The 288358-nt window shown below is 40.6% G+C and overlaps 4 protein-coding genes, 1 non-coding gene and 1 pseudogene across 16 annotated transcripts; 4 read left to right on the top strand and 2 right to left on the bottom strand.

The window, feature by feature from the left end:
• The first annotated feature begins 106601 nt into the window (after positions 1-106601).
• Positions 106602-115158, top strand: LOC129050324 (golgin subfamily A member 8B-like). Of its 10 annotated transcripts, none has more exons than XM_054532321.1 (16): positions 106602-106767; positions 108452-108571; positions 109704-109784; positions 110630-110668; positions 110934-110981; positions 111066-111150; positions 111246-111352; positions 112358-112444; positions 112552-112659; positions 112865-112952; positions 113335-113591; positions 113851-114042; positions 114126-114226; positions 114309-114409; positions 114517-114672; positions 114759-115158. In XM_054532321.1, the coding sequence occupies exons 1-16, from the start codon at positions 106720-106722 to the stop codon at positions 114959-114961; spliced, it is 1821 nt and encodes a 606-aa protein (XP_054388296.1). In that variant the 5' UTR covers positions 106602-106719; the 3' UTR covers positions 114962-115158. The 10 variants fall into 10 exon arrangements, with proteins under 10 accessions (XP_054388296.1, XP_054388294.1, XP_054388299.1 ...); XM_054532319.1 differs by having other exon boundaries at positions 114735-115158; XM_054532324.1 differs by having other exon boundaries at positions 113848-114042; positions 114517-114669.
• Positions 115159-120761: 5603 nt separating this feature from the next.
• Positions 120762-208676, bottom strand: LOC129050364 (putative GED domain-containing protein DNM1P46). Its single transcript, XM_054532409.1, has 4 exons — positions 208544-208676; positions 207202-207329; positions 121745-121949; positions 120762-121030 (listed from the first exon to the last, which is right to left on the bottom strand). The coding sequence occupies exons 2-4, from the start codon at positions 207289-207291 to the stop codon at positions 120930-120932; spliced, it is 396 nt and encodes a 131-aa protein (XP_054388384.1). The 5' UTR covers positions 207292-207329; positions 208544-208676; the 3' UTR covers positions 120762-120929.
• Positions 131843-131974, top strand: LOC129050613 (U8 small nucleolar RNA). Its single transcript, XR_008514292.1, has one exon. It is a non-coding gene; the product is annotated as a U8 small nucleolar RNA (small nucleolar RNA).
• Positions 189123-203981, top strand: LOC129050319 (golgin subfamily A member 8H-like). 3 transcript variants are annotated; one of them, XM_054532274.1, is made up of 19 exons: positions 189123-190423; positions 192068-192187; positions 193089-193148; positions 193332-193412; positions 194267-194305; positions 194571-194618; positions 194707-194791; positions 194887-194996; positions 196034-196120; positions 196227-196334; positions 196530-196617; positions 197005-197270; positions 198849-198924; positions 199356-199447; positions 199701-199763; positions 200014-200096; positions 200197-200297; positions 200398-200553; positions 200639-203981. In XM_054532274.1, exons 1-19 carry the CDS (start codon positions 190376-190378, stop codon positions 200812-200814), a joined length of 1887 nt encoding a protein of 628 aa, XP_054388249.1. In that variant the 5' UTR covers positions 189123-190375; the 3' UTR covers positions 200815-203981. The 3 variants fall into 3 exon arrangements, with proteins under 3 accessions (XP_054388249.1, XP_054388248.1, XP_054388252.1); XM_054532273.1 differs by having other exon boundaries at positions 200014-200114; XM_054532277.1 differs by lacking the exon at positions 199701-199763 and having other exon boundaries at positions 200014-200114.
• Positions 208677-227505: 18829 nt separating the features above from the next.
• LOC129050335 (fascin-like) lies at positions 227506-229068 on the bottom strand (annotated as a pseudogene).
• Positions 228985-234503, top strand: LOC129050001 (heterogeneous nuclear ribonucleoprotein L-like). The gene is given in 5 exon segments (XM_054531296.2): positions 228985-229113; positions 232670-233660; positions 233663-234259; positions 234262-234354; positions 234357-234503. Coding segments are annotated over 5 exon segments (1875 nt in total). The 3' UTR covers positions 234422-234503.
• The last annotated feature ends 53855 nt before the right edge of the window (positions 234504-288358 follow it).

Raw genomic sequence — 288358 nt, 5'->3', positions numbered from 1 at the left:
CAGGATGGTCTCGATCTCCTGACCTCGTGCTCCACCCGCCTCAGCCTCCCAAAGTGCTGGGATTACAGGCTTGAGCCACCGCGCCCGGCGAAGGGAGGGGAGGGGATCATCACACATTGGGGCCTGTGGGGTTGGGGGGGTGGGGGGTAGGGGAGGGATAACATTAGGAGAAATATCTAATGTAGGTGACGGGTTGATGGGTGCAGCAAACCACCATGGCACGCATATACCTATGTAACAAAACTGCAGGTTCTGCACATGTAACCCAGAGCTTCAAGTATAATTTATGAAAGTATAATTTATGAAAACAAAACACTATCATCTGAGTCATTTGTTTGCTTACTTTAAATATCATAATACTTTTCAGCAAAAAATATTATCACTTTAATGTAACTTTCGTTCCCTATATTTGAGCAGAGTACTGCACGATCCATAAACACCCTCTGAATTTTCTACAGTAATGGAAAAAATCTTTGAAAAAAATAAAAGAAGGTTCTATGTTTGAGAATATGGCTATATGAAAGGGGTTTCAAGAAATATCCAGTTCTTCCCAAGACGATGTACTTCCAGTGACCAGTTTTAAGAAGTGGAACAGACCGGGCATGGTGGCTCACGCCTGTAATCCCAGCACTTTGGGAGGCTGAGGCGGGCAGAGCAGGAGGTCAGGAGATCGAGACCATCCTGGCTAACACGGTGAAACCCCGTCTGTACTAAAAATACAACAAATTAGCCGGGCGTGCTGGCGGGAGCCTGTAGTCCCAGCTACCCGGGAGGCTGAGGCAGGAGAATAGCGTGAACCCGGGAGGCGGAGCTTGCAGTGAGCCGAGATCGGGGCACTACACTCCAGCCTGGGCGACAGAGGGAGACTCCGTCTCAAAAAAAAAAACAAAAAGAAGTGGATCGAACATTTCCTAACGAGGTCCTTCAAGTAATAATAAGTGATTAAACTTTTTGATAATGATAATATCAATTGGACATGATAAAAATAATATTAATAAATCTTTTGATTTAAAAAATAACCTTGAACCTACTTCTTTTGTAGGCATGGGGGGAGCTTAGAGTTAAGTATTCTAGTATCCGTTAGGGATTTGGCAGTATACATCAATAACAAATAGTAGAAGGAAAATAATTATACCTGGGTCTCATATATATATACATATATATATATAGAGAGAGAGAGAGAGAGAGAAACCATCTCTTAAATTACCTGTAGCACCACTATGTTATTCTTTACTCTCCCAATACCCTAAGTAGATTGCACATGTGGCTCTTTTATTAATGTGTTGAATATTCATAATGATAATAAATAATACGAATAAATAAATTGATAAGTGCATAACTATGAATTAGGCATTGCTTTACTCTATCTGGAGATTTCAATTCATGATAAACATCCTTTAGTGACCATGAATAAGAAACTCATAGACCTGCATTAGAGAAATGCAAATCTAAACCACAATGAGATACCATCTCACTCTAGTTAGAATGGCGGTCCTTAAAAAGTCAGGAAATAACAGATGCTGGAGAGGTTGTGGAAAAATAGGAATGCTTTTACACTATTGGTGGGAGTGTAAATTACTTCAACCATTGTGGAAGACAGTGTGTCAATTCCTCAAGGATCTAGAACTAGAAATACCGTTTGACCCAGCAATCCCATTACTGGGCATATACTCAAAGGATTATAAATCATTCTACGATAAAGACACATGCACACGTATGTTTATTGTGGCACTATTCACAATAGCAAAGACTTGGAACCAACCCAAATGTCCATCAATGATAGACTGGATTAAGAAAATGTGGCACATATACACCGTGGAATACTATGCAGCCATTAAAAAAGGACATGAGTTCACATCCTTTGCAGGGACATGGATGAAACTGGATACCATCATTCTCAGCCAACTATCACAAGATCACAAAACCAAACGATGCATGTTCTCACTCATAAGTGGGAGTTGAACAATGAGAACACATGGACACAGGGAGGGGATCATCACACATTGGGGCCTGTGGGGGGTGGGGAGTAGGGGAGGGATAACATTAGGAGAAATATCTAATGTAGGTGACGGGTTGATGGGTGCAGCAAACCACCATGGCACGTGTATACCTATGTAACAAAACTGCAGGTTCTGCACATGTAACCCAGAGCTTCAAGTATAATTTATGAAAGTATAATTTATGAAAACAAAACACTATCATCTGAGTCATTTGTTTGCTTACTTTAAATATCATAATACTTTTCAGCAAAAAATATTATCACTTTAATGTAACTTTCGTTCCCTATATTTGAGCAGAGTACTGCACGATCCATAAACACCCTCTGAATTTTCTACAGTAATGGAAAAAATCTTTGAAAAAAATAAAAGAAGGTTCTATGTTTGAGAATATGGCTATATGAAAGGGGTTTCAAGAAATATCCAGTTCTTCCCAAGACGATGTACTTCCAGTGACCAGTTTTAAGAAGTGGAACAGACCGGGCATGGTGGCTCACGCCTGTAATCCCAGCACTTTGGGAGGCTGAGGCGGGCAGAGCAGGAGGTCAGGAGATCGAGACCATCCTGGCTAACACGGTGAAACCCCGTCTGTACTAAAAATACAACAAATTAGCCGGGCGTGCTGGCGGGAGCCTGTAGTCCCAGCTACCCGGGAGGCTGAGGCAGGAGAATAGCGTGAACCCGGGAGGCGGAGCTTGCAGTGAGCCGAGATCGCGGCACTACACTCCAGCCTGGGCGACAGAGGGAGACTCCGTCTCAAAAAAAAAAACAAAAAGAAGTGGATCGAACATTTCCTAACGAGGTCCTTCAAGTAATAATAAGTGATTAAACTTTTTGATAATGATAATATCAATTGGACATGATAAAAATAATATTAATAAATCTTTTGATTTAAAAAATAACCTTGAACCTACTTCTTTTGTAGGCATGGGGGGAGCTTAGAGTTAAGTATTCTAGTATCCGTTAGGGATTTGGCAGTATACATCAATAACAAATAGTAGAAGGAAAATAATTATACCTGGGTCTCATATATATATACATATATATATAGAGAGAGAGAGAGAGAGAGAGAAACCATCTCTTAAATTACCTGTAGCACCACTATGTTATTCTTTACTCTCCCAATACCCTAAGTAGATTGCACATGTGGCTCTTTTATTAATGTGTTGAATATTCATAATGATAATAAATAATACGAATAAATAAATTGATAAGTGCATAACTATGAATTAGGCATTGCTTTACTCTATCTGGAGATTTCAATTCATGATAAACATCCTTTAGTGACCATGAATAAGAAACTCATAGACCTGCATTAGAGAAATGCAAATCTAAACCACAATGAGATACCATCTCACTCTAGTTAGAATGGCGGTCCTTAAAAAGTCAGGAAATAACAGATGCTGGAGAGGTTGTGGAAAAATAGGAATGCTTTTACACTATTGGTGGGAGTGTAAATTACTTCAACCATTGTGGAAGACAGTGTGTCAATTCCTCAAGGATCTAGAACTAGAAATACCGTTTGACCCAGCAATCCCATTACTGGGCATATACTCAAAGGATTATAAATCATTCTACGATAAAGACACATGCACACGTATGTTTATTGTGGCACTATTCACAATAGCAAAGACTTGGAACCAACCCAAATGTCCATCAATGATAGACTGGATTAAGAAAATGTGGCACATATACACCGTGGAATACTATGCAGCCATTAAAAAAGGACATGAGTTCACATCCTTTGCAGGGACATGGATGAAACTGGATACCATCATTCTCAGCCAACTATCACAAGATCACAAAACCAAACGATGCATGTTCTCACTCATAAGTGGGAGTTGAACAATGAGAACACATGGACACAGGGAGGGGATCATCACACATTGGGGCCTGTGGGGGGTGGGGAGTAGGGGAGGGATAACATTAGGAGAAATATCTAATGTAGGTGACGGGTTGATGGGTGCAGCAAACCACCATGGCACGTGTATACCTATGTAACAAAACTGCAGGTTCTGCACATGTAACCCAGAGCTTAAAGTATAATTTAAATAAATAAATAATAAATAAATAAACTCATAGACCTCAAAGTATGGGAAGGCTAACTGACTATGGCCACTTGCTGCTTCACTCTAAAATCTGTTTCTGCATCTGCCCCTCAGTCAATGACTTAGGGCCGCAGGGTAGCTAATGCAGATCCCTCTTTAGGAGACACAGTGCTTCTCTGAGGACCACTCTTGGCTCAGGATTCCCTGAAGCCTTTTCTGACCCTTCCTTAGACTGTACATTACGCTCCAAAGCTTCCACTCAACCTTCCTTTCCTCTTTCCTTCATTCTAGGTCAGACTTGCCTCATAACTGAGAGCTCTTCCAGGCTTACTCAGCTTCCTCTCCATTTTCTCTCATAGGGATTTCCCTTAATAAAATCCTCTTGTGTTTAACTCGTTTTCAACATCTACCTCTTGGAGGACCTGGACTAACCCACCACATAATATTTGTATTATAATTACTTCCATTCTACAGGTTGAGAATCTGGGATCTGGAGAAGTTAAGTAACTTAAGTTACTCAAGTAAGGCCACACAGTGTATATAAAGTGTGCTGCAAGGAGTTAAACCCAGGGAACACGTGCTCCAAAACAGAACCATCAACAAGCATCAATCCTGCAACCAACTAATAAAAGGTAAAGATACAATTAGCTTGGTGCAAAATGTTATTTTTTCTCTAATTACATTTTCTAAGGTTTCACTCTTTGTAATTAAGAAGGGATGCATGATTTTCATCAAAACTCTCCTCAGCAAGCGGGTGTGGTGGCATGCACCTGTACTCCCAGCTACTCAGGAAGCAGAGGCAGGGAGATCACGTGAGCCCAGGAGATTAAGGCTGCAGTGAGCTGTATATTGACAATGTGACCATGAGTATAAAATTCATAGACCTCAAGCCTGGGCAACAGAGCAAGACTCTGCCTTAAAAAGTAAAACTAAGCAAAACAAAACAATCCTCCTCAACAAATGGTTGCATATAACCAGCTAAACAGTAATATAACAGTTGTTGGCAGGGTGAGAAGAAACTAGCAGACTGTAGGTTTGTCATACGGTTTTTCTGTTTCTCCAGAAACACAGATATAATATAGGCAATGAAAACTGAGACTCATCTCTTAATTTCAGTTAAGCTATTAATTGATTTACATCATTTACTTATAGGCCAGAAAAGTTTTTCCAAAGGCAGGAATGTTGTTTCATGTCAATCTGAGGAATTGCTTTTGTTTTTGTTCTTAATGATCACAGTTACTAATACAGTAAAATAATATTTAGATAAAATACATTAGAATTATAGCTGATCAAAAATCTCATTCCAAGCTGTTATACTGTTGAATATCTCACGATCACTCTTCTTATGAATCATGTAAATAAGGAAAAATACTGCAAAGTAGACACACATTACTTCAAATGAAATATGATTTAATAAAATCAGTTATTCTTTGCCAATTTTGTAATGTTCAAAATAACCACAATTGAAATAGTGATACATACACACCGGAACAGTTCAAATGAAAAAGAGAAATGATACCAAGCGTTGGCAAAGATGTGGAGCAACTGGAACTCTCTCCCAATGTGGATGGAAATGTAAGCTGACAGACACCACCATTTCCCATGTATGCTAAATCTAACCATATTCTATGACCCTGAGCATATACCCAGCAATATTTGCCAAAAGACAAATACATGAATGCTCAGAGAAGCACCATTCAAAATAACCACAAACTGAACATTATATTTGTATAATGATGTAGTCTATAGCAATGAGAACTAACAAATTACAACTATATGCAAAAAGATTGACAAATCTTATAAACTAAATATTGAATGAAAGAAGCAAGATACAGAACATATTCTATGATCTAATTTAATAAAAATTGTAAAACTCATCAGTTATGTTCCAAATCACCATAAGAGGTACCTTATGAAATAGTGTCTAGAAGAAGTAATAATACAAAATTTCCTGATTTGAGTACTGGATACAAAGAAGGGCTAAATTTGTTTAAAAACAAAAAAAGTATTAAGCTGTACAGTTAAGATTTGGGTATTTTACTGTTTGTATGTATTTTCAGCCTCAGAAAATTATGTTAAAAAGTCTTTATGCTCTTTTTCTTAATATATTTACAATACACAAATTTTCATTAAGCCACAGTATAAATAAAAAAGACCCACACAGGTATTTTTAACATGGACGAAGTGGTTCTGTCATCATTAAATGAGTACTTTAGGTAGGATCCAAGTCTCATATAAAAACTTACTTCCCTGAAGACTTTCATTTTGCATGCAAAATACACGGTTTCTAAATTAAATTTTTTTGTAACAAAGACTTTCTGAGTTCCCCTCATGAAATTTTAATAAATCATTAATTCCTTTTTCTCTTTAATGTACAAGCAATGGATAAAACATTTCAAAGATCCCTGCAGAAGTTTCTTCACTTGAAATATTGTTCACATTACAATGAGAAGGTTGGAATAAAACACAAAAAAGATAGGCAATTTTTTTTTTTTGAGACAGATTCTCACTCTGTCGCCCAGACTGGAGTGCAGTGGCGCGATCTCCACTCACTGCAAGCGCCGCCTCCCGCGTTCACGCCATTCTCCTGCCTCAGCCTCCCAAGTGGCTGGGACTGCAGGCGTCCGCCACCAGGCCTGGCTAATTTTTTGTATTTTTAGTAGAGACGGGGTTTCACCGTGTTAGCCAGGAAGTCTCGATCTCCTGACCTCATGATCCCCTCGCCTTGGCCTTCCAAAGCGCTGGGATTACAGGCATGAGCCACCGCGCCCCGGCCGACAGGCAAATTTTTCGTTGGGGAAGTAGTAGACCAACCATCTGTGCTTATTTCTTCTAAACAGAGCTGGGAATGAGTGACAGCACTTGAACAGGAACACTTGCTCCCCAAGCACTACTTGTTTTTCATTAACAAGGAAAAAAGGCAAGCCCTGCTACATTTACATTCACAAAATTGTTTTCAGATGATGATTAACAAGATCTTAGTTCCCTCTCTGTCGGACACATAAAATATTAAAAGGCAGTGCTAATAAATCTATATACAGCACATCAGGAGGAAGTCATTTCTCCTGACTTGACCAACTTGTCTTATTTGAAACTGATACCATGCCCTATTGGCTGATAGGAGTTTCACTTTATTTAGAATACAATACAATTGGGCTCAGATTCACAGCAAAAGTATAGTATTTTGATGTGCACTTACACGATTTCAGGGGAAAACAGTATCTGGAATCTGACCCTGGAATTAATTACAAGTCGGTTAAAGGGATCCGTCTTAGAATTTTTTGATAATTGGACTGGGACAGGATGTAAGAATAAATCATTAACAGTAGATGAGGAAAACACTTGATGAGCGCTTTCTTGTCTTACCATTACTGCTCTTTCTATCAGAGGTTAAAGACAGAATGGGGACCATGTTGTGCTTGTTATTCTTGTTGTTGTTTGATTGCTTTGTTTATTATATTCTTGCATGACTTGGTTATGTGGCTGGATATTAAAATTCTTTCCATTTCCAGAGTCATAAATCTCCTAATTTCTAGGAGATTAAATACTGGTTTTATCTTTGGCTCAGGTAAAAATGTTGCTATCTTGGATTAAAAGGAGGTCTGGGAAGTACATTTCGTCTGTTCACCAGTGAACGTGAACCCCTTCTACAACAACAAATTTTCCATTCAAACCATTTCTAGGCCTCCCTTTCTGGTTCTGATAGCAAATGTGAAAGCAAGTACTAGAGATCTGGTTTTTGTAAGTTTCCTCAAATACTTGGGAAATACTGGATTCCATTGCCGAGTGTTGCCTTTTGTACATTCAGCTTCTACACAGCACGTTCTCTCTATGTTGAAAGTCCTAATCCTTGAAATCCCAGAATGGAAAAGAGTTATATGACTAATTTTATGTGCCAGGTTTATGGGAATAACCTTTCATGGAAGATAGGAAGCTTACAGGGCATTTAGAGAAAGGAGACATCTGTAGAATCAATTCAAAATGATTAAGCCTCTTGTGATCTCACTATCTCACTTCAGTTGTTGAGCTACAAAACTCTTTTTAAGTTAATCTCTAACATTTATTCAGCTTTATAATTACATATAAATAATGTCTAAATTTGACACGTATGTTTCTAAACTTAATAATGAAGTCAAAATAAACAGAATTAAGGAGAGCTTATTATGATCTTTATTGTTATTTATATATAACAAATTTCCTATTAAGAATATAATATTTTATGATATCTTATGGATGTCATTAACATTACCTTAATAAAGGTATTATCATGCTTTGTACAGCAACCAACACGAAAATGTTACTACACCACTGCAATAAATAGAATAAAAACATGTTCAGAAAGACTTAGAAACTCATTAAAGAATGGCTATTAATCACTTTTCACCCTAACTCCTCATTTGGCAAGGCATGAATCTATGCTTTCCAATTTAGTCAGGTGGCAAGTAAGTAGTCCCATTGCATTTCATAAAATAAGCAGCTGTGTGAATTTGAAAGATACTATTTCCACATGAAAAACTACTGACTGCACATGTAAAATCAGTAGTGTTTAGGAAGCTGTCATTAAAAAAAAAAAAACTACCTAATTAAAAAGTAGCACAAATGAACTTTTGCCTATGTAAAACAATAGAATATTGCTTAGCCTTTTCTTAAACCCCTACCCAATTCTTACCAAGAAAGGATAAATACTTTTATTATAGTCAAAGCTCTGTCTTTATGGTTTTAAATTTTTTAATCTAAAATTGAAATCAAATGATAATAAATCTTTAATTTATAATTATCCTAATTTGATTCAGAGTGAAGGTCCAAACGTAAAATGATCAATTATAACTATAATCAATCACAAATAATGCTATATGAGTTTGAAATGTTAATCTAACTTGCCTTTTCCAGGTATGCATTTTAAAATTAAACTCTTCTCAGTAAGATCAAGGCTATCCTTCATGGATTTATGATGTTTGATAATCACCACGTTGTACTGATTTGCTGTCTCACTTCACTGTTTGATATCAACATATGAAAGTAAAAATGCTATTTAGGGGATAACTATTATCTGAGCACTAATAAATTAAATGCTATTTTAAGCCAACAACAAAATTGTTTGGGGTACAAATTTTATTTAACCAACTTTCCATTATAAACATTATAAAATTCTGAAAGATCCTAGAATCTTATATAGCTTTCTTGTATTTTTTCAAATGTAATTGACACCAGCATGAATTAAATTTCATATTTAAAAAGCTTCTGACTACATTACAACATAATTTAAAATTACTTGCAAGATATGATAATTCTAAGATTACCAACATATCATGCAAATGAAACACCCAGGTACTTCCTACCAACACATGATATAATAAAATCCAGAAGAACTTCTGAATTAGAGTGTAGTAGTTGCCTAGGGCCATCATACCTAATTATCACACACTTGGTGGGTTAAGAGGACAGAAATATATTCTCTCATAGTTCTGAAGCCTGGACCTCTGAAATCAAGATGATGGCGGGGCCATACTCCCTCTGAAGATCCTAGGGAGGAATTCCCCCTCACTTCTTCCCGGCTTCCAGCAGCTCCTGGCAATGCTTGGCCTTCTTTGATTTATGACTGCATAACTCCAATTTCTGTCTCCATCTTCACATCACCTTCTCTGCGTGTGTCTTTTCCTGTATCTTATAAGGACATTTACATTGGATTTAGGGCCCACCTTCATCCAGGATGACCTCATCTCAATCATTGGGTTAATTATATCTGCAAAGACCCTACTTCCAAATAAAGTCACATTCTAAAGTTCCTAGTGGACATAAATTTTGGAGGTACGGTATTTAAATCACTACACAGAACATGTAAAGACAAAAATCTGGAAGCTACCTGAATGAAAATGGATATTCCCTTGAACTTCAACAAAATCATATTCTATTTTTCCATGAGAAACATTTTATTACTCTAAATATTCATATTTCACAAGTACACCTCTTAAATTATAGCTTGGCCTTAAGAAAAATAATTAGCTTTGGAAATTATCAGTACATGATATCTAGTATTTCCTATATTTTTAATAACTTCTACCTCTTAGCAAAAATAAATAATGCAATGGACAATTTCTGTGTTCTAAATTCACACACACAAACAGGAAAGGCACTTTAAAAATGATTTGTTCTCTTTCAAAGCAGAAGCCCAACCACCTGCTCTGAATCTAAAAGTTTCCCGAAAGCAAAGAAGGGCTAGTTTATTATGAAGGTGTTGATAGCTGATTCTGTGGAGACTCACACAGAAACAAAGAATAAATTTTAATCACACTTAATGGCAATGTGATAGTAAGGTTGTGACAATATCCAAATATGACTAATGTCATTGAATTAACTACACTCAGGCTTAGCTTAGTTGTCCAAATTTATTACAAATAGCTCAAAATAAATAATTAACTCTTCTGTTTTCTATTTATTTTTTGTTGATGCTTAAGAGTAAAAAGGTATTTCAACTGAAATTTTTTTTTTTTAGCAATCAGTTCTCTTGTTTTATCACCATAAGACTGTAAACGGCCATAACAGCTCACTGAATCTAGCACTGCCTTCAACAAGAAATGCACCTAGAGCAGGAATATAGTACTTGGCACTCATCTCTAGGCCTATAACCTAATAGATTTTTTTGTCTGTCTTTGGTGACAGTAACATAAATTTAGAGCTGGAAAGGACCTTAGAGGTCATCTAGTCCCACCCAAGCATCTTTTAAAACAAAACAAGTGTATTGGCCTGGTGCAGTGGCTCACGCCTGTAATCCCAGCACTTTGGGAGGCCAAGGCGGGCAGATCACAAGGTCAGGAGATCGAGACCATCCTGGCTAACATGGTGAAACCCCATCTCTACTAAAAATACAAAAAATTAGCCGCACATGGTGGCAGGTGGCTGTAGTCCCAGCTACTCAGGAGGCTGAGGCAGGAGAATGGAGTGAACCTGGGAGGTGGAGCTTACAGTGAGCCGAGATTGCGCCGCTGCACTCCAGCCTGGGCAACAGAGCAAGACTCCATCTTAAAAAAATAAATAAATAAAAAAATAAAGAAGCATGTTTATTTCATCGTTTTATACTTATACACTGTGTATTTCCAGAAAAGCCTCTGAGACAGCTTAGAATGAAAGGCACAGACACTACAAAACAAGGGCAAAATGACAGAATAATGAAGAGAAGGAGGTGACAATTACATGGGACAACCTAGGGAAGGAAACACTACCCTTCAGCCTAAAATTTAGTCCTAAGCCTCTTGTTCTCAAAGGCCAAAAGGAAAACCAGAATTCAAATAGGTGTCATTAGTTAATAAAATAGTATCTGCATATGTCAGCAGCTATTTTTTGGTAACTCTAAACTCTTCAGCAAAATATATATGTCTTTAAGCAACACACAATGGACAATATAATAAAAATAATCATCAATAGCAATTTCAAAACTTTTAAAGATGTAAGTACAAATGATCTTTTCTTATGGGATGCTTTGTGAAAGCTGCCCGCATGATGGTATTTTAAATTACATGATGTTAAACTGCCTACATGATGGTGTTTTATTGGGACCTGGTTATATGACTTGGTGAAGAATGTAACCTCTGAGAACTTAGAAGAGTGAATGGTTAATACTTCTCTGAACTTTTTTGTTTTTAATTGATATTTTATTTTATCCCTCATAGACAATATATATTCTGGGAAATATACTGAAGTATAGTAAAAAAGGAATCTCAGGGTTAAAATATTGCGGTAAATGACAAAGCAGAGGTTGTGTCTGAAGAACCATGTGGTCGCACTGCACCACACAGCAAACAGAAATATGGGTGAGCACTTTACCAGCAGATAAACACCTATGAGAGAGGAAACAGCAGTCACAAGATTGTTTTAACAGAGAGATATTTAATTAAATATTTTCTAATAAACTGATTGAACCTACATTTAATGGAATTTTTTTCCTTTCCTCACTTTGGCAAATGTGTGTATTTTTATAGAGAACATGGTTTTACAGATGTAATTTTCAGACTTTAAGTCAGGCCCATCACCAACGCTCTATGAATTGGATGGCCTTGATATGTGGTCCATGTATTTTTGAATCAGGGATGGGAGCCGTCAAATGAGTCAAAAGCTGATTTTTGTAGCTTTCATTATGAACACCTCTCTGGCTGCTCTTCTTTTTGACTTTACCAAACAAACTAGTTAGTATTCTTAAATGCAAGACATATTAACATAAGAACTAAATAAATTTTTAAAATAAACACACACACACACACACACACACACAGCACTCTCTATATTTATTTCCACTTAAATAGCAAACAAGCTGTGTTCATGGGCCTGTGGAAGAAATATGAAGTTTAAAAAGATTTGTAAATAACTTTTTCTTAATGAAAATAACTCTGTAGTAATTACTGTTTTAGAAAGCCATTAGAATTTGAGCATAACACAGTTTCAATCGTGTCTCTATTCCAACTTAAAGTCCTGTCCAATGATTCTATTTTATGGTCTATTGAATCACAAAATAAAAAATTGTATATTTTAAAGTATTTCATGAAGGAGGAGGAGGAGGGAAGAAAGAAGAGGAGGAGGAAGTGGAGGTGTTGGGAAAATAACTAGGATTCCTGTTCTTGCCTCACCTTAACTACACTACAGCCAAACTCCTGCTACAAAACAGTCCTCAGACAACAATCCTCGTATGTAACAAAATTTAATTTGTGTCCACTTGTATATATGAGAAAATTGCTCCTCCAGCTATGTCTTGGCAAACTCAGTTACACAGAAAACAGCGGGACTTGGTTCCATAAAAGTATATGTGCCTAGGGACTTTTAGATTCCTAATAGTGGCAATCACCCAACAAACATATTTGGCTGACTCAGTATAGGAAAAATGTGCATACACAGGATTGCAGAAGACCTCTGAAGTCCAAATAGAGTGGAATTTTCCAGTCTAGATGACCTAGAGATTCCACACGTACAGAGACACTTGGCCAATCTCTCCCTCACCCTTTACACTTCCCCCATTCTCCTCTCTCAGTCCTTTCATGATTTCTTCCAGGTCCGTCAGTGTTTATGTACTCTGTCCTCCCTGTCTGGAAAGTTCTATACCTTCAGACCCTTTCCTCAGTCATCTGTACTAAGCTTACAAAGGGGGTTTACAGATGTGATTAAATTAAGGATCTTAAAATGGGGGGCCTGGTGTGGTGGCTCACGCCTGTAATCCCAGCACTTTGAGAGGCTGAGGCGGGCAGATCACGAGGTCAGGAGATCGAGACCATCCTAGCTAACACGGTGAAAACCCGTCTCCACTAAAAATACATAAAATTAGCCTGGCGTGGTGGCGGGCACCTGCAGTCCCAGCTACTCGGGAGGCTGAGGCAGGAGATGGCGTGAACCCGTGAGGCGGAGCTTGCAGTGAGCTGAGATCGCGCCACTGCACTCCAGCCTGGGCGACAGAGGGAGATGCCGTCTCAAAATAATAATAATAATAATGATAATGATAATAATAATTAGCAAAAACTTCAATAACTTTTGCACCGGCCTAACATTTGTAAAGAAACTATAAGCAAGTTCACAAAAGTTAAAACAAAAAATCAGCTATGAGAAACAAATATGAATTATATCACTAACTGCTGAAAAGAATGACTCTAAGACTGAAATTACCAAAAAAAAAAAAAAAAACTCAGCTGAAAACAAAACAAAAAATCAAACTCTATTACTGTATTCTATTTCCATTAAGTGTACAAACTGTTCCTGTAAGTTTAACAATATTAAAATGTACAAAGATTAATAAAGTAAAAATCAAAGTCTATTTCTAACATCATTGATTTCACATAAAGTAGAATTTAAAGGAAAAGGTATCACACGGAAAACAATAAAATATTTAATATTACAAAGCAAAACACTAAATGAATGTCACATTTAATTGTGAAATCATTAGCATGTTTTTCCATTATGACTTATTAAAGATAAAATTTGAGCATTATAATGTATAAGATTTTTTGGCCGGGCGCGGTGGCTCACGCCTGTAATCCCAGCACTTTGAGAGGCCTAGGCAGGTGGAGCATGCGGTCAGGAAATCAAGACCATCCTGGCTAACACGGTGAAACCCCGTCTCTACTAAAAAAATACAAAAAAATTAGCCAGGCGTGGTGGCGGGCACCTGTAGTCCCAGCTACTCAGGAGGCTGAGGCAGGAGAATGGCGGGAACCTGGGAGGCGGAGCTTGCGGTGAGCCCAGATCGCACCACTGCACTCCAGCCTGGGCGACAGAGTGAGACTCCATTTCAAAAAATACAAAAAAATTTCCCAGGAAAGAAAAGCCCAAGACCTGACGGCTTTACTCCTGAATTTTACCAAATATTTTTAAAAGAACTAATACCAATCCTACTCAACCTACTGTGAAAAATAGAGGAGGAGGGAATATTTCCAAACTCATTCTACAAGGACAGTATTACTCTGATACCAAAACCAAAGACACATAAATAAAAAACAACAGGCCAATATCCCTGGTGAGCACTGATGCAAAAATGTTCAGCAACACGCTAGCAAACGGCATTCAACAACACATTACAAAGATCATTCATCATGACCAAGTGGGATTTATCCCAGGGATGCAAGGATGGTTAAACATATGCAAATCATTATCATCATCTCACATCAAATCACATCATATCAATAGAATGAAGGACAAAAACTGTATGATAATTTCAATTGATACTAAAAAAGCATTTGATAAAATTCAACACCCCTACATGATCAAAGCCTTCAGAAAACTGTATAGAAGGCACACCTCAACATAATGAAAGCATATAGAGCAGACGCTCAGTTAGTTTCATATTAAATGGGGGGAAACTGAAAGCTTTTCCTCTAAGACCTGGAACAAGAGAAGGATGCCCTCTTTCATCACTGCCATTCAACGTAGTATTAGAAGTCCTAAGCAAGTCCTAGTTAGAGCAATCAGTCAAAAGAAAGAAAGAAGGGGACACACAAATTGGAAATAAAGTAATCAAATTATCCTCGTTTGCAAAAATTAGTAAAGACATTACCAAAAACAATAATAAGCCACCATAACTTATGAACAGATACAAAATTTAAAAATATATATTAACAAATCAATTCTAGTAATATGTAAGAAATATATAACGATTAACTGTGGTTTACTGTGATAATAAAAAGTAATTTTAACATCCAAAAATTAAGCAATGTATTTGAACTGATCAATAGCATTAAAAAGACAGTTCCATATAGTGATCTGAATAGATGTAGAAAATTCTACTGACAAAATTATATAAGTTTTCTTGATAAAACCACAGAGTAAACCAAGAATAGAGGCAAACCTTTTTTCTATATTAGAGAGGAGCATCTACATAATCATACATCAAATGTCATACTTAATGACTATATATTGAATGTGTTCTTCCTAACACTGGGAACAAGGCAAGTATTATGCCCCTGTAACTTTTATTTAACATTGTACTGAGGTTTGAGCCAGTAGTAAAAAGCAACAAAAAAGAATGAAATACAAAATTTGGAAGAAAATAAAACCGCCATAGAAATCTTTATGCACAGACAACACAATCACTTATGTACAAAATCATAAGAAATTTATAAAACAAGACATAAGACCAATATGTGAAAATAAATTATATTTCTTTTAAAAGTGTGCTTGCTAACATTAAAACATAATAAAATGTATACAATAATACCATCCTGAAAACTACTAAGCATTTCTGAGAAAAATTATATATGACCTGAACCCATGTTCATAAATTAGAAGACTCAATCATGTTAAGATGGCAATTTTCAATTTGGTTATTAGATTAAATTTCAATGAAAATCCCATCTGCTATTTGGAAAAAACTGATAGGTTGTTTTTAAAAATTTATATAAAATTTATATAGACATGCACAAGACTTATAATAAAAAGATAAAAACCATAATGAAGCATAAATTGGGAGAAATTATTATTCCTGGTTGAATACTTGTCAAAAGCTATCCTGAACAAGACAAAGCAACATTGGTGTAAGGGAAAATGAATACACTAATAGAGAAGAATAGAAACGTACAAATACATACTTGATCATTCAATTTAAACAAAGGCACCAAGGCAATTCAAATTGGAAAGAAAAATCTTTCTAATAAATGATGGAACCACTTCCTAAGTCAAAAAAAAAAAGCAAAAAACCTTAAGCCCTACATCATAACACATAAATTAATTTCAGGTATATAATAGATTTAGGTGTATGGTCTAAAGCTATAAAAATTCCGATATAAAGCATAGGAGAAAATCTGCCCCATCTTCAAGAAAAAAATATTTCTTAGTGCATAGAGAACAAAAATGTATATTCACAAGGTTTCTTTACAAATGAAAAAGAAATAATTATAAATATTAAGAAAATAAAAGAGCAAGCTACAGACTAGAATAAGATATTCAAAAATATATACCTGAAAAAGAGCTTGACTACATAAAGGAATCCTACACATCAATAAGAAAAAGATATCCTAATGTCTAACTTGAACAGATGCTTCAAAATAAAGATATACAAATGGCCAAGATGCACATGAAAATACACCTAACATCTTTAATTGTGTGTAAATGCAAATTGAAACCACAGAGTTACTAATTGTGGAATGCAAAAAAATGACAACACTAAATGACGAACATATGGTGAACAACTCAACCTCTCATAATTTGCTGATGGAAGACTACAATAAAATACACACTTTTGAAAACTAATCCAGTTTCTTACAAAGTTCAACATAAAAATATTTCATCATTTATCAATTACACTCCTAGGCCTTTACACGACATCAATTGAATGGGCACAAAAAGACTTTTACATACCTGTTTATAGCAGTATTACTGAAAGTAGTAGAAACTTTGAAAAAAATCAAATATTCATCCAAAAAAACCCAGATTAAAAAAAAAAAAAGTGTATATCTACACAATGGAATACTACTTAGCAATGAAAACATTGAACTACACGATGGAACTTAACAATGAAAATAATGAGAAACCAATACACACAACATGAAAGGATCTCAAGAATATATATTAAACAATAATAGTGAGACACAAAATATACAAAGTCCAAGAACAGACAAAAGTAATACATGGATATAGACTTCAGAAAGCACGTTGCCTATTGGAGCTGGGAAATGACTGAAAGTGGACAAAGGGAACTTTCTAGCAAGTAGAAATATTGTATATCCTGATTTAGGTTTTGGCTACATGAATTTATATATATTTGTCATTGAATTATATATCTAAAATCTATGTGTTTATATACAATTTCCCTCAATACATAATACATAAAAAAACTAAAATTGAAAACTCAGTACTAGATTGAATGATCAAGAAAATCCTAACATTTAAGGTATAGGTCATGCCGGCATCAGAGATCTAGAGTAGCGGAATTGACGTCATCAGAGTTAAGGCATTTTGAAATACCATGAAACTTGACACCTATATCATGAAAAAACATCCTGCTTTCTATTTCTTATGTCCTGACAGTAACTTGTTTGGTCGTATTAATCAAGGATTTGATTCTACATGTTAATTTCATATTATTAGAGAATATTTCCAATTTTGCTTCTCATTCACATTTCCATTTAGAACTTCACTATTTTTTCATAGTAGTAAAGTACAATGCTTCGTATAAAATAGGCATTATGACTAATTTTCCATATCTCTATAACGTCAGGAACAGACTAATTTTATATGCATGTTTGAATGTAGATTGCCATGGTTGTAATGGCTAGTGGGAAAGTAGACATTTTACAGATATTTTATGGTAGACTAAACAAAATTTCTTTGCTTAGATATGACTATTCTCTTAGGAGCTGAAAAGCCAATGAAAGTTGAAGTTGTACCTGTTCTTTGGTTTCATTCCATGGTTACTAGGAGCTAGTTAGAAAAGCATGTTAAAACTCACCTGTACAGAAGATAAAGTCTGTCAACATCAATTAGCTATTGTCTTTATCAAATTTTACCGTGGCATTTTCCAAAATTTAGACTATAAAGTTTCAAAACAGGATTAAAAAATTTAAATAAGGCCGGGAGCGGTGGCTCACACCTGTAATCCCCGCATTTTGGGAGGCCGAGGTGGGCGGATCACGAGGTCAAGAGATCGAGACCATCCTGGCTAACACCGTGAAACCCCGTCTCCACTAAAAATACAAAAAAATTAGGCGTGGTGGCGGGCGCCTGTAGCCCCAGCTACTAAGGAGGCTGAGGTGGGAGAATGACGTGAACCCTGGAGGCGGAGCTTGCAGTGAGCCGAGATTGTGCCACTGTACTCCAGCCTGGGTGACAGAGCCAGACTTCCATCTCAAAATAAATAAATAAAAAACTAGAAAGAATGAATCAGACAGACCAGGCGCAGTGGCTCATGCCTGTAATCCCAGCACTTTTGGGAGGCCGAGGAGGGCGGATCACGAGGTCAGGAGACGGCGACCATCCTGGCTAACACAGTGAAACATTGTCTCTACTAAATATACCAAAAAAATTAGCCTGGGACCTGTAGTCCCAGCTACTGGGGAGGCTGAGGCAGAAGAATGGCGTGAACCTGGGAGGCGGAGCTGGCAGTGAGCCAAGAACGTGCCACTGCACTCCAGCCTGGGCGACAGAGTGATACTCCTTCTCAGAAAAAAAAAAAAAAATTCAAATGAGTATATTTTAAAAATAGTAACAGAGATGCTTCAATTTAATTACCATCAATTGGCATATGCAATGAGATTGCTATTTAATACATTTATTCACATTTCCAGGTAAAATAAAATAGTTAACATCTAGAGAATAGAAAAAAATCAAGTGTGACTTGAAAGTGCAGAATTCTCATTTTAACCATCATATGTTAAGTCTAGAGACTAAACTATTTTTTAAACAATTGTTGAAAACATGTTTATTAACAGTATAAATTTGAGGGTTAGATTTCACATATATATAAGTGAAAATAAGCAATTGAAACATTTCAGCTTATTAAAAATGAATTTAATTTCTAGTGTGATTGGATGAGGGAATACTTGCTTATTTTTGCCTTTCTTGGTTGAAATGTTCAGTATCTTTTAAAAATCAAAACAATGGAACTCATGGAAATAGAGAATGGAAAGTTAGTTACTAGAGGCCGGGAAGGGTAGTTCGGGGAGGGGGAAGAAGAGAGGAAGTGGAAATGGTTAATGGGTACAAAAAAAAAAAAAAACCAAACAAATAAAACTAGAAAGAATGAATAAGACAGGCCGTGCGCGGCTCATGCCTGTAATCCCAGCACTTTGGGAGGCCCAGGCGGGTGGATCAGGAGGTCAGGAGATTGAGACCATCCTGGCTAACAGTGAAACCCCGTCTCTACTAAAAATACAAAAATAAATTAGCTGGGTGTGGTGGTGGGCCCCTGTAGTCCCAGCTACTGGGGAGACTGAGGCAGAAGAATGGCGTGAACCCAGGAGGCGGAGCTTGCAATGAGCCGAGATGGCGCCACCGCACTCCAGCCTGGGCGATAGAGTGAGACTCCGTCTCAAAAAAAAAAAAAACAAAAAGAATGAATAAGACCTATTATAGTATTTGATAGCTCAGCACGGGGACTAGAGTCAAGCGTTCAATTGTATATTTTAAAATAACTAAGAGTTTAATTGGATTGTTTGTAACACAAAGGATAAATGCTTGAGGGGATGTAGACCCAATTTCCCATGATGTGATTATTACCTATTGCATGTTTGTGCCAAAATATCTCATATACCCTGTAAATATCTATACCTATTATGTACCCACAGAAAATAAAAATAAAAAAGGAAGAAATTTTCAATATCTTTATTTGTTCTGAAAAAGCTAAAATGTATTGTTGTGATTGCAGAACTCTCCATACTATAAGTATTTATAGAATAATTGGTTATAGCACCTCTTTTTTTCCTGCTTGCTCATAGAACGTTGCTACCAATTCCAAGCTCAAACCATGAAGGGCTTGGAAAGCCACGGAGTAAGTGCATGAATAAACCTCCTAGGCTGGACGCGGTGGTTCACATCTGCAATCCCAGCACCTTGGGAGGCCGAGGCAGCTGGATCACAAAGTCAGGAGATGGAGACCATCCTGGCTAACACAGGGAAACCCAGTCTCTACTAAAAATACAAAAATTAGCCGGGCTTGGTGGCGGGCGCCTGTAGTCCCAGCAACTCGGGAGGCTGAGGCAGGAGAATGGCATGGACTGGGGAGGAGGAGCCTGCAGTGAGCTGAGGTCGCGCCACTGCACTCCATCCTGGGCGACAGAGTGAGACTCCGTCTCAAAAAATAAGAAATAAAATAAATGGATAAACCTCCAACAGCAGAGATTTCAGGAAAAAAAAATAACCATAGTAAAACTGGAAGACTTAAGGAAAGCTATTTATGTTACTCTGAGGAATACAAATCAATAAAAGTTCATGGCTGAAAAGTTCTCATTGGCTGGAACATACTGGTAGCACAGTAATTTCAAAACCCAATGTAGGGTTTGCCAACCACAGCACATTTTCTGATTGTATCCAATAAAACGTTATGACCTAGAAATGGTTATCTCTAGTGTAAATTTCTTGAATGACTTTATTTTTTATTCTAACAGGACTAAGCTGATATCAGGACATTTTAAATAAGGTTTCAAAGAACTGTAAAATGCTTTTAGGTTAAATATTTCAAAGTCAACTTCATGAATGTTGTTGTTGGAAAGCACACTCATCATTCAGAGGTGTGAATAATAATACAGACAATAACTTGATTACCTTTCTAGAAGTTTGTTAAATTTTCTATTTTGAGAACTCCAACCAATCATCTGTTAATTCTTTAGCCGCATCTAAACCAATGAAAGCTGTTGTAAATCTCTCCATGCTGCAATGCCAGTGTAAAGTCTTCTTGTGTCTTGGTAGAAAGTCTTCTTGTGTCCTGTGTCAGGGTAATCAGCTTTCTAAGATGTACCTTGATTTTCCATGCTGATTTAAAAAATTACCCTTCTCTAAGTGCTGCTGATCAATGTATCTGCCACGTCAACTATGATATTTTAAATGAAAAAAGAAATAAAATTCTTCCAGTATAAAGTCTCATCCACATCAAGCATTATACCCCCAGATGAGAAAGAGAAACTCCAAAAGAATAACTTGAAAAGTTAGAGACTGAGTATCAAAGTTCTTAAAGACACCTTTTAGTTTAATATCAACTTATTATTTCTATAATTTTAAAAAAATTCCATTAATTTATCATTTGATACATTGCTCAGTCCATGAAAACACTTGTACTTACCATTCTGATGGTATACAAGGGTGAAAACTGTTAATGAAAAGTTGCATATATAGATGAATAATACTAATAAACTACCACTCTAGAATGTAAACTACACAACGGCAGAGGCTGCAGTGGTTTGGTTCAGTGCTGTTGTTCTGAAGCCTAGAATGGTGCTTGTCCTAGAGTAGGCACTCAGCAAATGTTTCATAATGAAAAGATCTGAAATGAAGCTCTCCAAGTTCTGTATTATCTCATAAAAGTATAGGCATGCCCCACATAACAATGTTCGGCTAACGACGGATCACATATACCACAGTGGGTCCCTTAAAGTTACAATGGAGCTGAAAAATTCCTGTTGCTTGTTGAGGTCCTAGCTGCAGTATCATTACAGCTCAAACGTTATTCACATGTTTATGGTGAGGCTGATGTAAATAAACCTAAAAAGAGAAGACGAAGTCCCAAGAAAATACACAGTGATGGGTGCAGCTTTTGCAGAGCTCAACAAGCTCCATAAAAAGTTTTAAAACATGGACACCAACAGCAAAAGATTTTCCTTAATAGAGAGAAATATTCATGATGCATTATTTGCTTATAAGCAAATCTATAAGAGAAAAAAACAATAAGTGAACCACCATGTACACATTTCTAAAAAAGTGACACCTGGGATCTCCAGGAAATATTTTGAAAGAAGGTCCTGTTACATGTCATTGGCCCTGATGAGCTTTCAATGGAATAAGATGTGGAAGTGAAAGACAGTGATATTGACGATCCTGACCGTGTGTCCGCCTAGGCTACTGTGTGTGTTTGAGTCCTAGTTTTTAACAATATAAAAATATAAACAAAAATAATTTTTTAAAATTAGAAAAAAGCTTTTAAAGTAAGAATATAAAGAAAGGAAAATTAAAACAATGTTTCTAACGTAAAAATGTCACAGTGAGCTAAAGTTAATTTTTTACGTAAGAAAGGAAATGTTTTCTAAATTTAGTGTAGCCTAAGTGTACAGTGTGTATAGTCTACAGTGGTGTACAGTAATGTCTTCGGTCTTCACATTCACTCACTACTTACTGACTCACCTAGAGCAACTTGCAGTCCTGAAAGCTCCGCTCATGGTAAGTTCCCTATGTGGGTGTATTTTTTGTTTACCTTTTGGATTTTATTTTTACTGTATTTTTCCATGTTTAGGTCTGTTTACATACACAAATACCTATCATCGTGCTACAATTGTTTACAGTATTCAGTACCTCTGGGGCACTGGCTGTATCTCATCTCTAAATGAGATGTGTTTAAAACATTTTTTCTGCCAGAAGCAATACTTACCTCCATGTACTTGTCAGGCATCAGCTCAGACCTCACCTGATTGCTCAGGCCTTGATTATAGGCCCTTTTATGTCAATTTGTAATGCCTTCCATATTCTTTATTATCATATCACATTTTGTTTATAAATTCACTTATGAGTATCCTGCAGAAGGCTCAACTCCAAAGGGGCAGTTATGTGTCTAGCTTCTATTTCCCGCACTCATTATTTCTTCAATGTATAAAAAATTACTATTCATCATCTCATGAATTGTCAATAGTTAATAAGGATAGAGCCTCAAACACAAATAAATACCAGGAAATGCAAACAACACAAAACAATTTTTTTCTTGTATAGATCAATGGTGGAATCTAAAATACAACAATCACATTTTTTTCTATATATCTAGAGACATAGCTAACAAATGAAGCTTGAAAAGTCACAAAGGAAAAGCACTGGCATTCGTGTGAGGTTAGACTTCTTAAAATAGACCTTTGAACAAAAAGGAAGAGGATCAAATTCTATAAAATATAGATGAGAATATTTGAAGCTCTTCATGAAAATATGACATACTGTAATCTAGAGACAACCCTAAACGTTTGAAATACAATAGAATAGGGAAGATCAGACTTCTTTTCAATGAGTATAGGAAACCTGTCTTTTATTACATATAGGTGTTGCAGAGGGCAGCATTAAATCCCTTTAGTGGGTTTATCAACCTTGATGTTATTGACAGTTTGAATCAGAAAACTCTTTGCTGTGACAACCAGAAATGACTCCAGACATTAGCAAATGTCACCTGAGTCACCTGAGGGGTAAAATAGCCCCGGGTTGTTCTATAGGTTTCAGGTGGATTTGGCAAAAAGCATGGATGTCAGAGATATAGTGATAGTTTTATTATCAATTTAATGATACTAATTATCATCAATTAATGATATTAATTATCATTGGTTATCAAAGGTTAAGCATCGTTAACCTTTGAAAGTGAGAGTCATGGTATCTCAACCAAATACTAGTGTTGTAACTTACTTTCTTTTTTTTTTTTGACAGAGTCTTGCTCTGTCACCAGGCTGGAGTGCAGTGGCATGATGTTGGCTCACTGCAACCTCTGCCTCCCAGGCTCAAGCCATTCTCCCGCCTCAGCCTCCCAAGTAGCTAGGATTACAGGTGCCCACCAGCACATCCAACTAATTTTTGTATTTTTAGTAGAGATGGGGTTTCACCATGTTGGCCAGGATGGTCTTGATCTCCTTACCTCGTGATCCACCTGCCTCGGCCTCCCAAAGTGCTGGGATTACAGGCATGAGCCACCGCACCCGGCCCGTAGTGTTGTAACTTTCAAACACTTAATGATCCAAAAAACCTCTGTTGAAAGATACAAGTAATCAGCATTTAAAAGATTATAATTAAGTGCCAGTTTCATATACTGGAAGGGAGAATAAAGAAATCTCAATGCCTGACTCATCTTTGCCTCTACTCTGTGAGACAGCGAGCAATATCCTTTACAATTTTTTCCCTCACTTTTCTCATCTTTACATTGAAGGTATGAATTATTTCTTAGTCCCATAATAGCTCTAATATTCCATGATCATATGATATCATTTTGTGTATATCAGAGTTAGTAAAATAAAAATAACCACTCTCTTCTGATACAGGCATCATAATGTACCACAACTGATATTAAGCATAAAAAGATTTTTATAAATTACTTAATTTTTGGAGGTTTCCCTCAATCTAAAGCTCAATAGCCATTATTTGAAGGTACCTGAAGTTCTATTAGAAACTCGTATTTCTTTGAGTTAAAGCAACTCTTTTCAATCTGTGTTCTATGGACACTCACGGGTATACATTAAAGGGCAGTAAGCCGGCAAGGCTCTAAACCTCCAATAATTCAAACAGAATACACAAGCTTTAATGATGTTATTTACTGAGGTGTGGCCAAAAAAACCTCTGAATATAGAATTTGGCTAGATATAAAAAAAACTCTAGAAGGTATAAAATATATTTTTAAATGTTCGTAGAGCTATCAAACCATGTGTGGTTTATAGGCAATGGATGCAAATTCACATATTTTTCTTTCCAAGGCAGCCTTCTGAGGAAGGACAGTGCCTCTATAGAGCAGTGTCTGGGATAAACAAGCCTGGAAAGTCAGACACAAAGCCCTGGTAATTCTGAGTGTAGGGATATATGTCATGTCATCATACTAAAAGGGCAGGGAGCAGTGTGCAAAAATTACATGGTTTTGAAACAGGCATGTATGTGGAAACCCAGCAGAAGCAAATGCATTCTTTACTACATCAGAAAAAGAGCCATAGGTTTGCAGCACACAGGTAGAAGGAAGAAGTTGCAGAGCTACTAGGATAAGCTAAAGGGGCTGACCACCTCCTTTCAATAAGCCAAAACTATTTTTTCTATGGCAGTTGTTGATCTGCCCTCTCACCTCTAAAAATAGTTCACTTTTAAGGATTCTGGGATTCAAGATGATAAATAAAATACCAGCAGTCTATATTATTAAGTTGTAGAATTAACCATACTGCATGCAATATATTTTCAGGAATATCTGATTTTTTTAAAGTTACTCATTATACAAAGCTAAAGTTGTCCTAACTTGTAAATTATTGCATAACAATTGACTTTCAAGTCCATAGAACTCCTAATGAATCAATCTTCAGAATGTCCCTGGTCCAGAAGCAAGATGATGCTACTCAGAATCTATTGGAAAGCTTTGCTACTATGGTTTAAGAGATTAATTCAAATATTGTATTTCCCAAATATAGTTAACAACAGATATACCTCACTTACAAAAGAAGCTGAATCACTTTAAAACATCCTCTTTTCTACCCTCTTCTTTCTTCCCTTCTACTTTCTCTTTCTCCTCCGTTTCCACTTTCTGGTCTTCTAACTCTTATAGGCCCACCTCCCCCAGAAAACCATCCTTTAGGCTGGAGCCCCTCCCAGGCCTATTCCCATAGGTATGTCTCTCCCACTGCATTTACCACAACTCTCCCTCACTACTATAGGTTTCTGTGGACAGGATTAAGCCCACTTACATTTTAAATTCCTAGTTTCTACCACTAGTTTTTGATGTGCAACAGCATCCAATAAATATTTCAATCAATAATTAAATAAACAAACTGTTGGCCAGATTTATCCAACATACGAACTGAGAAGACACACGACAGCCTCACGCTTTCTTCCTAATATTGTAGAGCAAGTTATGTTTTCAAGGTGAGAAAAAGGGACAAAATTGGCATTCACATGAAAACTGGCATTCAAATGCATGGTCTGGAATTAGTTCCAATTAATAATTATGATTTGTGTATGAGAAGTTTAGGACTGAAAAGAAGCAGCCCATTCCATCACTGTGAACTGATTTCATCACTTTCCAAAGAACAGAAAATTACATGACATGATTACACAATAACAGCCAAGGGTCACATCAATACCTCACTATTAAAGGTATTTTGCTCAACTAAAATGATGTTTTCCAAAGCGATGGAGAGTACAGCACTCAAGGCTATATTTTCTACTATAAGACTATGAAGAATATTCTTCAAAAATTAGATTTATGGTCACTATATGTATTTTGAAAATAAAATGAGTTAAAATTTCCTGTCAAAATACATCTTACTTTAGAAACTAATCTCAGAGATCATTTAACCAGGAGATGTAATTTCTGATTATACAACTAAGAAGGATAAGGAAAGTTTCATTTTATTATTCTATTTCTAAATAATCCTGTATCTCTTTCCTGTAATATTTACTAAATATATATTTTAACCAGGGTTGAGGTTTCTCATTATTCTTTTGATATTAATTACTTCTTATTCTTAGGTTAGAAATTTGGAACCAAAGTAGAAATATTACATCAAATCTTATGGAAAAAGAACATTTCTCCCCTCTAAATCAGAAATGTAACACTCATCAGCTGAGAGGAAGTAAATCATGCCTAATTCTATGTCATTGCTCTTTGACAGAATTTGTTTTTCAATCAAACTCTATGATGTACTTACAGTAAAGGCCATAATTTCTCTAATCTGTGTGTATATAAATATATATACACATATACATAATTATAATAAAGGTACATACAGAAACCTATTTAATGGCCATCCTTAAAGGAGTCTTTCAAAACTCACTACATCTAGTAATTATTACTAATCATCAATGATGTTTTCACACCCATTTCAGTTGCACAAAATTATAATAAAGCATACATTCTCTCTTTGAACTTAATCTTCACTCCAACAATCTAATTTTTTCCCATTAATATTATCCATTTTCCCAAAACCTCTTCAATTCCCATAAACATTGAGAACTGTTATCTCACCCTAGAGTAACTTCAACATTTTCTATAGAGGATTTGAGATGAGATTGGCCAATTTGATGAAAGGAAATGGGAGAATACTTGAAGGAGAAATAACCACTGACAACACTTGCAGAGGTATCCAAGTAGGTAGAAATTACACTGAGTTCCTCCTTCCTTTTGTCTTCAGTAAAGAGCCATTCAAAAGCCAATGATGGAGAAGCCTACTCATACTACTAATTACTTCTCTCGGTGAACTTGCACTTCACAAAAGATCTAGGTGCCTAAAGCTGCTCAGCTTATTATAAAGGTATACTTGGTCATCAACTTCAGTTTACCTGCTTACATCAATTCTAAGGAAATACTAAGTTACTAATCCATGACCAATAAAAGAACGAAAATTTCAGTAAAACCCTTATGTACAACTCAAAATTGTTACACTGGGAGAATCAGGTTAAACTACCATTTAATATGTTACTATGATGGTATATTAGATGCTGTTTTTTTCTTCAACATAAAGCATGCAATTTACGATTATATGTTAATTGAAAAGTTGTAAAATGAATATGACTGTATATTAGAACCTGCTGTGTTTGTGTGATTTAGTAGGTCATATGGGCATGCCAGGGTATACACTAGGTGACATGTCAAGTGTCTTACAGCCGTATAGGTACTTTTCAGATCATGTAGAGGGAGCCCCACAATGCCTTCTGCAAACAAGAGTTTCCCATATGTTCATTTAATTTGCATAGATTTCACTATATGCCTTTCTGCCAAGAGGAAAAACAATGGGATAGGGATGATGTAAATGATGATGGTTAAAGCCCCAGTTAAAGTATTAACTATGATCCAATTTTAAGCGTGATCTAATAATCCCCTATGAGGTACCTACTATTATGTCCATAAACAAAATAAATCTAGGTGCCTAAACAAATAAACTCAAGTCACAAAACATATTTTTCCTTAAATAGGAAAAAAAAATGCATGTTTCAGTTAAATAACTATGTTTGTTTCTCGCTTCTATAATATGCTTCTCCCTGCACAGATCTCCCCCTTCGCCCCACATAATGCTTGAGAGGTAACTCTTGGTTCAGTACTCAATCCTTTAAATGTTAATCCCACTGGGCCGGTGCACCTAAATAATTAATAAATGTCCTCTTAAACCCGGTGAGTCTATCTAATTCCTTAAAAATCTCGCTACAGGATTGCAGGTGTGAGCCAGTGTGCCCAGCCCAATTTATTAATCAGAGAGGAATAGATGGGCCTGGCATGGTGGCTCATGCTTGTGATCCAGGGACTTTGGATGGTGGACCACTGGGGATCACTTGAGCCTAGGAGATCCAGACTGGCCTGGGCAACATGGTGAAACTCAGTCTCTCTTTTTTTTTTTTTTTTTTTTGAGGCAGACTTTCGCTCTCGTTGCCCAGGCTGGAGTGCAGTACGGTCTCGGCTCCCTGTGGCCTCTGCTTCTTGGGATTGGGTGGTTCCCCTGCCTCAGCCTCCCGAGTGGCTGAGATTGCAGGTGTCAGGTGTGAGCCGCCATGCCTGGCTAATTTTCTTTTCTCTTTTTTTTTTTTTTTGGTACACACACGGTTTCTCCCTGTTGGTCAGGCTGGTCTCAAACTCAGGACCTCAGGTTATCCGCCCACTTTGGCTTCCAGGGGTGCTGGGATTGCAGGCATGAGCCAGTGCACAAGGCACAGTTGATTAATCAGAAAGGAATAGATCGGCCTGGCGTGGTGGTTCATGCTTGTGATCCCAGGAGGTCTGACTGCCGAGCGCGGGGGATCACTTGAGCCTAGGAGTTCCAGACTTGCCTGGGCAACATGGTGAAACCCGGTCACTTTTTGTTTGTTTTGACGTGGAGATTGGCTCTTTTTGCCCAGGCTGGAGTGCAGTGGTGAGGTCTTGGCTCAACGGGCCTCTACCTCCCGGGTTTGGGTGGTTCTCCTGCCACAGCCTCCTGAATGGCTGGGATTGGATGCGTGAGCCACCATGCCCAGCTCATTTTGTTTTTTGTTTGTTTTTGTTTTTGTTGTTAGAGATGTGGTTTCTCCATGTTCATAAGGCTGGTCTCAAACTCCCCAGATCAGGTTATCCGCCCGCCTCAGCGTCTGGAGGTGCTGGGATTGCAGGCGTGAGCCAGCGCGCAAGGCCCAATTTATTAATCACAAAGGAATAGCGCGGGGGATCGCTTGAGCCTAGGAGTTCCAGACAGGCCAGGGCAACATGGTGAAACCTGGTTTCTCTTTTTATTTTTTGTTTTGAGGCAGTTTCGCTCTTGTTGCCTGGCTGGAGCGCAATGGCGTGGTGTCGGCTCCCGGTGGCCTCCGCCTCTTGGTCCTAGGTTTGGATCATTCTCCTGCCTCAGCCTCCCGAGCGGCTGGGATTGCAGGCATAAGCCACCATGCCCGGCTCGTTTTTGTTTTTTTTTTTGGTACAGACGGAGTTTCTCCATGTCAGGCTGGTCTCAAACTCCTGACCTCAGGTTATCCACCCGCCTCAGACTCCTGGGGTGCTAGCATTGCAGGCGTGAGCCACCGGGGTGCTGGGATTGCAGGCGTCAGCCACTGCGCCCGGCGGAATTGTTTAATCAGAAACGAATAGATGGGCCTGGCGTGGCGGCTCACGCTTGTGATCCCAGGACTTTGCATGGCGGAGTGCTGGGGATCGCTTGAGCCTAGGAGTTCCAGACAGGCCTGGGCAACATGGTGAAACCTGGTCTCGATTTTTTTGTTTTGTTTTTGTTTGTTTGTTTGTTTGAGGTGGAGTTTGGCTCTTGTTTCCCAGGCTGGAGTGCAGTGGCGCGGTCTCAGCTCCCCGCGGCCTCCGCCTCCCGGGTTTGGGTGACTCTCCTGCCTCAGCCTCCCAAGTGGCTGAGATTGCAGGCATGAGCCGCCATACCTGGCAAATTTTGTACTTTTTTTTTTTTTTTTTTTTGGTAGAGACGGGGTTTCTCCCTTCGTCAGGGTAGTCTCAAACTCCTGACCTCAGGTTACCCCCGCGCCTCGGCCTCCCAGGGTACTGGGATTGCAGGCATGAGACACCATGCCCAGCTTTTTCTTTTTTGGTAGAGACAGTTTTCTCCATGTTGGTCAGGCTGGTCTCAAACTCCCGACCTCAGGTTATCCGCCGGCCTCGGCCTCCCGGGGTGCTGGGATTGCAGGAGTGAGTCACCGCGCCGGGCCCAGTTTATTAATCAGAAAGGAACAGATCGGCCTGGCATGGCGGCTCATGCTTGTGATCCCAGGACTTCGGACGGTGGAGCGCGGCGGATCGCTTGAGCCTAGGAGTTCCAGGCCGGCCTGGGCAACATGGTGAAACCCAGTCTCTCTACCTCTTTTTTTTTTTTTTTTTCTTCTGAGAGGGAGTTTTGCTCTTGTTGCCCAGGCTGGAGTGCAGTGGCAGGATCTCGGCCCCCCGCAGCTTTGACCACCCGGGTTTGGGTGGTTCTTCTGCCTCAGCCTCCCGAGTGGCTGGGATTGCAGGCGTGAGCAGCCAGGCCTGGCTACTTTTGTATTTTGTATTTTTTGGTAGAGATGGGGTTTCTCCATGCTGGTCAGGCTGGCCTCAATCTGACCTCAGGTTATCCACCCGCCTCGGCCTCCCGGGGTGCTAGGATCCCAGGCATGAGCCACCGCGCCCGGCCGAATTTTTAATCAGACAGGAATAGATCGCCTGGCGTCATGGCTCACGGTTGTGATCCCAGGACTTTGGATGGCTGAGCGGTGCAAATCGCTTGAGCCTAGGAGATCCAGACCAGCCTGGGTAACATGGTGAAACCTGTTTGTTTTTTTTTTTTGAGGCAGTTTCCCTCTTGTTGCCCAGGCTGGAGTGCAGTGGCACGGTCTCAGCTCGCTGGGCCTCCGCCTCCCGGGTTTGGGTTGTTCGCCTGCTTCAGCCTCCTGAGTGGCTGGGATTGCAGGCATGAGCCACCATGCCTGGCTACTTTTTTATTTATTTATTTTGGTAGAGACGGGGTTCCTCCATGTTGGTCAGGCTGGTCTCCAGCTCCTCACCGCCGGTGATCCGCCAGCCTCGGCCTCCCGGTGTTTTGGAATTGCAGGCGTGAGTCACTGCGCCTGGCCAGAAACCCAGTTTCTTAACGAGAAAACAAAACAAAACCCACAGATTAGCAGGGCCTGGTGGGCCCTGCAGGTAGTCCCAGCTACTCTGAAGGCTGATGCAGGAGGATTGCTTGAGCCTGGGGTGGAGGTGGCAGTGAGCCATGATGGCGCTGCTGCAGTCCAGACTGGGCGACAGAGCGGGACTCTGTCTCAGGAAAAGGGAAAGGAAAAAAGAAAAAAGGAAGTACATAAAATTGCTGAATCAAGGAACAGCTTGACAGTATATTATTGAGAGAAATAGAGGTAAAGGTTACCAGACACCAATGTTCACTTAGTGGAACTGCAGGTGTCCCCAGACAGGAGGCCGCTACTTTTCCAAAAAAAAAAAAAAAGTTGGTTTGTTACAATATACAAATAGCTGAACTTTATATAGCCACTACCCTCTTCTAGCACTGCTCTAAGCCTTTTCCTGCTCTGAAATAGCTACTATTGTTACTTCCACTGTGGAGAAAACAGATGCCAGAGGTTGTTGTGCAAGGACTAGGGAAACTGACTATGAAATTGACTTGTTGTTCGTTTCGGACTTAAAGGTTCTTCCTGCTCTGCTCTTTACATTGCCACATTTTAGTTAACATACCTCTTAAAATACTGGTCCTTTCTGTATTTGGAGGGACTCCTCTTGCAGTTTGAAGTTTTTTTTTACACTAAGCATTTGGTCAGAAAATCATCTGCATTTTATGTCAGTTTAAGTTTAGACATTGTTCAATTAGGAATGTAAATATGAGCAAACAGTTATCTGATTGAAATAGATAACCTAGAAAAAAATTCACTTATGAGAAAGTCAAGAAAATGTGAACTCTGGATTTGTGGCTATTTTCAGAATATTAATTTTTTGGTATTTAATGGCATTGTGAATATATTTGTTTTTAAAAATTCCTTGTCTTCTACAGATACATACAAGGTAATTTAAAAAATGATATGATGTATAGGTTTTATTTCAAAATAATTAAGAGGAAGAAGGAATGTATATAAATGAAGTGGGACTATAAATGAAACAAAACTGGCTGTGGCCAGGTGTGGTGGCTCACACCTGTAATCCCAGCACTTTGAGAGACCGAGGCAGGTGGATCACATGAAGTCAGGAGTTCAAGACCAGCCTGACCAACGTGGTGAAACACCATCTCTACTAAAAATACAACAGTTAGCCAGATGTGGTGCCGGGTGCCTGTAATCCTAGCTACTTGGGAGGCTGAGGCAGGAGAATTGCTTGAACCTGGGAGGCGGAAGTTGCAGTGAGCCAAGATCATGCCACTGCACTGCAGCCTGGGCAACCACAGCAAAATCCCACCTTTGAAACAAAAAACCAAAAAACCAAAAACTAAAAACCTGTCCATGCCATGAATGAAAAATTGTTGACGATGTGTATATGTAGGGCAATTACATTATTTTTCTCAACTTTTTTTAGGTTTGAAAGTTTTTATTGAACACATGCACATGTCCCTTGATAACTGGGGCTGCTTCCCCATTATTCTTGTAGTAGCCCTTCTGATTTTCACTTCATCTTCTATCTTGGAGATTCTGGATTTTTTGTGTGTGTATGTGTGGCAATTTCAAGTATGTCTTTGCAAGGACTATCCAGCATGTCTGCCTACTCAGCCATATTATCAGAAACAGAAATAGTTTCCAGATTCTGTTCTTGTCCTGTTTAGACTTTTTAAGTTCCAAGAACAGTCACCTTCCACCAGACACTCTGATGTTGGAAGACAAAGCATATTTTGTAAGTGGCATGGTTTCTGGGCTCCAATTGAGAAGAGAGTCACAGCTTTCAACAATCCAAAAATAGCTTACTGTGACTCACCATATTTAGAAAGAGATTATTAAAAAAAGAAAACCTTAATTTACTATGTGACCTCTAAGTATCTCGGCTGAAAATTGTAAAGATAGACAGGTAAATCAAAAGATACAGAGACTGTAATCATGCACTTAATGAAGTGCTAAATCAAAATACATTTGGCATATGTGAAAGAGTTTAATTTTATCCCATTTTTTACTAGCACTATAGGTATTTGCAAGTACATACAAAACTACAGTGTTACATATAAACTACCAAAAAAGAACTTAAGAAATGAGACTAATCTAGCAACTTTATTTAAAAGTTTATCTTAAGGGAATAATTAAGGATGTCCATACAAAAGGATTTAGCCATGACATGAGACTGTTCTTCCTGGCAAATCAATGGAAATTATTAAATGTGCAAAAGGGAACTGTTGGGATAAATTGTAACACCTTCATATGATCGTATATCATAACCTTTTTAAATGATATTGAAGAGTTGCATATATTGACTTAAACACATATTCATAACACATCACTGAGTAGGAGAAATATAGGCCAGCAAAGAACAAAGAGTTGGTCCAATTTCTCCAAAAAAAAGAAGACTAATATCATGACAGCTGGGAAGAGGGAGTTGGTCCAATTTCTCCAAAAAAAGGAGACTAATATCATGACAGCTGGGAAGAGGGAATATGTCAACGTACGTGTGTATATGTACATATATGCATAGCAAGTATGAACTTGAAAGGATATATATCAAATTGTTTACACAGATTACCTCAGAGAGGTAAATAACCGGCCTTTGGTGTTCTGTGTTCCACAGACTCTGAATTTTCTTTTTTTTATTTAAATAGAGACGGGATCTTAGCCAGGAGCAGTGGCTCACACCTGTAATCCCAGCACTTTGGGAGGCTGAGGAGGGTGGATTGCTTAAGGCCAGGAGTTCAAGACCAATCTGGCCAACATGGCAAAACTCTGTCTCTACTAAAAATTCAAAAATTAGCCAGGTGCAGTGGCTTATGCCTATAACTCCAGGTACTCAGGAGGCTGAGGCATAAGAATTGCTTGAACCAGGAGGTGGAGGTTGCAGTGAGCAGAGATCGCACCACTGCACTCCAGCTTGGGCAACAGACCGAGACTCTGTCAAAAAATAAAAACAAAACAACAACAACAAAACAGTAATAAAGAGAAAATCTTATGGACAGGAGCAATGTCTCATGCCTGTAATCCCAGTGCTTTAGGAGGCCAAGATGGGAGAATCACTTGAGGCCAGGAGTTCAAGACTAGCATGGGAAACATAGCAAGACCTTTTCTCTACAAAAAATTTAAAAATTAGCCAGGCATAGTAGTGCATGCTTATACTCCCAGCTACCTGGGAGTCTGAGGTGGGAGGATCACTTGAGCATGAGAGTTGGAGGTTGCAGTGAACTGTGATCACACCACTGGGAAGCCATGACCCCATCCCTGCCTCCTTCCTCTGTCCTATGCTAGCAATAAATAAGTTTCCCAGCCACAAATAATTATTAGAACCTCCTCCCCATGTGCCACCTCCAACCACCGCTAGGTATGAGACGGGGTGGCCCTACCCTCTGGAATATACAAAACCTTACACGGACACAATGTATACACTGGGGAATGGGGGCCACCCCAGCAGCCCGTGCCCTCACCTGGTCCACAGTTAGCCCCACTGTCCTGCCTCAGCTACCTCTCTGAATAAGAAGATTGGAGCCCCCCCGAGGGAAAAGTTGCTATGATGAGAGTAAGGAGGCCATCAGGCCTCCTCCAAACAAACCAACTCCACCAGCCTCTGGCTCTTCAACAACAATCAATATCATCCAGAAATTTAAGGACTCAGCTCTGGTCAAGGTGGCAAAGGGTCTGTTTGTCTTTCCCCAGTAGACAGTAGAAAGCACACTGTGTATGATTTCAGTTGTTTTAATGTCACAGGACATAATCCCAAAAGCCCCTGTGGACCTGTCTCCTGTTTTTGTCTGCTGTCTCTCTGTTGGTCAGGGTAGTTTCTGTTTTCAGGTTCACCGGTTCTCTCCTCTCTCCTTTCCACTCTGTTGTAGAGCCTGTCTACTGAGCTATTTATTTCAATTCTTTCATTTTGTTTTGAAATTTTATTTGAGATGGAATCTTGCTCTGTCACCCAGGCTGGAGTGCCGTGGCATGATCTCCGTTCACTGCAAACTCCACCTCCCAGGCTCAAGTGATTCTCCTGCCTCAGCCTCCCAAGTAGTTGGGATTGTAGGCGCCTGCCACCACACCTGGATGATTTTTATATTTTTAGTAGAGACAAGGCTTCATCATGTTGGCCAGGCTGGTCTCAAACTCCTGACCTCAGGTGATCTGCCCACCCTGGCCTCTCAAAGTGCTGGGATTACAGGTACAATTATTTTATGTTTTTATTCTTTTTTTTTTTTTTAAAGACAGAGTCTCGCACTGTTGCCCAGGCTGGAGTGCAGTGGTGCAGTCTCAGCTCACTGCAAGCTCCGCCTCCCAGGTTCACGCCATTCTCCTGCCTCAGTCTCCCAAGCAGCCAGGACTACAGGCATCCGCTACCACGCCTGGCTAATTTTTTTGTATTTTTAGTAGAGACTGGGTTTCACCGTGTTAGTAAGGATGGTCTCGATCTCCTGACCTCATGACCCACCCAATTCGGTCTCCCAAAGGGCTGGGATTACAGGCGTGAGCCATCGTGCCTGGCCTCATGTTTTTATTCTTAAATTTTTCATTTGATTTTTCTTTATGTCTTCTATTTTACTTCTATTTTTCTACCTTTTCTTTTGATTCAGGCATTCATGTAATTGCTGACTGGGGCCTTTTCATGGGATGTGCTTTAAAATTCTCTTGTTAGAGAGCCCTGGGTGGTGGGATGAGCGTGGAAAGTCTACGTCCCTGCCCGCTCCTTAGCTGAAGGTGGTGGGGATGGAGCCAGATTTTTTTCCTGTGGTGTTTTCCTAGAGTTGGGTGGTTACTGTCTAAAAGTTTTCTGGCTTGTTGGGCTGATCCTTTACTGGGGCTTTTTTTTTTTTTCCCTCTGTTTCCATTACCATTTCCAGGTTGATTCTTCTTCAGTGCCAACTATAGAATACATGAGATGACAAAACCACCCAGATCCCAGGGGCCTTAGCCAGCCTGCCTTTCTCCACCTTTCATATTCATCTTATTTTTGTTTGAAATATAACTTCCAGGATTGTTATCTACACTTAATAGGAGAAGCAGAGAAAGGCGTTTACTCCATTTTGTCTGGAAGTGGAAGTCCATTATTTTTATTTTTTAAAGTATTTTATTTTATTTAATAATCAGCAGTACATAGTAGATTGACAAAGCAGAAAGTGCATGCGTTTCCCTTTCAGTGTTAACTTTGAACACCTGGCTGTCTCTCTCCATGCATATTTGTGGAGATAAGTGTTGGACATTGTAGTAAGGCGAAAAGAGAGTTGAACAGATGAATGGATGAAGAGACAGAAAGAAAACTGGCATTGTTTAGTAATAAATAGATTTAATGATATAAAAAAATTAATGTTACTCGAATTTAAAAAGAAAAATTAACTAGAGAACTAAAGAAATTGCTGTTCTTCAGGAGAACTATATTGAACAAGAGAAAATTCTTGTTTTGGAATATTTCTCTAAGCATGAAAGAAAAAAGGTAAGCCAGTATGAGAGACTCACTGTGTTTGTGCCCACATGATTAGACATCAACCTTGCTTACGTTTCTTCTCCCTCTCTTTTGTCCTCTATGGACTGTTTTTTAAAATGTTGTAAAATTATTTTTACTTTGTCAAGATTTACTTATTTAAATTTTTGTCTGGACCCATATTCCTGTAACTGTTTTTGTCAATTTAACAATTTAACATTTAAATTCTCATTATATCATGTGTTCTACATTGATCAATTAAGTGTTCCAACCACCCTCTTACAAGGACAAAAAAGAAAAATATGTCTGGTCTTAACAACAATGCAGTAAGCCAAAAAAGAAAAATAAAATGTATAAAGATTGGGGGAAAAAAAACAGCCCTCATTACCATTCATCCAGTAGTAATTTTATTCCCTAGTTCTTCATTGTGATCCTTCCTTTTTTCTTGGGTGGTGGGGGGGCCGGGTGGATTTAAGTATCAAGTAGTTAAAATGTTCTCTCAACCTGCGTCTTGAATAATGAGAAGAAAAGTGTTCTTCTCTTTGTTTTTGCATGTATGAGAATCCCTACTAAATTTATTAGCTCCATAATACATTTTTGTTCCCAGAGTAATTCATAGCTTTTTGTCTCTCTTTTTAAAAAAATCATGTCGGGTGGTGTGTGCATTTCATTAAATTCATGTCCTTATTGAATTACTCTATAGTGCAAGCATTTTTAGAAGATTTCTTGTATTCCTTGGATCTTAGCTTTCCCAGAATGTGTTCTTCCTTTGATGTTTTTCATGCCATGTTCTTTCTGTCCTGTACTGGTGTTATTTCTGTGCATAATGATAATGACAGGATTCTTTTTTAAAAATATTATTGATCCTAACATGGCTGGTTTTAGCCAGAACTCTAATTGGCTGTGATTAGTACAGATGGGTTCTTGTAGACACTCCTCCAAAAATATTTGTGACATTTGTCTTCTCTTGTAAGCTGCATTTAATGCATTTGATGCTGCATTCTCTGTTCCTTTTTAATAGCAGTGGCCTTGGGGTGGGGGATGGGAGAACCTGTCTAAGAAAATCTTTAGCTCTTTGTTGTAGGCCTGAAGACTGTTCTTTCCCCTCTCAACTTTGAATAAATACTCCTGGGGTCTCATTCTCCCAACTCTACACGTTACCTCAAAAATTGGCAGGCCCCCGGCAGCCCCTCCCAGTGTCTGCAGGAGAGTAGTTTATAAGGGCTTCTGCTCTTGATGGTGTATTTCCTTGATTTTTCCTCTCAAGCTGCCTACTCTACCTGTATCTCCCCATCTTTTAACAATGCCTATTAAATGATGACCCATCAGCATTGTTACTGTCATTCCTAAACTGATTTTCAAAGGATTCTTTTCTTTTTTCTATCAGAGATAAATCATTTAGGAAGAGATCATTTGAACATTCTTGTTTATAAGCCGAAGAAGGGTTTCCAAAGATGAATAGTTTGAAGATTGACAAAAATGGGGATGATTTGTGAGAGTGAATGCCTGGAGAGTATCAGAGAACACCCAGAACGTACAATAAGAGGATACATGGAAGGGCAACTTTTCCTTTGAGACAGGAAGGGAAAGACATATGGATGAAATGAGTGAATTTATACAAGTTGGATTTCCTCTCGATGGCTTCTTCTTCAGGTAACCACAAAGTCTGAGCACTGTCAAAAATAATTATTGGGCCAGGCATCGACTCTTAGTGGATTGCCTGAGCTGAGGAGTTCGAGACCAGCCTGGGCAACATGGTGAAACCCAATCTCTGGTAAAAATACAAAAAAAATTAGCCAGGCATGGTGGCCTGTGCCTGTAATCTCAGCTACTTGGGAGGCTGAAGCACAAGAACCACTTGAACCTGGGCGGTGGAGGCTGCAGTGAGCTGAGATCCTGCCACTGCACTCCAGCCTGGGTGACAGAGCAAGACTGTCTCCAAAAAAAAAAAGGGTGCATGGTGGCCAGTGCCTGTAATCCCAGCACTTTGGTAGGTCGAGGTGGGTGGATCACCTGAGGTTGGGAGTTCAAGACCATACTGGCCAACATGTTGAAATGTTGTCTTTACTAAAAATACAAAAAATTAGCTGGGTGTGGTGGCGGGCATCTGTAATCCCAGCTACTCAGGAGGCTAAGGCAGGAGAATCGCTTGAACCCAGGAGGCAGAGGTTGCAGTGAATCGAGATTGCACCACTGTACTCCAGCCTGGGCAACAAGAGCAAAACTCCATCTCAAAACAAAAACAAAAACAAATATAAAAACAAAACAAAACAAAAAACTTTCTGTACATCTCCTCAACCTTTCCTGTGACTATCAGCTTTACACATTATGTCAGGAACACTTTCTGGATAGCTAATAGAGGGTGAATATGCTTATATTTTAGGAGCCAGTGACATTCAAGAATGTTGTCGTAGACTTTACTGAGGAGGAGTGGAGACAACTGAGCCCTCTGCAGAGGAATCTGTACAGAGAAGTGATACTGGAGAACTGTAGGAATCTAATCCATGTGGGTAAGAGCTGTTTTCTTTTGTAACTGAAAATCTTCCTATTTGAGGGTCTTTGCTTTTTCAGTTATTAACAGCCATGAGTCTTCATAGCATTTTATTCTGCTGGGCTTATATAGTCCCCAAAACCAAAGGTTTTACAATCTAGTTGGCCCTCAAGACACAAGATGTTCCCAATACATTTTCCCCAGGTAAACTGTCTTTATTTTTAAAGAGTTGATATTAGGAGCTTTCTATGCTACTCCTCCCTTAAACCTCACAGTAGCCGTTATTCAGTGAGTCAAACACTAAGGGGTTAGGGCCAAATTTTCAGATATTTGTCTCTTTCTTTCCCCATGGGTGGGCTGTCATCCTTTCAAAGCCAGTGTTATCTCCCAGCTGGAGCTAGAAGAGGAGTTGTGGATGATGGACTGGGCACCCCAACTTGTCCAGCTGAGAAATAGAAGCATGAAGTTCTTGGAATTGGTCAATGAAGAAGGCATTTCTTACAATGTTGTCTGAGGAATTCATCTCATAGTCATATCTGTTTTCACTTATTCTTCATCTTTCTATCCTATTAGTTTCTCCTTCATATTTCTCAGAGGAAGATGTGTGCTTCCTTAACTAAGTTCACGTTTCCTTTGTTTGCAAACTTCCTTCTCTTCTTTTCTCATCCATCTCTTCCCACTCGTCTCTTTTCTGTGGCATTGCAGGCATGATGACTCCTTCTCAGTCCCGCGTTCTCAGCTTTGTCTTTCACAGCCTCCTTTCCTTAGTCATTTAGCTTTTAATGGCTCTTTCACCCAATAAATAGAAATACACATATTGTACATTGTCAGATCTCACTGCTTCAGAGCAAGATTTGATTAAAACTTCCTAAAAAGGGGTTTAGCCACATGTATCAAGAGTTTTAGTAATACCCTTTTAGTCATTCTTCTGACAGGATCCCTGTCTAGTAGATATCATAGAGGTCAACAATGAGTCATGAATAGTTCTGTTCCCTTGGCATTGTAAGTAATTGATTTCAATATCATGGCATTGTTTCTGCAAATTATGGAATACATAAACATTGAAAAATTATTATGTTATTAGAAACATGATATTCACAGAAATTGCCAATGATGCGGATAGTACATTATGTAAAGAAAGTAATCTATGAATTTTAACTACACTTAAATTTAGCAATAGAGGGAAATACATCAATCAAATAACACTTATTACACATTGACTCTCCTCCCACCTTTAAATGCAGTTATTATGATATGCTATTAAGTGTAACTTTTCTCCTTATTTTGCACCCAGGCATTTCCTAAGACTTGCTATTTCTGTCTCTCTTTCCTACTTCAGTGTACTGACATCCCTGTATATTTTGGTTCTTTCGCCCCCATTTGTTCAACAAACATTTATTGGGCACCATGCAGGAAAGGATGTAAAGGGAGGACTCCAAGATGTTGAGGGTAGAGTTTGCTTGTGTTGAAGCGGCAAGTGATTTTTCTTTCTTTCTTTATTCTCTTTCATTTCTTCTAAACTTTCCACAATGGACATATTTTCGTTTAAGAATCTAACAAACAGAAAGAAACACTCTGTATGATATATACAGTTACTGTGTGCATTTTTCCATATTTCCTTCCTGATTAAATTTCTTTTTGCTTCTCAACCATTATTTTGGTTTCTAAAGACTGTCCTTCTACTGAAATTACTTATTCAGAGGCAACCATTAGATTTCTTCTAAAAATAGGCTAGCCTTTTTCCAGTTTTCTTCATCTTCAGTCTGTCTGACTTACTTTGCCATTTGATTTTTGACTTTGGGTATAATAAAAATGTATTGTGGAAATTTTAGAAATTACAAATAAGCAAAAAATAAAATTTGAAATCAGTGGTCTCATGTCTTGGAGACAGATAGCTCATGGGCATATGTTATGTTGTATTTATTATCTAATATCTAGAATAATCATTAGTCATCATATAAAATAACTGATCGACATTTAGTTTTATGGTTTTACCATTACTGATTAAATTAGGTACCTGGGATTGAATATTTAGGTTATTGCCAATTTCTTCCTTTTATAAATGATACAGATTTAAACATCCTTATAACTGTCTTGCACATTTGTTCCATCAGAGCTTAGTATAAAATTCTTAGAAAATGAGCTTTTTGCAGCAAAGATTATGAATAATAATCACTTAAAGTTTTTGTTAACATGTTGTTGATTTTTTTTCAGAAGGGCAGTACTAGTTTGTTCACCTGTCCCTCAGTCATACCTGCATGTGACTGAACACATTGCAGTTCATGGTTTTTCATTACATTTTTATTACTGCTGAATTTTTACATTTTTCAATGTAGTTACCCTTTACTTTTTATATTTTATAAATTGTCTGATCTTCTCATTAGCCCATTTTTTCTTATTAATGTGAAAATATGTTTTCAGGATACAGATCTGCACTGTGCAGTACTAAAGCATTTGGCTCTTGTGGCAACTGAAACGTGGGTAGTTCTCATTGGGCTGTGTTATGAGTATAAAATATACCCCAGATTTTGTAGACTTAGTAAGAAAAGAAAGACTGCAAATTATCTCAATATTGTTATGCTGAATCCTTGTTTAAATGATAATATTTTGGATATATTGGGTTGAATAAAATATATTCTTAAATTAATTTTACCTGTATTTTCTTACCTTTTTTAACGTGGCTACTGGAAAACTGAAAAATAAATGTGTGCATCACAGCACTTGTGGCTCTCGTTATATTTCTGTTGAAAAGCACTGATACAAATAGTCAATTCCTGTATATTTTGACTACTTTTGCCTTTTAGCTTTTTTGAATTCATTATTATTACAAAAATAAAACACACTTGATTAAAACATTCAAACTATACAGAAATTTTAAAAAATACAAATCTGCTATAAAAAATCCTTCATCCCTCTGCAGTTCCAGTGATAGCCAGTGTTAAGCCATTGAGTATAGAATCTGGGATATGTTTTGCTTATTGTAAGGTTTGTGCGTGAAGCCACATTATCCCTAATTTGCTACCCTCAGCCTGCAGTTACCAGAGGACTAAAAACCCAACCCTATCTTCTGAATTATTCCTTCCCTACACCTAAGTTGTATAGGCCACTTAGCCTCATGAGGATTTCTAAGTTTTGAAAAGTAATGGCCTTGTTTGTTTTTTTTTAGAAGAAAGTTATTTTATTAGAATAAACCATTTTTTTCTAATACAGTAGTGAAACACTACTTATTTGTGCTAATGACACCAAGTTGAGTCTTCTACTCATCTGGGGCTTTGCTGATGCTAAGCACTGTCGTGTGCTGTTAAAAATGATGGTTCTGTCTTACCAAGAATTTGTCCTAGGCTCTAGCTAACTGCTAACGCAGTTGAAGTGGTATTGTATTGGTGGTGACTACGTCTTGTGCATTGGTTGGTATATTTAGTTTCTTTATTCCACAGGGATCTGTTGTTCAATGTGGTTGATTTAAATTACAAGCTTTAATTTTGTAATTTAAACAATGCACATGCACATGTGTGCTTATAAAGACAGAAGTCTGCTATTGGTCAGAATCATGTAGACTGTGTCACAGATAAGGAAGTACCTGCTATTGGTTGCTTCATTACTATGGAGAAGACCTTGCCAAGTAAGTGAAACAGGTAAGGGATGGGTTTAAGGTGCACAGTTGCCACTGTTGCACAGGAGAAATACCAGGTTTTATGTGGACGATGGGAATTTGGATTGAGCTGATAATGGTCAGTCTAGGAAAAGTTCCCCTAATATTCTTCAGATTTTTCTTATTGCATCCTTCACAAGTTGTCTCAATTATTGGTCAAATCTATTTTTTTCTTCCTGATTTGAGATCCCATCTTTATCAAGTGCTGTATTTTCATTAATTCATTCAAGAAATGTGTAGTGAGTCTTGCAGCTGGAGATACAACATTGAAGAAGACCTAAAAAGTGCTTTCTTTCGAAGAGCTTACATTTGATCTGGGGTAAAAGGGTGCAAAAATATGGAGGAGACAAACAATAAATAGAACACTGGGTATTGATGACTGCTTTGGTGAAACCAAAATGGCATATTATGAGAAAGTGACTACAGTGAGTGACTACTCAAGACTGGGTGGTAAGGGAGGGCTTTTTCAGATGGTATCATTTAAGGTGAAGCATGAATGACAGAAAGGACCCGGCCCTTCAAAAACCTAGTATAAGAGTATTTCAGATGCTAAGGCAAGAGTAAGCTTTGCGAGGGTGGTACTTGAGTGCTAAGAAGTGAGATCCAAGAGATAGAGAGGGTTTGGGTCTCATAGAGCTATGGGAACCAAGGTGAGGATTTTGAGATAGGAGGGAGACATCTGGATTATGGGGAGGCAAGAAGATCCTCAGGAGACCTTTTGGGATAGTCTGAGTGAAAGATGATGAGGGCTGGTGCAAGAGTGGTAGAAGTGAAGACAGAGATAAATAGATTTAAGATACAACAGGGCAGGGTTTGATAAAGTTGACAGGAATCTTCAATTATTAAATGTAGGAAGTAAGCTAAGAAAGGGATATAATACTTCGAAGGTTTTGGTTTGAGTAAGTGTGGGGATAGGAGTGAAACTGACAGAAATGGGGAAGAACATAAGAACATGTTTTCGGAGCTGCAAATCAAGAATTCTGTTTTGCACGTATTAGGTGTGAGATGTTCATTGTACATCGATATGAGTGTGTCAGATAAACAGTTGGGTAAAAGGCCAGAGTTCAGGAAAGGAGCAGACATGGAGATGAATTTGGAAGTCCTTGTGATATAGATGGTAATTACAGCCACAGTACTGGATGCTAAATGAAATAAAGACATAAGAGGGATTCCAGGACAGACCTGTGGGTCAGCCCATTTGCCTGGGCCTTCTGTTATTCTGGGTTACCTATAATCACTAGCTAAATTTCTTGACATTATTTCTTTTGGATCTTTATGTGTATATTTACCTTTCACTTGATTAAAAAACCTGCAGAAGCTTCGCATGGCACTCACAGGAGGTGAAAACACCTCCTGTAATTTCAGGGCTCTTTGTAAACTGGCCTTCCATAATCTAGCCCTGTTCCATCTCAGTCAATCATCCTGACATCCTCTGTGGATACACTTTCTTGTGTTTGAGCCTGTTATGTGTCTTTCATCTTTTTCTCTTCTCTTAGAGTTGCATTTAGATTCCATTTTCCTCATGAAACATTTCACTTCTTCAGTCCAAACAGACCACTCACATCTCTAAACTATTACTGTAGTTACTGTCTTACATTGAAATACTTACTATTTTTTATTTTCACAGATTATAATAAACATGCTTTCTTTTCAATCCTAAAGAAAAGTTATTTGAATCAAATATACACATGGCTTACAATCATACATAGAAAAGCTCAATATCACTGATCATTAGAGAAATGCAAATCAAAATAACAATGAAAAACTCTATATCTAAATGGCCTAAGCATCCTTTTAAAAGACAGAAATGGTTGGAATAGGTTAAAAACAACAAAACTACATGCTGCCTTTAAAAAATGAACTTTAAACATAAATTCACAAATAGTATAGACAAACATGTTTGAAAAAGATACAGCATGCTCATCTAAAAAGAAAGCTGGAGCGGCTATATTAATAACAGGCAAAGTCGATTTCAGAACAAAGAATATTGGTAGAGGTAAAGAAAGAAAAATGATAGAATCATCTCAACCGATGCAGAAAGGCATTTGACAAAATGTAACATCAATTCCTGCAAACAGTATTAGAAAGCACCTTCCTGAATGTAATCAAGGACATACACAAATAAAAGCAACAGTTAACAGCAGCTGACATTATTCTTAATAGTCAAAGAATGAATGCATTCCCCCTATGTTTAAAAAAAGATGGATGCCTCTGTTCTATTCAATAGTATTGGAGTTTCTAGCCAATGCAATAAGGAAAGCAGAAGAAATAAAACATATGGAGAATGGCAGGAAGAAGTAGAACTATCTTTGTTTGCATATTATGTGATTGTCTACATAGAAAATCCCATGGAATTTACCAACAGGCTGCCTGGCTTAGTGTTAAAGGCGTGCCCAACACATACCCAAGAGGCCCTTGGCAAAAACTGGGAGACTTTGCTTCCCAGTGTTTAGGGAAATCTCTCCAATAGTTCCTGACTGCTAAGCGAACTGATCCAGGACTTTATTACAACAAAAAATACAGACTTTACAGATTTAGTTCAGAAATAGGACTAAAACAATGCTAAATAATCACAATAACAAAACCTGGGGCAGGTGGGCAAATCTGATTTCCAGAGTTGCCACGTAATTTAAAGTGTCCAGTTTCCAACAAAAATATATTAAGAAACATGCAAGTAAATAAGAATATATGGCCCAAAGGGGTAAAAGCAGTCAGTAGAGAACTGTTGTTGAGGAAATCCAGACATTGGACTGACTAGACAAAGACTAAGTTGGCTATTTTAAATCAGTGACTTCAAAGAGCTAAAGGAAACCATGTCAGAAGAACTGTAGGAAAGTATGAGGGCAGTGTCTCACAAAATAGTAAATATTGGATCAGGAAAAAGAATTAATCAGTTCTAGGCCTAATACCTGGGTGATGAAATAATCTGTACAACAAACCCCCATGACATAAGTTTACCTATGTAACAAACCCGCACATTTACCCTTGAACTTAAAGTTTAAAAAAAAAGAAACAGAAAATATTTTTTTTAAAGAACCAAATAGAAAATCTGGAGTGGACAAGCACAATAACTGAAATGAGAAATTCACTAGATGGGCTAAATAGCAGAGTTGAAGAGTCAGAAAAAGAATTAGGGAACTTCAACTTAGGTCAAGTGAGATTATATAATTAGAGTAACAGAAAGAAAAAGATAATGATTGAAAACTTCCAAAATTTGATTTTTTAAAAACACCAAAAGCTCAACAAATTCCAGAAACGATAAACTCAGAGATACCTCATGATAAAAAATTTGATAGACCCAACATCATACAAAGTATGTTCCCCAACCACAATGGAATAAAATTAGGAAACTGACAGAAGAAAAGTAGAGAAATTCACAAATATGTAGAAATTAACCAACACACTATTCAAAGGACAGTAGGTCAAAAAGGAAATAACAAAGGAAATCAGAAAATACCTATAGATGAAGAAAAAGAAAACACAACAAAACCTATGGGATGCAGCTAAAGCAAGTGCTTAGTGTGAAACACACAGCTGTAAGCACCTATATGAGGAATAAATCACCAACATTTCACTACAAGAAAGTAAAAAAGAAAGGCCAACTAAACTCAAAGCAAAAACATGGAAGGAAATAGTAAAGATTAAAATAGAAGTAAATACATTGGAGAATGGGAAAATGTAGAGAAAATCAACAAAATAATACTTTGTACTTTGTAAAGATTAGGAGAATTGACAAACTTATAGTTGAGACTCACGAAGAAAAGTAGAGAGAGCAAAAAAAGAGAGAGAAGGAAGGGGAGACAGAGCTGGAGAGAGAGAGACAAAATATTTAATTACTACAACTGAGAATAAAAGGACATTATTGCTGACCTCAGATAAATAAAAGGGTTACGAGGAAATAAAATTAACAATGGTATTACAACAAATTAGATAACATAGATGAAATGGAAAAATTGCTAGAAACACAAACTACCAAAGCTGACTAAAGAAGTAATAGAAATTTGATCCATAAATCTATTTTGAAAAAGTTTGGCCGCTTTTTTGAAAAAAAAGAAATATGATCTAATCATTCCATTCTTAAGGATTTAGCCAAGAACAATATATGTTCATACAAAGATTCATATATTAATATTCATTGCAACTTTATTTTAATAGCCAGAAAGTGGAAACAACCCAAATTTCTATCAGCAATTGAATGGATGTGTTATATTCATACTTACTACTAAGCAATAAAAAAGGAATGAATCATTGATCAATGCTACAGTATAGATGAATCTGAAAATAATTAAGCTGATGACAGAAGACAGAAAAAAGTACACATAATGCATGATTTCACTTACATACATTTTAAAGAATGCAAAATTTCACAGAAAGCAGATGAGCGATTATCTGGAGCTAAAGAGTGGGACAGGGATGAGTGGGAAGAAGGAATTACAAAGAAGCACAAGGAAAGTTTTTGGGGTGATTGAAATGTTTGTATTGTCCTGATAGTTTCACAGTTATATACATAGGCCAACCTATCTATCAAACTGTGCACTTTAATTAGGTTCACTTCATTGTATTTCTCTTGTGCTTCAATAAAGCTGTTTAAAAATGACATATGCATGATTTAATCAGTAGCTATAGAAATGCTCTTTTCTGTTGTTGTTGTTGTTGTTTTTGTTCTTTTTTTTGGTAGAGACGGGGTTTTTCCATGTTGGTCAGGCTGGTCTCAAACTCCCGACCTCAGGTGATCCGCCCTCCTTGGCCTCCCGGGGTGCTAGGATTGCAGGCCTGAGCCACTGCGCAGGGCCCAATTTATTATTCAGAAAGGAACAGATCGGCCTGGCTTGGTGGCTCACGCTTGTGATCCCAGGACTTTGGACGGCCGAGTGCGGTGGATCACTGGAGCCTAGGAGTTCCAGGCCAGCCTGGGCAACATGGTGAAACCCGGTCTCTCTTTTTATTTATTTATTTATTTATTTAGAGGCGGAATTTCGCTCCTGTTGCCTAGGCTGGAATGCAGTGGCGCGGTCTCGGCTCCCTGCTGCCTCCGCCTCCCGGGTTTGGGTGGTTCTCCTGCCTCAGCCTCCCGAGTGGCTGGAATTGCAGGTGTGAACCCCCATGCCCGGCTTTTTTTTTTTTTTTTTTTTTTGGTAGAGACAGGGTTTCTGCATGTTGGTCAGGCTGGCCTGGAGCTCCCGAACTCGGGTGATCTGCCTGCCTTGGCCTCCTGGGGTGCTGGGTTTGCAGGTGTGAGCCACTGCGCCCCGCCCAATTTATTAAGCAGAAAGGAATTGATCGGCCTGGCGTGGCCCTAGACTTCAGACGGCGGAGTGCGGCCGATCGCTTGAGCGTAGGAGTTCCAGACCAGCCTGGGCAACATGGAGAAACCCGGTCTCTCTTTTTATTTTATTTATTTATTTTATTTGAGGCGGAATGTCCCTCTTGTTGCCCAGGCTGGAGTGCAGTGCTGCGGTCTCGGCTCCCCGTGGCCTCCGCCTCCGGGTTTGGGTGGTTCTCCTGCCTCAGCCTCCCGAGTGACAGGGATTGCAGGCGTGAGCCACCATGCCCGGCTTTTTTTTTTTTTTTTTCCTTCTTTGGTAGAAAAGGGGTTTCTCCATGTTGGCGAGGCTGGTCTCAAACTCCGGACCTCGGGTGATCCACCCACCTTGGCCTCCCGCGGTGCTGGGATTGCAGGTGTGAGCCACCGCGCCCGGCTCAATTTATGAACCAGAAGGGAATAGATCGGCCTGGCGTGGTGGCTCACGCTTGTAGTCCCAGGACTTTGGATGGCCGAGTGCAGATGATCGGTTGAGCCTATGAGTTCCAGACTGGCCTGGGCAACATGGTGAAACCTGGTCCCTTTTTTTTGTCTTTTTGAGTGGAGTTTTGCTCTTGTTGCCCAGGGTGGAGGGCAGTGGCGCGGTCTAGGCTCGTCGTGGCCTCCGCCTCCTGGGTTTGGGTGGTTCTCCTGCCTCAGCCTCCTGAGTGGCTGAGATTAGAGTCAGGAGCCACCATGCCCGGCTTTTTTTTTTTTTTTTTTTGGTAGAGACAGGGTTTCTGCATGTTGGTTAGGCTGGCCTGGAGCTCCCGACGTCTGGAGATCTGCCTGCCTTGGCCTCCCGGTGTGTTGGGATTGCAGGTGTGAGCCACTGCGCCCGGCCCAATTTATTAAGCAGAAAGGATTAGATCGGCCTGCGTGGCTCCAGACTTTGGACGGCTGAGCGCGGCCGATCGCTTGAGCCTAGGAGTTCCAGACCGGCCTGTGCAACAAGGAGAAACTGGTCTCTCTTTTTATTTTCTTTATTTATTTTATTTGAGGCAGAATTTCGCTCTTGTTTCCCACGCTGGATTGCACTGGCGCAGTCTCGGCTTGCCGTGGCCTCTGCCTCCCTGGTTTGGGTGGTTCTCCCGCCTCAGCCTCTCGAGTGACTGGGATTACAGGCGTCAGCCACCATGCCCTGCTTTTTCTTTTTTTCTTTTTTTGATACAGACGGGTTTTCTCCATGTTGCTGAGGCTGGTCTCAATCTCCGGACCTCGGGTGATCCACCCGCCTCGGCCTCCCGGGGAGCTGGGATTGCAGGTGTGAGCCACTGCGCCGGGCCCAGTTTATTAACCAGAAGGGAATAGATCGGCCTGGCGTGGTGGCTCATGCTTGTAGTCCCAGGACTTTGGATGGCCTGTGCAGATGATCACTTGAGCCTATGATTACCAGACTGGCCTGGGCAACACGGTGAAATCTGGTCCCTTTTTTTGTTTGTTTTTGAGTGGAGTTTTGCTCTTGTTGCCCAGGGTGGAGTGCAGTGGCACTGTCTCGGCTTGCCGTGGCCTCCGCCTCCCTGGTTTGGGTGGTTCTCCTGCCTCAGCCTCCTGAGTGACTGGGATTGCAGGCGTGAGGCCACCATGCTTCGCTTTTTTTTTTTGTGGTAGAGACGGGGTTTCTGCATGTTGGTCAGCCTGGCTGGAGCTCCCCACCTCGGGTGGTCTGCCTGCCTTGTCCTCCCGGGGTGCTGGGGTTGCAGGTGTGAGCCACTGCGCCCGGCCCAATTTCTTAAGCAGAAAGCAATAGATAGGCCTGGCGTGGCTCTGGACTGCGGACGGCCGAGCATAGCCTATCACTTGAGCCTAGGAGTTCCAGACCGGCCTGGGCAACATGGTGAAAGCGGTCTCTCTTTTTATTTTATTTACTTATTTTCTTTGAGGCGGAATTTCGCTCTTGTTGCTCAGGGTGGAGTGCAGTGGCGGAGTCTCGGCGCGCCCTGGCCTCCGCCTCCCGGGTTTGGGTGGTTCTCCTGCCTCAGCCTCCCGAGTGGCTGCGATTATAGGCAGGAGCCATCATGCCCGGCTTTTTTTTTTTTGGTAGAGACGGGGTTTCTGCATGTTGGTCAGGCTGGCCTGTAACTCCCGACTTGGAGTGATCCGCCCGCCTTGTCCTCTTGGGGTGCTGGGATTGCAGGTGTGAGCCACTGTGCCCGGCTCAATTTATTAATCAGAAGGGAATAGATCGGTCTGGCATGTTGGCTCACGCTTGTAGTCCCAGGACTTTGGACGGCCGAGTGCAGATGATTGCTTGAGCCTGTGAGTACCACACTGTCCTGGGCAACAGGGTGAAACCTTGTCCCTTTTCTTTTTCTTTTTGAGTGGAGTTTTGCTCTTGTTGCCCAGGGTGGAGTGCAATGGCGCTGTCTGGCCTCGCTGTGGCCTACGCTTCCCGGGTTTGGGTGGTTCTCCTGCCTCAGCCTCCCGAGTGGCTGGGATTATAGGCAGGCACCACCATCCCCGGCTTTTTTTTTTTTTGGTAGAGACGGGGTTTCTGCATGTTGGTCGGGCTGGCCAGGAGCTCCCGTCCTCAGGTGATACGCCTGCTTGTGCCTCCCGGGGTGCTGGGATTGCAGGTGTGAGCCACTGCAGCCCGGCTCAATTTATTGATCAGAAGGGAATAGATCGGCCTGGCGTGGTGGCTCACGCTTATAGTCCCAGGACTTTGGACGGCCAAGTGCAGATGATCGCTTGAGCCTATGATTCCCAGACTGGCCTGGGCAACATGGTGAAACCTGGTCCCTTTTTTTTTTTCTTTTTGAGTGGAGTTTTCCTCTTGTTGCCCAGGCTGGAGTGCAGTGGTGTGGTCTCGGCTAGTTGTGGCCTCCGCCTCCCTGGTTTGGGTGGTTCTCCTGCCTCAGCCTCCCGAGTGACTGGGATTGCAGGCGTGAGCCACCATGCCCGGCTTTTTTCTTTTTTTTTTTTTTTTTTTTTTGGTACAGACCGGATTTCTCCATGTTGGTGAGGCTGGTCTCAATCTCCGGACCTCGGGTGATCCACCTGCCTCGGCCTCCCGGGGTGCTGGGATTGCAGGTGTGAGCCACCATGCCCGGCCCAATTTATGAACCAGAAGGGAATAGATCGGCCTGGCATGGTGGCTCACACTTGTAGTCCCAGGACTTTGGATGGCCGAGTGCAGATGATCGCTTGAGCCTATGAGTTGCAGACTGGCCTGGGCAACATGGTTAAACCTGGTCCCTTTTGTTTGTTTGTTTTTGAGTGGAATTTTGCTCTTGTTGCCCAGGGTGGAGTGCAGTGGCACGGTCTCGGCTCACAGTGGCCTCCGCCTCCCGGGTTTAGGTGGTTCTCCTGCCTCAGCCTCCCTAGTGGCTGGGATTCCAGGCAGGAGCCACCATGCCTGGCTTTTTTTTTTTTTTTTTTTTTTTTTTGGTAGAAACGGGGTTTCTGCATGTTGGTCAGGCTGGCCTGTAGGTCCAGACCTAGGGTGATCCGCCCTCCTTGGCCTCCGGGGTGCTGGGATTGCAAGTGTGACCCACTGCACCCGGCCCAATTTATTAAGCAGAAAGGAATAGATCGGCCTGGCGTGGCTCTGGACTTCAGACAGCCAAGCGCGGCCGATCGCTTGAGCCTAGGAGTTCCAGACCGGCCTGGGCAACATGGTGAAACCGGTCTGTCTTTTTATTTTATTTATTTATTTTATTTGAGGCGGAATTTTCCTCTTGTTGCCCAGGCTGGAGTGCAGTGGCACGGTCTTGGCTAGCTGTGGCCTCCGCCTCCCTGGTTTGGGTGGTTCTCCTGCCTCAGCCTCCCTAGTGGCTGGGATTACAGGCAGGAGCCACCATGCCCGGCTTTTTTATTTTTATTTTTTGGTAGAAACAGGGTTTCTGCATGTTGGTCAGGCTTTCCTGGAGCTCCCAACCTCGCGTGATCCGCCTGCCTTGTCCTCCTGGGGTGCTGGGATTGCAGGTGTGAGCCACGGCGCCTGGATCAATTTATTATTCAGAAGGGAATAGATCGGTCTGGCGTGGTGGCTTACGCTTGTAGTCCCAGGAATTTCGACAGCCGAGTGCAAATGATCGCTTGAGCGTTTGAGTTCCAGACTGTCCTGGGCAACATGGTGAAACCTGGTCCCTTTTTTTTGTTTGTTTTTGAGTGGAATTTTGCTCTTGTTGCCCAGGGTGGAGTGCAGTGGCGTGGTCTCGGTTCACCATGGCCTCCGCCTCCCGGGTTTGGGTGGTTCTCCTGCCTCAGCCTCCCGAATGACTGCAATTACTAGGCAGGAGCCAGCATGCTGGGGTTTTTTTTTTTTTTTTTTTTGGTAGAGACGGGGTTTCTGCATTTTGGTCAGGCTGGCCTGTAACTCCCGACCTCTGGTGATCCGCCCGCCTTGTCCTCTTGGGGTGCTGGGATTGCAGGTGTGAGCCACTGTGCCCGGCTCAATTTATTAATCAGAAGGGAATAGATCGGTCTGGCATGTTGGCTCACGCTTGTAGTCCCAGGACTTTGGACGGCCGAGTGCAGATGATTGCTTGAGCCTGTGGGTACCACACTGTCCTGGGCAACAGGGTGAAACCTTATCCCTTTTCTTTTTCTTTTTGAGTGGAGTTTTGCTCTTGTTGCCCAGGGTGGAGTGCAGTGGCGCTGTCTCGCCTCGCTGTGGCCTACGCTTCCTGGGTTTGGGTGGTTCACCTGCATCAGCCTCCCGAGTGGCTGGGATTATAGGCAGGCACCATCATTCCCGGCTTTTTTTTTTTTTTTTTTTTGGTAGAGACGGGGATTCTGCATGTTGATCAGGCTGACCTGGTGCTCGTGACCTCATGTGATCCTCCTGCCTTGGCCTCCCGGGGTGCTGGGAATGCAAGGGTGAGCCACTGTGCCCAGCTCAATTAATTAAGCAGAAAGTAATAGATCGGCCTGGCATGGCTCCGGTCTTCAGAGGGCCGAGTGCGACCGATCACTTGAGCCTAGGAGTTCCAGATTAGCCTGGGCAACATGGTGAAACTGGTCTGTCTTTTTATTTTATTTATTTATTTTATTTGAAGCGGAATGTACCTCCTGTTGCACAGGCTGGAGTGCAGTGGCGTGGTCTTGGCTCGCCGTGGCCTCCGCCTCCCGGATTTGGGTGGTTCTCCTGCCTCTGCCTCCCGAGTGACTGGGATTGCAGGCGTGAGTCACCATGCCTGGTTTTTTTTTTTTTTTTTGGTATAGACAGGGTTTCTGCATGTTGGTCAGCCTGGCCTGGAGCTCCCCACCTCGGGTGGTCTGCCTGCCTTGTCCTCCTGGGGTGCTGGGGATGCAGGTGTGAGCCACTGCACTCTGCCCAATTTATTAAGCAGAAAGCTATAGATAGGCCTGGCGTGGCTCTGGACTGTGGCCGGCCAAGCATAGCCTATCACTTGAGTCTAGGAGTTCCAGACCGGCCTGGGCAACATGGTGAAACCGGTCTCTCTTTTTATTTTTTTTACTTATTGTCTTTGAGGTGGAATTTCGCTCTTGTTGCTCAGGGTGGAGTGCAGTGGCTGAGTCTCGGCTCGCCGTGGCCTCCACCTCCCTGATTTGGGTGGTTCTCCTGCCTCAGCCTCCCGAGTGGCTGGGATTACAGGCAGGAGTCACCATGCCCGGCTTTTTTTTTTTCTTTTTTCTTTTGGTAGATACAGGGTTTCTCCATGTTGGTCGGGCTGGCCAGGAGCTCCCGTCCTCAGGTGATACGCCTGCTTGTGCCTCCCGGGGTGCTGGGATTGCAGGTGTGAGCCACTGCAGCCCGGCTCAATTTATTGATCAGAAGGGAATAGATCGGCCTGGCGTGGTGGCTCACGCTTGTAGTCCCAGGACTTTGGACGGCCAAGTGCAGATGATCGCTTGAGCCTATGATTCCCAGACTAGCCTGGGCAACATGGTGAAACCTGGTCCCCTTTTTTTTTCTTTTTGAGTGGAGTTTTCCTCTTGTTGCCCAGGTTGGTGTGCAGTGGTGCGGTCTCCGCTCGCAGTGGCCTCCACCTCACGGGTTTGGGTGGTTCTCCTGCCTCAGCCTCCCGAGTGGCTGGGATTATAGGCAGGTGCCACCATGCTCGCCTTTTTTTTTTTTTGGTAGAGACGGGGTTTCTGCATGTTGGTCAGGCTGGCCTGTAGGTCCAGACCTCTGGTGATCCGCCCTCCTTGGCCTCCGGGGTGCTGGAATTGCAGGTGTGACCCACTGCACCTGGCCCAATTTATTAAGCAGAAAGGAATAGCTCGGCCTGGCGTGGCTCTGGACTTCAGACAGCCGAGTGCGGCTGATCGCTTGAGCCTAGGAGTTCCAGACCGGCCTGGGCAACATGGTGAAACCGGTCTTTTTATTTTATTTATTTGTTTTATTTGAGGTGGAATTTTCCTCTTGTTGACAAGGCTGGAGTGCAGTGGCGCGGTCTCGGCTTGCCGTGGCCTCCGCCTCCCTGGTTTGGGTGGTTCTCCTGCCTCAGCCTCCTGAGTGACTGGGATTGCAGGCGTGAGCCACCATGCCCAGCTTTTTTTTTTTTTTGGTAGAGACGGGGTTTCTGCATGTTGGTCAGCCTGGCTGGAGCTCCCCACCTCGGGTGGTCTGCCCGCCTTGTCCTCCTGGGGTGCTGGGGTTGCAGGTGTGAGCCACTGCGCCCGGCCCAATTTCTTAAGCAGAAAGCAATAGATAGGCCTGGCGTGGCTCTGGACTGCGGACGGCCGAGCATAGCCTATCACTTGAGCCTAGGAGTTCCAGACCGGCCTGGGCAACATGGTGAAAGCGGTCTCTCTTTTTATTTTATTTACTTATTTTCTTTGAGGCGGAATTTCGCTCTTGTTGCTCAGGGTGGAGTGCAGTGGCGGGGTCTCGGCTCGCCGTGGCCTCCGCCTCCCTGATTTGGGTGGTTCTCCTGCCTCAGCCTCCCGAGTGGCTAGGATTACAGGCAGGAGTCATTTTGCCCGGCTTTTTTTTTCTTTTTGTTTTTTTGGTAGATACAGGGTTTCTCCATGTTGGTCGGGCTGGCCAGGAGCTCCCGTCCTCAGGTGATACGCCTGCTTGTGCCTACCAGGGTGCTGGGATTGCAGGCATGAGCCACCATGCCCGGCTTTTTTTTTTTGGTACAGACTGGATTTCTCCATGTTGATGAGGCTGGTCTCAATCTCCGGACCTCGGGTGATCCACCCGCCTCGGCCTCCCGGGGTGCTGGGATTGCAGGTGTGAGCCACCGCGCCCAGCCTAATTTATTAACCAGAAGAGAATAGATCGGCCTGGCATGATGGCTCACGCTTGTAGTCCCAGGACTTTGGATGGCCGAGTGCAGATGATCGCTTGAGCCTTTGAGTTCCAGACTGTCCTGGGCAACATGGTGAAACCTGGTCCCTTTTTTTGTTTGTTTTTGAGTGGAATTTTGCTCTTGTTGCCCAGGGTGGAGTGCAGTGGCGCTGTCTCGCCTCGGTGTGGCCTCCGCATCCCAGGTTTGGGTGGTTCACCTCCTTGAGCCTCCCGAGTGGCTGGGATTATAGGCAGGCACCAACATCCCCGGCTTTTTTTTTTTTTGGTAGAGACGGGGTTTCTGCATGTTGGTCAGGCTGACCTGGTGCTCGCGACCTCGGGTGATCCGCCTGCCTTGGCCTCCCAGGGTGCTGGGAATGCAAGGGTGAGCCACTGTGCCCAGCCCAATTAATTAAGCAGAAAGTAATAGATCAGCCTGGCATGGCTCCGGTCTTTGGATGGCCGAGCGTGACCCATCGCTTGAGCCTAGGCGTTCCAGATCAGCCTGGGCAACATGGTGAAACCGGTCTGTCTTTTTATTTTATTTATTTATTTTATTTGAGGCGGAATTTTCCTCTTGTTGCCCAGGCTGGAGTGCAGTGGCGCGGTCTCGGCTCGCCGTGGCCTCTGCCTCCCAGGTTTGGGTGGTTCTCCTGCCTCAGCCTCCCGAGTGACTGGGATTGCAGGCGTGAGCCACCATGCCCGGCTTTTTTTTTTTTTTTTTTTTTGGTACAGACGGGTTTTCTCCATGTTGGTGAGGCTGGTCTGAATCTCCGTACCTCGGGTGATCCACCCGCCTCGGTCTCCCTGTGTGCTGGGATTGCAGGTGTGAGCCACCATGCCCGGCCCTATTTATTAACCAGAAGGGAATAGATCAGCCTGGCGTGGTGGCTCACGCTTGTAGTCCCAGGACTTTGGATGGCCAAGTGCAGATGATCGCTTGAGCCTATGAGTTGCAGACTAGCCTGGGCAACATGGTTAAACCTGGTCCCTTTTGTTTGTTTGTTTTTGAGTGGAATTTTGCTCTTGTTGCCCAGGGTGGAGTGCAGTGGCACGGTCTTGGCTCACCGTGGCCTCCGCCTCCCAGGTTTGGGTGGTTCTCCTGCCTCAGCCTCCCTAGTGGCTGGGATTACAGGCAGGAGCCACCATGCCCGGCTTTTTTTTTTTTTTTTTTTTTTTTGGTAGAGACGGGGTTTCTGCATGTTGGTCAGGCTTTCCTGGAGCTCCCAACCTCGTGTGATCCGCCTGCCTTGTCCTGGGGTGCTGGGATTACAGGAGTGAGCCACGGCGCCAGACTCATTTCTCCCTTTTAAATCACCTTTAATTTTGTATTTTCTATTAAAATAGATTATATAAAATTTGACTATGTTTCCCGTTGTTCAGAAGCAACTCACACACCAAAGCAAGCAACATATTCTGTAGTACCCTATTCAACAAAAAATAGCCTTTGCCTATGTATTTTGTCGTTGTAAACATTTGAAGGGCAAGGAGTTAATTTTCTACAACCTGTAAAGACTTTGTTTGAAGTCTTTGCACCTCTGAATGAATAATGAATGTTAATTAATGATGACAATGACAATAGCATTTCATGTTTTTAGCATGTTTCACTTTACCCATCTCTAAGCCTTTTCCCTCTGAAGTGGGTTTTCTATTATTTTATTCATTATTTTACTCCTGGTAACTTGCGCTTTGTTAAAATACAGCAGATGTCTTCTTCTTGTAGGTTACCATAGCAAATTGCATAAGAATTTACACCATAAATTATTCATTACATCCAATTTAGTATAATTATTAATTCCAGCATACATTGGTGCCTGATTACATCTCAGTGCTCATTGCTGGATCTTGACCATGTTCTGCTGAAAATAATGATCTGTCATGGCTAATAAGAATCTAACAAGTCCCACTAAAAGGTGGAAAGATTTAATTAATATTGGTTTAATGAAACAATGATGGGTCCAATTGTTACAGTCTTTCAGAAATTCTTCCTAAGGTAATCCAAAATCTAACTGGTAATGAATTTAAGAGCTAGCACTGATGTGCAAGCAATCAACATGCTTTCCAATTCAAGAGCAAATTGGGATGTACTCTACCCTCGGTATCTTTCTGCAGAAGTAAATCAGCTCTACTTTCACTGAGAAGCTTTGCTCCCAACATCAGTTCTGATATTTCAAGCTTTCATGCCTTGAGCTCCCAGTGAGCCCTTTCCTTGCATTAAAGATGCATCCTGTATTGTATGTGAATGTTCCAAGTTGCACTGCCTCCCACGCTGATCTCATTTGAACTCTGACTAAGTTGAGCTGAGCAAAGTTTGCAGTTGCATTTCCCACTGGGATTTTAACCTGTGTAGAATATGGCTGTAGATTCAGTTCAAAAGTTTTCTGGGTGCAAAACCATATTATTCTAAACATCCAGGGAACATCAGTAAATAAATAGGGCCTAATTTTGCTTTGAATTTTTTTTTAATGTAGAGAAGAAATGGGTCTCATGTACAATCGGATTGATGTTATTATATTATTTAATATGCTTTGAGCCAGTTTTTATTTATTTTAATGGTGTGTCTCCTCCAAATCAAGAGACAGATAATATTGTTACTTATTTTTAAAGCTACAGAATACATTTGATGCCATATAGTTTAATCCTAGTAGAGAAAATAAATTAAACATGATATGTACAATAACATCTCTCTTACTGAGAGCAAATGATGTGCTGGGTACTTTGTGTATATTTGCTTTCATACTCATAATGGCATTTTGAAGTAGACACTATGGTTCCCATTTTTAAGATGAGAAAGCTGAAGCTTGAGGTCCTCATGTAGTAAGTTGATGAGTAGAGAAATATTCAGATCTGTCTGGTGTTAACTATAATTAGCTACTTCAGCACATTTTATTGAAACATATCTGTAAACCAGAGGCATAAGGCAGAGACTGTTTGAACAGCTAAACTGATTAGTTTTTTTTATCTTTTCTATATTAGACCACTGGGTGCATTTTAATGCTGTGTCTTTGAAACACACATATGGGTATGCTGACTGAAGGGAGAAAGGCAGAACTTATACACTTGCCACCAATTCAATATTGGGTTTTGATTAAATACTGTCTGTTTCAAGAGGCATGAACTGATATCAGACCCATCTACTGTAGTAATGAGTCATATTACAAAACTATATATTCATCACATTTCAACTCTTGTGACCCCCCTGTGTGTTTTCCCAAGGTAACACTCAAAAATCATTTCTAAGGCTACTTGTGTGTGTGTGTGTGAATTTTATTTAAAGTACTTTCCTAGAGCTTTGTGGGACTGAGACTTTGAGATCACTGTCAGTTGTTTCCCTTGAACACTCAGGGGCAGTGAATAACTCAGTAGCACTTTAAGTAACCACCTTAGAAAACCACTGATGGATAAATGCCATCACCTTTGCCCTGCAGTTCAGTGAACACAAGCTGAAGGTCTTCTGCACCACCTGAGAATTTATTAATATCTTTAAGGCTCACCCCATGTGTATCTACCCTGGAGTTCTCTAACATCACAAATATAACTCACATGTAAGAGAAGAGGTTAAGCTATTTATATGTAACTGTTCTGTTGGCTTCTGGGACTTAATTATACTTAGTGTTATATCATGCAATTTTAGAGATCTTTTCTGGAACTACTTTGTAAAATCCTTAAGCATTGCTAAAGCTTGTTACAGTTTTTTTCCCTTATTTTCACAAGTTTATTGGGTCACTATAAAGCTGAGAGAAAATCTCCCAGGAGGAAGAATGTGAGACAGCTAGTGTGGGAACAAAGACTAGAAGAACCAGGCAGAATAAAGAAAGAGACACCGTAGAAGTAGGTAGTAAAAACTGAAGGGGAAAAAAGAAAGCTAGACCCACTGACCTGTCTCTCTTTATACATGTGTATTTATCTTGGCATTTTCATGAAAGTGCCAAGTAAAATGCCCGATTGTTTATTTGTTAATTAATCAATAACATAATTACTCTTACTCTTATCCTCCAGAAGCAATCAGATAATAAAAGTAATTATTATCTCCCTATTAATTTATTTAACTTTGATTTGTTGAATGCCAGAGGAAAGTTTTAGGAAATGCCTGTGGAGGTTTTGCATTATCTATAGATGAAGAAAAAGAGTAAAATATTTATTTCTAATACAGGTATGTTTCAATTCTCAAGAGAGAATTGCAATGTAGAAATAAGAACATGATTTAAGATTACCAAATATAACATGTGTTTCATATTTCTACACGGTGAAAATTCTGTTAGTTTTGGAAAATTACTTTGGAAATATAGGAAATGGTTCTTATCTTTCCCTTCAATTAGAAACTTCCTCCAAATCTATCCTATGTAGTATGCATATTGGGGATGGTGGTGGTAATATTTTGACAAAATGCTAATGTATATTTTTCTTTTGCACTTTTGCACATAGCATATTTATAGTTGGATGAAAGCAGCCCTCTGCCTCAGGAATAAGATTCAGAATGTGACAGAGGGGATGGAAAGGTAAATATTTCATCATCATTTTCTGACATTCAATGTCGGATTCAATGTGATCTCCTTTAGCATATCAACAACCAGTTTGGATTTTCTTTTTTTTTTTTTTTTTGAAACAGGGTCTGGATCTGTCACCCAGTTTATTAGTCAGGGTTCTCTAGAGGGACAGAAATAATAGGATATATGTATATACAAAGGGGAGGTCATTAAGGAGTATTAGCTTACATGATCACAAGGTGAGGTCCCACAATAGGCCGTCTGTGAGCTGAAGAGCAAGGAAGCCGTCCAAGTCCCAAAGCTGAACAACTTGAATTCTGATGTTCGAGGGCAGGAAGCATCCAGCAAGAGAGAATGATGTAGGCTGGGAGGCTAAACCATTCTAATCTCTCCACATTCTTCTGCCTGCTTTTATTCTGGAAGGACTGGCAACTGATCAGATTGTGCCCACGCAGATTGAGGGTGGGTCTGCCTTTCCCAATCCACTGACTTAAATGTTAATCTTCTTTGGCGACACACTCACAGACACACTGAGAAACAATAGTTTGCATCCTTCAATGCAATCAAGTTGATATTCAGTATTAACCATCACACCCAGGCTGGAGTGCAGTGGTGCAATCTCAGCTCACTGTAACCTCCGCCTTCCAGGTTCAAGTGATTATTGTGCCACAGCCTCCTGAGTAGCTGGATTACAGGCCGGCACCACCATGCCCAGCTGTTTTTTTATATTTTTAGTAGAGATGGGTTTTTACCATGTTGGCCAGGTCAGTCTCAAACTGGCCTCAAGTCATTTGCCTGCCTCAGATTCCCAAATGGTTGGGATTACAGGCATGAGCCGTGGTACCTGGCTGGTTTGGATGTTAGACAACATGTTTTTCTCTATGGCACATGTAAAAGAAGTTAGGGAAAAGACCAAAAGGAAGGAAATGAAAGAAGTTGAACCCTTGCACACAGGGGATTAAGGGATAAAGAAAAGGAGTAGAAGACATTAGATGCGCAAACGTGGCTAATTCCCACCTGGAATGAGAAGGTATATTACGAAATAAAGATGTGAAGGGCACTAGCCTTCTTCCATCTTGAGCTCTAAGGAAAGATAAGTGTGCAGAGCAATCCAGTACTGACAGTGGATGACTCCATTTAGTGAAGAGCGTGGAATTGCATTCCAGGACTACAGGGTTCAAGTTTAAAATTCCAGCCAATTCTTGTGTGGCTAATGAGTGTGCTTGCTGTGGGGAAAGCAGTAGCGAAAGTGAGATAATGCAATGCAAAGGCTGAGGTGGGCTATTTTAGGACAGAAGACATGATGGAAGACAAGGCAGAAGTGTATAGTACTGGCAAACGCCAAAGGCCAGAGAAAGACCACACAATGATTTCTATTATCTGCAAACAGTGGCAGTTTGAACCATAAGAATGCACAGAAATGGAACCAGTTGTCGTTGAACGGTTACTAACTTGTGCACATGAGGTGGCTTTCCCTTTCCCCCCAATGCCATGAGGTCATGTAAACTATTCATCTTATACCCAGACCACATCATGCAGAGGAACAAGGAAAAGCATCATGAAAATTCGATGTTGAAGCTGAAAAATCATCTCAAATTCTGAACGATATCCACCCAAATATAATTATTTAATAATAAGTTATTTAATAATAACATTACATCAGACTTAAATAAATAGGACATGATAAACAGGTCAATAGAATCAATACACAAATTCTGAAGTTTTTTAGCAAATCAATTTTATATTGTGGGGAAATTTGTAACTTTGAGAAAAAGAATAAGTTAGGTCATAGCAGTCACGTATATCTTGATGTGTGTGAGTCTATGGAATCGTTTTATAGAAGCAAGTTTAATGGAATGAGGAGATAAAAACTGGTAGAGGAAAAATAACAGAACAAACTGACCAGAGCAGTCACCACTTTTTCTTCTCCTCCTCCTCCTTAGAAGCACTCTCTCTGTTCTCCCAATTTTTATCAACTGAATAGTATATTAATAAGATGACAATGGAAATCTTGACAGATACTATGAATAATAATTTGTAATCACAAATGATAAAGGAGATGTTTTACTGCAAAACCTATCATCAAATCTTAAGTGTTAATAGGCAAATATTTTCTAATAAGGACACCTATGCTTTTTGCCAATCAGGGAAACAAGGGGAACAAAGGCTCAAACTACTGAAAAATAGTGACATTAAAATTATTCAACCAACCATATGGATAAGGGCTATAAATAATAAGTGTAGGCATATTGGTGCATAGGTAATAAATGTAGCCTTGTGTATAAAGCTTCTGTCCAAAAATGAAAAATGAATTTATTCTCTAGAAAACTGATATGGTTTTGCTGTGTCCCCATCCAAATCTCATCTTGTAGTCCTCATAATCCCCACATCTCATGGGAGGGACCAGGTGGAGCTAATTGAATCATGGGGGCAGTTTCCCTTATCCTGTTCTCATGATAGTGAATTAGTTCTCACAAGATCTGACAGCTTTATAAGGGGTTTCCCCTTTAAATGGGCACTCATTTTTCTCCTTCCTCCTGCCATGTGAAGAAGGATGTGTTTGCTTTCCCTACCACCATGATTTTAAGTTTCCTGAGGCCTCCCAGCCATGCTGAACTGTGAGTCAATTAAACCTCTTTTCTCTACAGATTACCCAGTCTCAGGTATGTCTTTTTTTTTTTTTTTTTTTTTTGACGGAGTCTTTCTCTGTTGCCAGGCCTGATTGCAGTGGCATGATCTCGGCTCACTGCAACCTCTGACTTCCTGGTCTAAGCGATTCTCCTGCCTCAGCCTCCTGAGTAGCTGGGATTACAGGCCCATGCCACCATGCCCAGCTAATTTTTGTATTTTTAGTAGAGACGGGGTTTCACCATATTGGCCAGGATGGTCTCAATCTCATGACCTCGTGATCTGCCTGCCTTGGCCTCCCAAAGTTTTGGGATTACAGGCATGAGCCACTGCATGCACTGGCTCAGGGATATCTTTATTAGCAGTGTGAGAACAGACTAATATAGTAAATTGGTACCAGGTAGTGGGGCACTGCTCTAAAGACACTTGAAAATGTGGAAGCGAATTTGGAACTGAGTAACGGGCAGAGGTTGGAACAGTTTGGAGGACTCAGAAGAACAGGAAGATGTGGGAAAGTTGCAAACTTCCTAGAGACTTTGTATTAGTCCATTTTCACATGGCTATGAAGACATACCCAAGACTGGGTAATTTATAAAGGAAAGAGGTTTAATCGATTAACAGTTAAGCACGGCTAAAAAGGCCTCAGGAAACTTACAATCACGGCAGAAGGGGAAGCAAACATGTCCTTGTTCACATGGCAACAGCAAGGAGAAGAAGAATGAGTAAAAAGGGAACAGCCCCTTATAAAGCCATCAGATCTCATGAGAACTCACCCACTGTTATGAGAACAGCATGGAGGTAACTGCCCCCATGATTCAATTACCTCCCACAAGCTTCCTCCCATGACACATGGGAATTATGGGAATTACAATTTAAAATGAGATTTGGGTGGGGACACAGCCAAATCATATCACACTCATTGAATGGCTTTGACCAAAATCCTTATAGTGATATGGACAATAAAGTCCAAGCTGAGGTGGTCTCAGATGGAGATGAGGAACTTGTTGGGAACTGGAGCAAAGGTGACCCTTGTTATGCTTTAGCAAAGAGACTGTCAGCATTTTGCCCCTGCCCTAGAAAGCATGAAACTTTGAACATGAGAGACATGATTTAGGGTATCTGGTGGAAGAAATTACTAAGCAGCAAAGTGTTCAAGAGGAAGCAGAGAATAAAAGTTTGGAAAATTTGCAGCCTGACAATGCAATAGAAAAGAAAAACTCATTTTCTGGGGAGAAATTTGAGCCTGCTGCAGCAATTTGCATAAGTAACAAGGAGCCAAATGTTAATCACCAAGGCAATGGGGAAAATGTCTTCAGGGCATATCAGAGACCTTGTTGGGAGCTCCTCCTTGTTGACAGGCCCAGAGGCCTAGGAGGGAAAAATTATTTCATGGGCTGGGCCCAGGATTCCCCTGCCGTGTGCAGCCTAGGGATTTCCTGCCCTGCATTCCAGCCACTCCAGCTGTGGCTAAAGGGGGCCAAGGTACAGCTCAGGCCATGGCTCCAGAGGGTGCAAGCCCTAAGCCTTGGCAGCTTGCATGTGGTGTTGAGACTGTGGGTGCACATAAGTCAAGAACTGAGGTTTGGGAACCTCTGCCTGGATTTCAGAGGATGTATGAAAATGGCTGGATTCCAGGTAGAAGTTGCCTTCAGGGGTGGAGCCCTCTTGGAGAATGTCTTTTAGAGCAGTTATCTGAGTGTAGAATGGAAAGGTGGGGTCAGAGCCCCAATACAGAGTCCCCACTGGGGCACCACCTTGTGTAGCTGTAAGAAGAGGGCCACCATCCTCCAGATGCCAGAATGTTAGATCCACCGACAGCTTGCACCATGCACCTGGAAAAGCTGCAGACACTCAATGCAAGACTGTAAAGGCAGCTAAGAGGTGGGGTGGGCTGTGCCCTACAAAGCCACAGGGGTAGAGCTGCCCAAGACCATAGGAACTCACCTCTTGCATCAGCATAATCTGGATGTGAGATATGGAGTCAAAGGAGATCATTTTGGAGCTTTAAAGTTTAATGACTGCCCTATTGGATTTTGGACTTGCATGGGGACTGTAGCCCCTTTGTTTTAGCCAATTTCTATCATTTGGAATGGGTGCATATTCCCAATGCCTGTACCCCCACTCTATCTGAGAAATAACTAATTTGCTTTTGATTTTACAGGCTCATAGGTGGAAGGGACTTGCCTTGCCTCAGATTAGATCTTGGACATGTACTTTTGAGTTAATGCTAGAATGAGTTAAGACTTTGGGGGACTGTTGGAAGGGCATGATTGTGTTCTGAATTGTGAGGACATGAGATCTGGGGAGGGGCCAGGAGCAGAATGATATGGTTTGGCTGTGTCCCCACACAAATCCCATTTTGTATTTCCTATAGTCCCCGCATGTCATAGGAGGGACCAGGTGGAGATAATTGAGTCATGGGTCAGTTTCCCCCATTCTATTCTCATAATAGTGAGTTAGTTCTCCTGTGATCTGTTAGTTATAAAACTAGAAGGGGCCTCCTCTTTCATTGGGCACTCATTCTTTTCCTTCCTGCTGCCATGTGAAGAAGGATGTGTTTGCTTTCCCTACTACCATGATTGTAAGTTTCCTGAGGTCTCCTCAGCCATGCTAAACTGTGAGTCAATTAACAAAGCAAGATAATTAAGGAATTAAAAATAGTGAAGGCGTCTAGATAGGGTGTTCATTTATTTTAAAGCTGCTCATATATTGATTGATTTTATATTAACAACATTATTAAAATAGTTTAAAATGTGCATTGTTTTCATGATTGTAGCATTACAAACTAAGAATATGTGAAAAATATTATTTATAGTTTTGCTTGCCAGAGATCACCACCATTTATTGAGATTTTTGTGTTGAATTTTGCTTCCTAAACAGGTATTTTTACATTCCTTAACTTCTATATTACAGTTTTATTCATGACTACACATTCTAAAAACGTATGCAGATAGATCATTTTTACCTTTTTTGTTTAAAAATGCACACCAATTATCAAAATTGTGACTAAAGTGCCTTACTATGACTAGATGGTCACTTTGAAAAAATTATTGCTACAAAAGTCTTTTTGTGAATAGTCAGGGTGCTTGCATATGTGTGGATATGTATATTAGTAGCACGTGTATTGAAGAGATTGAGAGTTTTAGCATTGAGAAGCTTGGAGAAATGACTGCAAAGCTGACAGTCAGACCTCTTAGGAGGGTGTGCCACCCCTCTTTTGGGGGCATAATAAGGCTGATCCTGGAAGAGCATGGAGAAACTTGAGGCTGAAATGAACTATCACTAACGGGGAGACCTGTTGCTGGGGTATGGTAGCTGTAGCAGCAGCCAAAAAGAAAGGAACAGGCTTTGTCCTTTGGCCTTGCACTCTTCATTGAGTGCTTCCTACTGGAATAACCTAACAGAAACTTAGCTGGCAAAGCTGAAACATACTTTCTAGACTCCCAGCCCTAGTAGCACACAATCGAGTATAGAAAGGAAGGTTTGGAGATAAGGAATAAAAAAACTTAAAAATTAACACAGCATATAAAAGTGAAGTGAAAGTGAACATCTTAAAGATGCTGTTTAATTGTCTTCTGAATTCCAATATATTCATTAAGAGATCAACTGTCCATTTTATTGTACGCCTCTGAAAATAATGTATCCTTTTACTCTCGCTGTGTTTTAGATTTTATTCAGTTTTCAGCAGTTTATGTGTGAGGTATTTAGGTTTGATGGTTTGATTTTCTTTGGGCTTATTCTTGTTGGGGTTTGCAGAACTTCCTGAATCTGAGCATTGATTAACAACAACAACAAAAAATAGTATTGTAAAATACTTGGCCATTACTTATTTACCATCAGAGAAGATTTTCCTTTTCCTTTGCTAGGCAGTTAGGGTGGGGATCTGCTCACCTTAATCAGACTATGAACTGGCATGGGTTAAGGCTGAACTTCAGGTGGGTAAAATTCAGTGAACCACAGTTTATCTGATTTTCTAGAGTATAGGTGTCAAGAAATTTCCAGCTTAGCTCTTTAACGTCTTGCCATGCACAGCTTTACAATTCGGCAAGTGACTTGAGGGGTAAACCAGCTTGGCATTGAAAGCCCCTACAGCATACAATTCTGTCATTCCGGGCCCGTGCAATTTCCAGAAATATAGCTGAAAGTTTAACATCCCTCTTCCTGGAGACAAGAATAGATTCTCACCCTCTAATTGTGCTCAGATTGCCAAATATTCCCACGCAGGAAGTCTTTAAGGTGGCTCTGCACCAGCAGGAACAGGAGCAAAGAAAAATACCCTTTTTAACCTCACACTACGTTAGAATATTTTGAAGTTTTAATAACCTTTTGACTTGTTATGGTTTTAATTTGTGAGAAAGGGAGACGAGCTGAGTTTCAGTGATGTATCATGTTGTTTTACTCTCTCCCAAATTACTCTAGTCTGAAAAGTCAGAATTGCAAAAGAAGAGACTAGGTTTCCTACTTTCCTTGTTATTCTCTTCTATATATGATATGCTTTTACCCAGAAAATTGTGGATTCTGGAGCTGTTGGCTATCTTTCTTTGCAGGATAGTTTTTTTGGGATGCAGGCAAATATTTAACTGCATTTGTAGAGAAGCTTCCCATAGCACCTTGGCTATTTAAAAGGGGAAATTATATGATAAAATGTAGGAAGCATCTAAGGGGGCCCAGAAAGGCAATTAGAATTATCAAGCCTAATAATAAGATGTCATAAACATACCATAAATAGTTACATATTTTTAAGACCAAGTTAAATGTACCCTTTACTATTTTCTCTTACCAGCTGTACAGCCTTGTTCATATACTATTAGCCAAGTTTGCAGTTTTGGGCCATGCGAACTTTGTAAATACATTTTCCATATTTTTACACCTGTATATCAGGAATGGTAATTCTCTTCCCCTTTTTAGCCCTCTTGAAAGGGGTAAGAAACAATAGAGTTCTTGGGTGTTGGGGGAGATTTTTCTGGGCTCCCACTAAATATGTTTCTAGAAGAGTTTTCAAATGTTTTCTTTTATAAATGTTATTTTTCCCTTGGGGATCAGAGACAAATAGGTGCACACAAACACACACATGCACACACACACACACCATGAATGCTCCAGTTGTAACACAGATATAAAGAAGATTACAGCTTACTAGGGATAGCAGATGAGACTATGAAATCTAAACACATTCATTTAAAACATATGATAAGAAGTCAAAGTAATGGAGAAGGCAATGCTTCTTTAGATCAGCATTTTGTTAAGTTCTTGATTTTTGCTAGCTCTAAAATTTGGAGGGGCTATGAATTTAGTAGAGTGAGTGATATCTGTGGGTTTACAACTCTCAGCTATGGAGTGTTTCTTACAGGAAAGAGAAAAAGGGAAACTGAGGCTGGGCCTTGGACAATATATATAACAAACAATAGGAGAAAATGAGGTTGTAAATCTTGAAGATGCCTCCAATAAACATCTGGGAAATAAGCTTCTAAAAGGAATTCAGAGCACAGATTTTCAATAAAGCATCAATAGCCCATGCATTCTGTTCCAGTAGGCACTTGGAGAAGGATATGGTATTAATGTGACACCAACATGTATATCCTTTGCAAGTCAAATATAAGGTAAAGTAATATTGTGACCTTTATTATTATTTTTAATGGGCATAAATTCAAATATATACATTTTTTTCATGGCAACAAGTTGCCTGAATGTTTGCAACATCCACACCATCTAAACTATATAAGAAGATAGACATCAATGTCTATCTTTCAAAAGAATTCTAATAACTTTGATCCATTTGTGAAGTTTGACTTAGCATGTGTGAGCAGAATCTGTCTTTTATTGGTGATGTTTGCATCACCATTATGGGTAAAGCCTAACCATTTAAAGAAAACAAGCATTTGGTCACAAGGTGTATTAAAACGCCACTTTTGGAATATTTATGTGAAATAAAAATAAATTAACCATTCTTGTCTGGACAACAACCAGAGTTGCTTCCTGTTCCCATTTATTTGGTAAATAGAGAATTATCTATCTAGATATCTATCTATGTATATCTATGTGTCTGTCTATCTATGTATCTATCTATCTGTCTATCAAATTTATCATCTGCCTATCTATATCATTTATGAAGTACCTAAGCATCATCTTCTTACTTATAATTAACCACTATTTATGTGTGTCATTATGTTTTTGGTTATTCTTTATATTGGGTAATTATAATAATTATCAGTGTATCCTGGGAGAATAATCTACTGAGGATACAAAATATAAAGGAAAAAAAAGTATCATTTCTAGCAGTGGGGAAATTGCAATTGCTAAATTGCTGCAATTTAACCCCAAACATTTTATATATATATATGTATATATATTATATATATATATACACACACACACATTCTATACATTATATACATATATGTGTATATATATACACATAGTATATACGGATATATATACACACACATATATATATATATACTATGAAGTCTGTTGCTAGAAAGAAAAGGGAAAATAGCTATAATTCAATAGCATTTACAATCAAGTTTCAAATAACTGTCAAAAGTTTCGTTTAAATGCTAATAAATAAGTTAGTTATTCCCCTCCCATATCAAGGGACTGTGCTCTATGACACATAGTAAATACTCTGTAAAAGAAAGTTCACATATCTTTAGGATATGCCTGACTGTAAGCAAAATGGGAAAAGAAGGAATAAGAGATGAAGCATTTGCCGAAGTTATCATTCACTTGAAGCTTCTTTGTGTCCTGGGGTCTGAGGATTCTATCAACAGAGTGAGTGAAAACAGAGCCCACCAGAGCCCTAGAGAATATGCCTCAGGAAACTGCCTGGCCTGTGGCATTAGGGACTGAGAGAGGTAGTCCTTGTGCAATTTCTACAGCTCAGCTTTCTGCAATTTACATATTCTGATTGGTATAAAACAAAAGAAAACAAATATTACCACTGCTGTCAACACTGCCATGACACTCTAAACATTTTCTGATTTTTGAATTATTTATTTGCTCCTCTCCTTTTCTCTTACTCACAGGTGTGCATAATTAGGCTAACTCATGGTCACCTTCTTAATGGTATACTTCAAAAACATGCAGTTGCAGAGTAATATACATACAGTGCTGTCATATATCACAAGAGTATAGGTTAACCCCAGCAATTTTCTTTGTACTCTCTTCATTACATTACCACCAATGGTATCTCTATTCTCAGTTTCAACACCATGAAAGTATCCTCTCTGCTTTTATTCAATATGAGATTACATAGTTTGTTCTCTTTTGTAGCTGGCTTCTTTTGCTCAACATTATATTGATAAGTCCATTCATATGCATGTAACTATAGAGTTTTGATTCTTGTTACTATATTTCATTGTGTGAATATCCCATGATTTACTTATTATTTCAACTTTTGGTGAGAATTTAAAAGTCTTAAAATGTAATTTTTGAAGAGCTATAAGAAACCACTTTACCCAAATATACCTTTCCTCACTACTCTTCATGCTGACTGGAAATCCTTCTTGAAAATTGTCTTCAGCTAAACACATAACTATAACCTCATGAGTAGGTCTTAGTAGTTCCTTTATGGGCTGGCTTCTACTTGTACATTTCTCCTGTATCGCTACTTCCTCTTACTGTTTTTGCTACAGCCACAATGAATTACTTTAAATGTTTTTTTCTCTGTGCGTTTCACTTGGATAGTTTCTATTACTAGGTCTTCAAGTTCACTATTTTCTTCTTTTTATTTTTTATTTTATTTTTTTATTTTTCACTATTTTCTTTTTACTGTGATGTTTAATCTGATGTTATTCTCATTCATTGTATTTTTAAATCTAAGATATATTTTTCATCATTAGGAGTTCAGTTTGTCAGTTTTAAAAAATATCTTCCATTTTTCATCATTGTGCTTATGCCATCTTCTGTCTCCTAGAACATGTGTCATATATTTATAATATAAAACAAATATTTTAAATATTTGTTTAATTCTATAATCTGTGCTATTTCTATTAACTGGGATGTCTCCTGCTTTTGTGTCACATTTTTCTGCTGCTTTGAATACCTGTTAACTTCTGAGAGGATGCCAGACATAAATTTTATGTCTTTGGGTGCTGGATTTTTCTTTTAATCCTTTTATTATTTAGAGTTTTGTTATGTGATGCAGCTAATTTTGAGCCTTTTGAGGCTTGTTTGTAAGCTTTTTTAGGAAGGATAAGACTGCCTTATTTAACCTCACTCTACTGAAGACTGTGCACTCTTCATGTGTTAGGAAGTCTCACTACTGTGGCTGGGGATATCACTATTCCCCACCCTATATGAACTCCAGTGATTTTTTCAGCTGCTCCTGTCTGGTGATTCTCCAGCCTCAATAGTTTCCTCGTGTATACATGCAGTTCGGTATTTAGCTGGAGATGCGGGGGACCCTCTGAAGAGCTCTTGAGTTTTGTTCATCTGAGCAGATTGTTGCCCTATAGTACTCTCTATTTTTAGCCACCTTGCCCTCCCAAAACTTTATAGTCTGACTCCTCAACTCAAGGAGGTTTCCCTGGTAAATTTCACTTGTCCCTACGGGTACTGTCACCTGGAAACTCTCTCCAGGCAGTGAGCTAAGGCACTTGTAGGCCTGATCTCACCTCATTTGTGTCTCGTCTCTCATGATCCCTGTCCTGTGATGTCTATTGACAAGTGACTAAAAATGCCTGTTTTGTATATTTTTCTAGTTTTTTTTTTTTTTTTTTTTTGAGACGGAGTCTCACTCTGTCGCCCAGGCTGAAGTGCAGCTGCGTGATCTCGGCTCACTGCAAGCTCCGCCTCCTGGGTTTACGCCATTCTCCTGCCTCAGCCTCCCGAGTAGCTGGGACTACAGGCGCCCGCCGCCACGCCCAGCTAATTTTTGTATTTTTTTTTTTTTTTTTTAGTAGAGACGGAGTTTCACTGTGTTAGCCAGGATGGTCTTGATCTCCTGACCTCGTGATCTGCCCGCCTCGGCCTCCCAAAGTGCTGGGTTACAGGCGAGAGCCACCACGCCCAGCCCATCTAGTTCTTAATGGTTGAAGGTAGGACAGTAAATCCTTGGTTACTCCATCATGACTAGAAGGCAAAGTCACCACCCAGAACCACTTTAATTTGAAAGCAAATTTTGATCTCTGTTTCTGAGGCTGGCACATACTGTTCTCTTTGTCAGTCTCTCTCACCTCATTTTATTTGACTTATCTAATACAAAAGATAATAAATAAATGTTTATTACTTAAATGAATAAAGGAATAATACCTTGATGAGATGACACAATAATTTTTATGATGTTTTTTGATTAGCAAATTGATCCAGTTTTTGAGTTGAGCTAGCTAAGTACTATTTTCTATATTCTCAAGAGAGGAAGTCATACGGACTTAGATGTGTGTACAGAAGTTAAGAAAGAACTGTATCTTCAGGCCTTGCCCTTGAAACCATACCTGACTGTACACCATAGCAGAGGCTCAAAAACCCAAAAGGTACAGAAATGGGGAGGGAGTTGAGGAAAGGACAGAGAAACAACAGAGAATAGGGAGTTGTTGAAGAGACAATACTTTGTTATTTTGCTAGGGCTTGCCTGCTTCTTAAAAAGAGTCACTTATCACATCATATTCAAAATCCATGCTCTCTTAAGGTTGGAAGTCATTTTGAGCATAGCTATATAGCTATTCCATCAATGTAAATAAATTACTTAGCCAATAAGCTTGCGTTTTAGTGATGGAGAAAATTGGCATTTTTTTTTTTTGAGAATGCTTGATTCTCTTTTCTATGATGTAAAACAGCACAGAATGAGTGGACATAGTCAAACTGGAAAGTGGCCATATGTCATACTTACATGAGGCAGTTTAGGTAATGGTTGTTGATTCTCGTTGTCTTTTCCTTTTTACCCAAACTGCACCAGAATGAAAAGAAAATTATGAATATTACTGGTTTTTTTTCTGAAATATTCTTTGTATATGTGAGTCTTTCTTTTAGTTTGCAAAGAACTTTCTTATATATTTTTCTCTCTAATCAAAGCAGTAATAATATAGTGAGTGTTGAACAGGTATTACTACCTTTCTTTATATTTCGGAGCCTCATATATATATATATATATAGAGAGAGAGAGAGAGAGAGAGAGAGAGCATCTTTTATAAATAGTGTAACTTCATACTGGTTTTTATATTGTGATTCTTGAAAACTTAAGATTTCACAGAGACATCATAGAGGCAAATATGGAGGAAAGCAAAGGGGAGACCAAGCAGGGCTCTAGGACCCTCACCTTTACACCAGCTAGAAATGCTCTGCTTCTTCTCTTTTATCTGTGAAGAAGGATTTGCATTAAATCATCCTCCCTCCCGCCCCTGGTACCGTTATAATGTACTGACCTGCAAATAAGTGCATTAAGTGGCCACAGAACATAAAGACACTAATTAGTTCACTTGGGGGTCAAATCCATGGTAACAGACTGATTCATGCCTTTCTCTAACCCCAAAACTATTCAGATAAAAGCAAAGAGAGAAAATAAATCCATCATATACATGACAATCCTCAAGAACAAACACTTTAAGTTTCAAATATGATCTGGTTGATTCTGTCAGAGGAAAATAATTCTATCACTAGTTAAGAATAAGAGATAATTGAGTCTGGACAAGTAGCAAGTAAGATTTCACAGCAAAAGAAAGGCAAATAGCCAAGAAACATTAAAAAGGCTTAGCCTCTCTTGAAAGCAAAAAAATATATAATAATATTACAGTGAGGCTATTTTGAGACTTTCAAGTTGGCAAATATGTTTTAAATTATTATATAAAATGATGATAAAATTGTCTCTTCATACACTGTTGTACATAGTACGTACTAGTAAATTATTTCTGGAGGGTAGTTTAGCATTTTGCAAGAGGCTGAAGCATATTCTTATGCTTTGACCAGTATATTCTACTTTCAGAAACATCCAAAGGATACAACCTCATATTTGGCAAGAATACATACTCAAGTTTTATGTTAGCAGTGTATATAACTTAGGCTCTTTTAAGGAACAGATACAAGTTTACCTTCAGGCATTAGGGGCTTGTTGTAAAGCCATGAGGTTAAACGAAGAATACAGACTTTCCCAGGCCAGGCCTAAACCCAAGTGGTATTTGATTTAGAAGGAAGAGGGTAGGGATGGTCATTTGGGACATGCTGAAGTTCTTCAAAAGCCATCATCTTGTCCCATCCTTAGCAGCGTGTGCCCACTGCTTTCTCCTCCCACAGGTTACCATTTTGTTTAAGGAGCTTTATTTGTTCATTTTCATTCTGACTCTTGCATATTTTGTCATTTCCTCATAACTACTACACCAAGATTCTGATGATCACTTTCTCTCTTTATTTCGGTTTCTGTCCTCAGAAAGAGATTTTGAACTTCTTTGAATGTCTTGATTGCACTTTTGCAAGAAAAATAGTTTTTGTTTTTGTTTTTTTTGCCAGAAACTTTATTGATTATTGCCCAGTGCATTGGTAAAATCCCCAAATGTGAAACAACTTATTTATCCAAAAAGAGGAGAACTGGCACAGACATGGTACTACACATATACATTACACAATGTTATACAACAATTATACATGTTTGCTGATATTGTAAGAAAAATGTATATGATAAAGTTTAAAGTGAAAAAGTATTCAAAACTATATATACTGAGTAGTGCCAATTTAAAAAAAATATATACATAGAATATAATATTGAGACAAAATGCAGTAAACTGTTGAGGAATTACTAGATGGTGAGATATAGTGATCTTTATTTTTCTCTTTATGTATTTGTTTCCTAAGTGTCTTTTGAGTCTGTGTTGCTTTTATGATAATAATGCTATTTGATTAATTAGATATAAATCAAAATAGATTTGAAAATAAAAAATTAGGTGACACACTAGATGAGAGAAATATTTCTGGTATTACTCATGAAACAAATTTTTTTTCTATGATGCTTGTATTTATGGAAGCAGGAGCTGAGAGTCATTAACTTATTTAATCCAATAAAGTATACCCCTTAGGAAAGTGACTGCACATTCAGAGTTCTTCTATGCCGCTTCAGGGTTCCTTTCTTTAAAATGTTAAAAGGAGATTATCACTTGTTTCTCATCCACTCACAGGCAATCTTTCTCATCATTTTCCAAACAAATGACCAATCAATAACCATGGTGAGAGTGAGTGGCTATACATTTCTGTTTTAAAGAAGTAGCACACTTATCATTTACCATAAACCTTCTCAGTGCTTCCTAAAATGGCAAAAAAAAAAAAAAAAATTAACAGAATGAATCTAAGACAGTAGTGTCCCTTGGTAACTATTTATTCATATTTAAAGATGGGCTTACACCAAAATAAAGGTCTACATATTTATGTATATCTGATACATCTCCTTTGGAAGATGGTGAGGAGATCCTGGGACCTACAAACAACATTGGACTCATCTTTACATACTCTCAGCAACTCGTATATAATAAAATATAAAAAAAACACCCACTGAATTTGAGAGCTGAAAGACTTTAGAAATTATATGCTCCCTTTATTTTGTAGTTTAGAAAACTGAGGCCCACAGAGAATAAGTTATTCTCTCAAGATCAAACAAGTCAATGGAAGAACAGAGTAGAAAACAAGATTTTCTGATGTTAACTTGAAAACCCTGCTCCCTCAAAGATTAGAAACCTCTCTTGTCATTTGCAGCTAAACTACCTGTACCAAGTTAGTGTCCTCTTCATTAATCTTCAGATAAAAATAATTCAGTGGCTTTAGATTCCAGTGAGAATGGTTTTCCATTTTCTTCCTTCTAGTTTTTTCTTTCTTGTTATTGTATATGTTTAGGGAGTAAAAAGATGGGTAGTAATATTTATTACTGTGTTTAAATTTAAATAGTATTTCAGAATAAATAAGTATTGAAGAGGAAAAGGCTTAAATGAAAAACAAGCTAGAAAACAAACAAACAAAAAAAACCTATGGAACCAACCAACCAAATAGAGAAAAACAAACAAACAAACAGCAAAGAAAAACTACAAACAAATCATCAAAACCTAAAAACCTGCATCATTTTGATACCAAGTGATCTTCTTTTTTTAAAAAAAATGTGAATTTAAGCTTGCATATTTGAAAACTCATATGATCCTAGAGGTTTCTAATTTTTGCTGCTGACAAGCAGTTGGCCAGGGTCTTTTTAAAACAAAAACATTATAAACAGATTCAAGGTTCTTTGCCTTTTCCACTTTTAAGCATTGCTTGCAGAGAACAGCAGTTGAGTTGAATTGGGTTGGCAGTGACTTTAAAAACCTACAGATGTACACAAACAGATTTCTGTGTTCCTTTTTCCACTAAGGCAAAGTAAGGCTGGTTGATACAGAGAGTAGAAAGAATTGTTTGCACCAGCATCTTTTTACTTGCATCTCTGCTCACCCTACCACTCCCAGAAATATATGGTTTAGAATATTCCTTTATAACAGTGTTCTAAGATGAAAAATTTGTTTTACAGTTCCCCTGGCCTCAACCCTAAAGAATTTCCAATAACCGTAATAAGTTACAGGTTTGTACAAAAATGTGAAATGAGATTAAAAAGTGTAGGAACTATTATTTCAATATAATATTATACAATACCATATCAATATTTTTGTCAGTTTTAAAATGCTATGATTTTTCATTTATTCTTAGTGGCATATGGTTGTCATGCTAACAAACACTAATGTAAAACTTTCTTATAAGACTAGTACTGATGTCTACATTTGAGGACACATGCACATAAATCAACCAGTTTTGATATAGAGAGTTGATGAAAAAAGACCATTATAATGAAAACCTCTTTTAAAAATAAATTCTATTTTAAACACTCAGGTGAGTTATATAAATCTGTATATTGTTGTTGTCAAAATTGGATGTTTACTTCCTTTCACTTTTAAAAATTCTAACTTTAAAATGTTGCTGTGTGATAAGTTATATCCAAACTTAAATGATCAGAGAAGGTGATTCTGCATGTGATGAGCATAACTAGTTTACTCATCTTCCAATATTTTTGAGATAATCATAATCATAATTGAAGATTTTGTACACTATTGATAGCATATATGCAATGTGCATTCAATATTTAAGAACTTGTTTTGAAGAGAGGATTATTTCTATTTCATGTGGAAATCTGACAGAGTTTTACTAATGATTTGATCAAGCATCCCAAGAAACTATAACAGTAGGACATGTATTCCCAATGATGAAAACTGTGCCCAATTTAAATACAAGATGAATATTAATGGGACGCTTTCTTCCCTTTCAAATGCCTTTCCTGTTTTACTCTCTTTCTTGGGTCATTGGTCTTAAAGCTGAGTTTTAAATAGTTTGAACAGTTTTATTGCCTATAAAATTATGCATAAAATTTATACATATCCTTTGAGACTGTCCAGAATAAATTGTATTAATTTGTATTTATTATTTTATTTGCTGAAATATTCTTTCTCTTGCTATGCCACATGCATTCAATTATGGGAACTGGGAATGCTTTAAAATACCACATTCTGGCTTGAGATGTCTTGAAAATCTTTGGGGGACTTTAGCTTTCCTTTAATAACAAGTCCAAAATTGTGCCTACTGGGCCTCTCCAGTAAAAAGAAAAATTGCATGTTGCTACAAAAACAGTATTGTCACAGGCTGATATCTGTCAAATGGAGAATAACTCCACAGCACAGAAAAGAGTTGGGGGAGGAAGGAGGACATAGGCATTCAAAGGTGAAAACTACTTTTTTCCCCTGGAAGATATATATTTTTTAAGACAACAAGAAGACAGAGTTGTATTTTTTAGTCCCTCTCTCCCCAGGCTTTACAAAATGTAGACTGTCTGTTGTCAAGTTAGAAAATTAGAGCTATGATTACCCTAAAAAAGTTTTACATGTCAGAATTTCTTCCCAGCATGTAAAACACCTCTTTGTAGTGTCTCATGACACATTTTCACTTCTATAAGACATACCACAGAGAACACCTTGTCCAAAAGAGTCAGTGTCAATGCTTTTCATACCGTGCCAATTGATTCTAAGAATTTTCTGCTTTATTTTCCACTGGGTAAGTCTATGTTACTTTTTGGAGGATGACAAATTTAATTTGATTCTGAATTAACCAAAGAGAAGCAAGGAAGAACTATTTGCATTCAGTGTTGGTTTTACAAAATAAATTGATATTCAATGAGCACAAGTGTATAGAAATATGTTTAATATTAACATATTAATGTTAATAAAATATATTTTATGAAAAATCTGGTTAACAAAGAAATAGAAAAGTATTTCAAGACTAATAGTTGATGATGAATAGAAAATGACTGTCAATATAGTGGTCCTTCAATTTTTTCAAAAAGAGCAAGGTATGAAACGGGTGAGATTTTTTAATCTAGTGGCTTTCTCTATCTTTGTTCTTCCAAATTTTCTACTTTAGTAGTACCTTGGCAAACCCAGCTTCCCACAATATTGATTGTTTCTGTCCTTTACTTAAAAATCTGATTTCAGAAATATTATATAATATATTGGAAAGGGCCTGAATGTTGAACTATGAAGGAAGACATTAAGACCTGGTTTTGTTTCTTACCAACAGTGTGTCCTTGGACCAGTGATGGGCCGCTAAATGTCTAACAATGGGCTGTTTGTGTGTGTGGGGGAACTTTAAGTGTTTTCTGTTCTTACTGTATAAATTCTATCATGGACAATTTCAAGCTATCAAAGAGATATCACTGTATGCAGAATTGAGAAGAAATGTGGACAACTGGCTGGCATAATCCCATGGCAGCTGGCTTCACCACATCACTGTTGTGAACAGACATATCACTCTTCTAACTCTATTTTCTCTCCCGTAAAAATGAAATAATAATGTGTTTCTCACAGACAGTTGAGAGGATTCAATAAACAAGATACTAGTATGTTTAGTTCATTAGAGAAATATAGTTAGATTAAAGATCAATGCTGAAAGCCTCCAAGCCCTAGGCAATGTTTCAGTAAAGCCCAATAGAGAAGGGATACTCATCACATTTATGAGGCAGAAAAGTAGGAAGAACAGATGACAGAATGGAAGACAGAATCAAGAATAAAAAAAAAGTTTTGAAATATTTGAGTAATGGGTATATCAGAAAATATCCTGGTAACACATGCACATGTGTTAAAAAACACATGCTGCTAAAAAAGCACAAACATTAAGCAGGTGAGGAAGAGCTCATTTTAAAGACAGATTTAGGGGATTTGTAAGACAATATGCCTTGTATGGTGTCAGCAAAGCTTATAAACTCAGAAGTAGGTTATTTCAATTAGGGAAGTAAGAATCCCTCTCTAATCAGTGGTTGCCAGTTTCTACCTGGAAAATCTGCCTTCTGTTCTGAGTGCTTAAACATTAAGATTAAAACAGAAAGCTTGCAACACATGAGTAGATTAATCAGATTTAGAAAATAGTTAAAAATCTATTAATTGAAGGAATTACAAATGTTAAGTTTGGAAAAATGAAGATGCAATGAAAATGTGATTGCTAACATTAAAATGAAATATATGAAAGTTCATCTTATATATGATTTCAAGAAAAAAGCCAGTGTTGAAGAGTTTTAGGAAAACTAATTTTGCCTCAGTGTATGAAATTTCTAAAGATAAAATTACCTTTTTTTGGAAACCAGGCTCCCCAACATGATACCTGGTCAGATAATAAATGGATGAGCAGATGAGAGGAATGGGATTTAATGATGCGAAGCATAGCTGTGAATTATGACATCAAGCTTCCTTTCAGTTTTAAGTTGGTATATTTTTGAGTTTCTGTTTTTAGAGATAATGGAAAAAAGAATATTATCAGAAGTCCAGGGGTAGGGGCAGCCTTGAAAACTTTCAAACTTCATTTGTCACCATAATTTCAGATATGAGAAATTCGTATGAAAAATCAAAGCACTAAAAAGGTGAGCAAAGGCAACTACTTTAGAATACCATATGGAAGATCTCCTTGGTTGGTGGGGAAGACGGAGAATCATTACCACCAGTGAAATTTTACAACATGGTGTATTAACTATTGTTGTCACTTAGCTAATAACACTTATGATAGTGTAAAAGGTATTTTTCACCTATGCAATTTGTGGGCCAAGATTAAGAACTATTTAATCATACACTTTCAAATCTCTGAACAATGCATGCTTTACACCATTTTCTGATCCCTCATTGTGAGGTTTATTTTATTTTATTTTTTGTTTATTGAGACAGGGTCTCCCTCTGTTGACCAGGCTAGAGTGCAGTGACATGATCACAGCTCACTGCAGCCTCGACCTCCATGGCTCAAGGGATCCTCCCACTTCAGACTCCCAAGTAGCTGTGACTACAGGGATGTGCCACCATACCCAGCTAATTTTTTGTATTTTTTTGTAGCGATGAGGTTTGCCATGTTGCCCAGGTTGGTCTTGAACTCCTGGGCTCAAGGGATCCCCCACCTCGGCCTCCCAAAATGCTGGGATTACAGGTATAAGCCACCGTAGCAGTCCATGAAGTTTATTTTAAATTTGCCCAATATAACCTTGCCGTTTGAATAGTACATGATTTGGGAAAATATTTATTAACCTCTGCTATTTAGTCATCCATCACATATTTCAAAGAAGCTTACATTTTCTGTCTTCATTGCTGTACTACAGATTTATACAAGTTCTTAGCTTCCTTCCTTTCCCTGGCACTAGCTGGGACTCTCAGTATGAAGCCTCTGTACTCATGGGGCAAACATAAATTTTTCTACTACCCTTGAATTTGGTATCTATTCTCCCATTTAATCGCATATTAACTAGCTTTAGCTTAAATAAATCTCAAAATCTATTATTAGTTCTCCAAAGGAAAAGGCCTTGATCCCCTCAACTAGAGGTTTTAAGACTCTTTTATTTGCTAGTCCTTCAACCTTGGCGTGGGCCCATTGTTGTTTCAGTTAAGTCCTCAACAACCACCCTAAGGTGATGTGAAGAGTTATCTGAAACTACTGCAGGCATGGTCTTCTGGGGATTGCCCCCATTTTTCTGTACTATGTTACCAGGGCCATGTGTCTTTCAGGGCCTGAGTTTGGGGGTGTTGGAAAAAATCTCCAGCATCCTGGTTGCTTGCATATTCTGTAGTAAGCCTGAAGCTGAAATAAAAATTCTAAAACTATTGACGATTGTTTTCTTGTTGTCATTAATTTGGTGCTGATATGCATGTAGTTGAGGGGGTTTTTATCAGTTGAAGTATGTACTACCAGAACATACTTACCAGCCTGTTTACATTGAAAAGTTATATACTTTTGAGCAGGTGTCTTTTTGGCAGAAGATAAAGACTCATTCCCTGCATCTGTCCGTTGACTAGAGCTTCTAATCCCTGTTATCAATGCTTTACATGAAAGGTTTGAAGGGATCACCAACTGCCAACATACAGGTTTAAACTAAGTGAAATACAAAATTTTGAGCTTAAATTCTGCTCTAGAGACTTGGGGAGGCTGCCAGCATCCTGTCTCTGACAAGCCAGCTTTTATCGGATGGGCTAAATTCCCCCCTCTATACATTACCACAGACATAGTGGGTGTTTTTGCAATTGCTCTGGAAACCCCTTTCTTGCCAACTGGGGAAGTTTATTCCTTCTCTTTAACTGGAATGGGTTTCATTAGTTGGAAAATGCTGGGGAGCTGTGCCTTATCTGGCAGCCATTACTTCAGCAAAGCTCACTGGGTTCTTTTCTAGTTTATCTTCTCTAGGAGGCCTTCTGTATGAGTGGCTACACTTTCTGATGACTAGCAGCCCTCTTATTGGCAACACTCACAAATTCTTGCTTAAAAGTTATCATTCTTTCAGGCAGTTATCAAGTCATTGCTTTCCTTGTTAAGGATGATTCAACGTTTCCAAGTAGGAGTTTATATCAGCCTCAGCGTCATCCCTTCGACAGACTCTCAGGAGCGTGTTCAGCTGGAGTTCAAAGACTCTATATCCCAATGATAAACAACAATTCCTATGAATAATTTCAGAAAATCATGTATATTTGTTGATTTATGGATAGATGAATGAATTATACACTTTTTACTAAACTAGTATGCCCTGTAGACCTTTTTTCCCTGCCTCAAACTATGGTCTACAGGTCACATGCAAATGAATTCTCAGAGGTACTTTCTTATCAAAGTGTGCTTGTGTTCCCAGACAAAACTGAGGGTCAGGCTGCTCATTTTCATGGCCCAATAACAAAATGCAGATGAACTGGAAGAGAAGGGAGTTTATTTCTATAGCTGGTTACAGGGAGAAGACCTGGAAATTATCACCAGAACAACTCAAAAGTACAAAGTTTTCCAGAGATTATTTATCTGCCTTCTAAGCTATATGTCTACATGCCAGTGTGCATTCAACTAAAGATATAAGTAATTAACTTCTTTTAATCTATAACTAAGATCTGAGTCCTGAAGACCTTCCTCTGGAGCCTTTGTAAATTTACTTAATCTAAATGGGTCCACGTCCTGGGGTGACTACCCTTATCTTTTCTCCTGCTAAATCATGGAGATTTGGGGAGTTCTTTCAGACCACCAATAAACTTGTTTGTGGAGGCCTGGGGAGTTTCTTCAGACCCCCAATAAAACTTGTTTAATCCTAAACGGGTCCTGCTAAGTTTTCCTTTGTTATCTTCTCGTGCTTCAATGCCCAGGAAAGGCCTAGGAAAAACTCTTGCTGGGCTTTCATTACCTCCAAGGCTTTGTATAAGAGCACTGGCTCTTTCAGCTTTTAATGTTTATCTTAACCACTTAGTCAGTGCTGAAACAGTTGTTATGGAGATCTGTATTAGTGAGACCTGGCTTGCCACACTTGGAACCTGTAGAAATTAGTCTCAGAGATGGTATTCTCATTCTTGTGAAATTCTGCCTCCCATTCTGCCAGAGTTTGTCTATATGACTAATGGAATATGGCAGAAGTGATGGTAGGTCACTTTTGAGAATAGAGTGTAAAGGACACGATAACTTCCATCTTGGTCTCTTAGCCTCTCTGTCTCTTGGATGACTCATTGGTCATACAGACTAACACTGGTAGAATGAGTCACTTTGGTGAGTCATCTAAGAGACAGAGAGGCTAAGCAACCAAGATGAGAGGCAAGTGACAGAGGAAGATCCTGACTCACTTTGGTGTGTCATCTAAGAGATAGAGAAGCTAAGTGACCAAGTTGTCCTACACAGAAGCCCTACAAAAAAGTCCATGTGGCCAGGCACTAAGGTCTTCTGGCAATAATGAATGAGGTCTGAGGCCATCTGCCAACAACCAAATATGTAAGATATCTTATGTTTAAACATCTCCTCCAGCTCCATTCAATTTTTCAAATGATAAAGCTCAAGCTGACAGCTTACTTGTAACCATCTAAGAGATACTAAACCTGAAGCACCCTCCCAAGTCAAATCTAGATTTGACCTCAGAAACTGTGTGAGACAATAAATGTCTGTTGCTTTATACTATGAAGTTTTGGGATTGTTTGTTATGCAGCAATAGATAATTAATATAGGTCTCATTCTATATCTACTGAATGAGAATATCCAGAAAGTAGAGCCCAGGAATCTTCACTGTTAGCGGACACTCCAAAGGTGATGGCATCTTTGCATATTGAAATCGGAGAATCATGCTTTTAAGCTCCAAATAACAATCGACTTCTCCATTCTTCAGTAAGTCACCACTAAATATCCCTGATTCTTTAACATGTGACTAGTGTCAGTTTTTATTCAATACGTTCTGTTACAGTGCCTAAGGACTTCTTGAATTTTGTTTGTTGTAATGATATGCATTTCTTGATATAACTTTTGATAGTGGAACCATATTGAGTTGGTCAGATTGAGACATTTGTGGCCTAATGTGATTTTCAGAATGAAACCTGAAAGGATGATTACAACTGTTCACTCTGTATCTTTAAATCTAACCACCAAAATCAAAGAAAATTCACTTTACCATAATTACTTGGATGAATAGGAAATGCTCAGACTTCTTTCTCTCCAATCCATTTTCCTTTACCAAAGCATAGGACCCAACTTTCTAAGAGCAACGAAAATATTTTCTTTTTTTTTTCAAAGCTAGCAAGCCATTAACATCCATCTCTGTAAAGTAATCCAAATGAATATTTCAAAAGTGACTTGTATAATTAGCAGAATTTCACAACAGTGTCAACATTCATCTGAGGACTGTCTGTAGGGGAGTCAGATGAGCCCGGGGTGGCAGTGGTAGGCAGAAGTGACTTGGCAGAGTCACCTTTGTTTCTCTGAATTGAGGCTGCTTTATTTCTGAATTGAACATGCCTTTTGTTCTTCATGAGACAGGAATTAATTAGAACCTATAAAGAGCTACTTTGTAAATTTGGACATTTTGAGGATAAATATTTTTATCATCACTTTGAGTTTACTCTTGAGTTACCACACCATAGAAGTTTAAAGTGTTACTTTATTACCCCATCCACTCATATCTGTCAGGGTTCACTTATGAAAGTAGAAATAATATAAGAATTAGAGAATACAGAGCTTATTACACAATCTTACACTTTTTTGAATGGCACTACAGAAGCGATTGTCCACAAAGATAAGTTGGAAGATCAGAGAAACATCTCTTAACCAGCACTCCTGGGTGCCCTGGTATGGGTAAATAGGTAAAGCTTGCAGCCAGAATGAGACCACCAAGGGGAGCTGACGGGAAATCCCACAGAGGACTGGTAGCTCCAAGAACCTACTGCTTCTGTGAGTTCATGGCCCAGCGTCTGTGGTTGCCGTTGATCAAAAGTGTCCAAAAGTTAGAGAGAAAGCTGGATATGAAACAAGGAGAGGTAGAACAAGATGGAATCTGCCAGCATTTATCACCTGTCTGTCAACCACATCTGACCCAAATATCATCAGAGAATCATCTGCCGCCTCACTGTATCCTCCCCACAACTTCCCTTTTGACCAACTCAAACCCAGAACTACACAGGGAAAGAGATTCTTGGAAACACATTTTTCCATATAACCAAAATCACAATAGAATAATTTAATATCACCTCCTCCCCAATTAAATATGAAGTCATCATGTTTATCACAAAATTTTTGACTTAAAATGTAAAGTAGATTTAACAACACCAACTTCAGGGTCAGGAAACTTGGACTAGAATTGTGTCTCATTCCTAACTAACTTTATCCATTTAATTTCCTTACTTTTCTTTACTGGGCCTTGGTTTTCTCAGTTTTGTAATAGCTGGTAGTGGGTAAAAGTATGGGGAACTGAGGAGCTTTAAAATAGCTTATATCCAAGATGCTTTATTATTTCTGACTAGATACTGTTTGTCATTTCTTTTAGCTCTAAAATTCTATGGTTCAAAAAGGCAATGCATATCTAATAAAGCTCTCTTTATTTTTAAATTACTTGCTTTCCATTAAGATCTGTTCTATTGCACTCAGGCAAGAGAAAAATAAAAAGCATCCAAATAAGAAGACAGAAAGTCAACCTAACTCTGTTTGCAGACTGTATGATTCTATTCCTAGAAAACCCCATAGTCTCTGCCCCAAAACTCCTACATCTAATAACAACATCAGCAAAGTTTCAGAATACAAAATCAATGTCCAAAAATCAGTAGCATTTCTATACACCAAAAATATCCAAATTTGAGAGTCAAATCAAGAATGCAATCCAGCCGGGCGCGGTGGCTCACACCTGCAATCCCAGCAATTTGGAAGGCCAAGGTGGGTGGATCACGAGGTCAAGAGATCGAGACCATCCTGGCCAACATGGCGAAACTCCATCTCTACTAAAAATACAAAAATTAACTGGGCTTTGTGGCGGGTGCCTGTAGTCCCAGCTACTTGGGAGGCTGAGGCAGGAGAATCATTTGAACCCGGGAGGTAGAGGTTGCAGTGAGCCAAGATTTTGCCACTGCACTCCAGCCTGGTGACAGAGCAAGACTCAAAAAAAAAAAATGGAATCCTATTCAAAATAGCCACAAAAATAATGAAATTTACCTAGGAATACAGCTAACCAGGTAGGTGAAAGATCCCTATAACGAGAATTGCAAAACACTACTGAAAAAAATCAGAGATGACACAAACAAATGGAAAAACATTTCATGGTCATGGATAGGAAGAATCAATATCATTCAAATGGCCATACTGCCCAAAGCAATTCATAGATTCAATGCTATTCCTATCAAACGACCAATGACATTCTTCATAGAATTAGAAAAAAACTGTTTTAAAATTCATATGGAACCAAAAAAGAGGCCAAATAGCCAAAGCAATACTAAGCAAAAAGAAAAAGTCTGGAGGCATTACATTACCTGACTTCAAACTATACTACAAGGCTACAGTAAACAAAATAGCATGGTAGTGGTAAAATAAATAAATAAATATAAAACAGACACATAGATCAGTGGAACAAAATAGAGAGTCCAGAAACAAAACTGCACACCTAAAACCATTTGATCTTCAACAAAGTTGACAAAAACAAGCCATGGAGAAAGGACACCCTATTCAATAAATGATTCTGGGATAACTGGCTAACCATATGCAGAAGATCGAAGCTAGACTCCTTCCTTATACCATACACAAAAATAAACTCAAGATGGATTAAAGCTGTGGTCCTCAACCTTTTTGTCACCAGGGCCCAGTTTTGTGGAAGAGAATTTTTCCATGGACAGCGAGAGGGGATGGTTTTGGGAAGAAAGAGTTCCACCTCAGATTATCAGGCATTAGAGTCTAATAAGGAGCATGCAATCTAGATCTCTCGCATGTGCAGTTTATAATAGGGTTCATGCTTCTGTAAGAACCCAGTGCCTCAGCTGATCTGACAGGAGGCAGAACTTAGGTGGTAATGCTTACTTGTCCTCTATTCATCTTTTGCTGTGTAGCCCAGTTCCTAACAGGTCACAGACCAGAACCAGTCCATGCCTGGGGGCTGGGACCCCTGGATTAAAGACTTAAATGCAAAACCTAAAACTATAAAAGCCCTAGAAAATAACCTAGGAAATAGCATTCTGGACATAGGAACTGGTAAAGATTTCATGACAAAGATACCAAAAGAAACTGCAGCAAAAACAAAAATTGACAAGTGGAACCTTATTAATCTAAAGAACTTCTGCACAGCAAAAGAAACAATCAACAGAGTAAACAGAGATGAGATGGGACAAGCAGCCTACAGAATGGGAGTAACATTTGCAAACTATACATCCAACAAAGTTCTAATATCCAGAATCTATAGGGAACCTAAGCAAATTAACAAGCCACCCCATTAAAAAGTGAGCAATGGATATGAACAAACACTTACCAAAAGAAAACATACAAGCATATGAAAAAACGCCCATATCACTAATCACTAGAGAAATGCAAATCAAAACCACAATGAGATATCATCTCACAGCAGTCAGAATGGCTATAATAAAAACTAAGAATAAACACATGCTGGCAAGATTGTGGAGAAAAGGGAACACTTACATACTGCGTGTGGTAATGTAAATTAGTTTAGTCACTGTGGAAAGCAGTTTGGAGGGACCTCAAAGAACTTAAAGCCAAACTACCATTTGACCCAGCAATCCCATTACTGGGTATATACCCAAAAGAATATAATTTGTTCTATCACAAAGGCACATGCACATGTATGTTCATTGCGCCACTATTCACAACAGCAGAGACATGGAATCAACCCACATTCCATCAATGGAAGACAGGATTAAAAAAAGTGGTACATATTCAGCATAGAATACTACACAGCCATAAAAAAGAATGAGATCATGTTCTTTGCAGCAAAATGGGTGGAGCTAGATACTATGTTTATTACCTGGTGGTAATGGGTGATGAAATAATCTATACAAAAAATCCCCATGACATGCAATGTACCTGTATAACAAATCTGCATGTGTACTCCTGAATCTAAATGTTAAAAAAATCTGTTCTATTAAATGCTGTATAAATAACTCAATCTATCTTGAGTTATATACCTCAAGGCAAAGTTTGGTCTCTCATATTGTATCTTAAATGTACTGTTGGGTGCAGGGTCTAGAACTAGATACCTTAAAAAATTGGGTGTGACTCAGAAGTCTAGAGGAATATTCCACCAGTACACATTGTAATAAATCTGGGAACATTATTAAAATACTGATTCCTGAATTCTACCACCAGAGATGCATTTTTTGTGTAATTGATCAGCAGTGGAACTCTGGCATCATTACTTTGGTGTTTTTTTTTTAAACTCCCCAGGCAATTTTAATGTACAGTCAGCATTGAGAGAAATACTAAATTAGATCATCTGACAGAAATCAAATATAAGACTAATTTTACGTGTCCATAGTTATTTATAAAAAAAAACTTCTTTAGACTCAGGTTCTATGATTTCCATCTGTGTAAGTGAAGGTCTAAGATTCTTGGGACAGAATATTCTTGCCAGTTTGCTTTTTCTATTTTAATTCACCAGAGTGGAATTCTTTAAAAAGAGATTTCATGCACAGAGGAATTAAGAGGACTCAGATTAATACTACGAATAAATTATGTACTTTTTTTAAACAGTAGAAATATAATTGTTTGCTACTCTTGCCTTCTATCAGTTGTGCTAATGCCTTTCTTTTCTTTTTCATTTATTACTATGTCATTATATTTGCACATCTATGCCTTGGATAACACTATTAAGTGGAAATCTCTTACTTTTTCTGTACCCTAAGTACATAATAATAATCTGTAGAGGATCTAGTATTAAGATGGGCATCATTTGCTACATTTTCTTTTTAGCTTCCTGTGCCCACAAAAACAGACTCCATGCCTCACAATACCTCATTTTATTTTAGCCAATTCTAGTTGCAAGGGTCTTGACCTTAATGTCTGTATCTTGTGTCTGGCCTTCTTGGTTTTAAGTAGCTGTACCTTCTGTAACTAGTCTAACCTTAACACAGATTTTAATAATTCTTTAAAAATATATTTCTATTCAACCAATTAACTACACAGCAGTTTCCAAATTACTCTCCAAGGCATCTTGTAATTGAGAGTTTTAATTATAAGAAAATAATCACATATATTGCTTTTTCCATGTGTCATAACATTCTGACAACACTGAAGATGAGTATTACAAAGAAAGTGTCTCTTATGACTACTCTTTTTTGTCTCACACCCAGAAGGTTCACCTGGTTAGTACCTCTAATTCTATTTTATTCCTCTGAAAATCTGATTCTGTGTTGAGCCAATAATCCAGCCCAATAGAAGCATTTGGCAAAGTGAAATAGAGTAAGTAATTCAAATACTTATTATCTGTCAAGCTTGGGTCCAAGAATTTTATATATGTTATGCAATTTAATATTTAAAACCATCCTATAATGTAGATGCTATTATTATTATTACATTTTTACAGATAAATAAACTGAGATTGAGGAAAAATCCAAGACAAATTAGAAAGTGGTGTAGCTACAATGTAAGCTGCATGCAATGTCCAAGTTATTAATCAGCTCATGCTACTGTTATTCCATCAATTCATCCATCCATCCATCTGTCCATCCACCCATCCATCCATCCATCCATCCCTCCATCCATTCATCCATCCATCCATCCACAAAAAGATGCCCTGACCTGGAAGTAATGCTGTACATTCTACTAAAATGTTCTGTTTACCCCTTCCTAAAACTCTCTGTATGCGCTTTGCATATCCATTATTTATGCTTTTCCTGCTATCCTCCATGCAATAAGAGGCCAAACCTGCCAGATTATCTCAAAGATTGTATTCTTGCTAGAGAGTCCTGCTGGATAGTCTTCTTAGATTTAGGCAATAAAAAGTACTGGCTGAAGATAGGACAAGGGAGGAAAGAAAGGTCCATGTATTTCTTTTCTTCTTATCTGCTCCTTTGGTGCTTTGTCTTTGGGGTAATTGTTAATTCTTCCATAACTACTGCTTTTTCCTAGTGGCCCCCTCCTCTACAGTTCCAATTCTCAGCTGATGTCTGTTGCTTTGTGGATTTGTGTAGTTTAGACTAAACTGCATTATTTTAAAATTGGTAACATTTAAAAAATGTTTAAATTGCGTGAACTGATGCAAACATTTAGGAATCCTGGATTCTCTTGAAAAATAGCTTTGGCAATACAGAGTCCCACATTACCATATGGTGAAAAGCAACTGGTGCCATGTGGTTTGAGGCTGGGGTCTCTCCCTCTGCTCCACCTACTTTGCTGCCTGCCTGATACCTGTAATTATGTGAGATTGCTGTCTCTCCTCTTGTCTGTTGGACACTACTTGAATTATATAGTCAGAGGAACCACTGTTCTTTTCTAACATTTGGAAGCAAAATGAGAGAATATGGTTGTTGGCAGAGGAGAGTGTAGGCTAGAGACGCAAGCTCCCCAGTGAGGGAAATCTAGAAAGGTAAGAGACTGGACTTTGGAGATGTCAGATTAGGACAGGTGAAAAGCAGATTTCTAGGCTCCTAAAATAAGTTGGGAACAGGCCCAGAGCAACCTTGGACATGGTGTGTTGGGGTGCATTGGATGCTTTTGTTTTGAGAAGGAAAGTTGATGTGTTGAAGTCATGGAAAGCAAGATTGGCCAGAAAAGGCAGATGGTTAGAAGTCTTGAATTCAAGACAGGTGTGTGTTTCTATTTGGTGTGATTATTGATAGGAAGGCCTTAAGCAGGGAATAGTGTGCTCAGGATATTGCTTTAGAAATTTGTGTTGAATTCTGTTTGTGATGTGCTGATTAATACTTAGGTGGAGAAGTTTTGTGGATGGGAACATGACTGAGGTTGAACATATAGGAGGAAATACAGGCCAAAGGCATTTGTAAGCATTGTGAGGAAAACAAGCATAGGATGGAATATCAGGGCTGAAAGGTGCACACAGGGAGAAGGGAGCTCCATGAAGTATGGAGTCATGGGCAGAGTTTGAGTGAAGGTAGTCAGTAACCAGGTCTAGAAATCACTGAATTAGCCGGCTTGGAAAAAAAAAATCGAGATGAATATAAACTACTCCTTTAGAGATTTTGGCATTTAAAGTAGAAAAACAAGGTAATTGAAAAAAGTTAGGATTTTTAAAAATCTGCTTATATTTGTATGTGTGTAAGAACAGATAGTATGGGAAGGGAGGGAGCAGAATGATGTGAATAAAGATGTTGTTCTGGGGGCTATTATTCAAATTCTTTTTAAATTATTATTATTTTTTGAGATAGGGTCTCTGTCACCCAGGCTGGAGTGCAGTGGCATGATCATAGCTTACTGCAGCCTCAAATTCCTGGGCCCAAACGAGCCTTCTATTTCCGCCTCCCGAGCACCTGAAATCAAATTCTTTTTCTAACTCATTTTTTAGTTATTAACGTAAATAGATGCTTACTACATAAAACCATAAACTGAAATTAGGGAAAAGCACCAAATGTCTCCAGAGATAACAACTAAAATTAATTGAAATTAACATTTCAATATACGTTCTTCTGGTCTTTTCCTATGCATATTTCAGCATAATTGAAATTCTTTCTATTCCTTTGTGTATTCCATTTTTCATTTCAAAGTTTTTTGATACAGGAGAAATTATGCTGTGTTGGTATTTCAGTGGCCTGTTAATATTTCGTGGAATTGAGTTAACTGTTTTGCTATTTTTGCACATGCAGATTTTGTGTTTTTTTTTTTGGTTGCAAGGTTGAGATAGGTATCCTTATGCCTAAATTTGTGTTTACATCTTAGACTAGTTTCTTGGAATACAATTCTAGAAGTCAAGTTTCTGGAACAAACTATGAACAGTTAAGGTTCTTGACACCTGCTGCTAAACTGTCTCAAAGGTTCCTCTTAAGAGGAGATTTAAAAGATGGCTTGGCTGGGCATGGTGGCTCATGCCAGTAATCCCAGCACTTCAGGAGACCGAGGTGGGTGGATCACTTGAGATCAGAAGTTTGAGACCAGCCTGGCCAACATGGTGAAACCCTCTCTCTACTAAAAATATAAACAAATTAGCTGGGCGTGGTGATGTATGTCTGAAATCCCAGCTACTCAGGAGACTGAGGCACGAGAATCACTTGAACCTGGGAGGCAGAGTTTGTACACCCACCTGGGTGACAGAGTGAGACTCTGTTTTAAAAAAGGAAATAAAAATTAAAGAAGTAAATAAATAAATGATGGCTTATTTCATAATGGTTATGACTTTGTAAAGCTTTTAAATCTGCTTTACCCAGAGTCTAGCTTTTAAATAAAATCTAGGATATAAAAGGTGGGAGCCTCTTGAATGGAATGTGGGGGCTTTTTCTCTCTCCCTGTAGGATAGATATATTCTGTTTCTTGTCCCCCATTGAGTCAAGAATAATTTAACTTTTGGCATAAGAAACTGCTGAAGAAAAATAGGTTGAATAAGCTAACATTTTTCTTCTTTTTGCAGGATATAGAAGACTTAGATCACTACGAGATGAAAGCGGAGCCCATTAGTGGGAAAAAGTTGGAGGATGAAGGAATGGAAAAAGAAAATTTGGCAATATTAGAGAAATTAGGAAGACTGAAAGGCAAGACCATTTAAATGTGTAAGTGTGTATAAATAGCTAGAGCCTGGATTTTTGTTTAAGTAATTATAGTTAATACCAGGCAATTCATGAACATGCCAATCTCAGCTGCTCTCCTCTTCCATTCCTGCCTTAGTGGTAGATTCAGTCACATGTTTATTGGTTTTGCTACAGGGTCTTGCTCTGTCACCTGGGCTAGAGTGTGGTGGCACAATCATAGTTCACTGAAGCCTTGATCTCCCAGGCTCCAGCGATCCTCCTGCCTCAGCCTCCCAAGAGTCTTGGACTATGGGCATGAGCCACCACACCAGGCTAATTTTTTAGATTTTTAGTAGAGATGGGGTCTCACTATGTTGACCATGCTAGTCTTGAACACCTGAGTTCATGCGATCCTCCTACCTCAGCCTGCCAAAGTGCTGGGATTACAGGCATGAGCCACCGTCCCTAGCCATGGTCGTATGTTCTCTTGCCCAAGGTTATCTTTCTCATCTATGAATAGCCACTATTTACCCTGTTCATCTGCTCTTCACATCCTGGAACCACCTGCTGATCCCTGTATATGCCCCTTTCCAGCCTGTTTATGCTGTTTTCTCTGCTTACCTTCCTTCTGTGGCATCTGTATATTCACGTTCATTTTCTCCTACAAAACACAACTCAAATTATTTCTCCTTCATGAAGCTGACTTTGGTCCATCTTGCTCTGACCAAATCAAAACTAATTCTTCTCTTTTGACTTAACATCTCTTTTATGTGAAGCGGCAGGATGTGAAAGGAACACTGAGTTTGGTGACAAACACACATTTTTTGGTTTCATTTTGCTCAACTCTCAAATATGGATAGACAGTACATACCTTTTGGATGACTGCTGTGAAAAATCAATGAGAATGATGTGTGTATATACATGAAATGCTCAGACAGAGGAGGGAAACATCAGATGATTGTCTGAACACTTACTACTTCATGCCTTGTATTAGAGCTATTTACCAACTCCACAAAAGCTGAGGACCAGTTACTTTGTCTTGGGCACAGGTTCTCCAAAACAGGGAATGAATTGTTAGGCAAGTAGATGCAAAGTGTTGAAACCAGATAGATTACTCTCCCTCCTTCAATCTTAGTTATATATTAATTTAATTAGTAATTTTTCCTAGAGGAAAGAAATTTAGTCAATTTCTCATATCTTGATTATTTAAAAAACTGAATTGGTAGCATTTGAAGTAATGTTACTGTACTTTCCATGTCTTGTGATCGATTCCAGTTTGAGTTATCTTCAAAACAAGTATAAATTATTGAACACTTTTGCATGACTGATACTATGCTAAGTACTTTATACTTTATGTATCCTCTCATTTAGTCTTCATAGCCACTCTGTGAAATAGGTGCTCTTCATATTTTAGAGATAGGAGAAACTTCTCATATTTTATAGATAGGAAATGAGGTCATGGTTACATATCTAGGAAGTAAGATCTTCGTAAACTTGATTTTTTTTCTTTTTCAAAGTATAGTGCAGTCTTTAAAACCTTTAGTTTCACATGACTAAAAAGTAGTTCCATTTCTACTTAGTCTTAGGATAAGATATCGATGTGTTTTCATCTTTAGAGAAGTCCCCACACTGAAAAACTGAAACCAGTTGCATGTAGGTACACGTGTTTCTCAGTGTGTCAATGTGTGAACTAGACCATCTGTGTAATATTCTTGCTTGTAGTCTTATGAATGGAAGTCTCTTTTAGTTAGTAATGTGTCACCTTGAGTGTCTTCTAGTATTTTCAAAAATTGCTGGGGTTTGGAATAGACTCATACTGAATTCTGTGCTATCATGGAGTCCATGGTGGTCTGAACATGTTGGCTAGAGTTTTTCAGATGATAAGAAATAGGAAATGAACCAGACTTGTGTCTAGTTTTATATTCTCTTGAAACTTCATAATGCTTCATTTAATTGGACTTTTTTTTTTTTTTTTTTTACTTCTTGAAATGTTGAGTGTTGAAAATGTTTTTATAGGTCCATTGAAATTTTTTTTGTCATTTTCTTGATAGAGTGAACTCTTGCATGATTTTTATCTTCTAGGAAAAAGTTCAAGCTTGAATAATATTGGTTGGAAAGTAAATAAGAGTAATATATTTCATTATACAGAGAATGATTGCCAAGTTGATTTTTATGACTTTTCCCCCAGTTTTGAAAGCAATATAATTAACACTTATTGTAGCTGTAGTTATGTTATTACTTTTAAAATATGTTGGTGTAGTACACCTGTAGTATGAGCTACTATAGATGGTGGGAGGCTGAGGCAGGAAGATCTTTTGAGCTTGGAGAGGTCAAGGCTGCACATGAGCTGTGATTGCACCATTATATTCCACCCTGGGTGAGAGAGCGAGACACCCTGTCTCTTAAACAAAAAACAAAAAAGGGGGAGTGGGGGGTGGGAGTCATATTAGAAATCTATATATAGGACAATTGTGGAAAAATACCGATTTTTTAGTGATTTAACTTTTCATAGTTCCGTCCATGGCAAGTTGTTCTCCTTGAACCACTTGACTAATAATACAAGTTTAGGAAAGCATATTAAACTTCTTTTGAATTCTTGAGAAAATTATATATACATGTGACTGTTTTCCTTTAGAATGACTGCAAACTCTGAACCCCCTTATTAGATTAGACTTAGGCTATTATGATCTCTTTTGGACATTCATTCTAAAGGAGCTGGAAGCTATAGTGACCTCTATTTTTCCTGAGGATATAGAGCAGCTTCAGATATTCTCTTTCTTGAACTTACCGTAGGTGCTCTATTTTAGCTTTCAGATTGGTTCATTTTTGAGTTAGTTGAAAAAAAAATTATCTTTTTGTTTGAACTGTTTTTTGTTTTGTGATTCTTAGAGTTGACCCTGATAGTCCTTTGCACAGTGATCTTCAGATCTTAAAAGAAAAAGAAGACATGGAGATATTTTGCTTCACTTATCTTTTAAGGTAAGAAAATTGTTACAGGACTCTCTGTTTTTGTAATGGGGGTGTATATTTGTACAAGTGCTTTGGAAAACAATTTGGTAAAGTGGAAGATACTCATACACTATGGTTCAGGAATCTTGTGGGTATATACTCCACAAGAAATGAGTACATAGGCACCAGGAGATACCGGAATGTTCAGAGCAGCATCGTTTATCATAGCCCCAAACAGAAAATAACCGAAGTGTTCATTCCAAGAAAATGAAGAATTGTGGTATTCATAAAATGGCTTACAGCTATGTGGGAAAGACGGGCGAACCTTGAACACTGTGTTAAGCAAAAGAGACCAGACCCCCAAAACCTATTTTGTACAATTTTCTCTATATAGAGTTCAGCAACAGGGAAAACTAATGTTGGTTAGGGCATACATTCTTAGTGGAGGCAATATCGCCTGCAGTGGAGTGAAAATTGGTCCTTAGAGTGAAAGAAAATCTTACCTATTATAATGGTCTGCTGCCCTCCAAAGGGCCGTATAACATAAACCGACATAAAATATATCTGTGGTATTAAAATTCCATGGGGCATGGGGGTAGAATTAGGAATAAAATTTCTAAAAAGGCTTCTTAGGGGGACAAAAATGAAAAGAAAACGGAGAAACACTTATTTCTGGATTCATACTTGGGCAGTAAAACTATTAAGAACAAAGAGGTGATCACATAGAGGTTAGGGTAAGGAGTCCATCCAGGTGGGAGGTAGGGATGTGTGACCTGAAAGGGACATCTGTGGGGCTTCTTGGATACTGGCTGGAATATATTTCAGGAACAGGTTGGTGGTTACATGGGCAAATAATTTACAATAACTTGTTAAGGTATACCTTAAGGTATATTTTATGTAACTTTCTGAATGTATGTGTTATATTTAATAAAGTATTTTTAAGATACTAACAATAAAGGTTACAAAAGAATAACGATGGAATCTAGAAGAAATGTTAATGATCTAGAAGAAATGTTAACGGAATCTAGATAAGATGTAATGGTTTAAAATCTATGGCTATATGCGGTATTTTGATGAAAAAAACAGACATAAAAGAATACTTTCTTGTGCTTACTCTAAGGATGGTAGTAGTTTTCTAAAAGCTTCATACTTAGCTTTTTGTGTGTATGTTTTTGCTTGTGGATATATCTTATGATTGAACTTTCTTGATATGACCCGAATGTCAGTATTTTCTCTCACTTTTGTTATCATAGAAACTGTTGTGGTTGTCAACTGGGTTGTCTTCCTGAAGTATGAATCTGGTATGTATTGCCTGAATTTGCTAATGGCTACTTCTTTATGGATTCATATGGGTTAACGAATAAAGCACGCAGGCCTAAAACAAAAAAAACACAAAAAAACTAGGAAGGTATCTTTCTTTTTTAAAACATTAAATCATACATCCATATGCCCCACACCAAACTTAAGAAATAGAACCTTTGGCTGGGTGTGGTGGCTCACGCCTGTAATCCCAGAACTTTGGGAGGCCAAGGCAGGCAGATCACCTGAGGTCAGGAGCTTGAGAGCAGCCTGGCCAACATGGTGAAACCCCGTCTCTACTAAAAATACAAAAATATTAGCCGGGCATGGTGGCAGGCGCCTGTAATGTAACCCCCGCTTCATGGGAGGCTGAGGTGGGAGAATCACTTGAACCCAGGAGGCAGGGGTTGCGGTGGGCCGAGATTGTGCCATTGCACTCCAGCCTTGGTGACGAGAGAAACTCCGTCTCAAAAAATATATATACATAAAAGAAATAAAACCTTATCAGTACCTGTACCACCCTGTGTGCCCCTCCCTTGTCACATCCTCTTTGAGAGGTATCTTGAAGGGAATATGAAATCTTGGCCAGGCAACTGGAGGATTCGTGACTGCAGGTAGTGTTTTCATGATTTTTTCCTGCTTTAGCTAGAACGTTAGGGAAGGGACGATGTGGGAGGTAAATGGCTGAAGTTCTGTCGGATTTGTGTTTGTGGCCCACGGCTCCTGATACCAGAAAGAAGGGCCTTTTTCTGGGGTTGGAGTATTTCTTAAGAGTCCTGAGAAAAATGTGATTGCCTTGAGCTAACTGACCTTCTGAAGAGGACCTTAAACTGAATTTGCAAGTTATTAATATTGGGATTCACAGACTTTGGAGAATAGCAGGTATGACTTGGAAAGATGTACAGGAAGGAGCCGGAACAATATATATTTATAGGCTCTGATGTCCACAGTGACAACTTGAGCACCATGAATACTAAGCAAAATGGAACTGGAGATAAAGTATAACACAAAGATGGGATTGAGGGCAGGAGGGAATGCGACCTGGTCAGCAACTTGGGAAATCCAACTTGCTATGCTTTTAAGGAAGTTGTTTTCTGATGTTACAGGCAACATCGGAATTACTGAATTGAATTCTGAGGTAGTACTTTAAGGAAATGCGTTCTTCTGCCCCTATTCTTTGGAATACTTACTAAGTATACTTACTATTCCTATTCTTTGGAATACTTGGCTAAGTTCTTAGTTTTGGATATCATAAAAATTCAAAGTATTCTGTTCTAAGAGCCATTTCAAACAATTGACTAGAATTTCAGAGGAATTACATGAGAGTAATACCAATAGAGTTTTTAAGTTACACATAGTCCTATATCCCTAAAAAGTGTGTTCATGCTTGCACTTGCATGTTCTCTTCTCATGTTTACTGTGTGCTTACTTTCTTAGTAATGGCATGTAGAAATTGTTTAAGCAGGAATAATTCTCAAGATAATTTTGTGTGTTTCCTTTTTTCTTTAAGGTATGTATTGGGTGGAGGAGCATTATGTATTGAACTTCTGATGAAACAGGTGATTATTTTCTTATAATACTCAATTTTCACCTTCAATAGAGTGTTTTGATTACGTAAGTTAGGTTGTAAGTAGAAGGTTCTCTTAAAGAAATTGTAGTATTTTTTTTCATAGCTCCTACTTTCAAGAATGAAAAAGGTAAACCAGTAAAATGAGATTGTACTTGGTGCTGAATCTATGTTAGAATAGGCATTAAGAGTGACCTTTATTTAAGGTTCTAATTTGCTCATGTAGGCCACTTGGAACATCAGTTTGTTGTTTTTGGTGAGATTCTGAAAATTGTCCAATTTTACTTTTTCCCCTTGACTCCAGACTTTTTAACACTGATGTGCTGCTGTTGAGGCATATGCCATTTTGTTAGGCCTTCCCAAGTGGGAATCAGGAATGCTGCTGTTTTCTAGAGATGTTTTCTTCTTTCTGTAGGGCTGAAGCAGTGCCTACTCGACAGAACCAGTCATCGTACAAAGAAATGCCACCTGACTCAAAGGCAAAGCCAGAGTGCAGCTTGGAGCAAAGAAGGTATTTTATTAAGAATTTTACATAAACCATAAGATATATTTTATATTACTTTGTGAGCCTTCTGCCTGTCTTGACTTAATTCTTTTTGAGAGAATTTGTTTCATTTTCCTTTGGTTTGTTTTCTTCTTGTTATACAGATGATCTATAGAAAATATAGAAGTATCATTTCTTTATTATTGCTTTTTTCTCCCCTCTGTGCCTATGCTTACGAAGTCTTTTTATTTTTTGCTTTTTATTAACTCTTTCAATCCTCTTAATAACTTAAAAAGTGGGTATTACTAATATCTGCATCTTGTGGATGAGGTAACTGAAGGTAGGTAACTTGTCCAGGGTCACAGGTGGCAGAGCAAGGATTAAAACCAGACTGTCTGGCTGCCCAAGGCCTGACCAAGAGGAGCTGAGAGCCAGCCATGGGGGAGAAGGATGTTGGTCGGGCTGGTTTCCTGTTCAGTTACCATGAAACGCAGGCTTAACCTTAATTCTAGGACATTACCAAGAAAGCCTTCCAAAGCCGTAGGTTTTTTAACATGACCGTGACTTTTAGCAAGAATTTGTGGTTTAAAGGCAACATGGTGCTCTAAGAAGCTTCCGTTCACTCTTACGGAGGGACTGGTAGTTGAGCTAAATAGTGAAATCCTGGAGCACACAGCCTTTAGGGCAGCTTCTGACCTATTTCTATGGTCAGGAAAGACACCTGTCTTTCCCTGCTGCCTACAGCCTCCAGTTATTCACCTTCAGAATTTCCTAGTCTGTGATCACATTCAGATGAGAGATCTGTTTTGTTTTTTCCAGGGTAGGAGGAAGTGAGTCACCACCTATACTAAGCAGTCTAGTCTTGTGTGTATAAATGAGCAAGGTTGAGGAGCCAAATTTGAGAACCTTGTGTAATCCTGACATTCTCCAAGAGAATCCAAGAGAATGTCAGGATTACGTACGGTGGTAAAGTGGCCTCATGTTAGTTGTCTCCACAGCTCTCATCAGAAGCAGACACAGTTACTTTTTGCAGGAAAGCATCTCTAACTTAAGCCTGTAGGATTCCCAAAGACTAAAGGCAGGCAACTATGAATTCAGTGAAATCATAGCATTCAAGTATCAGAAACAATGAATAATATGTTTCCCAAAGACTGTAGGTTTTGGAATTATCAGATACAGAATACAGACTTCAAATATTAGAATTGTGAAAAAATAGTTACATGTGAAATAAATCTATTATATAAAAAAAGATGGACTCATAAAATTGAGCGAGCAGTAAGACCACCAGGAATGATGAGGAAGACCTGAAAGGAAAATGGATGAAATAGAACTTACAGAAATAAAATATATAGCTGGGTATGGTGGCTCACACCTGTAATCCCAGCACTTTTTGCAAGGCTGAGGCGGGAGGATGGCATGAGCCCAAGAGTAGCAGACAAGCCTGGGCAGCATGGTGAGAACTCATTTCTCCAAAAAATACCCCACCACCACCAAAACAAAAATAAATAAATAAAAAGAAAAAAGTTAGCTGTGTGTGGGGCACCTACCTGCCTATAGTCCCAGCTACTCAGGAGGCTGAGGTGGGAGGATCACTTGAGCCCAGGAGGCCAAGGCTGCAGGTGCGTGCCACTGCAGTCCAGCCTGGGTGACAGAGTGAGACTCTGTCTCAGAATAAAATGGAATAAGGAAATATACAATGGAATTGTTGAAATAAGAAACTGAGTGGGTGGATTAGACACCAGAAGAAAGGATTAATTGGTTAGACCATTATCTCCAAAAAGTAAGTCCGTATGTTACACAGACAGACATGAGGATAAATGATAGGGCAGAAGTTGGTGGGGTTGGTGGGGAGAGGGAGATCAGAATGAGGTCTAAAATATGTCTTAGTGGAATCCCGGGAGGAGATATTGGAAAGTGAGAGAAATGGAAGTTCTAAAGGTGACAGAAGGAAGTCCACATTAATCAGTCACAACAAATGTAAATGGACTAATGTTACCAGTTAGACAGATGGAACTAATAAAACAATATCCAGCTGTTTTAATCCATCTTATTGAAAATATGAGGATGTGAAAAGATTGAAAGTTTGTATAAAGGAGAGAGAGTGATAAAGATATGCCAGTATACATTAACCAAAAACAAGTGATGGAGCTTCAGTTTCAAACAAGATAGGATTTTGGAACACAAAGCGTTAGTAACAACTTGATGCTAAATGACTGTTAATTAGGATGTAGCAATTTTCATATTTTATTTACCTATCAAAATAGACTCAAAATACGGAGGAAAAACTGATATAACCACAGGGAGAAACTGACAGGTCTGCCATTTTATTTGGAGATTTCAACATACCCTGCTTACCATAAGTAAGTTACACAGAATGCCCATATATAGATTTGAATAACCCCTGAATGGACGTGATATAATGGACAAATATAGACCTCTGTACCCAATAATCAGATATTCTATATTCTTCTCAAGCATATGTGGACTGTGGGAGAAACATTAATTATATATTAATCCATTAAGCAAGTCAGAAGATTGAAAAATAATTCATACCATCCACACCATAAAACTTATAATTTAAATATGAAGCAATTAAGGTTAGAAGTTAATAATGAAGAGATTAACCAAAAGCTACATGAATTTGGAAGTTAAACACCCTTGTAATTCCTAGTTTAAAAAATCCAATGAAATTGTAGAATGCTTAGAATTGAACCATAGTTAAAATAGGAAACTTCTATCTACCCCTCTCTCGCCCTCTCCCTCCCTCCAAGGCCCAATTCTTATATTTCTGCTTGTTAATTTGCTATAGTTAATTCAGATATATACAAAGACTAAGAACAATTCCTTGAATATGGTGACAACCTGTACCTGGAATAGTCCAAATCCTAATTACCCTGATTCCTCCACCAACAGTTCCCAAACTGGTGTACTAGAAAGTCTTCCGAATGGTCTTTGGAAAAAAAAACAAAAAACATCGTGGCCATATAAATTCATTGTTCTGAGAGGTCCCGTTGAATTTACCAAGCATTTCCCAAATTGATTTATTCATCAATAACCCCAAGATGCTGGGATTACAGGTGTGAGCCACCATGCCCGGCCTTCCATAAGGCATGTAAAGGCACTTCCAAAGGTAGAATCAACAGACTTTCCAAAAGTCAGTGGCAAGATCTCTAGACTCAGACGTGCCTTCAAGTTCCAACCCCCAGCAACCCAAAGCCAATGAATTGTCCTCCCAGAATAGCATCAGATAGCAATTAGAACGTGGTTCTCGAATTCTCCAGATCAGCTCCAAAAACATATATACTATTAACGGGGAAATATTGTGAACTGAAGTCTTTAACAGATAACATTAATCAAAAACTTTTCTATGGGTAAACGATTATATATAAAATAGGTTTCTCACCAACAAAAGCCTCTATAAATTTCAGGCTGATGACAATTTAACTTATGTTTTAAATGCATAATTATGTCAAATAAATGCATCATCTACAAAGGCCTGAATACAATCTCTGAGTCTAAGGTGCCCCCATCTTCTCAATTTCACATTTGATTATATGTGTGTTTGAGAGAACATCACTCATTATTTGTTTTGGGAGTATTGTCAAATATTATCCAGTATTTCGGATATTATTGAAACTAGTTGATTGGAAGTCAATGGCACTGTTTCTACTAAAAGTAGGATCCTAATCAGTAGACAGAGACGTATAAGAATCGTCATTCTACATCGACAAAGTGTCAGTATCAGGCAGTGGCTTCAAAGCCAAAGTGGTGGTTGGATGTAAAGTGGAATTTTAATTGGTGAAGGAGGCAGATAGTGAGACATGCTGATTCAATAATAACGTGAAGTCCAGGAAAGCCTGTGGCTGTAAAGAATGTTGAGCCATAGAGTCCATGGGAGATAGGAAAGGGGGTCTCGAAATATTCAGGCTTGTAGAAGGGTAGAGTAAATATCTAAGGCAATTGTGATGGATACTGCTTGAAGTATTTGCTTTCGACTACCTTCTATCAGGCTGTCTACAAACTTGGAAGTTTCTTGAGGGAAAGAATGAAGTCTTTTACAGCTTCTGGCATGCCTCTGTGTACCCAACGCATCCTCAATAAATAATTGGTTACCCTACTTTGTCATACAATATAGGACATACTTAGCTGGACAGCACTATGTGATTTGATCGCACCTAACCTGTGAGTGGAGAATCACAGCGTTGAATCTGTTTAAAAACAACACTCCCTATTCCCTTTCACCTGCATAATATATTCGATTTGGTTTCTAGTAATGTTGGTTCTACCCATATGTTTTTAGGTAATAGTACCATCTGTGATGTGCCTAAGTAAAATTATACCAAGAATTCTATGGCGGCAAAGCTAATGCACTGCTCTTTGTTTTGATTAAGATTTTGGACGTTTGAAAATATAAATTCAGATATTGGACTGTGAGGGTTTTATTTTGGAGGTTGGAGGAGATTGAAATGTTGGGGTAAAACGGCTAGGCTCCTTTGGGACTTGTCTGTCGGGGTGGGGAGAATATACAAGTTAACCAAATCTTGTAAATTCTCACAGTGCTTAGCTTTGTGACTGTACAAAAACTGGCATTGTTTTTCATAGGTCTCATTGGAGAAATGTAAGCTGTGAGTTTAACATCCTGTTTACTGTGTTTTGGCCAGGATTTTGCAAGCTTTTGTGGAGAAAATTATATTGCTTTTTTTATCCTCTTTGTAACATATATGTATATCAGTATGTTTCCTTGTGTTTTACTACGGTAAAATTGTATCTTGCATATAGAGAAATAAGTCTATTAGGGTGAATTTAAAAAAATCTTTACTCTGAGGTGGCAGCCTTGTATAATGAACCATATGTTTAAGCCTTATAAATACATCACGCTAGAGCCCAGCATGGTGGCATGTGCCTGTAGTCTCAGCCACTTGGGAGGCTGAGACAGGAGGATCGCTTGAATCTAGGAGTTTTAGACCAGCCTGGGCTACATAATGAGATCCCATCTCAGTCAGTCAACCAATCAATCAGTTACACAAAAAAGATCAAGATCTTTCTTGCTCTTTTAGAATGTCTTTCCCAAACATTCTAACAAATGTCTCGGTGTCTAAAACAATGAAAAGGGTTCATGACAGAGTTACAGCAGTCATCAGAGAAAAATCCTGGGCAGATTGCAAATGTATACCAGTTGTGAATTTCTATGACTGCAATTGAAATCCAACATTATTTTTGTACGGTCTTCTTGGGTGTATCTGTGTTTAATAACTTGTTTTCAAATTTAGAGGACTGTAGCTATGGCTTCTTCTTAGAGACCTCGACCTTGAGGGGCTCACAGTTTAATGCAAGAGAGAACTGGAAACCAAGAATTAAATGCGGAGAGTGAGGTTCTGCAGTACAGGGTGTATACAGGGTGCAGAGAAGCACTGTGGCACCATGTTCTGGCCTCATCTTCTACTGCTCTAGACTTCCTGAAATGCCATTTCCTGACCCTACCTGGACCTCCCTCTGTAGGTGCCGTTCTATCTCCTTGTAAACCTTTTCTACACCTTAAGTGCCTGCGGAAGTTCTGTTTCTTCAGAAGCTTCTTGAAGCCTGCCTCTAGCTCATCCAAATAATTGCTTTGTCTACATCTCTGTTATTTCTTTATAAATAATTACAGCCAATTCTTATTATTTGCAGTAGTAATATTCTATAAAGTTGCCTGGAACACTGAGTTAACCAAATAGCAAACCCTCGTTTCCAGGGTAAATATGTACATAAATACATATGTCATGTAGGTTATCATCTTAATTCCTAAAAACAACTCATACTGGTAGATTGAATTTTCTTTATTTCTAAAAGAATAAAGGAAGTACAGAATTGCAAGCGATTTGTATGAGGCTGCTCCACTAACAGGTGCCAGTGTTATGATTCAGACCCCGTCCAACTGGCCCCAGAGCCACAGCTTCTTGCACTATCCTGCAGTGTCCTCTACTGTCGCTGTGCTCAGGTCATCTTTGTATGAGAGTTGAAACAAGCAGACCAAGGTCACTTTATTTGACCTTAGCTTGGGACATGTGCAAAGAGTGACAGAGTTTTCACTACTGTGTGTCTATCCAGGAGCCACCTTGAAAGTGCCACAAGTATTAATTTGGGGAGTACAAAGACATTTTAGCAAGTAAGCTAATTTGCAAATATGGGATACACAAATAATGAGGGTCAACTGTATTTGTAAGTGACTGCTAGGGTCTGTTTCATGATAATCCCTTCCCCCAAGAGTGTGGAATGTTTCTTTAGCTTCTTTGATCATTTACTTATTCATTCATGTATTTATTAAGTACTTACTATAAGCGAGACTCTGCTTTAATCTGTGTGAACAAGCTAGAGATTAAGGTCCTGCCCTGTGGATTTTATATTAGAGTAAGAAAGACAGATAGCTAAGTCTGGAGCTCAGGGGGCGAGGCCTAGGTTGGAATTATAGATTCACTTGGCCAGGGTGAAACCTGGTGTGCCCCCTCCTGCTTCACATGCACAGATATACTTCCAGAATATTTCTGTTCTATTCTTGTGTATAAAATCCTCCTTTTGAGCCTCTCTCCACTGATGCATGTCCACCTTTACTTTTGTTGATTTTGAGGCCACTTGCCCATGTAGCTGGCAGGATATTGAAGAAGAATCATACTGACCTGGCTCTGCTACCTACCAGCTGAGTTACTTTGGTCAAGCTCTTGGACTTCTGAGCCTGTTTCCTAATTTCAAAAGTGGTGATATGATGTGTTAGGCACTGGTGGGTTGCAAGGAAGAGGCACACATGTATTCCCTTTGTGATGAGGGCCGAATGTTAACTTGGATGGAAAGTCATCCAAGCAGCCATATTGTCTCTGGCCCTAGTACTTTCAAAACCTCACAGAACATTAATTTCACAGTATTTAGCATAGGACTTGAGCTCTGAAGACCTATAGTGTGGTTATTTGTTCATATGGCTGTTTTCCATACTAGACCATGAGCTCCATAAGGGCAGGATCTACGGTTTCATCTTTCTATCCTAGGCACTCAGTTGACTGCCTGATACATAGTAATAGAGGCATAAATGTTTCAAAAGTTGAGGAATTTTCAACACTTCCTGAAAGAATAGGAAAATATAAAGGCTTCTCAGAGAAGGTATTATTTAAGCTTTTATTTTTGAGATGATGTCTCAGTCTGTCACCCAAGATGGAGTGCAATGGCACGATCTCAGCTCACTGCAACCTCTGCCTCCCAGGTTCAAGCAATTATCCTACCTCAGCCTCCCGAGTAGCTGAGATGACAGGCCTCTGCCACCATGCCCAGCTATTTTTTGTATTTTTAGTAGAGACGGGGTTTCACCATGTTGAGCAGGCTAGTCTTGGAACTACTGACCTCAGGTGATCTGCCCACTTTCACCTCCCAAAGTGCTGGGATTATAGGCATGAGCCACCATGCCCAGCCTATTTATGCTGATTCTTTAAGGGTGAGTAGAAATTTTTTCCAAGTGACTAAAACCTTGAGACACTATTCCAAGCAGAGACCAGCAGGGTCAAAGACACAGGGATATAGAGATGTTGAAGTTTATCAAACACTGCTAGCTTTAAAAAACAGAAAAGAAATGATCAAAATCAAAAATTAAAATTAAAAATCACCTAAAAAAAATCTATTAATGGGTTTGGCCAAAGGTGACGTCACAATCAAGTTAACTATGACCATAGACACACAGTAATGGATGGAAGTTTTGGGGAAAAAACATAACATTCTCAGGTTGTTGGCAGAGTATCTGGAACAATTTAGAAATACAGACATTGAATTCTGGGAATAATTACGCTGTAGTGAAATCATTTCCTTCTCTGCATATGAAGCATGTATGTGTCGCACACTGTTCAAGGTGCTGAAAATCAGACTCTTCTCAAGGAGCCCATGAGCAATCAAGGGAGATGGATGGGTGAGCCACTGATTATCATGTGACAAGTGGGGTAATAGAGATATGACTAAAATGCTATCCAAACAAGAAGAAAGGAATTATTCATAACATATGGAGTGCTGGGGAAAGAGTTCTAAAATGAAGCTGGCCGGGTGTGATGGCTCACACTTCTACTGCCTGACCTCAGGTGATCCACCCACCTCGGGCTCCCAAAGTGCTGGGATTACAGGTGTGAGTCACCGCACCCAGCCCAAAAGCTTTGTGTTTTTACAGATATTAACCATCTTTCCTGTTTTAAAAAAAAAAGCTTAATAATAATGTAGGAGAATAAGAGAAACATTTTTCCAAAAAAGGAATCATTTTGATTATTTTATCTTATTGGAATGTTGGATAATATAGTCTGCTTCATTAATCATCAAGCATGCTATGGATTTCCCACTTTTGTAGGATCTGTATCTCAGTTCAGGTAATACTGGTAATTTTTGTACAGTATTTGAAGATGAAAGGTATAGGCCAAAATCATAGACCTTGCATAGAAGCTGGTTGATGAAGACAGCTCTGGAGGAACACATAGATACACACAGAGAGACACACACATATATATAAAGTGTACACACATATGTTTTTTAAAGTCTTCAAGGTTTTAAAGCAAAAGCCAGGCCCTCCCCTCTCTCAGAGTGGGTGGGGACAGTGGTTGCATGGGCAGCTTTCCTAATGAGCCACAGGTCCCTCTGGACACACTGCTGCCTGGCCACGCCCCCTTTCCACTTCATCTTTCTCATTGACCAATGGGCTTGGAGCATTAAGGCCACACCCCTATTCCGCATTCTACTGGGGCCCTGGTTACGCCTCCTCTGGCTCAGTTACGCAGCTGCCTGCTAGGTGACTGGAGGTGTTGATCGGTGCTCGCTGGGATTTCGCTGACGTGGCCCCAACCCCGCCTCCCTCCCCACCCCACAATGGCAGAAGAAACTCGACAGAGCAAATTAGCTGCAGCCAAGAAAAAGGTAAAGACGTACCAGGTCATGACTCCCCAACTCAGCCACAGATCCCCTCTGACGACAAGACCGCTGCCAGAGTCCATACTACTCCTGAGGCACACTGGACTTTGCCCCCCAACCCCAGCCCTTCCGGGCTCCCCTACAAAAGTCTTGTCAGTCAGCCCTGCCCCTTCAGCAAACAGCTCAGTCCCTGCCCTCGCCAGTCACCCCAGGGTGACTTTGGACGGGTGACTCCTGGGGCTCCCCACTCCATTACTGGGCCCTCACCTCTTGCCACCCCAAGTTGGACCTCCCTGGGCTCTTTGGGCTCACGTCTCCAAGGACCTGGGCCCCCCAGGCCCCGCCCTCACCGCTTGTCCCTGGGTGACTTTGGGCTGGTGACTCCTGGGGCTCCCTGCTGCAGACTCTGCCCTCCCCTCCTGCTGCCTCAAGGTCGACCTCCCTGGGCTCTTTGTGCTGGCATCTCCAAGGACCTGGGTCACAACCCTGTGTTTCCCTCCCGCATCGTGGAGCGGCGACTCAGACATCGCGCTGATGTGGTCCCTCCCCCGCACTAGGAGGAGTGGAATGTAGTGATGTCACAGTCTGCCTACTAACTGTCATTACTGCAAGACTGGCCTTGGTCTTATGACCCAGTCCCCTAAACGTTGTCACACCATTTCTGGTTCTTCTGGTCACAGCAGAAATTTCCAGCTGGAAGGGGAATGGAGACTATGGGACCCAGGAGCAAGAGGTTTCAGGCTGCCTGACTCCCTTAAAAGACATTGACAGTGGGAAAAGCCTACCTTCCCCCGTGAGCTCAAAACGTTGACAGTATCTCTGGGTGGCGACGGGAGAATGGCTTTGGTTTGGTTTTCTCCCAGGCTTCTACTTTCCAGAGAGATTTTAACATTTTTTTCTGAGTTCTCCACCTCATATTCTAATTCTCCATGGTTCTGGGACCAGACTGCCCTTCAGTCAGTGGTCTCTGAAGTGAGATTTGCTCATCTTCTGTGGAATAGATCTTGGGAAACTGAACTTGACAGCTTGAATCTTCCTCATATTATCTCAACCTTGGGTACTTTGAGTACCACAGGATAAATGTGGGACACCTTTCTGAAGCATCAGTTTCCTCTGATTCTCTTGAGATCAAGAGAAAAAACATGAATGTACTTAGGGATGGCAGTCCCATAGGTTTCTAAGAGTATACCAGACCTCTCTCTGAAATGAGGCTTGGTTTGTCCTCTTTCTGATAAATTCCCAGATTTCACTAAAAGGCTGCCTTCTGCCATGAGGACACATTGATATAAAAGTTTGGGAGGTACTGGGGCACTTCTTCCCACTAACAGACGTGTGAGGATGTACAACTCTAAACCACATGACATACAGCTCCTGCCTACTTAATGTATACTTTTCTACCTCTGCCTCTGGGTTTAGTCCCTGGCAGCTGCTGATTCTTGGCAAAACCCCAGAGCTTAGAGTCAGAAGACTGAGCTTCCAAGTTCCAGTATCACCTTTTTCTTTTTCTTTTTTCTTTTTTCTAGCCATGATATCAATCCCTCTCAGTCCCTAAATGATTGTGACACCTTATAGAGTTGTTGGTGTCATTAAATCAGATGGTATATAAGAGTCTTTTATAAAAACTATAAAGGAGGATGTGGCTGTAGGGGCTGATGTTTCTCATGAGTATTACTGCTCTTCTTTCCCACAGTTAAAAGAATATTGGCAGAGAAACAGCCCTGGTGTTCCAGCAGCAGCGAAGAGGAACAGGAAAGCAAATGGCAGTAGCCCTGAGACAGCCACTTCTGGTGGTTGCCACTCATCTGAGGCTGTGAGTCTCGCCTGGACAGGCTCCTGGGGACAGGGGGCCCAAGGGGCAGTAGAGGGCAGTTGTTAAGACTGTGGATGGACTGTTGGGTAGTGCTTAAGGATTCTGGATTTGGTCGGGCACGGTGGCTCACGCCTGTAATCCCAACACTTTGGGAGACCAAGGCAGGTGGATCCCAAGGTCAGGAGATCGAGACCATCCAGACTAACACGGTGAAAGCCCGTCTCTACTAAAAAATACCAAAAAATAAGCCAGGCGTGGTGGCGGGCGCCTGTAGTCCCAGCTTCTGCGGAGTCTGAGGGAGGAGAATGGCGTGAACCTAGGAGGCAGAGCTTGCAGTGAGCCGAGATCACGCCACTGCACTCCAGCCTGGAAGACAGAGACTCCGTTTCAAAAAAGAAAAGAATTCTGGGTTTGAATCCTGCCTCTCCGTCTGCTAGGGACATGATTTATGGCAAGTTGCTTGAGCTCTTTGGGCCTCTCTTTTCACATCTGTATAATAGAGGTGGTATTGTTGGACTTGTATTTGTGCAGTTTAAATGAGATTTATAATTGTTGATTTTATGTTAATCCCTAGTACATGGCCTGCTGTCAACACCCAGGACACCCAGGATATGGTCTTTGCTGTTTGAGTTTCCTCATCCCCAGTCTCAAGGGGAAGCCAGGACAATGAGAACAGTCACTTGCCATCAGGAGTCACTGAAAGGGCCCCAGGATGGGATGGTGGGGAGATAAGAACCATGAGAGAAGTTAGCATAAAGGAGTTATGGGACAAAGGGTCCAAGACAGGCAGAAAAGAAAATGTTGCCAGTTGATGGGGAAGAAAGAAAGTCGGAGGGCTCAGACAATGATTGGGACAGAACATCTCCGTGTGCACTCTCATGTCTTGTAGTCAGCAACAGGTATCCACGGGGAGGGCCCTACATCATCTGCTACCCTGAAGGATCTGGAGGTAGGAGGCTCTGGGTGGAGGTGCAGTGACCCCGCAGGCCAGCCCTCCAACCTCCTCCCACCGCGGGGACTGGGTGCCCCTCTGCCAGCTGAGACAGCGCACACACACCCCAGCCCTAATGATTGTTCTCTCTACCTCTCCCCCAACTCCTCCTCCACCTCCTCCTCTCTGCATGCGCCTCAGAGCCCACGCCAAGAACAAGCAGCAGTCCTGGACTCGAGGTCCGTAAAAATCAGTCGACTGAATAACACCATCAAATCTTTGGTAAGAGTCCAGTGGGGTCCCCTGTTTCCACGCTGCCAATCCTAGGCTCCAGTTTCCCCTTGGGGCCCTGAAGAAGGGGGCTGGGGGCCCCTGGCACCAAGGGCAGATAGGGAGCTGGGGCACCCAGGACTCACCTGGAGGGACCCCAGGGCATGCAGCATGGCTCTTCTTTTGCTGCCCTCTTTGCCGACTCTCTCCTCTCCAGACGTCCCTACTCGAGTCCTTACTATACATGCCCTGGCATTGTTGCCTCTTGGGGAAGTGCTGGCCTGACTGGTTGTCAGGGGCCCTGTATTTCTGCCATGACTCAGTCCCTAATTTGATCTTTGATTCTGGACAAGCCACCTCTCCTTTTTGGGCTCATGTTTCCAGAGGAGGTAGTGAGTATCAAAGGTCTCTGTTAGCTCTGAGAGTCTGAGATTTAAAGGCCCCCTAGAATGGAAACCTCAGGGCCAAGGGCTCCTGTCTGTCCTTTTCATCCTATATCTGCTGTGAAGAACCGTACCTGGCCCGTATGTGCTCAGTAAATGTTTACTGAATGAACGCACTTTTCTAAATCACAAGCTGGCAGCAGGGGGAGCTTTTCTCAAACTCCATCTCTAGAGGTTTATGTTACTGTCTTCTCTAGAGATTCCTGATTCATACTTTGAGTTCTGTGGCTGTGGCTGAAAACCAACAAAGACCCAAATCCTCTGTCCTTGGGAGCTTAGGAACAGTTCCTGTTCCCATTGGGTCTGAGAACTTTGCCTTTATAATCCATTCCTGGCCCCTGCCTACCGCTTCCTGTCTGGGGAATAGAGTTGAGGGGGCCACCCTCCATCACCTTAATTTGACTCTCCCCACAGAAACAACAGAAGAAACAAGTGGAACATCAGCTGGAAGAAGTAACGTGATTTCTTTGTGTGCTCATGACGTGACTGCTGGGTTTGGGGGACACTCAGATGTAGAGGCCCCAGTCTCGTCTCGCCTACTCCCAGCCTGGGGAAGAAGGCTCACTCCTCAGATTCCACCCCATCCCCACAGGGCCCCTGATAACCTGGTCCCATGGGTGGGTCTGTCCTGGGGCATTGGTGGCATTCTGGGGGCGTGTCTCTTGCTGTGCCATCTCTGCCTCTCCCTGGTAAGAGCTCTGTCTTCCTCGTCTTATAGGAAAAGGAAGCAAACAGTGAGAAACAGAAAGCCCAAAGGGAGCTAGAGGTGAGTGGAGGGTGTGAAGTTTCCTCCTGTCCTCCGGAGAGTGTTTCTTTCCATTTCAGCACTTGCTTGGCTTTTCTCCCAAAGGTTCAAATCCAGAGATTGAACATAGAGAACAAGAAACTAAATACGGACCTGTATCGCATGAAACGTTCTCTCAGATACTTTGAAGGTGAGAATCTGGGCACCCTGTCATCCTTCAACCTGGCACTTTGACAGGTCTGTAGGGGGAGTCCTTTGAGCACCATCTCAACTCTGTCATTACAGAAGAGTCCAGGGATCTGGCCGGCCGCCTGCAACGTTCATCACAGCGTACAGGAGAGTTAGAGCGGGCTCTCTGTGCTGTCGCCGCCACGCAGAAGAAGCCAGATGGGGTGAGTCCAACCACCTGCGCTGTCCCCTGGGAGCCCGGCTTCGCAGATGGAGGAGTGAGCCTAAAGGTCCCTTCTGCAGGATGGAGTGTCCTGCCCAGAAGGCAGCATGGCCATTTCTCACTGCTTTTGTGTATGGTTGTTAGAGGCAGCCTGAGGCTGAGTCAGCTGCTGTGGGTGAGTTGGGGGGCACGGTGGGGAGCGAGCACTGGATGCAGAGCTTGGAGGCCAAGTGGCTGTCCTGCCCTTACCTGGCCGTGGTCTTGGCCAAGTCCTAGGTGGGGTGTGGGGTATTGGGTACTTATACTGTGAAGGTACAGAAGGGTACCTTTAGTATGTTACCTTTTCTGTAGAGAGAGGAAACGTGTGTGTGTGTGTGTGTGTGTGTGTGTACACACTATGATAATATACATAAAACATGTCTGCAAGTGTCCATAAACAACTCAGAAGAGAGCAACGGGGTGGCTAGGAGATACTTCCCTTTTATACCTTCTGAGTTTTGGACTATGTGAATGTATCATCCTTTCAAAAAGTGAATAAAAGATTAATTTTTCCCTTCCTGACTCTGCCCCCACCCCAAGCAAGAAAAATGGGCTTAGAGAATCTGATAGACCTGGGTGTTCAAATCCTAGCTCTGCCTAAGTGATCTTAGGCAAGCACTTAACCTCAAATACTCCATGTTTTTTCATCTACCCAAGAGAGGTAATCATAGTAACTGTCTCCCATGGTGGTTGCGAGGATTCAATGGGATTGCTAGCGAGGTACCTGCTGAAGCTCTCCATAAAGGTTCCAACAGTGATAGTCATAACAATAGCAATATTATCTGACCTCTCTCCTCGTCCCTTCCAACTTCACTGAGTTTTTTTCAAAACCAGACCACGGGCTTGGAAATGCCTTGGTCTTTACTGGCCAAGCTGTATATTGGGTTTAGCCCTAGCCCTTTTAAGGGGCACTGTGTGGAATGGCCCAGGCTCCCCAGATCGAAACTTCTCACTCTTCACCATCCAGTTCTCGAGCCGCAGTAAAGCACTTATGAAGATGCAGTTAGAGCAGTCCATAAGGGAGCAGATACTGCTGAAACGACACGTGACACAGGTGAGGTTTTGCAGAGGGAGGGATGTGGAAGGAAGATGACCCCAAGTGGCCAGGAGCAGGTGAGGACCAGTGACAGCCTTTCCTAACTTCTGTGCCCATTCTTGCAGTTGAAGGAGTCACTTAAAGAAGTCCAGCTGGAGAGAGATCAATATGCACTACAAATAAAAGGAGAGAGGGCCCAGTGGCAGCAGAGGATGAGGAAAATGTCGCAGGAGGTGAGATCTGACCCTTCAGCCTCCCGCCCCCCCAACAACTTAGATAGGTCACTGGATCTTTCTGGGCATCTTTAAAATGGGAATAGTGCAGCCAGAGGTGGTCCTGGGTCTGGGCTTTGTGGAGGTGGGGGCAGAGAGGGAGATGGGAGCCTGTCCAGCCACCAGCCCCTCTCTCCAGGGCCCTTTCCCCCTGTGCTTTGGGCAGGTTTGCACATTGAAGGAGGCGAAGAAGCATGATACGCATCGGGTAGAAGAGCTGGAGAGGAGTTTGTCCAAACTCAAAAACCAGACGGGTAAGATGTGACTGGCATGACCTGGCAGCAGGACTGGCATCAGAGGGCTGTGGGGGTGGCTTAGAATGCCCCAGGAAGGTGGGTGGATGGCAGGGCTTTGAGGCAGAGGGAAAGAGGTCTGTGCCAGGAGACAAGTCTTGTCATCTCCATGAGCCTCAGTGTCCTAATGAGCAAAGAGGGCCCATTGTCAGCCACCCACAGTGCTCTCTATCTGAAAGTGGTTTGGAAGATTGTCTACCATCCGGGTGCGAGGAATCATTAGCAGTGAGGCCAAGTTTGGGGGGCCTGAGAGGAGCTGTGCGCCAAGAGGAGGGTGTTTTGTTGTTTTTTGTTTTTTTGTTTTGAGAATCCAGAGGCCCTTATGGTCTGCTTCCTTTCTCAGCTGAACCACTGCTCCCGGATCCCCCAGCAGTGCCCTCTGAGGTGGAGCTGCAAGACCTGAGGAAGGAGCTGGAGAGAGTGGCAGGAGAGCTCCAGGCTCAGGTGGAAAACAATCGGCGCATCAATCTCCTGAACCGTGGGCAAAAGGAGAGGCTTCGCGAGCAGGAGGAGAGGCTTCAGGAGCAGCAGGAGAGGCTTCAGGAACAGGAGAAGAGGCTTCAGCAGCTGGCCGAGCCACAGAGTGACTACAAGGAGCTGGTGGGTTGCCTCACCTGGGGAGCCTGCCCTCCTCCCTAGCCCTCCAGGCCTTTGTTTCCCCACCTGCAAAATGGGGCAGTGCAGCCCTCACATGAAATATTACCTTCAAAGGCACCCGTGAGCCAGAGCTTTGCTCTGGTGGCTGTGGGAGAGAGGAGAGTATTTTTCTAACCTGCCTCCACCCTTCCCGGTGCCATGGGAGGCAGACACCAAGTTCTGGGGTCTCCAGCTGCAGAACTTGCTTCTCTCTGTCCAGAAGAACGAGGACAAGAGCGCCCTGCAGTGGGAGCAGCAAGTAAAGGAGCTGCAGGAGAAGCTGGGCCAGGTGACGGAGACGGTCACCTCAGCCCAGAAGGAGCCAGAGGCAGCAGCCCCAGCCTCGGGGGCTGGGGGCGAGTCTGTGAGTGGGGAGACCCTCCGGGCCCTGCGGGAAGTCATGGAGAAGCTGGAGGTGAGTGAGTCCTAGCATGGGCCAAGAAGGGCAGGGGTGAGGCAGGTCGCTGCTGAGATGTGACCCCATAATTTTGGCTCCAGAGCGGCCTTATGGACCTCCTGGAGGAGAAGGCGGACCTGAGGGAACATGTGGAGAAACTGGAAGTTCGATTCATCCAGTACTGGAGAGAGAGATGCCATCAGTGAGTGGGAGACCAGGGCACGGCAGGGGGAGCTGCAGGGCTGTGGGAGGGGCCCCAGCGTCTGAGCCCTTTCCTCCCGCAGGAAAGTGCATCGCCTTCTAACAGAGCCAGGGGGCAGTGCCAAAGACGCAGCACCTGGAGGAGGACATCATCAGGCTGGCCCAGGACAAGGAGGAGGGGAAGGTAGGGTGTGCAACATCCCTGTGGGGGTAGGGGTGGGGGTGCGGGTGGGGGTGGGCATGAGGGTGAGTGCCAGCAGCGGCCTGACAGCTGAGCACCCCTCCCTTCAGGTGAAGCTGCTGGAGCTGCAGGAGATGGTGTTGCGGCTTGTGCCAACTATAACGAGGGGCACGGCAAATTCCTGGCCGCTGCCCGGAACCCTGCTGCTGAACCCGGTCCAGGAGCCCCAGCCCCCCAGGAGCTTGGGGCTGCCGACATGCATGGTGGTGAGTAGAGCCCCCAGGTGGGGTGAGCAGGCAGGAGCATGGGGGGCTATCACTCCACTCAGATCCCCGCCTCCCTCTCTCCAAAGATCTTTGTGAGGTGAGCCTCACCAACAGCGTGGAGCCTGCACAAGGAGAAGCCAGGGAGGGTTCTTCCCAGGACAACCCTACTGCACAGCCAATCGTGCAGCTCCTTGGTGAGATGCAGGACCACCAAGAGCACCCAGGCTTGGGCAGAAACCCCTGTGTGCCATGCTTTTGCTGGGCTTGGCTGCCCAGAGGAAGGAGATAAATACCACCATCATCAAAGAGCTGCTCAAGACATTGTTAAAAATGAAACAAAGTTACGGGGTTAATCTCCTACACAATTCATGTACTTCATTTGAATGTTACAGCCACTCATGATTATTTGTGTTTCTAATTTATAGTTTAAGTTTATTTGTAGAAAATTAAAGGAGAGTGGGTCTCTGTGGCTCTCACTGATGTTCACTCTGGCATCCTTTAGCATTTTTCTTTTTAAATTTCATAATTGTAGGGCATTAGCATGCATATTGAGTTTGCTCTTACATGGTGGGAGTTCAAACACACAAAGACCCAGTCGTCGCACAAAACTCTTCTCGCTGGTTTGAAATAGGCTCCCATGCTTTTTTAATGTTATTGCAGTGTGCATATTCATTATAGAATTCAGATAAAATTTGCTTATGTTCTGCTATTATGTTTGATCTCATCTTAATCACAGTGAGCTCTTCAAGAGCTCAATATGTGCTTTGCCCTCAAGTGTGCACTCTTTATTACTTTGTAATATGCCACTATGAGTACTGACATTTAGAGCTGTTTAAAGGCTGAGAACTGCAAACAGCCTTTCCTTCATTTTCTGTGTATTGGTGATGGGAGTAATAACCTTTTGGGGGAGCTTTTTAAATCTCACAGAAGAGGAAAGTGGCCTGCTCTGGCAGGTATGTGCAGGATAAAGTGTGTTTCATTTGTTCTGGTGCCAAGAATGAGCACTGTACTGTGGCAGTTCCCTTAGGATTTGTATATGCTCTGGGCTCGTGAAGATATTGCATCGTGAGCTGCAGCAGTTGTACTCTTTTCCAATGACCTAACAAGGGCTTATTTCTGAGGAATGAAAGGCTCCCATCATTGGCTGTGGATGTGGAAAACCTTTCCTAGCTTAGAGCATTTGTATCTATAATACATTTTAAAGTCAGAGTTCATGTTACCTGTTTTAATCACATGACTTCCTGTCCCAGTTCACAAAAGGGCGCTGGTTGGCATTCTTCTTAATGTATTTAGTAAAGATCATAAGAAATCCTTTAAGAGTTTAAATGTCCCTGGAACAGGCATACAGGCTCTGGTCAAGAATGAATTAGAGTGAAGGAAAGCTGTGTGACACCTGGCATTCCTCTCTGTTCATGGAGCTTCTTTGAGGCTTGAAGATTGATGTTACCATCTAGACGTCTCTGGCTAATACCTATTCTTCAACCACCTTGGTTACTCTGACATAGGAATTTACTTCTTTTCCTTGAGTGGAAAACACTTTAATAACAAACATTATTATAAACTAATAAATGTGAGAGTACTTAGTTGAAACAAAAAGGAATTTTAGTAGACAGTGTTATGTTATCTTTGAAAATCAAGGAGAAGTTTATGCAACTTAAAATGTTTACACACTGTGGTGCAATCTACCATTTGTGAATGTCAGTGTATTATCAGGAAACGTGTTTATACAATCGCAGAGTTGTAGTTCCTCACAAACTTCTTTATGAAGAGTGAAATATGTTTTTGTACCTCTCACTTTCAGTCAGGGACATATTTTGTGCAATATTTATGTGATTGTGCCTATGAGTGATGAATGAACGCATTTCAGTCATACATTGCCTAAATCATAACTTGATGATGCTTGGGAAAGAATCAACAGTTAAAACTTCATGAAGTTCTAATGTCTGTGTTCCAAAACACATCACATTATTAGGTTGTAGGGAGAGATGTATGTGTGCTCCCTGGGGTGGGGATTTTCTACTCACTAGACCATCTCCATTTTTAGCACTTGGCATCCTCATGATCCTTTTATAAATATGAGATGAACAGGAGAGCAGCAATATGATTTTGCCAATGGAATAACAGATTTGCTGGCATTCAATGAAAGAGGGCACATATTGGGTCCTTGTGACTTCAACTGACTCTTCCAAATTGTATGAATTTATCAATATATTAGATAAACCCAGTTTCAGAATGATAAAGAAAAAATATTAGACCAAATAATGTGGCTAATTAACAGTGGTATGATTTCTAGCCCGTGGGTTTAAAACTGTATCTTAAAGAGTCATTTTAAAATAATATAAACATTTAAAAATGTAACTGCTATCTTTATGTTATGAAATAAGTTAAAATATTTTAAAATATGAATACTGTAGTTTAAAAGAAAGAAATGGTGGGAAGGAAAAGTAGAGAAAGAAATGCCAATTCCAGTCCAAAGCTTTATTTGCCAAGTTTTCTTAGAAGGAATTTTACCAATGTATGAGTTCTTGTTAACAGAATGTGTAACGGAAATACTGAAAACTTTTGCCTAAAGTGGCATTATTGACTGCTGGCATGATGCTACTGTAATGTAATAAATTATTAAATTGTTGCAAAGTGCTGTTTTTGCCTTAAAATTTTATTTTGTGTGTCTTGAAAACTATAGTATTAAAGGTATTGATACTGTGCAAATACTGGGCATGCTTGGCATGAGATAATCTGTTTCATTTTCACGAAATTGTAGTATAACTATGCAAGTGTTTATTAAAAGAACACAAAATAAAAAAGGTATGGGATTTAAAAGTTATGGGGTGAAAAAGTTATCAGATAAAAATTGTAAAAATGTGGCAAAAAAGTAGAAAAAAGCTTTCTGAAAAGTTACCAAAAAAAAGTTATGAAAAAGAAGTTATGGAATTAAAAAAAAAAAAGTCATGGGAAAAAGCAGACCACTGTCAGCAAAGCCTGGAGAAGTGGGGCTGGAGTCTCACTGCCACCATGTCCCTACCACCCCTTCCGAGTCACCCCTTTACAATTAGGGTAGCAAGACAAGACCTCTGTCTAATGGGGAAAGACAAACAGACCCTTTGCCACCTTGATCAGGGCTGAGTCCTTAAATTTCTGGATGGTGATGATTGTTATTTAAGAGCCAGAGGCTGGTGGAGGTGGTTTGTTTGGAGGAGGCCTGATGGCCCCCTTACTCTCACCATAGCAACTTTTCCCTCGGAGGGCTCCCTTCTTATTCAGAGAGGCAGGACAGTGGGGCTGTGGACCAGGCGAGGGCACCGGCTGCTGGGGTGGCCCCCCTTCCCCGGTGTACATATTGTGTCTGTGTAAGGTTTTGTATATTCCAGAGGGTAGGGCCACCCCTGTATCATACCTAGTGGAGGTTGGAGCTGGCACATGGGGAGGAGGTTCTAATAAATATTTGTGGCTGGGAAACTTATTTATTGCTAGCAAAGGACAGAGGAAGGAGGCGGGGATGGGGTCGTGGCTCCCTGGTCATGCGACTCCTGTTTATTTTGCTTTTTATTTTGGAATAAACAGATTTAGCCATACTGCCCGGCCTGGTGTGTTCCCATTTCCCTCACTGGGTCCTGGAGTTTGTGCCACCAAATGAGGAGCCCTAGAGTGTCTTGAGTATGTCCAGCTAGGCTGTTAGGGACCTTCCAGGTGTGTTACCTGTATGCTGCCTAGTGGCACCTGGGGGATTCCATGGGGACTGCCATGTCACCTATGGGGCACAGTCCAGCCCTGACAGCCAACAGGCTCAGAAGCCTGATGTAGCGGTGGCTGGGAAGACAGGTACCAGCACCTAAGGGCACTGACTTCCACCCATCCAAGGCGTCTTCCCTTCCGTCCCCTTGCCTCCCTCCCCTGTCTGCACCTGATGGCCTGTTCTGTCTGTCCCTCCAGAGTGCTGGGCTGCCCCGCAGGCTCCCTTCAGGCTGAGTTCGTGGCCCTGCCCCCTGGTGGCCAGAGCCGGCTTCACAGGACAAGAGCCAGCTAAGTTCCAGGGGCTTTCCAGGAAGTGTCCCTTGGAAAGGCTATGGCCTTTTCACCCCTCCAAACAGCACCCTAAAAATGGCTTGGCCTTTCCCCTCCCCTGAGCTCCACAGAGAACACAGCCAGCAGAGGACACACTTCCCCATCATCCAGAAATGGGTTTGATTCTCAGCCAAGGGACAGTAGGACGGGTAGAGACTGTCAGGACACACAGCTGCCTTCACAGCACTCCCATGCTTGGTGGGGGGATGGGAGGGATGGCGGGGGCTGACTCTCCATAGGCCGGGCATGACAGGGAGGCTCACTGGAGGTGGTGCACTTCGGAGGGGCAATGTCAGGGGACAGCTTTCTCTTGTTGGGCCACAAAACTCCAAGAGGACAACACGGTGATGGATTCCCAGCACTAGAGGTGAGGCGGTTGGCCACGTGTAGGTGTAGAGGGGTGTGTGTGTGTGTGCGTGTGTGTGTATGGGTATTTACAGATATTTATAGAACAATGCAGGGGCATACCACAGAGGGGGGCACAAGTTTTCACAACGGTCACACCTGGATGTGTCAGCTCACCACTACAACAGACTAAGTCACAGATGAAGGGGGCTGGCTTTGGGGCTGGGGGAGCCACTGCCAAGTCACAGAACAGCCACCCAGGCAGGCTTGGAAAGGGAGGCCTCTGAGAAGAGGAGGGATCTGTTTAGAGGTCAAAGGGGGGCCTGGGGCTCTCAGGACGGGATGGACTTGCCTGACCTGATCGGCTGGCAGTTGGAGAGAAAGCAGAGAGAAAACAGGAGAGAGAAAAGCGAGCAGAGAGCTGGTGAGGCAAGTGCAGAGCACAGGTGTGCCACAGCAGCTGTGGGAGGGCCAGGGAGGGGAGGGCGCAGGTGCAGGTGTGGCAAGGTTCCTGGAAAAGAGGGGCTGGAAGGGAAAGGGGAGGAAGATGGAGGGAGGAGCCAGAGCTTCACAGGTAGTGCCTGGGGACTGTGGCGGCCCTCCCCACCCCACACATGCTGTCCTCTTCCATTGCACCCAGGCAGTGTACCCACAGGTCAGACCAATGCTCAGCCCCCTTGGGCTTCCCTCTTCTCTGGCCACCAACCAACTTGTCTTCCAAGTTGTCTTCCAACCAACTGGTCCAGGGCCACCTCTCACCTTGGGGAGCCCAACGCAACAGCCACCAGGCCTGACAGAAGGAACATTGCTCGAACAAGGATGATGAAGCTAAATGGGATGGATGGTTGGAGTGATCACCAGAGCCCCCTCTGGGTGGTCAGAAAGCTCAGGACCCTCTGAAGGGACCCTGGGGGAGGCAGGGTGGTCAGGCAGCCGGGTGCCACTGGCTATAGACTTATAAGTCTAAGAGGGGAGCCTCAGCTTCTTGGGGCTTGCAGGTCCCAAAGGTGAGGCTGGGTCCTTCCTCCTAGGAAAAGAAGAGGGAGACCATGGCAAGGGAGGTGGGTGGGCTTGCTGGGCAGAGCTCAGCTGGGCCAGCAGGCACTGTGGTCCCCTTGGCTGAAGAGCAGGGCCGACCTCTAGGAGCAACAAGCCAAGGTGCGTGAGCCTGCTGGCTGGTGGTCGTGCTTCAGTGGGGCCCAGGGACCCTGCCTTCAGTGCCATGCTAGCAGCTATGATGGTACGTGGGAGGGAGGGAAGGGGGCTGTGTGCCCCTATGTGACCTGTGAGGTGTGTTTTGGGTTGACCATGTGTATGGGGCTCTCGAGGTTTTCTCCTAGATCACCACTGTTTTGCTGACAGATAGAGGAGGTGGGACCCTATCACCCCTGCTCTGCAGTGGATTTGGCTCTCAGCACTCCAAGGCATCCAGGCTGGGAGCTGGATGCCCCACCCTGGCAGCATGGCTCAGACAGCACAACAGGTACGGCATGCCCAGGATGACATTCCTGGGCCTCTGGCCACCTCAGAGTACAGCCCCACACACAACCCCCTCCAAGCTCTCAGCCCTTACACCATAAACCACGAGCTCCCTGACGGCTCCTGAGAGCACCCACAACTGCCAGCTTGGGCACGGAGCCTGTTCCAAGAGGCCCCAGGCTCAGCCATGGGGGCTGGGGAGCTTTGAGGCCATGGGGGCCAGCCCTGCTACCTGCGTCTGGCAAGGACGCTCTGCACCTGCAGCCAGGAGTTGTCCACGGGTCCCCGTGTGCATGCTGATGGTGGTTGTGCTGATGTCACCGATGATGCTGAGCACCTCCTTCAGCACGTGGTGCATGTGCAGCATCTCATCACGCCACTGTGCCTGCTCTGCCAACTCCTCCATCAGAGTGTTCTGGTTCCCATGCAGGTACAGGTTGGACAGCAACTCTGATCACATGAACTCCTTGGTCTGAGAGAGGGCAAAGAGGGAAGGAGGTTGGGACCTGATGCCTGTGCTGCCCTGATGCCTGTGCTGGACACTGTGCTGGACTTGGAGCCCTGAGTATGGCTTTTCACATGCTGCTTCTACACCGCTTAGACTCCAAGATATGCCTCCCCACCGCCCTTTTCTCACTCAGATATGGACACTGAGGTCCAGAGGAAAAGTCACCTGTCCAAGGTCACAGATCTGGGAGGGGACCCAGGACCTATCATGCCACCAGGACACCTGCCTACTCAGTGTTTTTAAAAAAAAGTTTTTGGAGATAGGATCTCGCTGTGTCGCTAGGCTGGAGTACAGTGGGTGAGATCACCACTCACTGCAGTCTCAAACTCTTGGGCTCAAAGTGACCCTCCAATGTCAGCCTGTCAAGTAGCTAGGACTATAGGCACGTGCCACCACCAAGCCCAGCTATTTTTAAAATATTTGTGTAGAGACCAGGTCTCACTATTTTGCCAAGGCTGGTCTCAAACTTCTGGGCTCAAGCTATCCTCCTGCCTTGGCCTCCCAAAGTGCTGGGATTACAGGCATGGGCCACTGTCCCCAGTCCCACGTTATATTTCTATGAGACAGCTCTGCTGTGGACCGTGCCTCCCTCCCTGGACCTGGTCCCATAGGGCTGGTCAGCATCTCCCCCAGGCCAACATGGCCACCTGCATCTCCAGTGCCACAGGAGCCGCCTGCCCCTATGAGGCGGTGCATGCACGTTGTTGATCATGACGTGCATGATGGTCTTGGGCGTGACACCAACCATGAGGTCCCACATGGTCTTGTAGACAATGGCCATGTAGGAGTCCACCAGGTTCTGGGTGGTTTCCATTTGCCGCTCCAGCTGTGGGTCCATGGAGCGCATGAAGCTGTCGGAGCCATTCTCCTCGGCCTTGTTGTCCTGTCATGGAGAACACAAGGGCATCAAAGTGGCCAGGCCATGCAGCCAGGCTCCAGGAATCCCTAGGATCTCAGCCCCTCCAAGGGTACCTGGAACATTGAGGCACAGAGAGAAGCAACTGGCCTGAACATGCACCCAGCTCCCCACACGCTCTAGACAGTTTCAGGTCTCTGCCTCTCAGGACCCCAGACTCCCCTGATTCAGTCTCATCTTAGTTCTGACTCTAGTGCCCAGAATTTGCCTCAAGTTACAAATCCAGAAATTGGAAAAGAACATCTCCAGGTCCCCTGCCTGGAGACCTGGCCAGAGCTTGCGCCAGGCTGCAGACGCCTGGCAAGGGGCAAGAAAAGGGCATACTCACTTTCCCCTTGTCCTGGGAGGCCCATGCACCAACACTGCCACCACCGCTGCCACCTGGGAACACGGCAAAGTAGACACACACAGAGACGAAAACGGGAAGGGTTGAGTGAACCTGGGACACTGCAGCCCAACTTTAATGTGTTGTGGAATTCTGTTAGCTAATATTTTATTGAGGAGTTTTGCATCAGTATTCATCAGTGATATTGGCCTGTAGTTTTCTTTTTTTGTTTGTATCTTTGATTTTGGTATCAGGATAATGTTAGCCTTGTAGAATGAGTTTGCAAGTATTCCCTCCTTCTCTATTTTTGGAATCATTTGGGTAAGGTTGGTATTAGTTCTTGTTTAAATGTTTGCTAGAATTCAGCAGTGAATCATCAGGTCCCAGGCTTTTCTTTGCTGGGAGACTTTTTATTACCACTTTGATCCCATTATTTGTTATCAGTTTGTTCAGGTTTTGGGTTTCATCATGGTTCAATCTTGGTAGGTTAGATGTGTCTGGAAATTTATCCATTTTTAGTACGTTTTCCTATTTATTTGCATATAATTGCTGACCACTAGTGATCCTTTGAGGTTTAGTTTTCTTTTTTTTTTTTTTTTTTTTTTTTTTGCTATGTCTTGCTCTGTCGCCCAGGCCGGAGTGCAGTGGCGCGATCTCAGCTCACTGCAAGCTCCACCTCCCGGGTTCATGCCATTCTCCTGCCTCAGCCTCCCAAGTAGCTGGGACTACAGGCATCTGCCAGCACACCCGGCTAATTTTTTTGTATTTTTTTTGGTAGAGACGGGGTTTTACCGTGTTAGCCAGGATGGTCTTCTCTCCTGACCTCCTGATCCGCCGGCCTTAGCCTCCCAAAGTGGTGGGATTACAGGCGTGAGCCACGCCCCCTTGGGACAGGGACACACACACACACACACACACACACACACACACAGATTTAGTGGTTGTGGCGCCCAGTCGCGAGTGTGAAGAAGGGACCAGATGGGTCGGGCAGAAAGGTGCTGGGTCAAGAGAGGAGGGGGCAGCCGGGAGCGCGCACACGCAGGGTGCGCCGGGTTGAGGGGTGAGGGGTGAGGGGTAAGAGGTGAGGGGCCACGAGGACCAGGGCGGGGTAGGGGCAGCCCTTTCCCAGGCGGTAGCGGGGGCGCTGGTGCTGTTGCCCTTTTAAGCTGCGGCTTGACGGAGCCGCGCCTCCTGTCGGTGGAGTCGGTTATAAAGGGAGCAGCCCCCCAGGCCGCCACACAGCTCCCGCCAAGTCCTCGGTGTCCCTTGCCATTTTCCAGCAGCGCTCCCACGAGGGTCACCGCCGCGGGGAGAGGTGGAGCCGCGAGAGCTCGGCCGGGGGCCCCGCCGGGTGGTCGCGGCAATGACAGCGGCTCGGGACAGGCTCCTTTTCCGCGCCCCTCCCGCCTGAGATGAGGGAAAGATGTCCCTGTCAGCGTTCAAGGCCAAACTGAAGTTGCCGGCCTCTATCTTCCACGAGAACCAGGAGCCACAGCCGCGGCTCACGCTCCACCGCAACATCAAGGTGAGTCGCCGGGTGGCGGCCTCGCGGGGCAGGGCGAGGGCGGAAAGGGGGTGCCCAGAGTCCCAGGACAAAGGGGAACCTGCCCCAGGGAGGCCCCAGTTCCCCGCCCCTTTCTCCCGCAACTAGCCCGCCGGGCACTGCTCCAGGCTTGGGTGGGAGAAGGCGGAGGGCGCGTCTCTCCAACTCCTAGCGCGGGGCTGGCTTGGGGGCTGCTGGCCCCTCTCGGCCCCTGTCGCTGCGCTTCGAGGTGGGAGCCCGCGGCTGCCGGAGCCCTCTTGGGACCCATGGTCGCCGTCAGTGAGCCCACCTGCTCTGGGGACCGCGACAGGGCGGGGCAGGGCGACTCCCGAGTTGTTGGAGCCCAGGCGGGGAAGGGGAAAGACCTTTAAGATTTTCGGTTTTTTGGCGGGGCGTAGTGGCTCACGCCTGTAATCCCAGCACTTTGGGAGGCCAACCGGGTTGATCACTTGAGGTCAGGAGCTGGAGACCAGCCTGGCCAACATGCTGAAACCCGTCTCTACTAAAAAATAGAAAAATTAGCCGGTCGTGTTGGCAGGCGACTTAATCCCAGCTATTTGGGAGGCAGAGGCAGGAGAATGGTTTGAACCCAGGAGGCGGAGGTTGCAGTGAGCTGAGATGGAGCCGTTGCACTCAAACCCGGGGGAGAAGAGCGAGACTTCTCTCTCTCTCTCAAGAAAAAGTTTTCTTTCTTTTTTTCTTTTTGTTGAGACAGAGTCTCACTCACTCTGTCGCCCAGGCTGGAGTGCAGTGGCGCGATCTCGGCTTGCTGCAGCCTACCTCTCTTGACAGTCCACTGGTTAAAGCGATTCTCCTGCCTCAGCCTCCAGAGTAGCTGAGATTACAGGCGCCCGCCACCACGCCTAGCTAACTTTTGTGTTTTTAGTAGAGACGGATTTTTTTAGTAGAGACGCGGTTTCACCATGTTAGTCAGAATGGTCTTGATCTTCTGACCTCATGATCCGCCCGCCTTAGCCTCCCAAAGTGCTGGGATTACAGGCGTGAGCCACCGCGCCCGGCCTCTGTTTTGTTTTATACATGTAATGTATTCACAAGTATCTTTACAAAGTGATTTTGATACTCTTTTGTCTTCTCCCTAGAATCTCTTTGTTCTGTAATAATTTTTTTAGTTTATTTTGATCTTATTTTCCTCTTCAAAGCCTTTCCTTAAATATCTATTCTATGTTGCTTATCATTTGTAGTCTTTTTTTTTTTTTTTTTTTTGAGAGGGAGTCTTGCTCTGTCACCCAGGCTGGAGTGCAGTGGCGCAATCTGGGCTCACTGCAAGCTCCGCCTCCCAGGTTCACGGCATTCTCCTGCCTCAGCCTCGTGAGTAGCTGGGACTACAGGGGCCAGCCACCACGCCCCGACAATTTTTTGTATTTTTTTGTAGAGACGGGGTTTCACCGTGTTAGCCAGGATGGTCTCGATCTCCTGACCTCATGATCTGCCCACCTTGGCCTCCCAAAATGCTGGGATTACAGGCGTCAGCCACTGTGCCCAGCCCTGATTCTATATTATAGTGAGTTGTACAATTATTTCCTTATATGTTACAATGTAATAATAATAGAAATAAAATGCACAATAAATGCAATGTCCTTGAATCATCCCAAAATCATCTCCCACAACCTTGTCTGTGGAAAAATTGTCTTCTGCAAAACTGGTTCCTGATGCCAAAAAGTTTGGGGACTGCTGGCATAAGTGGTCTCATATAGTATTTGTCCTTTTGTGCCTGGCTTATTTCACTTAGCATAATGTCTTTAACGTTCATCCATGTTGTAGCATGTGCCAGAATTTCATTTGTTTTTAAGGCTGAATAATATTCCCTTGTATGTATTTAATACGCCTTGTTATCTTTTCATCTGTTGATGAATGCTTGGGTTGCATCCACCTGTTGGCTATTGTGAATAGTTTTGCATTGCCTGTCTTTCTCATGATCGCCATCCTATTTCACATCTAGCAGGTGTGAGATTCCATTGATTGATTGATTGATTGAGACAGGGTCTGACTGTTGCCCAGTCTGGAGTGCAGTGGCATGATCTTGGCTCACTGCAACCTCCATCTCCCAGGCTCAAGCAATTCTTCTGCCTCAGCCTCAGCCTTCCGAGTAGCTGGGATTATAGGCATGCACCACTACCAGCTGGCTAATTTTTGTATTTTTAGTAGAGACGGGGTTTCACCATGTTGGCCATGCTGGTCTCGAACTCCTGACCTCAAATGATCCACTTGTCTCCGCCTCCCAAAGTATTTGGATTACAGGTGTGAGTCACTGCGCCCAGCTAGTAGGTGTGAATTTCTATGTCTTAGTGGTTTTGATTTGCATTTACGTGATGGCTAATGTTGTTGAGTATCTTTTTATGTGTTTATTGGCCATTTGTCTATTTTCTTTGGGGAAATATTTATTCCAAAATTTAACCTATTTTTAAGTGGGTTATGTATCTCTTTATTATTTCGTTGTAAGAATTTTTTTACATATTCTAGATAGGAGTTATAACAATTTTCTCCCTTTTTCTGGATTGTCTTTTTTTCTTTCTTGATGGTGTCCTTTGAAGCACAAAGATTTTAAATTTTGATATAGTCCAATTTATCTTTCTTCATTTGTGTTTTTTTGCTCCTTGTGCTTTTGGTGTAATATCTAAAAAAACATTGCTACACCAAGGTCACAAAGGTTTCTGTCTATGTTTTTTTCTATGAGTTTTATAGTTTTGTCAATATCTCTTATATTGAGCTCTTTTATCCATTTGAGTTAATTTTTGCATGTGGCATGAAGTAGGGGGTATAGCTTCATTGTTTGCACCTAGACATCCAGTTATCTCAGAACTATCTGTTGAAAAGCTTATTCTTTCCCCATTGAATTGTCTTGGAACCCTTACTGAAGATCAATTGACTGTATATGTGAAAGTTTATTTCTGGATTCTATTCTTTCATCTCTTCATCTGTCCTTATACCAGTAGCACACTCTTGATTACTGTAGCTGTTTAGTAAGCTTTGAAATCAGAAAGTATGAATCCTCCAGAAAGTTTTTTAAGGTGGGTTTGGCTGTTCTGGGTCACTTGCATTTCCATATGAATTTTAAGATCAGCTTGTCAGTTTCTGCAAAGGAGCCAGCTGGGATTTTAATCAGAGTTGCATTGACTATGTAGATGAACTTAGGAAGTACTGCCATTTTAACAATATTAAGTTTTCCTCCATGAACACAGGATGTATTTGTACTTATTTAGGTCTTACTTTAATTTCTTTCAATCATAGTTGTGTTGAATGCAGACCTACTTTGAATTAATTCTAAGTTATTTTTATGCTACTTATTGCTTGACAAATATAATTGCTTTTAGTTTTTAACTAGTTTTGATGTAATGTGAAGTGTATTTGGACCATGTGAAGCTTATTTCTGCTTTGAACTTTAGTATAAATAGGTTATAATAAAATCTCACTGTGCTAATTTTTTGGTTATGTGAAATAGAAAATCAATGTAAATTTAAAAATTTATTCTGGGCCGGGCACGGTGGCTCACACCTGTAATCCAAGCACTGAGGGAGACTGAGGAGGGCAAATCACAAGGTCAGGAGATGGAGACCATCCTGGCTAACACAGTGAAACCCCATCTCTACTAAAGATACAAAAAATTAGCTGGGTGTGGTGGTGGGCGCCTGTAGTCCCAGCTACACAAGAGGCTGAGGCAGGAGAATGGTGTGAACCTGGGAGGTGGAGGTTGCGGTGAGGCGAGATCGCGCCACTGCACTCCAGCCTGGGCGACAGAGTTAGACTCCATCTCAAAAAAAAAAAAAAAAAATTCATTCTGAAATGCCATAGATGTTGAAGCTCTTCTGGCAGATGGTTATAAAGAGGAATATATAATCTTTCTATTGAGAAAATATAATCAATAATGTGAATACCTAAGGTAGTTTATTTTACATATATATCTCAGTATTTATTTATTTTTGAGACAGAGCGTCACTCCTGTCACCCAGGGTGGAGTGGAGTGGCAGGATCATGGCTCATTGCAGCCTGAACTTCTTGGGCTTAGGTGAGTCTCTCATCTCAGCCTCCTGAGTAGCTGCGACTACAGGTGTGCGCCACCATGCATGGCTAATTTTTTGTATTTTTCGTAGAGGTTTCCCCATGTTGCCCAGGCTAGTCTCAGACTCCTGGACTCATGTGATCTGCCCGCCTTGGCCTCCCAAAGAGCTGGGATTACAGGTGTGAGCCACTGTGTTGGCCTTATGTTTTATAATTTTTAAATGATACTTTTTATTCTATTACAAAACATATATAATTGTAAAAAACTTGTAAAATATAAAAGAGGAAAAAGACAATAGAAAAATTGTTTACGATGAAATTCCCAGTTAAACAGCGATTACATTTTTTTTTTTAAAAGCCTGTTGCTCAGGCTGGAGTGCAGTGGCATGATCATAGTTCACTGTAACCTCATACATCTCATACATTTTGATATCATTACTTCTGTTTTTATACATAATGTGTTCACTTTGAAAGAAGAGATTATAATTTTATAATGATTATTTTCGTTTAATGATCATGATCTCATTGCAATTATTGATCGTTTAGTTTATTCCTGAACATTTTGTTATATATATTTTTGCTGTTGTGAGTGGGCTATTTCTTATAACTTGGCATTTGTGCCTACATTCAATTTACCTATAGGAAATTAATTTTTGCATATAATTTTTTTAATTGGTGCAGTGGCACAATCTCAACTCACTGCAACCTCCGCTTCCTGGGTTCAAGTGATTCTCCTGTCTCAGCCTCCTGAATAGCTGGGATTACAGGTGCATGCCACCACCCCCAGCTAATTTTTGTATTTTTAGTAGAGATAGTGTTTCACCATGTTGGTCAGGCTGGTCTTGAACTCCTGACATTGTGATCTGCCCACCTCAGCCTCCCAAAGTGCTGGGATTACAAGCTTGAGCCACCGTGCCCAGCCTGTTTGTATGTTTTCTTATATCTTTCATCTGAGTTGCAAGGGGCACATTGGGTTTCCAGGAATTTTCTTAGCTAACTCTGTTCCTTTATCTTTTAAGGTTCTTAAGCATAAATCCTCTTTTTTTTTTTTTTCTGATGGGAAATACTGGGGCATAGCCCTAGGAATACAAATTATGTTTAAATAGAGCACAAAGTACCATCTCAAAGGAATAACTGATGGTGAATGGTGATTCATTTTATTATGTATCAACTCTTACGAGGCTTAATAAATAATTGAGGTTTAACACTTAGGTAACCGTTCTGTATTTAAGTCTGAAAATTTTTTTATGTTACAGTTTCAACTTCACATTGAATATTCTGTAAAGCAGAAATAAATTGATTAGCATTCTATGAATGAAAAATAAAGCCATGGGTCGGGTGCAGTGGCTCACACCTATAATCCCAGCACTTTGGGAGGCCGAGGCAGTCGGATCACCTAAGGCCAGGAGTTTGAGACCAGCCTGGCCAACGTGGTGAAACCTTGTCCCAGCTACTCAAGAGGCAGAGCCAGGAGAATGACTTGAACCCAGGAGACGGTGGTTCTGGTGAGCCAAGATCGTGCCACTGCACTCTAGCCTGGTGACAGAGCAAGACTCTGTCTCCAAAAAAAAAAAAATTAGCTGGGCATGGTGGCGTGCACCCATAATTCCACTACTTAGGAGGCTGAGGCAGGAGAATCACTTGAACCCGGGAGACAGAGGTTGCAGTGAGCCAGGGTTGCACCACTGCCTTCCAGCCTATGTGACAGAGTGAGACTCCATCCCTAAAAAAACAAAACAAAACAAAACAAAAAAAACCCATGCTGATAATCGAAAAACCAGTTTGCCTCATCACAGTTTAGAACATTGAATTGTAAAGATCTTTTTTCTAGTCCTGGCCAGGCTTAATGGTAACATGAGCAATTCAGTTACTTTCTCAGAGTTCTATATTTCTATCTGTAAAATGGAAATGATGGTATGTACAGTTTAGGATTTTTGTGAAAATTAAGTGAGACTGCAACTGTCTTGAATAGCAGTTGAAGTACATTGATATAGGTGACATTTTACAGTGGTGTCTTCCTCAGCATCTTGTTAGTTCAGTGTTTTAAAGCTCTATATTAGTCACAGAAACAAAGTCTAATTTTTGTTCTTTTGTTCTCATTTCAGATTACAAGTGGACACCTGAGTCAGCAGGACCTGGAATCCCAGATGAGAGAGAGCTTATCTACATGGACTCAGATCTTGTTGTCACCCCCATTAATGACAATCCAAGGGTACAGAAAGCACTCTAACAACTGAGTTGTAGACTTTACTGAGATCTGAAATCTGCATGAGATTTTCATTCAGAATATTATTTACTGTCTAATCTTTCCTTTTCTCTTGTCTGCTTCTGTTTCATTTGTGCTGCATGTCTGCATTTCCAGGTCCCGCTCTGTCTGCAACGCTTTCCTCTGCCTTCACTTCCACTTCACTGGAGTTCTAAGTTTTCTCCCCTCTGTTTTGAATGAGTCAGCTCTGCCTCTCACTACTGCTTTCTTCCACATGCCACGGAGGGGTTGCCAGCCTCTTGACCTCAGACCTTAGCTCTCAGTCCCATCGTTTCTCCATCTGCACTAATGTGAATCACTCTAAGTATTCTAGTCTCTGACGTATTTTGAAGGCAGAAGCAGTCAGAGGGCACTGCTCACCAGGCTGGGCTGGGCAGGCAGATCACACGGAAGCCCTGCCCTCTCACAGGTTGTTAAGACTGCATGGGAGATGGTGAGGAGACACTATGGGAGCTGGAGGAGTCACGGTTCACAATGTACTTCTAAACCACTGTGAGTTTTTTTGCTTCTTGCCTTTTGGAATATAATACTTTATTGCTAGGGGAAAATGAGTATTTACTTTAAAAAACAGATGCATTTCTAAGTCCCTGTGTTTTGTCTTGACTTCCAACTCCACAACATACATTCCACTACTTACTCTCTATTTTAATTTTCCTGCTTCTGTTACTTTTTTTTTTTGAGATAGAGTCTCCCTCTGTCACCCAGGCTGGAATGCAGTGGTGTGATTTTGGCTCACTGCAAGCTCCGCCTCCTGGGTTCACACCATTCTCCTGCCTCAGCCTCCAAAGTAGCTGGGACTACAGGCGCCCACCACCACACCCAGCTAATTTTTTGTATTTTTAGTAGAGACAGGGTTTCACCATGTTAGCCAGGATGGTCTTGATCTCCTGACCTCGTGATCTGCCCACCTCCACCTCCCAAAGTGCTGGGATCACAGGTGTAAGCCACCACGCCCAGCCTTCTTTTTCTTTTTTAAATCTCTTTTTCTGTATTAATTCATGACTGTCTTTTCGTATCTCATTGGGAACAATACTGTGGTTTATACCAAAGGGTTCTTGGATTCATGTTTATTTTCTAGACAGACAGCATTTTATATAGATTATTTAGCTATTTTTCATAATGGAGCTAATCCTTTTTGTGAGTTCATATGTGTGGCAGAGTAACTTTATTATGCTAAGTTTGATGTGCATTGGTGCATTTTCAAAGTGGGTTTTCTAGAACAATTTGTGATATCTTTCCCAGGGGTGTCCAGTCTTTTGGCTTTCCTGGGCGGCACTGGAAGAAGAATTGTCTTGGGTCACACATAAAATACACTAACGATAGCTGATAAACTAAAACACAAACAAACAAAATTGCAAAAAACATCTTACAATGTTTTAAGAAAGTTTAGGAATTTGTGTTGGGCCACATTCAAAGCCGCCTTGGGCCGCATGAAGCCCATGGGCTGTGGGTTGCACAAGCTTGCCTTAGACGATATTCTTTGTTTCTTTTTTTCCTCTTATAACCATATTTGATAGTTTATGGGAAGCCTTAGTCAGTGGACATTTTTGTGTTTAACTTTTAATTTTAAACTACTTTTAGTCTTAGAGAGAAGGTTAAAAAATAGTTGAGAGTTCCTGTATACGTTTTGCCCAGCTGCTCTTAATGTTCACATCTTATAGGTCTATAGTATAGTTAACAACACCTGGGAATTAGCATTGGTATAGTGCTAGTCAGGCAGGATAATCCTTACCTGTTCCTCCTTTTGGAGGGCAGTAGAATGTGGTAGTTGGAGTTGCATCATACTTGATTCATATCTCTGTATAATGATGTCATGCAATACCCTGATTGCTCCTTTTGAATTCTTTCTGAAAAAGGAAAAATAAAACATGAGTATAGTGCTGTTAACTAAACTACCAAATTTATTTGAATTCTACCAGTTGCCTCTAATGTCCTTTTTTTTTTGTTGTTCAGGATCCCACATTACAGTTAGTTGTTATGCCTCCCTAGTCTCGTATAGTCTGCCGTAGTCTTTCATGGTTTTGTCAGAATTTCTCAGACTTTTCTTGCCTTTCATGACCTTGACAGTTTGTCTTTTTTTTTTTTTTTTTTTTTGAGATGAAGTCTCACTCTGTCACCCAGGCTGGAGTGTCGTGGTGTGATCTCAGCTCCCTGCAACCTCTGCCGACCGGGTTCAAGCTATTCTCCTGCCTCAGCCTCCTGAGTAGCTAGGATTACAGGTGCCTGCCACTGCGCATGGCTAAGTTTTGTAGTTTTAGTAGAGATGGGATTTTACCATGTTGGCCATGCTGGTCTTGAACTCCTGACCTCATGATTCACCTGCCTAGGCCTCCCAAAGTTCTGGGATTACAGATGTGAGCCACCGCACCTGGCCTTTGTATGTTTTTGTAATACAGGTTATAAAACGTATGACTCAAGTCCTTGACACTTTGAAGAGTAACTGGTTCAGTGTTTTGAAGAATGTCCCTTAATTTAGGCTTATCTAAGGGTTTCTCATGATTAGAATGAGATTATTAATTTGGATTATGAGATTAGAATGAGAATATGCATTTTAGTAAGAATACTACCGTAAATACGGTAATGCTGGTTACTTAATTGGTAAAGGTTTTAAAAATACTACATATAGAAATTTTGCAGGAGTTAGGTATAGAAATGATGGTTGAATTTTTAACTAAAAGTCTCAAGATGCAGTATCTGGCCATCCTAAGCTCATGGATCCAACTACATGGTTTCTTCACATTTCTCAAATAAATTGTGCACTTTCCAGTTCATGCTATTATGGCTTCCTTGAATGGTGTCTTCTCTGATATAACCATAAAGTTCTAACCATTCTTCAAGACCTCAACCCACCCCCTACCTCTTCTGTAAACCCGGTCTCAACTATATCAAGTAAAGTGCTTGCTGTATTCTCTAAACTACTATTTACAAAAAAATTCTTTCTGTCCAGGGTTTTGTCTGTAGTTATGTCCTACCTCTTTTCAATTGTGAAATATTTTGTTGTTTATCAAATGTTTGTCTCATCTTCCCAACCAGAATGTCAGCTCTCTGAAAATAGGATTGTGTGTTTTATATTTTTGTATCCCCCTTAACCCTTGACATAGAGCCTTACCTTGGCAGGTACCCAATAGATATTTGTTGAATGACTGAATTTCTAATTAGAGGTAAATTATCTAAAGAGTAAGCCAAGATAGGGGTGAATTTTTTCTTTGAGGCTGTATTTTATTACAGATATCAATTGAAATTATTTTAGAAAATAAATTATTATCTATATATGTATGTTTTAATCTGAAAAGGCATCGTTCTTATTCTTTTTGGTAACAAATTTTACACATTCTTTTTTTGTCCTCATTGATTTATTATTTGATATAAGGGACATATAAGGAGACAGATATCCATCTTAAAAATTGTCTCAAAAGTTTTTTTTTTTTTAACCACAGGTAATGAAAAAACCGCCATCAGTTAAATTTGATCCAAAAATATTGCATCTACCAGCATTTTCAGGTAAGATCATAAAGGAGTTATCGAACATGTAGACTCTTTGTATACAGATACAAATGTGAAATTTATTCAGAAATGGAATATTTGTATGTGAATAACTAAATTTTTTTTGTCTTGACAGTTGGTTATATTCTTGGAGCAGTGTTAATGTGAATTGTAAATAATCTGTAATTCATTTGTGCCAGCTGTGGACATTTCTCAGCTGAGTCTGGGCTGTCCTGTCCTCTTGTGTGTGGGGAGGTTCCTATAGATCTGGGCAAGTTTTCCTGTAGAGTGGGTTGGGGGAGGGTCTCCTCCCTTCCCTTCATAGAGCTGGTTGAATTTCCACCATTTATGGCAGGTGTAGGTGCACAGGGTTGGGGACAACAAGGAAGGATTGGGATTCTATTGGTGGGACCAGAACATTTGAGAATGGGACTAGGTGTTTCATGACTGTGGAGATGGTGTGGTAGTGGAGATACTTAAGGGATAATTATTACATTTCTGTTGAGCTAATGAAAATCTTATTTAGGGTGAAAGTCAGAAATTTTTACATACCTTAAACTTTTTTTTTGTTTGTTTGTTTAACAAATTATATTTTAAGCTGTTGAACTCAATTTGGGGAAAATTATTCATTGTGGCTAGAGTAGAATCTATGATTTGAAGTAAATTTAAAATATATTTAGGTTTCAATAAACCAGCTAAGGGTTTATATCAGTCAACTTAATTACCGATAAAAACAACCAGAAAAACCTGTGGAGAAGGACGTTTAAAGACCAAAGTGAAGCCAAATATTAATAATAGTGCTTTCATTGCCAAGTAGGTCTATTTATGCAAACCTAGAGAATTATTACCGGGAAATACTATTTCCTTTTTCTTCTTTGAGTTATTTGGGAAATTATATTTATAATATGTTTTGTCTAAAGATTGAGATCAGCCAAAAATATGTTAATTTTAGGGGGTATCACATTTCCTAGATTTTGCCCTTTTTTTGTATATGGATTTGGAGGTAGGCATTTCAGGTGATTTTAGCTATCATGTTTTCCTCATCATTTTTTACAGTAATTTTATTGGAACTTTTTAATAACTGTGGGATTTGTGCTTTTTGCAATATTTGCGGGTTGATTTATTTATACAAAGGCTCTTTTGTCTTTTACTCCAGTTGTATTCAACTTTACATTTTGTTATAGTCTAGGTTGTGGGACAATTCTGCTTTAGACATCTGCTTGGTTTGAAAGCATAGTTTTCCATTGAAGTGGTTAAAAAGTTTCCATGGATAGATAAAGAGATGGGAAATATAGAAGGACAAATAGAAGTAGTGTCATCTTTGGAGTATTTTTGGTTTTGACAGTGTCGTGTTTTCTTTGTCCTCATCTTAGCTGTCATAATTCTGTGTTTATTTCTCATGTAGTGTTTCCAGTAGTTGTCTTTCTCATCATTCATACTTCTGTTATTTTCTTTCCTTGGCGGTGGATAAGTTATAATTTCTGAAAGACCAAGATTGGAATGACTTTTTTGCAACAAGTGTGCTCACAGATCGACTCCATTGCGAAGAGCTCGAGGACCTCCTGAGCCAAGCTTAATCTCCTTTGCTGTTTGTGCGTGGTGGCTGGTCACCAGGAGGTGGCCACCAGGCTTCTCCATTCCCCACTGGTAGGCCTCTGTGATGTGACTTATGCATTTAAATTTATGTTTTTTAGAGGCTCAAACAAGTGCTAAAATAGCAATTTGATTTAACTACCATGAAAAAACTGATTTATCATGATTTTAGGTTTATGGAAATTATCCTCTGCTTAATCCTTAGGTCTTACAGTAGATGAGAGTAGATGGTGATTTTGAACTTTCTGTTGTTGTTGTTGTTGTTGCTTGTAATACTCAGATTTCCATTTTATGTTAACTTGTAAGATTTTAAAAAAATATATAGGCTGAGGCAGGAAAATGGCGTGAACCCCGGTGGGGGGCTGAGCCTGCAGTGAGCCAAGATTGTGCCACTGCACTCCAGCCTGGGCGACAGCGAGACTCCGTCTTAAAAAAAAAAAAAAATATATATATATATATATATATGAAATTGGGCCAGGTGCAGTGGCTCATGCCTGTAATCCCAGCACTTTGGGAGGCTGAGGTGGGTGGATCACCTGAGGTCAGCAGTTTGAAACCAGCCTGGCCAACATGGTGAAACCCCGTCTCTACGAAAAATACAAAATTAGCCTGGCATGGTGGTGCACTCCTCTAATCCCAGCTACTGGGGAGGCTGAGGCAGGAGAAACACTTGAACCTGGGAGCCAGAGGTTGCAGTGAGCTGAGATCGCGCCATTGCACTCCAGCCTGGGCAAAAAGAGCAAAGCTCCATCTCAAAAAAAAAAAAAAAAAACACGTGATATCATAAGACCTTTTCCCTTCTCATCAGTGACTGGAATGAACTGCCCATGTGGAATGGGTTGTGGGTGTTGGTTCCTTTACTGGGTCATCTGGTAACCTGCAAGGTTTCTGCTGTGACCTTGAAGGAAGACATCAATCCTCTAACAAATTTTTTTCCTATCCTCTGGGAATATTACTTTTTGGACTATCTTGGTCCATTGGTAAGCTCATGGGAATTTGTCAGAGTTTTTTTTTGTTTTTTGTTTCTTTTGGCTCATGTTTAGCATCGGTTGGCAGAGTGTTTGGAGTCATCCTCAGAAAGGAATTATGGTGGTTCAGAGGTGTTTTCTGTAGTGGGCCCTCATTTGGGAATTGGCTTGAAAGAATTTAAGTTCATTTGCTTCCAGGATATTATTAAGTTTACTTTTTTCTATAGTTGGTGTGTGTCTATCAGGTAAGGGCAGTCATTTAGAGAATATAAAGTGTTAGGAGAAACTAAAAGTACTGTTCTTCGTTTTTATTTTAATCTTATTCATATACAAGTGCCTTTGTAATTTCGTAAATATCACTTTTGGTGTACAGTATAAATTTCCTTTTTATGAAGATCTGAGCTGTTAACTTTGTTGTCACTTTCTGTGTTTCGTGACTTAAATATTTTAATTTTTTCTTTTTTTACACTTACATTTTTTATTCTAGTTCCAATTGCTAATCCAGCATTCGCAGATAGCTCTAAACTGCGATATGTAAGTAACATTTATATTTTAAAATTTTTTTTCATGACTTTATTAAGTAGTTACAGCATACATACTTATCAAAAGCAGAGTCCCAAATAATTATCATAAATTTTTCTGACATAATGATGACTCTACTCATAGGCAATTTTTATGGGCATTCCAATTATAAATTCTAGAATATTTAAAAATAGCCCTTCTCCTAATATACAATGCTGGGATTATCTAAGCTACTCCTGGAAACTTTATTAAGTGTTCTTGTTTTTTTATTTTCATAGAGACAAGGTCTCTCACTATGTTGCCCAAGTTGGTTTTGAACTCCTGGGCTCAAGTGATTCTCCCATCTCTGACTCCCAAAGTGTTAGGATTACAGGTGTGAGCCACTGCGCCAGGCTGTTAACTGTTTTGAGTATTGGTTATAAAATACTTCAACCCTGATCCCTGTGTATTAATTTAGTTATACTTCCTCAAAATTTCCCTTGGCCATGCTTATCTGTCCCTCATGTAGCATGTAGCTTCCCTATGATGTTATTTATAATCTAATGAGATTATGATTTATAAACTCCCAATGGAAGGAAGTGTCCTTGCTTTTTATAGAAGTGACATACCAGGTAGAAAGCACCATAGATCAAGTGTTAGAAGGCTCTGGGTTCCGGTTGCCTATAAGACTCGGACAAATGATTATCTTTTTCTCATTCTCTGTTTCCTGGGGAGGGTGGGTGGAACAAGGAAATGGCATAGGTTTAGGATTCAGACAGACCTGGGTGTGGATCAAAGATCTGCTTTCTGGGCCAATTACTTTAATTGCTGAGCCGCAGTTTCCTCATCTATAAAATTGGGATGGGGATGAGATAACCACTTCATAGATTTTTGGTAATTATTCCACTTTGAATGAGGTAAATATATGAGATACTTTATATAGTGCCTGATTCTTAGTGGGTATTTCATTTACAGTGGGGTTGGGGTTGTAGAAGTTGCAGTTATTATCATGAAGCTTGCTTATCTCATGATTGTTAGGACAAGCACATGAAAAATCGGAGGTGAAAGGATTTTGTGAATTGTGGCAGTAGTATAATAATTATTCTTCTATGCTGGTAAAATATGGGTGAAACAATAGGAGTTTAGAAAATGCTTAATAATAAGGGTAATTCTTATTATACATCTTGTAATGTTACTGTCCCAAAGTAAAATCTGGTAATAGAAAGTAGGATTTAATACTTTGAGCATTTAATACTTTGAGAAGGCTGATGGTATGCTCATTAAAAATGAATCAATGAAATATTTATTTAAACACTTTTATTTAAAACGTGTTATATCTTTGAATGGGGTGCCCCCTGCTAACATTTTCAAACAGATATCCCAAATCATTTCCAAGTACAGTTATCCCTCTGTATCAGCCCGGAGACTGGTTCTAGTATCCCCTTGGATACCAAAATTCACACATACTATTTTTCCTCTGCTTTTAATGAAGTTTGATTGTAAAACTGTTTTAATTTGAATAAAATGATACTGAGGTAGACAATTTCTCTGGTAGGAATCTTCTTTTATTCTCCTTCATTCAAAGCCACTTCTAGTGAGGTTTTCTCTGATCTCAGGTTATATTACCTTCATAGCATATGATAAAGGGTCCTTAACTTAGTCTGGGAGATAATTATTATTGAAGTAGGTATATTTATTTCTTAGTTTTGTTTTTCCTATAAAAATTAGAATCACATGATATAATTTTATGTTTGTTTTCCCCCATAACACATATATTATGTATTTTTAATGTTATTAACATTTAAAAATAAAATACATAATAATTAAGGTAAACTTTTTATATGTTGTGAATATCTGATCATTTTGCTTACTAATTTTGGATAGTATTATAATGTTGGAAACAACATTGCGATGAACATTTTTGAGATTAAATCTTTGTGCCCGCTTTTTCTTTTTCCCTTTAGGGAAGATTCATAGAATTAGAACAAATTAGAACAAATGGGTAGAAGGCAGTAAATATCATTGTGACTTCTGAAAAATTGCTGAAGTGCTCAAATAAATTGTGTCAATATATAATCCCAGTCAATGTGTTTAAAATGCCTTTTGTTAGAACTTCCAACATTGAGTATTTATCAAATTGTATATCCTTCTATCCTTGCCAATCAACTTTGTGAGGTATAATTCATATATAGTAATAGTGTAATACTGTAATTTTTAAAATGTGTTAATTGTAAATTATGCATAATTTAAAATGTTCCATTTTAGCCATTTTTATGTGTACAGTGGCATTTAGTTCATTCCCATTGTTGTATAACCATCACCACTATTCATTTCCAGAACTTTTTCACCATCTTAAACAGAAGCTCTTTACCCATTAAACGGTAACTTTCCCTTTCCCTTCCCCAGTCCTGGTGACCTGTACTCTACTTATTCTATCTTGGTGAATTTGCTTATGGTGAGTACCTCATATTGCTACCAAAACATCAAGGAGTTTGGTCTAGGTCCTGTTGCTCACAGCACAGAAAGCCAATCACGGAGACGATGAGTGTTGCTAGGGAAGAAGGCTTCAACTGGGTGCTGCAGCTAAGGAGATGGGAGATCAATCTCAAATTTGTCACCTCAACTGACTAAAACCAGAGGTTTATTTAGCAGGGAAGAAATGTAACCATGTATGGGAAAACAGGAGTTAGGGAAGGGTGGGGAAGAGAAGTTGGTCGACAGGAAGCAGGTAGTTGGTTAGGCAATTGTGATGAGTGAGGTGGTCTGGTGTCTTATGGTCCAGATGTGGTGATCTGGTAAGTTTCAGTTCCTTGATAACTATCTGGGAGGCCTGATGGTTGGTTTCCCAACAAAGGAATTCAGATAAGACAAATGTAACTTTCTCAAGTTTTAAGACTGGGAGGCTCAATTTCTATCTTTATTTTAAAAGACTGTAAGCATCAGTTCTATAGGACAATTGGGCTGCATTCATTTACAAGTTTCATCCATGTTGCAACTAACGTGTCAGCATTTCATTCCTTTTTAAGGCTGAATCATATCCCTTTGTATGTATATACCACAGTTTGTTTATTTTTTCATCTGTTGTTGGGCACTGGCTTGTTTATATCTTTTGGCTATTGTGAACAATGCTGCTATGAACATTAGTGTTTTCTGTTTTTGTTTTTTGCTGACAGCTATCCCTATGGGTGTGAAGTAGTATCTCATGGTTTTGATTTGTATTTTGTGACTAGTGATGTTGAACATCTTTTTGTTTGATTGTTGGCTATTTGGAGAAAGGTCTAATCAAGTCATTTGCCAATTTTTATATTGAGTTTTATGTTGTTGAGTTGTAGGTATTTTTTATATATTCTAGATATTAACCCCGTGTCAGATAAGTGATTGCAAATATATTCTCTCATTACACTGGTTGCTTTTTACTGTGGCAAGTGCCTTTTTGAGATATGAATTTAGGAAGAATTTTTCTATTTTTTAAATAAGAGTTTTATACTTGAATAAGGTAAAGTAAATGCTCATCCATCATTAATTTTTTAATAAAAACACAGTTTTCCTGTTTCTTTGCTGTAGTTCTCCTCTTCGTTGATTATATTTTATCATTGGATAGGGTTTTTTTGTTGTTTGAGACGGAGTCTCGCTCTGTCGCCAAGGCTGGAGTGCAGTGGCGCAATCTCAGCTCACGGCAATCTCTGCTTCCTAGGTTCAAGCGATTCTTCTGTGTCTGCCTGCCGAGTAGCTGGGATTACAGGCACCTGCCATCATGCCTGGCAATTTTTGTATTTTTGTAGAGACGGGGTTTCACCGTGTTGACCAGATGGTCTTGAACTCCTGACCTCAGGTGATCCACCCACTTCGGCCTCCCAAAGTGCTGGGATTATAGGCCTGAGCCACCATGCCCGGCTGGTAGATTTTTTGTTTTGCTTTCTTTTGAAGAAGACCTCTCAGTGGCTTACCTCTTTGCCATGCTTTGGTGTTTGAGCTCTCTTCCCTGTACTAACTGTAGCTCTGTAGGACTTGGGGGTCAACCTTACCTTTTTTTCCCCCGCTTTTGTGTGTCTTGTTTGAGTTAGCATTTCTTTTTATTCCAGACCTGTAGATTTTACTAGATTGTCTCTAGGAATCTCTTTTACTAATTTGCTTCAGCCTGCCTTCCTGCCATCTCTTTTTACTAATTTGCTTCTGCCTGCCTGCCTTCCTGCCTCCCTCCCTCCCTCCCTCCCTCCCTCTCTCCCTTCCTCTCTCCCCTTCTTCCCCTTCCTTCCCTTCTCCCATGCCTTCCTTCCCCTCTCCCATCCCTTCCTTCCCTTCTTTTCTTTCCATTTATATTGAGATAGAGTATTGCTCTGTCACCCAGGCTGGAGTGCAGTGAGGTAATCTTGGCTCACTGCAACCTCCACCTCCCAGGTTCAAGTGATTCTCCTGCCTCAGCCTCCTGAGTAGCTGGGATTACAGGTTTGTGCCACCATGCCCAGTTAATTTTTGTGTTTTCAGTAGAGATTGGTTTTCACCATGTTGGCCAGGCTGGTCTCGAACCCCTGACCTCAAGTGATCCACTTGCCTTGGCCTCCCAAAGTGCTGAGATTATAGGTGTAAGCCACAATGCCTATCCTCTTCACTCCTCCTTTAGCTTTTATATTACTTCTTAGATTTCTTCCTCTCTTATTTCATCCTTTTTCTGTTCCTGAAACCCCTACAGGATGGGTGTGCGGGTTTGTGTCTCTTGACTCTTTTTTCAAATTTTCTTTTGCTTTCTCACTTTCTCTTGTTTATTGAGATATAATTCACATACCATAAAATTCACCATTTTAATGTGTGCAGTTCAGTAGGTGTCAGTATACTGAAAGTTGTTCAACCATTGCCACTATCTAAATTCAGAACAGTTTTCTCACCCAGTGAAACCCAGTACCCATTCTTCTCCAACCCCTGGCAACAACTAATCTGCTTCCTGTTGGCTGATTTGCCTATTCTTCATATTTCATATAAATGGAATCATACAGTATGTGGCCTTTTGTGTCTAGCTTCTGTCACTTAGCATAATGTTTTCAAGGTTCCTCCATATTGTGGAATGTGTGAGTACTTCATTCTTTTTCTACCTGAATAATCTTTGTATGGCTGTTCCACATTTTGCTTATGTGGTCTTGATGGACATTTGGGGTTGTTTCCACATTTGGCTATTATGAATAATGGCGCTCTGAACATTTGTCCACAAGGTTTTGTGTGAACATATACAATTTTATTTCTCCTGCAGTAGTGAGATTGCTAGATAAAATGGTAACTCTGTGTTCAGCTGTTTGAAGAACTGCCAAACTCTCTTTGTTAAACTTTTATTTTAGGTTCAGGGGTACATATGCAGGTTTGCTATATAGGTAAACTCATGTTATGGGGGTTTGTTGTACGGATTATTTGATCACCCAGGCACTAAGCTTAGTAAGGAGCAATCATTATTTTTTCTGATGCTCTCCTTCCTCCCACCGTCCACCCTAAATAGGCCCCAGTGTCGATTGTTCCCTGTTTGTATCCATGCAAACTTTCTTCTTTTATTGCTCTCCCTTGACTTTATCTTTGAGCTCTCAAGCTTGGTATTTATCCCCACTCATTTTATTATTTAGGATTTCCAGTTAATTTTTTAATTTGAACAATCATATTTGAAAGTTTTTGTTCATGTTCTTTTTCTCTGATTGGTCCTTTTTCCTAGCTGCCTATATTTGGCGTGTACTTTTGAATTTGAGGATAAATATTAGGATTATAAAAATTCTCTTCTTGGAGCAGAATTTAGAATTAAATATTGTTATTAACGTTTAAGGCTAAACGTTAGGATTATATAATATAAGCCTGGAACCTGGACTTTGATAAAAAGGGAACAAAATTTGGATTATAAACATTGTATTCTTCTCTCTTGAACTTATAGGTCACTTCTTTTTCATCATGGTCCTGCTTTTTAACGCTGTTTATTTCTCAAATGCCTGGTGATCTCTGGTTCTTCGTTTATATTATGAATAAATGATGAAATTGATTGGTATAGAAGTTGGCAATACGAGTTTGCTTTATTCTTGCCTAAGTCTCTTTCTCCAATAGCCTCTCCTGTAAAGAAAGGGCCGGTATGTGGGTAGGTGAGGCCTGTTGACTGGTAGAGTTTAATTTGGGGTTCCAGCTGGCTGAAGATCAGATAGGCAGGCTGGAGGCCTCTGCAATTGCCAGGGTGGGTTTTTCTTTGCAGTGGAGCTGGCTTTCCTCATTTAACCCCTTCCCCGCTTCAGTATGTGGAGGACCACAGTCGCTGCTTCCTGCATCCATCCATCCAGTGAGCAAGGTGGATTGCTCACTGTAGGAACAATTTTCCGCATTTACCCAGGAGGCCAGGGCTGCAGGGTTTATTCCATGTACCAGGGAAGGGAGATGGAAAAGAGACACGGTCTGATTGGCTCAACTGTTCCTTGTACAAGGACACAATTTTTCCTTGTGCAGTTGTTTAATCTGATGATTGTCTTGTGGCTCATTCTTTCTTCTTGTCTTAGTTTATTCCAAGTCCCTGAGGCTTCCTTGGGAACGTCTGTCTACCTGTGGTTCTTAGACAGGGGATTCCTTTGTTGATTCTCTGTCAGTCTTAATTTTATTTTTGCATGTCTGCATCTGAGATTTTCTCAAACTTTCTAGTCCACTTTTAGCCCTCCTTTTTGTTTCCAATTTTCCTTTAATAAAAAAAGCTTGTATTTTAGAGACTCTAGAGGGTTCGGAAAAGTGAGTGTCGAGTGTTTAGTCTGCAACCATTAAAGAGAGAGAATGTCTCATAAGTTTGGATCTGTGTTACTTACATGATTGTGATTTACAGATGCTTGCTTTCTTTCCCTTTCCCTTTTATTTTTTCTTTTCTTTCATTTATTTATTTTATTGTTATTATTTTTAGAGACTTACTCTAAAAAAAATAGGGTCTCACTGTGTGCCCCAGGCTGGAATGGGACTACAGGTACATGCCATCATGCCTGGCTAAATTACAATTTTTTTTTTTTTTTTTTTTTTTTTTTTTTTTTTGGAGAGACAGAGTCTCACTTTGTTGGCCAGGCTGGTCTTGAACTCCTGGCCTTAGTGATCATTCCATCTTGTCCTCCTAAAGTGCTGGGGATTACAGGTGTGAGCCACTGTACCTGGCCAAAGTTTTCACTTTTTAATATGAGGTATAAGGTATATAGAAGTGCTTTATTTACTTATTTATTTATTTATTTATTTATTTATGAGAGGGAGTCTTGCTCTGTTGCCCAGGCTGGAGTGCAGTGGCATGATCTCAGCTCACTGCAACCTCCGCCTCCTGGGTTCAACAATTCTCCTGCCTCAGCCTCCCGAGTAGCTGGGATTACAGGCACCCACCATTACACCCAGCTAATTTTTGTAGTTTTTAGTAGAGATGGCGTTTCACCATGTTGGCCAGGCTGGTTTTGGACTTCTGACCTCAAGTGATCCACCCGCCTCAGTCTCCCAAAGTGCTGGGATTACAGGCATGAGCCACCATGCCCGGCAGAAGTGCTTTTAATTCCACAAGTGTTTAGGCTTTTTGGGTTATATTTGCTATTTTTACTTTTCTCCTTTTACTACATCAAAATGAGTCCTTTATAATTTCTGCCCTAGGGAATTCTAAAAATTTATCTTTGTGGTCTAATATAAAATCATTTTTAATGTATGCCATGAATGTAGTCAACTATCTATAATAATGTAGTAATAGTAGCTTGCTCAGTCAGCACCAGTTGTCATGACCCAATGGTAATTTCTGCATGTGGATTATCTCCTGATTCTTAGAACAACATGAGGTACATATTATTATTGGTCCTACTTGTTGTGCCTACCAGGCCCATGAAAGATGAGTAATTATCCCAGGGTACTGTCTCCCTCACCTCCAATGGTGGGCCAGAGCTAGGTCCAAGACTTTGAATTCTAGAGTGTTAGACACCATCCTATGCAGCCTCCCACTGAATAAGGGTGGTCACTGTTTGTAGGGTGTAGAGTTTGATACGTCTGTTACTTTGACTTCATTAGTTTTTATTTAGGATACCTGAATGTGTGAATGTATTGATTAATATATTCATTATTGCCTTCTCTCTGTGCTTGGAGGAGAAGAAAATTGAAGTTTACCACTGCTATGGGTTTACATTGCATGCTTTGTTATTTGGTGTATAAAGATTCGCACCTTAGATCTTCTGTAGGTCATACAGTTTTTAGTTTAAAGGGAATCTTTTTCTGAAGAGTTTAGCCTTGAATTCTACTGAGATTTACATTGGCAATCTTGTTTGCATTTTGTTTGCCTTGTACAGCCATACTTTTATGCACTCCTTTCCTACTAATATGTTTATTTTGCTTTTGATGTTGATACGTTTGTTCAACATACATTTTCAGATGCCCGAGTGTGCTCCAAGCACTGTCTAGGTGTCACAGTGGTGATCGGGATACAGCCCTGCCTTCATGGATCTTCTGGGCTGCTGGGGAGAGAGATAATAAACAAGTCAACGAATGAAAAAGTAACAACAAAATTTTAGTTCTGCTCTAATGTGGTAGCCATTCACTTCATGGGGGCTATTTAAATGAAAAATTAATAGCTTACTCATTCAGCACGTATTGTCAGACACAATGGTACTTTCTGCACATGTATTGTATCCTTTGTTTCTTTTAACAACATGAGGTATGTATTGTTATTCGTCCTATTTGTTGTGCCTACCAGGCCCCAGGGTACTGTCTCCCTCACCCTCAACTGTGGGGGTAATTTTTAAAATAAAAGTTAAGGCCAGATGCAGTGGCTAATGCCTGTAATCCCAGCACTTTGGGAGGCCAAGGTGGGCAGATCAGTTGAGCTCAGGAGCTCAAAACCAGCCTGGACAACATGGCAAAACCCCGTTTTTACTAAAAATACAAAAATTAGCCAGGTGTGTGACACACACCTATAGTCCCGGCTACTTGGGAGGCTGAGTTTGGAGGATTACTTGAGCCCAGGAGGCATTGCAGTTAGTGGAGACTGAGCCACTGCTCTCTAGCTTGGATGATCCTGTCTCCAAAAAAAAAAAAAAAATTAATTTAAATAAATATTTTGTTCCTCACTTGCATCTGTCATATTTTATGGGCTTGATAGTCATGTGTCTAGTGGATACTGGATTGAACAGTGCAGATGTGGGACATTTGTCAGTGCATGAAGGTTTGGTAAACAGTGGTGCCTTAGACGCTGTCATGGAGATGGGTTGTTTCTGAGGTACAGTGTCAAGTCACTGGGGGCACCTGGAGTGGTGACCTGAGAAAACCTGAATTTTGAGAAGGTATCTGTACTGTGAGGGTGTTGCCTACAGGGCATGTGGTACTTGTATTTAGGATTTTGGTAAAAAGTGACTATTCATAAGCTATTTAAAGTTTCTATTTTAAAAATATAGGATTTTTAGGTAGTGCATTTTCTTTTGTTGTAATAGGAATTGTTTTGGTCATATTAGGAAAAATAACTGGCATGTTGATACATTTTTATTTTAGTTGATTAAATCTGGTAGCCGTTTTACTTTCATAGATTAAAAAATGGTTCAGTGTTTCAAAATATTTTGAGCTTGTCTTTGAAAAGAGATAGGCAGGTGCAATGGCTCAGTCCTGTAATCCCAGCAGTTTGGGAGGCTGAGATGGGAGGATTGTTTGTCAGGAGTTCAAGGCCAGCCTGGGCATCATAATAAGACCCCAATCTCTACAAAAGCTGAAAAAATTAGCTGAGCATGGTGGTGCACGCCTGTAGTCCCAGCTACTTGGGAGGTTGAGGTGGGAGGATGGCTTTTCCAATTATCCTACAGATATTTTTCAAAATGATTACTTTTAAACTATAATCTTTTTATTCGGAGGTGGGATGCTAACTCTACAATTGCCTAGAACTTCTTTAATTTGTGTACGTTAAGAAATTTTAATGGGCAATTTAATAAGTGTTGAAATTTCTAAGAATTATCTCTGTATGTTAGAGTTGTGATAACCCAGACCTTTTCCCTGTAGTGCTTCTCTGAGTCTGATTTGTTTTCCTCCATGGGTGCCACATAGGTTTATTTATTTATTTATTTATTTATTTATTTATTTATTTTGAGACAGAATCTCGCTTTGTTGCCCAGGCTGGAGTGCAGTGCCGCGATCTCGGCTCATTGCAAGCTCCGCCTCCCAGGTTCATGCCATTCTCCTGCCTCAGCCTCCCAAGTAGCTGGGACTACAGGTGCTTGCCACCACACCCAGCTAAGTTTTTTGTATTTTTAGTAGAGACGGGATTTCACTGTGTTAGCCAGGATGGTCTCGATCTCCTGACATTGTGATCGCCCACCTCGGCTTCCCAAAGTGCTGGGATTACAGGCATGAGCCGCCACGCCTGGCCACACATAGGTTTACTTTAAGAAGGTAAAAAATAAAAGCTGACTAAAGTACATACTGATTATCCCAGACAACATGCAGACATCACTAAATGAGTGCAGTTCTCATCAACTCACCATTCATTTCAATTAGAAAAAAAGTCATCAAAACTAATTTTTCTGTATGAAATACCTTTTCAAATCACACTGAATGTGATTTATTAATAGTGATTTATCAAATTCAGTTTTCTGCTGGATACTAAAGGAACACCTCATTAAGACTAGTGTTTATGCAAATAGTACAATACTGTAAAAAGTTTGGATTGTAAAAATTTCTTTTAAACTTAATGCATACAGATATGTTATTGTTCAGATATTTAGCACTTACATAGAAACTCACTGATCTACTAACAATTAGAAAAGAGACCTTTAGCCAAATGTCTCTGTATTCAGCAATAAAATGATTAATTACTGTTTTGCTCTTTTCTCTTGTTAAGGCTTTTAAAAAATTTTATTTTTCCTTTTACTATTACACCACAACTTGTTTAAATTTTGTTGCTATTGCAGAATTGCAGCAGACATTACAGTTCATGTCTCCCTGTGTATACGAGGGAGAGATTCTCTGGGCTGTGTAGATGCCCAGTGAATGGGGAATGTGGGCCTGACCTGTCACATTCAACTTTTGTTTCACCGTCTTATATCTAATGCTCATCGTTGCATAATGTAACTAGCTGGGGTTAGTTTCCTCAGTACCTACTCTTCAGAGCCTGTTTTCTCTCCATTTACAGACGGGCCAACGTTGCTTGGGTGATTGGTTTACTGGCTTCTCACACAACTGAGCTCCAGGAAAATACACCTGTTGTTGAGGTAATGTCTTTTATGACTGAAATGTGATGAATGACAAGAAATATTGTTGTTGATTCTGTAATTTAGAACATGCAGCTTTCCTTGACCTTCACTTGATTTTTCTTTGTGGGATTGTGGAAATTGTTCTAGAACTATCACCTCAACGGACCTTTAGGCTTAAACACAGCAGCTCATTTACAATGTAGTCCATCATGAAAATGGCAGAGCAGAGTTAACAACGCTTGTGAACTCTACTCATCATTATTTCATTTGTTTTTCAATAAGACTTTTCATTTCCAGTTTTCTTATAGTCTGTCCAACATTTTGTTACAGCTAATGTATTTGCTAGTTAAATCATAGCTTATAATTCAAAATTCAAATTCTTCTGGCTTTTCACCTTGAATTTAGTGTTTTAGTATAAAAGATTACTTTCTACCTATTCTGTTAATGTATATTACACTTAATTGGTAATAGAGTTTTATCCCTTGAACTGGGAGAGGCTCAAGAGTCAGTGTAGGTGAAAAGAACCAAGACTTTTTATGGGACATAGCAAGAGGTCCTGAAGGAGGTTAAAAAGGGGTAAGGAGAGGGTATTTTGTAGAGCTGAAGCTGGTTGTGTGGTATTTGGGGCTTTAAGAGGAATTGGAAAACTTTCTGTGTCTGTGTTGTTATTGGGGGACCTGCCCCGATAATCACGTAGGTTCTTTTCTATTTTCCTAAGCGTCAGCTGGCTTGAGAAATAAAAGGACAGAGTACAAAAGAGAGAAATTTTAAAGATGGGTGTCTGGGGGAGACATCACACATTGGTGGGATCCGTGATGCCCCACAAGCCACAAAAACCAGCAATTTTTATTAGGGAGTTTCAAAAGGGGAGGGAGTAACGAATAGGTGTGGGTCACAGACATCAAGTACTTAACAGGGAAATAGAATATCACAAGGCAAGTGGAGGCAGGGTGAGATCACAGGACCACAGGACCGAGGCGACATTAAAATTGCTAATGAAGTTTTGGGCACCATTGTCATTGATAACATCTTATCAAGAGACAGGGTTTTGAGATCAACCAGTCTGACCAAAATTTATTAGGTGGGAATTTCCTCTTCCTAATAAGCCTGGGAGCGCTATGGGAGACTGGAGTTTATTTCACCCCTGCAGTCTCAACCGTAAGATACAGGTACGCCCCAGGGGGCCCATTCAGAGACCTACCCCTAGCTGTGCATTCTGTTTCTCAGGGATATCCCATGCTGAGAAAAAGAATTCAGCGATATTTCTCCCATTTGCTTTTGAAAGAAGAGAAATTGGCTCTGTTCTGCCCGGCTCACTGGCAGTCAGAGTTTAAGGTTATCTCTCTTATTCCCTGAACAATTGCTGTTATCCTGTTCTTTTTTCAGGGTGCCCACATTTCATATTGCTCAAACACACATGCTGGACAATTTTTGTAGTTAACGCAATTATTACAGGGTCCTGGAACAATATACATCCTCCTCAACTGACAGGATTAAGAGATTAAAGTAAAGACAGGCATAGGAAATCACAAGGGTATTGATTGGGGAAGTGGTAAGTGTCCATGAAATCTTTACAATTTATGTTGAGAGATTGCAGTAAAAACAGGCATAAGAAATTACAAAAGTATTAATTTGGGGAACTAATAAATGTCCATAAAATCTTCATAATCCATGTTCTTCTGTCATGGCTTCAGCCGGTTCCTCTGTTTGGGGTCCCTGACTTCCCGCAACATGTTGTCCACTATAGTAGCCAGCTGGTATTTGGAGCCTTAAGGGAAATTGGAAACTTTTCTCTCTGTGCCGTTCACTGCAGTAGCCAATTGCTGGGATAGTATCCCAGCTGTCCTTACAGTGTCTGGGTGGAGATTAATTTAATTTCATTGTATTTCCCTTGCTTACAATTCCATCTCTATTTCCTGCAAATTGTTGGATATCTGAGCTACTAGTAAAATGCCACTAAGTCTAATTTTTTCCTTTTTGGTGGGGGCTTAAAATAAATGAATTGTGACCTATATGATTACCAATGGTACCCAACTTTGTTCCCAGAGATGTGTCGAGTAGATTTTTATCTAAAAGATAAGAGCATGTACGGCAGTATTACCAGGAAGGTAAGAAGGCTTAGCATCTCAAAAATGGTTCCTTCTGATGGCTCAGAGCAAAAGGTCTCCAGTGAGATGGAGTAGCTGTAGGAGATGGGAGAGAACATAAAATCCAAGAGAAAGTCTCAAGATTTTAGAGGATATTCCTGCATTGTCAGAGCAGGCATGTGTTGCTCAGGAGCTGTGAAGAAAGAGTCTCCGAATGTGTAAAATATGACTGTTGAATTAAATGATTCAGTAGTTGCAGTAGAGTATGGATACTTCAGGAAGCTGAGTTAGTGAATTTGAAGATCAGTTGGATGAATTCTCTGAGCATTCAGAAAGAAAGAGGATAAAGATTATGAACTAAAAAGGCATGAATGGTAGTTTCAGATTTGTTGTGCTATCTACTATAGTAGCCACCAGCCACTGTAGGTATTGAGCACTTCAAGAACAGCTAGTTTGAATTGAGATGACCAACTTATAGAAAAGAATACTATGGGCACCCTGTAATTTCCAAACCCCGTTGTTCTACTTGATCTTTTTCACAGCATATATCACCACCTGGCATTTTATGTATTTATTTCTCTTTCCACACTAGACTACAAGCTCCATTGGAACAGGGATTGTGAACTGTCTCATTCCACACTCCACCCCAGTGCCTAGACAGTGTCTTGTGTATATCTAGATACTGACAAATATTTCAGAATAAGTGAATGAAAGTGTATCAGTATTCTTGGGACTCCCTGTAGCAGGGCCTGGAAGATGGTATGTTTTGCTGCTGCATGAATTCTCAAGGGACTGGGCAGAGGGCACGTGAAGTAACCTGGGACCTGCTGGTCACCCTGGGTGATGTGCTGCCCTCATTCTACTGGTACTTGCTGTTGCGGCTGCTGCACTCCCACTTGGAGAGTTTGGCCCAGCAGTTCCTGAACCATATTTGTTACCTGTGCTCACTCAGGTTGAGTTCTGTGGCCAGTGTGTATTCTCAAAGTGTTTCTCCTACTCCAGTTGTTGTACTTTGTCGACGTTGTATTATTTCTGGTCCTGCCTCAACTGAAAGGAAAGTGTGGGTGTTAATTCCCGAGGTTCTTGTTATATCTTTTATTCCGGTACTGTTCTCTTCATGCATGTTTGCTGATGCTTTATTAATTTGAAATGCAAGAACTTAGGGAAAATCATACTTATTTCATTTAAAAAAATGGTGTGTACTGAACTATCTGGTGGACTGTTTTGTATCACACACATTGTATTGTGAACTACATTTGGTTGGATAGTAGGGAGCTTATATAATAACTTGAAATTGAGCCAGGTGCTCCCTTGTGATGCCGTCTTAATTTTGTTATTTCTCAACACCTTTTAGTTCTTTAGTTCACTACTTTTAATGGCAAAAACCGTAATAACTTTTGCACCAACCTAATTCTTGCTGTGAGCAACTGGCTGTGATAATTTAAATAGCCACTAGAGGTCATTCAAGCACTAGAAAAAAGGTTGTGCAAGTTTTAAGAATTTATGTTTCAACTTCCAGAAGCAGGATCTGTGGAGGCTGAGCAGTTACATGGTACCATGTTTTATCTTTTTCCTGTTTTTTTAGAAGTTTCTGCTACAGGATGTGTGGCTCCATTCCATTGGTGATTTTTACTATTTGAGAGGAATCAGATGAATGAAAACCATTATAGCCTCTCCAGAAAAATTCAGTCAGCACCTAGCACATGATTTCAGGGGATGTGAAAACCCTGTGGAGTCCACTGGTGAATCTTTGGTTCAGAACTCCTGAGGCCAGGTTTCTGTAAAACTCAGAGTTGGGTGCTTGTAGATAATTCTTCAGTAATCAGTAACAAAATTTCAAGTGTAAGATAAATCCTGAATTCTCTATTAGGTTTACTATCAGTGAACAAGAAAAATTGTGGTTGAAGATCTCATAAGCACTTTATTTTAGTTTTTATTTTACTTATTTACTCATTTATTTTTTGAGACAGAGTCTCTCTGTGTTGCCCAGGCTGTAGTGCAGTGGTGTAATGTCAGTTCGCTGCAACCTCTGCTTCCCGGGTTCAAGAGATTCTCAGCCTCAGCCTCATGAGTAGCTGGGACTGCAGGCTTATGCCACCATGTCCCACTAATTTTTGTATTTTTACTAGAGATAGGTTTTCACCATGTTGGCCAGGCTGGTCTTGAACCCCTGGCCTCAAGTGATCCACTTGCCTCGGCCTCCCAAAGTGCTGGGATTACAGGTGTGAGCCACTGCACCTGGCCCCTATAAGCATTTTAAAGGCGTAGAACCTCATTTTGTTACTCACCTTTGTACCCCACAGTGCCGAGCCAGCAAAGTAATGTGTATTTCAGGCACTCAGTCAAAGCTGAAGGGTTTAATGAATGATTAAAAGAATGTTAGAAGAGTATGATGGTGTAATTTGTTACAAAGAGAAAGAAAAAATGAAGCAAAAATCTATTTTACTGTCCTTGTAATATAATTTAAGTCTCTTTCATCTTATTCTCTCATCAGCAGCTACAGAAAATAACTAGCCGTGATCTCCTTTATGCATTTAGAAGCCTTTATTGGCATCTGTATCTTTTTCACAGGAAAATATAACTATCTGAAGCTTATTTTCCTAGATAACACATTTACCAGTGTGTAATCATTGTGGTTTCTATATGTAATAATTTAAATAAATATTTCTCTTATTAAGCCAATATATTTAGTGTGAAGCATGCAGTGGATATATTATAGGAAATTTAATACAGACTCATCAAATGCAATAACTGAAAGGAATTTTTTTTTTTCCTTTTTTGGTGACCAAGTCTCATTCTGTCAGCCAGGCTGGAGTGCAGTGGCGCGATCTTGGCTCACTGCAATCTTCATCACCCAGGTTCATGACATTCTCCTGCCTCAGCCTCCCGAGTAGCCGGGATTACAGGCATGCACTGCCATACCCAGCTAATTTTTTTAGTATTTTTAGTAGAGACAGGGTTTCACCATGTTGGCCAGGCTGGTCTGGAACTCTTGACCTCAAATAATCCACCCATCTCAGCCTCCCAAAGTGCTGGGATTACAGGCGTGAGCCACCATGCCCGGCCAAAAGGAATATTAACAGACATTTTAGGTTAACCCATTCACTAAATTTCTTTATTATTGGTTGGGCATGGTGACTCATGGGTGTAATCCCAGTACTTTGGGAGGCTGAGGTGGCAGGATAACTTGAACCTAGGAGTTTGACACCAGCCTGGGCAACATGGTAGAGACTGTGTCTAGAGACCGTGTCTCTAGAAAAAATAGAAACAGTCTAGCGTGGTGGTGCGGATCTGTGGTCCCAGCTACTCAGGAGGCTGAGACATGACCCTGGGAGGTTGAGGCTGCAGTGGGCTATTATCATGCTACTGCACTCCAGCTGGGTAACAGAGCAAGAGCCTGTCTCAAAATCTTTTTTTATTATTATGGAAAATTTCAACATATATAGAAGTAGAGAGACTAGAATAATGAGGTAGCATCATTCACTTCCAGCAATCATCAATACTGGCTAATCTTGTTTCATCTATGTCTCCTGCTTTCATTCTCCCTCTCCCTTTTTCTCCCCCTCTCTCTCTGACTGGAGTATTTTAAATAAAATGATATCATTTCATTAGCAAATATATTTTTGTAACAGAAAAAGATTAGAAAAATATATAACCACAATTTCATTATCACTCCCAATACGTTCAACGGTAGTCCCTGAATATCATCTAATACCCAGTTAGTGTTCAGATTTTCTTGATGGTTTCATACATGTCATTTTGTAATTTTTCTTTGAGCCAGGATTGTGTTTAGGTAATGTGATCCCTAAGTCTCTTAATTCCTGGTCTCTTTTTTTAGTGTCATTTATTTGTTACAAATTATCCCTTGTCTTGGCCCAAATGGGAACATCAGAAGCTTTATTGCACCCTTTTGGTGTTATTTAACAGAGTCCTTTATCACCTGCCTCTCCTTTCTTGCACGTGGCTGCTTATACGTGGACCCTTGGTTCAGTGCTCTTTTGGGGGGATGGCTTAGGGAAATAGGAATTTTTCATAGTTGGTGCTGTATTTTTCCTATTACTTCATAGAAAGTGAGACAACTAAACATTATATGCCCCTATTAGAGGGGTTAAAGTTGATCACTGGAGTCAGATGTTGTCGGCCTTATTATAAATATTCCCATCACTCTTTTCTTTCTTCATATCTTCATCTGTGAGCCAGGAACTCATCACTCTTTTATAGTTTTAACATCAATCGATTATTGTCTACATGTAATAATCCTTTAGAGATGCAAAATGATAATTTTCTTATTCTGTAATTTCCTTTCTATTTGTAGTTGGAAGTTTTCTTACAGAAGAGCTTTCCCTGATCAACTATTTGGTTATCCTAAAATAGAATTTGTTTCTCAAGGCAGGATAAATGCTTGATTGTTTCTCTTGGTAGGTCAGTTTTCAGAATAAAGAGTTGGTACCATAGAAATCTCCGTAAATGTCCAGTGAGTTGGTACCTTAGAAATCTCCATAAATGTCCAGTGAAATTGATTTTATAGTCTTAAGAACTTATAGATGTATATATGTATATGTATGTCATCTAGTCCTTTGCAGTCATTAGTCTTTTTGATGCTTAAATTGTTTCCTCTCCATCCAGTGGGAGCCATTCAAGTTTGCTCCTTTTTCCCTTTGACATGAGCCTACTCCTGTCTCTGATAGCTTGCGGGCTTCTTGGCAGTGAGCTATCACAGGCTTGTTTTGGGAATAGTCAGCTCCTAGTTTTGAAACCACTTCCATAAGGAATCTCATTTACTTTTTTTTAGAAGATGTAGTTAGAGAATGCAGTCTGGGTTCTCTAGGATTTTTTTTTTCTTCTTGTAGAGATTTTCAGAAGTCAGGTCTGGGTACTGTTGTTTCTTAAAAAGAGAGAAATTCTGAGTTTATTGATACCTTTCCAATTCAGATTTTTTTATTGAGATGGAGTTTCACTCTTGTTGCCCAGGATGGAGTGCAATGGCACGATCTCGGCTCACCGCAATCTCTGCCTCCCTGATTCAAGTGACTCTCCTGCCTCAGCCTCCCGAGTGTCTGGGATTACAGGCATGCACCATCATGCCTGACTAATTTTGTATTTTTAGTAGGGACAGGGTTTCACCATGTTGGCCAGGCTGGTCTCAAACTCCTGAGCTCAGGTGATCTGCCCGCCTTGGCCTCCCAAGGTGCTAGGATTACAGGTGTGAGCCACTGCACCTGGCTCCAATTCAGATTTAAAATTTGTTTGTACCTCTTGATTTACAATTTTTATTTTTCTTTTCATAAGCTAAAAATCCTGGCTGGGCACAGAGGCTCATACCTGTAATTCCAGCACTTTGGGAGCCGAGGCAGGTGGATTACTTGAGTTCAGAAGTTCGAGATCAGCTGGTCAACATGGCAAAATACCATCTTTACTAAAAATATAAAAATTAGCTGAGCATGGTGGTGCACACCTGTAATCCTGGCAACTCGGGAGGCTGGGGCATGGGAATTGCTTGAACCCAGGAGGCAGTGGCTACTGGGATCACACCACTGTATTTGAGCCTTGGTAACAGAGTGAGACTCTGTCTCAAAAAAAAAAAAAGAAAAATCTTGACCATTAATAACATTAACATAATGATCTATTTTTTTTAGCTTAAAGTTTAGAATAGTTTAAAAACAGTAGTACATGTATTGTTACTAACAACAAAACTACAAAGTACATTGTAAGTACTTTTTTTCCCTGGTGATATATCCCACTGGATGATACATACAGTCAAAACACTGAGTTTTGAAATCAATTTAAATAATTCTTCACTTCCTACTTCTGTCACCAATATGATATATAGTTATATATGTTTCTTTTCTTTTTTTTTAGATATTTAGAGATGACTTTGTACTTTCTTTCTGGTTTAAAATTTATAATTCTTTTTTATTGAAGTGTTAGAAATATACAGAAATATGTACAAGAGGTAAATGTACTGCTTAATGAATTATTGGCAAGTGTGAAAACCTAAGAAACTGCCACTGGGTCAAGAAACAGAACATTGAGTACGACGTTGCCAGCATACCCGGGGACCCTCTTGTGCCCTCTCCCAATCGCTGTTCTCTCCGTTTGTGCCAAAGGAAGTTACCATAACTTCCAACTCTATGATGATTTTGCCTGCTTTTGAATTTTATTTAAATTGAGTCATATGATATGTATACTTTGGTATCTGGCTTCTCTTATTTCATATTATGTTTATGGAATCATCCTTGTTGCAGGTATCTGTAGTTCATTTTTAGTGCATGAGTATACTACATCACTGGCAATGGGCATTTGGATTGTTTTCTGTATTTGGCTATTATAAACCTTGCATACACATTTTCATGCATTCGCGCAAGCTCTCTGTTGGGTATGTGTAGGAATAAAATTGGTAGATTATAGGACATGTGTGTGTTCAACTTTAGGGGGTAATCTAAACTCTTTTCCAAAAAGGTTGTAGAAGTTAAAATGCTTTGACTAATGAAAGAATGCTCAGTGCTCTATATTCTCATTAATGCTTGGTGTTGGCATAAAATCATGTTAAATAAGTATTTACCAGTTTCCTCTTTGTTTTCAACATTAATGGTTATTGAGTTTGGTATGACATCTGAAGATACGAGTATAGAATTTTTCTTCCTATCTCTATTAATAGGTGGATTATATTAATGGAATTCTTAAAAATAAATCTCCTTTGCATCTTCAGAAGAAACAACTTGGTGCTCTCTATAATTCACTTTTGGAGTCTCTTTCCTAATGTTTTTTTCTAGAATGATTCCTCTATTTTTTCTTGCCACATTACATTGACTCTTGGAGAGTCCAGGCTGTTTGTCCTGTAGAATGTTCCACATTCCAGATTTGTCTGCTTGCTTTTTCTTGGTATTGCCAACTTATTCCTCTAGTCCACACATTCCATATAAAGTGTAAGTTAGGTCTGGAAGCTTCATTAGATTCATGTTAAACCTTTTTTTTTTTTTTGATAAGAACATACCATAGGTAATATTGTGTACTTCATATTTCAACTCATCAGGAAGCATGCAGTGTCAGGTTTTATTAGTTGTGCCTACTTTGACCATTTGATTAAAGTGGTGCTGCCAGAGAGCTCCATTGTAAAGGTACATCTTTTCCTTTGCAGTGCCACTTTACCATTCATGTGATGTATGCAATAAGAACATAATATTAAAAATCATGTAGATTATAACTGCTGTTTTAACATTTTTCTAATATAAAACATACAATTTTAGTTCAGGAAATGTTAATCATTATATTATCATTAATCACCATTGCATTTTCTCTTTATTTTCAACAGATTATTACTATTTTTATTTTTGAGCTGGAGTTTCATTGCGTTGTTCAGGCTGGACTACAATGGCACAATCACAGCTCACTACTTGGGCTTAAGCCATCTTCCCACCTCAGCCTCCTAAGTAGCTAGTACTACAGGTGTTTGCCACCATGCCCAGCTGTTTTTGTTTGTTCTTTTTTTTTGTAGAGATGTAGTCTTCCTATGTTGCCCAGGCTGGTCTTCTTAGTTTTAAAAATATCATTTTAGCCAAGCTTTATTGAATGCTTACTGTGTACCAGGTGCCAGGCTGGTCTTAAACTCCCAGGTTCAAGTGATCCATCCATCTGAGCCTCCCAAAGTATTGGGATTACAGGCATGAGCCATCACACCTGGCCTCAACAGATTATTAATTCACTATCACTATGATTGTTTTTGAAATTAATCTAACTTAATTTTTGTTTTTTGAGGCAGAGTGTTGCTCTGTTGCCCAGAGTGCAGTAGCATGATCATGGCTCACTGCAACTTCACACTCCTGGGCTCAACTGACCCTCCCACCTCAGCCTCCCTAGCAGCTGGGACTACAGGTCCCTGCCACCATGCGTGGCTAATCTTTTAATTTTTACTTTTAGTAGAGATGGTGTCTTGTATTATATCCCAGGCTGGGAAATAACTTCTGGTGACAAGCAATCCACCTGCCTCAGCCTTCCAAAGTGCTGGGATTACAGGCATGATCCATTGCACCTGACCTCTAATTAATTAATTAATTAATTAATATATTTTAATGTATATTTTTTATTTCATTTTCTTTTGGAGTACAAGTGGTTTCTGATTACATGGATAAGCTGTATAACAGTGAAGTCTGAGTTTTTAGTGCACTGGTCACCCGACTAGTGTAGATTGTGCTCAATATGTAATTTTTTAATTCCCTCTCCCCTCCCTCACTTGTGAGTCTCCAGTGTCCATTATAACACTCCGTATGCCTTTGCATACCCATAGCTTAGCCCCCACTTATAATTGGGAACATAAGATATTTGGATTTCTATTCCTGAGTTACTTCCTTAGAATAATGCTGGCCTCTAATTTAATTTGAAAAATTTATTTTACATTCTATGTCGTCATTTTTTTTTGTGGGATGGTCACACTTTATGATTCAGTTCTTTAAAAGAGTGAAATATCATAAGAATTAGTGACTTAAGTATATTGGTACTGTGTTCTTTATCTTTCTACTGAGTTAGTTATAGAATTGAATTTTATGTTAAAAGTGGATATATGGTGATTGGAAGCATTATTTAACTTAGTTCTTTCTGAAAAGTGTGTGCTTTTGGAAACTCTACACATAGCATATGACGAATCCGTTTCAAAGGCTGTGAGACTGTGGGCTCCACTTTGGGCTCTTGCTCCATGTTAAGATGCACAATGGCACTACTTCCTGTTCTCTGTCTCCTAGCTTGACTAGTGTTGCTTTTCATTTCTAGAACAACTACACAGTGTCAGTTCTGTCATTCTCCTTATTTTCTATAGTCCTCATTTTCAATTTATAATCTTTTTTAAGAACAAACAGCACTTGTTGCACTTTCTGAGATGTATGAATTATATATACATATATACAGACTTATTTTTCCCTATAGTTTTTCCATGTAGCATTTATTATGATTTTGTAAATATTCTAATTATAAAAATAACATGTGGTCTTCTAATTATGGCAATTTAGCTATTGAAATAATCTTGCAAATTATGTGTGATCCTCCCACGTCAAAAGAAAAAAAACCACAAAAACAAACATAGAGGGTGGGCTCAGTGGCTCACACCTGTAATCCCAGCACTTTGGGAGGCCAAGGCAAGTAGATCAACTGAGGTCGGGAGTTTGAGACCAGCCTGACCAATATGGTGAAACCCTGTCTCTACTGAAAATACAAAAATTAACTGGGCCTGGTGGCATGTGCCTGTAGTCCCAGCTACTCAGGAGGCTGAGACAGGAGAATTGCTTGAACCTGGGAGGCAGAGGTTGCAGTGAGCCGAGATCACAACACTTCACTCCAGCCTGGGTGACAGAGTGAAACTGCATCTCAAAAACAAAAAAACACAAAACAAACAAACCTAAAAATGCAAGGTAAAATGTAACAAAAAGACTTTGGAATACACATGGGAATGAACAAGAAAGTGAGGGAAATTTTCAAAAGTCAGAAATGGGGGCAACTAAAATCCTGAAATGGTAACACTTTAAGGCTGCCTGGGACAAGATGAGATGGTAGTTATTGCTGTTGTATAATAGTTTTGAGGTTTGATGCAATTTAAGAATAGAAGATGAGGTCTGAGGTTTGCCTGAAACAGTTAGGTGGAGCTGAGAGCCTTGAAGGCTATTCTTTTAATAAAATGGGGAATTTGAAAAAAAAAAAAAAAAGCAACTCACTTATTACCTACACAGAGAGATAACAAAGAAGTTTGTTTGTTTATTTATTTATTTAAGACTGAGTCTCACCCTGTCACCCAGGCTGGAGTGCAGTGGTGCAGTCTTGGCTCACTGCTACCTCTGCCTCCTGGATTCAAGCAATTCTCTGCTTCGGCCTCCCGAGTAGCTGGGATTACAGGCACCTACCACCACACCCGTCTAGTTTTTGTATTTTTAGTAGATACTGGGTTTCACCATCTTGGCCAGGCTGGTCTTAAACTCCTGACCTTGTGATCCACTCGCCTTGGCCTCCCAAAGTGCTGGGATTACAGACATGAGCCATGGCACCCAGCCAGTTTGTTGATTTTTATCTTCAACTCTAGAAAGAGGGAAAAAAAGTCTTCCATATAAATTTTCAACTGCAGTTTTTTGTTTTCAATTTTCGTCATGTTTTGGGGTATGAAATTATACTTCTCCCAAACTGGGAAATTAACATAACAACCACACCTGGGCTTCTGGTTCTGGTAATGGTCGAGGAGCTGTATTGGGCTTACCCTCTTGCTAATAATAATAATAATAATAATAATAATAAAAGATCTGCATGGAATATAAAAACAAAAGTAGATGGAAACTGGAGGCAACACACTACTTGAAGGAAGGGAAGTGACCTGGCTGAGCTGTACATTTAACTGGTTTATCCTGCAGATGCGCTAAGTTCACACCAAGGGAATAGAGTTTAGGCAGGAAGTGACTTCTTCCTGGGGCAAGGAGCTGAGGTTGGAATTTGTCCCTGCTGGGAAAGAGTGGTGGAGAATGAGTAGGGAAAAATCATAGTGAGAGCAGAGTCACAAAATATGTGTACAAGTTCCTCTACAGTCATTGGCTAACTTTGACATTGTGCATGTGCTGAATGACACCCTGTGGAAGCCAGCAGAAAGCAGCAGCTGGGAGGTTAAAGATTTGAGCAGAAATTCCAGCAGTTGCTCGAGCTAGGGAGATAGAGTTTGGAGGTGAAGTCTCACCAAGTTAAGAGGGGCTTGGTAAACACCTTGAATTTTCCATTGAAATGTGAGAAGGGCCATGCCACACTTTAGGACTAAGAATCATGTAATGGGACTAAGGGTTACATCCTAGGGCTAAAGGAAAAACAAGAAAAGACTAGTACTAACAAAAGCGAAAAGAAGCCTTCACAGGATTGAGGTGACTGGCCAGACGCTACTTGCCAGAACACAACTCAGTGCTCTGTGGAGGAAAATAAGGTTATCGAGAGTCTTTAGTATATATTATCCTGAAGGTTCAGAGGAGAAACTCTTGGTGACTGTGACTTAGATAAAGAGATTTTAGACTTAACACCAAGAGCATCATCTATATAAGAAAAAAGTTAATAAATTTGTCTTCATCAAAATTAAAAACATTTGCTCCACCATAGAACCTGTTAAAATGATGAAAAGACAAGATAGACACATGGATAAAATCTTTAAAAGCTACATATCTGACAAAGGACTCATATCTGGAGTATGTCTCAAACCTCAATGCAAAAAACATTCAATTAGAAAATGGGCAGAAGACATGAGAAATATTTTACCAAAGAGGCTATATGAATAGCAGATGAGTACATGAGAATATATTTGTCATTGTTACCTGTTAAAGAAAAGCAAACTAATTCTGCAACTATATGCCTATTAAAACAGTATAATAGTGGCAGTACCAAGTGCTGTCAAGGATACTGAAAAACTAGCTCTGTACATTGCTGATGGGAGTGTAAAATCGTACAACTACTCTGGAAACATTTTGGCCATTTGGTAAACTAAACATTTACTTACCATATTTTAACTCCATATTACATATCCATATGAATATACATATTACGTATTCACTTTGAGCTTTCTTTCAGAGGTATGAAATCTTATGTTCATGCCAATATCTATATATGACTATTCATCCTAGCTTTATTTGTAATAAACTGAAACTGGAAACACTAGAATGTCACTCAGTTTGTGAATGATTAAACAAACTGTGTTACATCCTTGGAATGGAATACTGCTTAGTAAAGTGAAATGAACTATTGATACCCAACAACTTGGATGGCTTTCAAGGGCATTAGATGAGTGAAATGTCATATTAATATACCATTCTTGAAATGACAGTGTGAGAAAACAGATCAGTGTGTATTAGTCCATTCTTATGCTGCTATGAAGAAATACCCAAGACTGGGTAATTTATAGGGAAAAGAGATTTAATTGACTCACAGTTCCACGTGGCTGGGGAGGCCTCAGGAAACTTACAATCATGGCAGATGGCACTTCTTCACATGGCGGGAGGAGAGAATGAGTGCCGAGTGGAGGGGGAAGCCCCTTATAAAACCATCAGCTCTTGTAAGAACTTAACTATTGTGAAAACAGCATGAGGGAAACCACCCCCATGATTCAGTTATCTCCACCTGGTCCCAACCTTGACATGTGGGGATTATTATGATTCAGGGTGAGCTTTGGGTGGGGACATAGAGCCAAACTATATCACAGTTGTTGCCAGGGGTTAGGTATATTGGGGGAAGAGGGAGAGTTTGAGTGCATAAGGATTACATGAGGGAGATCTTCATCATGATTGATTGGTTCTGTACTTTGATTGCAGAGGTGGTTGTGTGAATCTACACATGTGGTAAAGTGATGTAGAATTATATATGCACATTGTACCAATGGCAGACTTTTGGCTTTGATATTGTTCTATAATTATGTAAGATGTTACCATTATGGGAAACTGGAGGAAGGGCATATGGGACTTCTTTGTACTGCTTTTTCTATTCCCTGTGAGTTTATAATTATTTCACAATAAAAGTTCAAAAACACTTATTGGATGGACATCACAGAACATAATAAAAGAAAGAATCAGTGAATTATAGGTCTGTTTAATAGAAATGACTCAAACTGACACACAAAGCAAAAAGAATGAAGAAAACAGAACACAGTGTCTGAGACTTTGTGGAATAATATGATATAAAATTATCTAACAGTCACATGATTTGATTCTCAGAAGGAGATGAAAGAATGAGATAGAAGGAATATTTGAAGGAATAATTGTTGAAAATGTTTCCAAATTGATGATAATGTCAGCTCACATTCCCAAGAATCACATTGAACCCTGACCAAGTTAAACCAAAGAGGACTACATCTAGGCTTATCATAGTCAAACTGCTTAAAATCAAAACTACAGAGAAAAATCCTAAAAGCAATTAGAGAAATCCTATATAGTCCATGTTGGGAAACAGTTGTATGAATGTGTGCTGACTTCTCATTTGAAACCATAGATGCCATTAGGCAGTGGAACAATATTTTTAAAGTATTCAAAGAAAAAAATTGCTATCCCAGAATTCTATATTTTGCCAAAGTATTCTCAAAAATAAAAAGGAAATAAAGAATAAAATAGGTAAATTAGTCTCCAAACTGAGAGAATTTGACTGGAGATGTTAAAATGAATTTTTCATGTTAAAGTTAAATGAGCAAATATAAACCTGGGTTTACAAGAATAATTGAAGAGTGCTATAGTGATAAATATGTTGGACAATAAACAATTTTTCATAACTTGTTAAATCTATTGTTTAAGGCCAGAAAAATGGATTGTGTGTTTTATAACATAAGTAGAAGTAAAATATATGACAGCAATTGTATAAAGGGTTGGAGGAACATATGTGACGTGTTTAATGTGAATTTTATCATATCTCTATATTTTATGTGTATATTGTTTTATGTATATATTGTATGTGTGAGGTTTTTTTTTCTTTTTTTTTTCTGTTATTTTTTGAGAGAGTCTCACTCAGTTACCCAGGCTGGAGTGCAGTGGCATGATCTTGGCTCACTGCACCTCTGTCTCCTGGATTCAAGTGATTCTTGTGCCTCAACCTCCCGAATAACTGGGATTACAGGTGTGTGCTACCATGCCTGGCTAATTTTTAATTTTATTTTTTAGTAGAGTTGGGGTTTCATCATGTTGGCCAGGCTGGTCCTGAACTCCTGTTCTCAGGTGATTCATCTGCCTTAGCCTCCCAAAGTGCTGGGATTATAGGCACCAGCCACCATGCCCTGTATAGCCCATAATACAGCTAATATTGTATATGTACTTACACGTATGTGAAATAGTATAATGTTGATTAAAGGTTACTTCTGATAATTTATGCATACTATTATAATTGGAAGACTATCCAGAAAAAAAAAACAAACTGAAAAACGAGAGTAATTACTGAATAGTGAGTAGAAGAGATGAAAAGGAATACTTGGCTAATCATAGTGTGGTGGTGTTTACAACTGATTGTAACTAGTTACAGATTTGTTTCTTCTCCACTCCCACTGCTTCACTTGACTAGCCTTAAAAAAAAACAAAACTGATCTGTGGTCTGTATCCCTGGCTTTATGGGATGTATACCTCTCCAGTGTCCCCAGGACAGGAGCTTGCAAATGCCATAAAACCTGGAGGACACTACAAAACTGTCAACGTCAGGCTAGCAAATGTGATAGGATTAAATAGGTTTTTATAAAAGTTTGATAAGTTTTTTTAATAAAAGAAAAAGAAGAGCTATCTAATTATCTATGGAGAATAATATAATCTTGGTACAAAACTGGAACAAGGATGTCCAAGGAAAGTTCACGATGGAACAGTCTGAATGGCGAGTCTTTGTCACAGGAGAGGGCACAGGGCAGTGCTTAGTGCTCGGCCTCTGGAGCCAGGCAATCCGGATTTGTATTCCTGCTGCCACTACTTATCTTCCCTGTGACCTTCGGGAAAATGACTCGCCTTCACTGCACCTTCACTTCCTCATCGATAAAGGGGGAAATAACCTTTACAATAAGCCTTCTAGGATGAAATGAAATAATTCAAGGAAAGTCACTTAACAATACCCAGAACATAGAAAACCAAATAGATGTTAGCTATTATTAACTTTTAGGAACATGAATTCCAAAATTTTAAGTAAAATAATACCAAGTTGAATACAACAATGTACACACACAAATAATGCATCATGGTGAATTAGGTTTTATTACAATAATGCAAGGGCAGAGTCAACATCAGATACTGCACTATTAGCAAGCTAGCTTCCTTTTGTTTTAAGACAAGTTCTGACTGCCACTCAGGCTGGGGTGCAGTGTCAACATCTTGGCTCACTGCAACCTCCATCTCCCCAGCTCAAGCAATCCTCCCCACAGCCTTCCAAAGTGCTGAGGTTACAGGTGCGTGCCACCACACCCAGCCCTATCTTCCTTAGTGTAAAGCAATTATCATACTTAATAGTAAAATTTTAGAAGTGCTTTTCATCAAAGTTAGGCAATAGACAATGGTACCTTCTATCGATGTCTCTACTGAACATGGCACTGGAGACCCTAGATAATGTGTTAGGCTAATGCATATGAAATTGCCATTTTTTTTAGGTTATGGAGTGCAATGGAGTGCAGTGGCATAGCATCAGAAATGTATGTAATTCAACCTATAATAGAAATAAATCAGCTGGGCGAGATGGCTTATGCCTATAATCCGAGCACTTTGGGAGGCTGAGGCAGGCAGATCACCTGAGGTTAGGAGTTGGAGACCAGCCTGGCCAAAATAATGAATCCCCGTGTGTACTAAAAAAAATACAAAATTACCCAGGTGTGGTGGCGGGTGCCTGTAATCCCAGTTACTTAGGAGGCTGAGGCAGGAGAATCTCTAGAACTCAGGAGGTGGAGGTTGCAGTGAGCCAAAATCGTTCCACTGCACTCCAGCATGGGCAACAGAGCGAGGCTCTTCTCAGAAACAAACAAACAAACAAACAAAAATAAAGAAAATTTCAAGTTTTCTCTTTACACAATACAGATGTACTTCATAATGGACTTCCTCAACATGATTCATGAGTTAAGTGACATTCAAACTTGGTAGCTTTTCAGTAGAACTTCCTTTCCCAACAGTTTTTTCTGTTCCTTTAATTATGGCAATATCTCAGAGCTCTGAACATATGTCAAGGGTTTGAATATTTTTCATGTGGCTGGAAATTTTTTCCCTCTGCCAAACTTGGAACTTTTTTCCTCTGCCTGGAACTTTTTGCCCCGCATCTTCCAATCGCCCCCTGTGTCCTCTTGCCATGCCACTACCCTTTCTTGAGTGTGTCTATTTTCTGGCATACAAGACATTACACGCTCATCTTGTGTTTTCCCTACCCTGACCCACAATCAGCCATTACTTCAAGGAGCCCTGCTTCCGTTACTGGAGAATGCTGTTAGAAACCAGGATCTGGTGCTAGGCATGCTCATTTCTATTGGAGTGTCATATAAACAATTTGTCAATTTTTTGTAGGTCCTCCCAGTGAATAGGATTAGGAAATAAAACATGCATACTAACCACACATACACACACATCTACATCTGTTTCTGTATCTGTCTGTATACATATTAAAATAAACATGAGTTGATAACGAATGTTTCTGCTTTAATCCAAGCACAGATTTCATCCTAGCCTCCCCCTCTTCCTTCTTTTTAGCCTTTTCAACAGTGGGAAGTGTGGCTCTTGTTATGTACACTTTATTCACTTATTTGGTTGACCCTAGTATCATAAAGTAGTTCCGTATGCCTGTGACAGATTGACTAACTGGAGTCCATTGTTTGTGGACAGATATTTTCACCCTAAGCCTCACAGCAGGGGTGGCCAAACTTTTGGCTTCCCTGGGTCACACTGGAAAAAGAAGAATTGTCTTGGGCCACACATAAAATACACTAACACTAACAATATCTGAGGAGCTAAAAAAAAATCACAAAAAAGTTTCATAATGTTGTAAGAAAGTTTACTAATTTGTTTTGGGCCACATTCAAAGCCATCCTGGGCTGCAGGTTGGACAAGCTTGCCTTATAGTATCCAGTCAAAATGCTGTTTTCCAAAATCAGTTATTTTCTTCTTCATCCCTTTCAGTGTGGCCATTATTTATAATGCAGTTTGGTTCATTAGTGTTTCTATTCCAAAAACACCCTCAGCCTTCCTATCCTAGTTTTAATGAATTATTAGGGTGAAACATAAAAAGAGTTGGAGCTATACAGAAATGTCTACTCAGAGGTGCTTTGTTCCCTCCTATTCTGTTCCCACCACTCCTACTTTCCACTCCTTTTTCCACTGACCCTGTGAGCATCATATTTATTGTTAATGGCAGTTACATTTTTACCAAGTGCATACTATCTATAGGCACTTGGTATGTATTGCTTCTTCTGGTGTTCACAGCAACCTCTTGAGGTAGGCACTATTATTATCCACCCCTCCCTTTTTTTTTTTTTTTTTTTTTTGAGACAGAGTCTCACTCTGTTGCCCAGGGTGGAGTGCAGTGGTGCGATCTCAGCTCACTGCAACCTCTGCCTCCCAGGTTCAAGCAATTCTCCTGCCTCTGCTTCCCAAGTAGCTGCAAGTACAGGTGTGAGCCATCACATCCATCTAATTTTTGTATTTTTAGCAGGGACGGGTTTTGCCATGTTGGCCAGGCTGGTCTCAAACTCCTGACCTCAGGTGATCAACCCCTCTCCACCTTCCAAAGTGCTGGGATTACAGGCATGAGCCACCGTGCCCGACTATTATCCCCATTTTTTAGATGAGAAAGCTGAGTCCCAGAGAGCGTAAGGATCTTGTCCAGAGTGACATCTCTGATGCATAACCAGTACTCAAACCAGTATTTTTCTGACACCAAGGCCTGTGTGTAAACTGTAAAAGGGCTGTTTGGCACCTACTTTCCTAAAGTTGTCTGATCCCTTCTCAGTCCAGGTCTTCCTGAAGTGTGGCACTTCTGAAGTCACCTTTCTGAAAATATTCTGGTAACTGTTAGATCCCTTGTTCTAGCTATTTGTGTGTTCTGTGTGGTTAAACAAGGTTCACAGTGGGCCACCTGGCCTTTGGAACTTGGGTGAAGAGGCTGCCTTCAGTTCATCCTCCCCACCCCCATTTTCAAAACATGGGTTTCCACGTGTTAGTTGTAAATTAGGAAACATAACCATGTTTTGAGGCTTCATAGAAAACAAACGTCTGGGGTCACACAGGTTAAAGGAGGAACCAAATTCAACACTATCACTGTTCTATTCAGTAGGCAATTCTGGGGCCTTCCTGTGTCTCAGGTTCTGTACTAGTTGTTTCAGGTCTTTGGGATAAACACAAACTATCCCTGCCCTCGGGGGATTAAGGTCAGGTGTACAAGTGACTCTAATTTGAGGCAAGGCTGGATTCAGTGCTGGAAGAGGAGGGCACACCAAACGCTATGGGAATTCAAAGAGGAAATGATCAGAATGAAGAGGGAGAGATGGGTCATTCCGGGAGAAGCTTCAGGGAAAAGCGACATTTGAAATGAGACTTTGGAGAGTGAGGGAAGTTTGGACAGATGGATATAGAGGATGCAAGGTCAGGGGAAAGGTTTTAGCTGGAAAGTCTGCTTTGGCAAATGTATGGGTAAAAAAAGAAAATCCACTTTGGGAGACCAAGGCAGGTGGATCGCCTGAGGTCAGGAGTTTGAGACTACCCTAGCCAACATGGTGAAATGCTGTCTCTCCTAAAAATACAAAAATTAGCTGGGCGTGGTGGTAGGCACCTGTAATTCCAGCTACTGGGGAGGCTGAGGCAAGAGAATCACTTGAACCCAGGAGGCAGAGATTGCAGTGAGCCGAGATCACACCACTGCACTCTAGCCTGGGCAACAAGAGTAAAACTCCATCTCAAAGAAAGAAAGAAAGAAAGAAAGAAAGAAAGAAAGAAAGAAAGAAAGAAAGAAAATCGCAAGGCAGTGTGGGGAATGGTGAGTAATCTAATTTGGTTGTTGAAGAGAGGATGTAGAAGGAAGTGACAATAGAGAAAGCCAGACAGGTGGATTGGGGTCATCTTAAGGGCCTTTGTGCGAGTTAGGATGTTCTAGACTTCCAGTCAGGCTGCCCAGCTCAGACTGGCTTCAACAATGAGGGGGCTTATTGGCTGTGTAATTGGGAAGTCCAGAGGTTCTAGGACTACAGAAAATTATTATTTAGTATTAGTTTGACAACAACACCTTCTGTTTTCTGGGAGTAGGAGATGCTTGTCAAGCTGTAGGTCACTGAGTTGAATATTATCATGCTTTATTAAATTGCCAAGGGCACAGTAATTGTTGAGGGGAGAAGTACACATGAAATAAAACATGAACAGCTCAGAAATGTCAAATGATTATGACGTTGTTGTAAATTATTATAATTCTTTGAGCGTCTACTAAAAGCAGAGAAACTTGAGTTCCAGGTTGTGGGCTCAGTTCCACCAACAATAAGGAATGCGGTTTTGCACGAAGCCCGTCTTACTTCTATACTCCTCAGTGTCCTCACCTGCAAAATGAGGCCTTTATATATATAATATATATATATAATATAATGTATAATATATATTATATAATGTATAATATATATTATATAATATATATAATATATAATATATAATATTTTATTATATTATATATATTATGTATATTATATAATATGTATTATATAATATATATATAATGTATATTATATAATATGTATTATATAATATATATATATTATGTATATTATATAATATATATATATATATTTTTTTTTTGAGACGGAGTCTCGCTTTGTCGCCCAGGCTGGAGTGCCGTGGCACAATCTCTGCTCATTGCAAACCCTGCCTCCTGGGTTCACACCATTCTTCTGCCTCAGCCTCCCAAGTAGCTGGGACCACAGGCACCCACCACCACGCCCGGCTAACTTTTTGTGTTTTTAGTAGAGACAGGGTTTCACCGTGTTAGCCAGGATGGTCTCGATCCCCTGACCTCGTGATCCACCCGCCTCCACCTCCCAAAGTGCTAGGATTACAGGTGTGAGCCACCACGCCTGGCCAAGGCCTTTATTATATTAGGGTTCCCACTGTTTTTTAAAATACTTTTATTAAGTCCAACATTTTTATTAGGGTCATTGCTTTTATACATGCCTATTTATGAAAAGGTTTTTCGAGTATTTACCACTTTTTATTAGAAATAGAGACAGTAAGAATGTTTGGTTTAATTGACACAGGCGTAATTGAATGGGTATAAATGGCCATAGGAAGAGAAAATTAAGTTGATTTACTCTGTTTGTTTCACTGATGAGGGAATATATCATTCAAACACCCAGGAATGAAATCTGTCCAACTCACAAATGGGGAAACCAGCTGTGTCTGTACCCATGGCCAGCCAGATTGAACACAAATCAGGAAAGTCAGTAACTTTTCCTCAGTTCTGAGGGACTTCAATGGCTGTGGTTCATTTTCCTTTTGCTTCTGAAACAGTGCAAGTTGATGCTCACCTGGACAGAGCAGCAGTGAGTGGTGGAGTCTGAAGGCCAGGTCTGTGTTGAGATGACTACACATCATCTCCCAGTGCCCAATGCATAGAAAAGACACACTGATAAGTGTGAGATGCTCAGTGAAAAATAAAATCGGGGGTTGAATCATGATGGGGGATACTGCATACTCTGTTTCCCCCCTGCAGATTTCCAATGCTCATTAGTTTATAGAGACTCTGAGAATTCTGGCAGCAAAGGCACCTGCTGAGTTATTTATGAACTAGTTTAGCTAAACCAGACTTTCAACAATTCATTACTAAAGACCACTCAAAATCTGTCAACACTCTGTCATCTCTATGTAATGATAGAAACATAGAAATTCAGGGTAAAGGTTTAGAAATTTCTATAGAAACTTGTCATTCTCCCAGCATCTGTATGTGACATCAGGGGACTTGTCTCAATGAGCAGTTACAGACCAACTCAGGTTTTGTCAGACTCGATGGAAACATGCAGAGTCTGTGAGCTGCAAACGAGTCACATGCACAGGGACCACATTGCAAGCTGCGTTCTTTAAGGATAGTTTGTCAACTATAGTATAATCTCACACATCTGAAAAATGGGAACATCTACTCTATAAAGTCTTATTTTTGCAATAATTTTAATTTTAAATCAAGCCAGTGTTAGCATTATTAGTGAAAACAAAAGAAAGTTGTATTATTTATTATTAAACCTAATTTGAGAGTGAAACAAATTGTATTAATTTTTTTAACCAATAAAAGATGCACCTTGTAAACCAAGAGATGATTATGAAAGTGATTCTGAGGAAATGAAGACCAAAAGAGTTTGTCCTGGTTTTACTCAGAAGTACTATTTCTAATGAACAGATGATCCCTGACATACAATGGTTTGACTTACAATTTTTTGACTTTATGATGGTGTGAAAGTGATATGCATTCAGCAGAAACCATACTTCTGTATTCAATAAACTACACAAGATATTCAGCACTTTAAAATGGGTTTGTGGGAGATAATTTTTGCCCAACGGAAGGTGAATGTAAATTTTCTGAGAATGTTTAAGGTAAGCTAGGCTAAGCTATGATGTTAGCTTAGGTGTATTAAATGCATTTTAATTTAATTTAATTTAATTTAATTTTTTGAGACAGTGTTTTGCTCTTGTCACCCAGGCTGGAGTGCAATGGTGTGATCTCAGCTCACTGCAACCTCTGCCTCTTGGGTCCAAGCGATTTTCTTGCCTCAGCCTCCCCAGTAGCTGGGATTACAGGTGCGTACCAACATGCCTGGCTAATTTTTGTGTTTTTAGTAGAGACAGGATTTCACCATGTTGGCCAGGCTGGTATCAAACTCCTGACCTGAGGTAATCCACCTGCCTCAGCCTCCCAAAGAGTTGGGATTACAGGCTGAGCCACTGCACCCGGCCTTAAGTGCATTTTTGGCTTAGATTTTCAACTGATGATGAGCTATAACTCCTTTGTGAGTTGAGGATCATCTGTCTTGAATTTGGTTTTACAGGCATAACTAAAGGTGGAAGGATAGAATCACAGTGTGTTACTGGCACAGGTGCATCGGCTAGTGAAGAAAGAAGACATTCAAAATGTAAGTTGCATTCATGTGGGAAGCACAAAGAATTAAATTCAAAACAATGAAACATTAGAGAAAAGCCTGGAGTTAAAAGACAACAGAATCAGATGTTTACTATTTCTCATTTTAACACTAGTGCTTTACTGGCTTCTAATAAAGTTGTACTCCAGGAGGCTAAGACTGAAAAGTGACACTAGTGAAAAATAGCGTTGAAATACTTCCTTAGAAAAGTTGGGTGAATGTGGGGCAAAGATGCCAGTAAATTTTAATTTTCCATCGACACACAAATTCAAAGTTTTCCAGAGCTGGTAAGTGAAATGGAAGATCCACTCACAGGACACATGCAGCATGCGAGGGGAATGCTTTTCAGCACTTCTTGATGGATGCACAAATAATGCCAATGTGGTAAATGTCTTTGGTAAATGTGCAATGGAATGTAGTTGTTGTGTGAAGGAAGAATTTTGTTTTCAGCTTCATTTTTGATAAACACAAGCAGCTCTGGACTGTGTGAAACCATGGAGCATTGCATAGTTAACAGAGGTGGTTTGGAGTCTTTTAGCTTTGCATAAGAGGATGTTCTGATGCAGAATCTACAGTGACAGGGAACCATTCTGGACAAGTTACAGAATTAAGGAGCTTGTGCCATGATGGAAATAAATCAATGACTTCTTTCCTTCAGAAGGTTTTTCTCTGCCCCTCTGTGATGGTTAATTTTTTTTTTTTTTTTTTTTTTTTTTTTTTTTTTTTTACATGGAGTCTTGCTCTGTGGCCCAGGCTGGAGTGCAGTGGTGCCATCTCAGCTCACTGCAAGCTCTGCCTCCCGGGTTCATGCCATTCTCCTGCCTCAGCCTCCCAAGTAGCTGGGACTACAGGCACCTGTGGCTAATTTTTTGTATTTTTAGTAGAGCTGGGGTTTCACCATGTTAGCCAGGATGGTCTCGATCTCCTGACCTCATGATCCATCCGCCTCGGCCTCCCAAAGTGCTGGGATTACAGGCATGAGCCACCGTGCCCCAGCTTTTTTTTTTTCTTTTCTTTTCTTTTTCTTTTTCTTTTTTTTTTTTTGTTAGTCCTTCCCTCCAGTGTCATGGAGATAATCAGAAAATGTTTTAGAGCAAAAAAATTTATTTCTCCTTCTTGTTGTTAGCAAAGAAATTTATTTTTCCTTCTTGTTATTATTTATTGGCCTTGGAGACATACACCAAATAGCTCATTCTACTTCTGAAATTTTGTTTTGATTTCCCTGGCCCCTCCCCACAAAGTATTTCAGATTAGCAGGGAGTCAAGCATCGACTATCTGTGAATAAAATATTTCAGGCTGCTTTTGCATAATATACATGCTCTTGCCTTTACGAGTCACACCTACATCTTCTGGTGTTGTAAAACACCAGGTAAGGAAGAAAACAATGTTTCTGAGTTCTGCTTTATCAGCCCAGTAGAGAACTCCTTCCTTCCCTGAACTGAAGGCCACGTCTAAGGGGTTGAAACAGGGCCAGTTACATTCTATGTTCCCAACATAATTGTCCATGCACAGATCCAATCAAGTTAAATGAGAAATAGGATATTTATTCTAAAAACAAGTTATTGCTACAATAAAAACAATACTATAGTAATATTCTAATAATAAGATATTAGAATAAAAACTGGTTATTAAAGTACTAAACAGTTGAAAATCTAAATGTCTCACAAGGTCAACCGTATAGCAAGTACATAAGATTTAGTATTAGTCACACGTTAAAAATTATATCCATAAAAGTAATGACATAGGAAAACAGTTTATTGACACAGATATAACAAATATAACTAAACTATGCTAAAATGCATTTTAAAATAATATATGCCAAAATATTATTGATGACTTTGGATGATGGTATTAATACTAAGGTTTCAAATTTAATTTGCTTCTTACATTTTAGTACTTTTATAAATTTTTAAATAATAAAATTAGTGTCTTACAAATATCAAGTAATATCTAGAAATCAGAAAAAGGCATATTGCCAAAGGAGGACCGAGTTAGGAGATTTGGGGCTCCATTAAGTTTTGTTTATCATCAAAAAACAAACAAAAACCAGGCAAAAGTGGCAAAAAATATCTCACTCCCTTCCTGGAAAAGTAAATGAAACTATAAAGAATTTCCAAATTTAAAAACTATATGTCTCAAGTCTGTTCATAACTAGTGAAGTCACAGTTTCTAAAAACAATGATAAAGTTTTAATCGATATTTAATTCATATTTTTTGTTTAAAAAGCTATCAGTATTGAAAGATAAATTTCATGGGAAAAGCATTGAATCGTTAAGTTTTGCAGTCACAAAGGTAAATATAATTTGCTTAATGCTGTCCTCAGTTTACAATGAGTCTTTAGTATTTTCTAAGCTATGAGTTCACCAAAATATAGGATTGTTTTGCTACATATAATTTGCTCAGTGATAAAACACAAAGGAGTTACCTATATTAAGATGTGAATAATAAATTTATGCAAAATTTATGAAAGTGTACATTGTAAAGACAATAAAACTTTCCCTTAAATTGGTGGGAAAGGAGCTCAAAAGCTAGCCGGGTAATTCATTATTTTAATGACTTCCTGCTTTACTGCAAAACCTCTCTGTTCATTCGGTGTTGGCAGTTTGAGCCTGTGTTAAGGATTTAGGCTCACACTGAAGCTTCTATAAATTTCTGGATATCTGTCATGCTGGCATGTAGGTCATTCTCCTTTAGGAATGATGAGGAGGCTGGCAAGCGGTTGCTCCAAGGGAAGGGGTAATTTTTCAAACCTGAGCTGTCCAAGCTCAGCATGAATTGGAGTGGGCTGCTGGCTCAGGCTAGCAGAGGCAGCCATGAAACATGCAAATCTGCAATTCGTTCTGCCAGGTCGGTCCCAGCAGGTGTCACTAAAAGGCAGCCCTGTGTGCTTCTGTCACTGTGGGGCAGCCTTGACAAGGAAGGTGGAAAGGAAAAAGAGACCCAGTGCTGAACTCCAAGCAGAGATGGGGATTTTCTCTCTGCATATTTTCCCTCCCCTCCCAGCCTGCATTTCCAATAACATATTGATTTATATTTGTATTATGAAACAAAAATGGTTGTAAGCAGATGTTCTTTCCTTTTACACACGTTAGCTCCTATTTACATTCCTAACTGAACAATGTCTAAAGAGGTACTTAAACTGATGTAAAACACAGATAATCTTATGACCAAATGCTTAGCACAAGAAAAAACTTCAATTTGCAAGAGAAGTCCCTCCAAATACAGAAAGGGCCAGTATTGTACGAGGTACCTTAACTAAAATGTGGCAATGTAAGGAGCAGAGCAGGAAGAACCTTTAAGTCCAAAACTTGCAACAAGTCAATTCCATAGTCAGTTTCCCTGGCCCTTCCACAGCAACCTGGGCATCTGTTTTCTCAACAATGGAGGTAACAATAGTAGGTATTTCAGAGGAGGAAATGGCTTAGAGCAGTGCTAGAATATGGTCGTGGCTATATAAAGTTTAGCTATTTGTATATTGTAAGAAACCTACAATGTATTCTTTTATCGGTAGTCAGTAATGGATTTCTTGTGGGAAAGTAGCAGCCTCCTATGGGGGGAACACCTGCAGTTCCCACTAAGTGAACACTGGTGTCTGCTAACCTTTGCCTCTATTTATCTCAATAATACACTGTCAAGCTGTCCCTTGAGTTAGCAATTTTATTTACATTCTTTTTCTTTTTTTTTTTCCTTTCCCTTTTCCTTCCACAGGGTCCCTCTCTGTCACCCAGTCTGGAGGGCAGCAGCGCCATCATAGCTCACTGCCACCTAGACGCCTGGGTTGAAGCAATCCTCCCATATCAGCCTTCAGAGTAGCTGGGACTACCTGCACGGCCCACCACCCCCGGCTAATCTTTGTGGGCTTTGTTTTGTTTTTCCCTTCTGGGTTTCCGCCGGGCGCAGTGGCTCACCCCTGCAATCCCAGCACTTTGGAAGGCAGAGGCGGGCGGATCACCCGAGGTGGGAGACCAGCCTGACCAACCTGAAGAAACACCATCTCTACTGAAAAAAAAAAAAAAAATTAGCTGGACATGGTGGCTCATGCCTGTAATCCCAGCTACTAGGGAGGCCTAGGCAGGAGAATCACCTAAACCCAGGAGGTGGAGGTTGCGGTGAGCGAGATCACACCATTGCACTCCAGCCTGGACAACAAGAGTGAAACTCCATCTCAAAACACAGACCAGTTTCACCATGTTGCCCAGGCGATCTGGAACTCCTAGGCTGGAGCGATCTGCCACTCTCAGCCGTCCAAAGTCCTGGGATCACAAGGGGCAGGCACTACACCAGGCCAATCTATTCCTTTGTGATTAATAAATTGGACCGGGTGTGGTGGCTCACGCCTGCAATCCCAGCACCCCAGGAGGCGAGGCGGGCGGATCACCTGAGGTCCGGAGTTCGAGACCAGCCTGACTAACAGAGAGAAACTCAGTCTCTACCAAAGAAAAAAAAAAAAAGCCGGGCATGGTGGCTCACGCCTGCAATCCCAGCACCCAGGGAGGTCGAGGCAGGTGGATCACCCAAGATCAGGAGCTCGAGATCAGCCTGACCAACACGGAGAAACCCCGTCTGTACCAAAAAAAATAAAACCAAAATTAGCTGGCATGGTGGCTCATGCCTGCAATCCCAGCCACTCAGGAGGCTGAGGCAGGAGAACCACCTAAACCTGGGAGGCGAAGGCCACGGTGAGCTGAGACCGAGCCACTGCCCTCCAGCCTGGAAAACAAGAGCGAAACTCCACTCAAAAAAAAAAAAAAGAAAAGACCATGTTTCACCACGTTGCCCAGGCCGGTCTGGAAGTCCTAGGCTCAATCGATCTGCCGCGCTCGGCCATCCAAATTACTGGGATCACAAGCGTGAGCTACCACGCCAGGTTGATCTATTCCTTTCTGATTAGTAAATTGGACCCGGCGTGGTGGCTCATGCCTGCAACCCCAGCACCCCGGTAGGCGAGGCGGGTGGATCACCTGAGGTCCGGAGTTTGAGACCAGCCTGACCAACAGTGAGAAACCCTGTCTCTACCAAAAAAAAAAAAGCCGGGCATGGTGGTTCACGCATGCAATCCCAGCACCCAGGGAGGTGGAGGCAGGTGGATCACCCGAGGTCAGGAGCTCGAGATCAGCCCGACCAACACGGAGAAACCCCATCTGTCCCAAAAAAAAAACCAAAATTAGCTGGCATGGTGGCTCATGCCTGCAATCCCAGCCACTCAGGAGGCTGAGGCAGGAGAACCACCTAAACCTGGGAGGTGGAGGCCGCAGTGAGTCGAGACCGTGCCACTGCACTGCAGCCTGGAAAACAAGAGTGAAACTCCACTCAAAAAAAAAAAAAAGACCGTGTTCACCATGTTGCCCAGGCCGGTCTGGAACTCCTAGGTTCAAGTGATCTGCTGCGCTCGGCCGTCCAAAGTCCTAGGATCACAAGGGTGAGCCACCACGCCAGGCTGATCTATGCCTTTCTGATTAATAAATTGGGCCAGGCATGGTGGCTCATGCCTGCAATCCCAGCACCCCCGGGAGGCTGAGGTGGGTGGATAACCTGAGGTTGGGAGTTTGAGACCAGCCTGACCAATATGGAGAAACCTGTCTCCACCAAAAAAAAAAAAAAAAATCAGCCAGGCATGGTGGCTCACTCCTGCAATCCCAGCCACTTGGGAGGCTGAGGTGGGAAGATCACTTAAAACTGGGAGGTGGAGGTTGTAGTGAGCCGTCATTTACTCCAGCCTGGGCAACAAGAGCGAAACTCCATCTGAAAAACAAACAAACAATAACAAAAAAACAGGTTTCACCATGTTGCCCAGGTGGGTCTGGAACTCCCAGGCTCAAGCGATCTGCCTCGCTCCTGGGATTACACTGTGAGGGTTAATTTTATGTGCCAACTTGACTGGGCCACAGGGTGCTCAGATTAAACATTGTTTCTGGGTGTGTTTGTGAGTGTTTCCAGATGACATTAGCTTTTGAGTCAGTGAATTCAGTAACATAGATGGCCCCATGGAGATGGACATCGTCCAACCTGGTGAGGGCTTGAGTAGAACAAAGGGAGGAAGGGGAAATTTGCCCCCTTTCTTTCTGCCTCTTTGCTTGTGCTGGGACATCTCATCTTCTGCCCTGGGACTGGGATGTACACCATCAGCTCTCCTGGTTCTCAGGCCTTCTGACTTGGACAGAATTAAATCACCAATTTTCCTGAGTGTTTCAGCTTCCATAATAAATCTCTTTTTAAGAAAATGTGGGACATATACAACATGGAATACTATGAAGCTATAAAAACGAACAAAACCATGTCCTTTTCAGCAACATGGATGCAGTTGGAGGCCATAATCCTCAGGAAACTAACACAGAGACAGAAAACCAAATACTGCATGTTCTCACTTATAAGTGGGAGCTAATAATTAAGTCCTAATTCCTAGAACCTGTAAATGTTACCTCATTTGGAAAAAGCATATTTTCAGGTATGATTAAGTTAAGGATCTTGAGGAGAGATTATCCTGGATTGTCTCTGTGGGCATTAAATCCTGGCACATATATCCTTATAAGAGGGAGATAAAGGAGATTTAACTTCAGACAGAAGAGAAGGAGGCCCTGTGACCAAGGAGGCAGAGCCAGGAGTGGTGCAGCTGCAAGCCAATGAATGCCAGCAGCCACCAGAAGCTGGGAAAGTCAGAGAATGGATTTTCCCCTCAGCCTCTGAGAGCACTGGCTCTGCTGATACCTAGACTTCAGCCCAGTGATACTGACTTTGGACTTCTGATATCCAAAACTGTGAGAAGATAAATTTCTGCTGTTTTGATTCACCAACTTTTTGGTAATTTGCTCTAATAGCCACAGGAAACTAATGTACATGCCTACTGGGGTCCAGTTGTGTCCGGTGACTCCTGCTTTCCTGGGACAGGCAGGCTGCTCCATGCCTCCTGGCCATCCTACTGGGTGCTGGACACTGCAAGCTGCTCCATGTGTGCTGGCCATCCTCCTGGGTGCTGGATGCTGCAGGCTGCTCCTCCATGCCTGTTGGCCATTCCCTTTGGTGCTGGACAGCACTCACATTGTGAAATCCACTGGCCCTGTGAAAAACACCTGCAAATGTTACCAGGAGAGTGGTTAGTTCTCTTTTTGGCAACTCTTGTTATTGCTTATGGCTTAACATCTGTGCCTCCAAGATCCCTTCTCTCTGCCTTCATCGATGCCAGGAAAGCAATCACCTTTTGCCTTTCTTTGCCTCTCAGCAAGTGGCATGTCCCCATGTCACTTTAAGCGTCAAGCACACGGAGCCCAATAAGATGCTGAAAAGTGTCTGCCTACAAGGTTACAAGGTGGTGGAGACATTCTGAGCTGGTAATTCCAGGGCTCAGTAAAACAGCTACAGGAAATCTGAAGTTCAAAATGCTGAAGTGAAAAATGAGTGATCACAACGAAGGGAAACACAAGCCCCTTCTTTTAAAAACATTATGATAATAACACACAACATAAAATTTACCATATTAACCATGTGTATGTATACGGTGCAGTAGTGTTAAGTATATACATGTTGTTGAGTAACAAGTTTCTAGAACTTGCTTCTCTTGGAGAACTGAAACTATAGCCACTATACAACAACTCCCCATTTCTCTATCCCCTGGCTTCTGGAAACAACCGTTCTATTTTCTGTTTCTATGAGTTTGACTAATATCGAACCTAAGGTAAGAGAAATCATACACTATTTGTCTTTGTGTGACTGGCTGATTTCTATTAGTATGATGTTTTCAAGGTTCATCTATATTGTAGCATGTGACAGGGCTTCTTTCTTTTTTAAGGCTGATAATTTTATAATATTCTGTTGCATGGATAGACCACATTTATTTATTTATTTATTTATTTATTTATTTATTGAGACAATCTCACTGTGTTGCCCAGGCTGGAGTGCGGTGGCATGATCATGTCTCACTGCAGTCTGAATCTCACATTCTCAAGTGCTCCTGCCACCTCAGCCTCCTGAGTAGCTGGGACCACAGGCACATGACACCATGTCTGGATAGTCATCTTTCTGTGTAACTGGTGGAGAAATGGGAGGAACAGTAAAGAAACTGTCTTAGAATAAATCTGGTGACAGCAGAAGAGAATATGAATCACATTGTCCTCACAGAGCCTTGAAGAGTGTGACAGTGTTTGAGGGCCACACTGTCGTCTTAGAGTGAAGTGAGGAGAACCTACATTGGTTTGGTAGTCATGGGGATGGAAGGAGGAAAGAAATGTGAAAGCTCATTGGCGGCAGAATCAAAATGGCTTGGTCTTTGTAGTCAACTATTAAGTGAGAAGGAGGAATTACTGGCTGACTTAGAAGAAGTAAAAAATGTGAAATATCGATAAAACACAAAGCTCGTGATTTTAGTCAGGGTAAAGACTAAGCATTGTGTAATTCTAGATAGATTATTAAGCAGTTTTGTTCCCATATTTTATATCCCATATGTTCTAGCTATGACCCTATTTCTTTGTTTCTTGACATAGACAAACATTTTTTAAACTAAGAGCTTTATTGTGATACAGTTTTTATATAATAAGCCTCACCCTTCAAGTGTACAGTTCAGTGGTTTTTAGTATATTCAGAGTTCTGCAGACATTATCACTCCCTAATTTCAGAACATTTTCATCTCCCCAAAAAGAAACCCTGTACCCACTAGCCGTCACTCCCTGTACCCATCTTCCCCACTGTTGATCCTGGCAACCTCTAATCTAATTTCTATCTCTGTAGGTTTGCCTATCCTGGGCATTTCATATAAATAGAATCATACCAAATGTGGCATTCTGTGACTGGTTTTTCTTTACAGAGATTATAAATCAAATGCCTGAAGATGCTAAGCTTAGGAGAGTGTTTGATGTACAACTTGGACAACTGAACTTTTTTAAAGTTGAAAATATGGCTGTGTCTGTATATGTGGCATATTATCCTTAGATGACCCTAACTTCAATTATTAAGAATTTTTTCCCCTAGTAATCTTCAACTGTCTCAATATTCAGCAGGAACCCCTTGGAGACAAAGATCAGTATGAATTTGGAACACATGTTGACAAAATGAATGTAATTTAATTTAGTACAGTAGTAAAGTCAACCACTTTTAGGTGTTGATGCTGCTGAAAGTGTACATTAAGGAAAAGTTTACCTACCTTACTTTTTGTGGAGGTGCTAGAACTACTTCTGTCTTGGGTTTAGATTTCAACAAACCTTTGCATGGGCATTATGTGGTTGCACAAATGTACTTTGTTTTGACCCAAAAATGCAAAAACTTCCTTTCTTCCCACTTTCTGAGACTCTGCAACCTTAAAGGAAGAGTGGGGTACTTTAAAGGAAAGGTGGTGGTGGTTGGATCATGGGTAACAATGTCTACTGTGTACTTCCTTTCCCAAAACAAGTCCCTGTCTACCGTCAGCATTTCCAAAATTTGAAGATCAGGTGTGGTGTTAACTCATTAACTAATGACTAGATTTTGAGCGGTTGTGGAAGCAAAATCTCACCGAGTGCCTGGATGTTCTAATTCTGTTAAGTCAGTGAGTGCATATTCCATACAACACTCTCTTAGCCCGGTGGCAGATTTAAGGAGTGGGTGATAGATTTCTATGTTTCAGAAATCAAATACACAAAGAATAAACATTTTTAATCCCATGATTCTTTGCCCAAGTTTAATTTTTTGGAGAGTTTTTCTTTTAGATTTTCTTTCCCTTCCATTAAACTTCTACTTTGAAAGGTCCCAGGGTTTGGGCAAAGCAAGTGAGAAAGACACTTGCTTCGATTCTCCAGGATAAGGGATTGAAGAGGACTTCTTTCCCTCATTTTATTATTGAATAATGTCACAATAACAGTTATTAAGGTGAATAGTCTACAGTAGAAGTTTTTAGATGCCTTCTCTGCAAAATAATTTGGTTTAGTCAACCCGAGGATGCCTTTGGTTAGCTGGAATGGAAGATGTGCAGGCTAGAGTGGTCTTGGTAAGTCTTCCAGGGGGAAATACAGCATTTGGAAGGGTAGGAAGCAGAAGGAATCTCAGGCAAGGGAAAGGTGTGGGCAGAGCCCCGGAGGACAGAACAGGTTGTGGTGGACTTGGTGTCCACATAGACCTAATTAGTGGTCTTAGCTTTTGTGTTTTCAAAATTACCACAGTTTGTGTTCTACAACTGTCATTCCCTTGATTTTATTTTAGACATACTATCTGTGTATTTTGAAATTTAAAATAACAGTAAAGGAGAAATGAAATTATTTTGTTTGAGAAAGAGTTAAAAAGTTAAAACATATGGATCTAAATAATTTTCTAATGGGAGATTTGGTACACCCCCAGAAGTTGTTTTTGGTTCAGAGAATAGTCTTTCAGATCTAGAAAGGACTTGAGGAGTCCCAGAGAGGTGCTGCCTGGTCTGAACCATTTGATGCTCACGACAGAATGGATAAAAACAATTTGAACCAGGAAACCATGCAGATGTTCATATTTTGGATAGGGTAAGGTCAATGCCATTGTCAGAGGAAAAACTCTTGGCCATCACAGGATGGGAGAGAAAGTTTGAGTTGTAAAGAATACTCAAATGCCATTTAAGGAAAGGGGTTCTTCTGCCCCTATTCTTTGGAATATTTAGAGCTAAGTTCTTAGTTTTTGACATCATAAAAATGTCAAAGTATTCTGTTCTAAGAGCCATTTCAAACAACTGACTAGAATTTCAGAGCAATTACATGAGAGTAATACCATGAAAATTTTTAAATTACCCATAGTCCTATATCCCTAACAAGTATGTTCATGTTTGCATGTTCTCTTCTCATCTTTACTGTGTGTCTACTTTCTTAGTAATGGCACATAGAAATTGTTTAAGCAGGAATAATTCTCGAGATAATTTTGTATGTTTCCTTTTTTCTTTTTAAGGTATGTATTGGGTGGAGGAGCATTATGTATTGAACTTCTCACAGAACAGGTGATTATTTTCTTATAATACTCAATTTTCAACCTCCATAGAGTGTTTTGATTATGTAAGTTAGATAGAAAGTAGAAGGTTCTCTTGGAGAAATTTTAGTTTTTTTTTTTTCATAGCTCCTACTTTCAAGAATGAAAAAGGTAAACCAGTAAAATGACGCTGTTCTTGGTACTGAATCTATGCTGGGATAGGCATTAAGAGTGACCTTTATTTAAGGTTCTAATTTGCTCACGTTGGGCACTTAGAACGTCAGTTTGTTGCTTTTTGTGCGATTCTGGAAATGGTCCAATTTTACTTTTTCCCCTTGACTCCAGACTTTTTAACACTGATGTGCTGCTGTTGAGGCATATGCCATTTTGTTAGGCCTTCTCAAGTGGGAATCAGGAATGCTGCTGTGTTCCAGAGATGTTTTGTTCTTCCTGTAGGGCTGAAGCAGTGCCTACTCGACAGAACCAGTCATCATGCAAAGAAAAGCCACCTGACTCAAAGGCAAAGCCAGAGTGCAGCTTGGAGGAAAGAAGGTATTTTATTAAGAATTTTACATAAACCATAAGATATATTTTATATTACTTTGTCAGCCTTCTTCGTGTCTTGACTTAATTCTTTCTGAGAGAATTCATTTCATTTTCATTTGGTTTGTTTTCTTCTTGTTACAAAGATGATCTATAGAAAATATAGAAGTATAAGAAAATTAAAGATACTAACTCATAACTGCTTAATGATTTAGTATCTGCTTGTTTAGTCTTTGTTGTATTTCCAGTAGGCAAACATGTCTACCGTTGTAAATTTATTATTGGTATGTATACCCTAGTAAGTTAAAAGTTATATGTACTTTGAAGTTTTGCAAAATTGAGTTCATATTATAGAATTAATTCCTGATGAACTTTTATGTGCTAGGCACTGGTCTTTTTATTTAATTATTTATTTTTACTTTTTTTTTCCTCTGTGCCTATGCTTACCAAGTCTTTTTATTTTTTACTTTTTATTAACTCTTTTAATCCTCTGAGTAAATTAAAAAGAGGGTATTATTAATATCTGCATCTTGTAGATGAGGTAACTGAAGGTAGGTAACTTGTCCAAGGTCACAGGTGGCAGAGCAAGGATTAAAACCAGACAGTCTGGCTGCCCAAGGCCCAACCAAGAGGAGCTGAGAGCAAGCCACTTGGCAGAAGGATGTTGGTCAGGCTGGTTTCCTGTTCAGTTACCATGAAACGTAGGCTTAACCTTAATTCTAGGACATTACCGAGAAAGCCTTCCAAAGCCATAGGTTTTTTACCATGACCATGACTTTTTTTTTTTTTTTGAGACAGAGTCTCACTGTGTAACCCAGGCTGGAGTGCAGTGGTGCGATCTCAGTTCACTGCAGCCTACCTCTCTTGACAGTCCACTGGTTAAAGCAATTCTCCTGCCTCAGCCTCCCAAGTAGCTGAAATTACAGGTGCCCACCACCACACCTGGCTAACTTTTGTGTTTTTAGTAGAGACGGGGTTTCACCGTGTTGGCCAGACTAGTCTTGAACTCCTGACCTCAAATGACCCACCTCTGCCTCCCAAAGTGCTGGGATTCCAGGCATGAGCCACCGCACCAGGACCCAAGGCCCTTAAGTTTTAATGTCTCATTCTTCAGTCAGATTTTCCTTGTTCCCGTGTGTTCAGCCAATTGTTTTTATGTTTGTGTTGAAGGAGAAACTAACAATGAAAATGGACTTGTTGACAGAAGAAAAGTAGGAATGCAGCCTCTGGTGCTGTTTGAGTGATCCCTCTGCCCCAGGCCTGGCTGTGTGCTGCTGTGTTCTGGTAAGGTGCATTGTAACCTTTCTGCGGCAGGTAAGAGTCCTGTACAGGTGCTCTGCCCACTTTACCTTTCAGGCTTCTGTATCAGCTGTTTTTCCCTTGTAGAATGTGCCTCTGACCTGTGCCCCTGACTTCCACCCCTTAACCCTACCCAAAACATCTTTACATGTCTGACCATCAAGCCTCTTCTGGGTCATATTCAGTTCATGCTGATATTTTCCCTTCCTCCCTTCTTTAGTCCTTACTGTTTTTGCTTTGGTCATGTTATGCTATATTCCGTAAGCCTTTAAAAATTTTGTTGTATCATGGCAGGGGAGAATATTTTATAATTATGCTTTGTGCATTTTATCTTCCACTCAATGAATGCTTGGTAAATATTTGTTTTATTGAGTATATGACCCTGTTCTAGCTATACTGTGTTTGAACAAAAATGTTAACTGCCTTGTAAGTTAACTGCTAAGAATTTGTCAAAAGTGCAGAGATAACATCCAGAACTTGTCATGAACATTACAAAAAGCTATCTAAGTGCTTGATGGAAGTCTGCAAATTGACTTCATGTGAAAGAGTGTAAGAAGTGAAAATATGAAGCATGACTGGAGCACCGGAGTGATAAAGCAAGGGTCCCTTTCTCCAGATCCTTTGTAACAGTGTCATGTGACCTCTTCTAGATCATTCTGAAAGACAATGCCAGCTCGGAACCTAGGAAAGCATCCAGTTGGTTTCCGCAGGTTAGGTGGTTCAAACCCTCATTAGCACCTTTGTTTTCTCTGCCTCAGTTTGCTTACAATGATGTTCTCAGTAGCTGTAATTGCTGTCTGTCTTTGAATACTTAAGCATTTTTTTTTTAGGTCACAGGGTATATGTGCATTTTTATTTTACCAAGTGTTAGAATTTTTACTCTGCCTTTGTGGGCTCTGGGTTAGCTACTTGGTTGTTTCATTGTAAAGTGATTAGCAGGAAGAACTGTGTGTGTGTGTGTGTGTGTGTGTGTGTGTGTGGTGTGTGTACTTTAAGTTTCTTAATTGGGTTGGTACATGTAAACCATTTAGAACAGTGCCTGCTGCATACCACATCCCCATCAGTATTCACGTCTCTCATATTCTATCCTCACACTTGATTGATAGTTTGCTTGATTATGTATTTCTAGGTTGAGGATAATTTTACCTTAGAATTTCAAAGTCTGTGCTTTTGTCTTCTAACCAGTCGTGGTGGTGAAACCTCATGCCATCCTGAGTTTCACTTGTTTATGCATGACTTTCTCCCTGGAAGCTTTTAGGAATTTGTCCTTTCCTTGGTGAGCTGAAATAGCACAACAATGTACTTAGTGTGGGTCTTTTTTCATTCATTGTGCTGGGTACACCAAATGAACAGGCCTATGGATAGGCTCTTTCAAAGTTGGAGTCTTGAATCTTGTCATATTTTTGGTGTTAACTTTCTCTTTTCCATTTTATTTGTTCATTTTGAAGTGTCTATTAATTGGATTTTGGACCTCATGTCTTGAGTCTTGTATTTCAAGTTATTTCTAATTTTTTTTTAAATTTAAAGTTCTGGAATATTTTCTTATCTTTTGACTTTCAGGAAATTTTATTTGGACTGTAATAACTTTAAGTTTTGTTTTGGTTATTTATTGTTGCTTAACCAATTTTCTCAAAACTTAATGGCATAAAACTACACATCTGTCTATCTGTCACTACTGTATGGATTAACTGGGGCTAGCTGGACAGTTTTTCTTCTGGTCTCATTTGGCAGCTCTCACTGTGCAGTTAGACAGTGTCAGGGACTGGTCATCTGGATGCTCAGCTGTAGTCGAATGTCTGAGATGGCTTCTTCACCCACAGGTCTGCTGCCTTGGTGTTTCTTGATGTGGCCTTTCTCTCTGCATAACATCTCATCGTCTCGGGTCTCTTCATGTGGCTTTTCTTTCTCCAAGAGGGTAGTCAATTCTTATGTTTGGCTTCCAGAAGCACAGAAATGAAGCTGCCAGAGGTTCTTAAGGCTTAGACCTGGAACAGCTCCAGTGTCATTTCTACGACATGCTATAGGTTAAAGTGAGTGTTGGGGCCAACCCAGATTGACTATGGATGGGCCTGTCTAAGGACATGATGACAGGAGGTATGGCTCATTGGCGACCAACTCCCAAGATGAAGCATGAGTTCTAAGAACTTTTTCTTCTCTGATTATTTCTTATTCATATTCTGTTTTGTTTTATACATGTAATATATTCACAAGTGTCCTTATGAAGTGATTTTGATACTCTGTCTTCTCCCTGGCATCTCTTTGTTCTTTAATAATTTTTTTCTTAGTTTATTCTGGTCTTATTTTTCTTTTTAAAGCCTTTCCTTAAATATCTATTCTATGTTGCTTATCATTTGTAGTCTTTTTTTTTTTTTTTTGAGACCCAGTTTTGTTCTTGTTGCCTAGGCTGGAGTACAATGATGTGATCTCGGCTCACCACAACCTCTGCCTCCCAGGTTCAAGCAGTTCTCCTGCCTCAGCCTCCCAAGTAGCTGAGATTACAGGCATGTGCTACCATGCCCAGCTAATTTGTGTATTTTTAGTAGAGATGGGATTTCTCCATGTTGGTCAGTCTGGTCTGGAACTCCCAACCTCAGGTGATCCACCCACCTCAGCCTCCCAAAGTGCTGGGATTACAGACATGAGCCACCGTGCCTGACCTGTAGTCTTTTTTTCATTCTTTATTTGTTCATTCATATTTGAGAGAGGTACTAAAAGACTGGGAGGTGGGGTGTGGTGACTCACACCTATAATCTCAGTGCTTTGGGAGACCGAAGTGGGAGGATCTCTTGAGCCCAGGAGCTCAATACTAGTTTGGGCAACATAGTGAGACCCCATCTTTACCAAAAAAAAAAATAGCTAAGTGTGGTGACACCCATCTGCAGTCTCAGCTACTTGGGAGGCTGAGGCAGGAGGATTGCTTGAGCCCAGGAGATTGAGGCTGCAGTGAGCTGTGACCATGCCACTGCATTCCTGCATTCCAGCCTGGGTGAAAGAGCAAGACCCTGTCTCAAAAAAATAAATAAATAAAAATAAAAGTAAAAATAAATAAAAATTGATTGGGAGTTCTTTGTGGCAAAGACTTGTCAACTGATAGCTTTTAGGAGGAATGTATGCTGATTCCTAATTGTTATCCTCCATCCCTCTATCTTATCTCCTGGTGCAATCATAAATGATGGCTGGAACTACTCCATTCCTCTGGATGTAAAATCTACATTCTCTTGCCTGAGGTAGATATGTTTGCTTGGGTTCTGTTTAAGGAGATGGGGCCAGCAGTGTGTTTCAGGGCCTGGAAAACGTGTTCTCTGTCTGGGCTTTTGGTTAATCTCTGTTTTCAGTCTTGCCTATCAGTCCCACTCTCGGGGGTACCTCGTGTCTGAGTCTAGATCATTTCCAGGTTGCTGTGGGACAAATTAGCCTCGTTGTTCTCAGTATCCTCCTGACCTCCACCTTTGTTTGCTTTGCTCCATTAATTAACCATTTTCCATTTACTGTCATTGTCTAATGAAGATGAATTCTCTTCTGTTGGTAACCCCATTCCTTTTTTGTAATTGTGTGCTCATACAATGTTTATTCTTCACTGTATTTCTATTGGAGCCTCAGGACAAAGAGTAAATGGTGAAAATATGTGTTCAGTGTTAAGTTTTCCTTCTGTAAGACATCTGCAACTTGTGTTTTTCACCGAATAGATCATGGACCTAATGCATATAGAGCTACTTTGTTTGTCATGATTGTGCCTTCAATTATATGTAGAAATATAATTTGTGAATTGCCTGATGAAGTTTTCCTAATTTTGAATTATCTTTGCATTCCTATAGTAAACACTGTTAGAATGGCTATGGTAATATTTTATTTTTGCATTTTTACTTCTGTATTAAATAAGATTATAGTTTTGTTTGCTTCCTTTAAGGCTGTTATTTCATTTCAGTATCAAGGGTATGCAGGGCTGAGTTGGGAAGCTTTACATCTTTTTTCTAAGATCTAGGATGTAGATCTGGTTTACACAGTAATTTTCAATGGCAGGAGTATTTTGCCTCCTATGGGACGTTTGGAAATATCTGGAGACATTTTTGTGGTCACAACTGGTCATGGTCGGGAGGTCTTATTGGCATTCTGTGGGTAGAGGGAATGTTACTAAATGTCCGACAACACACCAGGAGAACCCTCCACAAAGAATTATCTGGCCCAATATATCAATATTGCTGAGGCTGACAAATTCTGGTTTAAATAAGTATCCAATATGGAGGATGAGTCTTTGTCTTTTTCCTTCTTCTGCGTATTGGTCCCCAGATTTTCCACTACTTCAGTTAGTTTTCATAACTGTAGATTCTTAAAAAAAAAAAAATGAACACTTTGGCCGGGTGCGATGGCTCATGCCTGTAATCCCAGCACTTTGGGAGGCCGAGGCTGGTGGATCACGAGGGCAGGAGATCGAGACCATCCTGGCTAACATGGTGATGCCCCATCTCTACTAAGCCAAAATACAAAAAATTAGCCAGGCGTGGTGGCGGGCACCTGTAGCCCCAGCTACTCGGGAGGTTGAGGCAGGAGAATGGCGTGAACCCGGGAGGTGGAGTTTGTCGTGCCACTGCACTCCAGCGTGGGTGACAGAGCAAGACTCTGTCTGAGAAAAAAAAAAAAATGAACATGTCATCCATACTTCTAAGGTGTTGTAAAGATGTGCAAAGTTTTCACTTTTTGCATCATATTCACATGTGGCTATATGCCTTTTTCTCTTCAAAGTTTTCTTTATCTTGATTACTTATCAGAGGCTTGACTGTTTTAATCTCAGTCTTTTGAAAGAATTCTCCTTTAGTTTTATTTTTTAAATCTAGTGGTTTTTCTTTTTTACTTTTTCCTTATGTCTTAATTATTTCCCCCTTTTTGTTTGTTTTGCTTTTCCTAGTTTAGTGGATCAATGTAATTTAAATTGCTTTTTAAACAAACATGTAAGGGTATACGTTTTCGTTGGGTGCTGTTTGACTTCATTGCACAAGTTTTAAAATCTACTTTTTAATAGCTTGTACTTTCTAAATTATTTCATTGCATCTTTTGTTCACATTGCTCTTACTATTAATTTTTTATTTTAATTAATTAATGAATTTATTTATTTATTTATTGAGATAGAGTCTTGCTCTGTAGCCCAGGCTGGAGTGCAGTGGCATGATCTTGGCTCACTGCAAGCTCCACCTCGGGGGTTCATGTCATTCTCCTGCCTTAGCCTCCCAAGTAGCTGAGACTACAGGTGTCTGCCACCATGTCCGGACATTTTTGTATTTTTAGTACAGATGGGGTTTCACTGCGTTAGCCAGGATGGTCTCGATCTCCTGACCTCATGATCCACCCACCTTGGGCTCTCAAAGTCCCAGAATTACAGGCATGAGCCACTGCGCCCAGCCCAAAAGCTTTGTGTTTTTACAGATATTAGACATGTTTAAGAAAAAAAATCTTAACAAAAACGTAGGAGAATAAGAGAAACATTTTTCCAAAAAAGAGAAATCATTGTGATTATTTTATCTTATTAGAATGTTGGATAATATAGTCTGCCTCATTAATCATCAAGCATGCTATGGGTTTTCCATTTTTATAGGATCTGTATCTCAGTTAAGGTAATACTGGTAATTTTTGTACTGTAATCAAAGATGAAAACTGTAGGCCAAAATCATAGACCTTGCATAGAAGCTGGATAATGAAGACAGCTATGGAGAAAAACATAGATACACACACACGGACACACATATATATAAAGTATACACACATATATTTTTTAAAGTTTGAAAGCTTTTAAAGCAAAAGCCGGCCCCTCTTCTCTTCCAGAGTGGGAGGCCTCTCCCCTCTCTTAGAGTGGGTGGGGACAGCGGTTGCATGGGCAGCTTTCCTTGTGAGCCACAGTTCTCTCTGGACACACTGCTGTCTGGCCACACCCCCTTTCCCTTTCATCTTTCTCATTGACCAATGGGCTTGGAGCATTAAGGCCACACCCCTATTCCACATTCTACTGGGGCCCTGGTTACGCCTCCTCTGGCTCAGTCACACAGCTGCCTGGTAGGTGACTGGAGGTGTTGATTAGTGCTCACTGGGATTTCGCTGACGTGGCCCCAACCCTGCCTCCCTACCCACCCTGCGATGGCAGAAGAAACTCAACAGAACAAATTGGCGGCAGCCAAGAAAAAGGTAAAAACGCACTAGGTCATAGCCCCTCAAACCAGCCACAGATCCCCTCTGATGACAAGACCCCTGCCAGAGTCCATACAACTCCTGAAGCACACTGGACTGGGCCCCCCAACCCCGGTGCCTCTGGGCTACCCCCACCAAAGTTTTGTCAGTCAGCCCCACCCCTTCAGCAAACAGCCCAGTCCTTGCCCTCACCAATCACCCCAGGGTGAATTGGGTGGGTGACTCTTGGGGCTTCCCACTCCATTACTGGGCCTTCATCTCCTGCTGCCCCAAGCTTGATCTCCCTGGGCTCTTTGGACTCTCATCTCCAAGGATCCAGGCCCCACCCCCTTTGGTCTGGTGACTGCTGGGACTCCCTGCTGCAGACTCTGCCCTCCCCTCCTGTTGCCTCAAGGTCGACCTCCCTGGGTTCTTTGTGCTGGCATCTCCAAGGAGCTGAGTCCCAACCCTGTACTTCCCTCCCCCGTCATGGAGCGGCGACTTGGACATGGTGCTGACATGGTCCCTCCCCCCACCAGGAGGAGTGGAATGTAGTGATGTCACAGTCCACCTGTAACTGTCATTACTGCAAGACTGGCCTTTGATCTTATGACCCAGTCCCCTAAGCATTCTCACCCCATTTCTGGTTCCTCTGGTCACAGCACAAATTTCCAGCTGGAAGGGGAATGGAGACTGGGACCTAGGAGCAAGCGGTTTCAGGCTGCCTCACTCCCTTACAGATGTTGATGGTGGGAAAATCCTACACTTCCCCCGTGAACTCAAAACGTTGACAGTATCTCTGGGTGGCAATGAGAGAATGGGTTTGGTTTGGTTTTCTCCCAGGCTTCTACTTTCCAGAGAGATTTTAACATTTTTTTCTGAGTTCTCCACCTCATATTCTCATTCTCCATGGTTCTGGGACCAGACTGCCCTTCAGTCAGTGGTCTCTGAAGTGAGATTCGCTCATCTTCTGTGGAATAGATCTTGGGAAACTGAACTTGACACCTTGAATCTTCCTCATATTATCTCAACCTTGGGCACTTTGAGTGCCACAGGATAAATGTGGGACATCTTTCTGAAGCATCAGTTTCCCTTGATTCTCTTGAGATCAAGAGAAATAACATGAATGTACTTAGGGATGACAGTCACTTAGGTTTCTAAGAGCATACCAGACTTCTCTCTGAAATGAGGCTTGGGTTGTCCTCTTTCTGATAAATTCTGATTTAAGAGAAAGGCTGCCTTCTGCCATGAGGACACATTGATATAAAAGTTTGAGGGGTACTGGTGCACTTCTTCACACTAACAGATGTGTGAGGATGTATGACTCTAAACCACATGGCATACAGTTCCTGCCTACTTAATGTTTACTTTTCTACCTCTGCCTCTGGGTTTGGTCCCTGCCAGCTGCTGATTCTTGGCAAAACCTCAGAGCTTGGAGTCAGAAGACTGAGTTTCAAAGTTCCAGTATTGCCTTTTTCTTTTTTTTTTCTAGCCATGATATCAATCCCTCTCAGTCACTAAGTGAGTGTGACAACACCTTGTACTGTTGTTGGCATCATTAAATCAGATGGTGTGTAAGTGTATTTTGTAAAAACTGTAAAGGAGGATGTGGCTGTAGGGGCTGACAGTTCTCATGAGTATTACTGCTCTTCTTTCCAACAGTTAAAAGAATATTGGCAGAAAAACAGCCCTAGAGTTCCAGCAGGAGTGAACAGGAACAGGAAAACAAATGGCAGTATCCCTGAGACAGCCACTTCTGGTGGTTGCCAGTCACCTGGGGATGTGAGTCTTGGCTGGCCAGGCTTCTGGGGACAGGGGGGCCAAGGGGCAATAGAGGGTAATTTTTAAGATTGTAGATGGACTGCTGGGTACTGGTTAAGAATTCTGGCTTTAGCTGGGTGTGGTGGCCCATGCCTGTAATCCTAGAAATTTGGGAGGCCAAGGCAGGCAGATCATGAGGTCAGGAGATCCAGACCATCCTGGTTAACACGGTGAAACCCTGTCTCTACTAAAAATACAAAAAAATTAGCCAAGCATGGTGGCATGTGCCTGTAGTCCCAGCTACTCAGAAGGCTGAGGCAAGAGAATGGTGTGAACCTGGGAGGTGGAGCTTCCAGTAGCCAAGATTGTGCCACTGCACTCCAGCCTGGTGACAGAGCAAGACTCTGTCTCAAAAAAAAGAAAAAAAGGAATTCTGGGTTTGAATCCTGCCTCTCCATCTGCTCTGCTAGGGCTATGATTTAGGGCAAGATGCTTGACCTAATTGGGCCTCTCTTTTCACATCTGTATAACAGAGGTGATACTGTTTGACTTCCACTTGTGAAGTTTAAATGAGATTTGTTATTGTTGTTTTTATGTTAATCCCTAGTACATGGCCTGCTGTAAACACTCAGGACACCCAGGATATGGTCATTGCTGTTTGAGTTTCCTCATCCCCAGTCTCAAGGGGAAGCCAGGACAATGAGAACAGTCACTTGCCATCAGGAATCACTGAAAGGGTCCCAGGATGGGATGGTGGGGAGATAAGAACCATGAGAGAAGTTAGCATAAAGGAGTTATGGGACAAAGGATCCAAGACAGGCAGAAAAGAAAATGTTGCCAGTTGATGGGGAAGAAAGGAAGTCAGAGGACTCAGACACTGTGGGGGACAGAACATCTCCATATGCGCTCTCATCTCTTGTAGTCAGCAAGAGATTTCCACAGGGAAGGCCCTACATCATCTGCTACCCTGAAGGATCTGGAGGTAAGAGGCTCTGGGCACAGGTGCTGTGACCCTTCAGGTCAACCCTCCAACCTCCTCCTCCAGGTGGGACTGGGTGCCCCTCTGCCAGCTGAGACAGCCCACACACACCCCAGCCCTAATGATTATTCTCTCTACCTCTCCCCCAACTCCTCCTCCACCTCTTCCTCTCTGCATGTGCCTCAGAGCCCATGCCAAGAACTAGCAGTAGTCCTGGATTCAAGGTCCGTAAAAATCAGTCAACTGAAGAACACCATCAAAGCTTTGGTAAGAGTCCACTGGGGTCCCCTGATTCCACACTGCCAATCCTGGGCTCCAGTTTCCCCTTGGGGCCCTGAAGAAAGGGGCTGGGGGCCCCTGGTGCCCAGGACAAATAGGGAGCTGGGGTGCCCAGGCCTCACCTGGAGGGACCCCAGAGCATGCAGCATGGCTCTTCTTTTGCTGCCCTCTTTGCCAACTCTCTCCTCTCCAGACACCCGTGCTCGAGTCCTTGCTACACAAGCCCTGGGGTTGTTGCCTCTCGGGGAATTGGTAGCCTGACTGGTTATCAGGGGCCCTGTATTTCTGCCATGACTCAGTCCCTAATTTGCTCTTTGATTCTCAACAAGCCACCTCTCCTTTTTAGGCTCGTGTTTCCAGAGGAGGTAGTGAGTATCAAAGGTCTCTGTTAGCTCTTGAGTCTGAGATTTAAAGGCCCACTAGAAAGGAAACCTCAGGGCCAAGGGCTCCTGTCTGTCCTTTTCCATCCTATATCTGCTGTGAAGAACCATACCTGGCCTGTACGTGCTCAGTACATGTTTATTGAATGAACCCACTTTTCTAAATCACAAGCTGCCAGAAGGAGGGGCCTTTCTGAAACTCCGTCTCTAGAGGTTTATGTTGCTGTCCTCTCAAGAGATTCCAGATTCAGACTTTGAGTTCTGTGGCTGTGGGCAAAAGCCAACAAAGACCCAAATCCTCTGTCCTTGGGAGCTTGAGGAGAGTTTACCAGTTCGTGTTCCCATTATGTCTGAGAACTTTGCCTTGAAAATCCATTCCTGGCCCCTGCCTACCGCTTCCTGGTCTGGGGAATAGAGTTGAGGGGGCCACCCTCCATCACCTTAATTTGACTTTCCCCACAGAAACAACAGAAGAAACAAGTGAAACATCAGCTGGAAGAAGTAACGTGATTTCTTTGTTTGCTCACGAGATGACTGCAGGGTTTGGGGGGCACTCAGACATAGAGGCCCCAGTCTCGTCTCACCTACTCCCAGCCTGGGGAAGAAGGCTCACTCCTCAGATTCCACCCCATCCCCACAGGGCCCCTGATAACCTGGTCCCATGGGTGGGCCTGTCCTGGGGCATTGGTGGCATTCTGGGTGCATGTCTCTTGCTGTGCCATCTCTGCCTTTCCCTGGTGAGAGCTCTGTCTTCCTCTTCCTACAGGAAAAGAAAGCAAACAACAAGAAACAGAAAGCCGAAAGGGAGCTAGAGGTGAGTGGAGGGTGTGAAGTTTCCTCCTGTCCTCCGGAGAATGTTTCTTTCCTTCTCTTTCAGCACTTGCTTGGCTTTTCTCCCAAAGGTTCAAATCCAGACATTGAACATACAGAAAGGGAAGCTAAATACACACCTGTACCACATGAAACGTTCTCTCAGATACTTTGAAGGTGAGAATCTGGGCACCCTGTCATCCTTCAACCTGGCACTTTGACAGGTCTTCAGGGGGAGTCCTTTGGGACCCATCTCAACTCTCTCATTACAGAAGAGTCAAAGGATCTGGCTATCCACCTGCAACATTCATTGCAGCGTAAAAGAGAGTTAGAGCAGGCTCTCTCTGCTGTCACCACCACACAGAAGAAGAAGGCAAACCAGGTGAGTCCAACCACCTGCCCCATCCCCTGGGAGCCTGGCTTCACAGATGGAGGAGTGAGCCTAAAGGTCCCTTCTGCAGGATGGAGTGTCCTGCCCAGAAGGCAGCATGGCCATTTCTTGCTGCTTTTTTAAAAGGTTTTTAGTGGCAGCTTGGGGCTGAGTCAGCTGCTGTGTGTGAGTTGAGGGGCACTGTGTGGAGTGAGCACTGGACGCAGAGCTTGGAGGCCAAGTGCCTGCCCCGCCCTTACCTGGCTGTGGTCTTGGGCAAGTCCTAGGTGGGGTATTGGGTACTTGTACTGTGAAGGTACAGAAGAGTACTTCTAGTATTTTACCATTTCTATAGAAAGAGGAAATGTGTGCATGTGTGTGTTTGTGTACATACTATGATAATATACATAAAACATGTCTGCAAGCATTCATAAAAAATTCAGGAGAGAGCAACAAGTTGGCTGGGAGATACTTCCCTTCTGTACCTTCTGAGTTTTGGACTATGCGAATGTATCATCCTTTCAAAAAGTGAACAAAAGATTAATTTTCCCCCTCCTATCTGTGCCCCCATCCCCAGCAAGAAAAATGGGCTTAGAGAATTGGATAGACCTGGGTGTTTATATCCCAGCTCTGCCTAAGTGAACTCAGGCAAGCACTTAACCTCAAATACTCCATGTTTTTTCATCTATACAAAAGAGGTAATCATAGTAACTGTCTCCTATGGTGGTTGTGAGGATTAAACGGGATTGTTAGCATTGTACCTGGTGAAGCATTCCACAAAGGTTCAAACAGTGGTAATAATAACAGTAATAACAATAGCAATATTATCTGATCTCTCTGGGCCTCTGTTAGCCAGCTATAAATTCAATCTCATTCCCTGTCCCTTCCAACTTTACTGAGTTCTTTTAAAAACCAGACCACGGGCTTGGAAATGCCTTGATCTTTACTGAGCAAGTTGTATATTGGGCCTAGCCCTAGCCCTTTTAAGGGGCACTGTGTGGAATGGCCCGGGCTCACCAGATTGAAACTGGTCACTCTTCACCATCCAGTTTTCCAGCCACAGTAAAGCACGTATGGAGTGGAAGTTAGAGCACTCCATCCAGGAGCAGGCACTGCTGAAAGCGCAGGTGACACAGGTGAGGTTTTCTGAGGGATGGATGTGGAAGGAAGATGACCCCAGGTGGCCAGGAGCAGGAGAGGACCAGTGACAGCCCTTCCTAACTTCTGTGCCCATTCTTGCAGTTGAAGGAGTCATTTAAACAAGCCCAATTAGAAAGAGACGAGTGTGTGCAACATCTAAAAGGAGAGAGGGCCCGGTGGCAGCAGAGGATGAGAAAAATGTCGCAGGAGGTGAGATCTGACCCTTCAGCACCCCCACCTTAGATAGGTCACTGGATCTTTCTGGGCATCTTTAAAATGGCAATAGTACAGCCAGAGGTGGTCATGGGTCTGGGCTTTGTGGAGGTGGGGGCAGAGAGGGAGATGGCAGCCTGTCCAGCCACCAGCCCCTCTCTCCAGGGCCCTTTCCCCTTGTGCTTTCGGCAGGTTTGCACATTAAAGAATGAAAAGAAGAATGATATGCGTCGGATAGAGAAGCTGGAGAGGAGCTTGTCCAAACTGAAAAACCAGATGGGTAAGATGGGGCTGGCATGACCTGGGAGCAGGATTGGCATCAGAGGGCTGTGAGGGTGGCTTAGAATGCCCCAGGGAGGTAGGTGGATGCAAGGGCTTTGAGGCAGAGGGAAAGAGGTCTGTGCCAGGAGATGGCAAGTCTTGTCATCTCAATAAGTCTCAGTGTCTCAGTGTCCCCATCAGCAAGGAGGGCCCACTGTCAGTCACCTGCAGTGCTCTTTTTTTGAAACTGGTTTGGAAGACTGGCTACCATCCCGGTGCGTGGAATCATAAGCAGTGAGGCCAAGTTTGGGGAGTCTGAGAGGAGCTGTGCACCAAGAGGAGGGTTTTTGTTTTGTTTTGTTTTTTTGAGAATCCAGAGGCCCTTATTATCTGCTTCCTTTCTCAGCGGAACCCCTGCCCCCAGAGCCCCCAGAGCCCCCAGCAATGTCCTCCAAGGTGGAGCTGCAGCACCTGAGGAAGGAACTAGAGAGAGTGGCAGGAGAGCTCCAGGCCCAAGTCAAAAACAATCAGCGCATAAGCCTCCTGAACCGGGGACAAGAAGAGAGGATTCAGGTGCAGGAAGAGAGGCTTCGGAAGCAGGAGGAGAGGCTTGAGGAGCAGCAGGAGAGGCTTCAGCAGCTGGCCAAGCCACAGAGCATCTTTGAGGAGCTGGTGCGTTGCCCCACCGGGGGAGCCTGCCCTCCTCCCTAGCCCTCCGGGCCTTTGTTTCCCCACCTCTAAAATGGGGCAGTGTAGCCCTCATGTGAAATGTTACTTCTAAGGGCACCTGTGAGCCAGGTGGCTGTGGGAAAGAGGGGATGATTTTTCTAACCTGCCTCCACCCTTCCTGGTGCCATGGGAGGCAGACACCAAGTTCTGGGGTTTCCAGCTGCAGTGGGTGGCTGCTGATTGCTTCTCTATGTCCAGAACAATGAGCACAAGAGCGCACTGCAGTTGAAGCAGCAAGTAAAGGAGCTACACGAGAAGCTTGGTGAGGTGAAGGAGACAGAATCCTCCACCCCATCCAAGAAGGGCTGTGAGGCGGGCAGCAGCCTCTGGGGAGGGGAGGTGCCAAGCCAGGGGCAGCTCCAGCCTGGGGGCAGGTGACCCCAGCACTCTCCAGAGCAGTACTGTGACTGTTTCTTGCTTCCTGCCCTCTGACTTTTAGAGGTGGGTAGCCCTGGGCTCCTCTCAGGTCTGGACATCATCATCCCAGCTAGAGGCATGGAGCCCCCAATCACAGGGGAAGAGACGGTGGTATAACAGGCTCCTTATGCCAGGTGCAGTGGCTCATGCCTATAATCCCAGCACTTTGGGAGACTGAGGCAGGAGAATCACTTGAGGTCGGGAGTTTGAGATCAGCCTGGCCAACATGGTAAAACCTCATGTCTACTAAAATTACAAAAAAATAAAATAAATATTAGCAGGGCATTGTGGCACATGCCTGTAATTCCACCTACTCAGGAGGCTGAGGCATGAGAATCGCTTGAGCTCAGGGGGTGGAGGTTGCAGTGAGCTGAGATTGCACCACTGCACTCCAGCCTGGGCCACAGAGTGACACTCTTGTCTCAAAACAAAACAGAAAGACTCCTTAGATTAAAACTGGATTCCAGCCTGGTTCCACTGGAATGGTTCACCATTCAAGTACTTTTCATCTCAAAGTCTGTTTCTTTAACTTCAAAGGGAAGTTAGCATTTTCCTTACAGAGGTGCTGAGGATTAAATGAGAAGAGGGTATGAGATTTGAGGCTGGGGAAGGAGGCATGGGGTTCTAGGAAAGGGAGGCAGTCACTTAGGCCTGGAGCAAGGGGCCAGGGGCCTGGGCAGGTGACAGAGCCCCACAGTGCCCTCGCTACCCCACTAATGGGCCCAGAATCTGGAAACCAGCCACCACGTGCTCTCACGCCCAGGATCTTCCTGCAGGTGGAGCTGAAGAGCCAAGAGGCTCAGAGTCTGCAGCAGCAGCCAGACCATTACCTGGGTCACCTGCAGCAGTACGTGGCCACCTATCAGCAGCAGGTGGCCGCCTATCAGCAGCTGACCTCTGAGAAGGAGGCGCTGCCCAGGCAGTGACTGCAGCAGACCCAGCTCATGAACCAGCTGCAGCAGCAGGAAGCTTGGGGCAAAGCGGTGGCCGAGATGGCCTGCCAAAAGTTGCAGGAGACCCAGGGGAGGGAGCTGTGGAGGACAGGGCCGTGAAGGGGATGACCTGGCAAACTCCATCCCTTCTCACTCTTTCCTGTCCCCTTAGGAGCACCTGGAAGCTACCAGCCAGCAGAACCAGCAGCTAACAACCCAGCTGAGCCTCATGGCTCTCCCTGGGGAAGGTACGGGAGACCGCTCAGAGGAAGAGGAGAGAGCCCCAGGAGGAAGGGGGGACTGTTAGCAGCATAGGATTGAGGAGTTGGAAGAGACCTTTAGAACAGCTGGTCATTATGCCGACCGGGTGCCTGCACTAAGTTCGGCATCAGTGTGTTGACCTCCTGTGAGCAGGGGGCCACCAAGTTGCCTAAGGATGGCTGAACTGGCCCAGGTCAGAAAGAGAGCAGGTCAGAACTCCCACATCGACCAGTAGTGGGAGTGTGCCTGGGTGGAATAGCAAGATTTTGATTCTTAAAAGTACAAATAAAGAAGAGCAGCTCATTCCTCTCTGGGAAGGGGCTGGCTCAGGGTTACACAGTGAGGGTGGAGGCAGAGGTGGGCCCACAGTACCTCCCTTGTTGGGTTGTCTGAAGACCCCTCTGGCCACCCCCCACAGGAGATGGAGGAGGACATCTGGACAGTGAGGAGGAGGAGGCACCTCGGCCCATGCCAAGCATCTCAGAGGACCTGGAGGGCAGGGAGGCCATGGTGAGCCTGACTCCCCCTGCACCCATTTTGCCACCTTCCTCTGTGGTCCCTCCAAGACCCCTTTATGCTCTTAGTTTCCCTGCATTCTGGTTTCTCTGGACCCTCACCCCTTCTGGGAGCCAGTGGTCAGACACCATTTCACCCGTAACAAATGTGTACTCTCTGAGGCCCCAAGGGAAGGGGTTGCACTCCACCTCTCTGCCCCATTTGCTGTGTGTATGCCCCTACAAGAATGCTCATGTCTTGCCCTCAGGTGGCGATTTTCAAGTCCGCTGGAGCCAGTGTCCAGGAGGAGCAAGCAGGGTTACAAGAGCAGGTGAAAAAGCAGAGGGTGTGCTGCCAGTGCCTGGCTCACCCGGTGGCCCCGGCCCTGAAGGAGCCAGAGGCAGTGGTCCCAGCCCCAGGGACTGGGGGCAAGTCTGTGAGTGGGGAGACCCACTGGGCCCTGCAGGAAGTCATGGAGAAGCTGGCCCATGCCAGGACTCACCTCCACCTTCTCCATGACTTGAAAATGCCACCTGAGGGCAGGTCGCTGCCGAGATGTGACCGCAATATTTTGGCTCCAGAGCGGCTTTATGGACCACCTGGAGGAGAAGGCAGACCTGAGTGAGCTGGTGAACAAACAAGAACTTCGCTTCATCCACTACTGGCGAGAGAGATGCCATCAGTGAGTGGGAGGCCAGGGCACCACAGGGGGAGCTGCAGGGCCGTCAGAGGGACCCCAGCATCTGAGCCCTGTCTTCTTGCAGGAAAATCCATCACGTTTTAACAGAGCCAGGGGGCAGTGCCAAAGATGCGGCACTGGGAGGAGGACATCATCAGGCTGGCCCAGGACAGGGAGGAGATGAAGGTAGGGTGTGCAACATCTCTGTGGGGGTGGGGGTGGGGGTGGGGTGGGTGTGAGGGTGGGTGCAGGCAGCGGCATGACAGCTGAGCACCCCTCCCTCCAGGTGAAGCTGCTGGAGCTGCAGCAGATGGTATTGCGGCTTATAGCAACTACAACAATGGTCACAGAAAATTCCTGGCTGCTGCCCAGAACCCTGCTGATGAGCCCGGTCCAGGAGCCCCAGCCCCCCAGGAACTTGGGGCTGCAGACAAGCAGGGTGGTGAGTAGAGCCCTCAGGCGGGGTGGGCAGGCAGGAAGAGGGGTTCTCCCACTGTGCTCAGATCTCCGCCTCCCTCTCTCCAAAGATCTTTGTGAAGTGAGCCTCACCTCCTCTGCTCAAGGAGAGGCCAGGGAGGGTCCTCTCTATGACAACCCTACCACACAGCCAATCGTGCAGGACCACCAGGAGCACCCAGGCTTGGGCAGCAACTGCTGTGTGCCATTCTTTTGCTGGGCTTGGCTGCTGAGAAGAAGGAGATAAACATCACTGTCATCAAAGAGCTGCTCAAGAAATTTTTAAATAAGAAACCAAGTTATGGGGTTAATCTCCTACACAATTCATTTACTTCATTTGAATGTTAGAGTCACTCATGATTATTTGTGTTTCTAATTTATAGTTTAAGTTTATTTGTAAAAAGTTAAAAGAGAGTGGGTCTCTGTGGCTCTCACTGATGTTCACTCTGGCATCCTTTAGCATTTTTCTTTTTTAATTTCATAATTGTAGGTCATTAGCATGCATATCGAGTTTGCCCTTATGTGGTGGGAGTTCAAACACACAAAGACCCACTCTTTGCAGAAAATTGTTCTCGTTGGTTTGGAATAGGCTGCCATGCTTCTTTAATGTTATTGCAGCATGTATATTCACTACAGAATTGAGACAAAATTTGCCTATGTTCTACTGTTGTTTGATCTAATCTTAATCACAGTGAGCTCTTCATTAGCTCAATATGTAGTTTGCCCCCAAGTGTGCACTGTTTATTACTTTGTAATATGCCACTATGAGTACTGACATTTAGAGTTGTTTAAAGGCCGAGAACTGGAAACAGCCTTTCCTCCATTTTCTGTGTGTTGGTGATGGGAGTAATAACCTTTTGGGGGAGCTTTTTAAATCTCACAGAAGAGGAAAGTGGCCTCCTCTGGCAGGTATGTGCAGGACAGAGTGTGTTTCATCTGTTCCAGTGCCAAGAATTAGCGCTGTATTATGGTGGTTCCCTTAGGATTTGTATGTGCTCTGGGCTCATGAAGATATTGCATCAGGAGCTGCAGCAGTTGTACTCTTTTTTGATGACCTAAAAAGGGCTTATTTCTGAGGAATGAAAGGTTCCCATCGTTGACTGTGGATGTGGAAAACCTTTCCTAGCTTAGAGCATTTGTGTCTACAATACATTTTAAAGTCAGAGTTCATGTTACCTGTTTTAATCACATGACTTCCTGTCCCAGTTCACAAAAGGGCGCTGGTGGGCATTCTTCTTAATGTATTTAGTAAAGATCATAAGAAATCCTTTACGAGTTCAAATGTCCCTGGAACAGGCATACAGGCTCTAGTCAAGAATGAATTAGAGTGAAGGAAAGCTGTGTGGTGCCTGGCATTCCTCTCTGTTCATGGAGCTTCTTTGAGGCTTGAAGATTGATTTTACCATCTAGACATCTCTGGCTAATACCTATTCTTCAACCACCTTGGTTACTCTGACATAGGAATTTACTTCTTTTCCTTGAATGGAAAACACTTTAAAAAATAATAGAAACATTATTATAAACTAATATATGTGAGAGTGCTTAGTTGAAACAAAAAGGAATTTTAGTACACAGTATTATACTATGTTTGAAAATCAAGGAGAAGTTTATGAAACTTAAAATGTTTCCAAACTGCAGTGCAATCTACTGTTTGTGAATGTCAATGTATTATCAGGAAACGTGTCCATACCGTCACACAGTTATATTTTCTCACAGACTTCTTTACAAAGAGTGAAATATGTTTTTGTACCTCTCTGTTTCAGTCAGGGACATATTTAGTGCAATATTCATGTGATTGTGCCTACGCATGATGAATGAATGCATTTCAGTCATATATTGCCTAAATCATAACTTGATGCTTGGGAAAACTTCATGAAGTTTTAATGTCTGTATTCCAGAACACATCACATTATTAGGATGTAGGGAGATATGTATGTGTGCTCCCTGGTGTGGGGATTTCTAGTTACTAGACCATCTCCATATTTAGCATTTGGCATCCTCATGATACTTCTATGACATTAACAGGAGAGCAGCAGTACGATTTTACCGATGGAATAACAGATTTGCCAGCATTCACTGAAAGAGGGCAAATATTCGGTCCTTGTGACTTCAACTGACTCTTCCAAATTTTATGAATGTATCAATGTATTAGATAAACCCAGTTTCAGAATGATAAAGAAAAAATGTTAGACCAAATAATGTGGCTAATTAACAGTGGTACGATTTCTAGCCCGTGGGTTTAAAATGCACTTAAAGTCCTGTTCTTGCCTTTTATTTTCTGAACTTGCTGCTTTTGCATTCTTTGTGTTCAGTTTAAAGACAGTTTCTTTAAGAGCATTTTAAACCCACGTGCTAGAAATCGGACCACTGTTAATTAGCCACATTATTTGGTCTAACATTTTTTCTTTTATCATTCTGAAACTGGGTTTATCTAATACATTGATAAATTATTTCAAAGATACTTTTATCATTGAAATCACTTCACTTTACCCTGATAAACATCAGTGACTACGAATGACCTTCAGATAGCGTTTAGCATCTGTAACCAATCTGACAATAATGTGTTCATCAGGTGCCTATGGATTAAATCACACACTGGCATATTTAAGCTGAAGGTCAGTCTGGAAAATAAATTTACTATATTGACTGAAATACCACTCTTTGTGTAGGTATTTGTCATATATTTAAGAAAAAGCTAAAAAGAATGGAAATTGTATGACAATAACTTAAGTCTTTCTTCAAAGTGCATGCCGTCTTTTGCGATACCCCATTCAGCCAAGTATTTGTGCTCTTCCTCATTCAGTATAAGGCAGCTTTCAGTTTGCTTAGAAGGCAACATTGGAATGTTAGAATTCATCAGAAACATAGAATTTTAAAATGTGAGTCCCGCTGAATACATTTGAGTTTCTGTAGGAAGAACCAGAACACCTGAAGATTGCAGTATATAATAATCATTTTAAAAGTATTTGATTAAACCTGATAGATTTTCCAGAAATGAAAAAATATCAGCTCTAAAACCAAAGCTGATTTTTAGAAAATTTGAAAATGTAAATCAGCCCTATCCATAATATATTTTCTGTAAAACTTTATCTTGAAGAGTCATTTTAAAATAATATAACTATTAAAAAATGTAACTGCTATCTTAATGTTCTGAAATAAGTTAAAACATTTTAAAATATGAATACTGTAGTGTAAAAGAAAGAAACGGTGGGAAGGAAAAGCAGAGAATGAAATGGCAATTCCAGTCCAAAGCTTTATTTGCCAAGTTTTCTTAGAATGAATTTTACCAATTTATGAATTCTTGTGAACAGAATGTGTCATGGAAATACTGAAAGATTTTTCCCTAGAGAGGCATTATTGACTGCTGGTGTGATGCTACTGTAATGTAATAAATCATTAAATTGTTTCAAAGTATTGTTTTTGCCTTAAAATTTTATTTTGCGTTTCTTGAAAACTATAGTATTAAAGGTATTGATACGTGCAACTGCTGGGCATGCTTCACATGAGATAATATGTTTCATTTTTTCACAAAATTGTAACATAACTATGCAAGTGTTTATTGAAAGAACACAAAATAAAAAAGTTATGGGATTAGAAAAAATTATGAGGTTAAAAAGTTATGGGATAAAAAATGTACAAAAGTTGTGGAAAAAAAGTAGAAAAAATTTTTATGAAAAGTTACAAAAAAAGTTATGAAAAAGAAGTTATGGGATTTTTTTTTAAAAGTCATGGAAAAAAAATAAAAATTATAAGCAGGCCCCTGTTAGCAAAGCCTGGAGAAGTGGGGCTGGAGTCTCCCCCGCCACCATGTCCCTACCACCCCTTCCCAGGCACCCCTTTACAATTACGGTAGCAGGACAAGACCTCTGTCTAATGGGGAAAGACAAACAGACCCTTTGCCACCTTGACCAAGGCTGAGTCCCTAAATTTCTGGGTGATGATGATTGTTATTTAAGAGCCAGAGGCTGGTGGAGTTGGTTTGTTTGGAGGAGGCCTGATGGCCCCCTTACTCTCACCATAGCAACTTTTCCCTCAGGGGGGCTCCCTTCTTATTCAGAGAGGCAGGATAGTGGGGCTAACTGTGGACCAGGCGAGGGCACGGGCTGCTGGGGTGGCCCCCCTTCCCCAGTGTACATATTGTGTCTGTGTAAGGTTTTGTATATTCCAGAGGGTAGGGCCGCCCCGTATCATACCTAGCTGAGGTTGGAGCTGGCACATGGGGAGGAGGTTCTAATAATTATTTGTGGCTGGGAAACTTATTTATTGCTAGTATAGGACAGAGGAAGGGGGCGGGGATGGGGTCATGGCTCCCTGGTCATGCGACTCCTGTTTATTTTGCTTTTTATTTTGGACAAAACGGATTTAGCCATACTGCTCGGCCTGGTGTGTTCCCGTTTCCCTCACTGGGTCCTGGAGTTTGTGCCACCAAACAAGGAGCCCCAGTGTCTTGAACATGTCCAGCTAGGCTGTTGGGGACCTTCCAGGCGTGTTACCTGTATGCTGCCTGGTGGCGCCTGGGGGATTCCATGGGGACTGCCATGGAGCCTATGGGGTGCAGTCCAGCCCTGACAGCCAACAGGCCTAGAAGCCTGATGCAGCGGTGGCCGGGAAGACAGGTACCAGCACCTAAGGGCACTGACTTCCACCCACCCCAGGCATCTTCCGTTCTGTCCCCTTGCCTCCCTCTCCAGTCTGCACCTGGTGGCCTCTTCTGCAATGAGCCGAGATCGTGCCACTGCACTCTAGCCTGGGCGGACCCTGTCGAAAAAAAAAAAAAGGAACTGCTGCCTCCTGCTGCTGAGAGCATACACTGGTATGACCAGCTTAGAAAACAGTTTGGCTCCATCTCATAAGGTTGAATATTCACACTCCTCCCAGCCCGGCAACTCTACTCTACATCCAAGACAAATTCTTGCCTATATAAAACAGGGGATGTGGACAAGGCATGCAGCTCTGTTCAAAATAGCAAACATTTATTGCCCATCAACTGGAGGGTAGCTGACTAAATTGTGCTTTTTCTTCCCTTTGATTTCCTGTAGTCTTATGATGCAAGTGGCTTTCCCATGGCTAGCTTGGGGAGGGGGATACTCTTGGCAATCGAGTCTGGGTTGGCAGTCCTGCTTAGCCCTAGGGCAATCGGTGCCGCCCAAAACAAGAATAAACAGAACAAGTTACCAGGTGGAGCCAATGCCTTGGGTCCCTGGAGGTACAGACTTGTACCTGTAGGGAATAGCCATCATATACATCAGCCTTTTCAAATGCTTTTGTCACTGGGCTGAGTCCAAAGGACATCCTCTCCCAAAACATTACAAAGTTTATTTGGGCTACCATTTATCCAGCATTTATCATGTGCCTGAGCATGTACTAGTGTACTAATTGCATGCATTATTTTATTTATTTATTTATTTACTTACTTACTTATTCATTTATTTGAGATAGGGTCCCTTTCTGTTGCCTGGGCTGGAGTGCAGTGGTGTGATCACGGCTCACTGCAGCCTCAAACTCCTGGGCTCAATTGGTCTCACCTCAGCCCCCCGAGTAGCTGGGACTACAGGCATAAGTCACCAAGTGCAGCTAATTTTTAAATAAACATCTTTAAATAAACATTTTAAATAAATGAGGTTTGACTTTGTTGCCCAGGCTAGTCTTGAACTCCCGGCTTCAAGCCAGCCTCCTCCTTCTTCCTTTTTGTTGCATTTAATCTTCACCATCACCCGATAAGAGTGCCTGGGTGTAGGTGCTCCACACGGTAACAATGGAGCAACCTCCTCTCATAGGTGACAACGAGATTCAGTTTAGTCAAACAACTTCTCAAAGGTCACACAGTTGGAGGGTGGCTGAGCCAAGATGAAGACCTAGGACTCTAAAGCTGTTGTGCCAGTAAATGACAAAAATCTCTGCGGGTTCAGGATAGCTTCCTCCCAAGAAATCTTTCTCCAAAGATTCTAAAAACAATCATAGATCCATCTTTCATAAAGCAAACAAAACTAGCAGCCCCTTCATTTTGGGGTGGGGAGTGGGGGGAGGATAAAGGCTAGCTAAGCTCCAGGGCATCCCATTTTAATCCTACGTATTTATAAGGCAACTGCCAGCACAGCACCCCGAACCTAAAGAACCCTGCACAGCTGTCTCTGTGGGGCATGGCGTGTCCATGGATGTAAAGATTTTCCAATGTGTGCTTACAGGACAGTGGCATCATCCTCAGTCACAGGTTAAAGGGCAGCTAGGCCTGGCCTGCTAGGCACCACCATGAGAATCTGCCGAGCTTTCCAACTAGTTTACCTGTTGGTTGCAGTGACAGACGCCCTGAAAAGAAGGGGTGTGGGTGGGAAGAGTTCTGATTTGAGGTCCCCTGATCCGGGCACGATCTCTTTTCCCAGTCGCAGGAATCAGGGGACTCCATCTGTAAACACGGGCTGAAGCTATGTCCCCCAGCCCCCTCTTTCAACCAGGCGTCACCCTCTGCTTCTCTTCCATAGACAGCCTAGAGCTGCCAGCATTCCCTTAGGATCTGTGCCCTCAGGCCTGGCTTAATTTTTTCCTCTCCAAAGAGCCATCTGTAGGGCCAGAGCCTGGCAAAGCCTAACTCATTACTGGATGCCAGTTCCTTTGCCTGACTTTCAGTGATTCCTACCTTACTCTGGGGTTTTATGTTTCTCGTCTCAACGCGAACATTTCTCATTCCTCCACAAGTTGAATTGCTCACTCCAGCCAACTGAAGCATGCTTTTCTTGACAGTTAGCTTGAGGCACACGGTTGGTGCTTAAAAAAAAAAAAGCATTATGTCAATTTCATTCATCAACAAAAGTGATGGCTCCACTGCAAAGTTGATAGTGCTTGCACCTCTGAGTTCAAGAGCCTTCTAGACAAAGGGCTCTGAGCTGAAACATGAGCATGCACACATATGCCTCTCTCTCGGTCTGATGAGATAATTTGGATATGTGGTTGTTATCCTTGAGCATTTTCCTGCCTCATTAATGCACGTGTAGCCAACACAATAATAATCATAGCTAATAACGGCTAAGGCTGAGGACTTTCCTTAGCCAGGTAGTGGCTTTACAACTTTAAAGTTTTCACTAGACTCTCATTGAATCATTTCTCTTTTTCAGATCAAGAAACTGAGACTTACTATCACATTTGGGATTAAGTTAAAACAAAAAAAGAAACTGGGGCTTAAAGTTGTCAAGTATTTCACAGCCAGCAAGTGCCTAAGTTGGAACTTGAACCCAGGCAGTCTAGCCCTGGGATCCTGTGTCCTTACCCACTCTCCAGTGTTGGCTACGCAAAACTAAAGTGTACACATTTTCAACTATAGTTTAAATGCGTGACATATTTTTCACTATATTTTATGTAGGTGACTTTCAGTTTGGGGGTATTCTACTTACACAATCTATTAAGCTGGATATTAACTGAGAACAAAAAGAAACTAATGCACTCTGAAAAACATAAAACATGCGCAACATGATGTCACTGCAAAAGACAAATCAACACATAGCCTTCTTGTGACTGTATTTTGCTGACCGTCCACGAGTTAATCATCTGCCTGAACTCAGCAGTGCTCTGTTCCCTTGGGACACACACACACACACACACACACACACACACACACACACACACACACAGAGTGGCTGTGCCGCCCTGAGCCTCCAGTTGGCGAGTGTGAGGAAGGGACCAGATGGGTCGGGCAGAAAGGTGCTGGGTCAAGGGGGGAGGGGCAGCCGGGAGCGCGCGCACGCTCTGGACTCGTGCACCCGCCGAAACTGGTGCGCGCAGGGCCCGCCTGGTTGAGGCCTGAGGGGTGAGGGTGACGGGGGCGGGGTAGGGGCAGCCCTTTCCCAGGCGGTAGTGGGGGCAGTGGTTATGTTGCCCTTTGAAGCTGCGGCTTGACAGGAGCCGCGCCTCCTGTGGGTGGAGTCCGTTACAAAGGGAGCAGCCCCGCAGGCCACCACACAGCTCCCGCCAAGGCTTCCGGGCACCTTGCCATTTTCCAGCCACGCTCCCACAAGGGTCCAGGCGGCAGGCAGAGGCAGAGTCGCGAAAGCTCGGCTGGGCGGCCCCGCGGGGTACTCGCCGCCGTGACAGCGGCTCCGGACAGGCTCCCCTTCGCGCCCCTCCCGCCGTACATGAGTGGAAGATGTCCGTGTCAGGGTTCAAGGCCAAAGTGAAGTTTCTGGGTCTATCTTCCACAAGAACCAGGAGCCGCAGCCCCCGCTCACGCTCCACTGCAACATGACTGTGAGGCGCCCGGCGGCGGCCTCGCGGGGCAGGGCGAGGGCAGAGAGGGGGCGCCGGGAGTCCCAGGGCAAAGGGGAGCCGTCCCCAGAGAGGCCCCACTTCCCCGCCCCTTTCTTCCGCGACTGGCCCGGCCCCGGCCGGGACTGCGGGAGGCTTGGGTGGGAGGAGACGGAGGGCGCGTCTCTCCGACTCCTCGCGTGGGGTAGGCTTGGGGGCTGTTGGCCCCTCTAGGCCCCCGTCGCCGCGCCCCGAGGTGGGAGCCCGCGACTGCCGGAGCCTTCTTGGGACCCATGGTCGCCCTCAGTCGGCCTGCCTGCTCCGGAGACCGCGACAGGGCGGTGCAGGGCGGCTCCGGCGTTTTTTGAGCCCAGGCGGGGAAGGGGAAAGACCTTTAAGATTTTCGGTATTTTGGCTGGGCACAGTGGCTCACGCCTGTAATCCCCTCACTTTGGGAGGCAGAGGCGCGCGGATCACCTGAGGTCAGGAGTTAAGAGACCAGCCTGGCCAACATGGTGAAACCCCGTCTCTACTAAAATGTACAAAAATTATCCAGGCGTGTTGGCAGGCGACTTAATCCCCGCTACTTGAGAGGCAGAGGCAGGAGAATCGTTTGAACCCGAGAGGCGGAGGTTGCAGTGAGCCGAGATCCAGCCGTTGCACTCAAACTTGGGGGATAAGAGGGAGACTTCTCTCAAAAAAAAATTATTTTTTCTTTTGAGGGAGTCTCACTCTGTCACCCAGGCTGGAGTGCAGTGGCGCGATCTGGGCTCATTGCAGCCTATGTCTCTTGACAGTCCACTGGTTGAAGCGATTCTGCTGCCTCAGCCTCCCGAGTAGCTGGGATTACAGGCGCCCGCCACCACGCCTGGCTAACGTGTTTTTAGTAGAGACGGGGTTTCCCCGTGTTGGCCAGGCTGCTGTCAAACTCCTGACCTCAAATGACCTACCTCTGCCTCCCAAAGTGCTGGGATTCCAGGCGTGAGCCACCGTGCCAGGACCCAAAGCCCTTAGGTTTTAACGCCTCATTCTTCAGTCAGGTTTTCCTTGCTCCCGCGTGTTCAGCCAATTGGTTTTAAGTTTCTGTTGAAGGAGAAACTAACAATGAGAATGGACTCGTTGATGGAAGAAAAGTTGGAATGCAGCCTCTGGTGCTGTTTGAGTGATCACTCTCCCCCGGGTCTGGCTGCGCACTGCTGTGTTCTGGAAAGGCGCATTGTATGGTAGATGCCGCAGGTAAGAGTCCTGTACAGGTGCTCTGCCCGCTTTTCCTTTCAGGCTTCTGTATCAGCTGTTTTCCCTTGTAGAATGTGCCTGTGACCTGTGCCCCTGACCTCCACCCCTTAACCCTACCCAACTTGTCTTTACATGTCTGACCATCAAGGCTCTTCTGGGTCGTATTGAGTTCATGCTGATATTTTCCCTTCCTCCCCCCAGTTTTTGCTTTGGTCACGTTATGCTATATTCTGTAAGCCTTTAAAAAAATTCTTTTATGGTGGCAGGGGAGAATATTTTGTAATTATGCTTTGTGCTTTTTATCTTCCACTCAATAAATGCTTGGTAAATATTTGTTTTATTGAGTATATGACCCTATTCTAGCTATATTGTGCTTGAACCAAAATCTTAACTGCTAAGAATTTGTCAAAAGTGCAGAGATAACATCCAGAACTTGTCAGGGATAGTACAAAAAGGTCTCTAAGGGCTTGATGGAAGTCTGTAAATTGACTTCATGTGAAAGAGTGGAAGAAGCGAAAATGTGAAGCATGACTGGAGAGCTGGAGTGATAAAGCAAGGGTCTCTTTCTCCAGATCCTTTGTAACAGTGTTATGTGTCCTCTTCTAGAAGATCATTCTGAAAGATAATGCCAACTTGGAACCTAGGAAATCACCCAGTGGGTTTCTGCATGTTAGGTGGTTCAAATCCTCATCAGCACCTTTGTTTTCTCTGCCTCAGTTTGCTTACAGCGATGTTCTCAGTACCTGTAATTGCTGTCTTTGAATACTTAAGCATTTTTTTTTAGATCACAGGGGTGTATGTGCGTTCTTATTTTACCAAGTGTTAGAATTTTTACTCTGATTTTGTGGGCTCTGCTTTAGTTACTTGGTTGTTTAGTTGTAAAATGATCAGCAGGAAAAACTCTGTGTGTGTCTGTGTGTGTGTGTTTGTGTGTGTGTGTGTGTATTTTAAGGTTGTTTTGTTGTCAGAGCACTTAGAATTTTATTTTATATGGTAATTCTGTCAGTTTATTCTCCAGCCAACATTTATTGAACAACAAAGTATGAAAGTAATGTGTCCCATAACCAGCCTTCAGAAGAATTACAACTGCTGTATGTCTGAACTTTATTTTCTTTTCCTTTTTTTGTTTGTTTGTTTGTTTTGTTTTTGCTTTTGTTTTTGTTTTTTGAGATGGAGTCTCACTCTGTCACCCAGGCTGGAGTGCAGTGATGCACTCTCATCACGCTGCAAACTCCGCCACTCAGGTTCAAGAGATTCTCCTGCCTCAGCCTCCTGAGTAGCTGGGATTACAGGCACCTGCCACCCCACCCGGCTAATTTTTGCAGTTTTAGTAGAAACAGCCATCTTGGCCAGGCTAGTCTTGAACTCCCAACCTCGTGATCCACCTGCCTCGGCCTCCTAAAGTGCTGGGATTACAGGTGTGAGCCACCATGCCTGGCTGAACTTTCAAGAAGAAGTTTGTGCATCAATTTTTTAAAAATTGTGATGTCAAAAGATAGCTGTGTCCTACATTTGGAAAGATACAAAAACTGAACATTCTGGCAGGCAGTTTTGCTTACTGGTGCTTGAGATAGAGCCATACATTGGTCTCAGTGGATTTATGGAGAAAAATAGATAGAGAAAGTTATTTCTAAATAAGACCAAAAAATCCTTTTCTTAAGCAGTGACAAGTAAAGAGGTTGTCTTGGTTAACCTTGAAATGTGTTGCCCTTGATTAAGATAGTTTTATGGTGGGGATGGTAGTGGTGATAAACTTGTTTGAAATTTGTCCACTTATAATAACCTTTGTGGTAGCTGTCCCAGACAACTTCATCCTCACAGGCCTTAAAATTACTATAAAATTAATAGAATAGAGGAGAAATAAAGGACCTGAATAATTAGATGCTTAGATAATTGTAATGTGTTTTCATAACCGGTGAAAAAGAGCAGGGTTAGAAGCACTTAAACATTCTATGTAAGGAACACTGCCTGAATTTATATTGCAATTTTTGAGCACCATTCGTTGTTTAAAAACTGGTATATTGTAGGTCATATTTTAAAGACAAATAAACTTTTTTCAAGATGGATATAAAGCTTAAACTTATCAAAATTACAAAATTTAAAGCATATGATTGAAAAACATTAATGCATAGGTTTACATATTGGTCATCATTTTAGATGTCTTTCAAAATTGATTGTCTCTTAAACTGAACAAACTTTGAACATGTTGTAGCATTTGTGCTGAAGGTTAGGTTTCCTGGGGTGGTGGATATTTTATAATATGGATAACAAAACCTTCTTATTTTAAGACATTTAGAAAATTTTAGGCAAAACTAGAAAATGTTGCTGAGAATTCTCCCACTCAGAAGGTACTACTATCAGAATTTTGTATTTTTCCAGTCATCTGCTCATCTTTTTTCTCCTGTGCTTGTATATGTTCCCTCTCCCTTGAAAAATCAGATTTTTTTTTGGAATCTGCTTTTTCACTCAACGATATTGTAGATCCATGTCATAACTTATTCCTCTACAGTAGCTTCAGTTATTGTGTGCTTTCTGTTGGATGACTATACCATCTAGTCAGTCATGTTTCCTGGTACTAAATACATAGGGGTGTGTGTGTGTGTGTGTGTGTGTGTGTGTGTGCGCGTGTGTATTTTTTTCTACCTTAACTAATGCTTTAGACATCATTAGGTGGAGCTAAATCCTTGAAACCTTCCAAGTGGTGGCTTTCAGTTCTCATTGCTAAATTGGTTTCTAGAGATGGAACAAATTATATTTTATGGAAACTTTTTTTTTTTTTTGAGATGAAGTCTCGCTCTTGTCGGTCAGGCTGGAGTGCAATGGCATGATCTTGGCTCACTGCAACCTCCACCTCCTGGGTTCAAGCAATTCTCCTGCCTCAGCCTCCCAAGTAGCTGGGATCACAGGTGCCTGCCACCACACCTGGCTAATTTTTGTATTTTTAGTAGAGACGGGATTTCACCATGTTGGCCAGGCTGATCTCAAACTCCGGACCTCAGGTGATCCACCCACCTCGGCCTCCCAAAGTGCTGGGATTACAGGCATGAGCCACCACACCTGGCCTTTTTTTCTTCTAGGTACCAGCTTTTATTTATCAGTTTGGTAAAAATGTTAGAAAGTGTGCAATAAAATGGGCATTCTCACAGTTGTGGCACAAAGTATAATTATCTTTGACTTTCTAGGAAGCAGTTTGGCTTTGTAGAAACTTGCCTAACCTCTCCCCATTGAGGCAAGATGAATTCTGACTACGCCAAGGTGGCCAACCTTGTCCCTGTGATTCCAGATCTCCCAGAAAAAGAGGTCTAGTCTCAGAGAAAACCCAGATTTTCTTGGCTTAGCCCACCTTGACAGCTAATCTCTGGAAATGGGGTGGGCTGGTAGAGTCCTTTGGTCAGATTTTGTGTCAAGAGAGGGAGGTGGAAAGATGGGAGGGAGGTAGTAGCAAAACTGGCCTGAATGGAACTCTGTAAGTTAAAATGGCAAACGGATGTTTCTTCCAAGGGAGAAATTCTAGGGAAGGAAGGAAAGTGGAGGGGAAGGCAGCAGTTCTCAAAGTTTTGGAATCAGAACTCCTTTACATTCTTAAAAATATATTGAGGGCCCAAGGAGCTTTGGTTTATGTAGGTTGTATCTATTGGTATTTATCATTAGAAATTAAATCAGAAATATTTAAATTATTCTTTAAAAGCTCATCACATATTGTTATAAATGTTCTTATGAAAAAATTTCTAAACCCAAAGTAGCACAATCTTATATTTTTTGCAAATTTCCTTGATGTCTGCCATGTCATTTTCATCTGCATTCAATTTATTGTGTGATATTTGCTTGAAAAAATGTGAACAATGTCCAATCTCATACAGATAGCCATTTTAGATCACTGTGGATATATATATTTATATATTTATGTATATATACATTTTTTTTTGAGATGGGGTCTTGCTCTGTCACCCAGACTGGAATGCAGTGGTGTGATCACAGCTTACTGCAGCCTCAGTCTCTGGGGACTTAGGTGATCCTCCCACCTCAGCCTCCAGTGTAGTTGGGACTACAGGTGTGTATCACCACACCTGGATAATTTTTTGTATTTTTTTTTTGTAGGGACAGGGTTTTGCCATGTTGCCTAGGCTTCTTTTTTGATACTCCATCAAAACTTGGTTTTTCTTGAACTTTGGATCTTTTACCCTTGCGTGATATTATAACATCATGCATTGGTCACTTAGAAAATAATGGTTCACCGATATCTTCTACATGTTGATACATTTGATGATACAGTATCAAAATACATTCATCAATATCACCAACAATCTCATCAGAATACATTTGGAAAGCAATGGTGGATATAAGTTTTCTAAAATTCTAATTTTCTGTTCAGAAGCTTGAATCTTATTATTAGCAGTTTTATTATTGAATTTTATTATGGCCTGTCTGTTGTTTTTCTTGAAATGACAGAATCTCATTTTTTGAGAAAGTGTCTCCCAAAAACCCCAGTTGAAATAACATTGTTTGTCAGTACTCTTTTCAAGTAAAAATGATATTCCATTAAAGTGGTTAATTCACTTCATGACTTAGTCACACGAGGGTTTTTTCTCAGGCAGTCTGTAGGAATGCTTATGTGTGCTTCCAATTTCATCACTTGAAATATTAAAAAGAGATATTCAAGGATTAAGATATAGTAAACTTTTCACTGCTTCATCACAGACATTCTTTTTATTTTTGAGGCAGGGACTTGTTCTGTCACCCAGGCCGGAGTGCAGTAGCATGATCACAGCTCACTGTAGCCTCAACCTTCTGGGCTCAATCCTCCTGCCTCAGCCTTCCAAGTAGCTGGGACTACAGGCATGCAACCACCATGTCCAGCTAAATTTTGTATTTTTTGTAGAGATGGGGTTTCACCATGTTGGCCAGACTGGTCTCAAACCCCTGACCTCTGGTGATCCTCCCGCCTTGGCCTCTGAAATTGCTGGGCTTACAGGCACGAGACATCATGCCCGGCCTGCCCTTCCATTTCAAACCTTTCCTGTGCATAGTGAAGAATACCATGACTACTAGTAGTTTGGTGTTACTGCCTTTATTTGTGCTAAAGTGCCAGCATTTTTACCCAGTATTGTATTTGCACCTTTACAGCAAATGTCACTATGTTAGTATTCCTGTTAAAATAGTTTGGACCTGGATGTCTGAGGGCCCCACTTTGGGAACCATTGAAATAGGTACTTAAACCTACTATATATCATATCTTTTCATCTACAAGATTTTTAAAAACATAATTTCATTTAATTTTTTCTGTAATTTTAAAAGTATGGTTTTGAGGAGTTTCAGTTCAGAGCAACACATATTTTATTTTGCTTAAGCTGAAGTTTATTAGACAAATACTGACCTAATAGAATGAGGTCCTAAATCTAGTTGCAGTTTCTTTAGCAAAAAAAAAAAACAAAAAAACAAAAAACCCAAAACTAAAAACATAAAAATGGTCCCGTATGGTGTAGTCCCAATGTATGCTGAAGAATTTGAAGAAGAAAATGCAATACTCAGTAAGTGCTGTTCTTTATGAATAGGATTAATTCTGAACAGTTTCTTTTAGCCTGTAAAGAGATTTGGGACACAGTAAGAGAGGAATGAGAATATAGTAAAATAAACCATTATTGAAGAGATATACTGTTAATGATGTCCTCTTTCAATACAACTTGCTTTTTTCTTTTCTTTTTTTTTTTTTTGAGACAGAGTCTTGCTCTGTCCCAGGCTGGAGTGCAGTGGCACAATCTCAGCTCACTGCAACCTCCGCCTCCCTGGTTCAAGCGATTCCCCTGTGTCACCCTCCTGAGTAGCTGGGACTACAGGCATGTGCCACCATGCCCAGCTAATTTTTTCTTATTTTAGTAGAAACAGGGTTTCACCATGTTTGCCAGGATGGTCTCAATCTCCTGACCTCGTGATCCACCCACCTCGGCCTCCCAAAGTGCTGGGATTACAGGCATGAGCCACCATTCCTGGCTAACTTGTTTTTCTTAAAAGAACCTTCAGGAAATATTTGGTTTCTGTGGCCTCGGCTATAATTCAGATTACAGTTTTCAAAGCAGTGTTTCCTAAAGTTGTTTGTGCAAAATTGTTTTCCATGACTTGAACCTAGTTGTTCTGAAGCTAATATATAATAATAATGGCTTCTCCCCAATTTATAATAGAAAACAGTACAAAGTAACAGACTATTATATGGGGGATGGAAGAAGAAGGACAAGGGTTGAAAAAGTAACTATTGCATACTATGCTCACCATCTGATTAATGGATACATGTGTACTCCAAACCTGCGTATCAAGTAGTATCCCATGTAAAAAATCTGCATATGTACCCACTAAATCTAAAATAGATGTTGAAAAAAAAGTTTTTCTATGTCAGCAATAATTGAATTGAAGGTGTAAAACTGTAATAAAAATTGAGACACTACAAAGTATGTTGTAGTTAAGCTACAAAAAAAAAAATTCTAAAACCATCTATATAGAAAATTTTAGGAATTGATCTTAAAGGAAATCCAAATAAGTGGAGAATTATCATGTCAATCGATGTGATAAATTAATATTAAATTACATTATTTTTTCAATAAATCTAATATGGTCATTGATTTTAAAATGTGCATAGAATATTAATTTTTAATAAATAATGATTAATTTTTAAAAATGCAGAGGGTTGGACTTGCCTTATCAGACATCGGAACGTATTACAAATATATGGGGAAAAAGGCAGTAACTGGTGAATTTTTCATTTCCATTAAGAAATAATGGATCTGGCCAGGCGCAGTGGCTCATGCCTGTAATCCCAGCACTTTGGGAGGCGGAGGAGGGCAGATCACCTGAGGTCAGGAGTTCAAGACCAGCCCTACCAACATGGTGAAAACCCCCTCTACTAAAAAAAAAAAAAAAAAAAAAAAAAAAATTAGCCAGGCGTGGTGGTGGGTGCCTGTAATCCTAGCTGCTTGGGAGGCTGAGGCAGGGAGAATCCCTTGAACCTGGGAGGTGGAGGTTGCAGTAAGATTGCACTACTGCACTCCAGCATGGGTGACAGAGTGAGACTATGTCTCAAAAAAAAAAAAAAGAACGCTGGATCTCACTGGCAATGGAAAGGGAAAGGAAAGTTACTGATGGCAACATATTACTAATGGTAAATAAGCAATGAAAAGATACTCAATATCATATGTCATTAGAAAATTGCAAACCAAAACAATGAGATGCTACTACATAGCTCTTATAATGGCCAAAATCCAAAATAGTAACACTACTGAGTGCTGGTAAGAACAATGAGCAGAAATAACTCTTATTCATTGCTAGTTGGGATGCAAAATGGTACATCCACTTTGGAAGACGGTTTAGCAGTTTTTTATGGCACTAAGCACACTCTTAGCCTATGATTCCATAACTGTGCTTCTTGGTATTTGCCAAATGAGTTGAAAACTTATGCCCACACAAAACATACACACAAATGTTTATACCAGTGTTATTCATAATTACCAAGACAGAAACAACCAAAGTACCTTTCAATAGGCAAATGGACTAACACTCTATAGTGTAGCCATACAATGGAATATTAATCAGTTCTATATAAAAAAAAAGAGCTATCAAGCCACAAAAAGGAATGGAAGAACTTTAAATGCATATTACTGAGTGAAAGAAGCCAATATGAAAGCCTACACACTATGTGGTTTCAAGTATATGACATTTTGAAAAAGGCAAAACTGTGGAGACAGTAAAAAGATCAGTCATTTCCAGGGGTTCCTGGGGAGGAAAGAAAGGAGGAATAACTAGGTAGCACACAGGGGATTTTTAGGGCAGTGAAACTATTATTTTGTGTAACATTGTCATGGTGGGTACATCTCTGTTAAAATCCATAAAATGGACACCACAAAGAGTGAACCCTAGTATAATTATGAACTTTAGATAAAAATAATTTATCAACATTTTCTCATCACCTGTAACAAATGTAACATACTAATGTTAAAAATACCACAAGATGTTAAAAATAGGAGAAATGGGGGTGGAGTGAGAGAGTCTACAGACAGGCATTTTAACTTTCACTAATTTTTGCCTGTAAACATAAAATAGCTCAAAAAGTAATATCTATTAATTTTTATATATATATAAAAATATATATGTGGTTACTACAATGTCTTATTGAGATTAATACACAGTGAGAGATTGTGTCTAAGAACTGACATGGTCTTTAATTTGAATAACAACATTGAAATACAATATTAGTGTATTTAACTGTAAATTAAGAAAATAAATTTTTCATATATGAATTGTTTATAACACTTTATTGAAATAACACCCACATCAATCCTCATCAGTTCTGAGGCCCACATAATAATTAAAGGCCTCCAGCCAGTCCAATTTCATTCATTCCTAGAACCAGTGAGTTTCACTCTTGCAGGCCATGAGTAGCAGTTCTTCAACGGACAATGAGATCTCGAAAGAGAAAGGTGTGTTCTATTTCTTTGTGACTAGTGTCCTAAGTCATGGAGACAGAATCATGGGCTTGGAAGTAGCGTCATCTTCCAGGTTGCTGTGTAACTCACATTCCCAAGGAACGGACTGTTGGCAAACCCTTTGGTCTCCATCCTTGGGATTTCTTCTTCTCCTCTATATTTTGTTTCTCTTTCTCATTTTTTCTAAATCATTTTTTCTTTTTCCGACCAATGATGTTTGTCCTTTTGTCCTAGGACTGGATCTCATTTATCTTTCTGGGAATAGCGCCATCTCTAAAGACTCCAGGTTAACCCACTTCATATTTAATCATTCCAGTCTAGATACTAAATATTGCAGTGTCAGTCAACATTCCCAGGGCCAGATCTTACCTCACACCTCAGGGTCATAACTCTCTTGACTACATTGGGTTTTGTCCTAATTTCCTCATTCTTGGCCGTGTGTATTTTGTCCTATCCTGGGAACAAGGAGAGGAGTGAAGAGCTTTCTCTTGCATTTCAATATTAACCCTACTCCCGCATTCTTCCAAGAAAGCCAGGAAATACAATGCCAATGTTTTCCATTCAGTTTATATTTCATGTATAATTAACTTTTGTATTGAACATGAATAAACTGAAAATTTCTTGAAATAGAAACAATTTGATAGAATTTTGTGGGTACAGTGTATACAATCCGTGTCCAATAAGTTACTGGCATCTAAACTTGTTATAGATTTTTTGTTCCATCATGTACTAATTCAGTAATTCTATTGGAATACAACTAACATTTGTTTGTTAGTTATAATTCATTCTTGGTAAGCCTTTTTCTGTGTTTTGCTTATGCTTCCATTATCTTCTAGATGAGCACTTTTGTATATCTAATTTAGAAGCATTACATTAAGAACAGTAAGAGAAAATCATAAGCAAGTGTGAATATTTTTTCATAACCACTTATGAAGAAACAGAAGGGCTCCTATTACATTCACTGTAACAAATTATAAAGTCATAAACACATACTCTTCAAAGTAGCAATAGGCAAATCAGGGAGAGAGAGAGAGAGAGAGAGAGAGAGAGCACAATGTTGCTCCCAGAAGACAATGAATTTATTGCTACCACTGAAAAAATTTTTGGAAGGGATTAAGCTTTTTGCTAACATATACAATAGCAACTGCAAAAGGAATAGGACCTGGAATCTTCAGCTGAATCAGTCTATTTATAATCTCATGTAAGACTGGTAGAGACAAAACATAGGTCATTGCTTTCTCATCATTCATTAATTCACTCACTCATTCAAAACACAAATAGATGCACGCTATGCTACACACTGGGGATACAAATGGTTACAACAATCCCTCAAGTTTCTCAAAGCCAGTGGGAGAAATAGGCATATAAACAACTAATATCATGCACTGTCATATTGGACACTTGAAGACTGCCTAATGGACTGTGGGACTACAATATGAGATACTGTCAGTTTGTCCTAAGAAGGTCACTCACGGGGAAGTGAAGACTGAATTGCATCACAAAGGAATAGTCAAATTTTCCAGGCCCACAGGGAAAATGCTATTCCAGATGGGAGGACCATTGTGAGCAAAGTTAAGGATCAAGGAAAAAATATAAGTTTGAAGAGATGAAAGTAGAGCCACGTTGTTCAGTACAAAGGGTGGAGAATTTGGTGAGAGAAATGAGAATCAGGAGGGAGAGTGGACAGGGTCAGATCACAAATGGTCATGGTCAACCTAAAACTAAGAGGCTGAGAATTTATCAGGAGACAAGTAGGTGTCAAAGATGTTATAAGGTGCAACATGATGAGGTTTGCATTTCAGAACCGCAGCGCTGATAGTGGTGCAGAGGCTGGATTACAAGCGGGAATGGAGCAGCTGTGGTGGAGGCCGGAGTAGGAGAGAAAGGAGTGTGAGGAGTGGTGGGGTGAGTGGGGTGGGGATGGATTTCCTAAAAAGATGATCAAGGAAGAGAGATTGGGTTGGGGCATTCAGAGGCAAAAACAGAAGGAAAAAGAAATCTGAAAGGAAGGAGAAGTGACAGGCCTGTGTACCAATTTGAATAATACTGCAGTTGTTTATTGAGAGCTCATGATGTACCAAACATGATATTTTAATCCTCACTACAATGAATTTTGGACTTTTTAAAAATTTTATCAATTGATATTCAGAGGAGTTATCGCTTACTGAAGGCCATGCCAATTTTAAGTTAAGGGATGAGGTTAAAACTAAATGCTACTAGATACAGGGCTGGTGTCCTCTCAACTATATTCTTTGGCCCTCTTAACTGGATCAGCAACAGGGGAGAAGGCAGAGACTAGAATAGCTCCTCACAGTTCTCTGGATCTGCTTGGATGCTGACCAGTTTGGAGGAAGAAGAGGAATTAAATGGAGGTAGCTGAGGGATATCCAGGTGCAAAAGATAAATAAGCAGTTGGATACACGGGTCTGAAGAAGGTTCCTGGTGACACTGGTTGGTAGATAGACCGAGAGCTGAAATTCACCTGCAGTAATTGTTACTCTGTGTCTTCCCGTTGCATTTATGGGCCAGCTCAATATATCTTTTCCTCTATCTTTTAAAGTTAGAATTTAAAATACCTACCTAATAATTACTTCCTGAAGAGTAAAAATCTTTTGTTATAGTTTTTCATTGGTCATGTTATTTATTAATGCTATCCTCAACAAATATGTATTCATTAGCCATTGGGTACATTGTGCAAATTACACCGCACTATTTGATAGAAAGAATGAGGTCTCTTCTTGCTAAATAGTTCTAGTCATCTCCCTTTTATAGTTTCCTTTACTTTGTCTTAAAAGCAATTTATTTTTCTATTCATTATTCATCTTATTACATGTTCTTTTTGCTTCACTTTAATCCTTTTTTGCAGAAGAAAGATTATAAATAAAAATATCTATATATAACTATAAAGCTTACACTCTCATAGCCGGCATAGAGTTTGTGCAAAAGCAAAAAGATGAAAACTTTAGCTCTTTTGTAGGTATGATTTTTGAGTTGTGATGGCAAGAAAATTAAGTGGGATTTTGATATAAGAGTAACAAAAAGGAGCCTGTAGGGAGAAAACGGATAATACATTGAGAATGAATAGAAATTATTTATCAGGCTGGCTCTGCCACAGCAATTCTTGTCCCTTCCCTAAAATTAATTATTTTCTGGTTTAACTGAGAAAATATGAGACAACCTCAAATTTCCTCAGAGCTAGAATACAATATTCCATTTTATTAGCCCTAGAACAACATGAACGGAAGCTTTAGTGGGAGCGTTATAGTCTATGCTGAGGTTTGTTAGCAGTGCATTATTACCTAAGAGATCGCTGCTTAGTTCAGCCAGTTAACTGGAGGTCACTAAAATGTTCTGCTCTTGAAAGAGAAAGAGGGGGAGAAAGGGCAGGGGTGGGTAGAGAGAGAGAGAGAGTGAGTGCTCCTTCTTCACAGAGCAATTTGTGTAAATGCATGGTCCAGTGGCCCTGAGATCCATTAATTAAATTTCTAGACTTCATAGCATTCGCTGATGAATCATGATGAAAAAAGTTGGAAAGGAATAGGAAGCACATACACTGCAGCATCTTGTTTCGCCAGAGTTGGGCCCTTGAGAATTATTAAGTGATACTTTGACATAATTCAGAATTAACAAAATCTGTCTGCTCTCTAAAAGTGTGTATTTTTATAATTTAAGTAAGTCATGCAAATTAGCTTAGATCAAAATGTGAGCTCCATTGTTGCCTGCAAGTCAGCATGATTTCATGATTGGTGATATAATAGTATCATCACCCCAGGGAAGGATATTTCTGTGAAATTAAGTGATATAGTTCTATCTGAGTAGGAATATTGTACCTAAAAAATCCTGCTAATAAATATAGGTCTCATTTTGATATTTTGGAATTTTATAGGGAATTAAATATAGTAAAATCATGCATCCTACTGAAGTCAGACATCTGAGAAAAACAGGTCAGTCAAATCCTCATTCCTGTGAAATTTACCAAGGGGCTTTTAAAATGGCCAAATGTTAAAGTATCTAGCATGATGCTTGAAATATAATCTGTGGAAATATACTAAACTAAAATGACGTTGTCCAGTCTCATGGCTTCAAATTCCAGCCCCATGCTAATGATCAAATTTTCTATGCATTCAAAGCTCCTGAACTCAGATTTAGATATGTAACATCTCTACCGGTTTCTTCACCTTACTGTTTCCCACACCAAACTTCTATTCTTTCTTTTCCTGATCCATTTCCCTCCACCTTTTGTATTATATTCAATGTAATTAAATAGGGATGTTTGGCTCCGGCTATGAAATTTGACTCACATCCCAAATCAAATTCATCACCAAATCCTGTCAACTCTACTTCAAAAATATTTTCAAAACATGACCACCTCTTACCAGTACCACTCTAGTTCAAATCATCCTGTCTCTTTCCTAGGTGATTGCAATAACATCTCACTACCTAGATCTACCCTTTGTCCTATAGTCAATTCTTATCTCAGCAGACAGCAGACTATTAAAGCTGTGAACCGTATCAGCCTCCATTTCAAGTGCCTTCAGTGGCTTCCATTTCACCTCCAGTAAAATAGAAATCTCCACAATGACATCTAAGACTCTCCATGGTTGGTCCCCTTCTTGCCTTACAACTAAAAACTCTTCTACCATTACCACTGTATTTACTCTGCTGTAGCAGGGAGACCTGTTTGCTGTCCCTTAAACAAAGCAGATGTCTTTCTCCTCTGGTCTTTGCATTTGCTGGTCCTATTACTGGGAGTGTTCTTTTTCCCATCCTCTTGATGACTTCCCTCATCTCCTTCAAGTCCTTGATGGAATGTTCTTACACAGTGAGGATTTCCCTGGCAACCATATTTAAAACAGAATCTTCAGTCCCATGTCCAGCACTCTTTATGCACCTTCCCTGTTTTAGAATAGTTTGAGAAAATGAGTAAGTGTTTTGGGGACACAGCACTTACTATCATCTGACATAATTAGGCATAAAACTGTATTTCTTAATTATTTTCTTATGTATTTGTTTGCCTCCCATCATAACTAAGCATTTAGTAGAGACTGTCTATTTTATTCACAATGGTATTCCTAATTCCTTAAAAGTGTTTGGTATAAAACAAACATACATTGAGCATTTGTTGAATAAAAGAATTATATGTAAAATTATAGTCAGACATTATTCCAGGGGAAAACTCTTAGTCTCTAAACAAATTTATTTGGATACCTGGTAAATTATACCATAACTAATTTGGGAAATAAATTTGCTCCTGTTATCTCAATTGAGGGAAGCTTTGGCAAGAGCATTCTGCTTCATCTCCAAGTCTTTTTCTTCAAAGTCTATTGTTATTTTTTTCAAATCTGACAACCCTATGAGACCTGCCCAGCTGAAGATTAGCTGGGATGCCCAGTTCCTGTTCTCACTGTGGGGCACCAGATTTTCTGGGCAAGCAGTGTGAGTAGATAAAGCAATGGGATGGGGTGAGGTTACAGGCATCAGCCCATTCTAGGCTTTGCTCTTCAACATATACTGTCCTCCTGAGCCAGGATGCAGACCATGGCTACTTTTGCCCCTGCATGTCTGTTCTGATTTCTTTCTTTATATGGGATGTCTCACTATTCTCCTGCTTTTAATATGGAGTTGCCGTCTCTAAGCTAAAAGGCCAAGTACAGATTCACCTGCCAATGAAGCTCTTTAAATTCTCTCTTCTTTCTCAGGACTCATTGGCTGTAAGTCCATGGAACAAAAACAGAATTTGCTACATTTCAATGACATTGTTTTAGTTGAGTTGTGTTTAACTAACTTGTTGAATGAACTGACACTGTACATTCTCCCTGTAAAATAACAGTGTGTTTTCTATTATGCCTATGTAAGTCTGTTGCCTCAACTTGGCGTTATGTTAACTTATCTACCAGACAGTTTATTTAGGTTGTATTCAAGTTGGTCTTTTGTGACATAAATAAAATCAGTGATGTGATTATAATATAGTGGTACTATTTATGTAAAAATATTTGGGTCTTGAAAAGATTAGAAAAAGCTAAATTGATTCATAGGAGGGCTAAGCAATGTAAAAATTTTAAAAAAAAGTTATAAAATTAGAATAATCAGAATAGTAAAATTTTAACAAGCTAAAAGGTTTTTGCACCTCAATTACTTTTTTTTGTTCTACTTTAAACAGGTAAAAATTTAGAATTATGATTGACTTGTTATGATCATAATTTATACAAAGAAGACAATGTATAGAAACTCCAGTTAATAGAGTAATAATCAAAGGGTCCTGGACTTATATCAAAATATTGGCCAAATAATTTACATTTCTGGTTTTTTTTTAACTGCATGATCCTCCTCCTTAACTCACTTTTTAGATTAACTATCAAAAAACTGGTCTCAATTATATTTGAATAGAAGTTTTCTACTCTATTGTTCTCTAACTTGACCATGTTCGGTACCCTTAATTAAAATATATAATTCTTTAGTAAATAGTTTTCATAGATGTTTTCTTTCTAACTGGTTATATGAAAGCTACCCAATAATGGGCAGGTTGAATAGTCGTGGGGTAGGCTCAGTGTTGGTCTGTAGAACGCTACTGTAGGTCTCCACAAACCTAAGACACAGAAACGCACCTTTAGAATTATCTACTTCACAGTAGAACTGTGACAGAACCTGAGGCTTGCCTGACTCCATACTTCTTGGTGTTATTCACAACACCACAGCCTAATTTTGCTTATTTCTTTATTTGAAGAAATCTTGAAAAAGAATTGCGTTCTTTGATTTTTCTACTTAATTAAAAATTTCATTGGAATCAGCAATATCTTTCTGTGATGGCAATTGTATCTCCTAAAAAATCACAGTGGAGATATATTTGGAATAAATATATCCAAATATTGAAGTAGTACATTCTCAAATATCTGAGTAGTATATTCCATAAATTATGTCTGCAGGCTTAGAAATAACCTTCATATAATATTAATAAAAATCAAACTAGCTATTCAAAATATACTCATGGCACTGGACATTTGGAGGTAATTTTCACCAACCATCAATGTCTGTATTCATATATTTATGTGATGGTATTGTTATTTCTGTAGTCTTGGTCAACAGAATTTACTCATGTTTGATATAATTTCCACATACCCATAGCATGCCTTTGCAAGTAATGCAGTGCTTGAAATTTAAGGAAAAAAATATCTGGTTAGGATTCCAAAATGTAAATCATTGAATAAAACAGTGCCATTTACTTTTAAGATGAAGACAGTATTTTGATGGGAGGACATAGGTGATTTTGTGAACAACAAAATAATCTTGAAGCCACATACATATGGTAAATATTCACACTTAGGACTATGTGGGAATGGCAGCAGTCATTTCCAATAAATAACATGTGAAAATCAATAGGACAGTTCCAAAAACACCTCCTGCTTGTTCATGGCATAAAGCCAAAGCTCTGCTATATGAATATTACATATGTTTTTGACAAAACATCTAGTCTTGCACCAGACACAATATTCTAGTTTCCTGAAGAGGAAACTTTATTAAAGCATGTGCTAAGTAAACTATAAGATTCATATTAGAAACTTCAGTCCTATAGCTGTTTCTATTTATTTGGGGTTGGAAAAAAAATGGCATTATTGTACATGTACTTGCTTTATAGTTAAAAAAAAATGGAGGGGGGCAAAATAAATCACACTCTCAAAGCATCAAGGAAATTTATAGTGGAATTATGAATCATATCATTGTGGGGTCATTTTCCTTTATATCATGATATCATATGAGACCAATGTCAAATGGGATAGGTAAAAAATGGACAAAAAGTTTTTTTTTGGGGGGGAAGGCTGCAGACTGAGTTATTTTATTTCACTATTTCCAGTTTGAAGCTACTATCGTGGGCGTTTAGAGTTATACAAATAACACTTACAAAAAATAAAAGACCAAGACACCCAGAGTGAGATGCATGTCGGGGACGAGGGAGGCTGGCAGCAGGGGGGCCCCGGCGGCTCACCCCAGGGCTCCCCAAGGGGGTGACGCCTGGCTTCATCCACCCAGGAGGCCCAGGGAGCACCAATCACAGTAGGGGCTCTGGCCTAGGCGTCCTGCAGCCCAGGCCCAGGGCTGGGGCTGGACGGGAAGGACGGAAAGAGAGGGCTGAGATGCACCGGCTGGGGAGGGTGCTGAGACGCCCCACCCAGATCACTCACTACTACAGCCAGGCTTGCCTGGGACGCCTCCAGCAACAATATTTCATTTAAAAAAATACTGATTTGGTCATTTTCTGTTTCCAGTCAGGCTAGGGCGAAAGGAAAGAGACAGGAGGAAGATGGCCCCCACACCCCTACCCCCCGCCACCACCACCCTGGCAGAACATGCAGCGGGCAGACCCTGTGGCTGTCACGCCCTGCCGCTCCACCGAAGGGAGCCAGGCTGAGCCTCTGCCACGTGGGAGAGGGGCTGTTTCCAGCCACCACCCAAAAAAACACCGAGGGTCAGTCTTAGCCCACCCGACGGCTTCCCTTCCCAAGCAGGGGTTTCCGGACAGTGCACCAGGGAGGGCCACTGACAGGCTTGGGACACGTGCCCAGCTCCTGGGGGGCTGGGAGGAGGTGGCCAGGAGGAGCAAGAGATTCCAGTTACACTACACGCCCAGGGCTCCCAGCCCCCAACCGTCCCTTAGCCGCTTCCAGAGAAGTAAGGCTCAGAGCCGTCTGAGGTCAGAAGAAAGAGGTGTCAGACTCGCCCCATGGCAGACAAGAGGGCAGGGGCATCTGAAATCCCTCCCAGGGCCAGGCCGCAGCCGCTGACCCGAGAGGAGTAGGGAACCCGGGCGGAGGGGAGAGTGGGGAGTCCATAGGGGCGACAGGCGGGGGCACCGTTTTCTCTGGGGTTTCCAGTTTGAAAGGCAAGGGGCTTGCCTCCCGCCCCGGGGAGCCCACCTGGAGGAGAAGGGGTTAGCAGGGAGGGTTGGAAGGAGCCGCCACGTGGGCAGGGGCGGGGAAGGGCGGGGCGGGGAAGGGCGGGGCGGGCGGGCCCTAGTACTGCCAGAGCGAGGCGCGGTCCACGGTCTCCGCGGAGGCCTTCAGGACCCCTGCGTGGTCGCCCTTCAGGTAGCGCCCGCCCACCTTGACGGCCACCTTGTTGTCGCAGAACTCGAAGAAGAAGTCCACAGGAGGGTCGCCGCTGCTGGTGACCGCGGAGTCACTGCCCACCGTCCGGTATTTGCCTGTGGAGTCTTTGATGTTGTAGGCGCCATCGTTGAACTCCAGCTGGAAGGCGTCATAGCTGGAGCGGTTGGCGTCCAGGGTGCCCCTGACCTTGCGGCAGCCGATGAAGCCGTGCTCCCCGCGGAACACGATGATGGGGCGGTTGATGAGCTTCATGAAGAAGAGCTCTGAGTCCCCTGCTGTCTCCACCGAGGCGGCCAGCTGCCCATTCTTCTTAGATGTCACAAACTTGCCATTGGACGCCCGCAGTGTGATGCGCCGGTCACGCCGCTCAATGTCGAAGTAGCAGCTGGCATTCTGGGTGGAGGCGGTGGACTGCACGCCCCCAGTGGCCGTCAGCGTCCAGTACTTGCCCGTGTGGGTACGGAAGGCACACTTTTTGGTGTCGCGGTAGATCTCCAGCTGGAAGGTCTCCTGGTCGGTCTCCTCCTCCTGATTGGCAGACAGGTCCTTACCCTGGCGCGTGGACACATTCCTCTCGTTGGCCGCCTGCAGCACGACCTGGGCGCAGCTCTGCTCCAGGGCAAAGAGCTCGTCCTTGCCCACCTTGGTGGCCTTGCCAGCCTTGAGCGTGTTGCTGGGCCCCGACGGCGCCAGGTAAGGACCCTCGCAGTCGCGGAAGGCCACCTTGCCGAAGCGGAACTCCAGCGTGTAGCCAGTGGCCGGCTCGGGGCTCGCCACCAGGCGCCCGTCATGGCGCAGGAAGCGGTGGTCGGCGGTCTGCACTCTGTAGCGCTGGTCCTGGAAGGCGAGGATGATGAGCGAGTCGTTGCCCCAGGGCACGTCGCGGTCCACGGCGATCTCGTCGGCCGGCCGCGCGCTCAGGTGCGCCTAGCGCCTACGGGTGACGCTGTAGATGTTGACCTGAGGGTGCATGGCGATGTGCACGCTCCGCTTCTCGGCGGGGGACACCGTCTGCGCGAAGCAGACAGGCGGTCCTCGGTGCCTCCGAAGTAGCGCCGGTGCTCCTCGGACTGCAGCGACCAGCGGCCGTCGTCGTGCACCACGATGAGGAAGCGGCAGTCGGGACCGGGCACCTCGCGCTCGCAGGTCACGTTGCCGTCCTTGTCCGCCGCCAGGTAGCGGCCCAGGTGGCTGCGCAGGCACACGGCCGCGCTGCCCGCCTCGTCAGGGTGCTGCTCCGGCGTCCAGATCTGCTTCTTCTTCAGGCTGCTGGCCGACGCGTTAACCTTGAACCCGAATGCCTCGGCCGTCAGGTACTTGTTGCCGCAGTTGATGAGGCCGAACTGGATCTGCACTGCCTCGGCTGTGCAGTTGGCGGTCATGGTGGCGGTGGACGGGAGGCCGAGGTGCGGCCCCGGGAGGTGGGTGGCGGGTCCCCGCGGCGGCGCCCCTGCTCCTTTGTTCGGCGGCGGCAGCCCGCAGGCGCCCTCCGCAGCGCTCCACCAAAATGTTTTTAAAATCATTTCAGTTAACAGATTTAAACAGAGTTTAGCTATGAAGCAATGAGTAATGCAATACGAACTAGTGAAAAAGATGAATAACTAGGGATTAAATGTTGAGGAAAATTGTTTTCTAATGAATTAATTTTGAATTGATAAGAGACAAAGAATAGGGACTTTTAAATATACAACTTTGGTGACAAAGTATTTGTCTACACAAGTTTCTTATGTCTAGTGCCTTCCTTACCTCCCAAATATTATTTTATAACTCTGATAATTTCTAAAAGATACATATGAGATATTCATATCTCAAAAAGTCACCAATATTTTGAACTAGTATCAAAATAAAGAAGTATTTGACATAGGTTTATATACTGGGTTTATACATAAATAAAATACAAATACAAATCACAACAGCAAAGATAATAATTAAAAACTGCGTATTCACCTTAGGGTTTTTAAATAAGCTAATTGTTTTTCTTCTACACAAATAGCTAAAAATGTACAGTGAATGCAAATGTACTCAATTTCTCTTTCTTTTTCTATATTTGGATTGGTTAGTGAAGTGTCACAAAAGTGATGATGCTGAATTTTTGCTATTTTCTCTCTAAAGTGATGTTCTGAAAGAAATATATATATAATTTGCGGTTGTGAAGAAGCCCTTTTTTTGTGCTAATTTATTTCCTTTGTGTACTTTGCAGTAGACATACATGTTAAAAATTCAACAGAAAGAAGAGGATAAAATAATCATGACATTAAGCCCCTTTAGAAATTAGCAATGTTCTCTATTAATAATGGCATGATATGCCACTCCATGAGCTCTTGAACCAAGTTATTCATTATTTCTCTGCCACATGGAAGCAGGATATTTGGTCTTTGTCCTATCTCAATGCAGTGCCTATGGTTTTGTTACAGAAACCTTAATTTTGCCTGCTTTTAAGTAAAGCAGGTTTTATGCAAACTTCTCAGAGGGCAGCCAGATAACTTTCAAGCACATTTGAAACACCAGAGGTGACTCTGCCAAGTGCCTCAGAGAAAAATACAAACTATGACAAAGACACTTCTTCAACCCATCTTTCTAAAGTTGCTGACTCTACAGGTTTATTATAAGCATTAGACGAAATCAGCGAGAGGCATGTGTCAAAGCTTGAATGTGCAGCTCCAGGTTAGAATGTCAGCTTTTCCTTTGGGTTACTGAAGAAGGAGAAAAGCCATTATCCATGCATGAAACAAAAAGGTATATGGCCAATCAAATGGAAGGCATACTTTTTGTAATCCAATCCCAATATATGCTATTTGCTTTAGTGGGGCTTAAGTAGGTCACTTAAGTGGTTTAGTGGGGCTTAAATAGGTCACCTTCTAGAAGTGAGCAGAAAAATATTTTAAATTAATGGTTATTTTACTATCAACATTTTTTTAAAATTGAAAATGGAACACCGGTTTTATAAGCAGTTTCTTCATTTTATTATTTAATGAGGTGGCTAGCCTTGATTTGAAAGGTTTTTTTTAACATGACTAGCTTTCTGACACTCTAATGCCCATTTTCTAAGACTTCTGTGCTGTAAGCTATTTTAACAAAGGGTAAGTGGTATGTCTTTAAATTCTGATTTTAGAGGAATTCCTAAATTCTCATTACTTTCACATATTATTTTATCTACTGTGAAATGATAACTTTGTCAACATGAAGCTTTTGAAGCTGTCACTGTATTGCATCGGGTATTTCTGTTGGTTCATCAAAGTGAAATGAAATGAAAATGCAGGAAAAACAAATGAATAGAACACAAGAGTAATTCATTTTGGCTGGGTACGGTGGCTCATGCATGTACTACCAGCAGTTTGGGAGCTCAGGAGTTAGAGACCAGCCTGGCCAACCTGGTGAAACCCCGTCTCTACTAAAAATACAAAATGTAGCTAGGCGTCATGGTGCACGCCTTCTGGTACTGGAAGGCTGAGGCAGGAGAATCACTTGAACCTGGGAGGTGGAGGTTGCAGTGAGCCAAGATCATGCCACTGCACTCCAGCCTGGGCAACAGAGCGAGATCCCCTCTCAGAAAAAAAAAGAGTAATTCATTGAAACACCAGTTTGTAAAACATCAGGATGCTTTTCTCTTGTTAACTATAACATTGTTGTTGAAAACTCTGCTAAAATTTCACATTCTTTTTTTAAAAAAGGTAAATGAATTTTCATAACATATTGTGCATAAAAATTATTTAAAGTAGACATTAATATAAAACTTATTGAGCTACTTTAAAGTTTTTTTTTGTTTTGCTTCCTTTTTGAACTTTTATTTTAGGTTCAGGGGTACAAGTGCAGGTTTGTTACATAGGTAAACTTTTGTCATGGGGGTTTGTGGTACAGATTCTTTCATCATCCAGGTATTAAGCCTAGCACCCATTAGTTATTTTCCCTGATGATCTCCCATCTCTCTGCCTCCTCTCTCTGAAAGTCCCCAGTGTGTGTTGTTCCCCTCTGTGTGTCCATGTGAGTTCTCATCATTTAGCTCCCACTTACAAGTGAGAACATGCGGTGCTTTTCTGTTCCTATGTTAGTTTGCTAAGGATAATAGCCTCCAGCTCCATCCATTTCCCTGCAAAAGACATGATCTCTGTTCTTTTTCATGGCTGCGTAGTATTCCATGGTGTATATGTACCACATTTTCTTGATCCAGTGTGTCACTGATTGCCATTTTGGTTGATTCCATGTCTTTGCTATTGTGAACAGTGCTGCAGTGTACATATGCATGCATGTGTCTTTATAATAGAATGATTTATATTCCTTTAAGTATATACCCAGTAATGGGATTGCAGGGTCAAATGCTATTTCTGTCTTTAGGCTTTTGAGGAATTGCCACACTGTTTTCCACAATGGATGAACTAATTTACACTCCCACCAACAGTGTATAAGCATCCCTTTTTCTTCACAACTTTGCCAGCATCTGTTATTTTTTGACTTTTTAGTAATAGCCATTCTGGTTGATGTAAGATGGTATCTCATTGTGGTCTTGATTTGTATTTCTCTAATTATCATGAACAGACAGTTTTGAAATTTTTACAATCTTATGAAGACAAATGAATACAGAATTTTCTGAGCTGGGGCTTTTCTGGGGCAAGATTATAGAGATTAACAAAATGAGATTGGGAGAAATTGAGCTACATTATTGTCAAATTTAGCTTGCTGGGAGTAAAAAACAAAAAACCAACAAAACTGAAGTCTTGCACTTAATAATAACTATTTCTGGCTTCCTTCCCTCTGCTAAACATGGATTGTCAGATTTCTCTCTGTGAGTTGTCCTCATCCACCACTAGAGTCAGTCAATGGCCCTACATTGTATTCCCTGGCAATGATTTTGCAATGAGTTTCGTTCAGGTTCTTAACACTTTAAGATAATGTCAACATTCCTCCTTAACTTCTCTCTGCTTCCAATGTCTTCCATTTCTAATCCTCCCTGCACACAGAACAGTTTATTTATCCTTCTTAAATACAGAAAACTACTCTCAATTGTCTACAGGATAAAGTACAACCCTTTTAAACTTTACCAAACTAACTTAGAAAAATAATTTCCCAGGAGAAGCGGCGTCGGTGGCTGGAGCAGAGGCAGCAACCGGAGGAGCAGCAGAGGCGGTCCGGAGCGACGGTGAAGATGGCGGCGGCGGGCGGCGGAGGCGGCAGTGGCCGCTACCAGGGCGGCGGCAGTGAGGGCGGCCCGACCACTAAGCGGCTCAAGACTGGCAACGCCGGCGACCAGCACGGAGGCGGTGGCGGTGGCGGTGGCGGAGGCGGTGGCGGTGGAGGAGGCGGGGTGGCGGGAGGCAGCGGGAAGAACTACGATGACCCGCACAAAACCCCTGCCTCCCCAGTTTTCCACATCAGGGGCCTGATTGAGGGTGTGGTGGAAGCTGACCTTGTGGAGGCCTTGCAGGAGTTTGGACCCATCAACTCTGTGGTGGTAATGCCTAAAAAGAGACAAGCACTGGTGGAGTTTGAAGATGTGTTGGGGGCTTGCAACGCAGTGAGCTACGCAGCCGACAACCAAATATGCATTGCCGATCACCCAGCTTTTGTCAACTACTCTACCATCCAGAAGATCTCCCGCCCCGGGGACTCGGATGACTCCCGGAGCGTGAACAGTGTGCTTCTCTTTACCATCCTGAACCCCATTTATTCGATCACCACGGATGTTCTTTACACTATCTGTAATCCTTGTGGCCCTGTCCAGAGAATTGTCATTTTCAGGAAGAATGGAGTTCAGGCGATGGTGGAATTCGACTCTGTTCAAAGTGCCCAGTGGGCCAAGGCCTCTCTCAATGGGGCTGATATCTATTCTGGCTGTTGTGCTCTGAAGATGGAATACGCAAAGCCTACACGCTTGAATGTGTTCAAGAGTGATCAGGATACTTGGGACTACACAAACCCCAATCTCAGTGGACAAGGTGACCCTGGCAGCAACCCCAAGAAATGCCAGAGGCAGCCCCCTCTCCTGGGAGATCACCCAGCAGAATATGGAGGGCCCCACGGTGGATACCACAGCCATTACCATGATGAGGGCTACGGCCCCCCACCCCTCACTACGAAGGGAGAAGGATGGGTCCACCAGTGGGGGGTCACCGTCGGGGCCCAAGTCGCTACGGCCCCCAGTATGGGCACCCCCCACCCCCTCCCCCACCACCCGAGGATGGCCCTCACGCCCACAGCCCTGTGCTTGTGGTCTATGGCTTGGATCAATCTAAGATGAACTGTAACCGAGTCTTCAATGTCTTCTGCTTGTATGGCAATGTGGAGAAGGTGAAATTCATGAAAAGCAAGCCGGGGGCCGCCATGATGGAGATGGCTGATGGCTACGCTGTGGACCGGGCCATTACCCACCTCAACAACAACTTCATGTTTGGGCAGAAGCTGAATGTCCGTGTCTCCAAGCAGCCAGCCATCATGCCCGGTCAGTCATACGGGTTGGAAGACGGGTCTTGCAGTTACAAAGACTTCAGTGAATCCCAGAACAATCGGTTCTCCACCCCAGAGCAGGCAGCCAAGAACCGCATCCAGCACCCCAGCAACGTGCTGCATTTCTTCAACACCCCGCTGGAGGTGACTGAGGAGAACTTCTTTGAGATCTGCGATGAGCTTGGAGTGAAACGGCCATCTTCTGTGAAAGTATTCTCAGCAAAAGTGAGCGCAGCTCCTCTGGACTGCTGGAGTGGGAATCCAAGAGCGATGCCCCGGAGACTCTGGGCTTCCTGAACCATTACCAGATGAAAAACCCAATGGTCCATACCCCTACACTCTGAAGTTGTGTTTCTCCACCGCTCAGAACGCCTCCTAATTAGGTGCCTAGGAAGAGTGCCATCTAAGCAGGAAGACATTTCTCTGTCCTTTATGCCATTTTTTGTTTTTTGTTTTTGTTATTTGCAAAAGATCTTGTATTCCCTTTTTTTTTTTTTTTTTTTTTTGGTAATGCTAGGTTCGTAGAGGCTTAACTTTAATGGAAACGCTGGAAGTCTGCAGGGGGAGGGAGAGGGGAACTGATATCTCCCAAAATTAACCTTCACTTTTAAAAAATTGTTGTACATGTGATTTTTTTTTCCTGTTCATACATTTGTGCTGCCCATGTACTCTTCGCACATTTCAATAAAATTGTTTGGAAAATAAACACAGCGCTTGCTGGGGAAAAAAAAGAAAAGAAAAATAATTTCCCATATTTGTTGTCTCAAAGATACTAGAATATAGTGATTTATAGCTACTTATTTTTCCCAAACAAATTAGCCCACTATGAATAACCTCCACAGTCTCCTTTTGTTGTTGTTGTTATCCATCTGAATTCTGCCCATTTAAGGTAAACTGATGTCTATAATTACTCCTGCTCAAGAACTTCTGGAGCCTTCTAACATCTGGTAACCAATTCCGTCTTTAAAGTACTTACTACCATGATTTCAGTTTTCTTGACGTATCCTAACAGAAAAAATAGTACAAAGGGGTCACAAATGCAGAGTAAAAGCTAGAAGGATAGAATGATTAATATTCACAAATTTTACAGTAATAGATGGTTTTATTGTAATTGGAAGTGCGGAGGATTTCTGTGAATTAGTATACTTTTTTTATATACTTTAAGTTCTAGGGTACATGTGCACAACGTGCAGGTTTGTTACATATGTATACATGTGCCATGTGCTGTGCTGCACCCATTAACTCGTCATTTACATTAGGTATATCTCCTAATGCTACCCCTCCCCCCTCCCCTCACCCCACAACAGGCCCCGGTGTTTGATGTTCCCCTTCCTGTGTCCAAGTGTCCTCATTGTTCAATTCCCACCTAAGAGTGAGAACATGCAGTGTTTGGTTTTTTATCCTTGCAATAGTTTGCTGAGAATGATGGTTTCCAGCTTCATCCATGTCCCTACAAAGGACATGAACTCATCATTTTTTGTGGCTGCATAGTATTCCATGGTGTATATGTGCCACATTTTCTTAATCCAGTCTATCATTGATGGACATTTGGGTTGGTTCCAAGTCTTTGCTATTGTGAATAGTGCTGCAATAAACATATGTGTGCATGTGTCTTTATAGCAGCAGGATTTATAATCCTTTGGGTATATACCCAGTAATGGGATGGCTGGGTCAAATGGTATTTCTAGTTCTAGATCCTTGAGGAATAGCCACGCTGTCTTCCACAAGGGTTGAACTAGTTTACAGTCCCACCAACAGTGTAAAAGTGTTCCTATTTCTCCACATCCTCTCTAGCACCTGTTGTTTCCTGATTTTTTAATGATCGCCATTCTAACAGGTGTGAGATGGTGTCTCATTTGTGGTTCTGATTTGCATTTCTCTGATGGCGAGTGATGATGAGCATTTTTTCATGCATCTGTTGACTGCATAAATGTCTTCTTTTGAGAAGTGTCTGTTCATATCCTCCATCCACTTTTTGATGGGGTTGTTTGTTTTTTTCTTCTAAGTTTGTTTGAGTTCTTTGTAAATTCTGGATATTAGCCCTTTGTCAGATGAGCAGATTGCAAAAATTTCCTTCCATTCTGTAGGTTGCCTGTTCACTCTGTACGTTGCCTGTTTACTCTGATGGTAGTTTCTTTTGCTGTGCAAAAGCTCTTTAGTTTAATTAGATCCCATTTGTCAATTTTGGCTTGTGTTGCAATTGCTTTTGGTGTTTTAGACATGAAGTCCTTGCCCATGCCTATGTCCTGAATGGTATTGCCTAGGTTTTCTTCTAGGGTTTTTATGGTTTTAGGTCTAACATTTAAGTCTTTAATCCATCTTGAATTAATTTTTGTATAAGGTCCAAGGAAGGGATCCAGTTTCAGCTTTCTCCATATGGCTAGCCAGTTTTCCCAGCATCATTTATTAAATAGGGAATCCTTTCCCCATTGCTTGTTTTTGTCAGGCTTGTCAAAGATCACATGGTTGTAGATGTGTGGTATTATTTCTGAGGGCTCTGTTCTGTTCCATTGGTCTATATCTCTGTTTTGGTACCAGTACCATGCTGTTTTGGTTACTGTAGCCTTGTAGTATAGTTTGAAGTCAGGTACCATGATGCCTCCAGCTTTGTTCTTTTTGCTTAGGATTGTCTTGGCAATGCGGGCTCTTTTTTGGTTCCATATGAACTTTAAAGTAGTTTTTTCCAATTCTGTGAAGGAAGTCTTAGGTAGCTTGATGGTGATGGCACTGGATCTATAAATTATCTTGGACAGTATGGCCATTTTCACGATATTGATTCTTCCTATCCATGAGCATGGAATGGCCTTCCATTTGTTTGTATCCTCTTTTATTTCATTGAGCAGTGGTTTGTAGTTCTCCTTGAAGAGGTCCTTCACATCCCTTATAAGTTCTATTCCTAGGTATTTTATTCTCTTTGAAGCAATTGTGAATGGGAGTCCACTCATGATTTGGCCCTCTGTTTGTCTGTTATTGGTGTATAAGAATGTTTGTGATTTCTACACATTGATTTTGTATCCTGAGACTTTGCTGAAGTTGCTTATCAGCTTAAGGAGATTTCGGACTGAGACGATGGGGTTTTCTAAATATGCAATCATGTCGTCTGCAAACAGGGAAAATTTGACTTTCTCTTTTCCTAATTGAATACCTTTTATTTCTTTCTCCTGCCTGATTGCCCTGGCCAGAACTTCCAACACTATGTTGAATAGGAGTGGTGAGAGAGGGCATCCCTGTCTTGTGCCAGTTTTCAAAGGGAATGCTTCCAGTTTTTGCTCATTCAGTGTAATATTGGCTGTGGGTTTGTCATAAATAGCTCTTATTATTTAAAGATACATCCCATCAATACCTAATTTATAGAGAGTTTTTAGCATGAAGGGCTGTTGAATTTTGTCAAAGGCCTTTTCTGCATCTATTGAAATAATCATGTGGTTTTTGTCTTTGGTTCTGTTTATATGTTGGATTACGTTTATTGATTTGCATATGTTGAACCAGCCTTGCATCCCAGGGATGAAGCCCACTTGATCATGGTGGATAAGCTTTTTGATATGCTGCTGGATTTGGTTTGCCAGTATTTTACTGAGGATTTTTGCATCAATGTTCATCAAGGATATTGGTCTAAAATTCTCTTTTTTTGTTGTGTCTCTGCCAGGCTTTGGTGTCAGGATGATGCTGGCCTCATAAAATGAGTTAGGGAGGATTCCCTCTTTTTCTATTGACTGGAAGAGTTTCAGAAGGAATAGTACCAGCTCCTCCTTGTACCTCTGGTAGAATTTGGCTGTGAATCTGTCTGTTCCTGGACTTTTTTTGGTTGGTAAGCTATTAACTATTGCCTCAATTTCAGAGCCTGTTATTGGTCTATTCAGGGATTCAACTTCTTCTTGGTTTAGTCTTGGGAGGGTGTATGTGTCCAGGAATTTATCCATTTCTACTAGATTTTCTAGTTTATTTGCATAGAGGTGTTTATAGTACTCTCTGACGGTAGTTTGTATTTCTGTGGGATTGGTGGTGATATCCCCTTTATCATTTTTTATTGCATCTATTTGATTCTTCTCTCTTTTCTTCTTTATTAGTATATTTTTAAAGCATTATTTCAGTGAATCCACGGCTGAGCACCTACTGTAATCTAGGTGCTGCCATCGGCCATAACAAGAAAAGGAGAATAAACCATGGATTACAAGGCCTTCCCTTCAAGGCTGGTGTTGTTTCTTTCTGAATGTCTTTACAGAGAACTCAGTTCTGATTTTGCAGAGTTTTATGTTACATACATAGGACAGAAAATAGGGACTAGGGAAGCTCTGAGATTTCTAGCATGTCTGTTGAATAAATAATACTATTCTTTCAACTTTCTTACTGCTTTCATCTTAGGATCTACAGCACTCTGAAATACTAGTCAAACCTCAGAATACCCCTGTACTATGCTTATGGGTGATCTTTTTTTGAGATTTACTAAGGGGAAAATTTGATGGATCATAGACCGCCAAGCAAGTTCTCTGGAAGATGCAGATCAGACCAAGGAGGAGCCTTTTTACCACAACAGGTAGTCATGTTACTGCTTCAGGACTGCAAGATGTAATACATGAAAATGTGTTCATGTATGTGGCCTTAAAAATGTCGCACAGAATTTGAAAAGTGAAAGCTTATCCTTAGAAAAAGAAAAAGGCTAAAAGCTGGTAGACATGAGATAGGACTGGACACAGAGAACAGGCTGATATATTCTTAAATGCTGGGCAGACTTTAAAAAAATTCTATGGTCTGTTTTTGCTAACTAGACCCTATATAGTCTTCTTAGTAACATCCCCACATAGAAATAACCATCAGTCTCAGATGGAAAGAATGAGAAATCATCTAAATAGAGATGCAGAAAAGATTTAGCAGGACGAAAAGAACTGAACAGCACAGAGAGATGGGTGATACATAGTTCTGGAATTACACATTCAAACATAAGCTAGTGAGACATTTAGAGAAAGCACTTTTGCACGCATTTGTCTTCAGCCCTCTGCCAAGAAAGTCCTCTAGCCCATGAAGAAAAGCAATGTTTCAGGACAACCAAGGGTTCTTTGAATCATCTCCTGTGTTCCTGTGGGACTTCCCTAGCCTTTGGATCCCTCACATTGCTCACTGCTCTGTGTCTCAAGCCTCATCTCCTCGACATCCATATGGATTAGCTTTCTGGCTCCCAATTTAGCTCCATTTCCTTGATTCTGACAACTTTACACATAGGTGTGCTGCCGTTTACATTCCACATGGCTCCTCACACATGTGTACAACATCCATTTAATTCATTTCTTTATAATGCTGAAATTCGGTGAGTTCCAACCATATGCTAAGGGCTATGCTGGGTGCTGGAAATCAGTAGTGAGCAACACACTGATTTTTAGAAGTGTATATGTTGAGGAGAGGGACTAAAATATTAAAAATTATTTAAACAAAAATTATTGCTATAAATGTCATGTAGAAAAACATAGAATATGTGATGGCAAATAACAAAGCTCCTTGTCTAGGGCTTCAGGTACATTGTCCCAGAGGTGTCACCTCTAGACTAAAGCCTATGGCTATTGAATATGAGGAGACATGGGGTGGAATAGAGTGGCGAGGGCTCCTTGGTATGTGCCTTGTGTGAAATTCCGAGTTAGGAAGCATCTGTTCTCTTTGAGGAGTGAGTGTAGGCTAATGCCACTGGAGCAGATTAAGCATGAGGTAGGAAGACTTCATCTTGCTTTCCAAGAGGACAAATGCCTGGATAGCAGAAAGGAAAATGAAGGAAAGGAAATGGATTCAACTGCTGGTTAGGACCTGGGGACAATTAGGTTGAGGGTGTGAGGAAAGTGAGGTGGCCATCATGACTCCATGTTTCTAGATGAAGAAAGGCCATCTGGGCAGCATCTGCCTGATGTCGGCCAAGCCTATGATATACAGCAAACAGGTGACCAGTTTCATTTGTCAAGAATAATATAAATGTAGCAACACTGTTCCCCTTATCACATATTTGTGAAAGTAAGAGTGTGTGTGTGTGTGTGTGTGTGTGTGTAAGGCGTGAAAGTCAAGAAAAGGCCGCTATCATGCTCTCTGGGTAGTTTTTGAGAGGGGAGGAAAGACCCAGGAAATAAAATGTAAATGAGATGCATAATCATGGTGAAATTTAAAAACGGAGTAGGAAGTAACCATGAATTAGATCCTTAAGGCAGAATGTTCTGGAAGAACATGGAGAGGATAAACAGCTTAGCTGAGTTCTTGATTGCATACAGAAGTGAAACCCTTGCATATATACAAAATTATATTAGTATAAGAAGTCTTTGGTATGATTAAAGTCAAGACATTAAACTTCCTGAGCATATATGGAGTCATTATTTGAAATTTTTGTATATTCAGATTATAGTTTTATTATTTTTCTGGATACAGTTTTATTAAAATGAAGACAAACTTAAAATGTGGGAATACTGCCTGGAAAGTAGAATCAAATATGTGATAAATTTCTAGAAATTAACAAATGTTTTCATTTACACTATAAGCAATTATTGATCTATAACCATGAATCTTTTCATTTGTTTTCTGATCTGATAAACACTTCAAATAATATTTATTTTAAAACTTTTTAATTGATTCAAAATTAATCTGAATAATTATAACAATTTTTGGGTAAAGTTTATGTAATCATTATTATTATCCAAAATGTAAAAAATCCAACTACATAAGGTTAAACCTTTACAGAAGACCACAAACTTATTCAAGCATATTTTTGCTTTGTCAAAAATATTTATCCCTTAATGTCAAACAAAAGATTACAGAGCTAAGTAGTACTTTTCTATGAAAAGAAAAATAACAATGACAACAATGAAAATAAAAATCAGGACTTAAGCTAAGAAAGAATGGAAAACCTTAAGGAATATAATAGTGACAGGCAATTTTAGCACTAATTATGTAATCTCTTATTTAAAGTTAAACATAGCTATGAAAAACCTGAAACATTTTCTTGCTGAATGTGATCTGCCAGCTGACTAGTGAGAAGGTTTGGCTTCTAAATAGCTTAAACTTCGCCTGGAAATGCAGATTGTCGGTATTTTCTCTGCCCTCCAAAATTGTGATAATGAAATCTTTTAGTCTTCCCATTTCTGTTATACATAAATATGATAAAACAAGAACATGAAAATATGTTTGCATTGCTTTAGGATGATGCATTTGAACTCAGAGTCTTCATATAATCATCATATTGTCAGAACTTCTACAATGACAGTAGTCAATGCTGAGAGCAAAAGGAATCCCAAAATTCTTCCATAACGAACTGTATTATTAGCAAAGATTTATCTAACAATTTCAAAGTATTTTATAGTCTAAAAATCACATACATTCACACATATGTATTATTTGAAGAAATGCCTAAGAAAATGAAACCAAAGTTTAAAGAAAACACATTTTTAAATTTTAAAGCAAAGATCATTTATAGCTCTAACTAAAATGTTAAATGCCTCTTAAGTGTGTCTACGATTCATAGGCAAAGGAGACATTATTCCTGATGGCTTTTATTTCTTGACAATTTTTGCTCACTTGAAATCCCTAGAAAATATGCCCACCAGGTTAACAACAATTTTAGAATAACTTATGAATTGGCTTTTAGGTAAAGTTTCTGAACATTCGTTGTTGAGCTACATCCTGCTCCACACATAAATTATGATATGAATTGTTCTACATGTAATATATATTATTGTTACATGTGATCAAGTGTCACACATGTCCCCAAATACCTGTTCACCTCCTCCGCGTGGCTGAATGGCAGAAGTTTTAGAGCAAATATCCCAAAGCAGCAATGTCAGCCATCTTCTCCAATCTTCCCTATACTTCTTGCAGCTCTCTCATAGATGACAATATGCCCTTCACCAAGATCCATCCTTTCTTAATTATATGGAAAACCTCAATTTCATAACCCATGAACAGAAAGGGGAAAAACCTCTCATTCTTTTACTCTCTGCAGTGCCAAATACACTGTTAGGTTTTTCACCTTCTGCCTCTCTGACCCTGTTTTCCTGTGTCTTTTTCTTTCTCTTCTCTCTTTTTTAGTGATCAGGTGAATTACCCCTGGTCCATACTGTGGCCTCTTTTCCATAGTTTTATTTTCCAAGTGCTCTCTGCACTATCAATTCCTCTCCCCTCTAGATTACACCAATTCTCTGTTTTTTAGTAGCTTCACTTTGGAAACACCAACACTGGTGTTTTTATGAACAGAGTACATTTCCATACACCCACAGACACACACATACACACACACACACACACACACACACACACCTCTGTTAAAGACCTTGAAACCCAGAAAGTTCTAAAAAAGTAGATCAGAGATGTACTTTCTTTCAACAAATTCAAATTTTGGCCAAAAATATCTTTTTGTGAATACTTTGTAAATGTATATCCTCATCTATTGAAAATTATGCATAATATTTCCAATTGTGTTGAAATGCTTCAGTATAGGGTAGCATTTTTTCCTATTTTCAGTTAAGAACTGAATAGAACTCACTGCCAAGAAGGAGTGACAAGTGAGATCCCTTCCTGAAGCAACTATGAGGGGAATATAAGGTCCACAGTGTAGCTCCTTTTTGAAATATGATTAACCATTGAATTACACTAATCTCTTTGTAAAACCCTGCGTTATGGTAGCGTGTGTAATACTGGAAATTTAAGAAATATATGTAATTCTTCTATACACTTAGAGTTTTTGTCCAAATGTCAAATGATAAATTATAAATGCTGAACACTGATGTTCTCCCTCCAAATTGCACTAAAAGTGCTCTGCAGCATAGGAAATGGAAATTTTAATTCATTAGTCCACTTATAACTTCAAGTTAATCTTCTTATAAAATTGTCTGTCTTGGATGGGGAATATCACACACCAGGGCCTGTCGTGGGTTTGGGGGAGGGGAAAGGGATAGCATTAGGAGATATACCTAATGTAAATGACGAGTTGATGAGTGCAGCACACCAACATGGCATGTGTATACATATGCAACAAACCTGCACGTTGTGCACATGTACCCTAAAACTTAAAGTATAATAAAAGTAAAAAATATATACATATTATTTACAATATCATAAAAATAAAATACCTATAAATAGAAAAAAAATTGTCTGTCTTACAAAGTATATTTACACATCAATTTACTAAACTGAAATTCGAACATTTGTAAGAATTGCCATATGTATAAAAATATTGATTATGTATAATTAGCATTTTTATTATTGATAGCATTTTATTAATTAGAAGAAAAAACAAGGTTTATTATATGATGAAAAGCCAGCAGAAACATGCAATTGCGAGATTACATCCTTAAATATTCACAGATGTCTTGTTTCCATTTTATTTACCCCAGTTTCTTAACTTAGTAATCTTGAATTCAGCAGATGTTTATATATGGTGGCTATGTATCATTTACAATACATAGTAAAAATCACTGATAACTTGAATGAAGCATTACAGGAAGTATCCTAAACAACACTAGGAAAAAATATATATTGTTAATATATTGAAAATTACAAAAGAAAATCCATCCCTGTTATGCTAAAATAATGAAATTTATTCTTTGTAATTTCCTAGAAGTAGATGAATAAGGTAATTTACAAGTTTTTGGTTAGTATATTGTTTAACTTATTTTTTATTTTTTATTTATCTTATTTTTTTAAGTTTTTTGAGATGGAGGCTCTCTCTGTCACCAGGCTGGAGTGCAGCCTATTTATGATCTCAGCTCACTGCAACCTCTGCCTCCCAGGTTCAAGCGATTCTCCTGCCTCAGCCTCCCGAGTAGCTAGGACTACAGGCGTACATCACCACGCCCAGCTAATTTGTGTATTTTTAGTAGAGACAGGGTTTCACCATCTTGGCCAGGATGGTCTTGATCTCTTGATGTTGTGATCTGCCCACCTCGGCCTCCCAGAGTGAACTTATTTTTGCAATGGGAAGCAATCTAACATATAGAAAAGGGAAGCACATAATATTCTTTTCACTCACATTCTAGTGATGCCTTCTCATTTTCAGCAGAGCAATGCTTGGAATTTTATATGATTGGGCATTTGCACTTTATAGCAACAAACTGATGAGTTGGTGGGGTGCCCAGATAATATGTGCTAATATTTCATTTATACTGTACTTAGCAGGAAAATTATTGGAGACATGTCAGCTTATGTGTGAAATACATTCAAGGTCAGAATACAAAAATCACAAGTACACACAAGGCATTTAGCATAAGCTTCCTGACCTGGCTTTGAAGTGTTACAACAGAGATTATTTGCCTCCAATTCAAAATGTCTCTTCCCTTAAATTAGGGACATAAGTGGGACCATATTTTTCAGTGCTTGAGAAAGCATCCTTTTAGAGCAATGGTACTGAATTAAGAAATTCTGGTTCAGAATACAGTGGAATTTAGTGTCCCATGGACAACCCTTCAACATTTCTTATCTATTTATGAACTCAAAATCAATCCTGTATATTCAGAGCAGACACAAATAATGGCTGAGATCTTTTACAGCTCAGTTGGCTTGATTTTTCTAGGCATAGATATACTATTGCTTAGGATCATAGAAAGAGCACTGGGGCAAGGGTCTGGAGAGCTGAATCCTAGTCCTTGTTTGACTCTTACAGGATGTGGGAATAGCTTCTATTTTCCTATCTGTAAGTACTTTTCCTTTCTTAGAGTTGTGACTCTAAGGATTTTATTTTTATTTTATTTCAACAGAATTATATAAAGTTTTAATTTCTCATCTCCTCCTTCCACAAACATGTAAAAACTAAACACTGTCCCTCAAATATCTTGTTAATGCCTCTTTCTTTTCATTAATTTTATGGCCAAATTACTGTTGTTCTTGGGGAAAAAAGTAAATGACAAGAGCAAATCTCCATCATTTTCAAGCCCCAGTGGTAAATAATGTTAGCAGTTTTGGATGGATTCTTTCAGAAATTTTCAGTATATATATATTCACATTATGTGGTGATGAAATTATTCTCTACAAACTCAATTTCTACTCTTCTTTTTGTAATGCAATATTTATTGACCACATTTATATTAACATATTCTTTATAACATCTGCATAATATTCCATGGAATGGTCATTTTATGGTGTAGCTAATGAGTTTATATTAGTGGACTTTTTTGCTGTTAGAAATAATACTGTAATAAGCATCTTCATATATATTCATCTATATTGATTCTTAGTGTAAATTATTAGTGGTGCCATGGCTGGATGAAAGGAAGTGAGTGTTTTAATTTGCCACATATTTGCAATGGCTTTTCAAAAATTTGGACCTATTATACTCTCACAGGTAGTGCATTAGCATATTTCTTTCCTTTATCTTTGCTAAAATTGAATGTTTTACAACTAAGATTTTTGTTAATCTGATATTCTTACTGTTTCAATTGACATTTTTTAAACAGTTATGATTGAGCTTGGAGTTTTTTTCACATGTATTTTAATTATCAACATACTTTTTCTGATTAACTCAATAATTTTTAGTAAGTTGTCTATATGCTATGATTTCATTTTTACCACCTACTCCACTTTGCAAATAAAAGAATAATGTATTGTCAATATGGATAATTTGGAAAATGTACAAAAGTTAGCAAAACAATCAAACAGGAAGCTGAAGAAAGAAGAAAAATGCTGCTATCTTGATAAAGTAAGTCAAAAGAAAATTCTCTCAGATTTGGTGACTGGCAGGGTGATCTAAAGCCTAGAATCTTACCACAGACCCAATCAATCACCAACTACCGCCAATTTCTTCCTCTAATATATCACATTCTCTCTCTTCTCAGTCCTTTGTGCTCACCATGGTATTTGATTTCTGATTATTCTTTCTCCAAACTAGCCCTAACTTGCAACTTCCACATGCAGTCCTCCACAATACTGCCAGAGCAACAGCTACAACTGTATAATTGAAGGCATTGCCCTTCTGGGTTCTCTATATTGTTTGCCATCTTTGACAGATAAACTAGATGAGCTCTTTTTACAACACTCAGAGAATGTTTTGAATCCACATTTCTAACATCTTACTCACCTATTTGAATCAGTTCCCTCCCCCTCCCTTGTATCACATATTGTCTCTGATAAGAATAAGTTGAGTTATTTGTAGTTCCTGAAGAATTTCATGTTCTTATAACATTAAATTTTTCCCACACTATTTGTTATAACCAGTTTACCTATTATTTCTGCCAAAAAAAACTTATCTGAATTTCAGATCAGATATTACTTTAGGTGAAGACTTGCAGTCCGACTTCCCTTACCTGAGATAGGTATTTATTGTTTCCTCATCTCACAGGACTTTGCAAATCTCACTATTATGGTAGATAGCATATTAAAATTTAAATTGCTGGCTTGCATGTCTATTTTTCTACTCAGCATGAATTCATTCGCAGTAGTGATCATGTCTTTGGTTCTTAACAAAAGTGGTTTTCTTTGGATTTTCCAGAAGCAGAACCTAAGAGAAGAATTCACGTAAAAATAATTTATTAAGGAAGGGCTCCAGGGTAGATAAATAAGGCAACTAGTGAAGTAGGGCAAGGAAGACAAGGAAGTCAGGCAAGAGTGTGATCACCATGCAAAGCCCAAGAAGAGCCTTGAGACTGATTCCGCAGGGAAACTGGAGTGTAAACTAAGCTTCAGAGCTATTATAATCCAGACTATGGATTTGAGGCTTTAGTCAGTATCTTTCAGTCACTGGTTAGTGGAAATCTCAAGGGGATATAAACTCCCAGACACTTCACACCCTTTTTAAGCAAGGGCCAGTAGCTCCAGTAGCTGAATGGCAGTTCTCCAAAGGAAAAAAAAATCATGTAGGCACTCAATAAATTTTGAATGGCTGGCTGGCAGGACAAATGGATAAATGACAAATTACACAACTTGGGGTTGCTTAAAAGACAACAGGGGGACATTGAAGACTTTTGATGAAGACAGTGGTACCCTCAAAATGATAAATTGAGTAGATTAGTTTAGAAGCATTGAGTAGAATACATTAATGGAAGGAAAGTCAAAATGCAGGAACAGTATTTAAAAGAAAATTGCCATGGTGATAAAGGCCAGTTCTAGCATGGAAGCAGCAGTATGCAAGGTAGGACATGCCTTGGATTCATACTGCAAATGAAAATTTCATCATTCTTGATGACTGTCCACATTTGTGAGATAAAAGAAAAGAGCAAAGAGTGGGGGTTTTGTGCTCAAGTGACAATAGGATTGCTTACAGAAAAGGAAAGCCTGAACACATGGGGAGTTGAGATATTAGGATAGGGTGGGGGCAGAGATAATGTTAAAAATTGAGCTCTAGATGTGATGAGAGTCAGTAGGGATGAGCACACATATACAAAGCAGACATATTGGAAAAGTGTTACTTGATCTTGGAAGACATGATGGATTGGAAATATGGATGTGAGATTTAACAGTTAAGACAGCAGAGCTGGGAGGTCGAGGTGGGCAGATCATGAGTTCAGGAGATTGAGACCATCCTGGCTAACATGGTGAAACCCTGTCTCTACTAAAAATACAAAAAAATTAGTCGAGCGTGGTGGCGGGCACCTGTAGTCCCAGCTACTCGGAAGGATGAGGCAGGAGAATGGTGTGAACCCGGGAGGTGGAACTTGCAGTGAGCCAAGATCGGGCCACTGCACTCCAGCCTGGGTGACAGAGCGAGACCCTGTCTCAAAAAAAAAAAAAAAAAAAAACAGAGCTGAACATGGAATGGGGAGAGGGAAACTTTAAAACAGAGGTTATGGAACAAAGATATTGAAGAAGAACAGGACTATGACAAATGTCATATGGTGATACAGAAAAAGAGGAGATAGGAAAAGGTAGAGGAGAAACAGGACTTAAATTCACACTGCATTCTTATCTTACTCTAATGGCAATTTAAGCTGGTATAACTTTTCTGAAAATCAATTTGATAATAAATACCAAAAATGTTTTAATATTTGGATATTTTATTCCAGCAATCTTACTTTCATCTCAATAATCCTAAGAAATCAACTAGAAATAATCATGTTAGCAACAGTGTCAAAATCGTAGTCTAAATGTCGAGTAATATGAGAATATTATTATAGAACCAAAGGGTAAAATCTCACATAATCATTACAGTCTATGATTTTAGACACTATTTAATGCCATAAAATTATTTTATAAATATTGTTTGAAAAAATAGGCTATAAAATATATAAACCAACATTACAAAATTTATTTTGTTTATATTATGTGCATATGTGTAGATATGGATGGTATGTATGCAATCTCATTTAGTGTGTATAATTTATACACAAAATATGAATGTTGACTATTGAGTCTTAATTGATTATGATTGTCTATTTTTTTCAAATTTTTCCGATTGAGCATAGTAGTTTTTATGTTTTTTGTGTTTTTTGAGAGAGGGTCTTGTTCTGTTGCTGGGAGCATAGGTGCACGCCAATACCCCCCGCTAATGATTTGTTATTATTACTACAGATGTGGTTTTACTTTGTTGCCCAGGCTGGTCTCAAACTCCTGAGTCAAGCAACCTTCCTGCCTTGGCCTCCCAAAGTGCTGTGACTGCAGGCATGAGCCACCCTGCTTGCCCTGAGTGAGTTACATTTTTTTTTTCTTTTAAGTGTAAGTGGATGGTGAAAATAGAATCATAGAAGACCTTCTATCTAATATAGAGGTTGCTACCGATGTTAACTTTGAAATAATTATAAATAAATAAAAATAAAAATTCAATTCTTTAGTCAAGAGCTGAATAGCTATGTGTGGTTGGTTAATACTGTGTTGTGCAATACTGATTTATAGAATATTTCCATCATAATAGAAAATTGTGTTAGATTGTGTAGACTAAGAGATCTGTCAGGCAGATTTTTCAGAAAAGAAAGTAATAGAAATTCTAGAACTAAAAGTAATACGTGAAATAGCCTAAATTAAGAATTCAATGGATAAGATGCAGAGAGATCATTAAATGCAAGAAAGGGAAGAAGAAAACATCAATAATGAAAAGACAGACAAAAACAGAAAATATGTGAAAGGAGATAGAATAGTACATAATTTTCTATTAGTATTATGCATGAACTTGTGTTTGCATATGTTCATGTTCTTATATATATATATACTTCTTGCTGTTTATTCTAGAGAAATGACGTGCATATGTGTGCCTAGATGTTTCATCATATATGATTTCTGATCACTAGAAACACAGAAACATCAAAACTGTTCATCGTCAAAGCATTAGGTTCATGAATTATTGTTTATTCAAACAAAGAATCCTGTCGAGCATCCAAAATGAATGAAATATGTGACTCAAGAACATAAACAAATTGGAAAACAAAATGTACTGTAGGTAAAATCATACACGAAGACTATATGCTTTATGGTTCCATTTATATAAACTTAAAAGGAAATTCTTAAGAGTGGTAACTAAATATAATAAGTAATTATTGCCATAAATATTTGAACAGTGTAGTTACTATTCCTTCAGTGGAAGAAAGGGGGCTGTGACTGGAAGAGCAGACAGAAGGCTTCTAGAGGGCTAACAGTGATGGTTTCATATACAAGCAGTGGTTCCTTGGCTTTCTTTCCACACGGGTTTCTTTCACTTTCTCTGATTCCTTCCACTCTGCCTTACCACAGGGGTTTTGCACGTGCTTGTTCCCATTCTGGTAGCCTTCCTTCCTTTCCTTTTCACTCTCATATCCCAGATCAGCTTTCACTTCCTCAGAGAACATCAGCCCTACCAGATGTGGAAAAGCTACCTTCGTATATACTCTCTGAGGAGGACATTCATTCCTTCCATCAGAGTATGCTTCAGTTTGTAATTTTGTAATGTCTGACATTATTGAAGAAATTGCACCAAAAATGCAATTGGTATGACTTTCACCATTGAACCTCCAATGTCTTATACATTGGCTAATAATGGCTTCTTAAATTAATGGATGAATATGGTTAGACAAATTGAATTTAAAGAGTCTGTATAACATGCACCTCTAGTAAGCGGGAGGATATAGGGACCAGTTGTTCCTCGCAGTTTTCTGTCTAGAGATAGGGAGTCATGAATAAATAAGGGCTGGCATAGCTAATAGTGTATTTAACTGCTCTGGAAGAGGCAAAAAAAAAAAAAAAAAAAAAAGTCAACCAAATGAAAAGGCAACCCAGGGAGTGAAAGAAAATATTTGCAAACCAGATGTCTGTTAAGGGGTTAATATCCAAATTATATATGAAACTACAACTCAATAGCAAAAGAAAAACCTGGTTAAAAATGGGCAAAGGACTGGAATGACATTTTTCTTTTTTTATTTTATTTATTTATTTGTATTATTATACTTTAAGTTCTAGGGCACATGTGCACAAGAATGACATTTTTCTAAAGAAAACATAAAAAATGGCCAATAGGTACGTGAAAAAATGGTTAACATCACAAACCATCATGGAAATTCGAATCAAAATCATAATGAGATGTCATTTCACACATGTTAGGATGCTTCAAGTTCCGGGATACAGGTGCAGAACGTGCACGTTTGTTACACAGGTATGTAGCTCAGTGCGCGTGCGCCGGGTAGCGGTGCCCTGCGGGCTTTCCGTACTCCACTCGCGGTAGGTCCCCGCCGCTATTCAGTTGTCGGGCTAAATAGCCGACCGGGTGTGCGGCTAGTCGCGGGCTCTCCAGGAGCTCAGCCTACCGGACGAAGCCGGCGGCGGCGGGGCGGGGACGGCGGCACGGCGAGGACGGCGGCGCACCGGGGCAGCCCCGCGCCCTGGCCAGGTAAGCTGGAGAACCTTGGCTGCCTCACTCGCTGGCGGCGGCAGCCTGGGGCCGCCCGCGGCGCCGCGGGGACCCGGACGCGTGGGGGACGTCGCGGAAGCTGCAGACCGAGAGCCCCCGAGCGCTGCCCTGCGGACTCGGCGGGGCTGCGGGGAGGCCGCCGCTGGGATCTAGGGGTGCAGCCCGGCGGCCCTACGCCTCTTCGACCGGCCCATCCTCCTCCCACGACGGGCGGGCGGGTGCGGCGGGGACCAGGCGATGGCTTTCGCATCCCGGGAGGGGCTCACCGCGGCGAGGGGCCACCCGGCGCGGGCAAGTGGCGCTGGCTGGCGGGGCCGCCCGCTCGGGTCTCGCCAGGCTGGCCCGGCCGCTGGTGCGTTCCGCTGCCCCGCTTGGCGCCGGCTTCAAGTCCCGGTGCAGGGTGGCGACTGCTGAGTTTGGGGTCGCTTCTGGGTTCGCTGCCCCGGGAGAACCCGAGCCCGGATCTTCGCCCCTTCCCTTTCCCTGTATAATAAGGCCCAGAGGGAAAAACTTCTCAATTAAAAACCCCACAGCTTGTTGCCCTGGGCTGCAGGCGCCGGGTTGGGGGCACGGCGCGGACCTGCCCCTCGGCAGGGCCCCTTCTCCACGCCAGGCACTGCCTGGCAAGGCTGCTGGAGGGAGATCTGGCCGCAGATGGTGAAGGAGAACATCGAGGCCCCCGGTCCCCAAGCAGGGCTCCATGAACCGGGCGGCGGGCCTTGGTAAGCCCAGGCGAGGGGCGAACTTCCTTTTCTCGGGGCCGACGCGGAGGGAGGGTGCGGGGAACGCCTGCTGAGGGGCCTGTCCCGCCATACCCCAGTGGAGAGCAGAGCCTTAGAGGGGCCTGCTAGTCTTAGTATTTACTGGCAGAAGGAAGGCTTATTTCTTCAAATCTCTTCAGATACGACCTGGCGGGCAGCAGACGTAAATCTGTGGTTGAGTGCAGTCAGCTCCTAAACAGGCATGCGGTGGATGAAGCGCCCCAAACTTGGCATCTTGCGTCTGGCACTTTGTTTTTGGGCTAAACTGCTTCTGGCGTCTTCAACCTCCTGTGCCTCTTTCTGTTTTTGTTTTTTTGGTTTTTTTTGTTTTTTCTATTTTCTTCCTCTTTGAGAAAGGACAGTGGTTTTAGAAATAATGACCTGAGAGCTTTGCAGGTTGAAGTGGGACAAGTTTCCCTAAGGTGCAGGTTGGCAGGTGCCAGGAGCCTGCAGGTGGCTTTTTCTCAGGCCTCTGGGTCAGGGTCCCTCAGGTGAGGTGAGGCAGGGGTTTCTCCCCTCTCAGAGGTGTGGCCACTACGCAGGGGGACAGGAACTGGGTTTCCCAGTCCGGGGAGTCCAGGATGCCCTGCCCTCTGAGCTGATTCCTGGGTTACCGTGGGGGCTGCCTTCCCCCAAAGGCTGGGCTGGAGAGGGTCTCCTGAGCTTAGGATCTGTGGGGCAGGAGGGCTGGGGTGACAAGGACACGTGGAACTTGCTGGGGCTCCGGGCATTGTCCAGGGCGTGAGTAGATAAAGCTGGAGCTTGTAGCTGTGTGCCGGCAGCCCTCGGTGGGCTCTAGCAGTACTGGCAGTGGGGCCCTTGGGCTCCCTGGCTGGGCTGGGACTGGGTGATGGCACTAGCAGTGGGGCACCAAGTCTTCCTGTGTTGAATAGGAGTGGTGAGAGAGGGCATGCCTGTCTTGTGCCAGTTTTCAAAGGGAATGCTTCCAGTTTTTGCTCATTCAGTATAATATTGGCTGTGGGTTTGTCATAAATAGCTCTTATTATTTTGAGATACGTCCCATCAATACCTAATTTATGGAGAGTTTTTAGCATGAAGGGCTGTTGAATTTTGTCAAAGGCCTTTTCTGCATCTGTTGAGATAATCATGTGGTTTTTGTCTTTGGTTCTGTTTATATGTTGGATTACATTTATTGATTTGCATATGTTGAACCAGCCTTGCATCCCAGGGATGAAGCCCACTTGATCATGCTGGATAAGCTTTTTGATGTGCTGCTGGATTTGGTTTGCCAGTATTTTATTGAGGATTTTTGCATCAATGTTCATCAAGGGTATTGGTCTAAAATTCTCTTTTTTTGTTGTGTCTCTGCCAGGCTTTGGTATCAGGATGATGCTGGCCTCATAAAATGATTTAGGGAGGATACCTTCTTTTTCTATTGATTGGAATAGTTCCAGAAGGAATAGTACCAGCTCCTCCTTGTACCTCTGGTAGAATTTGGCTGTGAATCCTTCTGGTCCTGGACTTTTTTTGGTTGGTAGGCTGTTAACTATAGCCTCAATTTCAGAACCTATTTTTGGTCTATTCAGGGATTCAACTTCTTCTTGGTTTAGTCTTGGGAGGGTGTATGTGTCCAGGAATTTATCCATTTCTTCTAGATTTTCTAGTTTATTTGCGTAGAGGTGTTTATAATATTCTCTGATGGTAGTTTGTATTCCTGTGGGATAGGTGGTGATATCCCCTTTATCATTTTTTATTGCATCTATTTGATTCTTCTCTCTTTTCTTCTTTATTAGTATACTTTTAAAGCATTATTTCAGTGAATCCATAGCTGAGCACCTACTCTAATCTAGGTGCTGCCATCGGCCATAACAAGAAAAGGAGAATAAACCATGGATGACAAGGCCTTCCCTTCGAGGCTGGTCTTGTTTCTTTCTGAATGTCTTTACAGAGAACTCAGTTCTGATTTTGCAGAGTTTTATGTTACATGCATAGGACAGAAAATAGGGACTAGGGAAGCTCTGAGATTTCTAGCATGTCTGTTGAATAAATAATACTATTTTTTCAACTTTCTTACTGCTTTTATCTTAGGATCTACAGCACTCTGAAATACTAGTCAAACCTCAGAATACCCCTGTAGTATGCTTATGGGTGATCTTTTTCTGAGATTTACTAAGGGGAAAATTTGATGCATTGTAGACCGCCAAGCAGGTTTCCTGGAAGATGCAGATCAGACCAAGGAGCAGCCTTTTTGCCGCAACAGGTAGTCATGTTACTGCTTCAGGACTGCAGTATGGAATACATGAAAATGTGTTCATGTATGTGGCCTTAAAAATGTCACACAGAATTTGAAAAGTGAGAGCTTATACTTAGAAAAAGAAAAAGGCTAAAAGCTGGTAGACACGAGATAGGACTGGACACTTGGAGAACAGGTTGATATCTTCTTAAATGCTGGGCAGACTTTAAAAAAAATTCTATGGTCTGTTTTTGCTAACTAGACCCTATATAGTCTTCTTAGTAACATCCCCACATGGAAATAACCATCAGTCTCAGATGGAAAGAATGAGAAATCATCTAAATAGAGATGCAGAAAAGATTTAGCAGGACGAAAAGAACTGAACAGCACAGAGAGATGGGTGATACATAGTTCTGGAATTATACATTCAAAACATAAGCTGGTGAGACATTTAGAGAAAGCACTTTTGCACGCATTTGTCTTCAGCCCTCTGCCAAGAAAGTCCTCTAGCCCATGAAGAAAAGCAATGTTTCAGGACAACCAAGGGTTCTTTGAATCATCTCCTGTGTTCCTGTGGGACTTCCCTAGCCTTTGGATCCCTCACATTGCTCACTGCTCTGTGTCTCAAGCCTCATCTCCTCGACATCCATATGGATTAGCTTTCTGGCTCCCAATTTAGCTCCATTTCCTTGATTCTGACAACTTTACACATAGGTGTGCTGCCGTTTACATTCCACATGGCTCCTCACACATGTGTACAACATCCATTTAATTCATTTCTTTATAATGCTGAAATTCGGTGAGTTCCAACCATATGCTAAGGGCTATGCTGGGTGCTGGAAATCAGTAGTGAGCAACACACTGATTTTTAGAAGTGTATATGTTGAGGAGAGGGACTAAAATATTAAAAATTATTTAAACAAAAATTATTGCTATAAATGTCATGTAGAAAAACATAGAATATGTGATGGCAAATAACAAAGCTCCTTGTCTAGGGCTTCAGGTACATTGTCCCAGAGGTGTCACCTCTAGACTAAAGCCTATGGCTATTGAATATGAGGAGACATGGGATGGAATAGAGTGGCGAGGACTCCTGGGTACGTGCCTTGTGTGAAATTCCGAGTTAGGAAGGATCTGTTCTCTTTGAGGAGTGAGTGTAGGCTAATGCCACTGGAGCAGATTAAGCATGAGGTAGGAAGGCCTCATCTTGCTTTCCAAGAGGACAAATGCCTGGATAGCAGAAAGGAAAATGAAGGAAAGGAAATGGATTCAACTGCTGGTTAGGACCTGGGGACAATTAGGTTGAGGGTGTGAGGAAAGTGAGGTGGCCACCATGGCTCCATGTTTCTAGATGAAGAAAGGCCATCTGGGCAGCATCTGCCTGATGTTGGCCAAGCCTATGATATACAGCAAACAGGTGACCAGTTTCATTTGTCAAGAATAATATAAATGTAGCAACACTGTCCCCCTTATCACATATTTGTGAAATTAAGAGAGTGTTTGTGTGTGTGTGTGTGTGTGTGTAAGGCGTGGAAGTCAAGAAAAGGCCGCTATCATGCTCTCTGGGTAGTTTTTGAGAGGGGAGGAAAGACCCAGGAAATAAAATGTAAATGAGATGCATAATCATGGTGAAATTTAAAAACGGAGTAGGAAGTAACCATGAATTAGATCCTTAAGGCAGAATGTTCTGGAAGAACATGGAGAGGATAAACAGCTTAGCTGAGTTCTTGATTGCATACAGAAGTGAAACCCTTGCATATATACAAAATTATATTAGTATAAGAAGTCTTTGGTATGATTAAAGTCAAGACATTAAACTTCCTGAGCATATATGGAGTCATTATTTGAAATTTTTGTGTATTCAGATTATAGTTTTATTATTTTTCTGGATACAGTTTTATTAAAATGAAGACAAACTTAAAATGTGGGAATACTGCCTGGAAAGTAGAATCAAATATGTGATAAATTTCTAGAAATTAACAAGTGTTTTCATTTACAGTATAAGCAATTATTGATGTATAACTATGAATTTTTTCACTTGTTTTCTGATCTGATAAACACTTCAAATAATATTTATTTTAAAACTTTTTAATTGATTCAAAATTAATCTGAATAGTTATAACAATTTTTGGATAAAGTTTATGTAATCATTATTATTATCCAAAATGTAAAAAATCCAACTACATAAGGTTAAACCTTTACAGAAGACCACAAACTTATTCAAGCATATTTTTGCTTTGTCAGAAATATTTATCCCTTAATGTCAAACAAAAGATTATAGAGCTAAGTAGTACTTTTCTATGAAAAGAAAAATAACAATGACAACAATGAAAATAAAAATCAGGACTTAAGCTAAGAAAGAATGGAAAACCTTAAGGAATATAATAGTGACAGGCAATTTTAGCATTAATTATGTAATCTCTTATTTAAAGTTAAACATAGCTATGAAAAACCTGAAACATTTTCTTGCTGAATGTGATCTGCCAGCTGACTAGTGAGAAGGTTTGGCTTCTAAATAGCTTAAACTTCGCCTGGAAATGCAGATTGTCGGTATTTTCTCTGCCCTCCAAAATTGTGATAATGAAATCTTTTAGTCTTCCCATTTCTGTTATACATAAATATGATAAAACAAGAACATGAAAATATGTTTGCATTGCCTTAGGATGATGCATTTGAACTCAGAGTCTTCATATAATCATCATATTGTCAGAACTTCTACAATGACAGTAGTCAATGCTGAGAGCAAAAGGAATCCCAAAATTCTTCCATAACGAACTGTATTATTAGCAAAGATTTATCTAACAATTTCAAAGTATTTTATAGTCTAAAAATCACATACATTCACACATATGTATTATTTGAAGAAATGCCTAAGAAAATGAAACCAAAGTTTAAAGAAAACACATTTTTAAATTTTAAAGCAAAGATCATTTATAGCTCTAACTAAAATGTTAAATGCCTCTTAAGTGTGTCTACGATTCATAGGCCAAGCAGACATTATTCCTGATGGCTTTTATTTCTTGACAATTTTTGCTCACTTGAAATCCCTAGAAAATATGCCCACCAGGTTAACAACAATTTTAGAATAACTTATGAATTGGCTTTTAGGTAAAGTTTCTGAACATTCGTTGTTGAGCTACATCCTGCTCCACACATAAATTATGATATGAATTGTTCTACATGTAATAGATATTATTGTTACATGTGATCAAGTGTCACACATGTCCCCAAATACCTGTTCACCTCCTCCGCGTGGCTGAATGGCAGAAGTTTTAGAGCAACTACCCCAAAGCAGCAATGTCAGCCGTCTTCTCCAATCTTCCCTATACTTCTTGCAGCTCTCTCATAGATGACAATATGCCCTTCACCAAGATCCATCCTTTCTTAATTATATGGAAAACCTCAATTTCATAACCCATGAACAGAAAGGGGAAAAACCTCTCATTCTTTTACTCTCTGCAGTGCCAAATACAGTGTTAGATTTTTCACTTTCTGCCTCTCTGACCCTGTTTTCCTGTGTCTTTTTCTTTCTCTTCTCTCTTTTTTAGTGATCAGGTAATTACCTCTGGTCCATACTGTGGCCTCTTTTCCATAGTTTTATTTTCCAAGTGCTCTCTGCACTATCAATTCCTCTCCCCTCTAGATTACACCAATTCTCTGTTTTTTAGTAGCTTCACTTTGGAAACACCAACACTGGCGTTTTTATGAACAGAGTACATTTCCATACACCCACAGACACACACATGCACACACACACACACACACACATACACACCTCTGTTAAAGACGTTGAAACCCAGAAAGTTCTAGAAAAGTAGATCAGAGATGTACTTTCTTTCAACAAATTCAAATTTTGGCCAAAAATATCTTTTTGTGAATACTTTGTAAATGTATATCCTCATCTATTGAAAATTATGCATAATGTTTCCAATTGTGTTGAAATGCTTCAGTATAGGGTAGCATTTTTTCCTATTTTCAGTTAAGAGCTGAATAGAACTCAATGCCAAGAAGGAGTGACAAGTGAGATCCCTTCCTGAAGCAACTATGAGGGGAATATAAGGTCCACAGTGTAGCTCCTTTTTGAAATATGATTAACCATTGAATTACACTAATCTCTTTGTAAAACCCTGCGTTATGGTAGCGTGTGTAGTACTGGAAATTTAAGAAATATATGTAATTCTTCTATACACTTAAAGTTTTTGTCCAAATGTCAAATGATAAATTATATATGCTGAACACTGATGTTCTCCCTCCAAATTGCACTAAAAGTGCTCTGCAGCATAGGAAATGGAAATTTTAATTCATTAGTCCACTTATAACTTCAAGTTAATCTTCTTATAAAATTGTCTGTCTTGGATGGGGAATATCACACACCAGGGCCTGTCGTTGGTTTGGGGGAGGGGAAAGGGATAGCAGTAGGAGATATACCTAATGTAAATGACGAGTTGATGAGTGCAGCACACCAACATGGCATGTGTATACATATGCAACAAACCTGCATGTTGTGCACATGTACCCTAAAACTTAAAGTATAATAAAAGTAAAAAATATATACATATTATTTACAATATCATAAAAATAAAATACCTATAAATAGAAAAAAAATTGTCTGTCTTACAAAGTATATTTACACATCAATTTACTAAAGTGAAATTTGAACATTTGTAAGAATTGCTATATGTATACAAATATTGATTATGTATAATTAGCATTTTTATTATTGATAGCATTTTTTTAATTAGAAGAAAAAACAAGGTTTATTATATGATGAAAAGCCAGCAGAAACATGCAATTGCGAGATTACATCTTTAAATATTCACGGATGTCTTGTTTCCATTTTATTTACCCCAGTTTCTTAACTTACTAATCTTGAATTCAGCAAATGTTTATATATGGTGGCTATGTATCATTTACAATACATAGTAAAATTCACCGATAACTTGAATGAAGCATTACAGGAAGTATCCTAAACAACACTAGGAAAAAAATATATTGTTAATATATTGAAAATTACAAAAGAAAATCCATCCCTGTTATGCTAAAATAATGAAATTTATTCTTTGTAATTTCCTAGAAGTAGATGGATAAAGAAATTTACAAGTTTTTGGTTAGTATATTGTTTAACTTATTTTTTATTTTTTATTTATCTTTTTTTTTAAGTTTTTTGAGATGGAGGCTCTCTCTGTCGCCAGGCTGGAGTGCAGCCTATTTTATGATCTCAGCTCACTGCAACCTCTGCCTCCCGGGTTCAAGCGATTCTCCTGCCTCAGCCTCCGGAGTAGCTAGGACTACAGGCGTACGTCACCACGCCCAGCTAATTTTTGTATTTTTAGTAGAGACGGGGTTTCACCATGTTGGCCAGGATGGTCTTGATCTCTTGACGTTGTGATCCGCCCGCCTCGGCCTCCCAGAGTGAACTTATTTTTGCAATGTGAAGCAATCTAACATATAGAAAAGGGAAGCACATAATATTCTTTTCACTCACATTCTAGTGATGCCTTCTCATTTTCAGCAGAGCAATGCTTGGAATTTTATATGATTGGGCATTTGCACTTTATAGCAACAAACTGATGAGTTGGTGGGGTGCCCAGATAATATGTGCTAATATTTCATTTATACTGTACTTAGCAGGAAAATTATTGGAGACATGTCAGCTTATGTGTGAAATACATTCAAGGTCAGAATACAAAAATCACAAGTACACACAAGGCATTTAGCATAAGCTTCCTGACCTGGCTTTGAAGTGTTACAACAGAGATTATTTGCCTCCAATTCAAAATGTCTCTTCCCTTAAATTAGGGACATAAGTGGGACCATATTTTTCAGTGCTTGAGAAAGCATCCTTTTAGAGCAATGGTACTGAATTAAGAAATTCTGGTTCAGAATACAGTGGAATTTAGTGTCCCATGGACAACCCTTCAACATTTCTTATCTATTTATGAACTCAAAATCAATCCTGTATATTCAGAGCAGACACAAATAATGGCTGAGATCTTTTACAGCTCAGTTGGCTTGATTTTTCTAGGCATAGATATACTATTGCTTAGGATCATAGAAAGAGCACTGGGGCAAGGGTCTGGAGAGCTGAATCCTAGTCCTTGGTTTGACTCTTACAGGATGTGGGATTAGCCTCTATTTTCCTATCTGTAAGTACTTTTCCTTTCTTAGAGTTGTGACTCTAAGGATTTTATTTTTATTTTATTTCAACAGAATTATATAAAGTTTTAATTTCTCATCTCCTCCTTCCACAAACATGTAAAAACTAAACACTGTCCCTCAAATATCTTGTTAATGCCTCTTTCTTTTCATTAATTTTATGGCCAAATTACTGTTGTTCTTGGGGAAAAAAGTAAATGACAAGAGCAAATCTCCATCATTTTCAAGCCCCAGTGGTAAATAATGTTAGCAGTTTTGGATGGATTCTTTCAGAAATTTTCAGTATATATATATTCACATTATGTGGTGATGAAATTATTCTCTACAAACTCAATTTCTACTCTTCTTTTTGTAATGCAATATTTATTGACCACATTTATATTAACATATTCTTTATAACATCTGCATAATATTCCATGGAATGGTCATTTTATGGTGTAGCTAATGAGTTTATATTAGTGGACTTTTTTGCTGTTAGAAATAATACTGTAATAAGCATCTTCATATATATTCATCTATATTGATTCTTAGTGTAAATTATTAGTGGTGCCATGGCTGGATGAAAGGAAGTGAGTGTTTTAATTTGCCACATATTTGCAATGGCTTTTCAAAAATTTGGACCTATTATACTCTCACAGGTAGTGCATTAGCATATTTCTTTCCTTTATCTTTGCTAAAATTGAATGTTTTACAACTAAGATTTTTGTTAATCTGATATTCTTACTGTTTCAATTGACATTTTTTAAACAGTTATGATTGAGCTTGGACTTTTTTTCACATGTATTTTAATTATCAACATACTTTTTCTGATTAACTCAATAATTTTTAGTAAGTTGTCTATATGCTATGATTTCATTTTTACCACCTACTCCACTTTGCAAATAAAAGAATAATGTATTGTCAATATGGATAATTTGGAAAATGTACAAAAGTTAGCAAAACAATCAAACAGGAAGCTGAAGAAAGAAGAAAAATGCTGCTATCTTGATAAAGTAAGTCAAAAGAAAATTCTCTCAGATTTGGTGACTGGCAGGGTGATCCAAAGCCTAGAATCTTACCACAGACCCAGTCAATCACCAACTACCGCCAATTTCTTCCTCTAATATATCACATTCTCTCTCTTCTCAGTCCTTTGTGCTCACCATGGTATTTGATTTCTGATTATTCTTTCTCCAAACTAGCCCTAACTTGCAACTTCCACATGCAGTCCTCCACAATACTGCCAGAGCAACAGCTACAACTGTATAATTGAAGGCATTGCCCTTCTGGGTTCTCTATATTGTTTGCCATCTTTGACAGATAAATTAGATGAGCTCTTTTTACAACACTCAGAGAATGTTTTGAATCCACATTTCTAACATCTTACTCACCTATTCGAATCAGTTCCCTCCCCCTCCCTTGTATCACATATTGTCTCTGATAAGAATAAGTTGAGTTATTTGTAGTTCCTGAAGAATTTCATGTTCTTATAACATTAAATTTTTCCCACACTATTTGTTATAACCAGTTTACCTATTATTTCTGCCAAAAAAAACTTATCTGAATTTCAGATCAGATATTACTTTAGGTGAAGACTTGCAGTCCGACTTCCCTTACCTGAGATAGGTATTTATTGTTTCCTCATCTCACAGGACTTTGCAAATCTCACTATTATGGTAGATAGCATATTAAAATTTAAATTGCTGGCTTGCATGTCTATTTTTCTACTCAGCATGAATTCATTCGCAGTAGTGATCATGTCTTTGGTTCTTAACAAAAGTGGTTTTCTTTGGATTTTCCAGAAGCAGAACCTAAGAGAAGAATTCACGTAAAAATAATTTATTAAGGAAGGGCTCCAGGGTAGATAAATAAGGCAACTAGTGAAGTAGGGCAAGGAAGACAAGGAAGTCAGGCAAGAGTGTGATCACCATGCAAAGCCCAAGAAGAGCCTTGAGACTGATTCCGCAGGGAAACTGGAGTGTAAACTAAGCTTCAGAGCTATTATAATCCAGACTATGGATTTGAGGCTTTAGTCAGTATCTTTCAGTCACTGGTTAGTGGAAATCTCAAGGGGATATAAACTCCCAGACACTTCACACCCTTTTTAAGCAAGGGCCAGTAGCTCCAGTAGCTGAATGGCAGTTCTCCAAAGGAAAAAAAAATCATGTAGGCACTCAATAAATTTTGAATGGCTGGCTGGCAGGACAAATGGATAAATGACAAATTACACAACTTGGGGTTGCTTAAAAGACAACAGGGGGACATTGAAGACTTTTGATGAAGACAGTGGTACCCTCAAAATGATAAATTGAGTAGATTAGTTTAGAAGCATTGAGTAGAATACATTAATGGAAGGAAAGTCAAAATGCAGGAACAGTATTTAAAAGAAAATTGCCATGGTGATAAAGGCCAGTTCTAGCATGGAAGCAGCAGTATGCAAGGTAGGACATGCCTTGGATTCATACTGCAAATGAAAATTTCATCATTCTTGATGACTGTCCACATTTGTGAGATAAAAGAAAAGAGCAAAGAGTGGGGGTTTTGTGCTCAAGTGACAATAGGATTGCTTACAGAAAAGGAAAGCCTGAACACATGGGGAGTTGAGATATTAGGATAGGGTGGGGGCAGAGATAATGTTAAAAATTGAGCTCTAGATGTGATGAGAGTCAGTAGGGATGAGCACACATATACAAAGCAGACATATTGGAAAAGTGTTACTTGATCTTGGAAGACATGATGGATTGGAAATATGGATGTGAGATTTAACAGTTAAGACAGCAGAGCTGGGAGGTCGAGGTGGGCAGATCATGAGTTCAGGAGATTGAGACCATCCTGGCTAACATGGTGAAACCCTGTCTCTACTAAAAATACAAAAAAATTAGTCGAGCGTGGTGGCGGGCACCTGTAGTCCCAGCTACTCGGAAGGATGAGGCAGGAGAATGGTGTGAACCCGGGAGGTGGAACTTGCAGTGAGCCAAGATCGGGCCACTGCACTCCAGCCTGGGTGACAGAGCGAGACCCTGTCTCAAAAAAAAAAAAAAAAAAAACAGAGCTGAACATGGAATGGGGAGAGGGAAACTTTAAAACAGAGGTTATGGAACAAAGATATTGAAGAAGAACAGGACTATGACAAATGTCATATGGTGATACAGAAAAAGAGGAGATAGGAAAAGGTAGAGGAGAAACAGGACTTAAATTCACACTGCATTCTTATCTTACTCTAATGGCAATTTAAGCTGGTATAACTTTTCTGAAAATCAATTTGATAATAAATACCAAAAATGTTTTAATATTTGGATATTTTATTCCAGCAATCTTACTTTCATCTCAATAATCCTAAGAAATCAACTAGAAATAATCATGTTAGCAACAGTGTCAAAATCGTAGTCTAAATGTCGAGTAATATGAGAATATTATTATAGAACCAAAGGGTAAAATCTCACATAATCATTACAGTCTATGATTTTAGACACTATTTAATGCCATAAAATTATTTTATAAATATTGTTTGAAAAAATAGGCTATAAAATATATAAACCAACATTACAAAATTTATTTTGTTTATATTATGTGCATATGTGTAGATATGGATGGTATGTATGCAATCTCATTTAGTGTGTATAATTTATACACAAAATATGAATGTTGACTATTGAGTCTTAATTGATTATGATTGTCTATTTTTTCAAATTTTTCCGATTGAGCATAGTAGTTTTTATGTTTTTTGTGTTTTTTGAGAGAGGGTCTTGTTCTGTTGCTGGGAGCATAGGTGCACGCCAATACCCCCCGCTAATGATTTGTTATTATTACTACAGATGTGGTTTTACTTTGTTGCCCAGGCTGGTCTCAAACTCCTGAGTCAAGCAACCTTCCTGCCTTGGCCTCCCAAAGTGCTGTGACTGCAGGCATGAGCCACCCTGCTTGCCCTGAGTGAGTTACATTTTTTTTTTCTTTTAAGTGTAAGTGGATGGTGAAAATAGAATCATAGAAGACCTTCTATCTAATATAGAGGTTGCTACCGATGTTAACTTTGAAATAATTATAAATAAATAAAAATAAAAATTCAATTCTTTAGTCAAGAGCTGAATAGCTATGTGTGGTTGGTTAATACTGTGTTGTGCAATACTGATTTATAGAATATTTCCATCATAATAGAAAATTGTGTTAGATTGTGTAGACTAAGAGATCTGTCAGGCAGATTTTTCAGAAAAGAAAGTAATAGAAATTCTAGAACTAAAAGTAATACGTGAAATAGCCTAAATTAAGAATTCAATGGATAAGATGCAGAGAGATCATTAAATGCAAGAAAGGGAAGAAGAAAACATCAATAATGAAAAGACAGACAAAAACAGAAAATATGTGAAAGGAGATAGAATAGTACATAATTTTCTATTAGTATTATGCATGAACTTGTGTTTGCATATGTTCATGTTCTTATATATATATATACTTCTTGCTGTTTATTCTAGAGAAATGACGTGCATATGTGTGCCTAGATGTTTCATCATATATGATTTCTGATCACTAGAAACACAGAAACATCAAAACTGTTCATCGTCAAAGCATTAGGTTCATGAATTATTGTTTATTCAAACAAAGAATCCTGTCGAGCATCCAAAATGAATGAAATATGTGACTCAAGAACATAAACAAATTGGAAAACAAAATGTACTGTAGGTAAAATCATACACGAAGACTATATGCTTTATGGTTCCATTTATATAAACTTAAAAGGAAATTCTTAAGAGTGGTAACTAAATATAATAAGTAATTATTGCCATAAATATTTGAACAGTGTAGTTACTATTCCTTCAGTGGAAGAAAGGGGGCTGTGACTGGAAGAGCAGACAGAAGGCTTCTAGAGGGCTAACAGTGATGGTTTCATATACAAGCAGTGGTTCCTTGGCTTTCTTTCCACACGGGTTTCTTTCACTTTCTCTGATTCCTTCCACTCTGCCTTACCACAGGGGTTTTGCACGTGCTTGTTCCCATTCTGGTAGCCTTCCTTCCTTTCCTTTTCACTCTCATATCCCAGATCAGCTTTCACTTCCTCAGAGAACATCAGCCCTACCAGATGTGGAAAAGCTACCTTCGTATATACTCTCTGAGGAGGACATTCATTCCTTCCATCAGAGTATGCTTCAGTTTGTAATTTTGTAATGTCTGACATTATTGAAGAAATTGCACCAAAAATGCAATTGGTATGACTTTCACCATTGAACCTCCAATGTCTTATACATTGGCTAATAATGGCTTCTTAAATTAATGGATGAATATGGTTAGACAAATTGAATTTAAAGAGTCTGTATAACATGCACCTCTAGTAAGCGGGAGGATATAGGGACCAGTTGTTCCTCGCAGTTTTCTGTCTAGAGATAGGGAGTCATGAATAAATAAGGGCTGGCATAGCTAATAGTGTATTTAACTGCTCTGGAAGAGGCAAAAAAAAAAAAAAAAAAAAAAAAGTCAACCAAATGAAAAGGCAACCCAGGGAGTGAAAGAAAATATTTGCAAACCAGATGTCTGTTAAGGGGTTAATATCCAAATTATATATGAAACTACAACTCAATAGCAAAAGAAAAACCTGGTTAAAAATGGGCAAAGGACTGGAATGACATTTTTCTTTTTTTATTTTATTTATTTATTTTTATTATTATACTTTAAGTTCTAGGGTACATGTGCACAAGAATGACATTTTTCTAAAGAAAACATAAAAAATGGCCAATAGGTACGTGAAAAAATGGTTAACATCACAAACCATCATGGAAATTCGAATCAAAATCATAATGAGATGTCATTTCACACATGTTAGGATGCTTCAAGTTCCGGGATACAGGTGCAGAACGTGCACGTTTGTTACACAGGTATGTAGCTCAGTGCGCGTGCGCCGGGTAGCGGTGCCCTGCGGGCTTTCCGTACTCCACTCGCGGTAGGTCCCCGCCGCTATTCAGTTGTCGGGCTAAATAGCCGACCGGGTGTGCGGCTAGTCGCGGGCTCTCCAGGAGCTCAGCCTACCGGACGAAGCCGGCGGCGGCGGGGCGGGGACGGCGGCACGGCGAGGACGGCGGCGCACCGGGGCAGCCCCGCGCCCTGGCCAGGTAAGCTGGAGAACCTTGGCTGCCTCACTCGCTGGCGGCGGCAGCCTGGGGCCGCCCGCGGCGCCGCGGGGACCCGGACGCGTGGGGGACGTCGCGGAAGCTGCAGACCGAGAGCCCCCGAGCGCTGCCCTGCGGACTCGGCGGGGCTGCGGGGAGGCCGCCGCTGGGATCTAGGGGTGCAGCCCGGCGGCCCTACGCCTCTTCGACCGGCCCATCCTCCTCCCACGACGGGCGGGCGGGTGCGGCGGGGACCAGGCGATGGCTTTCGCATCCCGGGAGGGGCTCACCGCGGCGAGGGGCCACCCGGCGCGGGCAAGTGGCGCTGGCTGGCGGGGCCGCCCGCTCGGGTCTCGCCAGGCTGGCCCGGCCGCTGGTGCGTTCCGCTGCCCCGCTTGGCGCCGGCTTCAAGTCCTGGTGCAGGGTGGCGACTGCTGAGTTTGGGGTCGCTTCTGGGTTCGCTGCCCCGGGAGAACCCGAGCCCGGATCTTCGCCCCTTCCCTTTCCCTGTATAATAAGGCCCAGAGGGAAAAACTTCTCAATTAAAAACCCCACAGCTTGTTGCCCTGGGCTGCAGGCGCCGGGTTGGGGGCACGGCGCGGACCTGCCCCTCGGCAGGGCCCCTTCTCCACGCCAGGCACTGCCTGGCAAGGCTGCTGGAGGGAGATCTGGCCGCAGATGGTGAAGGAGAACATCGAGGCCCCCGGTCCCCAAGCAGGGCTCCATGAACCGGGCGGCGGGCCTTGGTAAGCCCAGGCGAGGGGCGAACTTCCTTTTCTCGGGGCCGACGCGGAGGGAGGGTGCGGGGAACGCCTGCTGAGGGGCCTGTCCCGCCATACCCCAGTGGAGAGCAGAGCCTTAGAGGGGCCTGCTAGTCTTAGTATTTACTGGCAGAAGGAAGGCTTATTTCTTCAAATCTCTTCAGATACGACCTGGCGGGCAGCAGACGTAAATCTGTGGTTGAGTGCAGTCAGCTCCTAAACAGGCATGCGGTGGATGAAGCGCCCCAAACTTGGCATCTTGCGTCTGGCACTTTGTTTTTGGGCTAAACTGCTTCTGGCGTCTTCAACCTCCTGTGCCTCTTTCTGTTTTTGTTTTTTTGGTTTTTTTTGTTTTTTCTATTTTCTTCCTCTTTGAGAAAGGACAGTGGTTTTAGAAATAATGACCTGAGAGCTTTGCAGGTTGAAGTGGGACAAGTTTCCCTAAGGTGCAGGTTGGCAGGTGCCAGGAGCCTGCAGGTGGCTTTTTCTCAGGCCTCTGGGTCAGGGTCCCTCAGGTGAGGTGAGGCAGGGGTTTCTCCCCTCTCAGAGGTGTGGCCACTACGCAGGGGGACAGGAACTGGGTTTCCCAGTCCGGGGAGTCCAGGATGCCCTGCCCTCTGAGCTGATTCCTGGGTTACCGTGGGGGCTGCCTTCCCCCAAAGGCTGGGCTGGAGAGGGTCTCCTGAGCTTAGGATCTGTGGGGCAGGAGGGCTGGGGTGACAAGGACACGTGGAACTTGCTGGGGCTCCGGGCATTGTCCAGGGCGTGAGTAGATAAAGCTGGAGCTTGTAGCTGTGTGCCGGCAGCCCTCGGTGGGCTCTAGCAGTACTGGCAGTGGGGCCCTTGGGCTCCCTGGCTGGGCTGGGACTGGGTGATGGCACTAGCAGTGGGGCACCAAGTCTTCCTGTGTTGAATAGGAGTGGTGAGAGAGGGCATGCCTGTCTTGTGCCAGTTTTCAAAGGGAATGCTTCCAGTTTTTGCTCATTCAGTATAATATTGGCTGTGGGTTTGTCATAAATAGCTCTTATTATTTTGAGATACGTCCCATCAATACCTAATTTATGGAGAGTTTTTAGCATGAAGGGCTGTTGAATTTTGTCAAAGGCCTTTTCTGCATCTGTTGAGATAATCATGTGGTTTTTGTCTTTGGTTCTGTTTATATGTTGGATTACATTTATTGATTTGCATATGTTGAACCAGCCTTGCATCCCAGGGATGAAGCCCACTTGATCATGCTGGATAAGCTTTTTGATGTGCTGCTGGATTTGGTTTGCCAGTATTTTATTGAGGATTTTTGCATCAATGTTCATCAAGGGTATTGGTCTAAAATTCTCTTTTTTTGTTGTGTCTCTGCCAGGCTTTGGTATCAGGATGATGCTGGCCTCATAAAATGATTTAGGGAGGATACCTTCTTTTTCTATTGATTGGAATAGTTCCAGAAGGAATAGTACCAGCTCCTCCTTGTACCTCTGGTAGAATTTGGCTGTGAATCCTTCTGGTCCTGGACTTTTTTTGGTTGGTAGGCTGTTAACTATAGCCTCAATTTCAGAACCTATTTTTGGTCTATTCAGGGATTCAACTTCTTCTTGGTTTAGTCTTGGGAGGGTGTATGTGTCCAGGAATTTATCCATTTCTTCTAGATTTTCTAGTTTATTTGCGTAGAGGTGTTTATAATATTCTCTGATGGTAGTTTGTATTCCTGTGGGATAGGTGGTGATATCCCCTTTATCATTTTTTATTGCATCTATTTGATTCTTCTCTCTTTTCTTCTTTATTAGTATACTTTTAAAGCATTATTTCAGTGAATCCATAGCTGAGCACCTACTCTAATCTAGGTGCTGCCATCGGCCATAACAAGAAAAGGAGAATAAACCATGGATGACAAGGCCTTCCCTTCGAGGCTGGTCTTGTTTCTTTCTGAATGTCTTTACAGAGAACTCAGTTCTGATTTTGCAGAGTTTTATGTTACATGCATAGGACAGAAAATAGGGACTAGGGAAGCTCTGAGATTTCTAGCATGTCTGTTGAATAAATAATACTATTTTTTCAACTTTCTTACTGCTTTTATCTTAGGATCTACAGCACTCTGAAATACTAGTCAAACCTCAGAATACCCCTGTAGTATGCTTATGGGTGATCTTTTTCTGAGATTTACTAAGGGGAAAATTTGATGCATTGTAGACCGCCAAGCAGGTTTCCTGGAAGATGCAGATCAGACCAAGGAGCAGCCTTTTTGCCGCAACAGGTAGTCATGTTACTGCTTCAGGACTGCAGTATGGAATACATGAAAATGTGTTCATGTATGTGGCCTTAAAAATGTCACACAGAATTTGAAAAGTGAGAGCTTATACTTAGAAAAAGAAAAAGGCTAAAAGCTGGTAGACACGAGATAGGACTGGACACTTGGAGAACAGGTTGATATCTTCTTAAATGCTGGGCAGACTTTAAAAAAAATTCTATGGTCTGTTTTTGCTAACTAGACCCTATATAGTCTTCTTAGTAACATCCCCACATGGAAATAACCATCAGTCTCAGATGGAAAGAATGAGAAATCATCTAAATAGAGATGCAGAAAAGATTTAGCAGGACGAAAAGAACTGAACAGCACAGAGAGATGGGTGATACATAGTTCTGGAATTATACATTCAAAACATAAGCTGGTGAGACATTTAGAGAAAGCACTTTTGCACGCATTTGTCTTCAGCCCTCTGCCAAGAAAGTCCTCTAGCCCATGAAGAAAAGCAATGTTTCAGGACAACCAAGGGTTCTTTGAATCATCTCCTGTGTTCCTGTGGGACTTCCCTAGCCTTTGGATCCCTCACATTGCTCACTGCTCTGTGTCTCAAGCCTCATCTCCTCGACATCCATATGGATTAGCTTTCTGGCTCCCAATTTAGCTCCATTTCCTTGATTCTGACAACTTTACACATAGGTGTGCTGCCGTTTACATTCCACATGGCTCCTCACACATGTGTACAACATCCATTTAATTCATTTCTTTATAATGCTGAAATTCGGTGAGTTCCAACCATATGCTAAGGGCTATGCTGGGTGCTGGAAATCAGTAGTGAGCAACACACTGATTTTTAGAAGTGTATATGTTGAGGAGAGGGACTAAAATATTAAAAATTATTTAAACAAAAATTATTGCTATAAATGTCATGTAGAAAAACATAGAATATGTGATGGCAAATAACAAAGCTCCTTGTCTAGGGCTTCAGGTACATTGTCCCAGAGGTGTCACCTCTAGACTAAAGCCTATGGCTATTGAATATGAGGAGACATGGGATGGAATAGAGTGGCGAGGACTCCTGGGTACGTGCCTTGTGTGAAATTCCGAGTTAGGAAGGATCTGTTCTCTTTGAGGAGTGAGTGTAGGCTAATGCCACTGGAGCAGATTAAGCATGAGGTAGGAAGGCCTCATCTTGCTTTCCAAGAGGACAAATGCCTGGATAGCAGAAAGGAAAATGAAGGAAAGGAAATGGATTCAACTGCTGGTTAGGACCTGGGGACAATTAGGTTGAGGGTGTGAGGAAAGTGAGGTGGCCACCATGGCTCCATGTTTCTAGATGAAGAAAGGCCATCTGGGCAGCATCTGCCTGATGTTGGCCAAGCCTATGATATACAGCAAACAGGTGACCAGTTTCATTTGTCAAGAATAATATAAATGTAGCAACACTGTCCCCCTTATCACATATTTGTGAAATTAAGAGAGTGTTTGTGTGTGTGTGTGTGTGTGTGTAAGGCGTGGAAGTCAAGAAAAGGCCGCTATCATGCTCTCTGGGTAGTTTTTGAGAGGGGAGGAAAGACCCAGGAAATAAAATGTAAATGAGATGCATAATCATGGTGAAATTTAAAAACGGAGTAGGAAGTAACCATGAATTAGATCCTTAAGGCAGAATGTTCTGGAAGAACATGGAGAGGATAAACAGCTTAGCTGAGTTCTTGATTGCATACAGAAGTGAAACCCTTGCATATATACAAAATTATATTAGTATAAGAAGTCTTTGGTATGATTAAAGTCAAGACATTAAACTTCCTGAGCATATATGGAGTCATTATTTGAAATTTTTGTGTATTCAGATTATAGTTTTATTATTTTTCTGGATACAGTTTTATTAAAATGAAGACAAACTTAAAATGTGGGAATACTGCCTGGAAAGTAGAATCAAATATGTGATAAATTTCTAGAAATTAACAAGTGTTTTCATTTACAGTATAAGCAATTATTGATGTATAACTATGAATTTTTTCACTTGTTTTCTGATCTGATAAACACTTCAAATAATATTTATTTTAAAACTTTTTAATTGATTCAAAATTAATCTGAATAGTTATAACAATTTTTGGATAAAGTTTATGTAATCATTATTATTATCCAAAATGTAAAAAATCCAACTACATAAGGTTAAACCTTTACAGAAGACCACAAACTTATTCAAGCATATTTTTGCTTTGTCAGAAATATTTATCCCTTAATGTCAAACAAAAGATTATAGAGCTAAGTAGTACTTTTCTATGAAAAGAAAAATAACAATGACAACAATGAAAATAAAAATCAGGACTTAAGCTAAGAAAGAATGGAAAACCTTAAGGAATATAATAGTGACAGGCAATTTTAGCATTAATTATGTAATCTCTTATTTAAAGTTAAACATAGCTATGAAAAACCTGAAACATTTTCTTGCTGAATGTGATCTGCCAGCTGACTAGTGAGAAGGTTTGGCTTCTAAATAGCTTAAACTTCGCCTGGAAATGCAGATTGTCGGTATTTTCTCTGCCCTCCAAAATTGTGATAATGAAATCTTTTAGTCTTCCCATTTCTGTTATACATAAATATGATAAAACAAGAACATGAAAATATGTTTGCATTGCCTTAGGATGATGCATTTGAACTCAGAGTCTTCATATAATCATCATATTGTCAGAACTTCTACAATGACAGTAGTCAATGCTGAGAGCAAAAGGAATCCCAAAATTCTTCCATAACGAACTGTATTATTAGCAAAGATTTATCTAACAATTTCAAAGTATTTTATAGTCTAAAAATCACATACATTCACACATATGTATTATTTGAAGAAATGCCTAAGAAAATGAAACCAAAGTTTAAAGAAAACACATTTTTAAATTTTAAAGCAAAGATCATTTATAGCTCTAACTAAAATGTTAAATGCCTCTTAAGTGTGTCTACGATTCATAGGCCAAGCAGACATTATTCCTGATGGCTTTTATTTCTTGACAATTTTTGCTCACTTGAAATCCCTAGAAAATATGCCCACCAGGTTAACAACAATTTTAGAATAACTTATGAATTGGCTTTTAGGTAAAGTTTCTGAACATTCGTTGTTGAGCTACATCCTGCTCCACACATAAATTATGATATGAATTGTTCTACATGTAATAGATATTATTGTTACATGTGATCAAGTGTCACACATGTCCCCAAATACCTGTTCACCTCCTCCGCGTGGCTGAATGGCAGAAGTTTTAGAGCAACTACCCCAAAGCAGCAATGTCAGCCGTCTTCTCCAATCTTCCCTATACTTCTTGCAGCTCTCTCATAGATGACAATATGCCCTTCACCAAGATCCATCCTTTCTTAATTATATGGAAAACCTCAATTTCATAACCCATGAACAGAAAGGGGAAAAACCTCTCATTCTTTTACTCTCTGCAGTGCCAAATACAGTGTTAGATTTTTCACTTTCTGCCTCTCTGACCCTGTTTTCCTGTGTCTTTTTCTTTCTCTTCTCTCTTTTTTAGTGATCAGGTAATTACCTCTGGTCCATACTGTGGCCTCTTTTCCATAGTTTTATTTTCCAAGTGCTCTCTGCACTATCAATTCCTCTCCCCTCTAGATTACACCAATTCTCTGTTTTTTAGTAGCTTCACTTTGGAAACACCAACACTGGCGTTTTTATGAACAGAGTACATTTCCATACACCCACAGACACACACATGCACACACACACACACACACACATACACACCTCTGTTAAAGACGTTGAAACCCAGAAAGTTCTAGAAAAGTAGATCAGAGATGTACTTTCTTTCAACAAATTCAAATTTTGGCCAAAAATATCTTTTTGTGAATACTTTGTAAATGTATATCCTCATCTATTGAAAATTATGCATAATGTTTCCAATTGTGTTGAAATGCTTCAGTATAGGGTAGCATTTTTTCCTATTTTCAGTTAAGAGCTGAATAGAACTCAATGCCAAGAAGGAGTGACAAGTGAGATCCCTTCCTGAAGCAACTATGAGGGGAATATAAGGTCCACAGTGTAGCTCCTTTTTGAAATATGATTAACCATTGAATTACACTAATCTCTTTGTAAAACCCTGCGTTATGGTAGCGTGTGTAGTACTGGAAATTTAAGAAATATATGTAATTCTTCTATACACTTAAAGTTTTTGTCCAAATGTCAAATGATAAATTATATATGCTGAACACTGATGTTCTCCCTCCAAATTGCACTAAAAGTGCTCTGCAGCATAGGAAATGGAAATTTTAATTCATTAGTCCACTTATAACTTCAAGTTAATCTTCTTATAAAATTGTCTGTCTTGGATGGGGAATATCACACACCAGGGCCTGTCGTTGGTTTGGGGGAGGGGAAAGGGATAGCAGTAGGAGATATACCTAATGTAAATGACGAGTTGATGAGTGCAGCACACCAACATGGCATGTGTATACATATGCAACAAACCTGCATGTTGTGCACATGTACCCTAAAACTTAAAGTATAATAAAAGTAAAAAATATATACATATTATTTACAATATCATAAAAATAAAATACCTATAAATAGAAAAAAAATTGTCTGTCTTACAAAGTATATTTACACATCAATTTACTAAAGTGAAATTTGAACATTTGTAAGAATTGCTATATGTATACAAATATTGATTATGTATAATTAGCATTTTTATTATTGATAGCATTTTTTTAATTAGAAGAAAAAACAAGGTTTATTATATGATGAAAAGCCAGCAGAAACATGCAATTGCGAGATTACATCTTTAAATATTCACGGATGTCTTGTTTCCATTTTATTTACCCCAGTTTCTTAACTTACTAATCTTGAATTCAGCAAATGTTTATATATGGTGGCTATGTATCATTTACAATACATAGTAAAATTCACCGATAACTTGAATGAAGCATTACAGGAAGTATCCTAAACAACACTAGGAAAAAAATATATTGTTAATATATTGAAAATTACAAAAGAAAATCCATCCCTGTTATGCTAAAATAATGAAATTTATTCTTTGTAATTTCCTAGAAGTAGATGGATAAAGAAATTTACAAGTTTTTGGTTAGTATATTGTTTAACTTATTTTTTATTTTTTATTTATCTTTTTTTTTAAGTTTTTTGAGATGGAGGCTCTCTCTGTCGCCAGGCTGGAGTGCAGCCTATTTTATGATCTCAGCTCACTGCAACCTCTGCCTCCCGGGTTCAAGCGATTCTCCTGCCTCAGCCTCCGGAGTAGCTAGGACTACAGGCGTACGTCACCACGCCCAGCTAATTTTTGTATTTTTAGTAGAGACGGGGTTTCACCATGTTGGCCAGGATGGTCTTGATCTCTTGACGTTGTGATCCGCCCGCCTCGGCCTCCCAGAGTGAACTTATTTTTGCAATGTGAAGCAATCTAACATATAGAAAAGGGAAGCACATAATATTCTTTTCACTCACATTCTAGTGATGCCTTCTCATTTTCAGCAGAGCAATGCTTGGAATTTTATATGATTGGGCATTTGCACTTTATAGCAACAAACTGATGAGTTGGTGGGGTGCCCAGATAATATGTGCTAATATTTCATTTATACTGTACTTAGCAGGAAAATTATTGGAGACATGTCAGCTTATGTGTGAAATACATTCAAGGTCAGAATACAAAAATCACAAGTACACACAAGGCATTTAGCATAAGCTTCCTGACCTGGCTTTGAAGTGTTACAACAGAGATTATTTGCCTCCAATTCAAAATGTCTCTTCCCTTAAATTAGGGACATAAGTGGGACCATATTTTTCAGTGCTTGAGAAAGCATCCTTTTAGAGCAATGGTACTGAATTAAGAAATTCTGGTTCAGAATACAGTGGAATTTAGTGTCCCATGGACAACCCTTCAACATTTCTTATCTATTTATGAACTCAAAATCAATCCTGTATATTCAGAGCAGACACAAATAATGGCTGAGATCTTTTACAGCTCAGTTGGCTTGATTTTTCTAGGCATAGATATACTATTGCTTAGGATCATAGAAAGAGCACTGGGGCAAGGGTCTGGAGAGCTGAATCCTAGTCCTTGGTTTGACTCTTACAGGATGTGGGATTAGCCTCTATTTTCCTATCTGTAAGTACTTTTCCTTTCTTAGAGTTGTGACTCTAAGGATTTTATTTTTATTTTATTTCAACAGAATTATATAAAGTTTTAATTTCTCATCTCCTCCTTCCACAAACATGTAAAAACTAAACACTGTCCCTCAAATATCTTGTTAATGCCTCTTTCTTTTCATTAATTTTATGGCCAAATTACTGTTGTTCTTGGGGAAAAAAGTAAATGACAAGAGCAAATCTCCATCATTTTCAAGCCCCAGTGGTAAATAATGTTAGCAGTTTTGGATGGATTCTTTCAGAAATTTTCAGTATATATATATTCACATTATGTGGTGATGAAATTATTCTCTACAAACTCAATTTCTACTCTTCTTTTTGTAATGCAATATTTATTGACCACATTTATATTAACATATTCTTTATAACATCTGCATAATATTCCATGGAATGGTCATTTTATGGTGTAGCTAATGAGTTTATATTAGTGGACTTTTTTGCTGTTAGAAATAATACTGTAATAAGCATCTTCATATATATTCATCTATATTGATTCTTAGTGTAAATTATTAGTGGTGCCATGGCTGGATGAAAGGAAGTGAGTGTTTTAATTTGCCACATATTTGCAATGGCTTTTCAAAAATTTGGACCTATTATACTCTCACAGGTAGTGCATTAGCATATTTCTTTCCTTTATCTTTGCTAAAATTGAATGTTTTACAACTAAGATTTTTGTTAATCTGATATTCTTACTGTTTCAATTGACATTTTTTAAACAGTTATGATTGAGCTTGGACTTTTTTTCACATGTATTTTAATTATCAACATACTTTTTCTGATTAACTCAATAATTTTTAGTAAGTTGTCTATATGCTATGATTTCATTTTTACCACCTACTCCACTTTGCAAATAAAAGAATAATGTATTGTCAATATGGATAATTTGGAAAATGTACAAAAGTTAGCAAAACAATCAAACAGGAAGCTGAAGAAAGAAGAAAAATGCTGCTATCTTGATAAAGTAAGTCAAAAGAAAATTCTCTCAGATTTGGTGACTGGCAGGGTGATCCAAAGCCTAGAATCTTACCACAGACCCAGTCAATCACCAACTACCGCCAATTTCTTCCTCTAATATATCACATTCTCTCTCTTCTCAGTCCTTTGTGCTCACCATGGTATTTGATTTCTGATTATTCTTTCTCCAAACTAGCCCTAACTTGCAACTTCCACATGCAGTCCTCCACAGTACTGCCAGAGCAACAGCTACAACTGTATAATTGAAGGCATTGCCCTTCTGGGTTCTCTATATTGTTTGCCATCTTTGACAGATAAACTAGATGAGCTCTTTTTACAACACTCAGAGAATGTTTTGAATTCACATTTTTACCATGTTACTCACCTATTCGAATCAGTTCCCTCCCCCTCTCTTGTATCACATATTGTCTCTGATAAGAATAAGTTGAGTTATTTGTAGTTCCTGAAGAATTTCATGTTCTTATAACATTAAATTTTTCCCACACTATTTGTTATAACCAGTTTACCTATTATTTCTGCCAAAAAAAACTTATCTGAATTTCAGATCAGATATTACTTTAGGTGAAGACTTGCAGTCCGACTTCCCTTACCTGAGATAGGTATTTATTGTTTCCTCATCTCACAGGACTTTGCAAATCCCACTATTATGGTAGATAGCATATTAAAATTTAAATTGCTGGCTTGCATGTCTATTTTTCTACTCAGCATGGGTTCATTCGCAGTAGTGATCATGTCTTTGGTTCTTAACAAAAGTGGTTTTCTTTGGATTTTCCAGAAGCAGGACCTAAGAGACGAATTCACGTAAAAATAATTTATTAAGGAAGGGCTCCAGGGTAGATAAATAAGGCAACTAGTGAAGTAGGGCAAGAAAGGCAAGGAAGTCAGGCAAGAGTGTGATCACCATGCAAAGCCCAAGAATAGCCTTGAGCCTGATTCTGCAGGGAAACTGGAGTGTAAACTAAGCTTCAGAGCTATTATAATCCAGACTATGGATGTGAGGCTTTAGTCAGCATCTTTCAGTCACTGGTTAGTGAAAATCTCAAGGGGATATAAACTCCCAGGCACTTCACACCCTTTTTAAGCAAGGGCCAGTAGCTCCAGTAGCTGAATGGCAGTTCTCCAAAGGAAAAAAAATCATGTAGGCACTCAATAAATTTTGAATGGCTGGCTGGCAGGACAAATGGATAAATGACAAATTACACAACTTGGGGTTGCTTAAAAGACAACAGGGGGACATTGAAGACTTTTGATGAAGACAGTGGTACCCTCAAAATCATAAATTGAGTAGATTAGTTTAGAAGTATTGAGTAGAATACATTAATGGAAGGAAAGTCAAAATGCAGGAACAGTATTTAAAAGAAAATTGCCATGGTGATAAAGGCCAGTTCTAGCATGAAAGCAGCAGTATGCAAGGTAGGACATGCCTTGGATTCATACTGCAAATGAAAATTTCATCATTCTTGATGACTGTCGGCATTTGTGAGATAAAGGAAAAGAGCAAAGAGTGGGGGTTTTGTGCTCAAGTGACAGTAGGATTGCTTACAGAAAAGGAAAATCTGAACACATGGGGATCTGAGTTATTAGGATAGGCTGGGGGAAGAGATAATGTTAAAAATTGAGGTCTAGAGGTGATGAGAGTCAGTAGGGACGAGCACACATTTATAAAGAAGACATATTGGAAAAGTGTTACTTGATCTTGGAAGACCTGACGGATTGGAGATATGGATGTGAGATTTAGCATTGGAGACAGGAGAGCTGGGAGGCCGAGGTGGGCAGATCACGAGGTCAGGAGATTGAGACCATCCTGGCTAACACGGTGAAACCCCGTCTCTACTAAAAATACAAAAAAATTGGCCGAGCATGGTGGCGGGCGCCTGTAGTCCCAGCTACTCAGGAGGCTGAGGCAGGAGAATGGCGTGAACCCGGGAGGCAGAACTTGCAGTGAGCCAAGATCGGGCCACTGCACTCCAGCCTGGGTGACAGAGCGAGACCCTGTCTCAAAAAAAAAAAAAAAAAAAAACAGAGCTGAACATGGAATGGGGAGAGGGAACCTTTAAAACAGAGGTTATGGAACAAAGATATTGAAGAAGAACAGGACTATGACAAATGTCATATGGTGATACAGAAAAAGAGGAGATAGGAAAAGGTAGAGGAGAAACAGGACTTAAATTCACACTGCATTCTTATCTTACTCTAATGGCAATTTAAGCTGGTATAACTTCTGAAAATCAATTTGATAATAAATACCAAAAATGTTTTAATATTTGGATATTTTATTCCAGCAATCTTACTTTCATCTCAATAATCCTAAGAAATCAACTAGAAATAATCATGTTAGCAGCAGTGTCAAAATCGTAGTCTAAATGTCGAGTAATACGAGAATATTATTATAGAACCCAAGGGTAAAATCTCACATAATCATTACAGTCTGTGATTTTAGACACTATTTAATGCCATAAAATTATTTTATAAATATTGTTTGAAAAAATAGGCTATAAAATATATACACCAACATTACAAAATTTATTTTGTTTATATTATGTGCATATGTGTAGATATGGATGGTATGTATGCGATCTCACTTAGTGTATATAATTTATACACTAAATATGAATGTTGACCATTGAGTCTTAATTGATTATGATTGTCTATTTTTTCAAATTTTTCCGATTGAGCATAGTAGTTTTTATGTTTTTTGTGTTTTTTGAGAGAGGGTCTTGTTCTGTTGCCCAGGTCAGAGTGCGGTGGCATGATGTGTCTCACTGCAGCCTGCACGTCTCGGGCTCAAGTGATCCTCCCATCTCAGCCTCCCTAATAGCTGGGAGCATAGGTGCACGCCAATACTCCCCGCTAATGATTTGTTATTATTACTACAGATGTGGTTTTACTTTGTTGCCCAGGCTGGTCTCAAACTCCTGAGTCAAGCAACCTTCCTGCCTTGGCCTCCCAAAGTGCTGTGACTGCAGGCATGAGCCACCCTGCCTGCCCTGCGTGAGTTACTTTTTCTTTTAAGTGTAAGTGGATGGTGAAAATAGAATCATAGAAGACCTTCTTTCTAATATAGAAGTTGCTACCGATGTTAACTTTGAAATAATTATAAATAAATAAAAATAAAAATTCAATTCTTTAGTCAAGAGCTGAATAGCTATGTGTGGTTGGTTAATACTGTGTTGTGCAATACTGATTTATAGAATATTTCCATCATAATAGAAAATTGTGTTAGATTGTGTAGACTAAGAGATCCGTCAGGCAGATTTTTCAGAAAAGAAAGTAATAGAAATTCTAGAACTAAATGTAATATGTGAAATAGCCTAAATTAAGAATTCAATGGATAAGATGCAGAGAGATCATTAAATGCAAGAAAGGGAAGAAGAAAACATCAATAATGAAAAGAGAGACAAAAACAGAAAATGTGTGAAAGGAGATAGAATAGTACATAATTTTATATTAGTATTATGCATGAACTTGTGTTTGCATATGTTCATGTTCTTATATATATATACATGTATATACTTCTTGCTGTTTATTCTAGAGAAATGATGTGCATATGTGTGCCTAGATGTTTCATCATATATGATTTCTGATCACTAGAAACACAGAAACATCAAAACTTCATCGTCAAAGCATTAGGTTCATGAATTATTGTTTATTCAAACAAAGAATCCTATCGAGCATCCAAAATGAATGAAATATGTGACTCAAGAACATAAACAAATTGGAAAACAAAATGTACTGTAGGTAAAATCATACACGAAGACTATATGCTTTATGGTTCCATTTATATAAACTTAAAAGGAAATTCTTAAGAGTGGTAACTAAATATAATAAGGAATTATTGCCATAAATATTTGAACAGTGTAGTTACTATTCCTTCAGTGGAAGAAAGGGGGCTGTGACTGGAAGAGCAGACAGAAGGCTTCTAGAGGGCTAACAGTGATGGTTTCATATACAAGCAGTGGTTCCTTGGCTTTCTTTCCACACGGGTTTCTTTCACTTTCTCAATAAAGCAGGGAAGAAAACAGGAGCAAATCATACATCTCCTGTAATTCAACCTTGATGCCTTGCTCCAGCTGTAATGCACTTGACCACTTCCCAAGATCTCCACTCCCAGCTCTCTGGGTTACAGGTCTTTTCTAAAGTATCTCTTTTTTTCCCCTCATCTCTGTTTTCTTACGCTTTATGTCATTTTCCTGTAATGCCTATCTCTTCCTTCTTCAGATCACTGTTTGTCTGACAATGTGTTCCACAGTTTAAAATCCTGAAACAACAGCAACAACAACAGTAAAACCAAAATACCAGCTCTTAAAACTAGAAGATTTTTAAATATTGTATTACACAACAAAACTTGACATGACTTGAACTCATTTGGTGGCAAAACCTGATCTGGAAACATAGGAGGCAAAACGTGGTACCGCCCAGTGCTGGAACCGGTGTGACTTTAAAACGGCATGCAAGTCACATTATCATTCTCAAATCCAAATAAATAGAACTCTAAATTTTGCAACAACATAGATGTCCCCAAATGCTCTCTATAAGATTGAATACACACTTTGTATTGTGTCTTGCTCTTCATAGTCATTGTTAAATATTGCCATGTAGAGTGCTAAGCCAATGAGTGATTTTATGGTTTTATAAGGCTGTCAATTTCAAACAATAGATAAAATACCTATGTCATTTATGATGCTGGAAGCTAGCCAATATAATTACGAATATTGGGATATTTTTACCCCAATAAGTTTCCAGTCTCGTGACTAATACCCACACAGATGATAAGAAAGACAGTGACAATCTGATGAGGATTGTATGTAGAATAAAAATGATAGAATGGAGGTAAATGTATAATAAACACCGAGTAAAGTTCTGTGATATTATAAATTAAAGTAGGTAGTTTTAGAGTTTTCAAAGTAAGAAAAGTAATACATTAAGGAACATATTTGCTTAGAGAAGTATGATTCATACCAGTGTGCAGAAAAATAGAAAAGCAATTCAGATGATCTCAACTTTATGAGTTTTCTAGGAAACACTCAGTATGTGATATAGACTGTAGTAACAGTCTGAAAAGTTAAAAGAATGTAACCTTAGAAATAAAAAATTGCAGAGTGAAGAATCTATTTCCTGTTTTCTGCAGACTCATCTTGGAAAATTTGAAGTATTCATTGTGCAGAGCATGTGGTTACATGTAGGTTACCAATGTTGATGCTACTGAAAGGATGGCCTTTAAAATTGCCCCACAGCTTCACAGGACACAGAATACACTTGTCCATACTTCAATTTTTGAATTTAAGAAAAAAAAAGCCTTCTAGAAAACTAGTAGTTCTGACTCACGCTCTTGCATACCAGTTGTTTCTCTAATTTAGTCATAGTTACTGGTTTTTCCCTTTTGATTATATGCGATTTGTCTTATCCTTGCACCCTGGGATCTGGATTTGGAGTGAAACACACAGGGATCCAGTGTTAGAGCAAACACTTAGAATGAAAAGACTTTAGAACTGAGAGCCAGGTTGAGGCCTCAGGTCAGATCATTAAAGGGTTGCAGTTTTATTTCTGGAATAATGTTTGTACTTTTTATTTGTTTAGTATTTCCAAGAAATTAAATATGACTTTTTCTTTTAGTTTAAATAAATTTATCATACTTAATATACCTTAAAATAATAAATTGAGTTACTACTTCAAGTCATCATGTTTATTATTAGCCTGTCTTTGCCATCACCTACAAAGTTCAGTTAAAGATTCACCATCTAATGAGAGCAAGGAATATTCATGTAGATTTTTAAATTTTACTTAAAATTATGTCTTTTACAATTACCTCAAATCATTTCTTTTATTTTTTAATTATGTTTTGAAAATATCTAGCTGTGTAATACCAAAAACTTTTTTTTTTTTTGTGAGACAGGGTCTCTGTCACCCAGGCTGCATTGCAGTGGTGACAGCATAGCTCACTGCAGCCTTGAACACTTGAGCTCGAGCCATCATCTGTCCTCAGGCTTTGTAATTTGGGATTACAAACGCATGCCACCAGGCATGGATACTTTTTGTTGTTGTTGTTGTTTTGTTTTTGTAGAAACAGGGGTCTCACTATATTGCCTAGGCTGGTCTCAAACTCCTGGCCTCAAGTGATCCTCCCACTTTGGCCTGTTTTTGCTATTTTTGAAAGTTGACTGAACTTAGTTTAGTTAAATAGTGAGCCAAATCCATCAAATGTGTTCATAAATAGAAAGAAGTAGGCTAAAATTCATTTGATAGAATAAAAAAGTGTTTGTGAGTGGGTACGTATAAAAATAACTTGAATGTAAATAACAGAAAATCTGTTTCCTTGAATGTCACCCATTGTACCTGCCTCTCCATTGTGTATCTGGACCCTGCCCTTCATCTTGGGCCTCCTGCCTGGAGAAAACTGCACCATGATGCCACTAGCTTCCACTAACTGGAATCTGCCCTTCCCTTCCCACTCTCTTTCTTTCCCATCTCTACCCCAATTAAATCCCTAAACTTTGCTGATTAACCATTTAAACATCCTTTTATTCCGTCCATTTTTTCACTTTCATTTTTTCATTGCTAACTCTCTATGTGAAGCCACCTCAACTTTTTCTCAAAATGTCAGCTATAATGGCCTAGCTCATCTCCCAGTCATTCCAGGCTTGCATCTGCCCAAACTGCCCTCCACTCTACCCTGTGCTGTTTTCTAAACAACAAATTTTATCCTGTTGCTTCCCAACTTCAAACTCCTCAATGACTTGCAAATGCCTTCAGCATATAGCTGAACATGATATGCCTCATTTTATTTCTGTAGCCTCCTGTTTCCCTTTTCATTGTATATTTCATTGTATATTACAGTCACACTTCAAATTCCTTGAAGTCAGGGAAATTGTCTTATTCAGTGTTGTATTCCCAGAACCTAACACAGTGTTTGCTATGTAGCAGATTTTCAAGATAATTTTTATTTTAAATTTCAGTTTGATGAGTTTAAATCAGATAAATATATGACTTTTTGGCATCCTGAGTCTACTTCTATTCTTTCATTTTAGAGTTTAAGTAAGCTTAGGCTACTATGAGAGTTACTTGAAAACTGTTATCCAGATCCTCTGGAGGTTGAAATACTGGTAATAGAAGCATCTGGTCCGTTGTCAGTTCTAATTTTGCTCAACCCAAACTGGCAGATAGAAAAACTTGCTAATAAAGGCCAACTCTTGATACTCCAAAAGTGGCAATTGGCTGGGTACGGTGGCTCACACCTGTAATCCTAGCACTTTAGGAGGCCGAAGCGGGATGGATTGCCGGAGGTCAGGAGTTCAAGACCAGCCTGGCCAACATGGTAAAACCCCATCTCTACTAAAAATACAAAAATTAGCCAGGCATGGTGGAGCATGCATGTAATCCCAGCTACTTGGCAGGAGAATCACTTGAACCCAGGAGGCAGAGGTTGCGGTGAGCCAAGATTGTGCCATTGCACTCCAGCCTAGGCGACAAGAGCGAGACTCCATCTCAAAAAAAAAAAAAAAAAAAAGTGGCAATCAACTCTTCATTTCCAGAATTGATATTCCAAAAAATGTTTGTCAGTGGATGAGAACAGATCTGGTACTGTATTTTATTCTGTATATATTTCTTTGGACTGCTGTAACAAATCACCACAAACCTGGTGACTTCAAACAACAGATATATTCATTCTCTTGTGGTTCTGGAGTCTGAACATTTGAAATGAAGGTGTGAAGAGGATTGGCTTCTTCTGAGGGCTCTGAGGGAAAATCGAGCTCATGCTTCTTCCCTAGTTTTTGGTGGTTGCCATCAATCTTTGGTACTCTTGCCAGTGGCAACCTAACTCCAACCTCTGTCTCCATCTATACACGCATCTCTTCTATGTGCCTGTGTCCGTCTCTAAATTTCCCTCTTCGTATAAGAACATCAGTCATACTGGATTTCAGATCTTTAGCAATCCAGTGTAAATTCATCTTAACTTTATTATATTTGAAAATATCTTATCTTCAAATAAAGTCACATTCACAGAGCCCAGGTAGAAATCAATTTTGGGGGGATACCTTTACTTCTACTTTTCTTTGATGAATATAAGGTAAAAAGAGTTGAGTAGAAAAAATAAAAGTAGAAAACTATCTTTAATATGGGATGAGAATATTATTTTCAATGAATCATGTTTGTTAAAACTATTATAATAAAAAATGACAAAATCAAAAATTGTAATAAATGTTTAACAGCTAATTAAATACAGGATCCTGAATCACTGACTGACAGAAATATTCTCTCAAGTTAGAAATATAGAAATGATCAAGTGTAATTTAATATATATTTTTCTGGTATATGGTCATCCAATATCAGCACTAGGCAATCTCCTACATATGCCTTTCCTTAAAAGTGATGGTAAATACTAATAAAATATACTTTATCAAATGGAATTATTTTGGGTTCATGGAAGTCAAACAGTTTTTGAATAAAGACTTTATCTGGCAACTCAGGAAAACCATTTTTATTGCTTCATTGAGAAGAGGAAATGAAAATATTGAGTTACAAGAGAAGATGACTTTTTTAAAAAACCAGTCTTTACATCATGATTATTAGAAGATGTGACACTCCCCTATGATGAAGCACTTAAACATTTTAAGGGTATTCATTCACAATATTGAGATATCAATTCATACTTTTCGGAAGGCAAAAGTTAAATGAAGTGCAATCGTGGAATAATTTACAATGAATAGCAAAAGTATTGTGAATGGACTGAAACATTCAACAAAAACCTATTTAGTACTGACTATGTATGAGGCACTGTTCTATTTGTAGGGGGTAGTGCAGGAAACAGAGGGACAAAAATCAGGCTCTCTTGCAACTTACACTGCCCTAGTCATGCTGAATATTCTCCACCTGCTCCTCTGGTTCCACTTCTCATACTTCAGTGAGGTTTGAGCTCTGGCCACTGACTCCTAAGTACTGCTTCACTTTCTATACTCTGGCTTGGTATTGCTTTGACCAACAAAAGACAGAGCAGATCAGAGGTTGGAGGAGAGATCAATCTGATTGTGATTTCTCAGGATCCTTCCCTGCTGAGGCATAGCTTGGCAGTGCCTGATTTCTGTTACTTAAGGCCACATCTAATAGGTTCAATTGTCTGTTCCTTACCCTTGCTCCTTTAGACAATGGAAATAGCTTTAGTCCATCTAGCTTCTTCTAACTTGTGAAATTCTTGAAAACTGCTTACATATTTATAAATAGCCATTTTGTTAAATTCTCTTTAATTATCCCCTTTGACTATGCCTTCTGTTTCCTAAAGAACCTTACATGATGCATAGGGTTAGAAAGGAAATACAAATACATTAGATATTTGAAAAAAAAAGACATTTTAGTAGATGCTGTCAGCAACCCATCCATATCTCCTTGGCTTTCACCATTCTTGGGTATGCTCCCTATTGACAACTCTTCAACTGAGCACTCTCTTTGGCTGCTGCAGTTTTCCAGGCTTAAAGATAAAGTAGATTGGGCATGTTAGAAACTAATGCATTCTTTCCACATCCTTCCCCAAGGCAGCCATCAACCAATAACTGCCAGATAATGTGGACCAAATTCTCAGCTTCTTGGAACCTTGGTTGGAACTCCTCTGGGTCATATTCACCCTATCCTTCTGAGTTTCCTGCTGAGCCTAGGCACCTGGTGCCCACAGCAGTATGCTGCTTGATAACAAAACTTTATTGGCTTCGTTTCTTCCATGCCATACTTTTCCACTCCAGTGTTGTTGATTCCTAGGATTACCTCCACAAATACACATTCTGTCTCACACACACATATACACATGCCATACAAACACTACACAAACACATTCTTGTGCAATAGTAAGCTCTGGAAGGTTCTGAGGAGAGGAGACATGCACAATTTTAGGCTTCAGTGGGCCCACTCTGGATATTGTGTTGACAGAGATTTGAAGGGTTGTGAGGGCAGACACACTGAGACTCTTTAGGGAGGTTAGTTCATCTATAACACTAGTAGACCACCGCAAGAATCTAGAGGAAAGATGATGAGGGATTACATCTTTGCCATGATGCTATGATGAGATTGCTTTTTAGATCATCTGATCAATATTTTTAAAAATATGTTATGTATCAGTTTCTATACTAGAAGTTAGCAAGAAGGATACTGTCCTCATTTTAGACATAAGGAAATTGAGATTAGGAAAGTAAAATAAAATATGCAAATTCTCAGACACAGAGCCCAAATCTGCCCAGAGCTTTACCCTCTCCACCACACTGTCAGGAAGGTTGCCATACACTGGACTGAGTAGAGAGGTAAAGGCAGAAGACAGCCTGTGGTGAACTGACAGAGAAAACTACATAGGGAACTAGAAATAATGACCATAGACAACACCTTCAGGAAATTTGGCAGAAAAAAAATACAGGGTAACTGAAAGGCATAAGGTAGATTTTTGTTTTATTTTGTTTTGTTATTTTCCTCTTTAACCTGGGAGAAACTTATTCTTGTTTACGTGCCTAGCAAAAAGAAGCATTGGAGAAGACACTTGATGTTACATTAATGAAAGGGAATAATGGATTAAGGCAGGCTTGGTAGCAAAAAGAAGTTAAAATATATCTAAGAAAAGCGTTTTAAATCATAAATAACTTACACGTATCTACAAATACATGTTTGTTATAAAATATTCAAATAAGAGAAATGTATAGAAAAAAAGGCCTATGCCCACATTCACCCCATTTTCTACCACCACGTCAATGTTACTGCTATCTTTAAAGTAACCATACTTTAGTGTGTACTCTTCAACTATTTGGGTGTACGCGTATGTGTTCACGTTTTTGCATAAAGTGGGTCACAGCAATCGATGTTTTTGCAATTTGCTTTTTTTAGCATAATGTATCTTTGGCTTTCTTCCATATCAGTACACATGAATCTAATTATATTCTTCTTACTAGTTTAATTATAACATCAGCTGCATAGTTATACTACTTTAATTATCAATCACATTTTAAATTTATTTTTAATAAGCTTCCAATTTTAAAATAGTTTTAGATTTACCAAAAAATTACTAAGATAGTACAGAGACTTCTATACAGCCCACATCAAATTTCTCCTATTATTAACATTTCTCATTAATATGGTACATTTTTTACAATTAATGAATCAATATTGATATATTATTAACTAAAGCCCACACTTTATTCAGATTTCCTTAGTTTTTCTCTAGTATCCTCTTTCTGTTCCAGGATCCCAACCACAATAATATATTCCATTTGTTTGTCATGTCTCTATAGGCTCCTCTTGGCTGTGACAGTTTTGCCAGTCTTCATGTTATTGATGACCGTGATAGTTCTGAGAAGTCCTTGTTAGGTATTTTGTAGAATGACCCTCAACTGGGATTTGATTGATGTTTCTCTCATGATTAGACTGACGTCATGTGTTCTGGAGAAGACCACAGTGGAGAAGTGCCATTTCATCACACCATTTCAATGACATATTATCAACAAGGCATATCGCTGTTGATTTTCACTTTGATTACTTGGCTGGGGTAGTGTTTGTCAAATTTCTCCACTGCAAAGTTACTCGATTTTTTTTTTTCAGTTTTCATGTGGTGTATTCATCAGGGTTCTCTTAGAGGGACACAACTAATAGGATAGCTATACATATATATAAAGGGGAGTTTATTAAGTATTAGCTTACGTGACCACAAGGTCCCTCAACAGGCTGTCTGCAAGCTGAGGAGCAAGGAGAGCCAGTCTGAGTCCCCAACCTGAAGAACTTGGAGTCCAGTGTTCGAGGCCAGGAAGCATCCAGCCCGGGAGAAAGATGTAGGCTGGGATGCTAGGCCCATCTCTCCTTTCATGTTTCCCTGCCTGCTTTATATTCGCTGGCAGTTGATTAGACTGTGCCCACCAGATTAAGGGCGGGTCCGCCTTCCCCGGCCCACTGACTCAAATGCTGATCTCCTTTGGTAACACCCCACAGACACACATAGAAATCAACACCCTGCATCCTTCAATTCAATCAAGTTGACACTCAATATTAACTCTCACATATGGCAGTCTTTGGAAAGATGTCCTTATGCACAGCCCATACTTAAAAAACAAGGAGTTATGCCGTATCTCACTGAGGGCAGAGTATCCACATAAGCTATTTGGACTTCTTCTGACCAGAATATTTATCCATTTTTCCCATTTATTTATTTACACATCATTTATTGTTTGTATGAATTCATAGTTATTTATACTTTGAGTTATAATCCAATACTACTGT

This window comes from Pongo abelii, chromosome 16, assembly GCF_028885655.2.
Source record: "Pongo abelii isolate AG06213 chromosome 16, NHGRI_mPonAbe1-v2.0_pri, whole genome shotgun sequence".
Classification (NCBI taxonomy): Eukaryota; Metazoa; Chordata; class Mammalia; order Primates; family Hominidae; genus Pongo; species Pongo abelii.
Note: the sequence above shows the minus strand (reverse complement) of the source record. Positions and strands in the feature narration are given on the sequence as shown.

Coding starts and splice junctions, on each gene's coding strand:
- LOC129050319 (XM_054532273.1), top strand. CDS start 190,376: ATGGCAGAAGAAACTCAACAGAACAAATTGGCGGCAGCCAAGAAAAAG. Junction 194,306..194,570: donor TGAAACATCAGCTGGAAGAA/GTAACGTGATTT, acceptor CTCTTCCTACAG/GAAAAGAAAGCAAACAACAA. Junction 196,618..197,004: donor CAAACTGAAAAACCAGATGG/GTAAGATGGGGC, acceptor TTCCTTTCTCAG/CGGAACCCCTGCCCCCAGAG.
- LOC129050324 (XM_054532315.1), top strand. CDS start 106,720: ATGGCAGAAGAAACTCGACAGAGCAAATTAGCTGCAGCCAAGAAAAAG. Junction 110,982..111,065: donor AAGCCCAAAGGGAGCTAGAG/GTGAGTGGAGGG, acceptor TTTCTCCCAAAG/GTTCAAATCCAGAGATTGAA. Junction 112,445..112,551: donor TGAAACGACACGTGACACAG/GTGAGGTTTTGC, acceptor CCATTCTTGCAG/TTGAAGGAGTCACTTAAAGA.
- LOC129050364 (XM_054532409.1), bottom strand. CDS start 207,291: ATGCTTCAGTTGGCTGGAGTGAGCAATTCAACTTGTGGAGGAATGAGA. Junction 121,950..207,201: donor ACATAAAACCCCAGAGTAAG/GTAGGAATCACT, acceptor TCTCCATGACAG/GACAACAAGGCCGAGGAGAA. Junction 121,031..121,744: donor GCATGCACCGCCTCATAGGG/GCAGGCGGCTCC, acceptor GCCCTCTCTCAG/ACCAAGGAGTTCATGTGATC.